General features: G+C 39.6%; 4 protein-coding genes, 1 long non-coding RNA gene and 1 pseudogene across 9 annotated transcripts in view; 3 read left to right on the plus strand and 3 right to left on the minus strand.

Annotated features, from left to right (window-relative positions):
- Nucleotides 1-5,289: 5,289 nt before the first annotated feature.
- On the plus strand, nucleotides 5,290-58,770 carry ALDH1L2 (aldehyde dehydrogenase 1 family member L2). Its single transcript, XM_019728462.3, has 23 exons — nucleotides 5,290-5,483; nucleotides 16,810-16,954; nucleotides 20,565-20,799; nucleotides 22,691-22,856; nucleotides 24,557-24,658; nucleotides 24,862-24,951; nucleotides 26,572-26,706; nucleotides 27,841-27,966; nucleotides 28,538-28,629; nucleotides 31,727-31,874; nucleotides 37,843-37,962; nucleotides 38,538-38,665; nucleotides 40,148-40,298; nucleotides 42,763-42,833; nucleotides 42,911-43,016; nucleotides 47,128-47,215; nucleotides 47,732-47,825; nucleotides 48,967-49,066; nucleotides 49,687-49,785; nucleotides 51,594-51,759; nucleotides 53,476-53,581; nucleotides 56,161-56,360; nucleotides 58,295-58,770. The coding sequence occupies exons 1-23, from the start codon at nucleotides 5,436-5,438 to the stop codon at nucleotides 58,348-58,350; spliced, it is 2,772 nt and encodes a 923-aa protein (XP_019584021.2). The 5' UTR covers nucleotides 5,290-5,435; the 3' UTR covers nucleotides 58,351-58,770.
- Nucleotides 58,771-64,754: 5,984 nt separating this feature from the next.
- On the minus strand, nucleotides 64,755-74,994 carry NOPCHAP1 (NOP protein chaperone 1). The gene is made up of 4 exons (XM_019728463.3): nucleotides 74,815-74,994; nucleotides 73,132-73,218; nucleotides 69,368-69,504; nucleotides 64,755-67,054 (listed from the first exon to the last, which is right to left on the minus strand). Exons 1-4 carry the CDS (start codon nucleotides 74,984-74,986, stop codon nucleotides 66,848-66,850), a joined length of 603 nt encoding a protein of 200 aa, XP_019584022.3. The 5' UTR covers nucleotides 74,987-74,994; the 3' UTR covers nucleotides 64,755-66,847.
- A 976-nt stretch (nucleotides 74,995-75,970) lies between these two features.
- LOC109445809 (SKA complex subunit 2 pseudogene) lies at nucleotides 75,971-78,391 on the plus strand (annotated as a pseudogene).
- Nucleotides 78,392-87,845: 9,454 nt separating this feature from the next.
- On the plus strand, nucleotides 87,846-194,228 carry SLC41A2 (solute carrier family 41 member 2). 4 transcript variants are annotated; one of them, XM_019728466.3, is made up of 11 exons: nucleotides 87,846-88,000; nucleotides 111,095-111,795; nucleotides 125,369-125,476; nucleotides 137,226-137,297; nucleotides 140,622-140,766; nucleotides 144,070-144,216; nucleotides 153,636-153,783; nucleotides 158,464-158,543; nucleotides 167,196-167,327; nucleotides 168,277-168,425; nucleotides 191,070-194,228. In XM_019728466.3, the coding sequence occupies exons 2-11, from the start codon at nucleotides 111,241-111,243 to the stop codon at nucleotides 191,253-191,255; spliced, it is 1,722 nt and encodes a 573-aa protein (XP_019584025.3). In that variant the 5' UTR covers nucleotides 87,846-88,000; nucleotides 111,095-111,240; the 3' UTR covers nucleotides 191,256-194,228. The 4 variants fall into 4 exon arrangements, with proteins under 4 accessions (XP_019584025.3, XP_074182347.2, XP_074182346.2 ...); XM_074326246.2 differs by lacking the exon at nucleotides 87,846-88,000 and adding an exon at nucleotides 88,023-88,158; XM_074326245.2 differs by lacking the exon at nucleotides 87,846-88,000 and adding an exon at nucleotides 98,873-99,077.
- LOC141570156 (uncharacterized) lies at nucleotides 90,764-105,628 on the minus strand. The gene is made up of 3 exons (XR_012494078.2): nucleotides 105,483-105,628; nucleotides 102,381-102,487; nucleotides 90,764-91,118 (listed from the first exon to the last, which is right to left on the minus strand). It is a non-coding gene; the product is annotated as an uncharacterized LOC141570156 (long non-coding RNA).
- Nucleotides 194,229-226,536: 32,308 nt separating the features above from the next.
- CHST11 (carbohydrate sulfotransferase 11) overlaps nucleotides 226,537-270,670 on the minus strand; it is a 255,201-nt gene continuing 211,067 nt past the window's right edge. For both annotated transcript variants that reach the window (XM_019728468.3, XM_019728467.3), the window contains exon 3: nucleotides 226,537-231,672. In XM_019728468.3, the coding sequence (XP_019584027.1) occupies nucleotides 230,818-231,672 (855 nt within the window). In that variant the 3' untranslated portion in view covers nucleotides 226,537-230,817. The remainder of the gene's footprint in view (nucleotides 231,673-270,670) is intronic.

A 270,670-nucleotide genomic window follows, 5' to 3' on the forward strand; every position in this document is an offset into this window, starting at 1 on the left:
GTTTCAGGCTCATCACCATACCAGATCTCGCATAAGAGAAAAAAGTAGCATGCTACTGATAGCTCAAACAGAAGTCCCAGAATTAAGTGGCTGGCCTTGATTAGCCTCATTACTAAGACATTGTGTGTACTGCTGAACCAATCATTGTAATTCAGGGGATGGGAGGGATGTACGGATTGGCTTAGTCTCGGTCATGTGCTCCACCACTGGATCCTGCAGGGAGGGGTTGAGGGAGAAATAACTTCATAGGAACCACATGGCCTAAGAGTGGGCAAGAAGCAGATCCTCAGAGGAAAACCAGGATACTGTTATCCCAAGTATTGGGCTGGTCTTACAGTAGTGCTCTACCTGTAGATCACATTCTCTCCTAGGATGATGTCTTCTGAGAGTATCAGTGGAGAGTCTGAGGTATTCACTGGACTCCCTTCTTCTTGGCAGGTGTTTCTTGATACTGTTCAGTTTCTTGATACTGAATACTGCTTTGCTTTTCAGCATTTTCGTCTTAGTTTTATAGCCTTAATTCCATATTCCTTAAGAATTAGCAAATAACTCAAACTGAAAACAGGTGTCATAAACTAGGTACATCTCCCTTATCTTTAAAATCTTGGCTCCTCAAGTCCTGGCCACTCAAAGTCCAATTGTTGTTCTTTCTATGCCCATGAGATGGCTGAAAAACTGCTGGTTTTTCTTTGTCTTTTGGCATCTATTCCCTATCTAGCTTTTCAGCTTCTTTCCCCAAACCAAGCATTGATAAATGCCAAGTTGAAGAGCAGAATGCAAAATGTTGGATTCAATTCAACATTTGAATTGTTGGATTCAATTCAAGTGAGCTTCTTTTCCTTCCAAGACCTTGATACATCAAGTCTTGACTGCTGCATAAGTCTTCTGATGCCTTCAGATATGTGTTAAAATTTTTTATCTAAATATACTAACTATTCTTGATGAGCGTTGTTCTGCTGAAAAGGATTATCATAACTTAAAAGGAAGTCTCATTTTGTGTTTTTAATGTCTGTATGATCTGGTCTAATGTTCACTTCTCTGTTCTTGATATTTATTATTTCTGCTTTCTCTATTTTTTCTTCATCAATCTCCTCAAAAGTTGATCCATTTTATTTTCAAAAAACCAACTTTTGGTGTTGTTGATCCTTTTTATTGTATGTATTTGGTCCTCAAAGAAGGAGATGCCAAGATGAGATTAGACATGGGAGGGATTTATTAGGGGAAACAGCTGTGAGAGGAAAGGGAGAGGGGAGCCAGGGAAGGCTAAGACATCCATTAGGCTGCAATTCAGGAGAGAAGGAGAGAAGGAAGGAAAGTAGGCTAGGGAAGAGTATTAAACTGCTATGAAATTCAAAGAAAATCTGGTAGGCCAATAGAGAGTCACCTCATGACCGTGATCTACATCTCCCAGGAATGACCTGCCTTAGTATACCTGGCCCTCTTGGTCATTGGCTGGGAGTAACCCATGGGAGGCATGGACTCAGTGTGAATGTGGAGATCAATTTTGGAGCACAACAAGTGAACCCATCGGTCAGTCATACTTCCTGCAGTTGAAGATCTGTCAGTCAGTGGATATTCTCAAGGTTGTCATCTGCTATAATTTTGGGTCACAGGAAAGCAGTTATACTAATGGAAACAAGATCCAAAAGGAATGGCTGCTCCAAAAGCTGGAAGGCTCTCTGCAAGTGAAAGATAAATAGGAAAAACTGAAAAAAGTTTATTTCAGGCCCCAAACTTTCATCTCAGATAAGGGTAACTTGCTTTCAACTTTGCTTCTTGCTTTCTCTAGACTAAGCACTTTTCTCTCATTTCCTTCATCTCAGCAAAAATGTCTTGGGAATGTCTATAGACACGGTACTCCCTCAAACACCAGACACTGGGAAAGGCAAATAACATACCATCTCTTCCAGCAACTTTCCCTATTGTTATTTAGAAGTGCATTTTATAATTTCCAAAGAAGTGGTGATGCCACCAATTATCTTTTTGTTGTTGATTTCTAGCTGAATTCCACTGTAGCCAGAGCCATACTCTATGATTTAAAGTGTTTAGAGGCTAGCATATGGTGAATTTTTGAAAATATCTTGTACGCATTTAAAAAGAATGTGTATTTGGTAGTTGTGTGCTTCTGTATTTGTTAATTAGGTCAAGTGCATTAATCATCTTATTTAAATGTTCTGTGTCATTGCTAGTATTTTGCCTGCTTCGATCAGTTATTAAGAAAAGTATGTTAAAATCTTCAAGTATACTTGCAGGTTTGTCTATTTTTCCTTGAAGTTCTGATCATTTTTGCTTTATAAAATTTGAGACTGTTATTAAGCATATACAAATTTAAAATTTTTATGTCTTCCTGTCAGATTAACATTTTCTTTTGGTTAGTGTTTGGGTGGTTTCTAAAAAAATCACTTTCTGAACTTTACATTTTATGAGTCTCCCTTGTAAGAGTTTTGTTTTTTAAGCAATCTGACAAGCTTTGCCTTTTAATTAAAGCAGTTAGAAATGGTTGAACTGGGTTTTCTTGTTTAGTTTAAATAAAGAAAATTAAAATATACACATTTTATAAAGGTTGATGATAATCCCCAGAGTTGCTAAGAAAAGGATCACTTTTTGTATCCCACCTTTTAGGTGTAATCTGGTGATATGCATTAGTGTTTAAACTGCTCCCTATGGTTCAGAAACCATACCTCATCCTAAAGACCTGACTGGATCCTTTTGTGAGGACGAAGACTGGTCATTTACTGAAGGTTGCTCAGGAAAGAGACTAGAAACAACCTAATGTCTGGCAGCAGGAATAGATTAAATAAATGACATATATGACTCTCCATGGAGTGTGGGGAGGTGCTAAGAATGAGTGTACAGAACTTCATATGCGAATTAAAAAAAATAAAGTATTTAGTCCATTTTCATTTACTGCAATTACTGGTATATTTAAGCTTAAATCTAACATGTTGCTTGTTTCTTACTATTTTTTCTGCCTATTCCATGTTCCTCATTCTTTTCTTTTGAATTGATTTTTTTATTGTTCTATTATCCGATAGTAGTTTTACATTCTACTAACTTGGTAGTTATACATTGTATTACTATTCTTTTAGTGATTATACTAGATTATAATATGCATCCTTAGCTTACTAAAGTATAACATAAATTAGTACTTTTATTATTTCTAAGGCAATGCAGTGGCCTTAGAACACTTTCACTCTACCTTCTCTCCCTAAAAATCGTATGCTATGCTCGTCATGTATTTTAATTGTATGTATTTAGGAGCTGCATAAAACATTACTATAATTATTTTAGACAATTCATATTAACTTAAATTTGCCCGCATATTTATCCTTTCCATTGTTCTTCATTCCTTCATTTCTGAACTTCCATCTGGGATTATTATCTTTCTGCCTAATGAACATTCCATTCTTCCAAGCCCTCCAAACATATCCAACAATTTTTATTGTTGTTCATATATTTTCATACATGTATATAGCGTGCATGCATCGCTATCCACACATATATATACATACATATATATATATATATATATATATATATATATATACATATATACACACACAAGACATTATTATTATTATTTCAATTCATACAGCCAATGTTCACTTACATTCACTCATCTATTTGCCTTTTTGCTTTTGGTCTTCATTCCTTCCTGCATTTCCAGGCTTTCATGTGGGTAATTTTCCTCCTACTTGAAAGATGCTCTGTAATAGTCCCTTTATTGTGTGTCTGCTGATGACAAATTCCTTCAAGTTTTTGTTTCTAAAAATAACTTTACTTTATCTCCATTTTTGCTGGGTATATAAATCTCGATTGGCAGAGCCTTTTTTGTCTGACTCTCTAATTGTATCTGGTCTAATATCCAATTCTCAAGAGGACTACACTTTTGGTTCTTACAGAAGAAAATCTCAGACACCGTGAATATTTCATTATATTTGGGTGAACATAAACTCATTTTATAATATTAGGAGTTAGACTATATAATTATGAAACCTCCACTAAGGAAAACCACACTCCTTGCCCACCCCTCCCAGTTTATACAAATGAGAACAAGTAAAATGAATTTCAATATTTGGAAGTTTAAAATAAGTCACAGAATGAAGACAGGGATATGGGTTGAATTGGCGAGGGGACAGTTCCCAAAGCAAAACCCTGGATGTTTGCTGCAATTCTCCAAGCTTTAAGGATAGTTCTTTTTCTCTCCCTCTTACCTTCTTAAACACATTCATTCATTCGCTCTTTCAACATGTACTTTTTAAAGCTCTGCTTTGTGATTGATACTGTAAATCCTAATAAATCAGACATATATTCAGCCTGCAAAGAGCTCCCATTAGAGAAGATGGCAGGTACATAAATACCAGTAACAGATTAAGACATCATAAGAGATGCATAGACAAAAAAAAAAAAAAAAAAAATCCTTCCAGTTCTGAGGAGTAAAAGATTACTTTGGGGGAATGAGGAAGTTAGGGAGGAAAGAATCAGGAAAAATGCCTCCAGGAGGCATCATTTGAGCCATACTTTTAAGAAGAGAAGGAATTTGGTCATGCTGAGATGGTGACAAATGACAGGTGACAAACTTTTCAGGGAAGCGTTGTCTAGGAAAGAATCTGCAATTACTAGTTAGGCTGAATTATATGTGCAAAAGAGCAGCAAGATATAAGAGTAATACCAAATTGAAGATGGCCTCAGGCTAAGGAGTTCTGTTGAGACAAGTGCTCAGCTAAAGCACGCTGGAGCGTTTTTTCTAGAGAGGTGAAGAAAAAGGAATCTATCTATCTATCATCTATCTAGGTATTATCTATCTATCTATCATTTGTTGGGGACCTACTCTGTGCCAGGCCCTTTGCCAAGTGCTTTATACACAGTGTCTCATGAAATCCTCTTATCAGCCTACCAGATAGGTATCAGGATCCTTACGTAGCGAAGGTGCCCCCACCCCTTAAATTTCGCAGCTCGATGCACACTTGCCTTCTCACGACGGTGTTAGGGACACGACTTGGAGTGTCCGATTGACTATTAAGGCAGACTGACTATTAAGTGCCTCAGAGTCTGAGTAACTGATAGAAGGTCCCACAGCCAGTAAATTCCTGAACCAGGACTGGAACCGAGACAGCCGCCCGGAGAGATCCTCCCCGCTGGGCATCAGCGCGGCAACTGGTCTGAGGCGCGCGGCTCCCGGCGGCGCGCGCACGCCCCGCCCAGTCGCACGGGATTGGCCGCGAGCCCTGCCAGCTGGAGGGGGCGGAGCCGTGCCTGCCTGAGGGGGCGGCGCCGTGCCAGCTGAGGGGACGAGGTAGTGGGCCTGGGCTTGTCTTATCGCACGGCCGCGAGCGCGGCCGCCCCGGGCTTCGAGATTGCAGGCCGCGCCCCGGCTGAGCTGCACGCTTACCTCCGGTGCTACCGCGCCGCCCGCGCCAGCGCTCCCATCCACGATGCTGCGGCGAGGCTGCCAGGCGCTCCGGCGCTTCTCCACCGGCCGGGTGAGTCCCGCAATGGCCAGCGTCCCGGCTCTCCCCCGGGGCTGGAGGGCAGGGCGGCGGGGCTGGGGATGGGCAGCGATGTTTATACAGCTAAAAGCCAAGACAACATTTTAAAAATTGGGAGACTGCCGAGAAGGGTCCGGGGAGGGTCCTGGATGGGGCTTGTTAAGAGAGCCATTGTCTTCTTCGGGGAAACGGGCCAAAGATGCGGCTTTTGAACATCTAAGGTCTGGCAGGGACTGACAGGGTGGGAACGGTCACTTGGCAAGGGGGACAGAAGTCGGCTTCCTTTCCTCTTTCGTTTCAATCGTGAGATCCCTGGGTGCCAGCCGGAGCCAAGGTACAGGACCAAGACCGTCTCCTGGAGGAGAGTAGCATCAAGTCAGTCGGGTCACCCTCAGCAGCCTGAGAGGTGTGAGCGCTTCCGACTGGCATGCAGGGCACATGAGTGGCACTCAGAGCTGGTGGCTGCAAACTCATTATTCCTGAACCGCAGGCGGCAAGATTTCTAGGATTTACCAGGCGCTGCAGAAGCAGCCACTCTGGAAGAATTTGGAAACTGTTGGGCAAGAATGAGTCTTGGCCCAGCCCTGTGCCTTGAAATTGCATCAGCTCATCCAGAAATGGAACGAGAGTGGACACGTTGCATGTGACGCTGCCTTCAGCACTTTAGGGGCCTCAGGAGGGTTGCCTCCCTGTATCTAAGCAGTTTAGGGAAGAAAAAAAACCCATCCCATGCACATTATTTCTTTCTAGGAAGTGCATGTTTGCTATGTTATAAAAGAATTTTCTTTTGATTCGTTTTCTCTGACAGAGCCATAAAGGCATGTGTAAAAAACTTGGAGGCAAGGAGATGTCTTGAGTAGCACCAAGAACTGGCCAAACTAACCTAAATAGAAAAACTTTTGTCCCCCCAGACAACCCCAAACAATGAGAATCCACTTTACTATGTGCAGTCAGTTCTGGTTATTTTGAGATTATTCGCCTTTTTAAAAATGAGGAAAAAGAGACCTGATCTAGAAAAAGCTTTTGCTTGCTCTCCTAAGCAGAGCAGTGGACTACGCCTCGGCTTTCTCCCACCACGTGGCACATGGGAATTTGGGTTGTATGGCACAGAGAGCAAGAGGCCTGTGCCGTCCTCGTTTATTGGCCTCTTCTGTCAACACCTGTCGTTGAATTGTCTTTTTTTGGAGAGCAGAGGAAGAGTCTTGAAGAATGAAAAGATTACAATAGTGGGGTTTACATAAGATTTCAATAGTAAAAGGTGGACATCCCAGGTGGCAAATGGCATAAACCAAAACTCCTATGTGGGGAGGCTTCAGGCATGGTGAGGGGTCAGGGGCCTGAGTCTGACTATACCCAGGAATGCATGTGGAAGAGCAATGATATGTGGCTGGGAAGAAGGCAGGTGAACTGCTGAGGACAGGGACCACGTCTTCTTTGTAACCTGAGTGTAGGGGTTCCAAAGAAAAATGCCTTAAAAAATGTCTTAAAAAGACTAAACAGGTAAAACAAATGGGGGGTTTGGGCTGGATTTGGAGTGAAAGACCATGTCCAGAGTAAAGGGGGCACCCACTGCTCAGCTCTAGCTGACTGTTGCTATATGGGAACGTGGACCAGGGTTGACAAACCTCCTGATTTTTAAAGAGTAGTAAGACATTCAGCCTGCTAATGTGAATCCTCCTAATTATTTTACAAATGCTCTGTGGGCCGAAAACAAACACAAAACAGAAAAGGACTTGCCTGATTTGCAAACTCTAATAATAAGCAAAACATGCTTGTTGAACAAATCTTGCACAGTGTCAGGTGTGGTTTGGGATCCCATGTGCTGAATGCTCCATTAAGTGTTAGGCATCTTGCTCTCCCAGAAAAAGTTACTTTGTTTTATTCTTTTGTAGAAAGATCCTTCATGTAAAACTGCTTACTTGCACACTTCCTCATGTGGATACCTGTGGCCTTATTTTACACCTTGCTCAACAGGTTCTATTAGGGGAGCATCTCCTTCACAAAAGGGCTTCAGATCAGGGCAGATTCTCAGCACGATGCCTTTAAGTTCTCTACAGATGAACCTCCCATGTAGTAACCATCAGTTTGTTCTCTGTATCTATGAGTCTGTTTCTGTTTTGTTTCTTCATTTTGTTCTTTTGATTCCACATATAAGTGACATCATATGGTATTTGTCTTATTTCTCTCAGTCTGACTTATTTCAATTAGCATAATACCCTGTAGGTCCATCTATGTTGTTGCAAATGGTAACATTTCTTTCTTTTTTATGGCAGACTAATATCCCATTGTATATATGTAGCACAATTTCTTTATTCATTCATCTATTGATGGGCACTGTGGTTGCTTCCATATCTTGGCTATTGTAAATAGCACTGTAGTGAACATACAGGTACATAACTCTTCTCGAATTAGTGTTTTGGATTTTGTTGGATAAATACCCAAGAGTGGAATTGCTAGGTCATAAGGTAGTTCTATTTTTAATTTTTTGAGGAAACTCCATAGTACTGTTTTCCATAGTGGCTGCACCAATTTACAATCCCACCAACAGCGCACAAGGGTTCCCTTTTCTCCACATCCTTGCCAACACTTGCTGTTTATTGATTTATTAATAATGGACATTCTGACAGATGTGAGGTGATATCTCAAAGTGGTTTTTATTTGCATTTCTTTGATGATTAGTGACATTGAGCATCTTTTCATATGTCTATTGGCCATCTGTATGTCCTCTTTGGAGAAATGTTTATTCTGGTTCTCAGCCCAACTGTTAATTGGGTTGTTTGGGTTTTTTTGGTGTTGAGGTATATGAGTTTTTAAAAATAAAGTTTGGATATTAATCCCTTATCAGATGTATCATTGACAAATATCTTCTCCCATTCAGTAGAATGTCTTTTCGTTTTGTTGATGGTCTCCTTTGCTGTGTAAAACCTTTTTAATTTGATATAGTCCCATCTGTGTGTGTTTTTCCTTTGTTTCCCTTACCCCAGGAGATATGTCAGTGAAAATATTACTAAGAATAATGTCTGAGAGTTTACTGCCTATGTTTTCTTCTATGGATTTTTATGGTTTTTCTAGGTTTTCTTCTAGGATTTTTATGGTTTCAGGTCTTACATTTAAGTCTTTAATCCATTTTGAGTTTATTTTTGTATATGGAGTAAGAAGGGGGTCCAGTTTCATTTTTTGCATGTATCTGTTTAGTTTCCCCAACACCATTTATTGAATAGACTGTCTTTACCCCAATGTATATTCTTGCTTCTTTTGTTATAGATTAAATGACCATATAGGCATGGACTCATTTCTGGGCTCTCTATTCTGTTCCATTGATCTGTTTTTATGCCAATACCATGCTGTTTTGATTACTATAGACTTGTATTGTTGTTTGATATCAGGTAGCATGGTATCTCCAGCTTTATTCTTCTTTCTCAAGATTGCTGTGGCTATTTGGGGCCTTTCATAGTTCCATATTGATTTTAGGATTATTTGGTCTAGTTCTGTGAAAAATGCCTTTGGTATTTTGATAGGGATTGCACTGAATCTATAGATTGCTTTGGGTAGTATGGACATTTTAACTATATTAGTTCTTCCTATCCATGAGCATGGTATATGCTTCCATTTATTTGTATCTTTTTTAATTCCTCTCTTCAATGCCTTGTAATTTTCTGAGTTCCTGTCTCTTACTTTCTTGGTTAAATATATTCCTAGGTGTTTTATTTTTTTAAATGCAATTGTTGATGGGATTGTTTTCTTAATTTCTCTTTCTGATCATTAGTTATCGGTGTATAAAAATACAACCAATTTCTGAATATTAATTTTGTAGCCTGCTACTTTACTAAATTCATTTATCAGTTCTAATCATTTTTTGGTGAAATCTTCAGGGTTCTCTCTATACAGCATCATGTCATCTGCAAATAATGACAGTTTTACTTCTTTCTTTCTAATTTAGATGCTTTTTATTTCTTTTTCTTGTCTGATTCCAGTGCTATGTTGAATAAAAGTGGTGAAATCGGGTATCCTTGTCTTGTTCCTGATCTTAAGGAGAATGTTTTTACCTTCTCCCCAATGAATATGATATTAGCTGTGGGTTTGTCATATATGGCCTTTATTATGTTAAGATATGTTACCTCTATTCCCACTTTGCTGAGCGTTTTTATCATAAATAGATGCTGAATTTTGTCAAACGCTCTTTCTGCATCTATTGATATGATCATATGATTTTTATTTTTCATTTTGTTTATGTGGTGTATCACATTATTTGATTTGTGGATGTTCAACCACACTGGCATACCAGGAATAAATCCCACTTGATCATGCTATAGCTTTTTAATGTATCGCTGAATTCAGTTTGCTAAAATTTTGTTGAGGATTTTTGCATCTGTGTTCATCAGGGATATTGGCCTGTAGTTTTCTTTTTTTTGTAATATTTTTGTCAGTTTTTGGAATTAGGATAATTGTGACCTTATAGAATGAGGTTGGGAGCCTCCCTTGCCCTTGAATTTTTTGGAATAGTTTGAGAAGAATAGGTGTTAATTCTTTTCTGAATGTTTGGTAAAATTCACCTGTAAAGCCATCTGGACCAGGATTTTTGTTTGTTAGAAGCTTATTGATTACTGATTTGATTTCATAAATAGTAACCAGTCAGTTGAGATTTTCTGTTTCTTCTTGATTCAGGCTTGGAAGATTGTATGCTTCTAGGAATTTATTCATTTCTTCCAGGTTATCCAATTTGTTGGCATATAATTGCATGTAGTTTCTTTTTTTTCTTTTTTTTTCTTTTTTGTATTTCTGTGGTGTCTGTTGTCACTTCTTCTCTTTCATTTCTGATTTTATTTATTTGGGTCCTCTCTCTTGAATCTGGTTAAAAGTTTATCAATTATGTTTATTATTTCAAAGAACCAGCTCTTGGTTTCATTAATCTTTTGCATATTTTTTAGTCTCTATTTTGTTTATTTCTACTCTGATCTTTATTATTTCCTTCCTTCTTTGGGCTTTGAGCTTTGTTTTCTGTTTTTCCCCCCCAGTTCCCTTAGGTATAAAGTTAGATCATTTGTTAGAGACTTTTTTGTTTCTTGAGGTAAGCCTGTATTGTTATGTGTTTCCATCTTAGGACTGCTTTCGCTGGGTCCCATAGATTTTGCGTCATTGTGTTTTTTGTGTTTTCATTTCCAGTTGTCCTTTGATTTCTTCCTTGATCTCATTATTAACCTATCCATTGTTTAGTAGCATGTTATTTAGCCTCCATGTGTTTTTTTCAGGGTTTTTTTTTTTTTTTTTTTTTTTTGGTCTAGTTTCATAGCACTGTGGTCAGAGAAGATGCTTGATATGATTTCAATCTTAAATTTGTTGAGACTTGTTTTGTGAGCTAACATGTGGTCTATCTTGGGAAATGTTCCATGTGCACTTGGAATGTATATGCTGCTGCTTTGGGGTGAAATGCTTTAAAAATATCAATTAAATTTATCTAGTCTAATGTGTCATTTAAGGCCATTATTTCCTTGTTGATTTTCTGTCTGGAAAATCTATCCATTGCTGTCAATAAGGTGTTAAAGTCTCCTACTATAACTGTATTACTGTTGCTCTCTCCCTTTATTTTGGTCAATATTTGTTTTATATATTTAGGTGTTCTTATGGTGGGTGCATAAATGTTTACAAGGCTTATATCCTCTCATTGGATTGATCTCTTTATCATTATGAAATGTCCTTCTTTACCTCTATTGTACCCTTTGTTTTAAAGTCTATTTTGTCTGATATACCTATTGCTACCCCAACTTTTCTTTTTGTTTCCATTTGAATGAAATAATTTTTTTCCACCCCTTTACTTTCAGTCCATGTGTGTCTTTAGATCTGAAGTGGTTCTCTTCTAGACAGCATATGTGTGGGTCTTGTTTTCTTATCCACTCAGTCTTTTGATTGGAACATTTGATCCATTTATATTTAAAGTGATCATTGATAGGTACATAGTTATTGCCATTTTATTTTTTTGTTATTGGTATTTTATTATTCATATTTATGTTCTTCCCCCCCTACCCCCTTCTTCTTAAAGAAGTCCCTTGAGCATTTCTTGTAATACTGGTTTGGTGGTGATGAACTCCTTTAGGCTTTTCATCACCATTGCCTGGGAAGCTCTTTATTCTTTATCTCTTCTTCGGTTCTAAATGATAGCCTTGCTGAGTAGAGCAGTCTTGGTTGTAGGTTCTTAACTTTTCATCACTTTGAATGTTTCATGCCAATCCCTTCGGGCCTGCAAAGTTTCTGTTGAGAAAATCAGCTGACAGTCTTATGAAAACTTCTTTGTAGGTAACTAGCATACCTGCCTTCTCTTGCTGCTTTTAAGATTGTCCCTTTGTCTTTAACCTTTGGCATTTTAATTATGATGTGTCTTGGTGTGGGCCTGTTTCAGTTCATCTTTTTTGGGACTCTGAACTTCCTAGACTTGTATGTCTGCTTTCTTTGCCAGGTTAAGGAAGTTTTCAGTCATTATTTCTTCAAATAGATTCTCAACCCCTTGCTCTCTTGTTTCTCTTTAGGGTACCCCTATTATGCAAATATTTACACTTGATGTTGTCCCAGAGGTCCCTTAAACTATCCTCATTTTTTTATTTTTTCTGTTCCAATCAGGTGTTTTCTGCTACCTTATCTTCCAATTGAGTGTTTTCTGCTACTCTGGTTCATCTAATCTGCTATTGATTCCTTCTAATGTAGTCTTCATTTCAGTTACTGTATTCTTCATTTCTGACTGGATCTTTTTATGGTTTCTATGTCTTTCTTTATGTTTACTATCTCTTTGTTGAAGTTCTCACTAAGTTCCTTGAGCATCCTTATAACCAGTGTTGTGAATTCTGTATCTGGTAGATTGCTTGCCTCCATTTTGTTTGGTTCTTTTTCTGGAGTTTTAGCTGGTTCTTTAATTGGGGCATATTTCTTTGTCTCTTCATTTTGGCTACCTCTCTGTGTTTGTTTTTATTAATATGTATTAAGCAGATCTGCTACGTCTCCCAGTCTTGGCAGGGTGGCCTTATGTAATAGGTGTCCTGTAGGGCCCAGTGGCACAGTCTCCCTGATCACCTGAGCTGGATGCTCCAAGAATGTCCCTTGTGTAGGTTGTGTGTTCCCTCCTGTTGTAGTTGAGCCTTGATTGCTGTTGGCATGTCAGTGGGTAGGATTGACCCTCAGGTTGACTGGCTGTGAGGATTGGCCGTGCCCACAATCTATTAGCTGCTATGTGGGGGCTGACCCTTCAGAGGGGGATTCGTCCCAGCAGGTTTTATGCTTGTTGAGATCACCCTTTGGGTATGCCACTTGTGGGGCTAATCGAGTAGTGCTTTGGTGTGGCCTGAGCCCAGCTTCTGGGTGTGTAGTTTCTGGTACCTCTTGGGAGGGGCTCCCATGCAGGCCAATTTCAGCTTTGCTATGACCAGCCTGGAGCTACCTGGTTGGAGCTACAAAGGTATATGCAGTTGCTTGCTGCCTGTGTTGGACCTGGAGGCATGTGGGGGTGGCCTTGTTGTGGATCAAAGCCAGCTGCCACCAGTATCAGGACTGGGGCAGTTTAGCAAAAGGCCCAGGACCCCCCAGACCTGTTGCAACCTGCCAGCTGCCCATAAGGCATGGCCACTAAAAGAATGTCCTTAGTTGTGCGGGCTGGGCTGGTTGACCCAGTTTTGACAGTGCCCCTGGTGATACTGCCCCATTTAGGTGGGGCAGGGGTCCCAGGGAGCCATTGGGTGTGGCTGGTGGTTTTCACAAAGTTAATGCAGTTTTAGTTCTTGCACCAGTGCTGAGCCTCTGACCTCTCCCTATAAAGCCTTGAGCACACCAGGGCCTGCCACCACTTGCCTCGGGCCTGCAGATCCCTGAGAGCCCCCAAGAAAAGCTGCAACATGAGCTGGGCTCACCACTCCCCACCAAAAGTTTCCCAGGCCATTGTGGGGCATTGCTGCTGTAGAAGCCTCCTGCAGCTTGCAGGCTGGGGCTGGCTGCCCAGGAGCTGAGAGTGCCCCTGGTGATGCCACAATAGCTTGGTAGAGTGGGGACCTAGGGCATCACCAAGGTGATGCATGCGTGTATTTTAACAGACAACTGAGGTCTCAAATTTGGCCCTTTGGGGGAAGGTTCAACGTAGAAAACGTGGCACCCTCCTGTAGGCTACACATGAGGTGGGCTCCACACAGGGATGATGGTGGGCCTGGCCCTCTAGCCCTAGTCTTGAAGTCACACAACTTAGTCTTTCCCTATATGTCTCTGAAGCCTCTGGAGTTGCAGGCCTTCCACCGCAGCTCAGGGTGAGTGCTTGCAAGCAAGTGGGTCTGTGCACAGGCCCTTTAAGAGAACATCTGGGTTTCCAGCCGCATTCTGCCTCATTGGAAGAGATGGATGGAATCCTCAGTGATTTTCACTATCAGATGTTATGGGGACTTCTCTTCCTGGCACAGGACCCTTGGGCTGGGAAGCCCCGTATAGGGCTGAAACCCTCACTCTTCAGGGGGGCCCTTCACCCCCGAGGTGTCCCTCCTGGTGCTCAGCCACTACCTGTGGGTTTGAGGGCAGCTCATTTTGCATCTCTATCCTTCCTATAAGTCTCAGTGTGGCCTCTCTTATCTCCTCTCTTATAGGGTTTCTGTTCAGCTAGTCTTCAGATGATTCTTGAGGTTGACTATTCCATAATTTAGTTGTAATTTTCATGTGATCCTGGGAGGCGGCAGACATAGCATTTACCTGTTCCACCATCTTGGACCTTCCTCAGGAATCCACATTTTGAACAACTGATTCTACCAACACAGGCAGTCAGTCCTCAGATTATACTTGGAGAAATAATGCTGATGTAAAATATCCACGTCCAGATTTTGGGAATTATGCTAACTCATTATAAACACACTTGAAATCATAAAATCTAAAAATTTCTCAGTGATAGAAACTCACCTTGGTAGCTTCAGCTTTAGCATGGAGCTTAGAAAGTATTTCAACGAATGTAGTATTTCCAAACATACTGACACAGTTTCGCTCTTCGGGAATTGTTGAATCTGGAATTGAACTCCCAATAACCAGATGGCAGCTGAGCAACACCTTGCATTTGAGTCAGTTCAGCCTCTTGGCCCTTGTGTGTTTTAAAAGTAGTACTTTAGATATCTTAAAATATATGGCATTGGTAATGGTATGAAGTAAAGCCAAATTGTGTAAGATAGCCAACAGGTCAGTTCTACTTCAAACGACAGCATTAATTATAGGTTTTGAAGATAGACTGTTTAAAGATCGTTTTGATTTTTTGATAAGAGGAAATGAAATAGTCATACGTTTGTACAGGCAAATTGTGCTGTTGTTACAGTTAATTTGCTTGCTTGCGAGTATCTGTTAGACGTTGAAGCTCTAGGCCCTTTTGGGATAGAAACTTCCGCTGTCCCTGGAAAAGGATTTTTAGAATAAATCTTAACTATTTAACTACGAGCTCAATTACAGGGAAGGTGTCAACCCATATGTTTTTAAGGTCATGCCTAAAAAGGGATGCCATCTATGTCCTTAATAAAGTGGGAGATAAGGGAAAATTAGGCTTCTTCATAATCAGATTTTCATAGTGAAGCTTTACTAACTTAGAATCCCATTTAGTTTGAGGGGGGAAGTTCTACATCAGAAGCCTGTGGAGCCATAGTCAAACATGGAGGAACGAAAGGTGGAAAGAGTTCTGAGGAAGCTGGTGGGGTTGGCCTGTTGCTAAAACAGGAAGTGCTTAGGAAGTTGTGACTCTCCATTACTGTCTCTGCACCCACAATCCTGCTTTTAGCCAGCTTCCCCTCATGCCTTTTCATCACGGCCTGAACAACCATCCTGTTATATTACCTTAAGCTCTGTAAAGAGGCTCCATTTGGAGAGTATTTGCAAAAGGCATAATTGCATAAAGACAAGTCCTTAAAAACTTGAACCCATTTAGTGCCACTCTTACTATACAGTGTTTATATTTCTTGATAATCACTGTATTTTTGTGTATGACTGTTAATCTTGTAAAAAGAAAATGAAAGAGGTGTGGTGGTGGCTCGTTTTAATTCTTTTATTCTTAAGTGCATATGTGGGCTTTGGAGTCAGACCTGGATTCAAATCTCAATTCTCCCCGTTTCTGCCAGTTTAACTTTGGGGATATACTTGACATTTCTAAGCCTTGGTTTCTTCATTCATAAAATGGTGCAAAATGGGGGATAACAGGATATTTGTGTCAATCAAATTAAGTGAAATGATGGGGAGGCCTCAATTCCTTATCTGAAATGTGTGAGACCAAATGTGTTTTGGGGTTCAGAATTATTCACACTTATAAAGTTAATATGGTACATAGATAGTTCATTACATACAATTCACAGTAGGGTCTGGGACAGTATCTATAACCAAACACATTGATTTTTCAGCAGCAAAACATATGAACATTCATATAGTCTTTATAAATATTATAGAAAGACTACAAATAGCATTATATCAGTTCAGGCCAGATTTAAAGCCAAATGAGTTTGTGCAAACTTATAAGAAACCTATAAGGACTATGAGGAAAATTCCATTAGGTCAATCCAGGTTTTGAGGCCAAATGACTTTGGGCCGCTTACCAAGGATTTTGGAATTTGGGGCTATATGAAAAAACATAGAACAGTGTCGAATATGCAGCAAAATCTTTAAAACATTATTAAAGTTTTTACTTAAGCAGTAAAAGCTTTGTACTTGGTGTCAGACACTGCACTAAGCCTATTGCATATTAAGTCATCTACTTCAATCAAAATTGTATGTTTGGTGACATTATTATACCCATTTTACAGATGAGAAAAAAGGCAAACAGAAGTTAGTTACTTGCTTAAGGCCACGCAACTAAGGGTCTGCTTTTGACCCCTATGTTATACTGGATGTTAGCTTTTAGCCTCTTTTGGAGGTAAGAGATGAGTCCAGTTCTTATTTCTATATTGCAGGGGCATAAAAGCATTGTTATATAAAAGTAGCTCTTGCTCAGAGTTAAACTGCCTTTAACTGTGAAACTTGCACTAATTGATTTGTTAACATCTGACCTCATTTCATCAAGGAGTTGAAATGGCTTATAAAAATATATGCAATCCCAATGATTATAACGAATAATCAAGGGAATTAGAGCAAAAGGAAAAGGAGGAATACCTAGGAGTGAAATCTTTTCACTACTATCTATATATAATATAGTGCGGTTTCAGTGTATCTCAATAAAAATTTTAGTTTTGAGTCTTTTGTAGTCCTCACATCATCTTGTATGATTGAAAACAAGAATGTTTATTGTCCATATGTCTTCTATCTATGCTAACATGACATCTGTCATCATTGAATTGCTTCACAGGTTTATTTCAAAAACAAGCTGAAGTTGGCCCTTATTGGTCAGAGCCTCTTTGGACAGGAAGTCTACAGCCACCTCTGCAAAGAGGGCCATCGAGTCGTGGGGGTGTTCACCGTTCCAGACAAGGATGGAAAAGCCGACCCACTGGGTGAGTGTATCTTGGAATGGCTGGGTCAGGGACTCTGCACTGGACTTTCAGCTATTCAGTCTCATGCCCAGCTCAGAACCCTCCTCCTTTATTAGCATTTCTGTACTTCCACTTCTTTGCCACAGGTCCTGAAGACCCAGACTGCATGCCTCCCCTCTGGGATCTGCCATGTTCACTCTACCTATCGAAAAACTTCGTAGACCAAGTCTATTTCCATGGTGGATAGACTAAACAATTCTCTCCTCTCTGAGGGCCCCAAAGCCAAAGGTGCGGGCCCCTGTTTTGTTAAGTGTTTTTCTACTTATTTCCATGTAATTACCAGAGGGATTTCCAGGAATGAGTTTTTCCTGAATTAAGCTTTTGATTTTCCAAAGGTGCTATGGGACATCCAAAATAATGTCTGATGCAGAGGTGCCAATAGGACTGGAGGGGAGACCACAGCCAATAATAGAAATGGATATGGGGTCATAAAGAACGCAATTGTCTCAGAACAAATTATAACTGTGACTGCTTGGCGATTAAGGCAGGTAAAGGAGATAGCCATCCTCTGAGCAAACCTGCAGTGTGATTCAGATTTGCACACGACAGTTACATCGAGAAAGGGTGCATGACACAGAGATAGAAACAGTTAGAAATAGTACAGGTCAGGAATAGAACTAGTGTCATTTGGCTTATAAGCTGGATCTTTATAAATCACTGGTACGATGTAGCACATTGGTTGGAAAACAATATAACAATAACCCTAAAATTTTACTTTTTTTCTTGGAAGAAGCAGCTCTGGGGTTTATCCTAATTCTTGCTAATGCTTTAAAAAATACGATGTTTTAATATTTTTCAAGAATCAAGCTAAAAAAAGTTGGGCCAAGAGCACATATGCACGTGAATGTAATGACTTGATTTAGAAATTATCTTTGTTTCAGAAAAAGGTTATCTCAACCTGGGGAATTCTGAGGGCATCTGCCTCAGGAGTTCTTATACCTGGCTCCAAAGGTGGAAGGGAATAGATTTCTGTTGCTAGGACTACCTGTCTCCTCATTATCTATTTCCACCAGGTTTGTGTGAACGGTGTTTTTTAAGACTTATATTTGGAATATCAGATTGGCTGTTTAACCAGGGGGACTTCAAATAATATTACCTTAAATTAAAATAGAAATCTGTTTCTCAAGTCTGGGTTGGCCACCAGAGCAGTTGTAGCAGTTATATGTTTATCACAGGGTAGGCTCTTTCTACTTGTTGTTTTATCATTATCAACACAGGGCTTCCATCTTGTGGTCCAAGGTGGCTTCTTCGTAATCCAGAAATTGCACATATTACAGCTACTTGTATAGCACTGGCTAGAATTTAGTTACAGGCCAAATCAATTTGTAGTAAAGGCTGAGAAATATAGATTTTATTCAGCATGGCTATATATTCAGCTAAATTAGAGGAATCCACTGATAAAGGATGAAGGCAGACCACTAGCAGTTTCTACCATGTATATGACCTTCAGAAGAATTGCAAGCATGTGACTCTTACACCTTCTTTCAGAGTCAGAACTCTGGGAAATGAACTTTTCCCTCATCCCTGGTCCCAGGGTCAGGACCCCTTTTCCATTGGTCATGGCTATTTGGGCTCCAGGTAGAATGTAGAAAAGAAAAAGTATCAACTTATAATGTAAACTGAGAGGCAGGACAGGGTATGGTAAACAGCATATATTCTGTAATCATGAAATTAATTCTGACTGCCGCTTACTAGCTGTATGACCTTGGGCAAGTTACCTAAACTCACTGCGTTTTCATGGTACCCATCGCACATGGGTTAAATGAGATACTATATGTTAAGTCCTCGGCGCTGTGCCTGGTCGTTAAAAAAAAAAGATCAATAATGACAATAACTAACTATTCTTGTCAGAATAGTCAACTAGAGCAGCCAAAAATAGCCCTAAGGTGGCCAAAAATCAATATGGGAGAACAACACTTGGATGCCTTAAGCCTGTATTGTGCGGGAGACCCTGCTTGCTGCGCCATTTGTCATGCGAGGTGACCTGCTGGGTCTCTGGTCCCGCTCCCCACACAAGAACACAGAACATGGTGAGGCCAAAAAGGAACACCTACGGAGCCATAGATAGGGGAGTCATACCACTATATTCTTGCTGGCGGCTGGATTCACACGACCTGCAACCTGCCGTCCACTTCTTTGCCTGCCAACCAACCTACCGGCCAACCAACCCAGCCACGACAGTTATATCAGTAGCTAATTGCCTGACTGGTTACAGCTGATGGTCAATTAGCCACAGCTGACGGCCATCTACTACCCGAGCCAGTACCTTTCCATGTGAGGCCGAGAGCCTGGAAACTGCTCTCTGGGACTCTGTCCCCACAGTCTGTTTCAGTGGAGTAGATTTTTTAAATGAAGCCTTCTAAGTCTCTTCCACCCCATTTTTCTTTCCCAGTCTAACTTTTCACAATTTTGTCCCATTTTCACCACTTTTTTTTTAAACACCATTTATTATCCATTTTCCTATCATCTGACATTTGAGTTGTTTACACTTTTTGGAATGTGTTATGAACAATTACATTCTGTGAACATTGTCATACGGGTCTCTCAAATTCTTCCAAATGGATTATCAAGGTGATTATCACCTTGATGACTGGAGTCCTTCAGGACTCATTAAGCTTCAGAATTTAGGCTTCGCAGTGGAGGCATCATCCCATCTGGAATCAATGAATGTTGATCAGGTGGGGAGAAAGGTTAAGAGAACAAAAAATTGCAGGTGAAAAGCTTTGGTTTAGGCTTCTGGGTGTTGCCTGAAATGTCCTTACTTTGTGTTGATGGAATAAATGATACTTTATTATGGAAAAAATAAAATCTGCACTTTGGAGGGCCATTCCATTTCACACAGAAGGAGGATGGAGTCATTCATTTGGGAAAGAACAGTTTCCTCAGCAAAGAGCCTCAGATCTGCTCCAGTATGGCAGAACTCTTATGGGGAGCATACATTCTCCATCACTGACCTCTCTCCTCCATGAACTTATCTAACTGGTGAATTTGGGAGAAGAAACTGGACAGGCCCAGATCAACTATTTTCTCCTTTTATCTTTTGGGATCTGCCTATTTGGTGGGGAGAATGTGTTCTGATTTATGGTTTTCCTTGTGATAAAAGGGACTTCCCCCCCAGGAAACAGGAGTGGGAAGGGACTCGAGGTTTTTCCATTTGTGCTAGAGGCTGAATATGTCTAATTTGGGTGGTGCTGTATTGGCACTTGCCTCCAAATCTAAAACGCAAACAAGCAAATGTTCTTTAAATGGCTGTATCAGTAATAAAAGTACAAATTTTGATATATAAAAGAAAAAGCTTCAGTTAAAATCTCAAAATGTTATCTAGCCACAAACTTTTGTGTTCAAATATATTATACCTTATATGCATAGATAAAAATCACATTAGCAAAATGAATGGGTTATGGTACAATTGTAACAGGACAAATCCTGGTCAGAATCTAAAGTGTTCTTCACCAGGTTTTATTTGGAAATGTTTTTTGAAGCTGTAAAACTACAATGTGTAAATCCATAGCAATATGAAATTATGGCTTACATTATTTTTGATGAAAATAATCTTCTCTTTCATGCTCAGCTTTGGCTGCAGAGAAAGATGGGACCCCTGTGTTCAAGTTCCCTAGATGGAGACTCAAGGGCAAGACCATAAAGGAGGTTGCAGAGGCCTACAGATCTGTGGGTGCCGAGCTAAATGTGCTGCCTTTCTGCACACAGTTCATCCCCATGGATGTAATTGACAGCCCAAAGCATGGTTCCATCATTTATCACCCATCCATCCTTCCCAGGCACAGAGGAGCCTCTGCTATCAACTGGTGAGACTTTTTTTTTTTTTTAAATAACAGAAAGGATAGGCCTATTTCTGTTGCCCGTAATCTTTCTGTTTTTTTACCTAGGTGATCGAGGAACTAGGTATTCTCGAATAATTGTGGGGTCCTGTGTGATTGCTACTATTGCGAAAACTCCCCTGAGAGCGAGAAATGCTGCATAAACCAGAGCAGCATTTTCCAAGCATAGTCTATGGAGTACTGGCTCTATTGGCTGCAACTAGGTATTGAGCAAACAAAGGTTCTATGGTCAGACAAGCTTGGATTATGCTGGATTTCTTTATCGCAGGACTTCTTAGAGTTTTTTTGTTTGTTTGTTTTTAATTGAGGAATGTTGGGGAACAGTGTGCTTTTCTAGGGCCTCTCAGCTCCAAGTCGTTGTTTTCAATCTAGTTGTGGAGGGCGCAGCTCACTGACCCATGTGGGAATCAAACTGGCAACCCTGTTGTTCAGAGCTCGTGCTCTAACCAACTGAGCCATCTGGCCGCCCCTTAGAGCTTTTAATACGTGCTTTAACATGAGGAGCATAACCTCCAAGACAGAGTTTGAGTACACAGTGTTCCCAAGCCTATTTCACATAGAACTTCTTTTGCATAGAACATCTCAAGTACATTTCAGGAAATGCTGAATTACCTGAAATTATGTTCTTCATTGTCTGTCTTCCTCCACTGAACTTTAAGGTTCTTGAGGGAACACAAGATGACTAAGGTCTAACAATTGCCTTGCTGTATTTCCCAGTATCAGAAAAATGCCTGGTATACTGTAGGTACCCAATTCCATAGGCACACGATGCTGTGGGTTGAGGTGGGCCTTTTTCACCTTCTCTCCTTTACCTGCACCTCTCCCAGATATCTCTCAGTGTCAAATTATTGAAGAGGTGGAATATCTACACTTAGTTTAAATGTGATGAAAAACTTTTCAGTGTAAAGTCTGATTATATAAATGATTTTTTTTTTGCTCTTTAAATAGTACTGTAGTTAATATCTTTGTTCTTGTATTTTTTCTCATTTCACATTGCTTCGACGTGCAAAATCGTTGGTTCAAAGTATATCAATATTTTCAAGGCTCTTGATAGCATAATGCCAATTAATTCCTCAATATTTCTGAAATGAGTGGTTGATTGATTGATTTTGGTATGACTTGATTAATTGCTCAGAGAAGTAAAAATGATTTAAATCATGAACATGGCTGATCTAGTACTTCATACCCTGTCTGTATTAGCCTGCTCTCTGATATGCTTTTATATGTATTAGTTCACATATCCAGCTTATTGTGTGTATTATAAACTCCTGTAGGGCTGGCATTTTCTCTTAGGCTAAGCTTTATAAGAGCACAAAATACAAATAGTTGCATTTCAACCGTCTTTTATACAATTTATGCAGACAATCTAGAGCTACTTCTAGCTCTAAGTGATGCTGATTCCTGAATTACACAACTTAAATTAATAATCAGTTCTCTTCACATTGCACTGAGTATCCTCTGTGTTATCTTCCATTGTCTTATTCTACCTAAGACAGGGTTAAGTATAATGTAAGAGTTGGACGCAAGTGGGCAAACTTACTTGATGCTGCAGTAGAAAGCTGACACTAAGGAGTCGGTGAGTGGTAGTAGTGATGGACTATGATGCCTTTTTGAGTAGACTGTAAGTCATGAGTATGTGTTAACAAGACTATAGATATAAGGATGCATAAAACAGCAATACCATTAAGTACTGTTTGTTATGAGTTCTGACATCTCCCGGCTCTACTGTTACTTTCTCACGGTAGCTTCATTTCACCATTTACTTTCCATTGTAACGACCTTGTACTTCAATATCTCTAATTCATCACTTTATGATATAGTTAACCAACATTTTAAGTTGAAATTCTTCTTTTCACAGGACTCTAATTATGGGAGATAAGAAAGCTGGGTTTTCTGTATTCTGGGCTGATGATGGGTTAGACACAGGACCCATCCTTCTTCAGAAGTCATGTGATGTTGAACCCAATGATACAGTGGATGCACTTTATAATCGATTTCTTTTTCCTGAAGGGATCAAGGCCATGGTCAGTATATTTATGCCATCCAGAAGAATTGAGTAAACCTTTAAAGTTCTGAATTTGCTTTTCTTTTATTGAAATTTTGCTCATATGAATTTTTACTGAAAATATAAATCTGAAAAACAAAATTAGATTTATGTTTACCAATAGGATGGTATATTTAGGATGGAAATCTGAACTTTAAAGTTTCTTAGTCTATGAAACTCTTGATCTTCTGAGAGCAGTGATCAAATGGATGAACTAGCAATCAAACTGCTTCAATTATTTTGCCAAATACTTGAATCCCCAACCCTGTTTATAATAACTAATTGTAAAGAAGTGTACAGAATCTTAAGAAATTTTGCTGTGTAATTTGGACTTCTTCCAAAAGTATTTGAACTCAGTCTATGTGAACAGGGTGAAATTTGGCATTGCTTTATTTATTCAGATGTGTTCTGGGTAAAAAGCTCAAAGCAGGTACAGCGCAAAGTAAAAATATATTAGCCTGTAAAAATATTGAAAGATAATTTCAGTGTTATTTAATGTTTTCCAGAGTCTGAGATGAGGAGTAGCAACACAGAGACTCACAGTTAGATGATATAAAGCAGCAGCCTTTGATTTAGGAGGGAGGAGAGTGGTGCTTTGTTTGTGTCATTTAATAATTTAATGACACCAAAGTTATCATTCTACCACTTACTTGTTGTATGACAATAGGCAAGTCACTTAGCGTCCTTGGTTCCCTTATCTGTAAAATGTGGATAATACTGCCTGACTTATAGAGTTGCTATGAAAATTAAATGGTATTTATGTGAGGTATCTGGCACACAGTAGGTGCTCAAAAATGATAATTATAATCAAAATAGTATTAGGTGTGTTCAGTGGCATTTGCTCAAACCCAGATCCTATACCTAAGTCCAGATGATATTATAGCTAGAAGTGGGAAGAATGAATGAGCTGTAAACTTGGCCTTGTTCCTAGTAGGTGGCTCCCTCCATGTGCTCTTGGGGAGGCTGGTCATCCGCTGTGAGTATTTAGAAATCTGAGAACTTGAACTCACATAGGCTTCTCAATGAGGGACAGAGCCTCTAAACTCAAGGCAAACTAAAATATGACACAGAAGAAAATGCAGGACGCATCCCAAAGGGAATCAAACTCATGGGCAGATGTTAACTTTTTAAAATTCCAGGTGCATTAAGCTAGAAAGCAAATTGAATTACTTAAATATAACAATGTATCCCTTTCCAGAATCATCATGATGAGCAGAAATAACCCATAATGACTTATTTTCCAATTATATTCCTGAATTTTTCATTGAATCACCAAGTGGAGGTTGAAATTTGTTTAAACAATGGAGTCGTTTGAAGAGTATAGGCTTGATAGTGGCAGTTAGATAGACTTGGAAGCAGATCTTGCTTCTGATACATACAAGCTCTCTCTGTGATCTTGAGCTAGCTGTTTAATTTTTCTAAGCCTTAGTTTCCTCCTCTGTGAGACACGAATAATAATATCCACTTTGCAGAACTGGTGTGATACATCAAGAGCTAGTTTACATAAAGTAGCTACCACACTGCCTGGCACATAGATGGATCTGAAGAAATGGTGGTTATGATCGTAGTCTGACTCTCTGGACAGATTTATATGTAGTAATTCTAAGTAGAAACATCAGTTAAGCAGACCTGCCGTTGTTGCTCATTGGGCTGTAACACAGGTAATGTTTCCGGCTTTAGGTGGAAGCTGTCCAACTCATAGCTGATGGAAAAGCGCCTCGGGTTCCCCAGACAGAAGAAGGGGTGACATATGAAGGGATCCAGAAAAAGGAAAATGCTAAGGTACTTATATCAAGTCAACAACTCATCTCAAAGTGGCTCTTTACCTTTCAGTAGTTCCCAATGTACCATTTCCTGGCCAAAATGTAGATCTGCAGGCCAGCAGGCTCCACCCCTCCTCACTGCTACTGATGGAGAGAAATATCTCTATGACCTTTGACACTGTCAACATTAGGAGCTTCAGCCTGTGCCTTGTGCTTTCCTAGATTTCTTGGGATCAGTCTGCTGAAGTTTTACATAACTGGATCCGAGGTCATGATAAAGTCCCTGGAGCTTGGACAGAGATAAATGGACAGGTATGTTCTAGAGACCAATTGTTTTTTTCTCATGCTACCTTTTAAGAGGTATTACACGTACTCATAAGTCTAGGCACTCTCCGTGCCTAGAAGGAGACTCTCTGTCTTCCTTTGGTCATGAGGAGGGTCTGTGATTCTAGGAATATGTGACCTACTAAAAGAAAGTACCCCCTCTTTACTAAGCATGTGTCGAGCCCTTGGTGTGAAGCAGGCACTCGGCACGGCTTCTGCTCTCCAGGAGCCTGCGGTTTTATGGGAAAAGCAGAGAAGTGAATAAACACTCAAAATGCAGCAAGAGAGCTATACAAACTTGAGGCCCAGACTTGGGTGTGTTAAGAACCGCCTCCTAGAAAAGCTGGCCTATTTGCTTGTACTTTTAGAAGAGGTCAACAGGTGGAGAATGAGAAAAAGAGGTGAAGACCCAGAGACAGAAAATGTATTACCCAGTCAAATACTCACAATGATGCCAGAGCCTCAGGTGTGGGGAATAGGTGTGTGGAAGTCACAGGAGAGCTGAGGCAGGGGTGGGGGAGCAGGGACAGGAGCCTTCTGATCCCTGGGGAACCTCAATTCAACTCAGGTTCTCAGGTTTCACCACTTCTGAGAGGTTTCCTCATCTCACAGGCCCAGCCTGGTGGGGTTGCATGTCTGTCCTCTCTGTTCCAACAATGCCCTGCCTACCCTCTGACATAGCATAGTATGTACTGTAAGTGTCTTTTTATCTATCCCTCTTCTCCCACTAGACTAGGAACCCCTTGATAATCTCAACATTTAAGCAGGTTCTCAGTGCATTTTAGGTTCCAATAAAAATAGGCAGGATCAATGAAGGACCGAGGGAGAAAGTTCAGTGCAGTGGTTAAGAGTGTGGAATGTGAAGCCAGAATGTTACAGTTAAAATTCTGGCTCTGCCATTATTTACTGTATAACCTTGGACAGTTTAACCATTGGGTGCCTTGGTCTCCTTATTGTAAAATGGGACTAATAATAGCATTTCCCTTATGTTATGTGTTATTGTGAAGATTAAATGAGTTAAATACATGTTAATTCGTGAAAGTACATACTTGGTCCCTGCCATAAAATAAGTATTCAGTAAATGTCAACTATTACAGTGCTCAATAAATTATAGCTGATAGTCATAGAGTTATAATAGATCAGTGTCAAGTTCTCTTGGTTACAGTCTAGATCCAGCCCTGTTTCCATGAACTGACCACAAAGCACCCTGTATTTCCCATCAATGATCCCACTGCATGGTTATGGTCTGCATCTATCCTCACTGACCCCCCACCAGCACCTCCACTCCCCTCAAAAACCCTACCTCAAGCTGCAAAGTCTGTGAGAGCTATTTATCTCCTTTGTATCAATGTGAACGAATGGTAAATGTATACTCATGTTGTCTGGATGTTGGGCAGTTTTGAAATTCTTCAGTCATACATTCACAGACTATTTCTTGCTTTGTGTCATTTCTACAGATGTTTGATACAGGCTCTCACATTGGCGTGTCCCCATTTTATCATAAATGACAGTTCCAGTTTTTTGCAGGGAGAGAGTACTGCTTGCATACAGCGCTGTCCATATGTGTAACTTCCTCATTTCACAATCTGGGTTTGATCTCTTTATTAGATGGTCACATTCTATGGTTCATCGTTGCTGAATAGCTCTGTGCCTCCTGGAGAACCACTGGAAATTAAAGGTGCCAAGAAGCCTGGTCTTGTTACCAAAAATGGACTTGTTCTTTTTGGTAACGATGGAAAAGCAGTGAGTGTTCAATCCAGTCACCTATAAAATAACTTTTTGGGTTTCCTTCTATAACCCAAACTATTAAGAGAATATCTTTCACACGGTAATCTGGCTTTGCGGTGGGATGCAGGAGGCTCGAGATACCCGCCCCATTTCGCTCTGGGGATGAGCTGGTTCTGTGTGTCTGGATGAAAACAAGGCTCCCCAGGGTCCCAAGAACCTGCACAGTCTGTTTCGTGATACACTGGAAAGAGCTTGGAATTTAGTCGGGAAACAGTATGTGAATCCCTGCTCTGCCACTTAACTGGTCTTGGGCAGGACGCTTCTCACCTCTGAGTCTGTTTCTCCATTAAAAACAGAATAATCCCATCTGTCTGCTTTCCCATTGCCAGAGTCTGGGAGGAACAAATGAGATGGACCTGGCCCCCTTCAGTTGTTTCTTGCCTTTGCCTCAGCAGGCAGGCGCCCATCCACACTGCCTGTGCTTGGGAGTGCGGGCTCTGGCCTCAGTGGGCTCTCGGGCAGCTTCCCCCAAATAAAGCAAAAGGGAATTTACTGCTTTCAGGTACTTTCTAGTAGTTTGCAGAGCAGATCAGTTATTAAGATTGTAGGCTTCAGGGTTCAGCTAGTTCTGGGTTGTAATGCCAGCTCTGTTACTTACCAGCTGTGTGGTGTTGGGCAAAACCTCGTTGAGCCTCCGTTTCCTCCTCAGTAAAATGGGGATAATAACGGCACCTGCCTCCCTCAGGATTTATGAGATTAAGTAAGATACTTCAGCACAGACTTAGCACAGTGCATGCTACAGAATAAGTGTTCAGATGATGGCGGTAATAGTGGTAGTCGTAGTAACTACAGTAGGTTTTAGTAGTCCAAACACCTACATCCAAATGTCAATTGTTTACTGGCTTATCCATTTTGAGAAGTACGAGTATCTCCCTCTAGACTTAACTTTCTCCTGCCTGCTGCCATTATTAAAATACCATTTCAGTCCTTTTACACCTAATGGTGAGTGCTCTAAATCCATATTTTTGTACTTTCCAAATAAGCTGGTCCTTAGACTCATGTCGCCTAGACGACTTCTTCTCCCAATAACCTCACTTTTGAATTGTCCAAATCCTCAAGTTTTCTGCTTGTTTTGTTGCTGTTTTGTAGCTGATGGTGAGAAATCTGCAGTTTGAAGATGGAAAAATGATTCCTGCCTCTCAGTACTTTTCAGCAGGCGAGACCTCAGTGTTAGAACTTACAGCCGAGGAGGTGAAGGTGGCGGAGACCATCAAGGTGAACTTGTCCTTTCCTTAATATTCCTCTTACATTGGGAAACTGAAGCATTTTTGTACCTGGTAACATCAGTCCTCGAAGTAGCAGGGACGGAATTTTATTTCCTCTTTTCTGCATTAGCTACAATAGGAAATCAGCCCCCAAATTTATATGCAAATTTCTTTTTCGTTCACATAAATAACCCAAAGCAGTTTTCGGTTGTCATGGGGATTAGCTGTGAAGCTGGAACAGAAGGATTAGGGGTGGAGTCACTTTTGGACTCAGGCTCTGCTATCTTCAAGGTCACCCTGGGGGTCATCTCCATTGCAGACAACCAAGAAGGGCAAAAGAGCACAGAGAATTGTGTGAGGGAGGTTTTTCATGGCCAGGACTTGGAGTGCCGGTCACTTCCCCTTATATCGTATTCATTGCCTAGAAGTCAGTCATATGGCTCATCTAACTTGAAGAGACGCTGAGAAATGTAGTCAAGCCATGTACCCAAGAGGAAGAAATAGGTTTGGTGAGGAGCTAGCCAGTCTCTGCCAGGGTTCTACAGGGCACTTCCCTCATAAAACTTACCCTTGTTGTGTAGGTCATCTGGGCTGGGATTTTAAGCAACGTCCCTGTTATTGAAGACTCAACAGACTTCTTTAAATCTGGAGCAAGCTCAATGGATGTTGTCAGGTAAAACTACCACCTTATTGAGTCACACCCCTCCACCAGGGATTCTGACTTTGACTTTGAAAATCAAATCTAAATCCTTTGCTCTGGACGTGTAATTACTCTAGCCTACCTGTCTACTATCTCTCTCTTTCCTTCATCCTTGTTAGTTTGTTTGTTCCCATGGTCGGAGACACGTATATTTGTTCCTTCTCTTTGTTGCTAACCAGGGCTTGTTTTCATATTTCCTATATACCTAGAAAACCAACCCTTCTAATTGCTTGTTTCTTTTAAAATTTTGTCTTCATATTTCTTACCTGATTTTCCTCCAATATGACATTGGAATTGGATGTTCTGGGTGAGAACGTTAAACAGGAATTTCCTATATAGTCTGATCCAGAAGGATACCTGACATTAATTACACTTCCCACCAAAATCTTCTTTTCCTGTTCTCCCAAACTATCCACTAAAATATATCGAGCATGACGACTATCAGGCAATTTGTAAGAGTAAGGATCATCACTGTATAGAAAGAATTTCTGGGAAAAAAAAGAAAAGAAAAAAAGAATTTCTCCACAGAGGTTTACAGCAACTTGAGTCCCAGAAAAGCCCCTCTCTATGGCACAAAGAGTATGCCAGGGTCCTAATAATGAAGAGTATTGCAGAGGTGTTTTTTGCTTTGAGGGCTACACTATGGCCACTCACTAATTAAACACGATAAAGAATGTTACTCCTCTTGGCCTAATACATCATTTTGACACAGTGAGCATTCTTGATGAATGTTCTGTTTATTCATTTATTCACTCATTTATATAACAAAATTTATTGAACACTGACTACATATCAGGAACAGATTTTTTTGCACTGGGTATACAGTCATGAACAAGACAAGGTCCCTTCATTCATGAAGCTTTTTTATTCTAGTGATCAAAAACAATCATCTCAAGAACAAGTATCATTATTAAAAGTTAAGAGTTTTGGTTCCTCAAATTACAGATTTCTCAACTATGATTCATGACTTACCAGAACTTCTAACTTGCTCAACTAAAGATTTCAATATTGTCCTTTTAGTACTTCTTATTGCTAGCAAGAGATTTCTGCAGGAATTACTCATTTCCTGTTTGAGTGTCTGACTTACCGTAATCATCTGATATTATTATTTTGAACTAGCAAGGTGCCTCATCTCTTTTAGAGAATAAATGACTGAATAACAACTGTGGCAGGCTTTCTATACTGTGTCTAATACACCATTTCTATTCAAGAAATGCCAAATAACAGCTGTCATTTGAAAAATTAACAATGAAAAATCGAAGGATTGGAAAATACTTCAGAAATCATATGACCTATGGTTCTAGTTAGTACCTATATTAACCATGTAATAAAAACAAATGTTTGTTTTTATTTTTATGCATAGTCTAGAGAAAATATTCTACAATATGACTTGTTTCTCATAATCTTTACAGTTAGGAAATTTCCTTTATTTTTTAATTCCTTGAGTACATTTGAAAGGAAAGGAACTGATTTTATGAGCCCCTTATTAGCTACCTTGCATTGTAAGTAATTAAAATATTTTTGCCTTTATTTCTTTTCTTCTTAGTCATGTATAATGTTAAAAACAAAAAAAAATTGCCACTGTCCTTCAAGACAGCTTTTTAAGTTTTCCTCCCAGTCTTATAAATTTCTCTGATTGTTAATAGAAGATCTTGTATGATATAAATCGGTATATGACATACGAGGTCTGGCAATTAAGTTCACGAACTTGCCACCGTGCACTTACATTGGCAGCACTGTACAAACAGCTGGGTAAGGTTTCATAACCTTGGTACATCAGTGTCTCATGGCTGTGTTCGTGTCAACATATGGTGGTGTCTTGCTGAGTGGCATTCGTTACTGTTATGTGTTGTTGTGTGCCGATGAGAATGTCTGAGCTTGGACAGCATTAAATTTCTTGTTAAACTTGGCAAGAGTGGAAGTGAAATCAGGGACATGTTAGTCCAAGTTTATGGGGATAATGCCATGAAGAAAGCAGCAGTGTACAAATGGATTAAATGTTTTTCTGAGGGGACAGAATGCATCACTGGTGAAGAGAGGTCAGGGCTGCCAATAATAAGGAGAACTGACGAAAACATTGCAAAAATTCATTGAATTGTGCGTCAAAATTGTCGGCTAACTGTGAGAAGCATAGCAGACCAAGTAAACATCGATAGAGAAACAGTTAAGAAAATCTTAACTGAAAATCTTGGCATGAGAAAGGTGTGTGCTCAAATGGTCCCAAAGGAGCTCACCGATGAACAAAAGCAAAGGAGAGTCGAAGTTTGCCAAGACCGTTTGGAGAGGCAAGACGATGTTTTCGGCAGTGTTATCACTGGTGGTGAAACATGGGTGTGCCAGTATGACCCTGAAACAAAGTGTCAAAGTGCACAATGGAAGTCAGCAAATTCTCCATAACCAAAAAATTCCGTCAGGCCAAATCAAGAGTCAAAACAATGTTGCTTTTTTTTTTTTTATATTAGAGGGATTATTCATTATGAATTTGTACCAACTGGACAAGCAGTTAACCAAGTTTACTATTTGGAAGTGCTGAAAAGGCTTCGTGAAAAAGTTAGATGAAAACAACTTGAACTTTTCCCCAACAATGCATGGCTCTTGCATCACAACAATGCACCAGCTCACATAGCACTGTCTGTGAGGGAGTTTTTAGCCAGTAAACAAATAACTGTATTGGAACACCCTCTCTACTCACCTGATCTGGCCCCCAGTGACTTCTTTATTTACCCAAAGATACAGGAAATATTGAAAGGAAGGCATTTTGATGACATTCAGGACATCAAGTGTAATACAATGACAACTCTAATGGCCATTCCAGAAAAAGAGTTCCAAAATTGCTTTAAAGAGTGGACTAGGCGCTGGCATTGGTGCATAGCTTCCAAAGAGGAGTACTTCAAAGGTATTGTAGTGATATTCGGCAATAAGGTCTGTAGTACTTTTTCTAGGATGAGTTCGTGAAGTTAATTGTCAGGCCTCATAAGTCTTACTTCAAAGCAACTTGACATATGTAATAATACAGTGTCCCTAAACCCTTTAAAAACATGTAAGTAACATGTGCTGGACTTACTTTAAGGCTGGTTGAAGAGATCAAACAGAAATGTGGTGGGCTTCAGTTACAAAATGAAGATGTCTATATGGCCACCAAGTTTGAAGACTTCATCCAAAAAGTCGTGAGGAAACTGAGAGGAGAAGATCAGGAAGTGGAACTAGTAGTAGATTATGTAAGTATTTCCATAGTGTTTAAAAATCTAAATCATTAAGATCCTTAAACTATAAAAGAATGCTTTGTCTTTTATTTATTTGTTTTTACCTTTATAACCTTTTAAAAATAACAATTTTTTGAGACATAATTCAGATACCATAAAATTTACCCTTTTAAAATGTAGAATTCAGTGGTTTTTAGTATATTCACAGAGTTGTGCAACCATTACCACTATTTGATTATGGAACACTTTTATCTCCCCAAAAAGAAACCCTGTATCCACTGGCAGTCATTCTTTGCTCTCCTCCCCCAGCCTCTGGCCCCTAGAAACCACTAATTTACTTTCTGTCTCTATGGATTTGCTTATTATGGACACTCCATATAAATGGAATTACATAATTTGTGGCCTTTTGCATCTGGCTTCTTTCACTTAGCATAATGTGGTGTTCACAGTTCATCCTTGTTCCTTTTGCTGTCCAAATAATATTTCATTGGGAGGATATACCACATTTTGTTTATCCATTCCTCAGGTGATGTACATTTAGGTTATTTCTACTTTCTCGCTATTGTAAACAATATTACTATGAAAATTCATCATGTTTTTGTATGAACGTATGTTCTCAGTTCTCTTGGGTATATATTTAGGAGGGGAATTGAGGAGTTATATGGTAACTCTGTGTTTAACTTTGAGGAACTACCACACCCTTTTCCAAAATGGTTACACCATTTTGCAATCCCACTAATAATCTCACTAACAATTCTCCATGTCCTCACCAGCATTTGCTGTTGTCTGTCTTTTCTGTTTTAGCTGTCCTTACAGGTGTGAAGTGATATCTCATTGTGGTTTTGATTTACATTTCCCTGATGACTAATGACAGACATCTTTTCATGTGCTTATTGGCCATTTGTGTATCTTCTTTGGAGAAATGTCTATTCAAGTCTTTTGCCCATTTTTAATAAGTATGTTTACCTTTTTAATTTTTGAGTTGTAAGGAGCCTTTGTACATTTTGAATACTAGACCCTAATCAGATCTATGATTTGTAAATATTTTCTTCCATTCTGTGGTCTTTCTTTTTACTTTTTTGTAGGGTCCTGTGACACACAAAAGTTTTAAAATTTGAGTAACTCTAATGTATCTATTTGTTCTTTTGCCACTTGTGCTTCTTGTTTTTTTTTTTTTTTTTTTTTTTTTTAAAGATTTTATTGGGGAAGGGGAACAGGACTTTATTGGGGAACAATGGTCAAATTGTTGTCCTTTCAATCTTAGTTGTGGAGGGTTCTGTTCAGCTTCAAGTTGTTGTTCTTTCAGTCTTAGTTGTGGAGGGCGCAGCTCAGCTCCAGGTCCAGTTGCCATTGCTAGTTGCAGGGGGCACAGCCCACCATCCCTTGCGGGAGTCGAACCGGCAACCTTGTGGTTGAGAGGACGCACTCCAACCAACTGAGCCAATCCGGGAGCTCAGCGGCAGCTCAGCTCAAGGTGCCGTGTTCAATTTTAGTTGCAGGGGGCAGAGCCCACCATCCCTTGCGGGACTCGAGGAATTGAACTGGCAACCTTGTGGTTGAGAGCCCATGCTCCAACCAACAACTGAGCCATCCGGGAGGCAGCTCAGCTCAAGGTGCCGTGTTCAATCTTAGTTGCAGGGGGCAGAGCCCACCATCCCTTGCGGGACTCGAGGAATTGAACTGGCAACCTTGTGGTTGAGAGCCCACTGGCCCATGTGGGAATCGAACCGGCAGCCTTCGGAGTTAGGAGCACGGAGCTCTAACCGCCTGAGCCACCGGGCCGGCCCCCGCCACTTGTGCTTCTATATGTCTTGTTTTATACCTTTTGTGCTGTTCTGTTCTGCTTTTACTGCTTTCTTTGGTATAAAATGGATATTGTCTACTATGCCAGTTTAATCCCTTGTTGTTTCTTACACTATATATTTTTTGTTGTTTTCTTAGTGTTTAGCTTGAGGATTACAATAGACATTTTTGCTTAAAATATTCTAGTTCAGTTAATACCAACTTAATACCAAGAGCATAGAAAAACTTTGCTGCAATGTAGCTCTGTTCCCTACCCCCTCATTTCTGCTATTGTCATACAAGTTGCATCTTTGTACGTCATAAGCTCACCAACATAGTTTTATAATTATTGTTTTATGCAGTTGTCTTTTAAATCAGATAGAAGAAAATAATTAAAAACAAAAAAATGCATCTATGCTGACTTTTATATTTACCTTTGTTAGTGTTTTTTATTTCTTCCTGTAGATTTAAGTTACTGTCCAGTGTCCTTACATTTCAGCCAGAAGGACACTATTTAGTACTTTTTAAAGGGCAATATGCTAGCAATGAATTCTCTCAGTTTTTGTATGTTTGGGAATGACTTAATTTCTCTTTTGTTCTTAGAGGATATTTTTGCTGTATATGGAATTTTTCATTGACAGTCTTTTTTTCCCCAGCATTTTGAATATGTCATCCTATTGCTTTTTTACCTCCACAGTTACTGAGGTTAAGTCATTTATTAATTTTATTTAGGATCCCTTTTATATGATGAGTTGCTTCTCTTTTGCTGCTTTCACGATTCCCTCTTTGTCGTGAGAAAGACAAATACCATATGATCTCACTTATATGTAGAATCTAAAGAACAGAATAAATGAACAAACAAAACAGAAATAGACTCAGAGATATAGGAAAAAAACAACAACTGCTAGTTGCTAGATGGGAAGGGGGTTGGGGATGGAGGAGCAGGTGAGGGGATTAGAAAGTACAAATTAGTAGTCATGCGGATTAGAAATACAGTATGGGGAATATAATCAACAATGTTGTAAAGATTATGTGGGGTGCCAGACGGACTTATCAGGGAGACCACTTCATGGACTGTGTAGATGCCTGACCACTGCACTATACACCTGAAGCTGAAGTTAAATAATATTGAATGTCAACTATAATTATATATACATATATAGTCACGGGGTGTGGAGTACAGTGTAGGGAATATAATCAATGGTCTAGTAACAGCTATATAAGATGATAGAGGGGTAGTGGATTTGGGGGGGTTATCGCTTTGTGAGGGATGTAAATGTCTAACTATTACAATGCTTTGTACACCTGAAACTAATTGGGGAAAAAAGATTCCCTCGTTGTCTTTGGATTTGACTATTTTATTATGATGTATCTGGGATGGACATTTTTGAGTTTATCCTACTTGGAGTTTATTGAGCTTCTTGGATGTGCAGATTAATAATGTTTTTCATCAGATTTGGGACATTGTAAGACATTATTTCTTCAAGTATTCTTTCTGCCCCTTTCCCTCCTGCCTCCTCTCCTTCTGGGACTTCCATTATGCGTGTGTCAGTATATTTGATGGTCTCCCATAGGTCTCTGAGGCCCTGTTCATTTTTCTTTATTCTTTTTCCTACCTGTTTCTCAGACTAGATAGCTCTGTTGAATTGTCTAGTTTTCTCATTCTTTCTTCTGCCTGCTTGAATCTACTATTGAGCCCCTCTAGTGCATTTTTAAATTTCAGTTACTGCAATTTTCAACTCCAGAATTTCTATTTGATTCTTTTTTAAAAATAATTCTTGGCTCTTGATTGATATTCTCTATTTGGTAAGACATTGTTCTCTTAATTTCTTTTAATTTTTTAAACATAATTTCCTTTAGTACTTTGAACATATTTATAAAAGCTTATTTAAAGTCTTTGTCTAGCAAATTTAATGTCTCATCTTCTTCAGGAATGGTTTCTATTGACTGCTTTTATTCCCTCCGTGTATGAGCATTTCTTTCCTGTGTCTTTGCACATCTTATAATCTTTAGTTGAAAACCAACCATTTTTAATAATAGATGTGGCAACTCTGGACATCAGACACCCCACCCACCTTCACAGGGATTGTTGTTGTTGCTGATTATTGTTGCTTCTTCCTTATTTAGTGAGTTTCTTGGACTAATTCTTTAAAGCCTGCATTCTTTGTTGTTTGCCACCATTGAAGTCTCTCCTCAGTTAACTTTGTGGTCAGCTAATGATTGGACATAGATTTCCTTAAATTTCTTTGAACCAATAAGTCTCCCAGCCCTTACTGAGGGACTCTGTGTGTGTTGTGGTATACCTTTGAAGCTCCACCAGGCGGTTTGCAACTCTGCCTTAGTCTTCACACACTTCCTACTTGCACAAAGCTTCCGGTCAGCCAGAGGTAAGAGATTAGGGCTTTCTCAGGTCTTTCCTGGGAAAGCTCTGTACATATGTTGGCCTTCTAGATTCCCAGGAATATCTCAGAGCTTCTTGAAGCTTCCTGTGGCTATCTCATGCCTGTTTTTATTTTAAGTTTTTTGGTCACCCATTTGTTAGCTCCAATTGGTATTACTGCCTTGGGCAGGTGGCATGTTAAACTATTGCCACTGACTATTTTGCATAAACAGGGATAAGGCTGTTTGTGTACAGCAAGCTCTGAGTTAAATACAGACAAGCCCTGAGGTTGGAGCTGTTCAGGGAGCTTCCAGGCCAAATAGTAATAACTCTCTAGGGATGAGGCTTTTGGAGAGCTCCAGTCTCATTTTTTCCCCCTCCAGTGGCTACTAGGCTGCTGGTTTTCACAGCTACCATACTTGCAAGGATATTGATTTTCAAGTTACTGTAGAGCTTTCAAGAGAGAGATGGGAATAGGGCAAATTAGTATGCCATAAACTCACTGTTCTTACAGAGATTCTGCTGTCTTTCTTGAATAGATTGATTCTTGTATGCCTTTGATTTAATTCTAGAATTCTGAGAAAAATGATTTGGACAGTGTTTTCTAGTGTTCTCATTGCTTTTATGAAGGAGTGGATTTTTGGAGGTCCTTAATCCACTATTCCAGAAGTGCTTCCCGTACATTTGTATTTAATAAGTTAGGTAAACTTAGAAAGCAGTTTAGTGCCATCTGGTTAAGAACGTTAATTTTGGAGTCAGACCAATCTAGGTTAAAATGTAAGTAACATTGATTACTAGTTATGTGACATTTGGCAAGTTACTTAGCTTCTCTAAGCCTCAGTGTCCTCATATGTTAAATGGGGCAACAACAATATCCACCTCATAGGATTGTTGAGAGAATCAAATTAGATAATATACGTAAGACACTTAGCATATTCCAGGAATGATGAGTTTAGAAAGCTGGACTATATACAGTGACTGAACACATCAATTCAGATGGAGCTTCCTTTATTATATCCTGCATAAACACATGGAAATATTTCATGGAACATGAGTACTTGGTTTGGAAAACGCAAGATACCCTATTGCTATTTTTTGTTTCTTTTTAAACATCATCAATTTCTCTATATGAAATGATTTTTTAAATCATTAATTTCCTTTTAAATACCTTGTATTGATATGGCAATTTATGCCAATAATGTTCTTTCACATGTGATATCTCAGTTATTCCTCATAATAGCTGTATGAAGCAGGCATTACTTTCCCATTTTATTGTTAAAAAAACCAAGGTTCATGGAGGTTAATAATGGACTAACCTCAATTCACTTACTAGCTGATAGTAGAGAGTACAATTTAGGCAACACATATGTAAGAGAGAGAATGTGAAAATGGGGAGGAGCATAAGGAAAGAAAACTTAAAATGGCACCAGAGTAAAAAGAAACCTACTGACAAAAGCAATTTCCGGACTTTAAATGAAAGCAATGGCTGCACTCTACAGATGTTGCCACTAGGTGGTGGTATTTCCATTATCTGTCTGTCTTTGGAGTTAATCTTTGATCTGTATAAGGAAGAAAGATCTTCATTAAGCCCAGCCTAGGGCTTTTTGGTCACCGCAGGTGCTAAAGCACCTGCCTTAGTGGCCAATCTGAGCATCACAAGTCCCAAATCTTACATACGCTTGTCTCTTCTGGACAGTAGGAACTAGACTCTCATTGACTTAACTTCTCCCTCAGCATTAGTAAGTGTCTTTGTTGCTATTTGATATCAAATATTTAAGCACAGGAATCCACTGAATCTATTAATATAATTCTCTCTCCTAGGTTTCAAAGGAGGTCAATGAAATGACAGTAAAAATGCCATATCAGTGTTTCATAAATGGACAGTTCACAGATGCTGACGATGGAAAGACTTACGACACTATCAACCCAACAGACGGCTCTGTGAGTAATTAGTTGGTGTGCATAGTGACCATTGGTCATGGACTTTTAGTTTATAGTACACAGTTGTAAAACAGACAGTCTTGAGAAGTTACTTTATTCTATCACTCTGCCTCCGAGCACTTAATATAAATGTACTTCATGCATTTCTTTCAACTATTCAATTCTGGTACTGGCTGCTGTTAACTATAGCAACCTATTTTATAGAATGAATATTTATGGTGAGTTTAGACAGATAGCTATACACATACATATCAGAGGCACACCTCTATATAAAGCTATATGTGGGAAAAAATTTCGTACTTTACAAGCTCATGGCAAGAAACTCAGCTTCCCTAAGGCACTAGAAGAAATAGTTATAGTTTCTCTAAATGTGTCTTTCCATAATGTAGTACCACATTTCAGGCTTACAATTTTCATGTTAAAATTGTTTCTTTTTCATTACTGTATTGTTGGATATATTGGTTATCCATCATAAAATTCTCTGGATTTTATAACACAATATTAATTCCAAGGAACATAGTTATGTACCTCTTTATATTAATAACCTATAACTATTTTTACTCATCTTGAAATAGACAATATGCAAAGTGTCCTATGCTTCTTTGGTGGATGTTGATAAAGCAGTAGCAGCAGCGAAAGATGCCTTTGAAAACGGTGAATGGGGAAGAATGAATGCAAGAGAGAGAGGAAGGTTGATGTACAGGTATGGTTTTTAACAATGAAAGTCTGCAAACTTTGATGTTGACTAACATTGCCGAGATTTAAAATAGTTCTTGAAACATTCTAGTATGCACCTGTTATATATCTTCTGTTTCTTACATCATATAAAATTTAATATATGTGAGTTCCTGATTTTTGTACTATTGCTTCTATTATTCAGGGTCCCAGCAGGAAAAAAAAAGTTTAATAAAGGACTATTTACAACGATATGGGCAAGGCCAAGGGATAATGAAATACCCAGGCAGGGGTGGCAACAAGGGATAGCTACCACCACTCTAAGGTCTGCAGGGACAGAGGAAGGTGCTGTGACTAGAATCTGACAAGATCTGAAGCTATAGGAGAAGACCACACTACAGTGGTTTGGGGTAGAGGAACACGGCAGCTGCTGAACCACAGCCCATCACTGAGGCAGCCAGGGCATTCGAAGCCCCGACGACTTTTACCTCCAGTTCACCAGTCTTCTAGAAGTATTGCCCATTGAACTCTCATTGGCCGAACCCAGTGAGAGAGCAAGAAGGCCAAGTGATATAAGCTATAAAAGTTTCCTCCCAGGTCACAGAGCAGGGAGAAGAATGAGTAATAGCAGCAAATGGAAAATATCCAGCACCCTGTTTCCAAAGACAGATTTTAAATCTACTTGGTGTGTAGGTAATAGGGGCAAGGAGCAAGACTACTGTGGGCTGGAAGGGTGTTGTAAGTTGATAGCTGAGTATGCCAAGAGCAATTCAGTTCAATCATAAATCCAGTTTTTTCTTTCCTGAAAGCCAAAAAACTGACCTTGGTCAAAAGATCTCTTAGAGCAAGATCTGGAAGAAACATTAGGGGGAGGAGGATCCAAAGGGAACATCTCAGAGAACCACTAAAGGAAGGAAGGAAAATAAATGGTGGACATGAGCATAAAAGATGAATTTTGACTACTTCATAGTCATTAGACAGTCCTAGGCTTATTTTCCAATGGAAACTAGACGCCAAATGGAAGGAAATCTGTTGTGGTGTCTGGAATTCATTCCATGTATTCCTATGTCATCCTCTTCAGTTAGAGTCAGAACTATTTCTGTGCCAACCAGAAATCCTCAAGGGTTCATGGATTCTCCAGGGGTGTGGGTTGCGCTCTAACATCTCCCTGTATAGTCATGAACTAAGTACATGCCCACTGTTGTCTATCATTGATTTTCTTACATTATCATGGATCCATCACTGTTCTACTTGTTATACAAGTACATTTATGAGGCAAACTGTATAGGCTTCCACACCCTCTGCTTCTCTTTTGTAACTCTTGAAACATATTATTTATGAAATTATTTGTTTAATGTCTGACTTTCCTACTGGACCATATTCTCCATGAGTACAGAGACCCGGTCCATTTGTGTTCACCTCTGAATTCTCAGCCCTTAAGACGGTGCCTTATAGGTAATAAGGGCTCAACCAATATTTGTTGGATGGATTTCTTTCACTGACCATACAGACTTGCAGACCTACTGGAAAAGAACCAAGAAGAGCTGGCAACCATTGAAGCTCTCGATTCAGGCGCTGTCTACACCTTGGCTCTGAAGACTCACATTGGAATGTCTGTGCAAACATTCAGATATTTTGCTGGCTGGTGTGACAAAATTCAGGTAAGCGCAAATGTTGTTTGAAAGGGATGAATATTTATTCGTTTGTAAAGACACTGTATCAGAGTCACTTCTTATGTGCGTTTTCTCATCTACTCCTTATAATAGTCATCTGAGGTCGGTGGGTAGCTCTTTTATCCCTTCCTATAGGATCGGAAACAGAGCCTTGAAAGGATGTAGATGACTTGCCTATGGTCACATAATTAGGAAGTAAACCCATAGAGCTAGGATTTTTCTAACATCTAACGATGTTCTTTGTAATTGACTATAATTTCCCCTGAGGGCGTCTAATCTTTTGGACATATAGGGAGAAGCCTGGTATCATGGGAGGATTGCAAACTCAGATGCCTACAGGGGCCAGAGAGCTACGATAGGTGGGCTATGCAGACTGGGTATAAGAAAAAGAATTAAGACATGGGTACAATAAATATTGCATTTTCCTTTTACTGTAAGAAAATAAATAGCACCTGTATGGTGACAAAAGGCAACTATACTTGGCCTTGGCATTGGGGCTACAAAAGGGAGATGTAGGGCTCATATCAAAGAGAATGCGTGACAGTCATGGAGTCACGATACCCACTACAGTACCGGCCAGCACAGCCACATTCCCAGCATCAAGAAAAAGGAAGTAAGGAAGAGGGGAAGGTAAAAGGACTTTAAAAAGCATCCCCCCACCCCATGCCTGTGCTTATATCTGCTATTGGCCATCTCTACCTGTGAAGGAGACTGGGAAACATAATGTTTTGTGTGGGCACGTAGCAGCCATATTAATATAAAGTCAGAGAGACTTGGGTCTAAGTCTCATTTTTACCACTTACCAGCCGATGCTGTTAAAGTTATTTTGCCTCTCGGATCCTGACTTTCCTCATCTGTAAAATGGTCACAATAATACACACCTCGCTAAAAGTTACATAATGAGGATTAGAAATAAGTGTTTATACACTATAGAATTAGAGAAGTCTGTAACATAGTGGGTCTTGCACATAGATGTAGTTTTTATTACTGTTCAGCCACAAAGTCATACATATATAAGTATTTAGTAATGGTGGTTCAAGTTCATTCTTTACCCACAATTATGAAATCCAAATTGCTCTGAAACATGAAAATTGATTTGTTTGGTTCAAACTCATTTGGTGCCAAAACCTGACCTGAACCAACATGAGTCTATAATCTTTATTTATATCACTTAGAGTGAATATTCATGTTTCACTGAATAAATATTAATGTATTTGATTATGGGAGGCTGCCCCAGACCGTACTGGAAATTACAGACAACATAACATAATATAAGGTATATGCATTATATTTTTTTTCTAATCCCAAACACACGTGGCCCTAAGGATTTCAGGTAATGGATTGTATGTATACTTAGTTGTGTTTGTAACAGCAATGTTTTATGTGGCAAAACAAATATATAGCTTCAGTTAAAGACTATGGTCATGAAGCAGTTGGCATTGAGTTTGGCTGTGTGTAATAGAAAACCAATAAAGAAGTTTGTTTTTTTCTCACGTTCAAGGAGTACAAAGGCTGACAGTCAGGTCTAGTATGTGAGATAAAGGTTCCTTCTCTCTACCAGGCCATCCTTAGTGCCACATATCTCCACTCTCGAGGCTGCCTCATGGTCTCATGATAATTTCTGCAGTGCCAGCCATTTCATCAACATTCTAAGCAGGAAGAAATGGGAGTTGGGGGATGGGTATAAGAACATTTGTCTGAGTTGAGTCAGCCTCCTTTAAAGAGCATTCCCCTCCTTTAAAGAGCATTCCCCTCCCATGCCTTGTGCTTACATCTTCCTTGACCATCCCTAGCTGCTGTGGCAACTGGAAAACACAGTATCCTATCTGGGCACATTACCACCCCATTATTAATATAAGGTTTCTGTTACTGAGTGCAGAGGGGAGAATGGCTATTGGGCAGGCAGTTAACATTCTCTGCCATGCCAAGAAATCGGAATGGAGCTGACTAAATGACAATTATGTTTATTCTCCTGTGTCTTGGTTCTTTCGAGAAAGAAATAGCAGTGCCTTTTTTGGTGTGGATACACAGAGGATGCCAAAAAAAGTGTACACATTTTAAGAAAGGAAAAAACTATATTAAAATTTTACTACTTAATATATACTGATAACAAAAGATGACTACAAGTCACGTTTGACTTCTGCAATTACAAGAGGTGCTCAAAGTGGTTGCCATCAGCGTAATTTTAATAGTTTTTCCTTTCTTAAAAATGTATATACATTTTTTTGGCACCCTCTGTATTTCTTAAAAATCAAACATTGCCTTTTCATATCAGCTTAGAAAATACAAGAGAGGCAGACAGCAAATAGATTCCTGGAGATTAGAGTCTTTGAAGTTAAAGAAAAAAAATTTTTACATTACCGATAATACTCCCAAATCTCTAACCTATTTTGAAACTGAGATTAACTTTACTCATTGGAGTAAAATAAGTATCACCTTTTTTGTGCTTTAGGGTTCTACAATTCCCATCAACCAGGCCCGTCCAAATCGCAATCTGACCTTCACCAAGAAGGAGCCACTTGGGTAAGACAAGGAGAGAGCCCCTGAGTGACTTGTGTTCGTTTGAGACAACTGAAGATGTCGTCTTTCTTCCTCTGCAGTGTCTGTGCCATCGTCATCCCCTGGAACTACCCGCTGATGATGCTGGCGTGGAAGAGCGCCGCCTGCCTGGCAGCAGGCAATACCTTAGTGCTGAAGCCAGCCCAGGTAATACGAGGGGCCAGGTGCAACGTCGCCTCCTCTCCTAATTACTTAGAATCAGAGACATACATTTACAGATATTATGTCTTTAAACAAAAATGGGGTCGCGTATTATGACATCACTTCATCTATCACGAGCATCATTTCACATTAGTAAACATTCCTTTTGGATAGCTCCCAATGCATTCTATGGAGAGTCCATAATTTAAAACTTCCATGACAATGGAAGCAAGCATAGTTTCCTTCAGTGAAACCCACTGAATTTCTACAAACCAATTCAATAATTGCAAAATGGCAAATGCTCAATAACTGTGGAAAATTAGGGACAGTGAAAGAAAAAGTATCATACAGGCATTCAAATTTTAATCATCAAAAATGTTGTAAAGCTATGGAAGATAAGGGAAAAGCATGTAAAAGAATATACATAATTGTGGCAACTGTGTGAAAATATGTTCATGTGAATAACAAGAAAATAGTAAAAAATAACTCAGATGATAGAGTTCTCAAAAATATCTTTTAATCTTATAACAGCTTTTCAAGAAAAACAATTTGGTAGCCAACTTAACGTAGCACCTGGCTGAGCATTTGGTATGTACACTGCACAGTAGTAGACATTCTGAGGTGCACAGGTCATAGAGAAAACACGGGCTCTGTTCTAGAAGAGTTCACAGTTTGTTCCCTATCAGCTCTCCTTTCTCATCTTCTTTTAGAACTTAAAAAAATACATGTCATTTGGCATACCTATATAGTCATGTGACCACAGCCATCTTGGTTTATTCATTAGGAACAATTTCATTTAAAAAAAAATGCCGTGTTTCCCTGAAAATTAGACCGGGGCTTATATTAATTTTTGCTCCAAAAGACGCACTAGGGCTTATGTTCAGGTGATGTCCTCCTGAAAAATCATGCTAGTACTTGTTTTCTGGTTAGGTCTTATTTTCGGGGAAACACGGTAGGTATACATTCAAAAATTTCAAAATTCAGAAGATACAAAGAAGTAGATAGTGAAAAGTCTCTCCCCTATCTTCATTCCCCCAGCCAACCAATTTACCTCCCCAGAGACAACCAATATTATTCATTGTTACTTATTAGTTTCTTAGGTATTTCAGAGATACTCTGCATATTACAAACATACATATATAATTAATTAAATAGATAGATAGTTAAAAAAATATCTATTAATCCATTGAAAAACACAAAGGGGGAAAAGGGGAAAGGAGAAAATGCTAATCAGCAGGCATAAAGTTTCAATTATGCAGGATGAATACTCGTAAGTTCTAGGTATCGGCGTTACACCATTTTGCCTATAGTATCTCACCAGAGAATATCTTCTTCCATTTGGTAGGTTATCATTTCATTTTGTTAATGGTTTGTTTCCTTTGCTGTGCAGAAACTTTTAGTGTAATGTAGCCCCATTTGTTTCCTTTGCCTGAAGAGATATATAAAAAAATATTATTAAGAGCAATGTCACAGAGTTTACTGGCTATGATTTCTTTTAGGAGTTTTATAGTTTCAGATCTTACATTTAAGTCTTTAATCCATTTTGAGTTTATTCTTGTATATGGTGCAAGAAAGTGGTCTAGTTACATGCATTTTTTGCATGTATCTGTTCAGTTTTCCCAACCCCATTTATTGAACAGAGTGTCTCTACCTCATTGTATATTCTTGCTTCCTTTGTCATAGATTAATTGACTATATAGGCATGGGTTTGTTTCCGAGCTCTCTATTCTGTTGCATTGATCTGTGTCCATTTTCATGCCAGTACCAATGTGTTTTCATTACAATAGCCTTGTAGTATAGTTTGATATCAGGTAACGTGATATCTCCAATTTTGTTTTTCTTTCTCAAGATTGCTTTGGCCATTTGGGGTCTTTAGTGGTGCTATATACATCTTAGGATTATTTGTTATAGTTCTGTAAAAAATGGCTTTGGTATTTTGATAGAGATTGTATTGAATCTGTAGATTGCTTTGGGCAGTATGGACATTTTAATGATACTAATTCTTCCTATTTATGAGCATAGTATAGCCTTCCATTTATTTGTATTTTCTTCAATTTCATTCTTCAGTGCCTCACTGTTTTCTGAGTAAAGGTCTTATGTCTCCTTGGTTAAACTTATTCCGAGGTATTGTATTGTTTTTGATGCAATTGTTGATGGGATTGTTTTCTTAATGTCTCTTTCTGCTAGTTCATTATTGATGTATTGAAATGCAATCGACTTCTGGATATTAATTTTGTATCCTATTACTTTACTGAATTTATATATTGGTTCTAATAGTTTTTTTGGTAGAATCTTTAGGCCTCTCTATATGTAGTCTCATATCTTCTGCTCAACTCTGTTCTGACGCTAACTACCTGGAGTTTTAGCGCTGACCCCAGGTGAAGGGCTCAGTCTCACAAGACTGCCCCCACTTCTGATGTCAATTGCAAACCCTGGATAGCCGGTACTTCTGAACAACAATTATAAATCAGAAGTTCCGATGACCCCCTTCTCAGGTGGGATAATTTACTAGAATGGCTCACGAACTCAGGAAATCACTTTACTTACTATGACTAGTTTATTATAAAGGATACCAATGAACAATCATTTTGAAGAGGTACATATGGCAAGGTTTGGAAGGGTCATGAGCACAGGGGACTTCTGTCCCCATGGAGTTCAGGTGAGCCATCTTACCATCACGTGGCTGTGTTCACCTACCCAGAAGCTCTCCAAACTCCATTGTTTAGGGAGTTTTATGGAAATTTCATTATGTAGGTTTGGTTGATTAAATCATTGGCTACTGGTGATTGAACTCCAGCCCCTCTTCCCTCCTCCAGGTTGGGCTGAAAGTTTCAACCCTCTATTCATGGCTTGATCTTTCTGGTGACCAGACCCCAGCCTGAAGCTACATGGGGGCTCCCAGCTCCCAGCCGTCAGTCATCTCATTCATATACAAAATACAGTTTTCACTTGAGATTCCAAGGGTTTTAGGAACTGTGTTCCAGGAACTGGAGAGAAAGACCAAATATATATTTCCCATTATATCTAAGTTTTTAAATACCATTCTTCACTAAAAGAAACCTAGGCTCCTTGAAGAAATGGCTGGAACAGGGAAAGTACAAGATGTGCCTGGAACATCTTGTTGGGTCAAAAAGCAAGGAAGTGCTCCAGGAATGATTGTGATATGTCAGAAAGACACAGGAGCCATACTAAAGGGGCGCCCATCAATCACATCTGGAGTAATTTGAACAACAAAAGAGATTACAATGGTAAAAGATTATAACCTGCTAAATAAAGTAAGACTCCATGTGTTCACACTGATATTAGCAAATTAAAGAGAAGGTAAAGCTCTTATAGTAGAAAGCCAACTAATACATGTAGAAGGAATGATGGAATTAGAAAATCACCATTTAGCAACCACCATACTAATAATTGATCAGGCAGGACTTATCAATGGGTGCTAAAACTAGTGGATGGAAGTTTAAGGATTAACTAGATATTTAAATAGTCTCAAAATATTTCCCTAAATATGTTTATTAATTACAAAATGTAAAACAGTAACTTACAGTGATGAAACCTGGCAGATCACCGTTACCAAATGATCAAAATTAACATTTCTAATATTGGGATTATTATTCCTCCTGATACGATGCATGAGGAGAACTCAGCATCACTCCTGTGGTGTTCTTGCCAAAAGTTCATAACCTGACTCTAATCATGGGGAAACAGCAGACAAATCCAGACAAAAGGACATTGTACAAAACAACTGGCCCATACTCATGTCAGTCATTTTGTCAGTGTCATGAAATATAAAAGGAAACTCAGAAACTTCCAGAGTAAAGGAGACTACAGACATGATAACTAAATACAATACACGGTCTTGGATTTCCTATTTCTATAAAGCACATTATCGGGACCCCTGGTGAAACTGAATAAAAGGTATAAATTAGGAATTCTCGGTTGTTCATTTCCTGATTTTGATCATTGTGCTGTGGTTATGTAAAAGAATCTTTTGTTTTTAAGCAATGCACGCAGAAGTATTTAGGGGTAAAAGGGTATGTCAGAGGAAAAGCTGAGTACTGATCTAAAGGATGAGTCAAGAGTCTGAAGGAGATAATTGCTGTCTGCTTCTGCTCAGGTCACGCCCTTGACTGCTTTGAAGTTTGCAGAGCTCTCTGTTGAAGCAGGCTTTCCAAAGGGGGTAATCAACATTATTCCAGGCTCAGGTAAGCCACCAAAGGACCCACTTCGCTATAATTAGTGAATGGTACAGGGGTAGCTGAGTGGCTGTTTTCCCACTGGAGTCTTGTCCTGAATTATAACTGTATTAAAACTAAGTACAGTTTACTAAACAGTTGAGGATAAATATACTCACCGTACCCTAAAATCTTTCTTTTTAATTAAAATGTATATACCCTGAAATCTTAAAGTGGAAATATAACAATGCGTGAGTCTGGTGCGAGCGGTCCACATTATAAAACTACCCTAAGGTGGTCCATTTCAATTTTTAAAAATTACTTTGGAAGACAAAAGCCAAGGCTTACCCATTTGGGGGTGGGGGGTGGGGGGTGGAGGCTGAAAATTGCGTGCAGGACATTATTTAGATTTTTGCAGTTTATAATTAATACAGAAAAAGTAAAACTGAGATTCAAGTAAGAGCTTAGAAATCTCCTCCCATGAATTCAAAGCCACCTTGACCATCAGAACTTGAGTAATTCGTGTTTGATTCCCCAATGCTACAGGGGGCGTAGCAGGACAACGGCTTTCGGAACATCCTGATATCCGCAAACTTGGTTTCACTGGTTCCACTCCTATTGGCAAACAGATCATGAAAAGGTATTGGTTTTAGTATGTCGACTTGCTGTTGCTCCTGTTAAACCCGGTCTTGGGTTTTGTTTTTGCTTTTTTAAGTAGGGTGCTTTGGAGGGGGTAAAAAACACGTCGGATTTAGAAGAGAAATCTACTTACCACTGTTGGGTATTGACATGTTTGAACAGAATAAAGTGCTTTCCAACATGGAAAGCCACAGTCAATAAAAATAGGCCCACGTTGAAATGCTATTCCCTACTGGTAGCTTTCATAATCCAGCACAAAATATTTTCTGCGCTTAAGCTGTAGCTCAAATTGTTTCTGAAACCAAAAAGACATATAAATGACAAATCTGGATTAGTAATAAAACAAGTTTCTAAAAAGAAGTAATGTTAGGTGTTTTTTTTTAATTGCAAATAGTCTAAATATCCAAAATAAGGCAGTGGTTAAAGTATGTCAACATAATAGAATGCTGTGCAGTTATGTCCATGGAGCATTTTTAATAACATTGAAAAGTGTTGTTAAATGGTAAATGGAAAGAAAAGTTAGGTATCAAATTTTATCTATTGGATGATCCTAACTGTGTTAAATAAGGCAAAGACTATCATTGGACCCAGACCAGAAATAAGCATTCCAAAATGGTGAAGACAATGGTCATTGAGCTATGGAACTGTGATTTTTTTCCTTTTTTGTGCATTTAAAAAAAATTTTTTTAAAGATGTTTTAAATAATACTTTTGTAAGAAGGGGTAAATAAACGATATACTTCTAAAAATCTTTATATTTTTTCCAATGCTCTAGTAATCTGGTTTGAAGCTAAATTCCTTGCAAAAGGAATTCCTTTACGTAACCAAAATTCTTGTTCCTAAAGAATCTGAATTTACCTATAAGAATCTCTGATCATTTATCACAGAATTTAAAACCAAACTTTTTGTTATGGAAAATTTCTAACACATACAAAGCACACAGAATAGCAGGTACTCCCATGTACTCACCACCCAGCTTCAACAATTATCACCATCCTACCATTCACGTTTCGTCTTTGCATAAGTTTCTTAATATTTCTGAGGCTCAATTACGTTTTCTGTGTCAAATTTTATGGTTAAGAGAGAGACAGACAGACAGAGAAACAGAAACTAAATGTTCATTTACCATTTATTTTTCTCTAGCTGTGCTGTGAGCAACTTGAAGAAAGTTTCCCTTGAACTTGGTGGCAAATCCCCCCTTATAATATTCAGTGACTGTGAACTTGACAAGGCTGTGAGAATGGTAAGAGTGAGTCAAATCTAACTAAATAGGTGCCTACTTGTAAAACACATTTCACCTCCTTGTTCATCAGAAATCTTAAAGTGAGATTTGGTTTCGTCCAGTCATAAATAGAAACTGTTCTCTTTATGGTTTAGATTTCGGAATTCTCAAAGCAGTTAACTTTTAAAATAATGTCTTTATAATTTATCTCATTAAGGTGTTTTTAAAACTTGAGGGGCAAGGGAATCTTTCTAAACATTCATGATTTATACAAACTAACGTAGAGATCTTAAAAACAAAATTTGATATACAAGTATTTCATTTAAATGTATAAAATAATCTACATTTTTTTTTTTTTTTGCAATTTGGCTTTAGTGGTATTTCCTTATTATTATACACATTTTTTTAAGTGCTCATGGATCAAAAGGGGGAAAGAAGAAACAAAATCCCTAAAAACATGCTAGATCAAAATAGAATATTTCCAAGCAGCTCTCATCACTAACTAGGCCAAGAAATTGTGCTTTTCTGTGATCCCTCTGTGTTATCTGCTGTCTTCCAATAACATCTAATTCTCATACAATTTTATGGCAATCTTGACTTCCCAAGTAATGTTAACAATCTTTTCTCCTCTGCTGCCGAAGGGCATGGGAGCAGTATTTTTCAACAAAGGAGAAAACTGTATTGCAGCTGGGCGATTGTTTGTGGAAGAATCCATCCACGATGAATTCGTGACAAGAGTGGTAAGTAAGGCACCTTCAAATTTGCTCCATGAGTTGAAGAGAAATTGCTTGCACTTGAAAAGTACTTCTGAGATTTAATGAATTTTTAAGTGTGATAATACTCCTGTGGTTATATTTTTATAAGAAAACAACACAGTCCTTATCTTTTAGAGCTACTTTCTGACATATTTACAGGTTCAATTATATGATGTTTAGATTTTGCTTCCCTCTTGCTCCCCAGGAGGGGAGGAAGTGAGTGGTGAAATAAACTGACCTTGAGTTTGTAATTGTTGAAGTTGGGTGATGGAGACATAGAGTTTTATTATATTGTCTACTTTTATGCGTGTTTATAGTTTTTCATAGTAAAAAGTTATAGGCCTACATAAAAAAACCTTAAGAGCTGTTGTTACCTATGTCTTGCACTGCATTTATAATTTATTAGATCTTTGACACTTTATGTCTTTATAAACCCCTAAATTGACTATGAGAGATACACTGCTAGAGCCTTACAAATCCTTAATTCACAGTTAATAGGACAGCATATCATTTCCTCCTTAAGATAGATGATAGATAGATAGATAGATAGATAGATAGATAGATAGATAGATAGATAGATAGACACCCACTGTAGATTAGTCATGATTCTATAAATATGGGACTAAAAACCATTTACAGAACTATTAAGATGAATTCTGTGACAAAAATAAACTCTAAGTTATGCTACATTATATTATTATGATGGTAATAGTAATCATAAATTTGTTTATATTTGAAAAACCAGCATCCAGCTTATTTTTTCAGAGCCAGTTCCCCCACCCCACCCCCAAGAAGCAAACATTCTTTCTTCATGAGAGTGGAAAACAAGGAAGTCATATGGAGAGGCAGATGGTGGGCAGTGGTTGCCTCCTAAATACACTGTAATTCAATTTTCTGCTTCAGTAAAATACAGCTGCATTACTACATGTCATGGGTTTTCACAACTATAACTTGTTGAAATTTCAAATCCTGAAACCGGAAATGTCAAGGATTTACTGTATCAGTCCATCAACAAACATTTTGTACACATGTAATTTATATTCATTCATTCATTCATTCATTCATTCATTCGACAGCTTTTTCTTGAGCACTTAACTGAGGGCTTATTGCCTAAATTAAAATCCATGGGTTTGCAGGGTCACGGTAACTCCCATTCTTTCTCCTTACTAGAATTGGACTTAATATTAGAAAATGCAGAAATACGTTAAGATAACTGAGGTGCATAAAAAGCTGTTAGAAAGACATGTCAGTGATGAACACTGTTCTGTCAAGACTGTTTTTCATCGGAACAGTTTAGCAATTCTTCTGGCATGGCCATACCATGAGAATTTCACAAGAGCAGTCTGCCACATTTGGGGAGAGAAAAAAAAGATAACAATGTGGCCATTTCGGAAGTTCTTTTGCCACGAAGAGTGTAAGTATGCTGCATTACCGAAAATTCCAGAACATCAGGTTTACTATTTTAATGGATTAACATTCAGGATAATTTTTAAATAGCTTATGTTCTGTTAGAACTCAGTGGTTAAAAGCTTAGGTTTTCAAGTCAAGAAAACTAAAGTATTTGGTGGCTATGTGTCCTTGGGCAAGTCACTTAACCTCTCCAAGTCTGTTTATTCATGTGTAAGATGGAAATAATAAATGCCCACCTCCAGTGCTGCTTTGAAGACTAACTGACAACATATATTTTAACAGCTGCGTGCAACACCCACCACCTGGTAGAAGCTCAGTCATGGGTACATTATTATTATTATTATTAACAGTCAATTATGTTTTGTGAACTGGGTGACATACAGGTGGAAGAAATTAAAAAGATGAAAATTGGTGATCCACTTGACAGAGCTACTGATCATGGGCCCCAAAATCATAAAGCCCATCTGGAAAAGCTTCTGCAATACTGTGAAGCTGGCGTAAAAGAGGGGGCCACGTTGGTATATGGCGGAAGACAAGTCCAAAGGCCAGGTAAGGTCGGCTTCGTAGGAGGTAGAAGGGGCGCCTGCTGCTAAGTTGGAATGGATGGTAACAGTTTTCATGGCAGTACCAGCTTGCTTCAAAAGTCAGAAGAATTAATTTCTAGATCCTACTTGGCCACTTATAAGCTGTGGCACCTTGGATAACACAGTTTTTCTGAACCTCCTTTATAAAATGGTTTGAAATGTGCATACCCTGCTTTACCAGGCTGTGAAAATCAAATAACAAAATAGAGATGACAGGCCCTTAGCTGTACAGTAAACACATGTAGTAGATAATTGTGTTAGCACTGGTGACCTTGATTCCTGGTACTGTGAGATTTAATCTTAGCCAGCATATCTGGGGAAGGATTCATTCCTCTTGTATATGAGTAAAGAAGTACCTGTTACTGAAATGTGTGAATGGCTCACTTTCATGATAACCAAAAGGAGAAACAGACAAACAACTGCAAAAACTCTTTTTTTGTTGTTGTTGTTACTGTTGGAGGTAGATTGTGCACCAACACCCTACTCTGAAAATTGGTAATTAGACGGAAAAAATTCAACCTTTATGCTGTGTTTCCTATGTGAATTGAATTTCTGGATAACTAAGTAGTTGATAAAGGAGACATTTTTTTGCAGCAGAATCTCTGCAAAATAATGTGGAAAAAAATGACAGAATAGAAAAATCGCCATTTTTCACTCTCCAACTCAATGAAATAATTGATTCAATCCATGAATCAAGGGAGGTTAAAGTTATTAGGTGAAAGGTTGATGGAAACCTGAGGATTTGTAAGATACCAAAGTGTCATCCCAAAGATTGCTTGCCAGTCATAAGGAAAAAAAGCACAATTTTATAATGGAGAGGTCAAATTGTTACTACTTGGAACCTCTGGTCAATCTTAGCATCAATGAAAGCAGAACTGGATAGGATGTGTCTCCTAAGGGATGTCATGTATACCACACAGCATCACCTATATGCTTGCCAAAAATGTGTAACATGCTATTTAGGTCAAATTTTCCATTAATAAGAAATATAGGGGATAGAAGAATAAATTTAAATATCATCCCAAGAAAGCAATGACAAATCTAAAATGCAAGATATTCTGCAGAATAACTGACGCAGTCTGTTTAATGTGTCAATGGCATGAAAAATAAGGGGCAGGGATAAGGGAGGAACACATTTAAAATATCTGACAACTAAATGCAATGTGTAGAACTTATTTGAATCCTGACAAACAGATCAACTGTAGACATTTTCTAGACAATCTAGACATTTTGTAGACAATCAGAAATTTAATACAAATTATGGATAAGGAATTAGCGTTAAATTTGTTAGGTATGATAATGTATTATGATATGTAAGAAAATGTCCTTGTTTTTTACAGATTTGTACTGAAATACTTGGAGGTCAAAGTTGTAATCTCTGGAATTTTCTTTAAAATATCTCAGCAAGGAAAAAATGAATCGAATATAGTAAAATATGAATAAATATTTATTTTACTACTTATAATACTATTTTCTCTACTTTTATATATGTTAGAAATTTTTGTAATAAAGACATTTAAAAAAATGAGAACCTAGGCATGCTAATGCCAAATAAGAAAATGAAAGTTTTTTTGGTTTTACTAACCCAGATGGAAGAAAAAAATTGTAATGTAATTAAATGAGAGAACTGTTAATTGAAAATTACCCTAGAATTTATGGTTTTCTTCTGTTTTTCAAATAGGCTTTTTCATGGAACCAACTGTCTTCACAGATGTGGAAGACCACATGTACCTTGCCAAAGAGGAATCCTTTGGGCCCATTATGGTCATTTCTAAATTCCAAAATGGGTATGTTCTTCAGGCACAATTTAATAAGTTTTGACTTCAGTTTTTTTCTTCTGACATTAACCAATACTTCTGATAACCAATGTAGATTGTAACATATTTTTGCTTCTTAGCTTAAATTAATGGCTAACATTATGGGATTTCAACTGACTGAATTTTAGTTTTTAGTACAGTTGACATTTGAAATGTCTCTGGAATAAGGTAAATAAATGAAAGTGACAGAACGAGGTTTTCACATTTACATGCCTAGGGAAGGCAGCATCTTAGAAATCTGATTTTCTGAAAGAAAGAGTGCTGCCTTCAAAAGCCTATTCAACTTTTTATAGAAATGTCTTCAATCACCATATAATCAACTGTAAATGATATACTGGTTTGCTATAGTACATGAAACTTTCCAAAGTATTTAGCATATCAAAGAAGGCCATATGGGAACTGAGCTCATATAAGAATATTTAATACAATAGACTCTCATGGTATAATACCAAGAATTCTTCTGAATTCTGGCTTTAGTTTTTCTTCAATCAATGGTAAGGTGCAAAAAAAACCAAAAACAAACAAACAAAAAAAACCCCAGAATACAGAGTTCAGAAGGACTTCTTGGCCCTTGATAGACTATTGTATGGGACTCTGGGGGACACTAAAGCTGTAACGAGTAACCTTTTGGCACACTGATTCAAGCAAGGATGCTGTTACCCCCATTTCCTCACTATAAATTTCCCTGTAGGATAGCATTTGTGTTAAACATGCAGGGATTAGAAGCCAGACTTGTGGGATATAAAGCTAGATAAGTCACAGTTCCTGTCCTCAAGGAGCTTGCCATCTACTGGTGGAGATAGCAAGGATATGGGCTACTAACCACAGAAGGCCAAAGGCAGGATGGAACAGTGGGTAGCATCTGCCCTCTGACCCCGCACCTGACTACCTCTGTGTGCTTGGGCCGTTCCTTAATCACTCTGTGCCTTGGTTTATTTGTAAAATTGGGTTATTAATAGTATCTACCTTTTTGGGTCATTCTCAGGATTAAGCAGCGCGTTTACGATTGGTGCTGCTCCTATCACTATGTCTGCTGTTATCCTAGAAGTGGTCAAAGTCTACTCTGATGCTTTGTCATCTCAGTGGTCCTCAACGAGCAGTGGCATAAAGCCATGTCTCTGCCTTAGTCCAGTCTATAAATATTTGAGTCCCTCCCATATGCAATGCCTCAAGAAGTGAGCAAGTTTAGCAGAGCCTCAGTTCACTCCAAGTTAGGTTCCAAGTGTCTCATGCGAGTTTAAAATTGTGGGTAGTCAAGATTATCTTTGAAAATGCCTCTGGAAGGCTCTACATTAAAGTGTGTACTGGAGGGAGGGGCGTTATCACTGTGAGGGATATAAATGATAAATGTTTAACTGTTACATTGTTTTGTTCACCTGAAACTAATTTTTTAAAATGTTAACAAACAAACAAACAAACGAAAAGCTTGTGCTGTTGCTGAAAAAATTCAGCACAACTGATTTTCCCTCTAGTTTTGGAATAGATGCTGTTTCTTTACCAGAGCACATGCTGAAATACTTGTATCTACTGGCCGTGTTGTACAAAATGTGGGCATTTCTAAACATTAGGATGACACTCATCAAGGTGAGATACTCACTCTCTGACAAGCTCATTGGAAGTGGACCCAGCTGAGAGGTGGGCAGGTTCCCATCTCCACTTACATGGCCGTGTACACATACTATGTCAAAAGGCAGGGAAATCACCAGACCGATTTAAGGGGATTATTTTACTTGCCTCGTATTGAATTAGCATGTTAATTGCATTCACTCTCGTGTGCTGATGCAACACCACTCTATAAAGAAGAATAAGATGTTATCTCTGTCCTCTGGGAGCTTCCGGTCTAGTTAGAAGGTGAACCCCAAGTACGTGAAGATTTAAACCAAAACACTGAGTTGGAGGAATTTGTGCTTCCTGATTATAGCTGACTTTTCTCGAGTATTTACTGTGTTCCAGACACTGCTAGCTCATTTAATCCTCACCAGCAATGAGACAGGTGCTATTATTATTATTTCCATTTTCACAAGACTAAATGAAAGCATGGGGAGATGAAGTCATTTGTCCAAGGTCACCAAGGCGGACTGGCTGCAGAGCCCTCTCACTGAGTCACCACCTTTGACCCGTCAACTGTGGCGCTGGTGGGAGCTGGGAAGGCTTCAGAGTGAGGCATCAAAAGAGCCTTGAAGTGTGTGTGTAAAATCTGAAGAGACAGACGGAAATAGGGGGCTGCTCTGAGAATACCTCTAGAAATGGGACTTGGGAGAAGAGGGGAAATGAGAAAGTCATGAAGAAGCTTGAAAAGATGACTTCAGATCAGATTTTAAAAGGTGTTGCATGATATATATGAGAAATATAATAGTAGAATTGTAATATTTCATCGGGAGTTTCTTGTGGTATAAGCCTGGACTATTTCATTTATAAAAAAATTTAAGGAGGTCGGCAGTAATGTTTTCCTGTTTCTAACACAGAGGGGGAAAATATTAGAACATAAAATGGGAGTGTTGTGCTTTACATTTAATGGAGTTTTATGTCTTCCTAAAAACATCTTGTAGGGACATCGATGGAGTGTTGCAGCGAGCCAATAACACAGAGTACGGTTTGGCCTCAGGGGTTTTTACAAGAGACATAAATAAAGCGATGTACGTGAGTGAAAAACTAGACGCGGGAACTGTTTTCATTAACACATACAACAAGACAGATGTGGCAGCCCCTTTTGGTGGAGTTAAACAATCTGGCTTTGGAAAAGATTTAGGTATGCTTTACTTTTCTACTGCATGTTCCCTTTGTTGCCACATCACAGAAACGTCTGCTCTGTGTTTTGTGCGACACTTGTGTACTGTTCTGAAGGGCATTTCCTACACGGCAGTTGGATCTGGATTTACAAGGGTAATACAATGTTTTTAAATGTTAAACATTTTTTTGAACATACACAAATTGTGTGGAAAAGGGTTTCTTTTTAAAAGAAGATTAATGTTGAAAGGAAAAAGAAACTCAGACAATACCTTTTAGCTAAAAGAGGTTTGGTTTTTTACGTGACATTCAGCATGAACTTGGTTTAGCATTCGTGGGACTAAATGGAACCAAGAAAAGAAAATGGGTACAGGGCCATAACCAGCTGCTCCAAGAATAAATCCTGTCTCTGAGCTGTTTGGCGATATTCCAGAGTCAATGCTGCAATTGGCAGGATTGTCTGGGAATCTGGGAACCCAGATTTCGAATTTGTAGAAAGCCCAAGATGTAATTCATCATGAGCAGTGAGTGACACTGTCACATTTCAAGTAGTAGTTTCCTCTGAACACTAAACCAGGCCCTATTCTAACCAATTTACCTGTATGAGCACAGGCAATCCTCACAATAGCTCTGGGAAAGAAGCACTATTTATTATCCATATTTTATAGATAGAGAAAATAGGTTCTCAGAGAGGTTGGGTAACTTGTTCAAAGTTCCACAGCCAGCCACTGGCAAAGAGAATTCAAAGCCAGGCAATTTGATTGTGAAGCCCGTGTTCTTACTCCCCAGTCAGGCTGGCATGTTGTTTCAAAAATGGAAATATTTGTGATTTACTGAATCTGTTAATATAAGTTTGGTTAATTTGGGGTATTTTTACATTGTCTCTTTCTTGATGACTTCTGGCAATGTATTTGCAGCAATAAAAGTAGCTCTCCTTTTGAATTCCATTGAGTTGAAGGTAAAGTCATTTTTTTTCCATGCCTCCATTCTGGCTTTCATCTCTGCATCCAAAATACAGTGGGAGAGATTTTCTTAGGGAAATTACTATTATAAAGCAAGGTAACCGTGTTCCACTCATCTTTTGATTGAGCGTAATTGACTAGCTTCAGGGGTCTGTTTCATTATAAAGCAGTAGTATTTGCCTAATAGTTTCTTCTTCTCCCAATTTTAAACTCTTCTTAGCCAAGTGGTTCCAAGATACACACTGGATTAGAATCACTTGGGAACTTTAAAAAAATGTAATACAAAGGTGCTGATTTAATTGGTCCGGGGTGTGATCTGGGATCAGGAATTTTAAAAAGCTCCCCGAAGTGACTGATTCTATTTTAAGTTTATAACCTCTGTGTTAGCTCAACTTCCACTAGCGTCATCTACTCGTTAGCGTCACTTGTGGCGTTCATGTCCTTCCACTGCTATGGAAATCGGTGATGATACTAACTCAAAATAGAAACAGAAAGCAGACCTATCTATTGTTCTGCCTGGATACACCCTTCTGTGTTTATAAGATACCATGTAAATCAGGGAACTGCATTTTCCTTATCTTCGAAATGTGATTAGTATTGAGTACCGTAGGCAATCGTATCACAGTGATAAGAATTTGTGTATCTAAACATAAAAATGTACAGTAAAAACACTGCATAAAAGATAAAAATGGTACCCCTGTATGGGGTGCTTCCTGTAAATGGTGCTTATAGGACTGGCCGTTGCTCCGGGTGAGTCAGTGAGTGAGTGAGTGTGAAGGCGAGGACGTAGTGTACACTGTAGGCTTTATAAACACTGTGCACTTAGGCTGCACGACATTTATGAAACATCATGAGATCAAATCAAGTACAAGGGAAAAGGATGTAGTCGAGACACGGTCAACACGAGATGCACAACCATGAGGCTTAGGCTGGACTTAATTGAATCACAACCTGCAGTTTCACGTGGTCCATCCCCTGCTTTTCTCTTCCTTAGGTGAGGAAGCGCTAAACGAATACCTCAAAACCAAGACGGTGACGCTGGAATATTAGAGCAATGCCATCATCAGGAAAGCCTTGGCAGGCAGCCCTACTCCTCGACTCCCGACACCCTGAAGAAGCCTGGGTGTGCAGGGAAGGAGGTATCAGCCCTGAGCCAAAAACACACGCATGGACCATGAAGACAGGCCACATGCCTAAGCATTTGCTTATGGCCTGAGCTGTACGCCTTTCATACCTTTCAATGACTTCCACGTGTGCGTTTTTGACTATGTTGTATCGTATCACACGTATTGCTAACCTGCCAGTGTGCTTGTCTCCCCGCCAAAGCGGCTCCAGTCCTGTCTGTTCATCTTGAAAACGTCAAAATCATGCAGTCATAATACACAAGGTGCATTTTTGGAAGCTTTGTATAACATGTACAGGTTTTAACCTCTGAATCACACATTTGGGTTATTAAAAAAAGATTTTCTATAATTTGTTCTCAAGAAACAGTATATCCTGTAAGGATTGTGAAAGGAGTTCCTTTTTTTCATATTTGGAAATAAGATACATCTTTGTGCCTTTGATGTTCTATTTTTCAGCCCACTGCGCTGGGTGAGCAACCTACAAACAGTTCTTGAGGACCTACCGTGTTTCCCTGAAAATAACACCGAGTCTTATATTAGTTTTTGCTCCAAAGACGCATTAGGGCGTCTTTTCAGGGGATGTCTTATTTTTTCATGTACAACAATCTACATTGATTCAAATACAGTCATGTCATCTTCTTCTGGAACATCGTCATAACGTACTAAATGCGTCCGTCTGGCTGACGATCTTAACTGGGGCTTATTTTCGGGGTAGGCCTTATTTTGGGGGAAACACAGTACTAGGTACAAGATACTGTATTCTGTCCTGAGGAGTACACAGAATTTAATGACATGATCTGATCTCTGGCCCCAAATCGTGTAAATTCTAGTCAATAGCTTTATAGTCAATTTTGTAGCACGATGTAGTATAAAGAGCTTTTGGAGACTGATCTTGATTCATTTGATACCATTTTACTTACTATCTATGTGACTTTGGGAAACTTATGCAAGTTCTCCAAGGCTCAGCTTCCTTATCTGTGAAATGGGGGCAGCAATGCCTCCCTCAGGAGCCCTGTGATGAGCATTCAATGCAATAATATAAGTAAAGCACCTCGCACTGTTTCATTCATGGTGACTATGCAACAAAAATTAACTCTGTTTTCCCATCACTATTTAAACAATATGTTGAGACATATTAAGTAGATGAGTTAATTCATTTCCCTGAGACCGTTTTCAGTAGTCGTTGGTTCCCAGACTCCTTGTCTCATCCATTGTCCTGACACAGTGCCCGATACAGCAACACTGGGAAATGCCGTGCAATGAAATGATGGCGGTGCAAGGAAAACGGTTGCTTTCCTTTCTGTGGCTCACTCATCCTTCCTAGGACATCTTATTTTCCATTTTCTACCTACTGGTTTTACTGTTCATTGGCTGTGTGATCTTGGACAAGTTAGTTACCTAATATTTCAGAGCCTAGCTTCGGAATCTATAAAATGGAGATACACTCCCTGTCTCATTAGGTGTTATAAAGATTCAGTGGGATAATACACATAGCATACTTAGCAACATGTTTGGACCATAGTCTGTGCTCAAGAAATGGGGATTATTACAACCCACACAGACTCACATAATGGCCCGTTGTCAGACAAAAATAACTAGGTGGGTAAATGATCACCATCCACATGTGACTAGAAGGTGAGTTCCTGGATCGCAGAAGATGCTCAGAGCAACGCACTTCTCTCATTCCTCCTTTTAAAGTAAAATTTCTGCAAACATTCCTACCTCATGGGTGTTGAGGGTGCCCTTAGGGTGTAGTTGTTACTTTGAAGACTCAGCAGCTTCACATCAAGAGAATGTAGGAGATCAGTAATCAATAATCAACAGCAACAAAAATCAGAGGCAGAAAACATTCAAAAGGAAGAGTACCAGGTGACCCTGCTGTGGTCAATAGGACAAATTTTACCTGTAGGCATGTTTTATTCTATTGTAGCTCACTTACCACCGAGCTTGGCACAGCTGGGGTTCTCAGTTGGAATGAATATTTTCTGGGTCCAAATTGACAGTTCATACTTGAACAAAATGACAAAAGCCTTATTATAAAGCAACCACTTTTAAATGCAACAGTTTAAGTGATTTCATGTGATTTAAAATATCACTTATCAACTATTTTAATGACAGATGAAATGGCAAAGAAAAACACACTTGTTCTGGACTGATTTTACCCTCTAATATTAATTTCAGGAGCGGTGTTTTTGATCTTCTTTGGGCCCTAAACCTCTTTTGAGAATCTGATAACAACCACAAAAAAGCTAGTGGAAACTCTCTGTCCCACCTCTACTCCCCAAACTCACTGCACACACATCATTCTGCAAATATCTTCACAGACTTCCTGAAGGCCATATTTGGGTCTCTGGTTAAAAACTCCCTTCTCCATATCGAGTTCTAAGGTCCTTACTTTACCGGCCTCAGTTGTTGTATCTGTTGATCAGAATCAAAGTCTCCACGGAATTCAATCTGAGTTGGAACATAATGATCCACAGCCTACTGGGTAATTTAATTAACACACAGTAATTAAATGTTCACTGTGCCTTCAGATCACTGATTATTTTGCTCCAGGATAAAGCTGTGGTCTACTTGTCACCAAATTGAGGAGGTGTAGACAGTTTATGCAGTCTGCATTCTGCTAATTCCTTTTCCCCGCCTTTGCTGGCACAGTCCCCTTTTGCTCAAACACCCTTCCTGCCCTTTCCCACCCCCAACTTGCTTCAAGTGTCTCTCCTCCAGGCTCCCACTTGTCTGAACATAGTACTTACCACTTGGTGCTGAAATTATTCGCCTTTTTAACTAGATAGGAGCACCCGTCCCCAACAGTAACAACAGCTATCATTTATTGATGGCCTCCTGTGTGCTAGGCATTATGCTAAGCTCTTTTTCAACGCTATCTTAGTTAATCTTCACAACCCCTGAAAAAAATGAATAAATCGAGGTGCTCTTCTTACTCCCTCCCCCCCACCAAGCCATCATCATCTCTTTATCTAGATAAGTTATTACTGAACGCTCCCATCAGTCTTCCTGATTCCTCTGTGTGGTTCTGTTCAAAGCTGAAGCCAGAGGGTGTCACTCTTCTACCCCAAAAACCTTCGAATGGCCCTCATTTTGTTTAAAGTCCAGTGTAGCACTTACCATGGCCTGCAAAGTCCCATTGGTCTTGCTCCTAGCCCCTCTGGCTGCCTTGATGTTCCTCAGACACACCAAGCATCCCTCAGGCCCTTTGCACTTGCTGTTCCCTCTTCCCGGTGGTGTGCTGGTAAGTATTTAACAAATGGCTCTGAGGGGGAAAATCCACAGTATTTGCTGATTTCAGTGTATAAATGCTCTCCTCAAGGCTGATTTCAACCTATCAATTTGACTTCCGTGAACACACAGTTGGGAAGAGATGTGCACAACTGGAAGAAGGACCAACATCACTGCCTTTTCCTGAAACTCCCACACACTACCTCCTGGCTGCCGGCCTCACTTTCTTCAGGTCTCTCCTCAGCTATCATCTTGGAAACATTCCCTGACTGCTCTTTCTAAAATAGCACACATCCCCACATTCGTACATCTGCCCTGTCATTCTTTACGTAGTCTTCTTGTCCTGCATTATTTTTATAGGACTTACCACAACCTGGCATATAGTTATTTAATCATCGATCTCTCCCTATTGGAATATAAGCTTCATGAACAGGTGCTTCTTTTGTTCAATGCTGTATCTCCAGTGCCTAGTACATAGGCGGTGCTCAATAAATATTTGCTTTCAAATGGAAGAGGTTAAGTAACCTGCCCAAATCACACAGCTACAAGGTGTGATCACAAAATATGGTGAATGTTTAAACAAACAAAATATTTATTACAGTCAAAGACACATTGCCATTAATCTGCCTCAAAATACTGCCCCTCACTTCGAACACACTTATCCCATCATTCTTGCCACTTTCTGAAGCAGTTCTGGAAGTCCTCTTTCATGAGTGCTGTCATGGCTGCCTCAATGTCCTGAATCGATTCAAAACATTTACCTTTCATGGTCATTTTGACTTTGGGGAAGAGCCAGAAGTCACACGGTGCCAGATCTGATGAAGAACGTGGATGAGGACACACCATAATGTTTCTGACAGAAATTGCTATACCAGAAGCGATGTGTGACACGGAGCATTGTCAATTGGAGAATGAAGAAAAGACACTCACGAAAGAGGACTTCCAGAACTGCTTCAGAAAGCGGCAAGAAGGATGGGATAAGTGTGTTCAAAGCGAGGGGGAGTATTTTGAGAGGGATTAATGGCAACGTGTCTTACTGTAATAAATTTAAATTCAAATATTCACCCTGTTTGTTTTTTATCATACCTTGTATTAAGTGGCAGAACAGGCCCTCAAGCAATGAACTGGAGGTCTTAACCAAACTGAGATAGCTTTTATTGCCAATGCCTAAATCAGGGCCTGGATGGTGAATAGTAGGCACACACCAAATATATGTCAAGCTGAAAAACTAAGCAGAATAGACATTATCTGCAAGAGCTTTTGTGGAAGTGGCTAGAGATAGGGTGAGGAACCAAATTTGGATCCCCCATAGCAGCCTTCCAAGAAAATCGCTGTTGAGGGGAACCTGGGCTAGGAGGAGATTATCAGATATGAGAAATGATGGATAGAGTGGATTATTTTTACTGCTTTGCAAGTAATACCCAAGTGGATTTTTAAATGATTAAATAATACTCAATTATGTAAAAATACATAAAATGAGAAGATTCAGCCATAAACTATCCACACAAAAATAACCAGATATTTGAGATTGTTCCAGACTTTTCTATGCATATATTTTTACAGGATTAATTTACTGTACCTGACTTTGTTACCTGCTTTTTTCAATTAACAATCTATAAGTGTCTTTCTATGTCAATAATCATACCTCTGCATATGTTCAGTGGCTTTAATTCTACTTGCTCTCTATTGTTGGACATTTAGATTTGTTTTTTGCTGTTTTAAATGTTGCAATAAATCTTATATAGAAATTTGTGAACGAAGCCATACTTATTTAATTGGATAAATTCCTAGAAGTACAGTATGAATCAAAGGATATAGTAATTTATCATCTAAATTTCCCTCAATTTTTGCAGCCACCATGTATTATTCTTATGCCATATACCTCATTATTTACTGAACACTGTTCTAAGCACGTGATGTGTATTAACTCATTAATTTCTTACCAAAACACCTTGAGGGAAATAGTTATGCCCATTTTAGAGATGGAGAAACTGAGATGAGTGGCTGGGCTGGGATCTGATCCAGTCAGCATCAGAGCCTGTGCTCACAGCACTGACGAGTAGGCCCACGATGATGAGGCGTGGCTGATGAACTTCACACTTGGCTCTACCACTTAGCTATTTTGAGGCCTTAGGAAATTGCTTAGTATCTCCATGCCACTTTCTCATCTGTGAAGTGGGTATAAGCAGCGTATCTCATAAGGTGGTGGTCTTTGTTAATAAGGAAATTTATCATGTCACAAAACAAGTTCAACAATAGTTCAGTCTACAGTGGTTTGATGCAGTGACTCAGCGATGTTCTTGCTTCTCTGCTGTCCTTGGAGTGCTGACTGCACCCTCAAGAGCTGGCTCTACTGATGGCCACTAGACAGGACTTCAGGAATCATATCCAGTCATAAGATGTCCTTTTGGAAGAAAGGACACATGTCTTCATGTGCCTCCTTTTTGGGAATAAGTCTTTCCCTTCCAAAAGTCTATTAATCAGACTTTGCTCAGTCCTCAGTGGGAAGGTTCGTGTCCCATGTGCCCATTTCCAAACCAATCATTGCCAAGGGTTTTCCATCAACAGATGGTGGGGAGTCAACCACAAAGATTCCAACAAGATGAATTACTTTACTGACATAAAGAAAGTAGTTTAATGAACATTTATTGTACATTCCAAGTGAAAGGCACTATACTAGGCACTGAGGGAAATACAAACGGAAGCAAGACACGATCATTTGTCTTGTCTTTCCTGCCATGGTCGTGGATACAGGCACAAGAATAGAAACTACTCTGCAAATCATTGTTGTTTTTTTGGATAAGTACCATACTTGCTGTATAATTAAAGTATTATGAGAACTGATGGCAGATTCATTCAGAATAAAATTTTTGCTTCGAAGACCGAAACACCTAATTTTCTGATTTATAACCGTCACAGTCATAGAAAATATAATACCCCCTAAGCTTGAAGAGAACATTTCATCAGCCTTAGAAATTAAACTATTGTCCAAATGGTGGCTATCGTCTCACACCTAAGCATCAAGCAGAGAAAGCACAGGGTCAGACCAACCGAAGCACAATAGTGATTTAGTTTCCAACAGACTGTAGAGCAAACTGCTTACAAAATGGCTTTTTAATTAAGGTATAACATACATACCAAGTGCACAAATATTAAATGTCACACACAGAAAGGGCTCGGTAAATACTAGCTATTGTCTCATCTCTCAATTTGATAGGTAAAAAATATAATCTTGGTTTCATTTGCAGTTCTTTGACAAATGGGGTTGAACCTTTTTTTTTCTGTTATTTGTTCACGTCCTATGGCCTTTTCACTACTGAGAGATTAGTTGTTTTTACCAATTTGTAAGAGCCCTTTTTATACTAATAGCACTCATTCTTTGTATTATATTGCAAATATTTTCTCCAGTTTGTCCCTTGCCCTTTAAATGTCTTTGCCACCCACTGGTTTCTAGTATTTATGTGGATGAATTTTCTGCTATTTCCTTTGATTTCAGGCTTTCATGTTCCACTTTTTAAAAAAGCTTTTGCCCAACTACATTATTAAATATTCACCATTTTAGTATGGAACTCATAACTTTTTTACATTTAAATCTTTAATCCACGTATAACTTATCATAGTACATGAGGCTAGAATCTAACCTTATTTAAAAATAGTTAGCCAGTCCTGACATTGTATGTTAAATAATTATTCCATTTTACACTTACTTCCCTCATCATTCAGTCTATTTCTACTTGGATCTGTATCTCCTATAAAGTGACACGTACCTATTCCCCTGCATGGAGCAGCCTACCAGGGCTTAAAATGTCCTGTACATCCTCATAACACCTGCTAATTCACTATTAACAGTGTTCAGTGCAGACTGTGTACCGTGTACCATGCTAAGTAGTGAACCAGACAAATGCGACTCTTCCCACAATGTAGCAGAATGAATTACCTGGTAGAAGACAATCTTTAAATATCTATAGCAATAATTTATCACAGTTGTGTTTGGTGCTATACAGTACAGCATTGATACACTTTCCAACTGAAAAGTCTTCTTTCCAGATCTGTTCATTTCTTCCTACACTTAGTGAGGAACAGCCTGGGAGATCTGGCTCCAATTTCCAACGGGAAATAACCAGAAAGAACCTTGAGAATTAGCTTTATTTATAAGATGTCTCAGGCTAATGTGAAGAGTAGGAAAAAATACTTCAGGGAGAGCCCTAAAACATTAGAGGACAAAATGTCATCAGCTCAACCCACTTGGAGACTGTCCTTTAAATGCTCAGGTCCACATCCTGAGCAAAGCCAGTCCCATGGCAGATGAGATCTGAAACAAGTTTAATAAGGTCAAGAATGAAACAGAAATTCAACTCCAGTGCAGGGCCATTTAGGTCTGAAAGGGAAAGTCAGCTGTTACCTTTTGTATTCTGTGCCCTATTTTCCCTGTGGTGTCCCTATTTTCTACATTTGATAGGTTTCAAACTGTGGGCAACTGTGTAGAATAGTTCTAATAGCTGCAAAAAAAAAAAAATTGCTTTATGAAAAGAAATACCATGATTTGTTTCCAACCAGTGAACTCTACATCCATTGAGTGGCTGCAGAGTTACCAACAACGATTAAACCCACAGAGCACCAGTTTTCCAGCTCAAACAGGAAAGGAGTTTTTTGTTCGTTTGTTTGTTTTTTAATGAAAGGAGATATACTTGAAGGCAGCTAAATCAAAGTAATTCTTTTTATTGTTAAAAAAATGTCTTAAGAACGTTTCTCCCTCATTAAACCCATTTTAATGCTAACAAATTTGATGTTGTAATAACTTAAAAAACAAAACACCTATGTTGTTTTATCCCAGAGAATAATTTAAAACAAAAACAAACTAGTGATTTGTATTTTTACTTTAAGTTTGATATGTCTGAAATCTACGCTGAAGAAGATGCCAACAAATTCACTCATCCTGTACATAAAGGTGAGCTTTCGAAGCTAAATCTCTTTAGCACGAGATCAAAGACAGCCTGCTCTTAGAAGCTCCCCAAATGCTACCTATGCCAACTCTTTAAAAGCCAGGTTCTGTTTCTCTGAGGAACAAAATACATCCAATATGACACAAAAACACCAAAGATATCCAAAATGCAAAATAACCAGTGAACGGCATTCTCTTCCACAGAATTAGTAGGCATATATCACTTGTTTCCTAGATGATTTATTTCCTATTTCTTTTTTTTACTGGCAGGACTGTCCAAAACTTCTATCTTGCCTTTTCGATCTTCTGAATGAGGAAGCTTAATGTTATCTATGGTGACTTCAGAAGAGGTGCTGTCATCTTCTTCCTCAGATTCTGAACTGTCCTCTGAATATTCTTCTGAACTGTCCTCTTCTTTTGAATCAGACTGATTCATCTCAAACAAGGCCACATCCTGCAAAATCACCACGTGGGAAATTTATTTCAAGGCAGCAGTTCCCTAAAAAGTTGTACTAAAACAACATTGGGAACAACCAACATATAGCACAATATTGAAGCACAAAGGACAAGTGATGTTTATAATACATATGACACTTTTATTCTTTCAGGTGCCAGAGTCCGCCAGAGGGATTTCCATTTAGTACAAGTCCCCCACAATCCAAGTCCATATATCCTGAACACACTCAACAACATTCATTCAACAAATATTAACAAATAAACGTTAACATGAGCCAGGTAACACAGTAGGTACTAGACAGTCAACAACAACAAAATCCTTGCCTTTTGTGGAACTTATGTTTTTGAGCAGGGGTGTGCAAATTACAGCCTGCAGGCCAAACTCAGCCTGCTGCTTGTTTTGCGTTAGCTCATGAGCTAAGCAGGGTTTTTATATTTTAAGTGGTAGGAAAAAATCAAAAGAAGAATGTTTCATCAGACATGAAAATTATACTAAATTCAAATTTCAGCGTCCACAAATAAGGGTTATAAAACTTGTCTGTTCATTCAGTATCGTCTACTGCTTCTTTCATGTGACAACGGCAGAAATGAGCGGTCATGACACAGTATGGTTCCCCAAAGCCTAAAGTATTCACTATCTGGCCCCTTACCAAAAATGTTTGCTGACCTCTGTTCAAGTTGGGAAAGGAAGACAATACGCAATTACCTATAAAGCATAGTATAGAGTAGTTAAAATAAAGAACTATAAAGGAGGATAAGATAATAAAAGGGCCACTGGGGAAGGCCATTTGATGAGGTGACAATTGATAAGAGATGGAGGGAGTCAATATGCAGAAATCTGGGGAAGAGTATCTTACAAAGAGGGAAGGGCCTGGAGTCAGGGGACTAAACTGGAATGCGGTCAGTGAGGGGACCGGGCAAAATGGGTCAGAGAGAAAGCTGGAGGCAGGATCACACAGGCCCTGGAAGGACTTTGAATTTATTAAAAATGTGATAAGAAGCCCCCGACTCCCAAACTGTGGGTAAAGAGTGAAGAACAGACGCAAGGGAAGAAAGGGTGGAAGCAGGGAGACCTGTTGGGACATTATTGTAACAGTCCAAAGGGGAGACCAGAATTACCTGGACCACAGGTAGCTGAGGTCATGCAAAGTGGTTGGATTGGGGATATGTTCTAGCGGTAGAGCTAAGCAGATTTGCTGATGAATTACATATTAGCAATGGTGTCAGCTCTATCCAGAAATAAAGGGAATTCCAGTGTAGAAATAAGATATGAGCCTAAATTGAGAGACAATTTTCCCATGTAGCTTATGTAAATCTGTTTTGTTAGATAATGTATTGTTAAACACGCCATTAATTTTTGCACTCTCAATGAATCAGACTGTGATTACCTCATTGGGTCTCGGATGGAGAAAAAAAATCCACTTAGAACATTTAGTAAATTAATGCCACAAGATAACAAATGTACATGCTAAGTGAAATAAGTCAGACTGAGAAAGACAAATACCATATGATCTCATTTACATGTGGAATCTAAAGAACAGAATAAACAAAGAAACAAAACAGAAACAGACTCATAGATACAGATGAACAAACTGATGGTTGCTAGATGGAAGGGGGGTTGGAGGATGAGCGAGAAAGTGAAGGGATTAAAAAGTACAAATTGGTAGTCACAAAATAGCCACAGGGATGTGAAATACAATATAGGGAATATAATCAATAATGTTGTAAAGGCTGTGTAGGGTATCAGATGGGTACTGGACTTACTGGAGGGATCACTTCATAGATTATATAAATGCCTAACCATTGCACTGTACACCTCAAACTAATATAAAATATTGAATGTCAAATATAATTAAAATATATGCATATATAGTCACAGGATGTAGAGTACAGCATAGGGAATATAGTCAATGGTAATATAATAGCTCTGTATGGTGTCAAGTGGTAGACTTGTTGGGGTTATCACTTGGTGGGTTGCGTAGATGTCTGATCATTGTGTTGTTTTGTACACCTGAAACTAATAAAACAATTTTTAAAAAAACCCAAAAATGATAACGAATGTAATATTTAATTTAAAAAAGCCCTCCTATGATTCTATATTACTAAATCCCTACATTTCACCCAGGAAAGCTTATCAATCCATAAGATCCTTAATCATACAACGACCGAAGTACCCATGCAGTACTGGAAACATGAGCTGACTTTCCAGGAAGGAAAATAACTGGAACTAAAATAGAAAAGTTCTCTCTTTTTTTAGGTGACAAGGCACACTGGTAATTTTACTTTATGAAATCAAAAAAAGCACAGTTACCATTTGTATAACTTTTCCAAGAGTTTCATCAATATTTTCAATATTGAAACGATCAGGTGGTGCAGCTGCCATTTCTTTTCTTAGCTTTTCATTTGCCTGAGCCATCTGTGGGAGAAAGGATTGTACTTGGTCCAACACTAAGGAGAGAAAACATAGTGTATCGATAGTTAGTATATGGCCAAACTTCAAATGTTTAAATCCAGAATTTCCTATAAAACACTTCTGAATTTAATAGTAATAATCACCATCATACTTAAAAAATCTTTCATATTCCTTCCATTTAAAAACCTCTACCCTCTTCTGAATTCTTAGAGCCATAGGGTCACACGATTCGGCAATTATTTCTCAATATTTTGTTTGTGTTTTTCATATATTCCCAGAACTGTAACCTCCTAGAAGGCTGGCATTCAACAAACAGCAACTTAATAAGGAGGCAGTGGGATTTTACAGTTAAGTGCAGCAGGCAGTGGGGCAGACTACAGGTTATTAATAGAATCCCAGTTCCACCTCTTACTATCTGAATTACCTTGAGCACGTGAATTAAGTAGTGGTTGTTTTTACCTGTCCAACATCTGTTCCCCTTTCTTCTGATAAAATGACCCTTTCTTTTAAGCTCTGTCACTCTGAGTCACTCCTGTCCCTCCCCCCAAGTATGTCTACATGTTCCACAACCTTGGCCACCGTGATTTGGTTCAGCTGACATATACAGTGACACTGTGATCTAGTCAGGCCAATATGAGATCAGCCTGGGACACAGTTTGCACAGTTTGAACTGTTGAGAAAGAACCTTCTCAGTGAGTGTGTGACTGAGTAAGCTGCTGTACGTAAGGCTGGAGCTTCTGAAAATCTGGCTAACTTGCCACATGTGGGGAAGGAGCCTGCTCTAGATTAAACCAACACCCAGGAAAGCAGAGCTAAGAGATGCAGAGCAGCAGACTCCTCGTGACACTGAGCACCTGGATGCAAATGTACCTGAAATCACCAGGGTTTTTTCCCCTAATAACATGACCCAATATAATTAATTAGTATTATTATTTTAACTAAGGCAAACTGAGCTTGAGTTCAGTCATTTACAACCACAGGAGTCCTAACTAAAACATTTCACTTGACCACTTGAAACCTCAGTTAACTCATCTGTGAAATGGGTGGTTAATTGCCAGGTACTGTGCTAACTGCGGGGGAGTCAACAAGCAAGGATAATTTTTTCTCTCCCAAAAGGCCTGGCATGTAACTAGCTCAAAACTGAAGTCATCGATAACAGCTAAACAGGTTAACTGAAATATCCAGAGTACGGAAGAAAAAAAGAAAATGGTGGTGAAGGTCAAGAAATGTCCTTTAATTGCAAAATAGGTCTGCTAGAAGGATTAAATGAGATTGCATACATTTAATTAAACATTAAAGCTCCACACGATGTCTGGCACAGACTAAATAGGGAATAAAGGTGAGCTATCATGCCCCTTCAGCTAGAGAGAGAAATCACTGATAACAGTAAATGCTGTGTCTGCAGATTTAAATCTATTACCTCAAACGGAGGATGAGGCCAGATTGTTGTTCTGCTTTGGTTTTTAACTAATGGATCATGTGGAGCAAAACAAGGACCTATATGTGTGGCATGAACCATGATTCTGAGAATCCAAGTATTTCTGTGGTACTCTGGAAAGAGTACATGCTAAACCCTTGAAGCTAGGCCAGCTCTAGTTCTTCTACACAGAATCAAACAAAATCTAGCATACAACAACATAAAATTCAAAATGCTCAGCATTCAATAACAATTACTAAGTATGCAAATAAGCAGGAAAATATAATACATACAAAGTAGGAAAAAAATCAATAAAAATAGATCCAGAAATGGCACAGATGATAGACTCAGCAATAAGAATGTTAAAACAACTATTATAAATATGCTCCACACATTCGAGAAAGCAGAGAAAGACACCATGAGAAAAGAAATGAAAGACATAAATAAAAGACTCAAGTTGAACTTCCAGAGACGGAAACTACAATATTGAACTTGAAAAATAAACTGGATGGGATTAAACAGTAGACTACATAATAAAGAAGAAAAGATTAATGAACTTGAGGATACAGCAAAAGAAACTATCCAAAATGAAACACATAAAAAATAAGACTGAAAAACAAAACAAAACCAAGTACCACAGTGCTGTGGGGCAATTTTAAGAAGCAAAATTATGTGTAATTGGAGTCCCTGCGGGAAATAAGAGAGCCAGGAGACAGAAAAAATATTTGAAGAAGAAAATAACCAAAAATTTCCCAAATTTGATGAAAACTATAAACCCACAGATCCAAGACACTCAACAAACCCCAAGCTCAAGAGTAACAAAGAAAACTGTAACAAGACACATCATCAACAAACTGGTAAAAACCAGTGGTAAAAAAATCTTAAAGACAGCCAGAGAAAACAGGAAATATTTCATATATGACAAAGATAAAAATGACAGCAGACTTCTCATCAGAAACAATATAAGTCAGAAGACAGCAGAGCAACATCTTTAAAGTACTGAAAGATTAAAAAATTTAAAAACCTGTCAACCTAGAATCCTATATGCATTGAAAACATCTTTTAAAACCAAAAACAAAATAAATACTTTCTCAGAAGTACAAAGGCTGGTGAATTCATTACGAGCAGGCCTGCACTGTAAGAAATGGTATTTACCAATAAGATAAACAACCTGATTGTTAAAATGAGCTAAAGATCTGAACAGACTGTTCACCAAACACATATAAATGGTTACTCAGCACAGGAAACGATGTTCAACATCACCAGTCATTAGGGAAAAACAAAGATCACGATGCGATACCCTACATACACATAAGAAGAGCTAAAAGAGACCACACCATGGTTACCGGAGGATGTGTAACAACTAAGGCAGTGAAACACTTGTACTGGGCTGGTGGGAATGCAAAATGGTATGGCCATTTCCTCTTTATAAAAACATACACTTTCCATATGACCTAACAATTCCACTTCAGCAATGCACCTGCCTGCCCCAAATGAAAAACTATGTCCACACAAAAGCTGGTATTCAATGGAGAGCCACCATGCAGTGATTTTAGCTGTAGTAGATTTAGTGCGTACTATGGTTAAGTTCCCCTCTCAGAAGACTCATGACATCTTGGTTTAGAAACATGATAACCTCATGCATCATTTACAGTGTTTTCACTGAATTTTTGTCTTTCTTCTTCTTTATTTTTTTTAACATTAAGTGTGAATTACGCAGATGTTAAGTATTACACGAACTGTGTATGAACAAAGTCTGAGTGGGGTACAGATTTATAAATGTGCAGTACAGCAATATTATGGAGCAATTAATGAACAGAACTGGCTCTGTCATGTCATGTTATGAGTAACATTTACCATTTAAATAATTGTGTCCACTTTAATCAGATGTGGTGATGTTTTCTCATACATGTGTATTAAATTTGGGCTCAGTAACCTTTAAAAAATTTTTCAGCGGAGATTAACAATAATTGTTTTCATTTTCCAAAAATTCACCCCACAGGGAGTTTTTCTGGGAAAAGTTACTGTCTTAAAGCAGGTGAATAACGTGGGAAATTCTACCCTTGTGCACAGGCTTCACAATGTAAATCCCAAGTAAGATTTGGCTCTGGGGTTTAATATCTGACCAAGGAGGCAGAGATTGTCACATCAAATAACTGCTTAATTGGGCAGAATTTAATGTCAGAAAGCGTTCTGGAGAGAGGAAGAGAGAGAGAAAAAGAGAGAGAGAGGGAAGAGTACTTACAGGGACTCCTCTCTATCCGAACTGTTTGAAGAGTGGAATTCTTTCTGGAATTAGGCTTGGAGTTGATGAGCAACCTGTCCCATATACCTGAAAACACACACACAGTTAAGTGACTACATTCCATGACCCTCCACATTGTCCAGGACGTTGTTTTTTTTTTACAAAAGAAGCACCCCAAGTTCCAGTACAACATTTTACTTCTGTATGCACATCTATCTCCCCTTTCTTAAGCCTGTCACATACATCTCTGTGTCATCAATACTGGATAAGTGCATACTAAACTGCACCCTTCTGGATCAGAAATCCATCAGTGACAAATGTGGGTCTGCAATGACAGAATGGAAGAGGCAGTACAGAATACAACAATGGCTAAGGGAAGCCAGAAATGGTTTCTAGCTGCACTATATTGGGCAAATTACCTAACCTCTTCAAGCATTAGTTTCTTCATTTGTAAAACGTGTCTGCCTGGTTAGTTCCCCTTTAGTAAAGATGACCAACCTAGACAAAACAGTCCTTTGGAGAAATTTTGTCCCCCCACTCCATCTATTCAGCCTCATCGTTCACTATTCCTCAAATCGACCCAACTCTCCAGCCCATCTGAGCTCGGAGAACAGTACTTGTCTTTCAAAACACAAGGCTTTGGACACCCTGTTTCCAACACCTGCAAAATCTCTCTCTGTAAAAAATCCTATTTACTCACAAAGCAGAGCTCAACAAACATTCGTTGCTTACTACTTCAGGCCTAGCAACTAGATTAGTGTAAAGATCTTGGACTCTGTGGAGTCAGACAGACTGGATTCAAATCCCAGTTTTGTTACTTTCCAGCCACATAATCTCTGGCGAGTTGCTTCTCTGTATGAGAACCCATGACTGCGTTTCCCCATCTAAAAAATGGAGATAACAGAACCTTCTTTCTGCACAGGGTTGTTGTGAGGATGTAGATTAGTTAATTCCTGGGGCATGGTAAGCACTACATATGCTTTGGCTATTACTACAACTCCTTTGGGTGCTCTGAGTTCTCACAGAACCATTTCTTCAAGCTAATATTTATTAAAAATATACGCAAGACCTTAAGCGCACTCTCCTCACAAAAATTTTATAGGTACTACCACCTCCATTTTCCAAAAGTCAAATCTGCAGCGTTGAGAAGGTAAATGAGTCCTAAAGTCAGCCACTGCTAATTACTTGGGAGCTGGGATTCGAACTCATGACTTTTAAATTCTCTACCATGGTGTGTGGTCTTGTGTGGATTCCCTGGACCCACGTCTCCCTCTACAAGAGCGGAACTAAGGGTTGGTAGTGTGAGCGTGGAGAGGCGGGGATGAGGGTAATCCATAACAGTTATCTGCTCCCCACCAGCCAACGGCTCGGACTGACAGCAGACGCCAAGGCCCTCCCCGCATGGGAGGTGTCTCGGGTGCTCCGCAGAGTGGGCGCTCAGTACTATGCGGAAGGTAAGAACCATCCCTGGCCCAGCAGCCCGACGCCCGCCCTCCACCCACTACCTCCCATCCCCCACCCCCACGGCAGCTGGCACGCCGGAGCCCTGCGGTCACCCCCCCGGGCTCCCCTGGGCGGTACGGGCCTAGGCAAGGAGCGGCCCCCCACCTCCTCCCCGGCCGCTCGGGCCGCGGGCGGCCCGCCGCACGTGCGCGCCCCACGCCGCCGCCACACTCCCGTCACCTCCGCGGCCGCCGATCCCCGCCGTCAGCAGCTCCTTGGACACTGAGACACCGGAGACATCCTGGGGGCACGAGGAAGAGCTCGGGCTGGACGGGGGTCCACCGGGGACCTCCATACCTCTCCAGGCTGCAGACCCAGCCCACCCAGGCCCGGATGCAGGAAAGAAGCTCATGCAGGGGTGGGACCAGGGCCACGATTGGAGGAAATGGTGGTGGGCAGGGCCAGGGGCGGGGCGAGGGCCGCCCGCCGCTTGGGGACACCTGGCGGAACCTTGACGTCATACCTAGTGCGGGAAAAGAAAGGTTGCGACTCTTAAGGCCCTGCCATTGGATGACAGATGGCAAGGCTCGGTTTTTATTTAGCTAAACAAATCAGGACGTTAAAAGCGCACCATGGGCTGCCCTCCTCTTCATTCTTTAAAAATATTTTTCAATTGTGGTAAAAAAAAACTAATTTTCCATCTTAATCATTTTTAAGTGTGCAGTTTAGAAGTGTCAGTTATAGTCAGTGTTATGTGACAGAATTTTTTCATTTTGCAAAACTGAAGCTTTATTGAGCAATGCCCTTGCCCTCGTCGCCCCCTGCCTCCAGCACTTCGTAACCACCATCAATTTCTTTCTGTTTCTACGTGTTTGTCTCCGATAGTTCATGTAAGTAGAATCATATAGTATTTCTCTTTTCATGACTGATGTATTTCACTTAGTATAATGCTGTCAAAATGTATCCCTATTGTAGCATATGATAGGATTCCCTTATTTTTTAAGACTAAATAATGTTCCATTCTATGCATATACCATATTTTCTTTATACATTCATCCGTGATGGATATTGGGTTGTTTTTACCTCTCTGCTATCGTGAATAATGCTGTAATAACATCGGTGTGCAAATATACCTTCAAGATCCTGCTTTCAGTTCTTTTTGATTTATACCCAGAAGTGTGATTACTGAATATATGGTAATTATTATTTCTGAAGAACCTCCATACTGGTTTCCTCAATGGCTGTACTATCTTATATGCCCACTAGCAGTGCATAAGTGTTCTAATTACTCCACATCTTCACCAACACTTAACTATTTTCTGGGTTTAAAAGCCATATATATATATATATATATATATATATATATATATATATATGCCATCCTAGTGGGTGTGAGATGATATTTGATAAGCTGGAATTGATGTTCTGGAAAGCTGACTCTGATCTGGATTACATTCAATACAGAGTGGAATATGAAATCAAGACTAATCATCCTGATTCTGCAGGCGAGAAAAATCCAGTTACACTCTTAAAGGAATTGCCAGCAATAAAGTCTCAATATCAAACTTTGCATGCGCGCTTTAAACCAATTGCTGTCAAGCAGAAAGACACTGAGAGCCTCATTTGTGCTACTTTGCTACTTTCAATAAGACTACGACCATGATACAAGAACTACAAAAGCAAACAGACCTGCAGCTGTCACCACTAACTAAAGAAGAGAAAACTGCCGCACAGCAATTAAAATCTCACATGTCAGACTTAAGAAGAAATGGATTTGCAAAAGGGAACTCTAATAGAGAAGAGATCAATTCTAGAGAGATTTAGGAAGATGTCTTGTTAGCACTTGATGATTAGAGGTGGAGCACGGTGAAGGTGGAGATTTGGCCTGGATGACTGGGTAGCAATGCCTTTCACAAGAGAGGGGAATAAAGAAACAGGTCAGATACATAAATAAATTTCAGTCAAAAGGATGGAATGGAAAAAAGGGATTTAAAATATATATGCACATACACTTAGTCTTGTAATTTTAGGCAAGGAAGTCTCTTAACACAATTTTGTATCTGTTTTTATATAATCGGGATAACATAGATGTCCTGTCCTACTGTTAAAAGAATGTTCACATACTATCAGTCAGTGAAATGTGAATGAGTATGCTTTGGAAATTAAAGGCTAGTAAAAACATTTGTATTATATTATACATTGTATACGTATAGAATTTTCTATTTTTGAACATTTTGATTGTAGATGTGGTCACATTATCAGTGAGATTGGATGTGACCTATAGTCTAACATAAAACCGAACCTTTGTAATAAAAAATAATAATAATCTGTAACCCCAAAAAGGCATATTTGAGGGTGGCAAACTCTGCTTCCCTTCAACACTCACAATTTTAGTAATCTTATCTAGTACCATCACTTTAAATATTATTTGCCTACTGATAGAAGGAAAGTTTTCTTTATAGCTTGGGAATGGGAAAAACTTTCTAAACTATAATTCAAAATCAAGAAGCAGTAAGGGAAAAGATTGGTGAATTTGATTACATAAAAATTCAAAAGCAACTTATACATAAGAAAAATCAATGTAAGAAATGTAAAAAGTTAATGGCAATCTTGAAAACAAGACGTTTGACTTATATTACTGAAAAGAGTTAATACCCATAACATAAAAAAGCTTCTAAAAACTGAGAAGAAATAGACCAGTAACTCCATGGAAAAATGGGCTAGAGAAATGCACAGACAATTCACAGAAATAGAAATACAAGAGATGCCTGAGCTCTCTTCTATTTAAAAAAATTGCAAAAGGAAATGACGCTGAGGAACCATTTGTCATCTATCAGATAGGCAATAATAAAAAATTACAAGATACCTACTGCCAACATACCTAGTTGCGGGGAACCAGGCACTGCCATACATTAAAATTGAGAATGCAAAATGGGAGAGTTGCTGTGGAAAGGATTCGGCATTATCTAGAAAAATTACATATGCATATACCTTTTTATCCAAAAATCCCTAACAGTGGTTTGGGAAAAAATACAAAATAACATATACACTGTGGGACTATTCCTAATAGTAAAAAACTGAAACAATCCAGATGTCCACCAGTAGGGATCTGGTTGATTAAACACACAATGGAGTACTATGCAATGTCAAAAGGAATGAGGAAAATCTCCATATCCTGCTTTGGAGTGAGCTTCTGGATACACTGATAAGTGAATAAGCAGATTGCAAAACAGTGTTTATAGTCTGCTGCCTTTTGTGTCATAAAGTGAGGAAAATACCTGTATGTTTGTGTATACATACTCGTCCATACACGAACATGTTTACATTTCAAAAGAAACAGTGGAGTATAAGCCAAAATGAATAAAAGAGCTACCTAGAAGGGAAAGGAAGGAACAGGGCAGGGAAGGATATTAGACTTCTCTGAATGTACTTTGTTTTATAGTTTGACTTTGGAGTCAGATAAATATTAGGTTGATACAAAAGTAATTGCGATTTTTGCAATTATTTTTAACCCTTTAAACTGCAATTACTTTTGTACCTACCTGATATCTTACATACTTAAAAACAAAAGGATAGAAAATTCTCCCAAAAAACTGAAAAGGGACTGAAATAAGTGAATTTAACTATACATCGAGTTTGTGGCATAACAACACAGAAAATAATTATTTTAGGTAACTTTAAAACACTATTTGGATGGCATATTCTTAGCAAGATGTATATCAAAGACAACGACATAATCACACAACCAAAGAAAAATCTTAAAGTGTATTTTCAATCATCTGAATTTTTAGTAGCACTATTGGTATGGTTATTTTGAAACTGCTGCATGAATATTATTGGATAAACATTATTAAATAAGTAATATGTTAATGTCATTTGCAGCTCAGATTTTTTTTAAGAGAAAAAATATACAAATAAAACCCTCCTGGAATCTTAAATTTGAATTGGTAGTATCTGTGTAAGTTCATGATTTCCTTTTCTGTTTGTGAAAAACTACTTAGTCCCTAGCTTGGTTCACTGGAAAGTCTAGAAGCGATAACAACTTATCATAACAAGCATCTAGATCATGCCTGCTAAATACCTTTCCTCAATAAACGGAATGGAGATTCTGATACAACAGGCTGATTTCAAGTCTGAGTCCGGAAATAAAACCGGGGACATCTGTGGTGCCAGACAGCAAGGGAGCCCTCAAAAACTATTGGGGTCATGTCAAAAGGAATCTGGAACTAACTCCAAGAGATTCCCACTAGTCAAAGCTGACAAAGCCTGGCTCTGCCAATCATCTGACATCACGAAAAGTGTGGCCAACCAGATTTTGTATTCCCAGTGCATTAAGGCACGCACAGCACCACTTAATATGTTTTCCTGTTTTAAAAAGAAAGAAAGGAAAACCTTTCCTACATCAAGCCCCTAGTTCTACCCTTTACAGGAAATATGAGGAAGAGAGTGATAAGTGAAACTATTCAAGGAAGCAATCTGCTAAATCTAGAATGTGGGAAATCCTACAGGATAAAATACCTATTTTGTTCAGCAGGAAAACGATATGAAAAGAAGACGAACAGTTTTAAATTTTAAGGTATTTAAAAGGCATGTAAATGAAAGAAACTTGTTGACTTGCATATATGTTATAGTTATGGTTACATAGTTATTATAATATATAGACACGCTCTAATCATGAGAGAACTGAAGTAGCACCTGATTGCCGATTCAGTGTGTTAAAAAGAAACAACAGATCCAAAATGGAGACGCTTTTCTTAAATTTTAAATGGCAATTTCTTTTTTTAATTTTATTGTGGAATATTGGGGGACAGTGTGTTTCTCCAGGGCCCATCATCCAAGTCGTTGTCCTTCAGTCTAGTTGTGGAGGGCACAGCTCAGCTCTAAGTCCAGTTGGTGTTTTCAATCTTTAGTTGCAGGGGGTGCATCCCACCATCCCATCCGGGAATTGAATCGGCAACCTTGTTGTTGAGAGCTCACTGCTCTAACCAATTGAGCCATCCAGCTGCCCTAAAATGGAGACATTTTTGCTAAGCCCCAGCAAGACTTAATACCTAACCTAACTGCAGTTTCAGCCTCTCCCAGGAGTGAAATTTTAAACCCATCAGTCTGGAATTTCCTGGTCAGCACTCTTAAGGTAATCTGCTGCTTAAGATCCTCTGCCTTCCCCTAAGGGAAAGTATCCTTGCCTGAAATAATCCTCTCTTTTAATTTCTTAGTCCCATTCTCTTTCTGCCTATGAAAACCTTCCATTTTGTATCACTCATCAGAGTGCCAGTTGCTAGATGGAATGCTGCCTGATTCATGAATCACCTAATAAAGCCAATTAGATCTTCAAATTTACTGGGTTGAATTTTGTTCTTTAACAGATATTACGATGAAACTTCCCTAAGAAATTGGAAACAAGATTGCCAACCAAAAAATGTTAAACTAACCAACATGGATCATGGGCCTACTTTTGGGCTAGCTGAGACAAGGAGAGTAAAATTATTCTGATTGGTTTAGACCAATCAGGGCCCACCCCTCTAGCTAGGGGTGGGTCAGTACCATCCAGAAAACAGAGGGGCAGTGGTTGGGGGAGGGTGTAAAGAAAATTAGGGAAGCATCCACAAAGTCTACCACAGTCAATAGTATTTGAGATTTATTATGTTGAGGTTTTCCTAAAAGGTAATTTTTATTCTTTCAGGCTCTTTTTTTTTTTTCAATCTTCAGCAGAGTAACCAAACTGATTATTTATGCTGGTAACTTTTCAAATTGCTATTACCTGGCTCCCAGGACCTTAGAAACAATTACCTATTACCTAATTTTGCAAATCAAAACTATGTTATCTCTAGAGATACGTATACATGTATACTTAATGCTGAAAATTATGGTGTAATTATATTGCAAATAACTTATTTTGGTTCACCTCTTAATCTATTTTAACCCTATGGATAAAGTCAAAAGTTTGTGTCAAAGAATTACTTTATTTTTCAGGTGATGTAAAATTTTCAGGGGTGTGAGAAGCAGATTCTATTTCTAGTAGACTAGTATTCTGAAGAGGAATATTAGTTCCAAGGTAACATTTTAAGGCTTAAACTGGAGTTACCTTGATCTCACTGCTTTATCTGCTGGAATGTGAAAAAAAAATTTTTTAAGGGTTGACTTTTCAGAGCATGCAAGGCAGCATTTCTTCCTCAAAGTTCCATCCTTAACATGGCACAAATAAGATCTGTGTTAAATTCTGCTAAATATCAATGAATCAGAAGAAACACCATCGTATTTCAATAAAGAGCGAAAATGTACATGGAGAGGGGGATGAGAGCCATTTTATTTCACATAATTCATTAGCTTTTAATAAACAGTATTCTTTTCATTTTTATTCAATTTTAGTGATTTTCACACCCTTTTAATTCATCACCTGGGTCATGTCTCCAGGATCTTGGAAACACAGGTCTTCTCACAAGAGCAGGATCTTGTTCTAATAAAACAGAACGTCTAGGATGAAGTTACCAGCATCTCCTCAAAAATATTTAGAATATTTATACATAATTAGGTCAATAACTAAGCATTCTAAGGATACTGTTTTATACAATGATAGGCATACAATCTGATAGAAACAATCAGAAGAGGGACTACATACAGGAGTTAAATCATGGAAGAAGACTGGAAGAAAACACTTTTTGCTTGTTTTATATTGGTAAACTGTGTACAGTTCGTACTGTTCCCTTTTTCTCATGCTACACGACCTCTTTTTTCTATATCATGTTAAGAACATTTTGCAAGTTTACACATTCTGATTACAAATCGTTACAGGGCTCCCAAATCGCTATCCAGGGCAGAGAGGTCTCTATTATTTCTAAATGAATGCTTTCATTTTCACAAAAGCTGTCTCCTTTGAAGCTGCCAAAACAAACCATCTATATACTGGCTTTAAGTTCCTGATTTATTCGGCCAAGAATCCAGAAAGGTATTAGAAAAAAAGAGGCCACACAGAACAAAAGCAGAACCAGCACATCTTTGTATGGCTTTTCCCTCTGCGCTGGTGGGCTGCTGCCAACGTAACTTTCCATGTCCCTGTTCCCCCAGCTCAACTTTTTTGTCACTCTTTATTTTGATATAATTTTGGACTTACAGACAAGTTGCAACAGTAGTATAATTCTTGTCTACCTTTTGCCCAGCTCCAAAAATGGATACATGTTGCTTTACCATCATTTTCTATCTCTCTGCCTGCACCACACACACACACACACACACACACACACAATCTTTTTTTTTTTTAATAATTCAAGAGTAAATTGTAGTCTTCACGTCTGTTTACCCTTAAGTACTATCAGTGTATAAATCCTAAGTACAAGGATATTTTCTTACATACAATGAGTACAATGAACAAAATCAGAAAATTTAACATGAATATAGTACCATTATGTAATCTACTGTTTGTATTCAAATTTTAATTGTCTCATTAATGTCCTTTATCACTTTTATGCTTTTCACCAGTCCAGGATTCAACACAAGATCATGAATTGCACTCAGTCTTCTCTAATCAGTTGGCAAATGCTACAAATCAAAGTGTTTTATTTCCTCCCCTCCCCAGAGAGTCAGTTTAGCAGCACACCACTGGAAATCTGATTTCCCTTATCCTCAATATATTTATTAAGAATACCTAGGTTACATGGCAAAAGAGAATTCAGGTTGTTAACCAGATGATTTTAAAGTACGGAGACAATGTATCATATGTGTGGGTCCAATGTACTCACAAGGGTTCTTAAAAGTGCAAGAGCAAGGTAAAAGAGTCAGAGAGGTGAGGATGGAAGTAGGGTCAGACACTGCGGTCTTTGAAGACAGTGGAAGGAGGCCACAAGCCAAAGAATGTGGTTGGCCTCTGGAATCTGGAAAAGGATTCTCCCTGAACGTCTTCAGAAGGAATTCAGCCCCGGTGACACCTTAATTTTAGTTCAGTGAGACTTACATTGGACTTCTACAGAACTGTAATATAACAAATATTTGTTCTAAGCCACTAAGTTTTTTTGCCACTAAGTGGTAATTTGTTAGAGCAGCAATGGAAAATGGACATACATAGTATGTATATTGTTTCTGTCAGGCCTCTCTCTCTCAGCATAACATTAGTGAGATTCCTCCATTTTGTTGAGTATATCCATAATTTGTTTCATTTTATTACAGAGTAGTATTCTATTGTATGAACATACCAAAATTAGCTTTTCCATTCTCCTATTGAACTTTTGATTATTTCCAGTTTTGGACTAGCATGGGAAAGCTGCTATGAACAGCTTCATACAGTCTTCTTCTTTTTTTTTTTTAATGTATATATATGAGCATCCATTGAAGAGAATAGTTACAGGTATTGGGCATGTCTGGTCCTTAGACCAAACAGCATCAGCAAGGCCACATCCTCAGCCCCAGACAAGTAGTCAATGCCCAGATGTCCCTGAAAAATATCTCAGCCGTCAACATGCCACTGCTGCAGAAAGCCTGTCTCCCAGCCCAAATCCAACAAAGTCAGTTCAAGAAGCCAGAACAATGCCATATACAATTAAATTCTAAAATAAATTAATGATTCTGCTGGGAGTGGAGCTGGAACAGAAAAATCAAAATGCTAGTAGCAGTACCACTAAAGGTAAAGGAAAGTCACTTAAAATGTGTCTATCCGTTTGTTCATTTCAGGGGAGAAAGTTATTGAGCATCCACTCAGGGCTAACAACATTCAGCTAGCTGAGTTGTGAAGACCCTTGCTGACAACCTGGTAGGTACATGGGCTGATAAGTAAACCTTTAGGATGTATATTTCAAAAAAAATATATATTTTTATTAAAGTACAGTTGGCATATATTATATTAGTTTCAGGTGCACAAACTAGTGACTCCATGGTTATAGACTTTACAATGTGATCTCCACGTTAAATCTAGTAACCATCTGTCACTGTGCAAAGTTACTACAATCTTATTGGCTATATTCCCTGAGCTGTACACTATAACTCCGTGGCTTACTTATTTTATAACTGGAAGCTTGTACCTCTTATTCCCCTTAATCTTTTTCACCCCTCACACCCCCCCTTATAGTCTTTTTAAAGTGCTGCGATCATGCCCTTCACTGGCTGTTGTAAAGACCCTTGAGTCCACCTGGTGGGTGCAGACCTGGGAAGGTTTATGGGAGAATGGAGTGTCCCCGTTAATGAGAACAGCAAGTCCGAAGTCCAGATGCAGGAACGCGTGGGCATGGTGGCGGAACGACAAAGACTTGGTGAGTATTCAAGGACAGCAGACCTCTGCTTTCTCAAAGATACAGTCTAAAGACACCAAGAATAGGGAACCCTTGAAACATTACCCTGTGTTTGTGGAAGAAAACTCTCAATAGGGACCAATCAACAGGTTCCCTAAAATAGATATAAACATACTGAAATTCTTTCAGTTCCTCAAAATCCCTCCTCTCTCTCTCTCTCTCTCTCTCTCTCTCTCTCTCTCTCTCTCTCTCTCTTTTGTACAAGCAGTTCCCTCACCTGGAATGTTCTTGCCTTCCTTTCCTACTCCTCCTCCTAAAATTTCTTTTAGGTTGGCTACTGATCCTTTATATTTCAGCCTAACCTCATTTCTTCTTAGAAGTCTTCCCTGACTCCTGCCCATCTTCCCTACCCCCAAACTTTGGGAGATGCTTCTGCTCAGACTTTCCCTGCCATAATTCTAGCTATTGCTATAATTGTTTATTTAGTTGTCTTTCTTCCCTGAAATAAACTCAGGAGGATTATTATCCCCAGATGACAGCTGTGGGGTTTGAGGTGCATTGTAGAGTAATGCCCCATTTCCTCATCTATCAAGGAGTAACGACAGTATTCATCTTAGAGAGTTGTTGTGAGGACCGAATGAGTGCATTCAGAGTAGAGTAGAGTAGAGGCGCTTAGAACAGTGAACCCTCAATAGGTGATCTCATACCTGTCTCCTGACTTTCTTTTCATAGTGTTTCCCATTTCAGCAAACGGTAATGTGCCATTCTTCTGATTACTTGAGCCAAAACTTTGGAGCTTTCCTTAACTCCTCTCTTTCTCTCACATCCCTCATTCAATCCATTAGCAAATCCTGCCTGTCAGCTCTACTCTCAAACAAAAATATTCAGAGTGCAGCCTCTTCTCACCACTTCCTCTGTGACCACCCTCCCTCTCACTGGGATCGTTGTGAAAGCCTCCACTGGCCTTCCTCCCCTCAGTCAGTTCTCCCCGGTGATCCCACTGAAACCTCAGCCAGCGCGGGCCATTCCTCTGCTCAGATCCTTTCAGTGGCTCCTGCCTCACTCAGAGTGAAAGCCAAAGCCCGAACAGTAGCCTACAAGCCTCATAACTTGCCTCTTCCTACTTCTCTGACTGTATCTGCTACCACTCTCTCCTGATCATTTCACTCTAGCCACACAGAACTTCTTGCTGTCTCTTGAACACAATATACACACGTCTGTCTCAGGAGCTTTGTGCTCGCTGTACTTCCCCAGATAACACAGCTGTTCCCTCGCTCCTTTCTGCTCAAACCAGCAAGACCTCCTGGATTATTCTATATAAAACAGTCTCCCCTCCTCTCTATACCACTCCCCTTCCCCAAACTTTCCAACTCCTTGTTTTCATAAGTAGCTATCACCATATGGTATTTACATCTATCTATATATTCATACTTAAAATAAAAAAACCAAAGTGAGAGGCAACAGCATTTATTTGAGATCCAGAAGTACCTATTCAGGCATAAACCCAAATAGTGCTCTGATTACGAAGTGATGGTAAGGGGTATTTATGCGAAAGGAAAGGGGAATAATTACCTGAACAGAAGGAAGGAATTTCTACAGGTGCAGATAAGCTAACATAGTGATGCGAATTCTATAGACCGTCTTTAATTTTCAGTCCTCGTCATGATACACGGCCATTTGGAGGACAACACTGCTTTAGGTCCAGTCCAAAGGTTAGTTGCCCAGCTTTAACATTCCAAAGGTTTGAGGAGGAAGACCTGCAATGCAGTTCCTCTGGTTATGGTAGCTCCGACTCCATTTTACGGTGACTCCGTTTACATTACTTTTACAAGCTCAAGCTAAAAACCTGGCATCCTTTTTTTTGTCACTTTTCTCTCCCTCACTTTCCACGTGTAGTCAAAGATCAAATTCTTACAGTTTTGCCCTGATCTGTTTCTATGAGCCACCATCTTCCCCTGATCTCCAGGGCCCCCAAACTGGTCTTCACACATCTTCTGTTGCTTCCTTCTTAGTCATTCTCCACACGGCAGCCAGAAATGTCTTTTACAAACACAAATCTGATCATGTCCAGATGGAGCCTCTCCAGCTCTTCAGTGGTTTCCTTTTGGCTTTAGGATTAAGTCCAAAATCCACAGCCCTCAAGGCTCCTCTTCACCTCGCCTGCAGGACTAGCCTTCTCACGTAGTCGCTCTCTCTCTTCCCAAGGTTTTAACGGGTGGAACCCCTTCCTAGCAAAGGGCCTTCAACCCTGCAGCTTCCACAGCTCCAAATGCACCCTCCCCACCCCCTTCCCTTTTCGACCTGGCCTACTCCTTTTTGTTTTTCAAGGCTCAGATTAAATGTCACTTCCTCAAAGAGATCTTTCTTACCGGGTAGAGCAGACAGGTCCCTAACTCCCAAGCTTTTTCTAGCACTCATCACAACAGTGACTAACTACATATCCTCAATTCTAAGCCACTTGCTTCACATGTTAAGTCGCCAGCAGTCAGGCAGATGATGTAGTAATGTGGTTGTCGCTTGCACACATTAGGACCTTATTTTTCAGGAGGGGGTATCTTTTCATCCACTGCCACCTTGAGCTATTTTCAGAGTTGAAATATAATTAAAATTTGGATTCTAACTTGAAGCTTATGCTATCTAAAAACTACACACTATGTTGTAGCATACAGAATGAAGAGCAACTTGCGTAAACAGAAGGTTGCCTGCCACAGGCTAACTAATGAAATTTAGGGCAGTTGAAACCATCAGTTCTCTCAGAGAGAACGGTGGTAGAATTTTCAAAACCCGGAGAGGGTGGCCTCTTCTATATAAGTTATGTGCAGAAATCCTGAAAGATTCCATGACACAGTGGAGGAATACTTATCTGGTTGGAACTTGACTGTGAGCGAACTTTCAAGAGCAGCTAATTATTTCTGAGTGATACGTAATTAAAAACAGTAAGAACAAAAACAACTGTAAATACAGTCAAAACACTCTTTCCATATTCCTTGCAATTATACTTTCATTCCTTATGGTGTGTAGGGGGTGAAGATCACCCCCCTGCATGGGCTATTGAAAAAGCAGGACTGCAGATGGTCATATCTGATACCATAGAGGCACCCTTCACCCTGAAGGTGAAGGTCAAAACTTAGTTTGATTGCAAAGCAAAATAAAAACATCTGGATACATGGACGCTCTGGTGTCCTTTAGCACTTGAAAAGCTCCTACTGAATCACTGGTGTGTACAGTCAGTGGAAGCTTTGATTTAAGGAAAAGAGTGTCACTAGCTGTGTAATCTTTAAAATTACTCTCCCTTAGAATAAATGCCTAAGGACTGACATCTTTGTTTTCTTTCACTGAAATAACGCCCAGGGCGTAGCCCGTTACCCAAATCATATACAAAAGGTGCTCAATAGATAGTTGTTAAATAAAACAAGTGAGTTCTTGGTTTTGCATTGCAAACTTCCACTCACTTTTACCGAAATTTAAAAACACGTGTGGGCAAACTTGAAAAATCTGGTATCCCACCCATTTCCATAGCGGCCACGCACTGTGCTTCTACGAAACTCTCTCCCACTGAGAAGGTGCTAAGGAGCTGCCCTAAATCTCATCCCCTTAGTGGTCCGTCCCCTCCTCTCCGACCTTGGCTGAAGCACGGCTCCTTCTGCGCTGCCCTGCGGGAAGGCACGCACGGAGTTCCAAGTGCCTTGGTTTTAATTCCAGGCTGCGAGAAGGAAAAAGGAACCCAGCTAACCCTTGGCCGTAGAACATAAATGATGAGTCATAGATTTGGGGGTTCGGACCGAGGAGTACTCGTGATGTGGCTGGACGTGGGTCAGTGGGGATGGAGTGGGTTCCCGAAAACAGGCCACACCCCTCTCTCCTGGAAAGCCCCCCGTCCTCTCCTCAGTGGGGTCCCCAGCCCGCGTCTTTCAGGGTGTGGCCGAGGGTCCGGGAGAGGGCGGCGCTCGCGCTCCAGGTCGCCGCCCCCGCGGCCACATCACCAGCCGCTGGCTCCCTCCCGGGCACCCCCGCCCCCCTCCTCCCCCGGCGGCGGCGCTGCGCCTGCGCTGGGTGTCCGCGCGAGGGCGGGGCGGGGAGACAGGAGGCAGCGGGCCGCGGGCGCCGGCTCCCCGGCTGTCAGCGCTGGGCTGCGAGGGCGCGAGGAGGCGCGCGGGCGGGAAGGACCCGCTGGCCTGGGGCAGCCGCCACCACCGCGGCGGTGGCACTAGGTGAATGCTCCATCCATCCCCCACCCCAGGTGTCTCTGTCGGGTCTAAGGAGGCGGGGTCCCCTCTCTACCCAGCCGCCGCCGCCGCTCTCCGAGGCAGGTGGTAATGGAGGGGAAGTCTCGGCTTTGGCCGCGGCCCCGGGTTCGGGCACATCCCAGGTACTGGAGGGAGGTGGGGCGGGCCCCGGATCGGGACCCTGTGGCCGGGACGCGGGGAGACCGGGGGAGCGGGCAGCGGCCGTGCGGCAGGGCCCACCCGAGCTGCCGTGCCCCGTCCTGGCCCGCGGGCGACGCGGGAGCCGGGCCTGCAGCGCCTGCCCCACCTCGGGCGGGAGGGCAGCTTGGCTCTGGGCGCCTGCAGAAGAGCCGGGCAATTGCTGTGGGCCCTGGACCCTGGGCCAGATAGCGGGTGGTGGCGGAGTGATGGGTGGAAGGTGAGCACGAAAGGAGAGGGATGCGAGCCAGGCTCGGGCACACCCCAAATCCACTGCTTCAGGGCTTGGCAGTCGCTCTGAGTCACCGTGCTCTTTCATTCTTTTCTTTACATATATGTGAAGTATATCTCAGTAAAAACCCCCACATGTTCATGAAAGAGATTACACATACATATGTATTAGATAGATTACATTTATGTGTATAGTGCATGTATATGTAATCTTTCTGTGATTGAACAACTGAAAATCGATATATTTTACATACTATAAAATTCTTCCTTTTAAAGTATGGCTTGTAGTATATTCACAAAGTTTTGCAATATCACCACTATGTAAAACATTTTCATCACCCCAAAATGAAATCCTGTTCCCCTTAGTAGTTACTCCTGTTTCCTCCTCCTTTGCCTGTCCCCTTGGCAACCACTAATTTACTTTCTGTCTGTGGATTTCCCAATTCTGGAAATTTCATAGAAATGAAATTGTACAATGTAGTTTTTTTGGGACTGGCTTCTTAAACATAGCATAATATTTTCAAGGTTTATCTGTGCTGTGTCATGTATCAGTACTTTGTTCTTTTTTATGGCTGGGTAGTATTCCGTTGTATTCGTGTACCATGGGCAGCACGCTTTGCTTATCCATTCACCAGTGGATGGATATTAAGGATGTTTCCATTTTTTTGGCCATTGTGAATAGTGCTACTATGAACATTTGTGTATGTTTTTATGTGGGCATATGCTTTCATTTCTCTTGGGTATGGACAAATATGTTTAACTTTTGAGGAGCTGCCAAACTTTTCCAAGGTAGCTGCACCATTTTACATTCTCACCAAACTGTGTGAGGGTTCCAGTTTCTCCACATCCTCAGCAACCCTTGTTATTTGTCTGTCGGCTAAGTTTTGTTATAGCCATCCTAGCAGGTCTGAGGTGGCATTGATGTGCGTTTCCCTGATGACTAACCACGTTGAGCACCTTTTTATGTGCTTATTGGCCACTCATATATCGTTTATGGAGCAATGTCTGTTCAGATCTTTTGCCCATATTTTAATTGGGTTATTTGTCTTTTTATTGTTGAATTACAATGTTCATGTAAAAAAAAAAAATCTAGGTTTGGGGGCGAGCATGGACTAAAAAAGACAATCAACCGGATATCAAGCCACGTAATGCTTCTACTGGAGAAAGTTAAGTAAGACCATTAAGTCTTTCAGAATACCCTGTCGATTCTTGAGCATCTTACTGCCCCTTTTCCTCTTCTGGTATTTTGAGAAAAGCCACAAAAGGTGTGTTGATGACTAGAGTCAAAAGAGACCACACACAGTTGGCATTTTTATATATTCTATACTTGGTTTGAAAAACGTCCCAGTTATCGTTTTAATTACAGGTCATTTGTTTTGGTGGCTAGCTAAACAAACTAATACAAATTAGCAAACAGCAATTAATTAATATTTCATATGCTTACTTCTTGGGCAAAGGGGAAGGTCTCATTTTCCTAAGTTGTGTAGTCGTTTTTACAATTGTATTTATATATGGGTGGCAAATACATATTTTTGATGGCGCTGAAGTGAAGAGCCACTTTCAGCTGAATGCTTCTTTGCTGCTTTTGTGGTTAATTTCTGAGCACACACAAATCCACCATTAGCTTCAGATGTTTCATAGCAAAAACTACTGAAAAAGACATGACACTTGCCTCCCAGGAATTCAAGTCCATTTTTTTATTACTCTAACATGACTGTTCAAAAGTACACTACCGGGTGGCTGGTTAGCTCAGTTGGTTAGAGCGTGGTGATAATAACACCAAGATGTCCAGGTTCAGTCCCCACATGGGCCACTGTGAGCTACGTCCTCCTTAAAAAAAAAAAAAAAAAAAAGTACACTACCAAATAACAGAAAATAAAATTTTCTGAGTTATAGAAAATAAAATTGAAGAGTTCCAAGTGGAAATAATGGACAAGTAACTCATTAAGAGTGTGTGAAGAGCAGTTCAATGCTGCTACCAAATTATAAGACACTGGAAATATTATTTTACCCTTTTATGTATCATTGACTTCATTAGTAGAAATGAGGCTAATCATTTCAAAATATAACCTGAGTATATGTTTTTGTTATAGCTAAGGGAATGATTATCAAACATACTGAAGATATAACCTATCTAACCTAATTCTGATTGCTACTGACTTACCCAATGGATGTATTAATATCTTGGTGCTACAAATGCTTTCACCAGTTGGCCTTCTCTGCCCCCTGGAGTTTTTAGTGTCACTTATTGAGAAGGACTGAAAGTTGATGGCAATGAAAAGTGCGAACACCTTTGGGGACATACTCTCTGGAATACTCTCTGGAACACGCTGGTCAGAATGGACCTGCCTCCTTTATGATGGACTTCTAGGCACGCCTCATCTTTTCTCTGAAGTTACTGTAGTTAGATTTCTATAGCTTTAAAAATAAATTTAAAAAAATAGCAGGGTTCAAAGGTTAGGGCTGTCAGTCAGATATTCTATCTTAATGTGAATGGACTTAATCAGATTGCATTCTCCCTAATCAGCTGCATTGAGGAAATGAGAGTTTTGACTAGAGGGGGGCTAGAAGAGGTAGCTATGGGATCGTGGAACATTTAGGAAGTTTGGGCAAAACTTGCTCTATTTCTAACAGTGGATGTTGAAAATGGAGATCTTTGGACAGCATCAGGGATCTGGAAGGTGAGAAAAGAAAAGCACGAATCAGAAACAATTTGAAAGGGAACGCTGTAGATTATGAAGACAGACTCAACATGTTTAGACATTTTTGCCCAAGAAAAATTCTACATAGAAAAAGTGGAAGAAACCTCCTTCATTTCATTTCTCTTCCCCTTGCCCCACCTTGCTCCGCCCTGCCCACTCTTCTCCTAAGACCCGGAATTAGACTGGAATTACTGTTCACGTTGAAGCTTTTCAGTGTGCAAATTTCACCCCTTCTCTCTCCAGATTCTGGTCAAATTGCGATCAGATTCAAGAAGCCAGCTGAGGGTTAAAATAGTTGTTATTTCTGATACAGCTGGTTTGGAGAATGTAGCACAGACCCGTGCTTACCCTATTCCTTCTTAATTCACCTGTCCAGACGAAACTTTTGCACCTGAAAAACTGCAGGTCTCTCTTCCTCTTGCAGGAAGGGGAAAGCCCTTCCTCAGGGAGTTATCTCACGTGAGTTGGAATAGAAAGGAAAACTTTCTCACCTTGAAGGCATGCAAATCCAAGAGAGCCAGTGAAAGCTCAGGGGTGGGGCTTATCTGGAATATGGACCTTTATCCCCATTTTAGCCACTTAGATAAGTCACTTTCCTGTAGGCGGAACCACTGATGGGATGGAGAGAAAGAAGTGTCCCTTCAGTCCTGAGTTCTGTTGTCATTGCAGAGCGGGAAATAAGCAGCCATCTTCTCAAAAGTTAAGCATATTGGTGGGTAATAAATAGTGCTTTATAAGTTAGTTTAGGAGCTTAATCACCTTTTATATAATTGGAACTGAGGACATGTTTTTCTTGGAAATTGCTAACAGTTTTTAAGTGGGTGATCATTGCATTATGTGGTTAAATATATAGGTTATTCAAGTCCATTTCCTTATTTTACTCCTGAAATCATTGTCGAGTGTCTAACATGTAATAGGGCACTAGGCTAGACCCTCGGAATTCATCAGTGAACAAGAATGGGTCCTTTCTCTTGTGGAGTTAATAGCCTAGAAAAATAACCCGTACAAGTACAATTACAATAAAGCATAGTAAATGTTAGAAAGCATGGAGTACTTTGGGACCACAGAGGAGGGGGAATAATCTAAGAGGGTCCGGGAAGTGATGTGTAAGAGTTAAGATCATAAGGTAGAATACAAAGTAGCCAGGTAAAAGGGAAGAGTGAGGATGAACCAGAATGTTTCCAGCAAAAGACACGTGGAAAAGCCAAAAAGTGTGCAAGTGTAGTATACTAAAGTAGTATTTGTCAAGCTGCAGCACCTAGGAATCTACCAGTAGATTGTAATATTAATTTAGTGGGTTGTGACTTCTATGTTTTAAAAAAGAAATAAAATAGAAAATAAGAGCGTGTCACACATAAATACTTAGAGTGTGATGTATAAAGTTAGAACATCCCTACATCAGAGGAAACCCGAGAAGTCCAGTATGAGAACAAATGTAGGTCTTGAGCAGGTGGGGAAGATTATGCAGGATTTTGTTAACCTTATTAAAGACTTTGGATTTATCTTAGAGATGAGAAGGCACTGGAAAGTTTTAATGGGTGCCCGATTAGATTTACGTTTTCTAAGATCCCTTGGAATGTCTCGTCTTTAGAATATAAACTTCAAATTCTTTGGTGCAGTATTACAAGTATTGCAAAATTGGTTCCAATCTCTTTTTCTAAAGAATCATTCCACTATTTTTGTACTGGACCCTTCCATTTCATAGAGGCCTTGTTTGCCTAAATGCCTTTGTACTAAGAAAGAAAGATCTGTAAGAGCAGACCTTGCCTCTTGCGTTGTTCATGTTGAATCGATGGCATTTAGCACAGTGCCTGGTACCCAGCAGGGACTAAGCAAATCTTTGCTGATGGAGTGTAAATACCCTTAATATGAGAACTCTTACATAGTAGTAGAAGTGATATTGATGTTTCTCTCTAGTAATACTTGCTTTTGGAAAAAGGAAAAGGTTTTTTTGTTTAGTTTTTTTTTTTCCAGAAAATTTTTTTTCCTAGATGATATTTTTTTCCTAGATGATATTTTTTTTCCTAGATGATATTTTTATTATGTGATAGAACCACATTCAATTGTTTAAAAGATAATTTAACAAATAGTACTCTTATGTTGTATTAAAATAGTAGTAGAGGTAAGAAAAAGAACATCAAACTTTCTGATTTCAGGGCTTCTCTTCCCAAGGAATGCAGAGCAATAACAAATTTGTCATAGGAGGAGACAATCCAGCAGTCATTTATATTTTGTTTGAACGGAGAAGCATTCCCTGACTGCTCATTAAAAGGTATTTTTATAAAGATGGCTGGGGACAAAGGAAATAAATTAAAATGTATCACTCATATGAGATTAATGGAGAGGCAACAGAAAATAGATTTTGATCTTACAAGAAGTAAAAATAGAACATCCGTAGACCCCAAGAACTTACAAATGAGAATTTAATGATGTCAGTTTGTTGCCAGAGAATGATTGTCCTGTCACAACACCGTGACTTCACAGAATTAGATTGTGAAACCCAACTGTGAAGGAAAAATTCTTTCAGGATATGGTTCTGATAAGTGGCAAGAAAAGTTATGAAAAATTCATGAAAGGTAGAGCGATTTCAAGTTCCGAATCAAATTTCTTTTTAATATACTTTTGAGATGTGGAAGCTTTGCTAATTAGTTTGTAAATTAGATTTTATGTATCTTAAACATGAATGCTAGAATCAAAATTTGCTAATGTAGGATGGCTTCTTAAAACTCATTGAATTTTATATTTTTATGTTCTTCAGAGCCCTATTTTAAGCCGTGCATCGCAGAACTTAAATGGAAACTAACTTGTATAAATTTATCCTAAGGAAATAATTCTAGATATGGGAAAGTATTATGCAAAAAGATGTTCATTTTCACTGCAATATAATTTAGTCAAGAAAATGCCCTGCTATAGGGAAATGATTCATTAAAATGTAGAAATCCACTTGAATAAATTTAACCATGAAAAATGCTTTTTTAGAGCAATGGTTTCTTATTTATTACTTTTTCAATTAAAAAGTAAAATTGCTCAATATAAACAAAAGTTCAAATAATAGAAAATATGCAGAGTTTAAAAAAGTGAAAATGGCATTTCACATTCCTTTTCACCCCACCAACCTAGGCCAACCCAGTTCTCTAGAGGTCAATGCTCTGAGCACTTACTTTGGTATCTGTCCTTCCAGACTTTTTTCTAACCCAGTGGTTTTTGTACTGCGCACTGAGGAGGGCTTTCAGAGTCTTCTCAAGAGGTATTGTGGGAACTGAGTGGGTGGGAACCTGCACCACTTTGCTTTTCCCTGCTTTATATGTTGGGATTTCACATAAGATTTAAACAAAGAATTCTTCTGCATTAAAGTTAAATGTTTAAAAACAATTGACTTGATTTAGAAAATGAAGTCCTAAGGCCCCTAGTCAGGAATTCCAGCTCTTCCCCAGTTTACCGTTTTGCTGGTTGGTCACGAGAACCTGCTCAGACCTGTCTCTTCATTTTTCCAGCAGTTTTTCTGCCTTGTCACCATACACCTTGTTAGAATACACATCCTTTTCTCCCCCGCCCCATCTCTCTAAATCTTACTTGCTCTTTAAAGTTCAGCCCATCATTGTGTTCATTCCTTCTTTTATCATGTGTTTAGTGAGCAGCTATACTTTGAATAATGTTAAGTGGGAACTATGCATAATTTTGTATCAAAGCTCATAGATTAGTGAAGGGTGACCATGTAAATAAGTGCAGCAATGTATTATAAAGTAAAAGCATTTGGGGTGTAGGTACCAACGACATAAATGGTCTCTTCCTTCTACACTATCTTATACAAAGAGCATTTTATAATATAGTTACATTTCTGGGTCTTTGGTAATTATTTGTTCATTTATTGATTGATTAATAGAAGATAATGCAGAAAGTTTACCTGTGAATCAGGGATGAGACCGGGAAGGAGTTGTTTTCACTCTTGGGCAATCAACTGTGTTAAAAAATAACTTGAGTGCAGTTTACTGGGGCATGAGCAGAGTTGGGAGGAAGCACAGGAAGGACCTGGGTTCTGTCATCTTTGTCCCGCATGGGCACTTATACTGATGTACAGGGATCACAACACAAGAGAATGCCTATAATGTCTTCCTTTTCATTTTCTGGTTAGTCAGAAAGTCGTGAATTCAAGTCCTGTGTCTATCTCACTAACTTTATAACTTGGGCATATTACTTCTATGAGACTCAAGTTTTCTAAACTGTAATGTATGAACACGTCTAGCTCCAAGGGTTTTTAAAAAGATTATATGAGATAAGTACATATAAATGAAGCCTATTCTTTTTCCTTTAAGTGGGATTGATGTTCTTTAAAATGGGTGATTGTTCTCCTTTGGGTTTAAGTTTTTTATATATTTTAGAGAATTTGTGGATTTGGAGGATTTATGGAGTCTTCTAGTTCGTTGAAGAAGTGTGTTTTTTGTGTGTGTTTTTAGTCTGAGAGTGGTGTTTTGATAAGCTATTTCTATTTCTGGTAGGGTAAGTATAAACAATGTAGGAAAGTCATAGAGCCAAAGGAACATATAGTGGGGAAATAAATCTTTTTCGTCACTATCCAGTATATTCTCCTGGGACTTAAAGCAGACTGTTATATCTACGTATGTTCAAAAAAGCAAAATTAGTAGGTAGCCCCAGAGTTTAGAGCCTGGCCTGCTATTTTTTTTTTCCATTACATCTGCCACTCCTCTATCTTTTAGATAACAAACAATTAATAAAGAATTTTTACAGTAGCATTCTCATTCTCTTTAAGAAGAAACTAGAAAATTCTTGTACTCTAGTATTTCTAAATTGTAAGGTTTCAAAATAACTCCAGGAAAACTCGTGATGGATTCTGCCTTTCTAATGCTTCATGTTCTGGTGGGGCAGACTTAGTTCTCTAATCCAGAATAAATCTTACAGTATGGATTAAGGTAGTCTGTTTTATTTGCTGATTGTAAAAAATGCTATTTAGGTATCTTGCTTAAATTAAAAGATACGGCAGATACGTTATTTAAATTTAACAACAGTATCAGAGCTACTTCCTATGCCAGCTTTCCTTTCTTTTAAAAACATTGTGGTTTCCTGAAGACTTGTATTGTTCAGTATATATAGCTACTATTTAGTGTGTATATATACTGATCAGTGTGTGTGTGTGTAAAATATTTTATAAATAGGATGGCTAAATTGTATAAAATGTAAATATTAAACTTCAGTTGATTTTTTTAGAGATTAAAGCAAAATAGTTTATCTGAAAATACGAACAGCAATGTATAACAGGTTTGTGATTCTTTGGTATAGTCTGTTCCTTAGTAAGGGGAGGACGAGGTGGTGGAAAGTTAGGTTTTGAACCATTTATAAAAATGTGTAATGATGATGGTGAATAATGATAATAATTAGCTAACATTTATTGAAGGCTCAATACACTGTTCTGAGCACCTGACACGTATTAAGTCACTTAATCCTCACAAGGGCCCAATGAAGGAGATATTTTCTTCATGAGGAAACTGAGGTACAGAGGCATCGGTCCCACCACTAGTAAAAGTCAGAATATAAGCCACAGAAGTTTGACTTGATGCCCAAGCTCTTAACTATTCTCAGTATCATTAGTGTGTTGACATTTCTTGACATTTAATTTTTTGGAAGAAAATCACCTCTCTTAATTGAAGTGTGAAGATTTGCTGAGTCAGTCACCTAAAATTCCCTCATAAAATCACTCAATGCAAGTCACGTTATTGATTTATTAATTTAACGCAAGCATAACAGATAGCTCAGTAAGCTTTGTACAGTTTCAAACATAGCATAAAGCATTTGCCAGTGATTCCACATGAGGAAAGCAACTTTGAACAGGCAGTTAATAGTCTCCTTTCAAAATATATTTCACTGAAATCTGTCTACTCACTCAGGTAAGGGATTTTGACTGTGCATAGAGTTGGTAATCTAAACTTAGCCTCAGATTACTCCTTAGAACAAAATCTATTCCTTTCTCGATCCCTGGCGGCAGTGGTTAATAGGCAATATAAGTATGTGTTTGAGCATTCGCAAGGGAGAAAAAAAATTTAATCATTTAATGTTTTGTAATTTTTAAAGAAACAATGAGGTTATCTTTCTGGGAAACACCTTCCGGGACTCTTTGTTTGTTTGGAGGTACTATTGTTTGGATTATGTTGTAGATTATGGGGGCGCACCATAGAGGAGATGGTTATCACGCCCTGCTGATGAGTTTGGTGGGGCAGAGGTAGTTATTGATTCACCATCATCTAACAAATCCATATGATATAAATGAAGTCACGGCTACAGAAAAAGAATACAGCAGCGTGGTGGTTGTCTGAAAATGTTTACGATGTACTGACTGAATGAAAGCCGTTGCCTTTTAATTGTTTTGTTCTGACTGGGGAATGTGTGGAGAGGGAGAAGTCGGAAAGAAAGAAGAAATTTTAGAGCTCCTGGGAGTTTTAGAGAGAGGAAACTGGAAGTAGCCGTTAAAAAATAACTTCGTAAGATAATATTGATAAGGAAATTTTTTTGATATTTTATGAAATGCAAAAAGCAGGATGCAAAACAATATGTACAATATGAGCCTATTCTTATTTTAAACATATAGAGTGTATATGTTTAAAACAAGAATATAATATATAGAAAAAAATACGAGGTGTGATCAAAAGATAGGGTGAATGTTTAAATTAAAAAAAATTTATTGCAGTAAAAGATACATTGCCATTAATCCCCATCAACATACTCCCCCTCGCTTTGAACACACTTATCCCATCATTCTTGCCATTTTCTGAAGCAGTTCTGGAAGTCCTCTTTCGTGAGTGTCTTTACTTCATCCTCCATCATTACAACGCTCCGTGTCATACATGGCTTCTGGCACCGCAGTCTCTGTCAAATAAAAGCATTACGGTGTGTCCTCATCCACCTTATTCACTGGATCTGGCGCTGTGCAACTTCTGGCTCTTCCCCAAAGTCAAAATGACCAGGAAAGTAAACATTTTGAAGTGATTCAGGACACTGAGGCAGCCACAACAGTGCAACTAAAGACATTGAAGACGGCTTCCAGAACTGCTTCAGAAAGTGGCAAGAATGATGGGATAAGTGTATTTGAAGTGAAGGGGAGTATTTGAGGGGGGTTAATGGCAATGTGTCTTTTACTGTAATACGTTTTTTAAAACTTAAACATTCACTGTATTTTTTTTTATCACATCTTGTATAGTAATGTCATCACATATACCAACATGTGATCAATGATTACCTCTGGATGATGGCTTTCCAGAATAAACGATTTTTGTTTATCCTTGGCTTTTTTTCTCTCTCTCTCTCTCTCTTTTTTTTTTTTTTTTTTTTGCATTGAGCACATACTGTGAAAAAAAATAACAAAAGAGAACTCTATGGCAGTGGACATTAGAAGCACTGTGTTTCAAATGAGGTGGGAAACAAGGGTAGTCAGGATATTTTTATGAGCAAAGACCAACTAAGTTGGTTTGGGAGTGGCTATGGAAGTAGTTTTAGTTTAAACTTCACGTTGGATTTAGAGCCTTTCAGAAAATGGTTTCTTTTTTTTTTTTTTTTTTAAACTGGCATTTGAATAAAAGAGTGCACAGCCCTGACCAAAGGGTAGAGGAGACTTGATTGCAGGGAGTAAATATAGTGAGTTAGGTCATTGTTTCAGTTTGATGCCAAGATAATTCAGTAACAACACTGTGTACCTGTGGTTTATCTAATCTGCATATAGTCTCCTGGAGTGAGTTTGTGCCGTGGAACAGACTTCGCAGTCCTGTGTACCAGGGAGCACTCTTGAGGGAGAGTACAGTTTGGGGAAGGGAGATCTGGCTTCATCTCCCTGGGTGAAGATGTCCCAGCGAGGGAAGGTGTTAGGCCACCGCCTGAGGAAGACCTCAGAGTAGGAGCTGTCCCATTTCATCACCCAATGGAAGAAGGTAATGTAATTTAGTGCGACCTGCTCATCCGGGTAGCTTGCTGCTTCCCCTCCAGGATAGGGGAAAGAGAAGGGCTCTGGATGAATAGACGTGCCCTGAGTAAATATTTGAAGTGGGATAGCTGAAAATTATGAGACACTCTTAGTCTTAAAATGTAGAAGAAAAGTGATAAGCTTCCATGTGGCAAATCATTTTTTTTCTCTCACTTTTCTTCAAAAGAAAGTTTTGTTTTTCTTTTAAATTTTGGCATGTTAGCTTCCTTTCTTCCTTTCCCTTTTCTTCTTTTTTTTCTTTCTTTCTTTTTTTTTATTCCTTTCCTTTTCTTAAAAAGGTGATTACTTTTTTCTTTTAAACTTTGACACATTAGCATTCTTTCTGAACCTTAAAATTCTGGAAGCTTTTATTTTCAATTTTCAGTTTAATTATACAAAGAGTCATGTGTATATTATAATAGGTCCCAGAAGTGGGTTTGTATTTTAAAAACTTAATTCTTTCTAAGAGTATAAAGGATGTGATAAGGGTAAAAGTATACTTTTGTATAAGTTCTGAATAATAATTTCTACTCATTTGAAATGCTGATGAACTCTACTTACCTAGTTTCTAAATTTAGGTATTTTTGATTTATAAGTGCCAAAGAAAACCACCAGTATGGAAATATTTGTTTTATTATGTACACTATCTTTTACACAAAAATGTTGAGTCAGTTTATAAAAGCAACATCTAAAAGAAATATTGGTTAAAAAAAAAAGAATTCCAAAACCAGTACCAAAGAAAATAAAACTAAGAGTATCATGTTAAGATGAATAAATTGAGCATAGATTTGAGATGCAGATATAGCTGTAAATTTCCTTGCTGCTAAAGTTTAAAAAAGGTGGCTCAGTCTTTATTAAAGAAAAAGAAAAATACCAGTTTTCTGTAGCAAGCCTTTCAGTAGCTATAATTTCTAAATAAAAATAAAAATACCAGTTTTCTGTAGCAAGCCTTTCAGTAGCTATAATTTTAAAATAAAATTTCATGTGTCTCGATACAGGCCAAGATAATTGAGTAACAACACTGTGTACCTGTGGTCTATCTAATCTGCATATAGTCTCTTATAGCGAGTTTGTGCGGTGATTCATGAGGAAGTGATGTGTTTTCAACAGTAGTTTGCAGGAAATTAATATCAAATGCATATCAATTACAGAAGACAGTTATTGTTTGATAGTTATTTTGGAATAAAATACATGTAAGCAATGTTTAAGATAGAGTAGGGGAAATATACATTGTTTTGTTACTGTTTAAAAGTAGTTTCTCAACTTTTAACAGATTTCTCTGATTCAGCTCATTTGCTATCCAGCCATTCATCGAATTGTTTCAAACAGTAGCACTAACTGGTATTTCTGGTAATTGTTTGTTTCCTGTATTATAAAAATTATTTATGTATTACTATCAATTTAATCTGAATACCTAGTTAAATGATTGATTTTTTTTTCTGCACACTTTTCAGTTGATTGGTTTGATAGGGGCTAGATATAATCTAATTAATGGCACTTGGTAGAATGAATTCTACTTTGTTTATGTAATACACTTATGTAGTTCTTGGACACACACCATATTTATTCTGTCAACATTCTCTCAATAAGTAGAATTGGCTTAACTGTGGATTGTGTTTTAGTTGATTCATTGGCTTGTTTTTGTTGTAGCTTTCTTCCAAATAAAGCATTCTTTAAACAAATTCTTTTAATTTTTTTTTTTTTTTTTTTTTTAGTGGAGTTGGGGGTTGTGATTCTGAAAACAATCAGTTGCTCTGGGTCTGGTTTCCTTTGAAAAATTATTTGAGAGGTATTGAGGATTTATTATACAGAGGTTTATTATACCCACTGATTATTTCTCTGAGTTTAAACAAATTCTTTACAAATGTTTGGTTGTCTTTTAGGCATATAGAAACTTTAGGATTGCTAAATTTCATGACATTAGTCTTTTCTGTCAGTGGGCAATCTTAGAAATGAGTGATTGTTTTATGGAATCAGCTAGCTTTTGGATATGAGTAGCTGAATCATGTCCATGACTTCTCAAGCTTTTGTGTTTGTTAGAGAATATCATGAATACCAAATTTTATAGCAATCCAGTGGGACTGAAATGGCAGTTAATTGCCTTTAATTTTTCTCCCACTTGTCAAGAATGTTTGAAATCACTACCTATTACCTAAATGAAACCTATGTGAGTGCTTGAATTCAGTTTAAGAACACAGTTTCCAGTTTAAGCCAAAGAAGCGAAGATTTTAAAAAGAAGGTATGTATTTCAGCCAAAAAAAAAAAAGAGGAAGAGAGATACTTTCATTTCATTCCACTTTAGAGGTGGCAAGCCTTTTAATCAGGGAGGACAGTTATTTGTGAAGTAGCATTTCTTATATTTCAGTTTCCAAGTACTTTTAAATGAGCTGAACAATGATAAAAATTACAGGACAAGGTATGCACATTACTACAACTCAGCTGTTCCAATTTGAGACTTACACCTTGTAATGTACGTGGGACAGTTATTGACTGGTCTTACCTTCATTCTTTAGAATTGTCACCATGGGATACATAGTTCCTTTTTCTTGGTTAACTACAGGAAGTGAGCAGAAGAGATCCATATACTTTTTTTCTAGTCATACATTCTTAACTGGATACCGTGAATTATACTTCTGCCCAGCAGCAATAGTACATTTCAAATTTAAGAGATTTCTTTTACATCACTATACTGATTTTTAACATTTGAGTGGGTCAAATAATATGTTAAATATCACAGGAAACACATGATGTCAATTCTGTCATGTGGAAATTGGCAGTGGAAAACCAAGTGGATACTTTCCACTTTTAAAAAAAATTATTTTCATATATATGTATATCTATATCAATTATAATTGACATTCAGTATTATATTAGTTTCAGGTGTAAAAAATTCTTTTTTTAAACTGATAGCAAATTTGCTGTGTTTCAGGCATTTCATTTTGACTGTTCTTTCCTCTCTGTTCCCTTACATTAATTTGGGTAGATTCCTTTGAGGTGGTGTACACAGTTCTTGGGTGTTAGGAACAATTTGGTACAAGGTGTAGAAGTAGGGAAGCTGAATAAAGTAAATTTGGTTGAATAAAGGAGGTTTAGAGAAGAATAAGAGAGAATAATTGATCTGGTTTAGGTAATCTAGCAGAAGGCATTGAGTCAGTGTGAAACAGTTGTTAACCAAAAATAAGCAATGTCGGGAGCTCAGTGGATGAGAATAATGAAATCAAAGGGCTAAAAATGAGCAGCAGTTTTAGTAATAGCTGTAGAGCTAGCTCACCTGGAGAAGAGAGTTCTTTAATCCAGTGGTCGAGGATGACTTCTCAAGAGTGAAGGGCTTGACAATGAGGTCATGGCTGGACAGGAGGAAGTGACGTCAGAGTGAACCTGAGAAAAGCAAAGGATGATTATTTATAAGCTGTTTGGTGTATGTGCTGAGAGATTATTTGATGGTAACTTCTTTAGGAAAAGGGAATTTAGGATAAGAAATGGAGAAGCTGGGGAGTTCAGATGATGAAATTGATGTCTAAAACGCTTTTACAAGTAGTTTTTGCTTGAATGGAAGGAGTTAATCCCTGAGAGATTGGTGAGGATTTAAGTTTACATAGGTTTGGATCTTTAAATGGAAATCGTTGAAGAAAACTGAGTAACCAAAAGTATGCAATATAGGGAGCTATAAAGTCACCCTGATGTTTTGGTGCTGCAAAAAGCAAACAGTAGACATGATCCTTCTTTACAATTAAATAATTAGTTGTACTTACTGGGTATTATTCAAAAGAATGTACCAATTTTTTTATAAAACAAGGAAATAATTTGTACAAAATCAGCTAATGTTTAGTTTTGTTTGGCATGATCTTACTAGAAAGCTAATTTAATTGACCACATAATACATCCTGTTTTTGTAACTGTCTACATTTTAGTAGCAAACACAAACAAAGAAGACAAATATTCAAAGAGAAAGTGAGAGGAGCAGAATGCACACTTGCAGAGTGGGAAAAATAAAAATATGTACGTAATAACCACAATACGACATGACTTCTAGGTTTTGTATGTGATAGTACCCATGCTTTTATGTTTATTTATTCAAATGTAACGTACCCACTTCATCAACAACTGTTGAGATTGTTTTTACTAAATGTGGTAGTTAACTGGTAATAGATTACACCAACACCTTTTTAGTGTTATGGGAAAACAACAAAGTGTTAAACTCCCATATAGTGCCTTTCTTAGTAATCCCACATGATTTAGGCCTGCTAACTCACAGCTCTGCTGGGTTTTTCAAGTGTTATTATTTAACCTCTGCAGTGGAACAGATTGCCTACTCCAGCACACTGGACAGATTTTCTCTGAGATAACTGGTTTAGTGAATCAATACATGTACCACACACTTCTTTTTCTTAACTTGTAAACATAAGGAATTTCAGCAGTAATGTTTTTCGTTTTGGTAACTAAATTGAGTGTATAAACAGTGTAGTATTAATTTATTTTCCTTTAAGTCAGTTGTTCCCTGACAACTCTGTAGACCAGTGCTAGCCCATGGAAAAGCTTTCATAAGGAACATGGAGTGAGTTTTCCATAAATCTAAATACGTTCAATGGAAACGTGGTCTTTTAGTCTGAGAGTTTTGTCCTTTCTACATTTTTGTGTTAAAATGTAAACTTAATTTTTAGAGAAAGACTTAAAAAAATTTTAAATTATATGCATATACTTTTAATTTTTTTCTTGTTTTATTGGGATATAATTGACATACATCATTGTATGAGTTTCAGGTATACAGCATAAAGGTTTGACTTACATATATTGTGAAATGATTACCACAATAAATTTAGTTAACATCCATCATTGCCTATAGATACAATAAAAAGGTACAGAAAAAAGACAAGAATGTTTTCTTTGTATGAGAACTCTTAGGATTTACTCTCTTAACAACTTTCATATTTTCTCATACAGTGGTAGTAACTAATTCACCACGCTGTACATTACATCCCTGGTACTTATCTATCTTATAAATGGAAGTTTGTATCTTTTTACCACCTTCTTCCAATTTCCCCTTTTGCCCCCCACCTCTGGTAACCACAAATCTAATCTCTTTTTCTATGAATTTTTTTTTAATTCCACATATAAATGAGGTCATACAGTATTTATCTGTCTGTCTGACATTTCATCTAGCATAATGTCCTTAACATTATATTAGACATTTCATCTAGCATAATGTCCTCAAAGTCCATCCATGTTGTTGCAAATGGCAAGATTTCCTCATTTTTTTATGGATGAATTATATCTATCTATCTATCTCGTAACTTCTTTACCCATTAATCATTGATGGACACTTAGGTTGTTTCCATGTCCTGGCTATTGTAAATAATGCTGCTATGAACATGGGGAGTGCACATATCTTGATGAGTTAGTGTTTTTGTTTCCTTTGGATACATACCCAGAAGTGGGATTGCTGGATCATAAGGTAGTTCTATTTTTGATTTTTTGAGGATCCTCTATATTGTTTTCCATAATGGCTGCACAATCCCACCAACAAAGCATTAGGGCATCTTTTTCTCTACGTCCTCACCAGCATTTGTAATCTCCTTTTGAAAATGGCCATTCTAACAGGCACAAGGTGGGAAACATTGTTTTTAACTTGGTAATATTTGGGGTAAATTTGACTGATTAATGAGATCTAAATGTTTGGCAGCCACTGTTTTAAAACTCTTTAACCATCGACGGACCCTTAAGTGCTCAGTATATCAGAGACACTCCCCTAAACTAAAATAGATAGGACTCTGTGGGTTAGATTCCTTTTTTTTTTTTTTTAATTAAATTTATTGAGGTGACAATTGAGATTCCTTTTTAAAATACATACTTTTTTGCTTAGCTTTCCTTAGGTCATGCTGCAGTGAACAGTTCAATGAACAATTCCAAACTCTCAGTGGCTTTCAGCAACAGCTTTATTTCTCTCTCATGGTGCGTGTTGCCCATGTGTTGCTGAGAAATGGCTCTGCATGTATCTTTGTTCAGGGACACAGTCTAACGGAGCAGCACCTACCTAGGACATGCCGTTCTCATGACAGAAGGAAAAGGGGAAATAGCTGAACTGTTTTTGCCTGTAGGTGCCATTGCTGCTCTCCATCTATTGGCCAAACCTGATGTCAGTGGAGATGAGGAAGTAGAATCCTCCTGTGATAACATGGCAACAAGTAGCGGTAAACCTCTTATAGGAGGGGAGCAATAACGAAATCTGTCACAATATCACTCATACTAAGCACTCATGCGATGGATATGAATAGTTTCAAGAACAAGAATAAACACTTAGGTATCCACTACCCAGCTGAAAAAATAAATATAACCAGTACCTTTGAAGCCCCCTGTGTGCTTTTATACGACTTACCCAAATGTAACCATTCTCTTGGATTTTGTCTATCATACCCTTCTTCATATATTCCGTTGTATGAATGTCTCATAGTTTCTTTTCTTTTGAGTGAATCCAGCTTTTTGCTAGTATGAAAATGTTGCTTAGGACATTCTTTTATGTCTTCTGATATACAGTACAAGAGTCTCTCCAGGCTCTATACTTAGGGGTGGACTTTTGGAATGCGGGGCATAAGTCTCTTCGATTTTAGTAGATAACACCAAATTGTTTTCCAAAAAGTGCACAGCCCTGACCAAAGGGTAGAGGAGACTTGATTGCAGGGAGTAAATATAGTGAGTTAGGTCATTGTTTCAGTTTGATGCCAAGATAATTCAGCAACAACACTGTGTACCTGTGGTTTATCTAATCTGCATATAGTCTCCTGGAGTGAGTTTGTGCGGTGGGACAGACTTCGCAGTCCTGTGTACCAGGGGGCACTCTTGAGGGAGAGTACAGTTTGGGGAAGGGAGATCTGGCTTCATCTCCCTGGGTGAAGATGTCCCAGCGAGGGAAGGTGTTAGGCCACCGCCTGAGGAAGACCTCAGAGTAGGAGCTGTCCCGTTTCATCACCCAATGGAAGAAGGTAATGTAATTTAGTGCGACCTGCTCATCCGGGTATCTTGCGGCTTCCCCTCCAGGATAGGGGAAAGAGAAGGGCTCTGGATGAACAGACGTGCCCTGAGTAAATATTTGAAGTGGGATAGCTGAAAATTATGAGACACTCTTAGTCTTAAAATGTAGAAGAAAAGTGATAAGCTTCAGCTTCCACGTGGCAAATCATTTTTTTTCTCTCACTTTTCTTCAAAAGAAAGTTTTGTTTTTCTTTTAAATTTTGGCATGTTAGCTTCCTTTCTTTCCCTTTCCTTAAAAAGGTGATTGTTTTTTTTCTTTTAAATTTTAACACATTAGCATCCTTTCTGTTCCCTAAAATTCTGGAAGCGTTATTTAATATATCTAATTTCAGTCTGATGGGTGTAAATCAGATTCCATTTTGCATGTACAGGGAGGTGCGTCTCAAACGTTCATGTGTAAGTTTCACACACCACTTGGGGATGCTATTAAAAGTGCAGGGTTTGAGTCAGTAAGTTGGGGGAGGGGTGGGAGCTGAGAGCTTGCATCTCTTAACAAATTCGCAGGTGATGGACCACAGACCATACTTTGAGTAGCAAGTGTCTCTAAGGCACTAAAAATAGAGTTCCCCTGTGTTGGCTGCACATAGCGCCTAAGGAGTCTTTGGAGCAAAACTGCACAACATTTGATACAGCCAATTCAATCTAAGGTTTTTGAATCATGCCTGATATTTTTATTGACATTGCATGAGCATACAAAGAATTTTTTTTAATGTAGCAGTTTGAGGGAAAAAAGCACCAAGCCACAACTTTAACCACTCTGCTTGTCATACATACTACAGATGGTGTTTTTTTTTAAAAAAACTTCCTGTCTTGTGCAAATATTGACCATTAGTGAATAAAGCCATTAGAAAAATAAAGAATTATTTTTTTCTTCCTAAGGATTTATTACTTTATAACTTACAAAGAGAATTCAGAATTTAAAGCTGAGCCACTAAAGTTTTAAAGACACTCTCTGTTTTGGCTATGTTGGTTCTGGATTAATCTAACCTAGTAAGTAGCTAAAGAGTGACCTATAAATATCTCCACTAACATTTTTTATCTTAAGCATCACTAAGCTAGGGTAATCTTTGACCAATTCTATTATTTTTTAAAATTTCACTTGTTTCTACTCCTATTCATGGATGAATAACAATACAGAATAACTGATATTTAGTATAATATATAATATAAATTTTAATTTATTTTTATATATGTGTACATTATCCATTTTAAATCAACCACAAAATATTTTGATTGTAACCCATTATGCGACAAGAAGAGTTTCTAAGTGATTTCTTGAAAGGAGGGAAGTTTAAGGGATTTTTAAGGCCACTAATAGACCTCATCAATAAGCAAGTATTAGAATAACTGATGATCACTCAGGAACTGTATGAAATGAAGCATAAAATAAAAATAAGCACATTTTCCTCAGTGCACTATGGTGACTTGTGGTCCATGCCATGCGCTTATAGAAAGATAATTTCTACCACCAAATTGCATTATTGAAAAAATAGCTGTTAAAACAGAAACACCACTCAGACTAGCTTCAGCAATGACGGGGTTTTCTTGACCCATATAACTGGAAAGAACAAGGGCGGAAGGGGCTTTAAATAAATGAAATAGAGGTTTTAATTATGCTGCCAGGACCCTTTCATCGTGGCTTAGCTTTGGTTCTGTCTTTCTATGGATCTTCTCATGTAGATGGGCTTTCCTCTAAGTGGTAGTGATGGTGATGGCGGTAGAGGGAACCTTTTGAGGAGGAAGATACAGTGATGGCTTCAGAAATACGTTATTCCAAAGGGAAGTGAGAAAACGATCCCAGAGGGCTTCCACTCTAAAGTAGCCCTGTAAATCATTCATTTTCCTGTATAGCCTTTGTCACAAATGATCTCATTTGTTTTTTTTTGCTTACCTGATTGTTTTTCCTCCCCATCAGAAGCAGGAATGGTACCTATTTTATTAATCGTGTAATCTAGCAGGCAGTCAGGAAATAGTAAGCCAAAAAATATATGAAATGTCAGGGAAAGACTCAGCTCCTGCTTGAGCCACCTGTCGGTAAGTGGTCTGGAACTATAATTGATAGACCTACCAGAACCTGATGGAATAAGGGAAGGGCAATTTCACACAGGAAATGGAAATACCATTAGTTAAAAAAATTGGGGAAAGATGCCAAGCAAACAATAAGAATACATGTCCACCATTTGTGTTTTATGTTCTTTAAGCATGGTTTAATATTTCACCCAACTGCCCAGTCTGTGTGTAAGATTCTGCAGTACTTTGAGGGTGCTTTGAAGGTGCTTGGATGGAGTGGAGCTGAAATCCAGCTCAAAGCTCCATTCCCAGGGCTTCCTTTTTAAAAATCTACACAAAGGCTCTGTATGGTCTCTGTGCACAGTGGCCCTGGTTGAGTATCTGTATCTCCATGTAACCTTCTGAGTAGCTTATGTTGAAGCAAGAATACTAGGAGCTGGACTTGCTGCGTGTGCTTCCCAGTGGCCAGCTCACTTCGTGCTTAGCCACGTCCTGCACATATCCTGAGAGCGATGACTGGGGAAAATCCTCTTTTTTTCCCCTCCCCTCCCATTTTTCTACTTAGTGTTAGTTGGTCAAGTGTTCTGAGGACTTACTTTGAGCTTTCTGAGCTTGAGAGTGACTGGATGGTGGTACAGATGTCATCCTTCCTTCTGGTTTATCAGCATTTCCATTTTGGTCAACCTGATAATTCTTCTTCAAGAGGTAGATGAAACTGCCTGTATTCGTCCCTGGAGGTTCAGTGGAGTAGATTTCTCTGAAAGCTCAATCCCTTTGAGGTTTGTTTTGTATTTTGTTTGATTAAAGACCTCTTGGAGGCAGTGATAAGCTCGCTAGTTACATAGAGGTGAGTGGATTGAAGGAAGTGAAACTCAGTCTGACTCATTTCAGGCTGCTGGGATATACAGCTGAGCCTCTCATTACATGGAATGTTCTCAGGCAGTTTTTCTACCCTTCTCTCTCTTTCGGGGGCTTGGTTCCTTCTCTGCTTCATTTTGGACATTGGTTCCTTTCATCAGATTTTCTTTGAACACTGACTTTCTCTGTATACCGACCAATCTGCAGTGGCAAAAAATGGCAATTAGTATGAAATCTACTCATTGGATTCTCAGTGCAAGTCCAAAGGAAGTCTGCACTATAATCACTTGGGGAGCTTTAAAAAAGATTTATAGGCCTCAGAGATAGATATTCTGAGTCAGTAGGTCTGGGGTCCTAGAATCTATATTTTAAGAATGTTCCCCAGTAGGAATTCCCAGACCCCTCCGTAATCACAGGAGGGAAAGAAGGAAGGTGAGTGAATGATGCCGTAGATGAGTCACGCCCTGCCACCCACTTGTCCCCTTCTCTTTTTCTCTTTGACACTCCTTGGTATTGGTCTTCCTATCCAAGGAGAAGAGTCTTTGCAAAACAAATGATGAAGAATGTAATAATTTTCATTAAAAGCGGCAGCACTGGCATCAACAATTCTTAGTCTAGTTTGGTGGGTGGGCAGTCCATTTAGGCAGTGGGGCCATCTATCCCTTATCAAATCAGTGCCAATTTCTTGATCTTGGGTGTTCTTGGAAGTATAAGATCAGCCTGAGTGTTTCTGAGAAACACCTGAGCCTTTGGATCCATTGTGATAGGTGGCTTTGAAAGCATCAGCAGCTGTGGCAACAGTTGTCCAAATAGGCTCTCTACCTGGGCAGGTGGTGGTCTGACCTTGCTGCATCAGTGCCCATCACTCCCAAACTAGCTATAGTATGTATGTGTCTGTGTCTCAGAGTTCTAAGTTGGCCAGCCAATCGGGCTTACTCTGGAATTGTGGGTCGCAGCAGACTTTGCGAAGGGTGTTAAGTGGTAAGTGCATTACAAGCTTTCTTTTGGTTGGCTTGCAAAGCAGAGGATTAAGTGAATATTTGTAATCCCTTTTCATTTTGGTTATTTCCTAGATAATGGAAGGATTATATTCCTAAATCAATTATAATGATTTTTTTATGTCAGGCTATAAATATGACTCCAACCTAATTGTATATGTGAAATAAATGTGCTGTACAATATTCAGAATATTTACCAAGTGTTTTTAATGGCAAACATTGTCATTGTCTCTTCATAATTTAATAACAACATGTATGTTAAGATGTAAATAAAATAACATGGTTTATTATTTAATATGCTTAAAATATAATGTCATATACCTTTTTATTGTGTGCTGACGTATGTAAAGGGTTGTAGCAATTTGATTTCGAGACCTCTCTATAGCAATAGAAGCCATTGCTTTAATTAACAAATTTGTCCACTGTAAAGTTAACTTCAGGGACAGTTGAAGACTTTACAAACCGTGTTACCCCGAAAATAAGACCTAGCTGGACCATCAGCTCTAATGCGTCTTTTGGAGCAAAAATTAACATAAGACCCAGTATTATATTATATTATACCTAGTATTATATTATATTATATTATATTATAATTTTAATATAAGACCCAGTATTGTATTATATTATATTATACCTAGTATTATATTATATTATATTATATTATAATTTTAATATAAGACCCAGTATTGTATTATATTATATTATACCTAGTATTATATTATATTATATTATAATTTTAATATAAGACTAGGTCTTATATTAATTTTTGCTCCAAAAGATGCACTAGAGCTAATGGTCCAGCTAGGTCATATTTTTGGGGAAACATGGTCGGTATTAATTACATAAAGTATGCAAAGATAAGAAAAACTTTTAACCAAGATTGAGCACAAAAAATAGCTCTGTATTATATTTCTGTGAACAAAGCAGTTGTATGGCACAAAGAAGTTACGTGTTAAGCCCGTGAAGTATAGTGTTGGGACCTTAGGATTGGTTTAAGAACATACGTGTTTTATACCTTTAATTATGAAAATCTTAAGTATCAAGATAATTAATCTGATTTTTTTTAAAACTTATTTTATTTTTTGTTTTCCAGTTCCAAGTCCTGTGTGGAACTTCTAAACATCTTTTCCTACAAAATGAAGTCAACCTCTTTAAACCAGCGTTTGTGTGGTTCTGTTCATCTGCTACGGTTCATGAAGCTTGAGATCTAAGGAGTACAGGGTCTTTTGCGATGACAATATGACTAATAATAGTAAAGGAAGATCTGTTAATAAAACAAGTGAGGGTCCAAGTAGCGGAGGAGGTTTTGTAGACTGGACATTACGCTTACATACAGTTCAATCTGATAAGTTTCTAAACTTATTGTTGAGTATGGTTCCAGTAATTTACCAGAAAAACCAGGAAGACAGGCACAAAAAGACTAATGGCATTTGGCAAGATGGATTATCAACTGCGGCACAGACTTTTAGCACTAGACCTGAGCAGCACATGGAGTACCACAGTTTCTCAGAGCAGTCTTTCCATGGCAACAATGGGCACACACCATCAGGCTGTAGCCCAGTGTATGACGACTATGCCAACTATAATTACTGTGATGAAAGGGAGACGTCAGAAACTACTGCCATGTTGCAGGATGAAGACACAGCGAGTGACGGTGATGAAGATGCCGTTGTCGAAGCAAACCAAAAATTACCAAAGGAATCCAGTGGGGTCATGGCACTGCAAATACTGGTGCCATTTTTGCTCGCTGGTTTTGGAACAGTTTCCGCTGGCATGGTTTTGGATGTAGTCCAGGTAGGTTTTCATCTTTAACTACATTGCCATTGTTGTTTCAAGTGCTTTATGTAGGTTAGTAATCTTGTTTATTTTAGATTTTATTTATCCCTCAGTAAAAGGAACTGATAATGACTCTGGTAGAGAATTTGCTGTTTCTAGGTGTTTTTTGTTTGTTTTCCTTTAGAGGTTCTAAGAAAATAATCTCATTCTGACCATAAAGTAACTCTTCATAAAGTATTACAATAGTAAAGTAATCCCAAAAGGGGTAAATCAGTTAAATGAAAAACTTAATAAATGTATAATCTAAATACTTCTTTATTTTTAAAATAAAAATTAATATATACTTGTTAAAATAAATTTAAACAATACAAGAGTATTAAATAAAAGCTAAAAAGTCTTTCTTATTCCTCATCTCCAAACCAAAACTCTCTTCCCCTCCAGAATTTACCATTGTTACCATTTGTTGTGTATACTCACAGACTTTTTTCATATATATATATATATATATATATATATATATATATATATACACACACATATGTGTACTTTTATTTTCAAAATTTAAAATGAATCCTTTATATATTTTTATGCAACTTTTTTCATTGCTTAGTAATACATCTGGACAGTTTTCCAAATTAGTAACAAAGATATTTGCATTTTAAAATGAATGTTTGATATTCCATTGTATGTATATACCAAAATTTACTTATTCCGCCATGCTAATACTATAAATATTTTTATAAATATGTTTTTATATATTTATACTATTATTTTCATAGGATAAATTTAAAAAATGGGATTGCTGAGTACTAGGGTAGGTATATGTGTTTAAAATTTTATAGATAACTGTCAAGTTGCCTTTCAAAAAGTTTGTACTAATTTATATTTCTACTATTAATATATAAATAAGTACTTTTATTTTTCCATGCCCTATCAACATTGGATAGTCTTGATCTTTTTCATTTTTGGCAATTAACAGGAAAATCTTTTATCTTTATTAACATTCCTTATTGTTTAGCATATTTTCATGTTTATTGACCATTCTCATTTTTTCTATGAATATTTCTTATATGAATTATTACTTTTGCATGTCTTTTATCTGTTTTAAGGTGTGTGCTACTTATTGATTTGTAGTTCTTAATGTAGTATCATTACAAATTACCTAGTATATATACTTATCTTTCTAAAGTAGTAAATTGTTAAAAGGTGGCATTCTGTTACTATCAGTTTTTATTTATCAATCAGAGAAAAATTGGTTCTGGGAAAGTGCTAGATAGGTTATCTTGTAATGTATTCTTATCTTTCATTGTTTGCACCCTAAAAGAAATCTCAAGTCAGTTGTGATTCTAAGATACTTTTCAACAGAAAACATTTTTATTTAAATAGAAAACGCACAAAAATAGAAACTCAATTTTTCCACCATCAGATGGAGAAAAGATATGAAAAGAACTGTGTTAAGAACTTTATTGAATTTTTGTGTAGACTATAATACTAACTGGTAACCAAACCTGTTTGTTCACCTGAAATATAATTTTTCAAGTTATTACAGTGACATCACAGTTGCTAAATTAATAAGTGGCTTTGGTTGACTTTTTTGTGATACACCAATTATTCTGAAACAATATTCAATATTTAGCTATAAAAATGATAACATCTCTAGGAATAATCTGTTAGCTTATAGCTTGTTGGAATATTTGCATAGTTCGTTATGTACATTCCTCTGATGTAATGTTCACTTATTTCTTGATACTATTTGAAAGAACAGCACATGTATAATTGGAAAAGGTTCCTTTTATGATTTTATGAAGTTTAATACCTCTAGCATTAAAGACTATAATATTAAACTTTTAGTGTCAAAAATCATAAAAACAATTGTTTTGAAAGGTTTAATTTGAATGTGCTTTTAAATTTTTTTAAACTGTGAAATTTAACACATACAGAGCATAAAAAACAAAAAAGTACAGCTCAGTGAGTTTTCGTGACACAAACGACCATATAATTATCGACCAGGTCAAGAAATAGAATCTTACGAGCACTTTGTTAGTCTTCCCGGGGCTCCCTTCCAATCGCTACTCTTTTTACCCATCACTGAAGGTAATCGATAATCTGAATCTATGATGTGTTTGTCTTTATAAGTGTGTGTCATTAAACACCATCATATGGTTTTGTTTAATACTTTTCAAACTTTATACAAGGGAAGTATAGAGTGTGTGTTCCTTTGTGTCTGGCTTTTTTTGCTCAACTTTATGTAAGTTTTATGAAACTAGTTCATTTATTTTTATTGCAGTATTATAATCTAATGTATGAATATATGCAATTTATCTATTCTGTTGATGGACGTTGGGATGAATGGTGTTTCCAGACTCCTTGTGCACATGTACATGCATTTCTGTTCAGTATATATGTAGAAATGGAATTTCTGGGTATGAGGATATACAAATATTCAAATTTAGTACATGTCAAATGGTTTTCCCAAGTGGTTGTACCAAATTATAGACTAATTAACAGTGTATGAGAGGTCCCATTTTTCTATATTCTTATTTATACAAGGTATCAGCAGTCTTTTTAATTTTATAAATTCTGGCATATGTGGGGTGTTACCTCATTATATTTTTAATGGGGATTTCCCTGATAAGTAATGATGCTGACTGGCCATTTGGACATTACTGGTAGAGTTTCTTTGCCCATTTTGCTATTTTATTGTCTTTTTCTTATTGATTTGTAGGAGTTACTTGTATATTCTGGATATAAGCCCTTTAGTTTTATATGTTACAAATATCTTTCACTGCCTCTGGCTTGTCTTTTCACTGTTTCAATGGTGTTTTGATGAACAGAAGTTCTTAATTTTGATATAGTTCCCCCCTTTCCTACTTTCGCATGACTTGTGCTTTTTGTCTCCTTTTAAGAAATCTTTCCACATGGTAATTACAATTTTTTAAATATATATATTACCTTCTTGAGCTTTGTTTTTTTTTTTTCCTTTTACATTTAGATTATTCCCTCCCTGAAGTTAATTTTTGTGTAGAGTGTGAGGTAGGGGGTATGTTGTTCTCTTTTATGTGGATGCCCAATTTCATCTGCACTATTACATAACCAAAATCTTTGTTTACAAAAGTGCTCATTTATGTGGAGGTCTGTTTCTGGGCTTTCTGTTCTGTTTCTTTGGGTATTTATGAATCTTGGTGCGAATGCCACACTATCTTAATTACCCTAGTTTATAGGTCTTGATATCTAGTAGAAAATGTTCTCTCCTTGTTCTTCTTCCTCAAAAATGCTTGGGTTATTCTTTTTCCTTTGCATTTCCATGTATAAAAGCTTGTCAGTTTTCACACACAAAAAAGTTGTCGCAATTTTGATTCATATTGCATTGAATCCAGAGATAACTAGGGGGAGAATTAACTCTTTCCAACGTGGAGTCTTCCAATACGCATACATGGAATAGCCCTCCATTTATTTAGGTCATCTTTAATTCCTCTCACTGATGTTTTATAGTTTCTGACCACAGGTCTTTTATGTTTTTTGTTAGATTCATTTCTAGTTTTTTGATACTGTTTGTATTATTGTAAGTGATACAGTTCTTTAAAAAATTCATTTCCTGTTTGTTGCAGGTATATATATTAGCTGGTAGATACAAGCTCAATACACACCTTGTGTATTGTGTGTGTGTGTGTGTGTGTGTGTGTGTGTGTATGTGTATTGACTTTGTATCTACCAGCGAATAAAATCACTTATTAATGTTGATAATTTATCTGTAAATTCTTTTGGAATTTCTTCATTATAACCATTTTTTTAATTAAAGTTTATTGGGGCAACAATAGTTAGTAAAGTTACATAGATTTCAGGTGTACAATTCTGTATTACATCATCTATGTATCCCATTGTGTGTTCACCACCCAGAGTCAGTTCTCCTTCCATCACCATATATTTGATCCCCCTTTACCCTCGTCTACCACCCTCCTCCCCCCTTACACTCTGGTAACCACTAAACTATATGTCTATGTCTAGTTTTTGTTTCTTTGTTTGTTTTGTTCTATGTAGGATATAAAACTAAAAGCAACAAAGGAACATTATAACCATATTATGTATGAATAATAACAGTTTTATTTCTTTCTAAACCTTACGTATTTTAATTCTTTTTCTTGCCATTCTGTACTGGCTAGGGCTTCCAAAGCATTATAAAACAGAAGTGGGGCAAACAAGCAACCTTGTCTTGTTCCACATCTCAAAGAGCACGCTTTCAACAGGTCATCATGAAGCATGGGGTTTGCTGTTGATTTTTGTAATATTCTTTATCAGATTAAGGAAGTTTTGTGTTTTAGTATGCTAAGGTTTTTTTGTTGTTTTTTTTTAAAAATTACTGGATGTTGAATTATCAAGTGCCTTTTCTGTTTCTATCAATAAGATTATGATTTTTATCCTTTATTTGTTGCTGTGTTGAATCATATTGATTAAACCAACCTTGTATCTCTGGGATAAATATAACCCGGTCATGATTTATTGTTCATTTTATAAAATTCTGATTGCTTGTTAATATTGTTTAGAATTTTTGTATTTGTATTCATATATAAGATCAGCATATAGTTGGCCTGCTACAGTCGTTATAGGTTTCATATTAGGGCAGTGCTAGTCTCATAAATGAATTTTAAAATGTTCTCTTTTTTCCTCCTATTCTTTGTTAAGTTTTATGTCAGTCTGTCATTATCTCTTCCTTAAGTATTTGGTATATAATTCCTTGATGAAGGAATCTGGGCCTACAGTTTTCTTTGTGGGAATGTTTTTAATTACAGCTTGAGTTTCTTTAAACGTCACAGGGCTAATCACATTTTCTATTTCTTTTTGTATTGCTTTTGTTCTTTTATTTTTAACCATTACATTCCTAGATGTGTATCTAGCAGTGTATTGAGTTAGGTGCTCAATGAATATTTGTAGAATAAATGTCGAACAATTGTCATTGATTAAAGGTTTGCTGTAGTCCAAGCTCTTTACGTACATCATCTTATTTTAATCCTTAGGAGAAAACTGTGGAGGAGGAGTTATTATCTTTGTTTGATCAGATAGAAAATTTCATGTTATTAAGGGATAGAGCTGGGGCTTGGATCCTGGTCTAACTTCAATGTCTGTCTTTTTCACCACTATACACGCTATAACTGTAATGCATGTGAAAGCATTTGTAATCCTTTAAGAGCTACTTACTTCTAAAATGATAAGATTTCAAGGCCAGTTTTAAAACTCAAAGAGATAAAGTTTGTCTATGGTGTTGTCTTAGTCTGCTTGGACTGGTATAGCCAAAGATCCTAGACTGGGTGGTTTAAACAACAGACATTTACTTTCACAGTTCTGGAGGTTGGGAAGTCCCAGATCAAGGTGCCAGCCTTTTCAGTTCCTGGTGAGAGCTCTCTTTCTGGCTTGCAGATGGCTGCCTTCTCCCTATGTCCACACATGGTAGAGAGAAAGCGCTCTGGTGCCTTTTACTCTTGTAAGGGCACTGGCCTATTGGATTATGGCCCCAACCTTATGACCCCAATTAACTTTTATCACCTCCTCACGAGCCTTATCTTCAAATACAGTCACACTGAAGGTTAGGGCTTCAGCATATGAATCATGGAGGACACAGTTCAGTCCGTAGCAGGTGCTATTCCACGTGCTGCCTCAGCTGGATCATCAAATTCAGGATAAGGATTTAAACGGTCATTAGTGTCTCCAGGTAGTGTTCTAATACGTGACAGATGGCAGATTAGGATCGCTTGCTTGGTCATTATCCTCCTTCCATTTAATGGGACATCTACTTCCTGTTTTATACGACAGCTACTCCAGCCCTGCCTCTGTGCTTTCTACTTGTCTTCTTTAATTTTCAATCAGTTTGCAGATGTCAGTTGATGTTTGCCAAGAAAATTTGCCAAGATCACCTGTTTTGAGTTGAAGTAAAGATTGAGTTTTATAAATATTTCCTCCTTTACAAACGAGGAAATTGATTGAGGCTCAGAGAGCTCACCCAGCTGGCAAATACAAGGTGGGAATTCAAATTTAGAAGTTTTACCCCCAAATCGATGCCTTTTTGTAGTGGTGGGGAAAAACAAATATGTAGCTATAACTACAGTGTATGACTGAACATTTAAGTACCTTTCGAAGTAAAAACTGAGTGTTATCACAACTCTGCCGTGGCACCAAAAACACCTCTAGGGACACAGAATTCCTGTTTTTACATATTCAAGCTTCTACAAAAGAGTAAGTTTTTGTCCCACCGAACCCTGTGTGCTTGTGCCTTATAACATCCCCAAATTAAAGAACTTAGTAAAAAGAACATGTAAAGCACTAATGACAGTACCTGGGAGATAAACGTTCAATAAATGGTGTCATGTTAACAAGTGTCATGCATTGAATGTTCTTTGTCAGTAAGTTGCCTGAGTTACTTCAGTCGATGCTTATGAGGCTCTGAGGTGGGTGATGCTATTTCCGTTAGATGTGTGAGGCTTAGAGATCAAATGATTTGCTTAAGATCACACGCCTGCTAAGTGGCTGAATTCAACTCAAGTTTGCTGACTCTAAAACTCATGCTTTTAACTAATGTACTATCTCCTTGTTTACAGGGAACGTATCTTTGGATCACCTTCCACTAGTCAGAACTCTTCTGTTGTAAGAAATTGAAACGCAACTAACCAGTTCATTTAAGCAATAAAAAAAGTAATGCATTGTCTTTTGTAACTGGGAAGAACAGGGGTACAGCCTGCCTCAAATATAACGAGATCAGGGACTTAACTTTATGACCACTTTCTCTCTGTCGATTCTCACTGCAACTTCCATTTTGTTTGTTGCCTTCATTCTCTCTGATCACAGGTAGCTGCTGACAGTTGTAGGGCCATATCCTTATAGTTTGTTTTACAAAGGGAAAGAATGAGCTCTCCTCTGTCTTCAGTTTGGAAAATTCTAGGACAGACCTCTGCAGTTGGCTTGTGTTTGGTCACATGCTTACCCCGAGGACCAGTCAGTGTGACTAGGGAGATAACAGTAATGTGACAGGCCCAGTCGGAGTTACATTTCTGCCCCTGGGGGAGATGGGCACTCAGACCAGCAATTTCACCAGAACCACAAAGAATAGGAATTTAACTTCTTCTCAAAGGAGAAGGAGTGGATATTGTCATAGCGGACATGGCGAAGTGTGCCCAAGAGGCACGAACAACCCTTTTAGAGGAGTAACTCCTCTCATGTAGGACTTGGCTCCCCCCATGGTCTTTCTGTTGATCTGAATCAGTGGTTCTCAAAGTGTGTTCCCTGAACCAACAGTGGTAGCATCATCCGGGAACTTATTAGATACACAGATTCTCAGGCTCCATTCCAGCTCTACTGAATCAAAAACCCTTGTGGGGGGCGGGCAGTAGTCTGTTCTTACAAGCATTCCTGGTGATTTTGATGTGGGCTACAGTTTGAGAACTACTGATCTAAACGAATCCAAGTTCGGTTCTTACTGGAAAGTGGGGTTGGGTGGGGTAGGCAGACCACACAATCTTTGGTCCCACTTAAGTAGGGCCCAGTCCAAAACACCAGCCAAATGCCTCACACAGAGCAAACATTCAATAATGCCTTGTTAAATGAAAGAATGCAATATAATAAACTCTACTTCTGTGATGCAGATTCCTGAATTTCGATGATCAAACTTACTTTTAAGTCATAGACTGTCATAATTGGAAATATCTTTAGAAATCATCTAGCATCACCTAGTCCAAGCTCTGTGTTTTTTTCTTACCTCACTGAAAATGAGCCATTTTAAATGATTCACTCAAGAGTATGCAGCTAGTAAATGGTAGAGCCCTGTCTCGTGGATAAGTCCTGTTCTCTGTAAGACATGCTCTAGGTGTTATCTCAGATTGTCTATAGATTAAATCTGTTGTAAGGTTTTATAAAATGACGTTAGTGTTAGCCACCCATCCATCTAAAAGAAATACAAGTAAACTGAGCTAATATCTTTGGAACTTCCAGTAATTCTTAAGCAAATTTATACTTACCATTAGAATATTATTGAAAGCTGATGTCTATAAACCCCTTGAAGACTGTACAGTTAATGCAGAGTGTGTGCGTGTTTCAAAATTCAGATGGACTGATGCTATACCTGAGTTATATTTCTAACCCTGGAACTCTAAGTAGGGCTGTTTTTCTGATATGGAGAGTAGAGAGATCAGAGAGGAAAGGGATGCTTTGTGGAAGTTTTGTGAACAATATACTGGTATTTTAAAAGTGCAAAGAGAAGGTAAGAGGGCGGTATCAACGTTACACTAATTTTTATCACCAGTTTCTCAATTCACAAAGCTAGGAAGGCATCACCATGTTTTTCGCTTCATATAAAGTATAGGTATAGTTTTAGAGTTTGTATTAAAGATAAAATATCTCCTTCAACATAGTTGTAACCCCAGGAAGGCACTAGCACTCCCTCTGATGTAATGGTTCTGGTTTTTACGTAATAAACATTATAAGGACTTCTATTTCCAGTATGTACTTTTACCTATCCCTCCCATTAAGTATTAAAAAAACCCCTTTATATAAAATAAACTTTATATAAAATAAACATAAGAAGACTGAAAGGTGGAATGAAGAAAGCAGGATGGCTAGGCCTCTTGGGGGCCTAAGGAACAAAACAGTGGTGAGTTTTCTGGGTTTTCTGTTGCTTCATATATCCCACGTGTGGAGCTAAAGAAGCCAGTGACCTGGAAATATTAATAGGTGCAGACAAAACAAACCAACAAAATCTAAAGGAAAAAAGCAACAATAATAACAACAACAACAAAAGCCTGTGCTCTGTAGCTAAAGGACTAAGAAAGGAGCAACAGAGCAAGACAGAAAACTTTGAGACAATAATTATTCTACCTCAGGAGGCTGGAATAAACAACATGGTTGAAACTGGAGGGCATTTTGCTCAGTGAAATATGCCAGATAGGGAAAAACAAATATTGCACGCTGCCACTTATAGGTGGAATCTTAAAAAAAAAAAAAAAAAGTCAAACTCATAGAAACAGAGTAGAATAGTAGTTGCTAGGGTCTAGGTGGTGAGGGAAATGGGGAGAGGTTGGTAACAGGGTACAGACCTTCAGTTACAAGATCAGTGACTTCTGAGGCTCTAATGTATAGCTTGGAGACTATAGTTGTTAATACAGTATTGTATACTTGATGTCTGATATTTGTTGAGAGTCGATCTTAAGCCTTCTCATACACAACATGGTAACTGTGTGAGGTGATGGGACATGTTAATTAATTTGATGGTGGGAATCCTTTTTTAAATGTGTATTATATCAAGTCATGTTTTACACTTTAAATATATTACAATTTGATTTGTCAATTATACCTCAGTAAAGCTGGGGGTGGGGAGGGGCTATAACGAGGTGCCACAGCACTTCATCCGGGATGGTATCAGAGAAGGGCAGGTAGAGTGCTGGCATTTTTCATCCTGTTAGCTGATAGTGAGAGCCCCCAGGAGAACTGAAAGGAGAAATCGAAAAATCCACAATTATAGTTGGATAATATAATTCTTCTCTTAAATAATTGATAGAACAACTAGATAGAAAATCAGCAAGGATATAGAAAAAGTAAGGCCATTAACTGAAGATCTAACTGACATTTATAGACCACTCCCAAAACAGCAAAATACAAGTTAGGTTTATCTCAGGGATACAAGTCTGGTTCATAATTGAAAATCAGTGTTATTCCCCATATTAACAGGCTAAAGGAGAAAAATCACACAATCATAGCAACTGAAACAGAAATAGCATTTGTCAAGCTATTATTGATCTTATACCAAGAGAGACCACATCCTGGCCCATCAAATAAACCTCAGTGAATCAAAAGTACTGAAATCATTCAAATTATGTTCTACAACAACAATGGAACTAACCAGAAATCGATAACAGGCAGATAACAGGAAAGTTTCCAAACATTTGGAAACTAAACATACCTTTGATAATCTGTGGTTGAAAGAGGAAGTCTCCAGAAGAATAAAAAACAACACTGAACTGAATGAAAATGAAAGTATAACATCAAAATTTGTGCGTCACAGGTAAAGCAGTGCAGATAAGGAAATTTATAGAACTAAATGCATATATTAGAATGAGGAGAAATCTCAAATCAGTTATCTAAGCTCCCATCTTAAACTTAGAAAAATTTGAGCAAAATAAACCCAAAGCAAGTGGTAGAAAGGAAATAATAACGATAAAAGCAAAAAAAAAAAAAAAAAAAAAGTCAATAAAATTGAAAGCAGGAAAACAATAGGAAAAAAGTCAATGAACCAAATAACTGGTTCTTTGAAAAGATCAATAAAATTGAAAATTTATAGTAAACTGACCATGAAGAAAAAAAGAGAGAAAACGTAAATGACCAATACCAGAAAGGAGCAGGGATATCACTACAGAAACTGTAGACAATAAAAGAATAATAAAGGAGTACTATAAAAACTCTACACACATAAATTTTACAATTTAATTTTAAGCTAGTATTACTGAGATACCACAACCAAAGACAATGCAATTAAAAAAAAAAAGCTACAGACCAATATCTCTCCTGAATATAGGCAGAAAAATCCTTAATGAAGTTTTGGCAAATAGAATTCAGCAATATATAAAATGAATTATACACCATGAATAATTAAAGTTTATTCTAGGGATGAAGTCAAATTCAATATTTGAAAATCAGTGTAATTTACTGGGGTGATATTGGTTAAATTATATAGGTTTCAAGTGTACAATTCTATAATGTTAGGTTGGTGCAAAAGTAATTGCAGTTTTTGCAATTATTTTTAACCTTTTAAACCACAATTACGTGTGTGTGTTTTTAATTTTTATTGGGGAATATTGGGGAACAGTGTGTTTTTCCAGGATCTATCAGCTCCAAGTCAAGTCGTTTTCAATCTAGTTGTGGAGGGCGCAGCGCACTGGCCCATGTGGGAATCAAACTGGCGACCTTGATGTTATGAGCATTGCGTTCTAACCAACTGAGCCAAGGGACTGCCCCTAAACCGCAGTTACTTTTGCACCAACCTAATACATCTTCTATATATTACATTGTGTGTTCACCAGAGTCAGTTTTCCTTCTGTCTGAGGGGATCCATATATTTGACCCCCTTCACCCTCTTCTTGCCACCACCACCGTTACCCTCTGGTAACCACTAAACTGTTGTCTTTATCTGTGAGTTTTTGTTTGTTTTGTTCGTTTGTTACTTTTTTTTTAACGAATAATGTAGATTATTTAATGACATTTAAGAAAACACATGCTTCTGTGGCGAGCACTACTTTTAACCTCAGAACAAGCTTTGAAAGATTATCCAACATTTACATATGAAGAGGTTTGAAACAGAATTTAACAAAGGTCACACAAGAAATGAAGCCAGGATTCGAAAGGCCAACTGAATCTTGAGCCCACGAGCCTTTCCATGCCCACAATGCCTTCTAGCTTTTGTGCAGAACTGGGATAGATCTACCTCCTCAAGTTACTGTGAGAATTAAGTGAAGTAATAAACAGAAAGCTTCTGGAATACAGTGGACAGTCAATACTCGGAAGCTACTAAATAACTCTCTCAAGGTCACACAATCCGTGGTGAGACCAGGATTTAAACCGAGATTGGAACCTTGTATTCCCGGGAGAGTGAAGGAGTCCAACAAGGTTTTCTAGGCTTCAACTCCTAACGCAGTCAGTATGGCCTTTCATTACTTTCAATTTTATATCTCACATATGAGTGAAGTCATCTGGTTCTTGACTTTTTCTGTCTGATTTATTTCGCTTAGCATAATAATCTCAAGATCCATCCATGTTGTTGCAAATGGCAGTATTTCATCTTTTCTTATATATCCCATTGTATATCTATATATCTATATCTATATCTATATCTATATCTATATACCTTCTTTATCCAGTTGTCTATCCAAGGACCTTTGGTTGTTTCCATGTCTTGGCCACCGTGAATAATACGGCAGTGAACATGGGGATACATATACTTTATAGATAAATGTTTTCAGATTTTTTGGGGGTAGATATCCAGAAGAGGAATTGCTGGGCCATGTGGTAATTCTATTCTTAATTTTTTGAGGAACCTCCACACTGCCTTCCATAGCGGCTGCACCAATCTGCATTCCCACCAACAGTGTATGAGGGTTCCTTTTTCTCCACAACCTCTCCAACACCTGTTATTACTTGTCTTGTTAATAATAGCTATTCTAGCAGGTGTGAGGTGGTAGCTCATTGTGGCTTTGATTTGCATTTCCCTAACAGCTAGTGAAGTTAAGTGTTTTTTATGTATCTGTTGGCCCTTTGTATGTCTTTTTGGGACAAGTGTCTGTTCAGGTCTTCTGCCCAGTTTTTAATTGGATTTTTTGTTGTTGTTGAGTTGTATGAGTTCCTTATAATATATTTTGGATATTAGCCTCTTATTGGAGGTATTGTTTGCAAATATCTTCTGTTTGTATGGTTGCCTTTTTGTTAAAGAAGAAACTGCTAGGCCCATTTTTAATTGGTTTGACTCTAGAGGGGTTCCCTTGCGAGTCCTTTGAGCCAAGGTTTTACCAAACACTGATCTGATAAACATTTCCTAACTTCTCTTTAGGCCCTACTCTGTACCTGTTTGGAACAACCTCTAGGGAAATTTTGGGGACAAATTTAATTTTTCTTTCATTTATCAGATGGAGTTAAAGTGTGCTTTTCTCACCTGTTTTGGTATTAATGGTGACTATGTTTTTTATTATTTTTTGACATAAATTAATATGATTAGGCCATAAAGTCTCGTACTGGGAACTTTGTCTCTTAATAACAGCACTTTGTGATACTAAGTCATTTCTATGGTCTTTTCAGTTCATAAAGTACTTTAATATTTGTTATTTTCGTTATGGTATTTCCCCAAGGGCTAGACAGGGCAGATAATATCTTCATTTCATGGCTGACGAAATTGAGATCAGAAAGATATGTAACTCATCCAAGATTACACAGCCAACTTATGGAAGATCCATGCCTAGAATTGCAAATTTTCTAATTTCCAATTTAGTGTTCGTTTTATGATCCTGTGCTCTGCAACCTGTTGCCTCATGCCCTGAAAATGGGACCAGAACATGGATGACTTAGAACTCCTGAGGTCAATTCTAGGTCCCATATTTTGACCTTGGGAAAATCATTTAACTTCTCTGAATCTTTATTTCTTCATTAGTGAAATGAGATAATATTACTGTAATATTCCTGTGTGGTTGTTGTAATTAATGTTGGAACCAAAATTCAAACCCATGTTATCTGATTGATTAGTTTACGCTCTTAACCGCTAGTTACACTGACTTTTGGCATCATAAGGGATAAAGTAAAATTTAAGTGTCTCAGAGATGTGTATCAAGTTAGATATATTTTGGGATATAGTGACTATCACTCCTAACCCTAACTAGATCTTCTAAAGTAACTCAAGGCTTCAGAGCTCTGGAGAATGAGGGTAAGCTAAATGTTCATTGATTAAATGACTTGTGTTATTATTCAAAATGCAAATGCAACATTGGAAAAAAGGCTGAGATTTTTTAGAAACATCTTTTTCTGAAATGCTTTTTAAAGAGGGTCAGAAAATCCTTTTTCTTTTTTTTTCTTGCAGCACTGGGAGGTGTTCAAAAAAGTAACAGAAGTTTTCATTTTAGTTCCTGCACTGCTTGGTCTCAAAGGGAACTTGGAAATGACATTGGCATCTAGATTATCGACCGCAGTAAGTTTTTTTCCTCCTTCAAAGTATGTATGTTACCAATGCTGTTTCCCTCTATTATGGAGAATTTGTATCAGGAAAAACTTTTTTCCTCTATCTGATAAATTTCTGGACCTCAGGGCTATGCTAAGTAGTTATGCCTGATGTGATACCCCGTGAGTTCTCTGGGTTGTCTAATCAGAGAATTAATTACAGGACCTCCTTTATCCTGAGAAGTAGTAGGATATTTCCCTCCTTTAATTCCAGGGCATTCTGGCAGTTGTTATTGATATATTTTAAGTATTATAATTTTAATAAAGTTTTCCTTTCTTAAAATGTGCATACATCAGTTATCATCAGTGCTTAACACATGGGACAACTCAGATATTGAGATTCTTTATGATTCAATGGTTGGTTGATTGGCATTTAAACTTTTTGTCATTATAAAAGTCATACATGCTTATTGTAAAACTGAAGAAGAGGGAGCAAAGTATAAAGAAGAGAATTTAAAACTATCCCAAATTCTTCACCTACACATAATCACTATTAATATTTTGGTATAGATCCTTCTATACGTGGATGGATAACTATACATAGTTAGGTATGTCATAATTTATCTACATACTGTATATTCTGAAAAAGAACTGGAATCATATCTATTCTTTTTTATAATCCAGGCTATCCATCTGAATATAGACATACCATGTTTATCTTTCCATATCAGTAAATGTAGACCTATACTATTATTTTACTGGCTATGTACTTTTCTGGTATATACAGAGGACGCGAAAAAATGTATGCACATTTTAAGAAAGGAAAACTGTATTAAAATTGTAATACTCAATATATACCAATAACAAAAGATGAATACAAGTCACATGTGACTTCTGCAATTACAAGAGGTGCTCAAAGTGGTTCCCATCAGTGTCTATACACTTTCAATTAAGGCGAACTACTGCTTGAGCAACGTTGACCAAAATGTCCACTTGTATACATTTTTTTGGCACCCCCGGTAGTTCTACCACAGTTTAATCCATCATCCATTATTGGATATAGGCTCTGTCTAATGTTTTTCTATTATAAACAATGTTGTAATGAATATTATTATACATACAGTTTCGCATTCTTATTTCGTTCAGCAAATTCTAGGATTGTGACTACCATTCAGAAAATAACGCACATTTTTGAGGCTTTAGTTACATATTGCTTAATAGTCATCCAGAAAGGATAAACATTTTTGAAAATACTACCACTAGTAGCATTCTGAGTTATTTTTAGAAGCCACAGAGGACACTGTTTTTTTTTCACTATAACATTCTTTGTGTGTTCCTCATTGTGGGACCACGTTATGGTTAAAACCATGTGGCTTGTCAGGTTCACTTGGATGAGCCATCGGCCCATTGAGGGTTAGCGAAAACTTAACGAAGCCATCAGAGTGCATTACTGACTGCAGTGCCTTTCGTGTAAGAGGTATTTTTTTTTCCTTTAAAGAAGCTACAGCAAATGAATTCATCTATGAACTAGGGGAAAAGATTGTGTATCTAAAGATAACCAAGATGTGGAAGCTGAACAACTGTGTTGTTGATGAGAGCACTCTCTCCTCCTGCCCTCTCCCCCCGCCCCCAGGCAACTGTGAGTGCCCTAAGGTTTCTTGAGGAAAGCAGATACTTGGAAAGGAAGAGCATTAAATAATGTTTATTAACATTATTGGCTTGCTCAATTGAGAGGAAATGCTGCATGTGCCCTATGGAAGTTGCTGAGTCCCTTTCTTATATATGAAAGGTCAGATAGCCATACCCTGCCCAGGACAATGATGGCATACTGGGTATTAGTGAGCTCTCATAGTGTGTCAGGACTAACTGCTTTACGGGGATATCTTATAACAACCCTGCGAAATAAGACCTATTACTCCTATTTTACAGAGAAGGAACTAAGGCTTAGAACATTGAGTAACTTTCCTGAGGAAGCAGAGCCAGTGCATAATGGAATAAGCCACATTCCAGAACATTCTGTTTACCCTGCACAGGATAGTATGTCATAGTTTATAAAACGAGTCACTAACAGCAGTGACAAAAACCTAATAGTCTCCTCTACATTGTAATGGACTCTCCTAGGGTCTCGGTCTGAGCACCAATACACAATATTTTTGGTACTTGATAAAACTTTGATAGTTATTATTTTTAAAAGTTACTATTTATGTATATAACCCCATTGCTTATCTCTGTAGTTTGTTAGTGAGCTGGAGATCATGTCTGAGGATATCAACTAGTCATTAAGGTGAAACCAAACCTCACTGAGTGGAATTACTTGGCTAAATTCACTTTAGTCTAGTCTATAATTTTGCATGTAATCATTGTAATTATTGAATATTAAAGGGAGTGGAGAACAATAGAAACTAAGCTCCTTGGGCTGGAGCATAAAAGTATAAGATGACCCTGGAATATCTTGTGGTGCCAAAAAGTAAAGAAATGCTTAAAAAACAAAACAAAAAGATGGGACATAACAAAAGGATACAGGGTAACATACTAGATGCTAGCCAGATCGGGGATGATTTGAGCCACAAAATAAATGATAGTTACAGATTATAACATGTGGCATAAAGTAAGAATCCATTAGTCTGTAAAGGAATAACAAGGCATGCGAGGTTTCTACTGTCATGGAATTTATGTAAATGCTTTCAGATATTAGTAAGGGCAGTAAAGAAAACAAAACAGGGTAATGTGATGAAGCGTGGTTATTCATGCGGGCTATTTTATACTCAGTAGTTTGGGAAGCCTTCTCTGAGAGGTGATGTGTAAGTTGGAACCCGAATAATAAAGTGAGTCAGCCTTATCAAAATCTGGGAAGACCATTCCAGGTTACTGTTGTATCTCATCAATGTTATCATGTCAGTGTAATAGAGTCGAATACTTGTAAGCCTTCCACACAGATTCACTTTGACAGGTGGGCCTGGGGCAGGAATACAAACGGAGGCCCCAAACCGGAGGCCAATATAACACGTCTATGTAGTTTCAAATGATACAATCTTACAGACTAAGAGAAATATATCTGTCTTTCTACTTTGGCAAATATATCATTTTGGAGATCTGGAAGTCCAATGAATTCTTGGATTTCTTGGGTTTGATTTTGGAACATGGTGTTGTAGAGAGAGCCAACCCCTGCTCTGAGGCCTGTCCCCCTTCCTCCCCACCCTTGTTCCTATGTCCTGCCCTTGGAAAGACCTCACACGTACTTCAGGCTCCATGTCCAAGCTCCTTCTATAGCCCCAGTGAACGGCCACCCTTGAGTACTCCTTGGGTTGGCCATGCACCCAGTGGTGGCGTGGTCTACCTTCGGGAGGCCTGACTTCAGGAAAAATCCAAACACTGGGCTCCAGGCCATTTGGTCAGGGAAGTTTATGGTCCCAGGTACCTGGAACACAGCCTAGGAGAGGAGAAGGCACAGGCTTTGAGTGGACACACACCTTGGGCCCTATGTACTCCTCACCCTGTGAGTGGGGCATAGCTAAAGGGGGGCCAAAGGAGGGCCCTCTAAGCCATGGATCACGGAGCTGGGACCCCTCTCACCAGATTTAGAGTACTACTGATTCTAGATTTGAGGAGTGAAAACTTCTTTTGGCCTAAGAAAAATTGCATGACATGGAAGAGATTTTGAAGCTGCCTTGTGATGTATTTCTGCAGTATATTAAAACAAGATGGAAAAGAAGTCATATATTAAAAAGGATCACTTCCACAAAATGGCCTTAATATTGTACTCTGAAGGTACCAATAATAGGATTTACTAATAGCTAGTGGTTCCTTACTGAAAAAGTGTTTTTTCCTTGGAACCTTTTTAAGTAACTAGATAGATGTACCTTGAGGTGTAAACATAACTCTTACGTGATATCTGCTATAAAAGCCCTGTCATTCTACTGTGCAGAAGATACTGAAATTAGCATGGATGCAATAAAAGCTGAGATAGCGATGGAAATTCCGGTGGGTTTTTGTTTCTGTTGTTGTTGTTGCTGTTGTTGTTGTTGCTGCTGTCGTCGTCGTCTTGGAAGCAAGTTACATCTCTCCATTGTTAGACTTTCAGATCCAAGGTTTAACGACAATTTTTCTCAATTGATCATGTGAAGCAGTAAGTATGTGTAAAATATTAAAATAAAAATTATATGTTAGGGCAACCATCTTGGACTCATTTGAAAATATTTAGAAAGCATCATCATCAAGCAGTGTACAAAGCTTTAGTTTATGAAATTTTTCAGTGAAATTGCATCATCATTATCAACTAAATCTTCACACCTAGGAATTAAAGAGGAAGCAACGCCTTTTATCTTAACAAATCTTATATGAGAGGAAAGAAAGCCTAATAGTTTGGTAACCCCATCATTCTCAGTAGTATCGAGACTGGCAAAACTGTGAAAAACAATCTTGATTCTCTAATGACGTTTCTTGAAAATGAGCATCTATGTAGTATTACAGGTAATAAAGTATAGTGATCACAGGATCAATCTAGAAGCTTTGAAAGTTAAGAAATTATTTCTAAAAAGTTAAATAACAAAATCGTAATGGAATTTTAAAAAATTGATTGAATTTCACATTTATTCTAGTATCCCAGAAGTTCGTTGTATAATGGTGACATTTAGTGTCATTAAATATTGATTTGAACACTTGGCCATTTGGCATTCAGGGGGAACGTGTGCCTAGTATACCTTTAGCTTTTGTCTTAAAAAACAAAACAGAAACTGTTATGTAGTTTTACTAAGGTTTTCAGAGTTAGTGAAATTATATACATGTGTTCCATCTGCCATCTTTTCCCAGGATCTACACTTGCATTATGTTTTAAGAATTGATGGATCACTTAGGTTTGAAGTCAATCCAAGAGGTTTTTTTGGAAGGAGACGAGAATAAAGAAGAGGTCTTGAGAAGTAAAAGGGGCAACATTTAAGAGAGAAGGTTATTAGAATGAGATTTAAAAGGTAGCTTTAGTTTCATTTTGTTGGAAAATGAACTTTGTTCTGATAAATATAGTTAAGCACACAAGCATTTAAACAACTCGATAACTTTGCCAGGAAAACTGAAATTTTGGCTAGCCTACCTCAAAGAAATAGGGTGGTGCAAAAGTAATTGCAGTTTAAAAGAAAAATTGCAAAAACCGCAGTTACTTTTGCACCAACCTAATATTTCTACAAGCAGCATTCTTGAGCATTGTCTAGCAGTTGTCTAGATTCAAATAATAGATTAAACAAACCAATTCATTTAAAAATATGCCAGGATGTTGGGAATCTGATTAAAAAAATAATATTAAATTAAATTCTGTTTAGTTTGATTACCCATTACCATTAAAACTGAAAAAAGGTGAATTTAATCTTAATCTTTTTACTTGAACTTTAGTTTATTTTTTGTGGCGTCTACATTTTATATTAAACATTTTCACCAAACATCTGGTTATGTTTAGTTGTCTGTTCATATTTAAGAGAGGGAAATGCCAAAGCTGATTAAAAGCTCAGCACATGGGAGGAGCTTATCAATCGTGGTCTTCACTGCAAGGTGATCTAGCTGGGCCTTTCTCTGGGAAGGTTGAGGTGGAGTTGTGTCTTCCATAGGTCAAGAATTGTGTCACTGATTGTAAGATATTTGAGCCATAAACTGAAGGAATTATCTAGTTCTCTACGCAATTAAGACTTCATGAATTAGATGACTATACCATGTTATCATAGCTTGTTGCCATGAGTTACTACGTTTCCACATACTAATTTGTTTACTGCTATTTTTTGATGCTATTTGACATAGGGATGTCTCAGGCAGTGCCAAGGGCCAGAGACAGACTGTTGTTGATACGTTAGATCAATGGTTCTCAACTGTGGTGTGCTGATCAGCTGAGTCAGCAACTTGTTAGAAATGCAAATTATCGGTCCCACTGCAAAGCTACCGAATCAGAAACTCTGGGGGTGTGGTTCAGCAATCTGTATCTTAACAAGCTCTCCAGACCATTCTGATACACATCAAAATTTGAGACCCACTGTGCTAGATGAACAGCATGGAGGCCAATAGGGCTGGAACCAAGTGAGAGAGGAAGTAGATCACAAGGGATGAGATTACCTTGTGGGCCATTGCAAGGCCTTTGGCTCTTGTGTGAAATGGGAAGCCACTGGAAGCTTATGAACGAAGGAAGGATGTGATCTGATAGATAATTTTAACAGATTATTTGGACTGTTGTATTGAGACAAGGCTACAGGGGTCAAGGACTGAAGCAGGGAGACAAGCTGAGAGTCTGTTGCAGTGATACAGCCTAGAGAAGATTTGGGCTTGGATCAGGGTGATAGCAGGGGATGCAGTGAGACATAGCTGGAGTCCAGAATTCATTTTCAGAGAGAGATGACAGAACTGACTGATGGATTCGCTAAAATTAAAGACTGGGAGTAGCCACTTGAAATTTTCTCTGGATTTTAGACGAGTAAAAGTGAACATATTAGTAGCTGGAAAGTAGTCAGTTGTGGCATCAAGCTTTGGTAATGTGGTACATTTATCTAGTGTATGGTGTTAATTGTTTTGAGAATTTGAGCTCAAGTTTGCTAGGCAGAGTACTGCTATTCTTATAGAATGCTAGAGTCATTGTCAGCTGTATTCCAGTTTTGATACTCTGTCCCCTGTTAAAGCAACGCTGTGCTAATGACTTCTTAATAGCAAAATCCCCAAAGTCTCACCTTCTATAGATTTTTCACTGATGATTCACTACTTGAAATTTTTATTACCCTCAACTTTGAGACCCCACACTCTCCTCATTTTCCCACCTCTTTCATTGCTGCTTCTTAGTCTATTTTTTTGTTTTTGTTTTTGCTCATCTTCTTGATTTGAGTCTTTCTTAACCTTTTCACTGTGTTAATTGATCACAAGTTTGTTCTCCAAAATGTGTCAAAAATCCACAGAAAATAATTACAGTATTTATATTTTTGAGTATATACAGTTAAGATGCTACATTTTATTAGAATAAATGATTACTTTAAAGTATAAACATTTCCTATTGTTAGTCATTCTTGAAAAACACAAAAATAGAGAAAAATGCACATCTGCTTTCCTGAACTTCCTTTCTGGGACACTGAGCTCGTGGGGTAACGTCAAACGCCGCAGTAAACGGCATGGAACTATCATTCAACTATAGATGAACGTCACAGTGAAATGTTCAAGTTTTAGTACCTTGTTCTACATGTTCTCGTCAGCTATTTTATGTAATCCACCACTTCACATGGCTGATTCCCAGTTTCCAGTCTCTTTTCTGACTTCCAGAGTTGAATTTTCAGTTGTCTGCACCACTCACTACATTCAAAACTAAGCTCATTATTTTCTCTTCCTCCAACCATACTTTTTTATCTATATTTCTTATCAGTTTATTAAAATTGCCAATCACCTCATGCCACCTCTCTATCCAGTTACTGTCTAGACTATCTGTTTTACCAGTGAAAGCCTTCCTTTCTCTTTGCCCCACCTGCCACCATCTTAATGTAGTTGCCTGTTGTCTCTAATTGGGACTGCTGTATTTGATTCCTAACTGTACTCTCTGGTTCCAGGGAGAGGGGTGAATGAGTGTAAGTTTTTCTTTTTTAACTTAAAACAAGCATTATTTGAAGGTCAGATTTTTCATCTATGTGCAAAAAGTAATTCTTTTTAAAATTTTACAATTTTCCTATGCAGTATTAATTTTCACTTTAAAAGTAGGACTAGAAATCAGTGTAGCCAGAGAAGGCCAGCCTATGATCACTTTCATCTTTTTGCTCCATCAAAGGGGCTTTTCTCATTTTTATGATTATCTACAGGAGAAGCAGGATAAATGAGCTTATAGGATTATAAGGAAGGCCCTGGGAAGTTATAATGATAGAGGACTTAAAACACAAGGTATCAAATATAGCCTACTCACTCAATTTGTTGAAGGCCAATTGTCTTTAAAACTTGTTACTCTATAAAGTTAAAGATTAAATTTCACAGATAAAATGTCAATAAGAAACGTTTCCTATTTTAACAAGGGAAATTTAATAATGATGAATCCACATCAACTTTATCTTGCCCTCTTGAGTCAAAATATATTTCTAAAGCTATGATGATTAACTTGAATAATTTCTTCCTGGATTTTATGTTTACAACAAGAGATATATATTATAGTAGATATTGTTAGAGATGCATAACAGTAGTATATAATTGGAAAATAAGCCAAGTACAGTGGTTCTACAAATCGTTGGCTTTAAGTTCTGTTACCTGAGGTCTAAAATTTTCTGCCTCTGACTACTAGATGTAAAAGAGTCAAAATGGTATCCATTATCCTAAAGACAGTATTTCTTTTAAAAAAAAAAAAGTTTATAAAACTTTTTCTCAGAAGCCAATGGCTTAGCACAATTTGATGAACACTTTTCCATCGAGGCAAAACTGATCTTTGTTGCCTCAAACCTCTTCTCAGAGAAGTCTTGATTCTCTGAAATTATTTTGTAACATTCTACCTTTTTTAATTCATTAATTTAAAAAAATATATTTTTGAGCCTTTACTAAATGCCAAACACCACAGTCAAGGTTATGAGCATATGCATCACCCCTGTACATCCAGGAAGATTTAGAGGGTGTGAGTGTGTTATTTTAGTATGCTATGCTTTATTATAAAATATTTCAAGCATATAAAAAAATATACATATTAGGGTTCCCTGTTCTAGTTAATGACAGAATGAAGTAGTTGAGTGAACCTTCCCAGAAAAGAAAAATTACGAAATCTAGAAATACTATTTGAAGGCCATGGAAAGTGATCAAATGCAAGTAGAAACTAGAATTTACCCTTGAAGACCATAACTACAATGGGTAAGAATTGCAACTTCTATGGCATTTTTGCGTGAAGGAGTTCCCCAATCTCTGAATCTCATGTGGCAGAAAACCTGTAGTCTTACCAGCTTGAAATGGCAGAAGTCAGGGAGTCTGGCAAAAAAAAAAAAAAAAAAAAAAAAAGCAGATTTGTGAGAGGGGCTTATACTTTAAACACAAAACACCAGCTAAAATCTGTGAGTTTCTGCCTTTTTGACTAAGTACGTTGTGTTGTGTGCATAGCTATAGTGACAGAAAGTTTAGTTTTACTGGTTTGAGTTATCAGGTAAACAGAGTTTGGACCTGACAGAGCAGGTGGAAATTTATGGGGACATCACAGATGTAAGAGCACTGCAGAGATGATGAGCCCCAGAATCTGAGTATTAATTCTGCCCAAATCTTTGGCTGTCCATTAAACTACACAGGTACAAAAGAGATCCCCCCAGGCCGGCCCGGTGGCTCAGGTGGTTGGAGCTCCGTGCTCCCCATAATGCCGAGGTGGCGGGTTGGATTCCCACGTGGGCCAGTGAGCTGCGCCCTCTACAGCTAAGATTGTGCACAACAGCTCTCCCTGGATCTGGGCTGCTGGGAGCTGCTGGAGGTTGGCGTGAACTACCATGAGATGCTGTGAGCGGCCCACCGTCGACTGGTGACCGACTGCCTCAGCCGAGGGGAGCGCAAGGCTCATAATACCAGCCAGGGAGCTGTGTCCTACACAACTAGACTGAGAAGCAACAGCTTGAACGGGGCATAGGGGTGGGGGAAGAGGGGAAAAAAAGAGATATCTCCAAAGGGCTAGGGTAAAAAGCAATATTTGGTAGCTGAGAACCAAGCAGAGATATTGGCTGTTGAACACTGTGGAAGAGAAAAGAGACTATAATTTGAGTCTATGCAAATTAATTGCTTATTACAAAGGAAACCCAATAATCCTCAGACGAGCACAACATTATACACATTATTATACTGTCTAGTTTTCAACCAAAAATCACTGTGGAAAGAAACACAAAAGTGTGGTTTATATTCAGGAAAAGTGTGATTCATATATAGCCATTGGAAAGTGACTCACAATGGGCCCAGATTTGGATTTAAGAAAATCTTTCAAAGCAACTAATATAAATATGTTCAGAGAACTAACGGAAAAAATGTTCAAAGAATTAAACAAACATGTCTTGATGCGTGAACAGATGGGGAATCTTAAAAGAGTAATAGAAACTGTAAAAAAAGAATCAAATGTACCACATTGGTGACAGCAGAAGAAAGAATTTGTGAACTTGAATATAGATCGATAGAAATTATCCAGCATGAAGAACCCAGTGGAAAAAAAATTACAGAAATATAAATAGAGCCTCAGATACCATGGGCCAATATAATAATGTAAAACATATATATGATATATTGATATACTAAATATGGTAAAATTTTAATATTTGACAAAGCCAGGTGGTGGGAATACAAAACATTTATTATTGTTTTTAAAGTAGTTACTGCTGTATGAAATTATCTTACTTTTTAAAAACTAACTTTGTTGAAGTATTTTGATAGTGTCTGCATTGAATCTGTAGATTGCTTTAGGTAATAGGACATTTTAACAATGTTAATTCTTCCAGTCCATGAACACACAGTATCTTTCCATTTCTTTGTGTCTTTAAGTTCTTTAACAATGTCTTGTAGTTTCCAGTGTCTCATGCCTATTTCTTGGACACTAAGCCTGAGACAGTTTCACTCCAAACATTGCTTGTAACTTATTACTCATTTGAGCAAAGACACAAGTTACTAGAGGTACGAACACAAATTTCATCAATAATTTAGATTTCTAGGCTTCGGACAGAAGTATTCAAATAAAGACAGCATGAATAATTATCCAAAACACTGAGAAATCTTAATATTTGCATTTGCTGGATACTTTGAGACTACAATTAAGAGTGAGGCTAGAGAATAGAATCTGTTTTCTAGACTGATACTGGAAGTGTTGATGTAGTACTTAACCTAGTGGTCTGAAGCCAACGAGCTAAACTCTAGCTTGTCCATGGTTAAAAATACCCATAAATAATAACTCATATATTTCCCCCTTTACCCATTCATCTATTTTCCATGACCAAGCAGATGATGAATAATAGAAACCTGGCTCAATATAGTATATATTTTAAATAATGATTGCTCATTGTTTTCCAAAATACTGCATTAGAAAAACTTTCCAGATTTGGATATACGTTTTTTGAATCCTAAGTGGTTGAGAAGTATGATTTAGCGTATACCACAATTGAATATATGAATAATAGTAGTATTTTTTGGAGAGTATTCTTCCATTTTATAGAAAGATGGATACCGTGTTTCCCCGAAAATAAAACGTAACCGAAAAATAAGCCCTAGCACGATTTTTCAGGATGACATCCCCTGAACATAAGCCCTACTGCGTCTTTTGGAGCAAAAATTAATATAAGACCCGGTCTTATTTCCGGGGAAACACGGTAACTTTAATAGTGAGATACATGATCAAACTTCATATGTGAACTGAATGAATTTTTTATTGCTAACAGTTTTAGTCACGAGTCAAATACAAATTATGTACATATGAATGATTTGTTTATATCTGGGTTTTTTAGTCAATAATTCTTCAAATGACATTAGTTACATGATGTAGAACTAATGCTAGCAGCTCAAAATTATATATTTATATTGGGCCTCAATACACAAAATTTGGCATGTTAGAATGACACCAACATGTACAGTGCTAACTAGCCCACTAGTTCTTGTAACTTAGTAATTAAGCAAAAACAATTTCTTAAACATCTCAGGCAAGCTCACTGTGAGATACAGACTGGTAGTGAATTCAGAATTATATTTAAAGTGCAATGTGAGCTCATCGCATTTACTAAAGAATTATCTTTGCGGTTAAGATACAATAGAGAGCTTATAGATTATTCAGTGATACATGAAAATATCCACCTTAACAGGTAAATATTGGGAAGATGGATTCACCCATTGAAAAGTGGAACCTAATAATTGGCAACTTGGCTTTAAAACAGGTAAGTGATACACATATATATTTACAGATCTTGGATGTTACCTGTAAGAATGAAATAAATTTTAGTGTTATTAAGTCTACCATTTAATTGTTTCAGGGGACCCAAAACAATTTAGTACTGTGACAAAGTGATAAAATAAACAGATACCCCTGTTTTTTGAAAGTTTTCTTTGTCTAGAAACTGATCATAATCTTCTAAACATGAAAAGTATATAATATACAAAATATTTTCTATTATAAGTGTGTAATAGAGCCAGAATTTGAGTTATATCTGTATAAATAAATATTTAGCATTTCATTGCTTAGGTGCTATTTTTCTACTTTGATTTTTAATGTAAATCCTCTATTTAATTAAACTTAGCTCTTTTTATATGTTATGGTCAGATGTTTATTTAAGCTAAGTTTTCCTTAATTTGTCAGTGTTGCTGGTGTTAGTATAAATAAACACATTAAATTGTCAGTTGCATATACATGAAACCATGGATTATATTGATTATCTGCAGTTCTTTCTGGTCTCATGTGAATATCTCTGCCTCTCCCACCACCTTCTTGTATCTATCCCCAAGACAAGACTGCAGCCCCCTAGTAACTAGCAAATATGAGCTTAGGAAATGCGCACTTATTTTCATGAGAAGATGGTTGCAGAAAAGTAATTTCATAGATTGAATTTCAAAGGAAAAGAAATAAGGGAATTTTTGGAAAAAATATCTGTACAACTACTTCTAGAATCACAGGGTTAGAAATAAGAAAATCTGGTATCTAGTGTTAGCGCTGACATGAACCAGCTGTGTAACCTTTGTTAACTTGACCTTTCTGGCTTCATTTTTCTCTTCTAAGTCACAGTATTGCATTAGAGATATCTATGATCCTTTTCAGCTTGAAACTGTGCGAATCTTAGCAGGGGTAATAATCAAAATATATAGCAACCAGTAGACTACTATAAATTAATCTATAAATACAAATTTAAAAATATATTATTCTATTTTATTTTTTAAATATCCTAAACTCTTACCAAGTAAATAGTTGTAGTATAATTTATTCATCAAATCATTCTAATAATTTCCTTCTCAGCTTTTAATTTTTCCTTCCACTCTTAGTCTCAGCCCTTCCTTTGTCATCCTCTCTCCCTGCAACTGTTGGTGAGTTTGGGAGCCAGAGATCGCTGGGGGCTCACTGATCCTGGTTGCTGTGGCCCAAAGTCTGTGTCTGTCTTACGCCACCAAGGAAGCCTGAGAAACAGGGCACTCCACACAGGCCCATCAGGACACAGGCGGTTCCAGCCAGTGAGACAGCAACTGGTTGGAGCTCAGTTACCCGTGGACTAAAGCAGAGGGAGAAGGAAAGGTGGGGGGGAGGGGTACTCTGAGGCTTTATCTGCTAAACCTTGTGAAGAAGGGATGCGCATAGGGCTAGCAAAAGCTCTTCTGACTGTAGACGGCTATGAGGGTGGGAAGGACATGTTCTCACTAGCTGGGGTGGGTGCTTTCCTGACTATGAAATGAGATGCAAAGAAGATTACCTGCTACGGATTTCTTCACAATTGTGCAGGGTGGCCGCCTTGTCCAGTGTGCAAATTGTCAGATAAAGCCAAGTTTCTGATCCCATTGAAGAACCATTACCTCACCAGGAGGGATATGCCCTGCACTCACATCTAGTTAGGGCTATGGCCCCCACTTCTCCTTGCCCCACCCCCCTTCCTCTTGATCCAGACTTTGCTCTTTTTTGAATACAATTAGGCGTTTCTTTTGCAGATTTACAGAACAGGCCTTCCTCATCTCAGCTGTGTGCTTCCATTTCTCTCTCTCTCTCTCTCTCTCTCTCTCTCTCTCTCTCTCTCTCTCTCCCTCTACATATATATATATATATATATATATATATATATATATATATATATTTATTTATTTATATGCCTGCCATAGGCTCCCTAGCTCTGTATTATATTTCCAAGAGATAAAAGCTGTGTAAAATCCAGGGCTCCCTAGTTCTGTGTTTTATTTTCAAGAATAACCTCGGAATCACAGTGCTAGAATTTACATTATTAATTAATTGTACTGCTTTTACATATTCATATTATTTACTAACCAGTGTGACAATGCTGACATATTTTAACAACTGGTACAGCCATAGTGCTGCTGACAGCTTGCAGCTCAGCTCTGAACCCGTGGGCGACGTCAACAGGAGCTGTAATGAAAGATAATGGGGCAGAATCTAAGCAATGTGGACTCGCTAGCCCTGGCTCTTCCATTAAGTTACTACGTGATAGGATTAGACTATTTGGAGTTATTTATCCAGAACCCTGGATTCCAGTACATGGATCAACTTCAAAGAGTCTGTGACACCCAGAAATACTACCAAAAATACTGAATGTGTCTGTAGAGAAAAGAATCTGTCTAAAATTTTCTCCAGATCATCAAAGGAGTCCATGACACAAACACAATTAAGAATTGGTGAAGTAGATTTTTCCTTTAGGGTTTTCTTTCTTTTCTTTCAGTTTTGACATCTACTAAAATGATTCTAAGAATTCACAGTCAGTGTTTATTTTTTAGTTGCTGGGTTTTTTTGTTTATTTGTTTTTTTCTTGAGTGTTGCTTTGTGTCACCACTGTGGGAAGCACTTTATATATTTATGTTAGTTCATTTCAATCTCAAAATAATCCTTTCAAGTTCAATATTATCGTTGTCATTTTTCAGATTAGGAGCTAAAGTTTTTATAGCATTAATCATAATTGTGATTCTATGTGAGGTTGTTGTTTAATGTCTATCTCTCCGACCAATCAGGAGCTCTCTCAGAGCAGGGAATAAATCGCTTCTGACCACATTATAGCCCAATAGCATAGTGCCTGGTACATAATGGATTCTAAATTAATACATGTTGAATGAAAGAATTTAAATAATTTGCCACAAGATTAAGTGGTATAGCCAAGGGTCAAACTCTTATTATTGGATTATAAAATCCAGTCTCTTGCCAACACTACTCTAGCATCAGACTTCAGTGTTGTGGGTTGGGTACTTTTCAGTCTTAAGGTTGGTAGTTTCTTAGATGATTTGTGGATTATACCATCAAAGTCACTTGAGGTGCTTGTTAAAAACAGATTCCTGGTGGACCCTATTCTGTACCTGTTGCCACCAAGTAAGGGCAGTTTGAGAACCCACCACCTTATAGAATATTAAAACGAAAATATGGTTGCTTCTTTAAAAGGTAAGGCAGCTCAGTTACCATATATAATACTTCCTTCTGACTTCGTGTATGCATATTTACATAATCAGATTTAAAAATGTGTTTTCAAAATGAATCATTCCATTGGATTTTATTTAAAATTTTTTAGGTTCAAGCAACAGTAGTTGGTTTTCTAGCAGCTGTGGCAGCTGTTATACTGGGCTGGATTCCGGAGGGAAAATACTACCTTGATCATTCCATACTTTTGTGCTCTAGCAGTGTAGCAACTGCCTTCATTGCGTCTCTTCTGCAGGGTAAGTACATTTACAAATGTCTACTCTACAATTACTTTTGTGTTTTTTTACTTTCAAATGGTTTCTTTCCCAAAATGATGCCTATTTTTATTTAAATGGTCCTTGTTCATTAAAAAAAAAAAAAAAAAGAAACGGAAATGTTATGTAGAAACCTTTAAAATATCTTATTTCAGATATACTTATTATATGTGAACTTTAGTGTAGAACAGACTTTCTGAGTTGACTCCTGGCCTTAGGTACACTGGTACAGTTCCCAAACAAGATCAGGAAGATAGCCTAAATATTCATTTGTTTCTGTTAAGTTAGTTGAGAGAAACTCCTTTCCGGAAATCATCCAGAGGAGTTACTGGCTTGTCAGTTGAGTAACACGGTTTCCAGGAATTCTGAGTTCCAAAAGCAGTCTCTCTGTTAAAATTTTATCAAGTTTCAGATTTCAAAAGAAATTCTTCACTATCTCTGTGGCAATACAAATATAACCAGATGCTTAACACAGCAGATTGTTGGCTATAGAATTTGAAAGAACCAGACGTTTTCAAACATTAACTACATTAGAAATTTTCAGATGGGATATCATGTTTTATATTTATTAATAGCAACTTTACACTAAAGAACTTGATTATTGTGGAATCATAAAGACTTGGTTCTTTTTATTTTGCAGTTGCTATCTTCTAACCCTTACATCACCAGTAAAGATAAAAATAGAAGATTCTTATGTCAGATGATCCTATAATAAAGCTAACTTTTTGGCTGCGTTCTTTCCCAGAATTTAGAGAATTTAATTATCATTAAGACTTGATTTTTAAATATCTTCAAGCATTTTGTTTTAGTTCTTACATTATATTCTGGGTAGTTCCTTGTCTATACAGTCATGTGCTGTATAATGACATTTTGGTCAACGCTGGACCACACACATGATGGTGGTCCCATAAGATCATGGGGATGAAAATTCCTATTGCTTAGTGACGTCACAGGCATTGTAATGTCTTAGCACATGTCTGTGGTGATGCTGGCGAAAACAAACTTACTGCTCTGCCAGTCATAGAAAAGCATAGCACATACAGTGATGTATATAGTACATAATATTCGAAAATAAACAACTACGTTACTGGTTTATGTATTTACTATACCATTTATCATTATTTTGGAGTGTATTCTACTTATTAAAAAAATTGCTGTAAAATAGTATGATGTGTTACGTGGGCAGCAGCCTTATACATCTCATGTTTACTTACTGTGACTCAACTGAATCATTTTGTCTTGTGATGGATTGAAGCTCATGTTGTGTTGCATGGTAACATGATGTACAGGCTTGCGGCCTAGGACCAACAGGCTATGTGATTGGGCCTCAGTGTGGATTAGGCAATGTGAGCTGGTTTGTGTGAGTGCCCTCTGTGATGTTCGCACAATGACGAAATTGCCATGCATTTCTCAGATTGTATCTCTGTTGTTAAGCAGCATATGACTGTATGTAAAGTTACTAGAATTGAATGGAGTCAACACTAGCCAAAACAGTGACGTGAAGCTATTAGAAAATAAATTTCTGGTAAAAAAAAAAAAATGTTAAAGCATTAGCACTCTAGTTAGGTGCATTTGCTTTGGCTTTCTTTCTAATTTTGTTTCACTTAAGAACTGTTTTAAACAATTCAGTCTAGCAGGTATTTAAATTGCCTAGAATTTTGAAACCATAAAATTTCATATTTTTAAAATATATTTGTTTGATACTTCTTACTTTGAAAAATGTGTGTTCTAATTTTATGATAACTTGACCTTTAACATATTTAGAGCAGATACTATTAACCACCTTTTGTAGGTGACAAAACTGACTCAGGTAAGGCGACTTGTCCAATTTCATCAGCTTGTTCATAGAAAAATCATAATTAAAACCTGTTTCCTGACTCCCAGCTCTTTCCATTGGTCTATGATGGCAAAATATTTTTTTTTTTCAGCTAAAATGATGTAGATGGCATTCTGTCATAGAACTTTCCATATCAATCTGCAAACATTCTGATTTTGAAAAATGAATTCTCTATGATCATATCTTGATTGATTATTACATAATACATTTAAAAAACTTTTCTCCCATTGCTTTTTTTTTTGTTCCTCAATGATATTATGGGAAAGGTAAGTCCATAGATTGAAAAAGCCTCCAGAATGTAAGATGCGAGACATTGTTTGAAGCAAGACAAAAATTTTACTTTTAGTAATTTTGTCTTTAATGAGGTAGTAGAAAAAAACACTGGACTAGAGTTACTTACAATCTATGTGACCTCAGGCAGGAATTTAAACCCCTCTCAGGACCTCAATTTTATTATCTATAAAATGAGTTTGCTAGAATAAAATCATCGGAGTCATTTTCTGACTAAAAATGCTGTGAGATCGTGTTTCTTTAATAGTCGTATTTAGGCTTCCGTCTGATTTTGATTAGCACATCAGTAAACTTATCTTACATTGTCTGTCTACTGCATCCTCTTAATGAGTATGTTGGCGTGAGAGAGAAACTATACAATTAGATATGGATATAAGTATTCTTTTTCTCCCATTTCTATGATTCAGGAAAATAAGGATTTAAAAGTATAAGTACATGGCCACATTTTCCCCTTTTATTCTTCAGTTGTAGGTTCCTAGACAGAAACTTTGGGTTTAGGAAACATTTGAAATCTTGTTCCCACCATATTGCATTAGTTTGGCTCAAATAAATTATTATAAAGGGTAAAAAACAAAAAAGCTTTGAGTTTAAAGAATATCCTTTACAAAGACAGCTTCTTGTGTTCTGGCCTGGTGTTCAAAATTTAATTACTTCTCTCCTCTTACCATTTCAACATTCTTAAACAATAAAATGAAGCAAGCAGTTCTGGCTACCACTATGTAAACAAATCTGTTTTTATTGGTTTTCTTCCCAATTGCTATGCATATAAATATGACTTACCTTTCTTTGACATTTTCATTGTTTATTTGAGGGTTAAAATAAAATCTTTGAGTTTGATAACACACAGATGTTACTAAATGGCACACATATTACCAAATTTGAACCTTTAGCTTTAGTGTTATTTTACAGTAAGTTTTTGGATCTCTAAATGCAATATTGAACTTCTCAAATCTTCTATGACTCCTTGAATTTTCAATTTGTTGAAAGGTGTTTTGCCAAAGCATTAACATAAAATGTTTTGTTTGCTTTAGTCAGCTTGTCTAAGCAGTCTCACTGGAACTGATACGCTGTTTGTTTAGCCTATATATTTCAGTACTTAGGGGGATTGATAGTCTTTAAAATCATGCCATCAAAGTAATGAGGTTTCTTTCTTCTAGGAATAATAATGGTTGGGGTTATCGTTGGTTCAAAGAAGACTGGTATAAACCCTGATAATGTTGCTACACCCATCGCTGCTAGTTTTGGTGACCTTATAACTCTTGCCATATTAGCTTGGATAAGTCAGGGTTTATACTCCTGTCTTGGTAAGTTGACTTGAAACTAAACATAATGTGTTATTCAGAGTCTCTTTAAATAAATATTGTAACAGCAATGCTGTGAATCTGTGGTGGCCTTCCTCCTTATTAGAACTGTGGTTGAGAATTGATTAGAGCAATAACTGCCATTTGTTGTACACCTACTATGCATTCTGGTTCTCATATATTTTTTTCCTCACATATTTTTTTCTCTTCTTAATAGAGTTTTAAACTCTATAAGATAAGGCTTATCATCTCTAATTTCAGATAAGAAAACTGAGGATCTCACAGATTATGTTTGTTACCCACTGCTGGTAAGAAGTTGAACACGGGTCTGTCATATTCTGTGACTTCTGCCCTTTCCTCTAAATGTGTAGCCAGTGAGGGGTCAGCCTAGGGTGTTCTGATACGTGCATTATACTCCTATCCCAGAACACAAGGTTATGATAGTGCTTGAAACTGAGTGATTTCCCTCCCATCAGAAACCAACATGGCAATTAACAAAAAGAAAAAAAAGAAGTCACCATGAAAATAAACCTGAATGCTGCGTGATATTGCAGTCATTTTATATATGTGATTCCTGATAACAGTGACAGAGTACTTATATGAATTGTTTCTAAACAATTCTAATGAATTGTTTCAATGCATATTTATACTCTGGGACTACTGTCAGTGTAAGTGAATATGATTTGTGAGAATTGGTTTAGTGTTAAAAGTTGGGTGTGGTTCATTTTTTTAAGATGCCAAATTTAAAAAAAAATTAAAACAAACTAGAAACCCACATTAATAAAAAAAAAAAAAAAAAGAAGAAGAAGAAGATAGTTGATAAGCCAAGCCAGAAGAATTTATTCACATATCCTCACATATTTTCATGGATTCTAGGCAGATTTATGGTATACTTTAGACTGAATCTAAAGTACATTTGGTTTGAAGAACAGTCTTAGATATGTGTTTTTGAACTAGAGAAAGGGCTTTAACCTAACAAAGGCAGGAATTTTCTACTTTTGGAGGTAGCAAGGGAGGCTTTATTTAGTATATAAAATTACCTTATTTATTGAGTAGCATAAAAACAATATTCAGTAAGACTCAATGTATATGTTCAAGGAATATTCTCATTTAGAAGATAAGATGTTTCCACTTGAAGTAAAGTAAAAAATAATAATCAGTGGCCTAAATGTAAGATGTTATTCCTGTAGATCTTGAGTTGTTGTTGTTGTGAAATGTACGAGGAATGATATAAATTCAAGTATATTCGGCGTAATCCTCAATTTCTCTCTCAATCAAAGGAAAAGCACAGAAAATTAGAGTTATGTTAGTAAAGGGATAATCTGCTCTAATGTATATTCATAGGGTGATAATTGGTCATCCTTTTTTCTTCTGAATTACTATACAATTTAGAAATTGATGCTGAAGTCCGGGATTGAAATATTAGTTTGTGGCTAGCAGTAGTAGGGAATGTGACTTAATCTTGTTCTCCTGCTCTGTTAAACTTATTCACCCACACACAGGCAGACAGCTGGACAATTTGTAGGCCTTACCCCCACAGCTGCAGGCTGCTAACTATTGGGGAAGGGAGACTGTCATCAGTAGTCTGGATCCCAAAAGAAAAAGGGCTGAGTTAGACATAGTCTAGTCTTACCAATTAGATAAGTCCCTTCCACTTTGAGGAGGAGGTAAGGGAGAAGAAGGAAGGACCAGAACAGGGTGAAGGGTTTCTTCCTAATATTATTAAGAGGACAGAAATTCTGTGGGTTTGGCCAGGAACATTGAGGGTGCAGGTGGGGATGGGGATGAAGGGATGGTGGTGGTTCCGAGATGGGTTCCTTTACATACATTTAAAAAAAAAAAAAAAAAGGTATATTATTTGCAGACTTGAGTACTTAAATTACCATGCAGTCATTGGTAACATATTTCTTAGCTGCTTGCTAAATACCAGTGTCTCCTCTGTTAAAGCTATATTGGTAAGAAAGTAACAAAGAGAATACCATTGAACAATGTTATCATAATAAATATGACAATGTTATAATGTTACAGACCTAAGTATTATAGATTCCTGAAGATAAATCACTTTTGAGGAAAATAATGTGTGCTGACTTTTCAAATTTTATTTTTAAAAATTATACAAGTGACAAATGTTCCTTATAAAAGACTTAATCACAATGTGTTACCATCTAAAGCTTTCCATTTTTGAGTGTTGTATATGATATATTAGTAGCTTAACTGGATCAAGAAATAAAGTGTAATGGAACGATACCATCAGAGCATAATTTTGAAAAATAATTTTATTATTAAATATTGCTTAGGCTTTTCTGCACCTTATCTTCTGAAAGTTGGCTCAAAATAATTCAAGATGAATTAATTAAAATAGGATTTTATACATTTCATCTGTATCATTTATCTTCCTAAAAAGATGTTATTTTTAATGGGCTACTGTGATACTGTGATTTATAAGAAATATATATTTGGTCATTCAGGTCAGAATATATTTTTCATATGTATTTGGTCTTCATCCAAGTTTCCTGGCTGACAGCTCCCAAAACCCTTGGAATTTTCTGAGCAGTAAGAGCAATGGGAGCATCTTCCGTCATAGTATTTTGCCATAGTATCTTGTCCTCAGTTTCTGAAATTGCTTTAGAGCCATAAAGGTGAAACAGGGTATCTTGTTATTCATAACAGGCCCCTTCTCACCACAACTGGATTTACATTAATGAGGTGACTTTTGGAAAACACCTTAGGGTGGGGGCTGGTTGCCAGGAGAACCAACCAAGAATAGAAGGTTAGATCTTTCAGTGCCACCTGTGATGTCTGGGGAGGGGAGAAGGGCTGGAGGTTGAATCAATCACTAGTGGCCAGTGACTTAATCAATCATGCCTATATAATGAAGCCTCCAAAAAACCCCAAAAGGATGGGGTTGGGAGAGCTTAGGGGTTGGTAAACACATAGAGACTTGGGAAGAGTTTTGTACTCTACTCGGAGAGGGCGTAGAAGCCCTGCACCTTTTCCCTATCTCCTGCCCTGTGCATTGCTTCCATCTGGCTGTTCCTGTTATATATTCTTTTTTATAATAAACTGTTAATCTAGTAACATGTTTCTCTGTGTTTTGTGAGCCACTCTAGCAAATTAAACCCACAGAGGCGTTTGTGGGAACCTCTGATTTGTAGCCATTCGACCAGAAGCCCAAGTGACAACCCGAAATTGTTATTGGTATCCCAGTGGCGGGGGAACAGGCTTGCAAGACTGAGCCTTTAACCTGTGGAATCCGGTGCTATCTCACGTATATAGTAGCAGAATTGAGTTAAATTGTAGGACACCCAGCTAGTGTTAAAGAATTGCTTGTGGTGTGGGAACCCACAGCCCTTCCAACCCCACACTAGAATTGGTACTAGAATCCTAGCTACTGATTGATTCCATAGCTGATTTAATAAAGGTTTTTCTGAAGTGTCAGTGTTCGGATTTCTAGTGTCTGCATTATGACCACTAGGGGGCCTCATAAAATCAGCAGTTGTAAACCTAGTGTTCAGTGGTATTCTGAATACAAAGATTAGGAACCTGCACATTTAAATCCCAAGACCGCATTCATCCTGCTGAGATGCCTATCCTGAACTCTATAAGAAACACTTAGCAGTCTTCAGAGATAAAAAGAGAATTTCATGGCAGCTATAGGCTTTGGTTATAGAGCCCACGTATTATTATATGGCTCTCAAAGAACTGGACATAGAGGAAAGTCTCCCCTAACTCCTCACTTCGGATTTTGGATATTCAAAAATGACTTTGAACAGCTCCCCTGACGTCCTGTCACCTTTGGGACATGTACTGAGACTCAGCATTCATTCAGTGTGCTCCTCGTACATTTCTTTTAGTTCTGATAAAATTTGCAGATTTCTGATACCTGACGTAAATATGGATTTTCCCTTCTCACCTCTCCAGCCCTCAAAAAAAAAAAAAAAAAAAAAAAAAGACAAAGTAAACAAGCCCAGAGCTTTCTTTCCTCCTAATTGATTTTATTTTTTGGAGTCACCCTGAGTAAGTCTATTACTTAATGAACTCAAAGTTTTAGCCTGGTGCTTAGGTCTCCTGCAGTCACCAGAAACTTACCTTGTCACGGTCCGCCTGCTCCCCACTTTCTGTACCTTATGCTCCATCCACACTCAGCCATTTACTGATTCTTAGACAAGCTTGTGATTTTTCTCGTTTCTTCCTTACGGCATTCCCCTCCCCTCCTTGAAGTCTACCCAGCATCCTTTTTTCAATGCAAAATTTGTAGATTTCCCCAATCTGAGGTGATCCTTTTCTCCTCTGAATTCCTGTAACACTTCATTGATACTTATTCTTTACATCTGGGCAGTCATGATAGCTTTTTGCATAAATGTAGCACATTTCTTTAAGAGGATATAAACTTCTTGAGGACAAAGTTGTGTTTTCATTCTATTTATTTATCTTTGTAGCACGCCATACTGGATGCTAAGTAAATAGCGCTTCACCAAGTGCTTTATTGCTTTTGAAAGCTATTTAATTAAAGTGAGTAGAAGTTATAGAGGAAATAGTATATGCATGGAAAATAGAAGAAAATAGTATATGCATGGAAAATAGAAGATATATATCCCCATGATTTTTGCCATAGTGTCTGTCCAATACCATAATAAATTATAACGAAACATGATCCTTTCAATGAGGACTTAGTATTTCGGAAATATTGGAAAGGTATCTTGCCTTAGCAGAAAGTATCTAGAGATTAGTATCATTATAGAAAAATTAAAATGGCTACATATGGCTAGAAAAGATGTATTTTGAATGGAAATAGAAGAGGGAATAGAAAGTTTAGAGAGTAATCTAAGCTCTGGGTTATGACATGCTTTGGTATGACTTGCAGAGAAAATATAAAGGCATTTATTCATTCATACAGTAATCTTTAAACCTGTAGTAACCTTTAAAAGCTAATAAAAAGGATACAAAGTTGGGCCAGTAACTGAAATACCTGTACACAACGATTGTTGCCCTCTCTTTCTTCTTGCATAATTGTGAGAGGATTGTAAAACCTCTTTTTCAATTATTTTTAACTGCATGGCTATGTAATCCTTGTACGTGATCTTCATTGATTTGAAAATTATCAGCTTTTCTCTTTCTAGCTAAGCTCCTAGAAGCAAAATGTTGATTGATTTCTCATTCTTCATGGTTAACTTTAAAAAGGTGGTTTAGTTGAAGCTGTAAGAGCAGTAGCAATCAGCCTCAGGTTGTCACTTCAGTTCTGTGGACACTAGCAGAGATGCCACCTGGTTATTTACAGGACATTTCTGGCATGTCACTGCCTGGATGTGCCGAAGTGAGCAGAAACTACATTTCTTGTGCATGTCACTCTTCTTCAGAGTTCTTCAGCACTGTACCATCTTAGTTGAGAGCGATCCTAGGTCAATTTAGTGACAAAATTCTGATGGTAATTATAAAGGGCATTTTAAAAGTTGTTTATAACAATTTACCATGCCCATTGCTTTGTTGTTTACACACAAACAGCTAACATACAAAGACATCACTCATAGCAGCTACATATTTGAGAAGAATTCAGGGTGGGAATAATGAATGCTGTTAATGATACTGTATAACAGTAGTTGCAAAATGCCACCAGCAATCTAATAAAAGGTGAAAGCTGTGAATGAAAAAGATGGCAGCTATGTTTGGCAGTTAAATGGAAACATAGCAATTTGAACTTCTTTAGCTGTGTTAATCCTTACTTCTCTGTAGTTTACCTATATCATAGAATCAATACCAATATACACAGGTATTAATTAGGCTTAAAATGCCACAAAGTTTTACTTATTCTCCTGTATTCATTTCTAATTGCTGCAGTAACAAATTATCACAAATCTTGTGGCTATGCTACCTTTTATATCTGGCTTCTTTCAATTAGTATGTTTCTAAGGTGCATCTGTGTTGTAACAAGAATCAGTACTGAATAACATTCCGTTGTGTAGATTAATAATATGGCTGAATACGAATATGGATATACCACATTTTGTTTATTATTCACCATTTAATGGACATTTGGATTTCTTCCACTTTTTGGCTATTATCAATAATGCTGCTATGAACATTTCTGTACAAGTTTTTGCATGAACATATGTTTTTGGTTCTCTTGGTATATACCTGGAAGTGCAATTACTGAGTCATATGATAATTCTGTTTAAGTTTTGAGGAACTGCACACTTATTATTTTCAGTTTTTTTCCTGAGAAAGTTTTCCTTCTCTTTGAAAATCCAGGATAATAATTCTGGGGTTGGGATGGTGGGTTGTTTTTCAACTTTAGATGACCTTCCAGAGATTTAATGTTGAGAATAGCTTAAAACCTGCAATGGTGCTCCCCTCTTGACCTGAAAATAAAACAAAATGGTCTAACCTAGCAGAATATCCTTTTCACTTGTGTTTAATGGATTTTAATGCTTTTAGTTTTCTATTTAATCCTATAAAGAGATTGTTGGCAACTTCAGTTGTTTTTGGAGGTAAGAATGCTTCCTAATTAAGATGTTATCTATCCTTATCTATGGTTTAAAAAGGAGAACTAGGAACCCATTCAATAAATGTTTTTTTATTTTTAAAAAATCATGGAGAAAATGACACTTATTTGTAGCATTAGTCATATCCCTTTGAATGGAAGAAAATATTTAAATGAATTTTGTTAGTATAATTATTTTGAAGATGTGATGGCAAATCTAGATAAAGCCATGAGAATAAAGTTTGGATATTATTTTAATTAGTATACATATACTGATTGTTCCTACCTGATAGGAAAAAAATTGAGTTTCTAGCTAGTTCAAATATCTTTAGTCATAGGTGAGAAGATCTTTAAATATCTTAAGAAGATGAAGAAATATAAAGTTCAATGAAAGGGAAGAGTATGAATAGCGTTGAAGAATTTTGTGAGATGTCAGAAAAATTTAGTAACATTTAACTTAAATCTAAGACTGTAGACTATAAGGTCCATAAGATCAACTCTGTCTTTAAGTTATGAAGTCTCTACTATGCAAAATAAGTATTAGAGTCATTGAGAAGAATTCAGAATGTTGGCTGAAATCTCTGATAATAAAAAAACCTTGATCAGCTAAAAGGATATTACCAAAAATATACTGGAATGATGTAATTGTTTCAAGAAGGAATAGGCAACTTTTAACCATAGGGAGATTTAGGACTAAGTATAAAAATATTTGAGAATTCAACTCATGATATTGATGGTTTAATGCTAATGAGGCAGTACATGTTGTTTATATACTTGTTAGCCCATTAGAGTAACATGTCCATCTTCTAATTCCATTTTTAAATTTATGATTAAGCAATTGACTTATTCTTGTGGTTGTTAAACAGAAATCTTGCCAAATTTGTATACATTATATGAATATTTATGAAAACTTAAGACCCTCCATATTTACACGTTTCATTTATTAGATTTATAAAGATTATTTCAAGTACTTGGATACTTTTGTGAGACAAGTGAAATGTCTAACATAAGCAGAATGTCTCAGGATATTTAACTAAATTTGTAAATGCCAAATATTAAAAATAATTTCTGGTTGAATGTTTGACACTGTGAATGTGATGTTGTCATATGCTAAATTGTTTTATTTTTCTTTAGAAAGTATTGGACTTTGTTCTTGTAGGTGGTTATCTGTGGATTAGTTTGAGCCTTACAAGGCTTGGCTTTATGCTTTCTGAGCAGACCTTATACTAGGGCTAGCTTTACTACTAAGATGTGACCCTTCTGGGGTCTACTGAATGTTCTCAGTGTTCAAAGAGACCTCTCCTCTCTAGCGGGTTCCATCTTGAATGACTTCCATCCCTTTGTAAACTCTGAGAATTTTTCAGCTTAAAATTCCCAATTATTCTTGTCCTAGCCATGTAGAGTTTACCCTATGGCTTGATATTCAGTTCTCAAACTCTTTCTCTGATAGCTTCCTCTTTTCCAGTATTTTATCCTACAAATTCTTGCTGCCCTACACTCACTCTGCTGGAGTTCTCCCTTCCTGAACTGTGGTCTGGAATGTACCTTTAGTCAGAAAGCTGAGACTATTGTAGGGCTTATCTCATTTCTTTCCCTCCTCTCTGGGAATACTATCTTGCAAAGCCTGCTGTCCAGTGTCTGAAAACAGTTGATATCTATCTATCTATCTATCTATCTATCTATCTATCTATCTATCTATCTATCTGTCAATCATCTATCCATCTATCCATCCATATATGAAAAATCTTCTAGTCTTTCTGAAAGCACTTAAAACTTTGTTCAGAGGAGACATACACCATGTCTACAAAGCAAGACAAATAGCCAAGCCCAAAGTGAATGAGGCAGAGAAGTACACCTTCTCTATAGGACAGAATAACAAGGACGGGGAGAGAATGAATAACTGATCAAGACAGTCTACCACAGAGAGTTATAACAAAGTCCTGGCACTCTGTTACCTCAGTGTGTCCCAAATAGCAAGGTGTTAATAGTGACGCCAATGGCTATGATGATAGTAAGTGTTCAATAAATGTTAGCTATGTGCCTGGGCGCTATTCTAGTTAACATGTATTAATTCTCTTAAGACTCGCAATAACCCCATTTATTATTGTTACCATTTTATAGACAAGGAAATTGAAGTTCATGGAAATTAAATTTCTTGTCCAAAGTAAGTTGTAACACTGTGATGTGAAACTAGGTAGTCTGACCAAACTGTGATTAATACAGTGTACTGTGTTCTCTCTTAGCATAGTAAAGGTTCTGAGTAGTTCTGCAGTGAAGAAATCTGTTTAACTTTATTAAACCTAGTTTTACAATTTTTTTTGGAACTTGGAACACTACATCGCATTGGGGGGATAGCTATTCTTAAAAGGTTGTACTCCACGGAATACTTGTACTATAAGATCCTTGTGGATAAAAACAATATCTTGTTTGACTTTAGAGTTTAGAGTTAAGTGCACTAAATTCAGATAGATGTCATTTTCTCCCAACTCTTGCTATATCTTAGCTGTGACTAACTTAATCTCCTAAGCCTCAGTTTCTTCATAATATAGAAATGACAGTATCTACCTCATACTTGTGAGATGATGAATAGAAAGCATTTAACACAGTACTTGGTAAATAGTAGGAGCCAAATAAATATTCGCTTTTTTGTTGTTGTTGTTGTTGTTGTTGTTGTTGTTACTACTATTGTTGCTATTCCTATCTAGGTCACATAGCTATTTCAATAAATGTTTGTTGAATTAATGTATTAGTTTTCAGTTACATTGCTTAATATTTTTACCTTGTCTATAGTTTTAACTTTGAAATTTTTAGAAAATATGTAACATGTGAATATGTTTGATAACTTCATGTCTTCTGGCAAGCTTTTACTTTTAATATTTACATTTGTTACATGATTAGAAGAGAAGTTGACATGTTGTCTTTTCTTTTTTTTTTTTAATTTTAGAGACGTATTACTACATTTCTCCATTAGTTGGTGTCTTTTTCTTGGCTCTAACTCCTATCTGGATTATAATAGCGGCCAAACATCCAGCCACGAGGACAGTTCTCCACTCAGGCTGGGAGCCTGTCATCACAGCTATGGTTATAAGTAGGTTAGTATTAAAGTGTGTGTGTGTGTGTGTGTGTGTGTGTGTGTGTGTGTTCCATATGCATGATCTATGTGTATATTAAAACAAATCAATTGCCTGTTTTTATTTCTTGGATCTGTTATTTCATATCCAATTCTATATTATCCCAGGTAATAAGGGATATAAGTGACAGGAATGATACAAGGGCCAGGAATCATTTGGCTTCCAGTTTCAGACATTTCTCCAAACAAATCCTCATGAGATTCCAGATTAAAATCTAGTGGTGTTTGTATGTATGTGTGTTTTAAACTGACAAGGACGTTGCTTATTTTTAATGGTAAATTGCTCAGATGGGTATCCAGAAGCCTTAGAAATGTATATACCATTTGACTACTTCCACTTCTGGGACTCTCTCAGGACTTAAGGACATAGTTAAGGATATTTGCAGAAGATTTAGTTGCCAGGATCCTCATCGCAGTGGAATTTTTAATGAATGAAAAAGAGAGAGAACACCTTAGAGGCCTAGCAGGTAGGTATTGATCGAGTAAAGTGTGGCATAGTCAAAAAACGGAGTATCAGTCAGGTGCTAAAAATTACATTGTAACATTTCGATTGACATGGAAAGGTGTTCATTATACATTTAGTGAAAAGAGTAAGTGAGAAATGAGTATAAATTTCCTGTTAAACATGGTAGATTGACACAAGTTTATATTCCTTCCTGAAACAACTAAAATGACAGTAAGATAATAAAAAGTGATTGATAAAACCACAAAGACAGAAGGAGAGCAGAGGGGACAGTAGGTGTGAGAGTCAACAAAATTAGTGAGATAGGAATCTGACGGATGGTTGTTAACTGAACAATCAGAATATAAATAGCTAAAATGTAAGCACTTGCAGAGGGAGGGGGCACCCATGAGAAGCAAGCTGCTCTGAGCCTCAGAAACTAAGAAAGGTGGAGGAATTAGCAGCCCTGAGTACTTCTGAAAGCTGACATGAAGAAGATTGGTTGAAAGTTTATGTAAGAAGCAATTAGATCCTCAAAGCCTTTCTCCAGCTTGCCCACCCAGGTGACTGTCTCCTTCCACCTTAGCAGAAGACGAGAATTAGTATAACTCTGGAGAGGCTAAATCAGAGAGGCTCTGTATGGATTCAGAACCCCCTGCACAAGTGAGGCTATGGACTAAGTACTGTATGAAAAATAGGAGGATTAGGTGAAAGTCGCCATGGTGAACCGTGAAAACCCTATCCCCCTTCCTTTTCTTTGCTTGTAGACTGCTGGATAAAGTCTTTCTGAGGAAAGTCATCAGCACAACATTAAAATCTGCAGACACTGTCCCCAGTGGGTCTTTTAGTGAAAGAGCTGCATGCCCACCTGACCATTGTTCAGTGAGGCTCACCTTCTGACAAGCTCTGCCCAGGTACACGAAGAGCTACGAGTGTGCTTTGCAGTTCCCATTAAGGAGGAACAGACTGTACCGGATTGCCAGCCATTTGATGAAGGCTTCTAACATGAAAGACAGACAAAAAAAATATTAAAAAAAAATACTTAAAACAAGTCCAGGGATAGTTGAAAACCATCAAAAAAATTATCACCGTGTCCTCAGAGAAATAAGAGAAACTGTGGCATCTACAATGTACGATCAGAATGTTTTACTATGGAGGATTTGAAAAACAGGAAACACTCTTGGGCATGTAAAAATATATAAATAGAAGAAACAAAAAAATTCGTAGTAAAGTTAGAAGATAGGGTTGAGGAACTATTTTGGAAAGTAGAACAGAGAGCAAAGAGGTGGGCAACTGGAGGCAAACAATAAGGAGAGGAGATTATCAAAGAAATAATACAAGAAAATTCCCCAGAACATGGGCTTCCGATTGAAATGGCCCACTGAGGACCCAGCACAATGAATTAGAATAGGAGAGACCCAAATCAAAGCACATTATCATAAATCCCAGCATCCTCCAGAGAGAACAAAACAAGTAACATATAAAAGACTGAGAATCAGAATGATGTCAAATAGCAACACGAGAAGTGATTCTTTCAAAATTCCGAGGCAAAATTATTTTGAACATAAAATATGGTTTTATTATCAACCAAGTGTAAGGATAGATTCAAGAAGTTTTCAGACATGTGAGATCTCCGAAAATGTACTTCCCATATACCCTTTCATGTGAAAGATGATAGATACAGGAATGAGGAAATCCATTTCATGACAGCATATGGTTCATTTTTCTGGAATGTAGATTGCTCTTTCCTGGAAGATTCAGGCAACCGGATCCTCTGAAATTTTGGGACTTGGTCATATCCGTAGGCCAAAACCCAGCATGGGAAGACTACAGATGGCAGCTGTGCACCAGGCCTAGAGAGAAACTGTCCAGGTTGGCAGGAGGACACTGGGCTTAGGGAGGAATGTCTCTAAGAGAAACAAGAGTGGAATTGATCAGTCACCTGAAATGTCTTCAGAGGCATTTCATTATACTTGGTTACAAATTTGAGGCTGAATTAGTAATAAGTAGCTAAAACAATGAAGAAAAACATGAGACAAAGCCAAAAGTACAAGTGAAGAAATCTAGTAACATACTTTGTGGCTCAGTTGTGAATAATGATTCCATTGTTATAATACAATAACCCTAAATATTTCACCAAAAAGTACAACCAGATTGACAGAATGTGATGGCGGGAGGAAAGGAGTTCTGAAGGGACTAAAGTGGGGAGGGAAGGGTAAGCAAGACTAAATCCTCCATCTGCCATCGTGGAAGTCATTAGGTAAAAATTAAAAATCAAGAAATAGTAGTAAAAACATGTTGTTTAGAAATACAGAATTAAGTGCCAGAAGAAACAGACTAAAGAAGTTGAAAAGAATTGCTAGTGGAAAGCAGACTCTGGGGTGGGACTAGGGACTACGAGTATTTTATAAGCTTTGTGGTACTTTTATTTTTTAAATAATGCACATGTTTGTTTGATAAAATTTAATTTGTTTTTAATTTTAAAAATATACATGTTTAAAAATGTTTAGGAAGCTATATACCAACATGCTAACAGTATAACTCTGAGTGATGTAACTATGGTTGATTTTTACTTTCTCCTTTTTATTTTTATTCTCTGAATTTTCTATAGTAAGTTTTATTACCTGGGTAACAAAAATATTTTAAAATGTGTCATATCAAGTATTCATGTTATATCACAGCATGATCTTTGTATTTTGACAGAGAGTTTTATTTAGTCTTTGACATATAACTAGTTTGTTCTATGCAACATCAGTTTTTAAAATTAGGCTTAAAATATTAAAGTATTTCTAAGGATGACTATTTTTGGATTTTATAGTATACCATTTAATGGGAACTCCTAGAAGTTCAGATATATTGCTTTTATTTTGCTAAAGAATTGAAGTCATCAAGATTTAATAATTTTCTAATGTTAACTATCAGGTAGTGGTAAGAACACTTAATATGATATTTTGACCATAAATTCCATTCTGTGATAACATATAATTCATTTTTCTGTAATGTGGATTGCATTTTCCTGGAAGATTCAGGCAATGGGATCCCATGGAATATAGAGACTGGCAATGTTTTATAATATGTGGATCAAGAGATTGAGGTTAACCAATTGGTAATGGTCTTGGAAACTAAAAAAAAAAAAAAAAATCTCCAACCTCCACTGAGACATGGAGAGTGTATATGGCTGGCCACTATATAACTATGTTATTTTCCCATTCCTCTATTCTCAAGACCAGCTCTTTCTATGGCTACTACTCATTTTTATTTACTGGTGATAAGACACACCCTAATTATATCTAGTTTTAATACAATAAAAAAAATCTTTTAAATACCTTGTTTACTTCAAATATGAAAAAATGCTCTTTTAAAAATTATAAGTTATAAGAGCAATAAATGCAATGGTTTTAAAAAATTAAGTACAGAAGGATATAAAATGACCATTATTCTCCTGCCACTTTCTCCCCCTAGAGGTAGATATTGTTAACAATTTCTTATATGTCCTTCCAGACATTTTAATGTACTTAAAGTATATGCTTTTCCTTTTTACAAGTAACATATCTTGGAGATGAGAAACAGCGCCCTGAAATGTGGGGCTACAGCTTATGCAGTATTTTATTTTCAACATTTTGCTGTTGACAATGATTTTTACTTTGAATATTTTTTATATTAATGTCTAAATAATGTTTTCACTTTTTTAAAATTAAATTTATTGGGGTGACATTGGTTAGTAAAATTATATAGATTTCAAGTGTACATTTCTATAATACATCATCTATATATTACATTGTGTATTAACCACCCAGCACCAGTTTTCATCATATATTTGATCCCCTTTTCTCTCTCCTCCCACTCTCCCTGCCTTCTTACCCTCTGGTAACCACTAAACTGTTCCTTGTGTCTATGAGTTTTTGTTTCTTTGTTGCTTTCAGTTTTATATCCCACATATGAGTGAAGTCAGATCATTCTTGACATTTTTCTGCCTGACTTATTTTGCTTAGCATAATAGTATCAAGATCCATTCATGTTGTCGCAAATGGCAGTATTTCATCTTTTCTTATGGATAAGTAGTATTCCATTGTGCATATGTACCACGTATTCTTTATCCAATCATCTATCAAAAAGTAGTGTGTTTGTATGTAAAGAACAGCTTTAAATTAGTACATTTATTTTCTCTTTCCTAAGTTATGTGATTTTTATATGTTTCAGTATTGGAGGCCTTATTCTGGACACAACTGTATCAGATCCAAATTTGGTTGGAATTGTTGTTTACACACCAGTTATTAATGGTAAGAATTAAATATACTATTTCATAATGATACCATATCTTATATACTATTAGGAGCTAATAGGCATTGTAGGGTTCAGATTTTAAGAGGTCTATATTCCTATCCCATCCATTCTCTCTCCAACCTCAGGTTACTGTTCACAGTGGAAATGACATTCCTTGTTCTCAGTATGCAGAACACATCTTAGAAAAGAACTAATTCTTAATGTTATTACTAGATATTAGTTTGAGAGTTAGGCATACCTGATTTTTAAGGTTAGTGTGGCAAAGTAAGATATTTCAGTTTTGGATACTTTGGGTTTATCTGCTATCTTATGATATTTTGGTCCTGCTCCTGTCAATTTTCATGGATAATTAGATTTAATGTTTAAGTATGCTTGCGTCAATTCAGTCTATTAAAATCTTTCACTCCTCTCCTGATTCCTTTAAAATCTGCCTTATATTTTTGTTTAGCTATAAAGTGGGAATTATAATACTTAAGTTCACTGGGAGTTTTGTATGAATTCTGTTTAATAAGATAATTTTAATCCAGTCCTACTGGCTTTGGGGCGGGCTGTCATTAAATTGGATTTTAGTATAGCCTAAGCCAATATAATTTAAAAAGTAATTCTACCTGGGGAAAAACGTGTCACAGGATATACTGAATATAAATTACTTTTGTATAGTTATGTGTAAGAAAATCTGTTATATAAAGGCACGTTCTCCAAAATCTAATTTTATATCTAAAATTTCTACTGAACATTAAAATTTTTTTTGTACCTTTAGAATGTCCATGCACAAATTTTTCCTATAGACCCCCCCCCCCAATCTTCCCGGTGCTCCCATTCTCCCCATCACCCACTCTTAAAATCATGGAATCATCTGATTCAACTTGGTCCTTTATCCTCTTTGAATAGACAATGACCAGACCTTGTCTATTTGTCCTTTAACATAATTCACTTGTTCATTTATTTATATAACCAGCATGTCTCACCATTGTAGTCTGCTAATGTCTCATTTAGCCATCATTCAAATAATAAAGTAGCTTTCCTGACTTAGTCCCTATTCAATGCAAATTAAGTATCACTAACAGATTGGTCGTCCTTCAACTTTGTTTTTATTGCTTCAGTCTGAAGATGATGAGCTTAACAGTGGCTGTCTCCTCCTTGTCGAATCAAGTTTGAATTCTTCAGCCTAGTTTTCAAGGCTCTCTATACACTGTTGGATGTGTGCAACTTTTTCCTTTATCATTCTAACCAGATTCTTATATTGTGGTTCTACAAAGTTCTAATTTTCACAGCCTGGACAGATTACTGCTTTTCTTCCACCTGTTCAGGTCCTCTTCAGTGAATATTAGTTGATGAATTCACTAGGATAAATGTTGTCCAATAATGCCTGTTAGAGCTAGCTGTATTGTCCAACATTTCAGTGAGAAATTTAAGTTACAACAATTCTAAGGAAGGTTTTAATGAGTTCCTACACTAATTATGTTGTTTACGTTAAAATTTTATTCATCTTATCTGGAAAAATTACCAATCTCTCTCTAAAGTCTCAATTCATTTTATGTTTAGTTTGGTGTGTTTTTAGTTTGGTGCATTTTTAGTTTGGTGCAGTTTTAACACCAGTTGTGTGTGTGTTTCCTGGACTGCAGAGTGAGGCAAGTCAGGAAATGCAAGGAAGAGGAAAGTGTTGATTATTTATAAGGGTTTATTTGTATTGATAATCACATGTGCCAGCCTGGACATGGTAACAAAGAAATGATAAAAGTAGTTCTATAAAGTTCTACCATTGTGGTTATTTAGAAGAGAGCTGCAACTAACTATTAATAGTCTTTTGTTTCAAATTCAATCCAAGGGAAGTTACAGATAGAGTAGATATTGTCGGGTTTAATAGCTCATGCTTTCTGAATTTGCATTGAAGCATTCTATATCTAATAAAATACCAAATAGAACATTACCCCCAAGAGAATCCCTGGGATAAGTGAACATGAAAAGGAAACTACCATTTATGCTTGGCTATGGCAAATACCTGGCATTGAAAAATGTATCTGAATGCCATCTTTTGCTTTGCATTAAGTAGTATAATTCTTAACATTCGATTCTTCTCCTTTTGGGGGGTTATGAAGAGAAATCCATGGATGATTATAAGCTGTTCTTACTGGTTTAATCAGTAACTCTTTGTGAAAGTGCCTGTATAGTATAAAGACTCTAGACCTCTTTCAGTTTCTAGGATATGTTAATTTACTTTCAGTGGGAGGTATGGTACTGGCCTTGTTTATGTTTTATTATCAGATGATAATTTATTACCAATACATGCCAGTTATTCAGTGTTCTCTTTCAGTTGTTTACTTCAGAAAGTGAGCTCAGATTTAGAAAATCCAGACTTTTAAAAATCGGCATCACTAACCTACTGGAAAATCCATTGAGTAAACAGAAGGCAGATTAAATGATTATTTAAACTATGGACACCAAGTGGTTTATTCTTTCTTACTGTTTTTTTTTTTTTTTAAAAACAAAATATGTGAATTGAAAAGCAACACAGTTCCTGCACATTCCCTGACTAACGAATTCTCCAGCAAGTTGTGTCAGGGCTTAAAATTAAGAAATACCAAGTCAGAATCACGTTACTTGTACAAATTGTATCATCATCATCATTGTCACATATTTGCTGAGCTTTTACCAGGTCCAAAAACTGTGAAGTGTCTTTCATGTATGCCTTATTTTATTTAATTCTACTTCTTGTGAGTTGGATATAAATTATCCTCATTTTTCAAATTGGAAAACTAAGCTTCAAGAGGTTAAACATCACTGAAGTCACATAAGTGGCAGAGGCCGTTTTCAAACCCGTGCGGGCTGCGCCAGAGTCAACTCTGCAGAGAACAGAGCTCAGCATTTATGTGCCTTAATTATGCACCCTAGTCAATGTGACTTTGTTTCCCTTTCAAACACATTTTTAAAGAAATTTATTTTCCTTTAGAAAAATTTTCACAACTCCCTGAAATGGATTTTTAAAACACTTTTATGATAAATTGCATTTTAAGTTATCTTCAGCATTTGCTTTGCATGAATTTTTTTATTTACTAAATGAGACGTGAGGAAATCACAAAGCTACATTTAGTTTAAGGTCAAGTCCTTATAATCTGTTTTAAAAATATAAAGTTTTACAATATATACAAATATCAAATCATTACATTATACATCTGAAACTAATAGAATGTATGTCAATTATAGCTCAATTAAAAAAATAATGTTTAAATTGTTTTATTTTTGGTGCGTTGGCTTAAGAAATCAATCTCTCAGCTTAAAAAAGGCAGGTGAGATTTATGCTTTTCCTGTTTCTCAATTTAATTTTTTTCTGTGATTACAAAAATGTTAAATTCTTATTTCCACAATAACAAATTATTCGCATGCAGTGAATGCCAGAACTTCACTAGCTATCAGGCAATATATTTATAGGTCATATAGCCTGACTTTGAAGAAAATCATTCAACCTGTATTTCTGAGTCTAATACTTATGAAGACCCCGGTTAAACGCTTAGATGTGAAGCCTTGCTAGGGCTGGGTTTCTCCATAGTAAATTACCTATTGCTGGGTCCTAAAAACCACAACCCAAATTATCAAGCAAAGAACTCATCTAGCAACAACCGGATAATTCTATTATCAAGTAGTCTCACCTCCGTTGCTTTGGGGGCTGGGGGCTAAGCAACTTGGATCAACAGTGGATAATAGTCCTGGCCACAGGATTGCTAGGTTCTGATTCTCTCTGACATAATCCAAGAGTTTGACTCTTATCACCTGGTTGAGACATCCTAGAATTGTGTAACTCTTCTTGCTTAAAAATCTCCCTCTCCAGTATGTAAAGTATGATTCAAATGAAGTCCAACATGGACTTAGAAAATTTCCAGTTCTTCCGACCTCATACTTCTTTCAGAGCTCATTCTTTGAAATTTTAAAACATAGAGCTAAGTCTAGGGAATTGGTCTGTTTTGAAAATGTTGTTATTCTCCAGTGTGCTTTTTTCCTAAGTTAAGTTTATCAAATGTATTCATTGCACAATAGCTATTATGTGCAGGCACTATTTGAGGCTCTGGGGAGATAGTGGACAAATTAGACAAAAACTTCTGCTCTCGCGAAGTTTATATTCTAGTTGGGAAGGAACAGACAACAAATCATGAGCATAATACATATGTAAAAAATAGGGTATATTAGAAGATCGTAAATGCTATGAAAAAGATGGGCAGAGTTAAGAGAATTGGGAATATTAGGGTAAGGGCTATAATTTTAAATGGGGCAAATTAGGTAAGCTCATTGAATCAGCAAATTTACCCATAATTTGGGTTGTGTTTGTTTCTATAGCATTTTAAGGATTATAAAACAATATTTAGAGCAGATATTTTTAATTGCTATTTTGCAGATTAAGTAACAAAGGCTTAAGGAGATTAAACTCACATGACCAGGGTAACAGAGCTAGAAAGCAGAGCTGAGGCTCAAATTAGATTTTCTGACTGTAAAACCAGTGATCTTTCCACTCCAGTTTACTGTCATTCACTCATATGAAAGATAATGTGGTAACTGCCTCGTAAGTGAGCAGTGTGCACTAACTCAGCTTGAGGCATGATCTGTATAAAAGGGATTTTAAGTGCCTTGTCTACTTCAATGTGGCATTTAGCTGTTTGTTTTGATTTTTAGAGATTTTCTTTAGATGCTATTCCTTGCTGACTATTTTTCAGATTACATTTTATTTTGTTTATTGTTGTTGCTGTTCATGTTAGAAGATATAAAAAAAGATTTAAAATGTGTTTCTATATAGGGGTATGGAGAGGCTTAGAAACGCATTGAAAATATTCTTGTCTGTTAGGTATGAATTTTGGTAACCTGATTCGTAAGTAAATAGTGGGTATTATTTCAAATAGTTTATTTATATAGTTTTCTAGGTTTTGCTATTTTCCCAGTTTTTAATGATGTGGAATAAATACAAGATGCAAATGTATGTAGTTTAAAAGAATATTTATAAGGCAAACTACTGAGTAGCCGGCATTTATTAAATAGCACGCTGGAAGTCCTCTCTACCCTCCCCAACCAAAACTTTTTGCTTCCCTCCCAAAGTTAACCACTATCTTGACTTTAGAGATAATTCTTTTGGCTTTTTTTTTTTCAGTTTTATTATCCATATGGGCAAATGCATTCCTAAAACTGTTTTGTTTTGCCAGTTTTTGAACTTTACATGAATGAAAGTATGTTGTACGTATTCTTATGTGACATCTTTCTTTTGCTCAAGATTATGTAAGTGCATCAGCTATGTTGTTATATTTAACTGTTGTTATTCATTTTCATTGTGGTGCAATATTCCACTGGATTACTTTACCATGATTTATTTATCAATTCTACTGTTGGTAATGATTTGGAATATTTGCACTTTTCTCTTGTTGGGCTATTATGGACAATGTTGCTATGTGTTTCAGTATTTATCCAGGAATAAAATTGCTGGATTATAGGGTATGTATATCAATGCCAAGGGGTTTTCACAAGGGAATGTAACCATTTACACTCTAATTAGCTCTGTGTAAGATTTCTTGTTGCTCCACATCATTACCTGCAGTTGAGGCTAAAGTATTTGTCAATCAGGTGGGTGTGTAATGATATTTATTGTGCTTTTATTTGCATTTCCCTGACTACCAATGAGGTTAAGCAACTTTTCATAAAGTTTACTAGCAATTTGGATTAGCCTCTTTTGTGAACTATCTATTTTGTCCTCTTTTTCTGTTGATTTGTAGGAGTTCTTCATGTATTCTGTAAAGTGGTCCTTTGTATTATGAAGATCTTTTTCTACTCTATTGCTTGTCTTTTCACTCTCTCTATAGTGTAGGTTGATGAACAGGAGTTTTAAATTTTACTATAGACAAATTTATCAACTTTTCCTTTATGGTTTGCTGTTTTTCTATTATATTTTTAAAAATCAATCCTTCCCATCCATCCATTCTATATTGTCTTCTAAAGTTTAATAATTTTGCCTTTCACAAAATGTCTTTAATCCACCTGGAATTTATTTGTATCTATAGTATGAGAGAAGGGTCCAATTTCATGGGGCTTTTTTGGGGCATATTAATAACCAATTATCATGACATTATTAATTGAAAAGTCTATAGTACTCTTAATTGATCTGTAGTACCTCCTTTGTCATATCTCAGGTTTGGTTGTGATGTATTGTACATTTGATATTTTGCTGGATTTGGTTTGCTAATAATTTGTTTAGTATTTTTTTACCTTTATTTTTATTCATAAGATGGGCCTATAATTTTTTTTCATGTTTTCATTTTTGGATTTTGAGCCCAGACTTATTCTAGCCTCTCATTATATGAGTCAGATATACTTACTCTTATTTTATACTGTCATATGTGTAAGATTATAATTATTTGTTGCTGAAATATTTGGTAGAACTCACTTAAAAGAAACAAAATAAAGTAAACAACATATTGGGCCTGGTGATTTGGGGGGAAAGATTTTAAATTTTGGTATCATTATACAATGATTTAGAGTTTCTATTTCTTCTTGAGTAAATTTTACTATATATTTTTAGGATATTTTTATATTTATTTTAATTTTTAAGTTTGTTGGCAATAAATTGATCATAATTCTTATTTTTTTTTGATGTCAGCAGTAGTTAGAATTATGACTCTCTTTTTTTGTTCCTGATGTTTGTGCTACTCTTTTTTTCTTTTCAAATAACCAATGTTTAGCTCTTATTGATCTGTTTAATTTCTTCTGTTTTCATTATTTTCCTCCTGTTACTTTGTCTTTATTTTTCTGTCTTTTCCAACTTCTTTAGATGGATGCTTAGCTGAATAAGCCTTTCTTCTTTTCTAATAGATGCATTTAAGACTATAAGTGTGCCTCTTAGTGCTGTGTTAGCTGCATCCCACCTGCTTTTGTATATAACATTTAATTTCCATTCAGTTACAAATATTTGCTTTCTATTATGCTTTTTTTTTTTTTTTTTTTTTTTTTTTTTTAAAGGAGGGCACAGCTCACAGTGGCCCATGTGGGAATTGAACTGGTAGCCTTGGTGCTACCAGCACCATGCTCTAACCAACTGAGCTAACCGCCCACCCCTATGCTTTCTTCTTTAATTCACAGGTTATTTAGAGGCATGTTCTCCCCATTTTCAGGTAGTGGAGGCAAACATCAATTTCTCTAATACAGGGTTTCTCAATCTTGACACTACTGACGTTTGGGGTCAGATAATTCCTTATTGTTGTGGGTTTCCTGTACACTGTAGGATATTTGGCAACACTTGATGCTTAGAAATAAGCAGATTTTTTCTTCTGTTAGGTCATTAATGTGAAAGATTGAGTAAATCTAGTCTGTAGTTGAGCTGGGTTTGTTTTCTGTGATTATTATAGTTACCCTCCATGCACCACTGACTTCAAATTTCTTTATCAGTGAACTCCTGCTCCCTTATGCTTAGTGTGAAGTCTGGAGTGCTATAAGCCTGCATCACGAAAGGCTTAAATATCTGTGCTCTTGTTCCTCTTCTCATAGTAGGCTGCTGATGTTTGTTACTTGATGTGAGGCATGGGATGACGTTTGGGATTCTTGTGCACTATTTTCCATCTTAGGCAGTTCCTATGCACTTGGTCCTCAGAGGTGATGCTTTCTCAATGTTTCTTCCCCTGCTGGTATTGGAAGTTAAACTGCCAGACCAGGCTTGAGCAGGAAGATTTTCTTCCACTCCTCCAGCAGCAGAGAGCGTTTGCTTCTACATTTCCTGAAGTAGCAACTGATCTCTCTCTGGTATCAGGTAGCGAGTGTTTCCTGCCACACCCCAAGCAGTTTTTGCTTCATATGGGAGAGGGATTCAGAAATAAATGTGACTTCTTGCCTGTGTGCCACCAAGGTTGGCTATCTCAAGTCTTTTGCCCTACCTCAGTCTGTCTCATAAGCACCTGGGGGAGGCTTACTGAAATAGCAGGCAAGTGAATATGGGTTCCTCTTGTGTCTAAGACTCCCAGGTATAATTCTAAATGGCTATGCTAGCCCATACTCAGCATTTAAGAATTTAAAAAATTTCAGTGGTTTTTTTCCTACTTGCTTTTTTCCCTACCGCCTCTTCCTCCCATACTCTCTCAAAGGAGAAAGAGTTTGGGTGTCCTGTTTCACTTTGGGAGTGCTTACTGCCCTTTGGACTTAATTTCTCCTCTTAGCATCAACTCCTCTTCCTCAGTGTATATGAGAGAATAATCGAAGTTAAAAGGTGACTTTCTTGAGTGTTTTTTTAGTGCCAGATACCAATTTCTTTAGTAAACTAGAAGAAAAGTATCAAGCCTTGTCTGTTTGAATAATTCTAGCCTATTTTCCCTCTCTTTAAGATAATAAACACGACACATCTTGTTACCTAGTTTTGTATCTTGGTTGTGGTAGTAATTTTGAAAAATTACTTACTTTGGTCTGTTTTCAGACCAGACAGTGAGCCAGATTTGGAAAAATAACGAATAAGTCTTTTGTAACAATGATTTTATGCCTTTTGAAGATCTACCTCTACATTAAATAAATCAGAATTTCAGAAGAATTCTATTTTGTTTGATTGACCCAGGATGTGACATAGAGAGGCTTGTATTTGGTTGAATTTATAGAAGTTGTTTAAAATATGAGGACTCCTTTGTTTTTCCTATTTTCAGGTATTGGTGGTAATTTGGTGGCCATCCAGGCTAGCAGGATTTCTACATACCTCCACTTACATAGCATTCCAGGAGAATTGCCTGATGAACCCAAAGGTTGTTACTACCCATGTAGAACATTTTTTGGTCCAGGTATGTGCTTGTGGATTTTTGCATATTTTATTTCAGGAACCATTACTCTCTGTGAATATAGGCAGGCAACATTTGTTGAATCCATAGTAGTTTGTGGGTGTTGCACAATTTTTCTATTTCTGAGCACTAAATAGCTTTTAAATAGAATAGATTTTGCTCATTAAATCTCGGTGAGCTAAACATCATTTGTATCAGTTCTGCAGTTGCTGAGGAACTTTGTGTATTTTTCTCTTTTGTCCCTTTCTCTAGGATGTCTTGTTTACAAGTCAAGAAAGAGGAACCTCTTTCCTGACACAAAAACATTGCTAGGTGATTTAGGAAGACAGAAACACTGTTTTTCCTATATTAATCTTTTGTCCTTTCTAAATGTAGGCATTGAATCCCAAACAAACAGGATGAGAACCTTAAAAATTCAGTTACAAAGAACAGTGCATTGTTTAGGTCAACCAGGCATGTGATGACCAAAAAACTAAAACAACAATTTTAAACTTCCCAATTCTTGTCATTTTTTTCTCTGATGAAACTGAATGTAATTTTTGACTTTTGAATGAGGATCAGAAATGCCCAACCATCTCATATCAGTGAAAGAACTCTAAAGGAAAAGTAAAAATAAAACATTTCAGTACTTTAAGAACTATATATTTTTTCTTTTGTCTTCTTCTGCTTTTATGATAGATATTAAAGTCTGACCAATGTTCTTCATAGTAAATTTTTATCAACCGCCTTTTATTTAATTGACATAGTGAGAATTTCAAAGAATTAAGTGAATTGTAAATAGTTGAGATTTAACTATGGTAATTGTAAATTGTTGAAATTTATTAGCAATGGAATTTTATGTGATGCTATGCAGTATGGTAACTAAAAAGTAATCCTCAAATTTTAGTAACTGTGACTTATTATTAAAGAAAGTATGATTTTATTTTAACAACTTTTACATTCTGTATTACAGGAGTAAATAATAGGTCTGCTCAAGTTCTACTGCTTTTAGTGATTCCTGGACATTTAATTTTCCTCTACACTATTCATTTGATGAAAAGTGGCCACACTTCTCTAACTGTAATCTTCATAGTAGTATACTTATTTGCTGCTGTGTTACAGGTAAGAGTTACAACCTTTTGCAATCTCTTTTATGGTCAGATTGATGTAAAAGTGTAACTGTGTAAATCTAAAGGCACATGAAATATTTTAACATTTGAAAAATCAACTGAATGGCTTTGTATTGATTTGACTTCTTAAAGCCAGTAACTCAGGACCAGTTTTAATATGTTCCAATCAATAGAACCTTTGGATTTCCTGTTTCCTGGATTCCATGTCTTCCTGTTTTTCATTCTCATGTTTTGTGAGAATGCATCTTCTGATGGATCCCTGAGAAAGAGCACATAGAAGTAAATATTTTGAGCCTTTGCATGTTGTAAAATGCAAAGTCCTTTTTTAAAAAAAAAATCATGGATACATCGACTAAATATAGAAATCTGTTTCTTTTAGAATTTTTAAGGCATTGCTTCCTTGCCTTTTAACTTCTATTACCACTGAGAAGAACAGCAGATGCCATTCTCACTGCCATTTCATTGTACAAAACTACTTTTAACTCCCTGGAAGCTTGCAAGATGTCTTTTCCTCTATTGTTCTTAAATTTCACGTTGATGTGCCCTGATTTGGGTATTTTGTCTGTTTTGTTGGACATTATTTGACCCTTTCTATTTTGAAATTCATGTTCTTCAGTTCTAGGAAAATTTTTTTGAATTATTTCTTCAGTGATTGTTTCTCTTCTTTCTTTTTGTAATCTTACTATTTGGTTCCTGGAACTCTTGCATTAAACTTCTTCTCTTTCTATTCTCTATTTCTTTATGGGAGATTTCTGTGCCTTTTAAATCTTTTCTCTGCTGTGTTAGTGAGTTTTTTGGAGAGTAGAGTTGAATGCATATGCTCAACTCGCCATCTTTATGTGGAAGGCTATTAATTTTGAAATTTAAGACAATTGCCTTTATTTTTAAAATGTATGATTGATATAATACATGTACAAAATTTTTAAGTTAAGTAGTACTAAAGGGTTCTACCTTTCAAACATTTCTCAGACAATTACTTTGAAATATTTAAGTTGTTTCTTCTGAGGTTTTTATCTATAAGATTTAAAGTAATATGCCTAAATTTCTAGTTTATAATTACTATCCTTCATTTAAATTTTTGCAAATAAAAGTTGAGGATTTTGAGGCTGTTCTAATGCCCCATCTTTCCCATATATTATAAGTTTTTATTAAATTAATATTCAGTGTTTCTATTATTAGGCCTATCTAAACATTGTTTACTATATAGCCAGATAATGTATTATGATTGTATTTCCTTTTTGTGTATTTTTATTTTTCTTGGGATTAATAATCACGTTTTTTTCATTTGCATCATTTTTCATAAACCCATCTTTAAATTTTCTCTTTCAAGCTTTATTTTGGCTTCTTAGGCATGACTTCCTGCTAAGCTCTGTAGGATTTGGTACCTCCTACACTGAGAAATCCTAACTCTTTAAGAGATGCATTCAAACAATTCTTTGAATAGATAACATTTGAATTTGGCCTTCAAGGGGTTTGACATATAGGAGTGAGGCTAGAGGATAGGTATCAGAATATTATTCCTGTGGAAAGAAACTGCATTCATGAAAGAAATTGCATTGATGATAATGTTAATGAAATTAACTGACATTTACAGTGTTTCCTGCATGACCAGTGCTGTTAAGTGCTTTACATGTTTTGATTTAATTAATTTTCACACTCTATGAGATTTGTTCTTTTGATGTAAATCAGTAATTCTCAAAGTGAAGTACATGCAAAAAAATGCATTGTGTATAGAAAGAAAAGATTAAAACTTCTATTTATGTATTTTAACTCATTTGTTTAAAATGTCTGTTTTCTTCTATTTTTAGGATTGCTTTATGAAAAACAGTATGTTAGCACAGTGTTAAGTATGCGCAAATATTTTATACTGAAAGGGCTACATAATCTAAAACTTTGGAGATTACTGAATAAAAGCACAGAGCAGAGAAAGCACAGACCTTATGAGAAAGATAAAGTAATTCATATACAAGATCCAAGGGAAGGGAGTCTGTGAGATAAGGTTAAAAAGGTAGATTAGGGATGATGTAGAAAGGTTTTAAATGCTAGGCAAGGAAATTAAAACCTCTTCTTAAAAATAACTAAAACCCTTATGACTTAATTAATATTTTAACTTTTCTATAGTGTTTTATAGTGGCTGAGATTTTATTGAAAATCACCTATAAATCATTTATTCATTCAATAAGCCTTCATTCTAGTAGATGCAGGTATGGGTTTTAAATCCCAGGATTAATAAATTCAGATCCTATACTTAAGGACTCAATCTTGAGGGAAGCCTATACTACATAAACAAATTAATATAATTATAACATAATATAAGGTAATGTAATATAATATAATATCGCTGGGAATAGCTACATGTAGTTTGCTGTCAGAGCTTGGAAGAAAAAACAACTAACTCTACCCGGGGGGTAATATTTTTTTACTGTTCAACAGGGACAAAAGTTATTTCACATGCTTTTTTACTACTGACTCCCTTTATTGCTGTACATGATTTGGTCATTCATTATCATTTATGTTGTTGGCATGTGTAAGTATTATGAAAAAGATGCATTCCTCAATCCCATGGGAAATATTCAGAGACTGTTCTTTAGTCTGTTGATAAACATGCCATTTTTGAACATGTTCCTATTTGCAACTCGACTTCTTTGCCTCATGGATGGATTTGACATTTATGTTTATGGTTCTGTGCCAATCTGCTATCATGCCTCATTTCACTTAAGTCAATGAAGGACATAAATAATTTTTCGGAATTCGTAAAAATATCGGATTTCAACCTGTACTCACAGTATGCCTGTATGTCTTTTTTTAACCTCTGACCTAAATTCTGACCAGTGAAGGTTGAAAACTGGAAACTCTGTATTTTGACTATCATATAGTAAGCTTTTCTAATGCATATTTAATTTCTGTCCATCTAGATTCCTTCCTCCTTGAGGGTAAAGACCAAGCCTTTTTCCCTGTGGTATTCCCCACAAGCCATGATATGGTGGTGGTTTTTTGAATTATTGGTATTTCATTCTCTTCCCAGACTAACATTCTTTGAAGAATCTTCCCCTCTACCCCCTAGTTTATCAGCCAATTAAATGAAGGAAATCTGTTTGAAGGAAACGTGACACTGGATTTGTTATAATGACATAGTAATGATCCTTTGCAGTACTTTCATATTTACTCAGAGGTCACCTCTTCCTGGAAGCTGCTCTTGAATACCTAATTAGGTCTGAGTGCCCCTATCCTCTGTTCCCGTAGTACCCTGTGAATACCACTGTCCTAGCTTTTCCATGTTATATTGACATTATCTGTTTACGTGTCTGTCCCACTCTCCTAGAGAAAGGGTCTCTTTTACTCAGTTTTGTATCTCTAACACCTCCCTAGCCCCATCCCTAGTGCTCAGCTGATGTTTGTTAAAGTGAATGACGATATCCGCCCAGCTCTGCCTCCTCCTTCAGTGGAAGGAGGAGAAAAGTTTACAACTATATTCAGGTCCCATAAAACCAGGAAAATTTAAATTACCTTCTCCTGGCTTTTAGTAAACACCAATTTCCTCTCTGTCGCTGACATAGGTATTTAAAATTAAAGGCAGTGATAAAACACAAAACCTCACAAATTCTATTAATGTGTAGTCAAAACCATAAGGATTTACTGAACTGTTTAGAGATGAAATGATATCTCGGGAAAGCACAAGGTAGGGGTATAGATAAAGAAAAACTGGCCATGATTTGATAATTGATAAAGCTGAGTGATGCTACATGAGAGTGGTTGAATTTTTCTATAAAAGGAGCTTTTAAAAATTAAGGTTTTAGTTCAGCTAATAATATAGGAGTTTTTCAGAGCATATGAGCTTTCTAATTTTTGTCCTATAGCTGACTATTTCTTACATCAAGTGAAAAGTACAGGGTCAACTTGAGTTTGAAGTTGTTTGGGACTTGGAATGGTCAAGTTCGTGTCTTATTTGCACAGTTTTTGAAACTTTTTTAAATTTAAAAATCTACACACATGTTGCAAATTACGTTGTTGAGGTATTTATTATGTGTCTTGCAATTAGAAGGAACCTAACAAATGTGCTTTTGTTACGTGATGTTAAGGCTTCTGAACCACAGGCAGCAGAAGATGGACTGTACTCTTACTCATGTTCTTGCTGGGGGTCCAAGGGCAGTCACAGTAGTTGGACTATGTCAAGGCCAGAGTAATGTGCGAAAGGCGTTCATATTTGGTACCTGATCGGTCTCATTATATTTTGAGTTTTTGTTTCTTTTTCAATAGTAAGGATGGTTTGGCACCAAGCTAACCATCCTATATTACCCATTATACCTGTTGTGCCATCAGTCAGCATTTATGAGGCTGCTACCTGTGGGTAAAGGTACAATTGTTGGTCTTAGAACATAAGATTTCATTGATATCAAATTAGCCTACTGAACCCACAACTTTGGTTTGCTAGAACCAGAGTGTACTTTCGTCTGCAAACTTAGAGACAACTGGGTTCTTTCTCTCTAAGCAGCATTTCCTCTGCCTACACATCTTACTAATTCAGATGCGCCTTTGACTGGTTAAAGCCTGCTAATTTGTGAAATCAAAAGTACAATATGGAATTCCAGTTTGTGATGGACCTTGTTGGGTTTCCTTCTAAGATGTGCAGAAGGGAATATCTTCTTCATGGTTCTCCGTCTCTAATTCACGTTTGCCTTATTCCCTAGTGTCTTTTTCAAGGACGTAGTACCTTGACAGCATAATAAAACGGAGAAGGTACAAAGGTAGCTATCAGTCAGATACACAGACTGGCAATCTCATGAGCAAAGAAGGAATGGCAGTACGTTGTGGTTCATTTCTTTATTTAAAGGCTGTACTAGTTCTGCTTTGGGTTAGAAATCCTTCCTTCGGGGTGGCTGGTTAGCTGGGTTGGTTAGAGCATGGTGCTAATAACACCAAGGTTGCCGGTTCAATTCCTGCATGAGCCAAAATCCTTCCTTCATGTGTGAAAAGACAAAAGCATAAAAAGTTTGGATGACATACCCTCCAAGAGGCAAAAAGATAGGTACATATGGAGTATATTTGCATTTTTTCTGCTATAAAATGTCTAAATGAGAAAAGAAAAATGAGACTTTTTTAGCCCTAGATGCCTGTTGAATTCCAATAAAGTGTTTAATGTAATTGGTAAACAATGCAAACCATTTCAATATGAAATTTTTAGTTCCCTATTTTAGGTACTGATTGTTTTCTATAGAAAATTAGATTATGAAGAACTCTACAAAATTCTACAGCACCGAATTATGCAAGAAACTCAAGGTGACAGTTTGGTTGTAGAAAACCTTTTCTCCTGGCTATATCTCTTTTTTCATGTGGGAGAGTTTCCTTTAAGTGGTGGAATGACAACAAATTCTCAATATGTAAAGTTGAGAATTGTAAGTATTAGGATTTTATGAAATACATAGTATGTACAATTTTCCAAGTACTGTGCTAGTCACTGTACAAAAGAAATAGGAGACGTTGTCCCTGCCCTTTAGGATCTTCTCTTAATTGTGGGAGAAGATTAATGCATGAAACAGCTAGAGAGGAACCGAAGACTTACCTCCTTGTGACAACTGTCTTCTTCTTCTGTAACTTCAGAATCAAACTTGGTTCCTGTGACTGGCTTTCTGTTTTTTTGTTTTATCAGATTTACTGGAGTGACATTGGTTAATAAAATGATATAGGTTTCAATATATCATGTATATATTGCATTGTGTATTCACCACCCAAAGTCAGTTCTCCTGCCATCACTATATATTTGGCCTCCTTTACCCTCTTCTGCCACCCCCTTGCTCCCCCGTTACCCTCTGGTAACCATTAAACTATTGTCTGTGTCTATGAGTTTTTGTTTGTTTGTTTTGTTTGTTTGTTGCTTTCAGTTTTATATCCTGAATATGGATGAAGTAATATGGTTCTTGACTCTTTCTGTCTGACTTATTTCACTTAGGATCGTTCTTTAAAAGTACTTTAATAGATTTTGTTTTTTGGAGGAGAGGATCAAAGTATACTCATATATTATAGCTGATGATAAACTTAAGTTAATATCAATAAATATGAAACTACTCTTAACAAATTTGTAATACTTCTTATTAACATAATTTTAAAAATGAAAACCTCCTTAGTTTTTATTACTAGACAATATTTGTTGTTGATTTTATACTTACGTGGAAATTGCACCATTTATATTTCCCAACAGGTTTGTATTCACAAGAAAAATTGTTCTCAGCCAATCCCCAGCCCACTTTAAACGAGCAAATGAATTCCCTGCGTAATAAAATGGGGAATTGGCTAATGTTGATTAATGAATTTCCTAAGAAGTTTTTGTTTTACAAATAACAATTCGTGGTTGTTTGAAACATATGGTTTATAATATGAACATGGTCACAACACAAATGGTGCAATTTCAGAGCGAACATCCTCCATTGCTCATCTAGGAGACCATGCCTGGGACAGTAATATGTTCTACCTACTTACTGAAAGAAGCATCTACAAAACTGTAATTGGAAAATTAAAAACAAAAAGCATTGACAACGTCTTAGTTCTGAAGTCACATTCACATGATTCAGTGTAATTATTTTAACCATAGAAGCAAAAAAGTCAGTGTTTCCACAGAAGAAAAATAGAAGCCAGACTAGCACTCAGCACATACAAAGGATAAAGAACAAAGAGGGAAAAATAAGATCCCAATATGCAGAGCATTGTAGAAAGACCAGAGCTTTTCAGAGTGAGACCTGAGTCTGTATTTCTGTTCTGCTACTTATTTTGTGTCCTTAAAGTTTCGTAACCTCTCTGGCTTTACTCTCTTCCCTACCTCAAAGGACTAAGCTAATGAATATAAAGTACTTGGTAGAGTTCCTGCAACATAATTAAGTTTCCCATAATGGCAGTAGCTGCAGTTTAACATCATAATTGTCGTCAGCATTGTGTTTTTTCCTTCCTCTCATTATTAGAGCAGGTTATTCAATGCCCTGAGGCCTTTTTCATCTCCTCATCACTCACTTTCCTTTTGGCCCCTGTTCTTTACTGCAGAACTCTTTTCTTGCTCTTCTTGATAAGTGATACCACCCTTTCGTTGCTTACTCCCAAATCGATATCTCCAGTTACATGTTGAAAAGACATCTCAAACTTAACATTGTCCCAAACTAAATTCCGTATTGCCCCCCAAATCTGTCCCATATCAGTAGGGACGGTGGACAAGAAGCCACAGTGGGTACAGTGAAAATGGAAATAGGCCAGGCTTAAGGTACCCAAGCCAAGGATCCCCTAAACCTCTCAGCGGCCACCCTCCCTCTGGGAGGAGGCGAGCCTTACTGCCATGGACTGTATTTCATGTACCGCTTGCTGGTAGCCCAGGGCAAGCGTCACCATTGTCTTGCTCCTGCTGAGTCCATGCATTATAATAGGAAGACTCCTGGACTAGGAACAAGTATTTCTGGGTGCTAATTCTGCTCAATTCCTAACTCTGTGACTTTGGCTACGTCACAGCGCTGCTCTGTGGCTTAGTTTCCTCACTTACAACATAAGGATGACGGTACTATCACTAAGGTAACTGTATTATTTTCATCCAAACCAGGACACTTTTGAGAGTGAAAGGAAGCTGTTAATAATTAGAGTGCCAAGGATAAGCCATGACTATCCTGGACAAACCAGGAAGTATATGACCCCAGCTATCATGCAAATCCCCTCCTGCATTCATGATGTATGATTTTGTGAATTCCCACTCGTACAATAAATACGATTTGTTACAAAGCATTGTTGTACATAATTAGCAACATATAAGTATTAAAGTAATCTGGTAATTAAAAAAGTACATTAATATTAAAATCTATAATTACTACTCAAGTAATATTAAGTTAAATTGGTTTTTATGGTTAGCCAGAGAACCCAGACAATGCATAAAACATTGTTTTCCTGAAAAACTGTATTCCAAGTCTAAATAGCTAATTTTGAATCAGTCTGTTTTTAAGTGTATACACTACCTATTTTTAAATTTGTTGGGCCTAAAACAAACTCCTTTAGGTTCCCAGGTATATTCTGTGGTTCTAATATCTCTGTATTTTACCTGAAAGTCTGTAATCGCTTCGTTTGCCATGATTTGACTTGTTATTTTAGAGTGTTCAGTTATATCTCCTCTTGATCTGTGACTTTTGAGAGGAAAAGAATACTGGTTCTCTTATATATAATCTAGTTCATCTCCTTATCACCTACCTTGTTCCTTCTGAAAGTTTTTCATTTCTGACTGTTCCTTTCTTGAGGTTTGGTGGTCTGAGCCACTTTCCATATATGTATAGATAGGTATATAGATATAGATATAGATATAGATATAGATATAGATATAGATATAGATATAGATATAGATATAGATAGATAGATAGATAATAGCAAATATACAGCATTTATTATGAACCATGCACTGTTCTAGGCTCTTCACATACATGAACTAACTCACTGAGTACTCACAACAACCCAGGGGGGTAAGTTATACTCTTAGTTCCCCCTACAGATGAGGCAATTGTTGTGGAAAGAAGTTAAGTGACGTATCCAAATCCACAAAGCAAGATGGAGTCTGGCTCCAGTCTACAGGCCTATGTTTTACAAGAAGAAGTTTGACACTTTGTTTTGCCCTGAGTGAGGGTCACAGTTTTTAGGATGGCAACTTCTGTAGGCTTAAAGCTGTCTCTTCTCACTGGTGTCATTAGATCTTCACATTTCTTCCAGCCAAGCATTTTGCCTCAGAAAGGCCTTCATTCCGCAGACTTGACACAGAAGCGGTGCCTACTGATGTCAAGTCAAAATCCAGTCAAGGATGTAAATATGTCCTGAGCGTCCTGAGAGGAGGATGAAGTGCTATGGAAGTTCAATAGCGGGAGAGTTTTCTTCTGTGTGGGAAGGGAAGTTGTAGAGTGTAAACATTATGTGTTGTGGAATCCATAGAAAATGCCATTTAAGCAGAAGGGGGTAAATAAGATTCTGTATATACTCAGGGTATACACAGAAAATATTAAGACTCTTTGGAGCATAGGGCTGATGAAAGGAAGTGATGGAAAACAAGATTGAAAATTGCAGGTTGTAGCAAGATCCTGAAGGATCCTGAAGACCAGAATAAAAGTTTAGTTTATTCTGTAATGGTGATGATTTCGACATTTTCCCCACTCCCAACAAACTTGAGAGATCAATGCTTTCTTCTGGTACAGTGTGGGATGGTATGTAAGGGTTCAGCTCTGATTTCCACCACTCATTGCCTGGGTTGGCTTAGGCAAGATAACCTCTCATCGGTAAAAAAAGAGGCTAAGAATAGACCGACTTTGTGGGTTGTTACAAGGATGAAATGAGATAAGGCATGTGAAGTGTAATTATTGTCCTATTATTTTGATAGCAGCGTCTTCAGTAGCTGTGGATTACTCGGGCAATGAGTCTCCTCGGGTATCAGTGAGGGGATCATTACCTATGACCCAGCATTAAGAATCCCTCCATGATTCTGATACCCACTCAATTCCTTGGAGTCGTTCTTCTGAAAAAGGGAGAATGTAGCCATGTGGTGGTAACATGGTCATAAGTGGAACCTCAGGATAACAACCCAATAACTAAGCAAGTTAATTGGCTTAGCCTTGGGCAAGTTACTTGGGGTCTTCTTGCTCTTGCCTATAAAACGAGAATAATGTTTCCTCTTTGCACAGCAGCTGTAATGTTTAAATACTCGGCCCATAGTAGGCCCTTATTAAATGGCGTGGTTACGTCTTTTTTGTTTTGATACTTACTCAAATCCTGCTCCCAGATGGCATCTCAAGGAAAGAACTAAGCAACTAGGGGATTTCAACAGGTTGCCTGACCTCACTCACATTCTTTTCTTGTTCCCCAGGATTTAAATCCACTCATTCCATTGGGAAAGTAAGGAGCTCTTCATTCTGCCTCTGTCTCTTAATTGGTATCTGTCTCTTAGTTTGGGTTGAGAGAAAAGTGTGAAGAGAATGATAAAGGAAAAGTAAGGGGAAGATCTACATTCTAATATTTTTTTTCTAGTTGTAAAAATATCAACTTTAACTTTGGGAATAGATTAATATGGTTACCTTAAGGTAGGAAGTCAAAACAGCTGAATTTTTGAGCTTCTTTTTTAGCTTTGTGGTTGCATTTTTGTGATACAATAGTGTGATTATTCTATTATAGCTTAGGTTGTAGGGTCTTCGAATCGAGACACTTTCCTAAATCCATATTTATGATTAAGTCTCAAGATAGGTATGCTCGGGCTCCAGACCAGTAATGTGCAGAAGATGAAATGACTGCCTGCGTCATTATAGGCGTAGCATTCTGGATCCCTGTGTCACGAGGCATCGAGCAATTGAGCTCTTTTCAGCCTTGTCAAGCCTGATAAAGATGAAGATAAGACCAGATAAGCTGAGCCATCTTTTTCTAGTGTTCTGGGTAGGACGTTACTGCCTGTGCTCTGAACCCTGCTGAGATTGCAGCTATGCCGTAAGAGGAATTTTCACATCTACAAAACAACAACAACAAAAAACAAAACCTTATACCATCGCTAAGTGAAAGCACTAATTGAAAAGCATAAAAACCATTACTCAAGAAATTCACCAGGATAAAATCTTGGTTGATTATGACCCCAGCATATTCACCCCCAAAATAACTGACCTGAATGATTCTAATTTAAAATTTTTAGTTATTTTTTAAAATAAATATTGGGTGCCATACCACTTTATTTTAAAGCTAAATATCCATGTTAGTTCTGTGTAACAAAGCTAATCTAAATTATTGTTTTTGTGCCATCTAGGGAAATGAACTGAAGTAACAAAATCCCTAAAGATTTTTGCATTTATTTAAAAAGTCATTTAAAGGATGTCAAAGAATGATGAGACCGTCATTCAGTATCAGAAATAAAAAGGCAACGTTGAATTTGTTGCTATTATAAGGGAGCTGTGCTGGGATCAGGCAAAATCTCTCTAAGCAGAGCGAACTACTGATCTTACATTGAGTTTTAGAGAAGTGTGGAGGTCAGGGATTGGCAGATGTTCAGAAGCTTGAGTCGGTTGATGTCATCTGTGGAAGTGTGATTACTTGGATGTGACTACTGTTGTTTGGTTGGAGGAGTATTAATTGGACTGAATTTGATCCTACCTGGTACTTCAGGAGCAAGGACTGTCATTGATTGGCCAGCGTCTACAACATGTTCCATAAAACAAGTTGTTTACTGATTGAATGAATTTAAAACCAGTTCTGGTGGCTTCTTGTAACCATGGCTAAAGAACAGTCTTTTCTTAAGAGTGTGAGAACTTTCTACATTCTCAATCCTCACTTGTGTTCTTCGTGCATGCAAAGCTGTAGGATGTCAGTAAGTATTGTCCAGACCTTCACCTCTTGTTGATTCTTCTTGAAAAGGGGCTTCATCTGTGAAGATCTGATTTTCAGTTTGAGTCAATCAGCATAATTTCATATTTTTTTGTCTTTGAATCATTTACTGAAGCATTTGCTGGGACAGTGGCTGTGTCGAAGCATTTGAGACACTGGACAATAAACATTATATGATGTGAAACAAGAGTACTTAGAAGTATTATAAGCAGGGATTAGAATATACCTCACTACCATAACCTAAGATTTTTCAGGCCCGACCAAGAAAATAAGTCCCAGTGATTCCCTAGGTAGTCATGCTGCCTTTTTTTTTTTTTTTTTTTTTTTAGCTTAGATATAGATTGTTTTATTTCACCTGTAATGTTAATTCAGTGATACCATGAAATGTTAGCAGTGGTTTGGGTTAGCCAAAAGAAAGTCCAAAACTATTCCATTATCTATAACTATTATTTTGATCGTCTTGGGTGAAAGCGGTCTGCTTTGTGTGTCATCTCTTTAGTCCGAGAATCTTGGGTTAATAGTCAACTTCCATGAATCATCTGAGATGCTCTAGAGAACCTCAGTTTAGGTTCTCGAATGGTGTTCCTTTCCAGCTCTGCGAAGGTTCCTTCCATTTTTCCCCCCAGAAGATAGCAGGGGATGTTGCTAGTAAGCTCATCCAGGGGTTATGAGGTCTTTGTTGTTGTTGTTGAATAATGTTCCTTTCAGACAGGGTCATGCAAGTACTTAGCAAAAGGATCAGGGACTATGTATTCGTTGTCATAGACTCAGCATCAGCCTGATACAGTAAATATTTATAAAATACATAGTCAGCTTTATAGTATTCTTGGATTATTTTAGGCATTTTTGTTATATTTCTTCATTTAGATTCTGATTTCATTGAAAGCAGTCTTATTCTTCTCTGAATGTTCCAGAAAGCTTGTCACAGTGTTTTCTATGTTAGGTCTAAATAAATAACTTGTTAAATTGGATTCAAGATATATTGAGTGTACTTTCTATGGGAAATAGGGCAAATACTTCACAAAGTTTCACATCTAAAGAGATAACAGATCTATTGGAGAGGTGAAACATATACATAAAACAATTTGAAGGTGATGCTTTTGTAAAAAAGTATTATATGCTTAGCAAGTACAAATAAAGTATTCTATAAATGACTATTTGTTATAACAGTGTAGATATTTTAACATCTTTGCCACTTAAAACAAAATGCTAAACTTGTTTTTGAAAGTAGTTTCACAATGAAATACTATATGAGTACAGCAAGGATAGTGAATGATCTACAACTTTATACAACAATATATTCACAATATTGTGAATCTCACAAGCATAAGGTTGAGCAAAAAGAAGCCAGACACAAAAAGAGCCCATAATATATGCTTACATTTATAATAAGTATAGAAATAGGCATTAACAGCTAAAGAAAAAAAAGTAAATGAAGTTTGATAACTGACTTATGCCAGAATAGAACTGAGGCGAAGTAGGGAACAATAGCTTGTGCCTTTTAATTCAAAAACTGATGGGTGACCAGGCTCATTCTTGCCTCCCCCACCCCCTTTGACAAGCTACTATTTTTGAATTCCTCATGTAGAAGGAGAATATGAACTAATATGTATTATGTCTGTTAACTGCCAGTCTATGTATATTTTACTTACATTATTTTATCTAATCCTTTTAACAGTCCTCTGAAGTATGTGTAGTCTTCCCTACTTTCCAAGTGACAAAGGGGGGAAACTGAAATCTTGAAAAATTTGCCCAAGGTAATAGTCGTTAAGTGGTAGGTAAAATTTGAACATAGATTTTCATTATTCCAAAGCCTCTGTTCTGTCTCTTCCATCACAGGACAAGTGATGGAACTTCACCTGGTAATTTCATTATTTGTTAGTGGAGGCTGCCAGGAAGAGGCCCTGTCCTCTAGGGCAGGGATCAGCACATGTTTTCTGGAAAGGGCCAGTCAACCTTTTAGGCTTTGCAGGCCTTCTGTGACTCTGTCACAAGCATTCAATTCTGCCGTGACAGTACAAAAGCAGCCATCCACAATATATAAATAAATGAGCATGGCTGTGTCCCTACAAAACTTTACTTATAGGCATGGAAAATTGAATTTCATATAATGTTCATGTGTCCCAAAATGCTATTCTTCCTTTGACTTTTTTCCAACCATTTGAAAATGTAAAAGCCATTCTTAGCATATGCGCCATACAGGTGGTAGGCCAGATGTGGCCTGCAGGCTGTCATTGGTTGACTCCTGCTGTAGGGTGTTGCTGGGAAGAAAACCCTACCATTATATATATATTAGGAGTCATTATATATAGAGTAGGAGTCATTATATATAGAGTAGGAGTTTCCTTTCTAGAAAGGGAATGCAAATGTAAATTTACATCTAGAAATGTAAAGCGTAGAGTTTGATGAATTTTGACACATGTGTACACCCATATAACAACCACCACAATCAACATATAAAGCGTTACCTTTATCCCCCCAAAATTCCCGTATGTCCCTCAGTAGTCAGTTCCCTTTCACTATAAATTTTGTTTCCTTTTTCTAGAATGTCATATAAATGAATCTAAATATATGCTCTTTGTTGTCTCCTTCTTTTACTTGGCATGTTTGTCAAAGTTATCCATATTGTTACATATATTAGTGATTCGTTCCATTTTTTGCTGCTTAGTACTCTGCTGTATGCCTATGCTGCAGTTGGTTTATCCATTCACCTGTTAATGAAAATTGGGTTTGAAAATGTGGTGTTCAGTCTGGGGCTATTAAGCGTGAAGCTGCTGTGAACACATGCAAGTCGTTGTGTAGACATGTTTTCATTTCTCTTGGGTAAATAACCAGGAGTAGAACTGCTGGATCTTATGAAAAATGAAGGTTTAAATTTATAAGAAGCTGCCAGGTTGTTTTTCAAAGTGATTGTATCGTTCTGCGTTTCCATGAGTATGAGCGTTCCAGTTGCTCTACAGCCTCACCGTCACTTAGTGTTGTCAGTCCTTTTACTGTTAGCTATTCCAGTGGGTTTAAAGGTGATCGTAACTTACATTTACCTCATGACAAATGGTATTGAGTATCTTTTCATGGGTTTATTGGCCATTCGTGTTTTCTTTTGAGGAGTCCAAATTTTATGTCCATTTTTAAAAAATTCAGTTGACTTACGGAGTTGTAAAATTTCTTTGTATATTCTGGATACAAGTCCTTTGTCAGATTTATGTAATGGAAATATTTTCTTCCAGTCTGTTCATTGCCCTTTTATTTTCTTAACCATATATTTTAAGAGCAGAAGTTTCAATTTTAATGAAGATCAGTTTATCAGTGTTTTTCATTATGGTTAGTGCTTTTTGTCCTAAGAAACCTTTGCCTATCTCTAGGTTGTAAAGGGTGTTTTTCCTCTATTTTCTTTTAACATTTGTCTTGTTTTAGCTTTTATTTGGATCCCTGATTCAGTTGTTAATTTTTATATATGGCATGAGATATGGATATTTTTCCATATGACTACCCAGTTGTTCCAGTACCATTTATTGGGAAAACTATCCTTTCCCCTATTGAATGATCTTAGTTTTTTTGTGTGTGTTTTTTTTTTTGCCAAAAACCAATTTGCTGTATATATGTGGGTCTATTTCTACATTTTCTGTTTCATTTGAGCCTTAACATGTTTCTCTTTTAATTTTAGTCTCAAAAAGAAATCATTTACCATGCTTTTTAATTGCAAACTCTCTTCTTTATGTAGGTCTGAGTTCACTTATGTGAGTATTTATATTTTTACAGGTATAGATAAGCCAAATAACCAAATCTAATATAGATGTGTTTCTGTGTTCCTGCCAAATCAACACCCTTTTATTCTCTAGTCCTAACAGTCTTAGTGTACTAGCATTTCAACAGCATCAGTAATTATATTTATGAATGCTTATGTGATGCTGTGTCTCAAACCTTATGGAAGTCCAAGTTCATTATGTTTGGGCTTTCACACTTGTCACTTCTCGTAACTGTTTTGTTCCTAAGATGTTAATTAGGTTAACTAACCATGTTCCTTTAGTACATGCAGCTCTGTTCTCTGCTTTTTTCCATATTCTGTCTCTAACCAATGAAATTAGACCCTTCCATATCAAAAAAAAGATCTATTTTCTCAGTTTCAAATCTCAGCTCTTTCTTTGCCCTATTCCTTTTGTCCTCTCCCATAAAATGAGTTGTCTTCTTTTCAGGCGGTTTATGTTTCTTATGTCGAGAAAGTTCAGAGCTATACTTCTGACTTTTCGTTTTATAAATAATTAAAATGTTTTTCAGGTAGTTCCATTTTCTAGCAGTATCCATTACTCAATTTCTATAGATTTCAAAGTTATCCTTTAAAAACTGTTTTTTGAGACCACATATCACCTAGTGAAATGAAGAAACAGATCTTTATATACTACTAAGCTTAGGTAAGGAAGGGGTTTTTGGTCATTGTTTAATGGGAATTTTCTTTATTGAGTTTTGTTTCTTATGAAGCAACATATATTCATCTTTGTAAAATTACCCATCATCCCCAACTCAAAGACGACCACCTCAAATATTTTGGTGTGCTATTAAAAGAAAGATTTTTTAAAAATATTCCTGGAATTTTAATCGTATATTAAATATTGAATAGATGAACAACAATGACATGCACAAGGTATAAAGAATAATACAACGAACACCAGTACGCTCACCAGTCAGCTTAAGCAATATAATACATGCTACCAGTACGTATACCTTTTAAAGCCACCTATGTGCTTTCTCCTCCCAGAGCACAGGAAGGGGCACGTAAGTGGCATTTTTATTGTTTCTGAATCGTATGGCTAACAACTCTTTGCTTTTCCTTATGATTTTACTGCATATATTTGGATACCCAAATTATATGTTTTTTTCATTTTGCATAGTTTTGAAATTTATAAAAGTGGAATCATAGCGCATATGTGTTTAAGTGACTTTCTTCTTCTGCTCAGTATTGTATTTGGGATTCGTTCATGTGTGTGACTGTTCATCTGTGTTACTAAAGTATAGGATTCGATTGTACAAATATTTTGTAATTTATTCATCCGTTCTTTTAATGGACTTTTAGATTGTTTGTAGTATTTTGCTATTAAAAACCAAGGCTATGAATATTATATATGTCTCCTGGAACACCTTTTAAGAGTTTCTTTTGGACAGAAGGTCTTAACCTTTTTTTGTGCCATGGACTCCTTGGGAATTTTGGTGAATATTATGGGCTCCTCCTAAGAGTAAGTTTCATTCATGTCCCACCTTCCCCCACCTGCCACCTCGCAAAAATAGTTCAGACCAAACTGAAGATGCTTTTGTCTGAACATCAGGAGTAGATTTAATTCTTGTTGACTGATAATTCTAAATTCTTCTTAACAGACATTTAAATACTAGATTTTAATGAGTAATGTTTCCAGTCTGGAAACTGGATTAGGGAAGCATATTTTTATAGGGGAAATGAATTCAGTCTTTGTAGGTTAGGGGTTAGGAAGAACTGGACTAATTTGCTTTTCCTGGTGTTTATTTGCATCGTATTTCCAAGCATTTCTCTCTCAAAGAAGTCAGCTTTCTTCATGTGATACACTAAGCCCTTACTGGTAATTGGAGCAGTGCAGGGAGGCAAGCCCTTGGGAATGTGGATTCTAGCTCAGAGAAGGAGCTGGCCGAGAGAATCACTATCGTTCACAGCAAATATATATTTTTGTACTTTATATGCCTATTCAAATTCCAAGTAATACATCTTGAACATGCATAATTAGCTGAGGCTACACAACCGCCTTTTCAGAAGGAATATTTACCTAAAAACGTTATGCATATTTCATAAAGAACAAACAGATGATGTAAAAACACAGTTTACCCTTGATTTGATTTTTGATTTGTTTCCCTGGTGAAAAGCATGCATTGCTTAAATAATCATTTAGTTTTGAAATAGAAAGTTTGCATTCAGAAGTATCTTATACTTATTGCGATGTTTAATACTTCATTATAACAGTGCCCAAGGAAACACTGATATTCTTTGTTACTGTGCAACAAAATGAATAAATTTAAACGTGCTTGAACTTTAAGTCACCACAATACCTTTAAAAAGAGATTGCATGGAAGGGAACTTAAACAATCCCATTGCTGGATACAAATGTAGGATGGGTGGGCAAAGAAATGCAAAGGTGAGGAGAACAACCATGACACAATTTGTGACAACAAATTTCTTGTATGTTAGAGCTAGAACAGACTGTGAAGACATAAATTCATCCATTTGAAAGAAGCCTCCCTGAGCCAAACCGAGGCTCAGAATGGTGAAAAGTCATTATTCCAATAAACTTTTAAGTAAAGGTATTAAATTTTTAGCATAATAATCAACAAACAATGATGTTGGCACTAATTTACTGCGTCCTTCTCTATAGCAGACATTTGCTTATTCCTCTACATATATTATTTAATTTCTGCGACCAGTCCATGAGGTAGGTTTTGGTAATCACATTTTAAAGATGAGGAAACTAAGACTTAGACGTTTTTTTCACTTGTTGACAGTAACACAGTTATTTAGGGGTAGGGCCCCTTCAACAATGACAAATGTTTGTTTCAAGCTTATCATATGTAAGTGTTTTGTTAGAAACCAAGGAATCAAATAGAAAGAAGACATGATTTTCTCCTCCCCTTGATTTACATGTTAGATTCCCTAGAAGCTAACATGTAAGAACATGTTAGATCAGTAGCTTTCAGTGGTTTTGACCACAACCCTCAGTAAGACATATGTTTATATTGAAACTAAAGCACACATATTTATATATTTTATTTATAGCTAAATATATGTCATTTCATAGCCAAACCATTTTATGAAATATGCCTACTGTGGGCTGTATGTTCTACACTTTCTGTTCTCTTCCATTCTATTCTGTTTTATTCTATTGCATTTTTTTAAAAGACCAGTCACATTAAATAACTTCATAACCCATTCATGGATCATATATTGAAAAAGTATATCTATATATGGAGAGAAGAGAGAGAGATTTTATGTACGTGTGTGTGTGTGTGTGTGTGTGTGTGTGTAAAACACTAGATACTAATAGTCTTCCTGAGCTCCTTTCGTTTTTTCTGTTTTTTATCTCCATATTGACTTGGTTTGCTAATTTTGCTTTCTCAATTCAAGAAGTTGCCTACAAACTTGGAGTTATGGTAGATGAGGATTTACCTATCGTACCCCATGCCTTATTTCCCCAACTTACATCTTCCTGATATTATAATGCCTAATTTTTATTTAATAAATAAGTAGTGTTTATATTCTGTGACTATAAATATCATTTATCACATAGCCAAGTAGTATATATTTCCTTTTTTGAAGTCTGTTTTTAATTTTTTTGGAGATAATTGCCCATTCTTTTTTTCACTTGCATAATTCTCTACGTACCTATGCTTATTTTTTTTCCAAGTATTCCATCGTAACTATCACAGAGCTATAATTAGTTTTTGTCCCCATACTATTACATCCGATAATTTGCCATTTTGCCTTTATCCTGGAGTCCTCGTTTCCAAAGTGCTTCATCCTCCTGCTCTGTCTGACTCTGGCTCCCAGCTCACTGCAAGCTCTCTTCCTGGATCCTTCCTTCACTGCTGTCTCAGGTTGGCTCTTCTATCTCCTGGATCCCAGTATTTTCTCTTTCTTGGTTCTCTCCCTCGCTTTGCATGAATACATTTCAAGAAAGTTCCAAAGGAAGAGAACGTGGAGAAAACTTTCCAAGTGCATGCGTGTCTTAAAGTGCTGTTAGTTTACCTTCAACACTTGGTAGGTAAATTGGGCACAGAATTATAGACTGGAAATAGTTTCTCTCGGGATTTTGAGGGCGTTGCTCCCTTGTCTCCCAGTGTTGCTGTGGGAAAAGTCAGATTCTTGTTTCTTCGTGTATGACCTGTTTGGTTTTTAATTATAGCAAATACTTATTATGTTCTAATTATTCTGCACTATTTAATCCTCACATCATCATCTCTATGAGATAGAGATTATTTTCACTTTTATAGGGAGGAGACTGAAGCAGGGAGAGGTTAAGTAGCTTGGAAGCAGGAGAAGGCTGTTGGCGGGGCACGTCACTGCTGGAGAATGGGGGGTGGCCTCCAAATGTGAATGTTTAATCTCTTTTCCTGGGGGGTTCTACTCCTCCCTGCCACTGGCCTTGGGACAACATAAGGGTCTAAAGGAATCCCATTAACTCTGCAGACTTTCAATTCATCCTCCTTCTCAGCCAATGCCTCATAGTTCCTAATATCCTTGAGTCCTGAATCTTTCCCATTCGGTTTCTCCAGAAAACACCCCTTACTTTTCCTACCTGGGGAAGAGAGTTGCAAGAATGATGAGAGAATACAGACGTTTGCTCCATCTATACACAGACATTGAAATAATTCTTAAATAAGCCTCAGTACCCCTTGGTACTTACAAGTCCGAACCTTTCATGAAGTCTACAGGGCCTCCTTCCTGACTTCCGTTCTCAGGTTCCCCTCTGTGTAGGTATTCTAAGTTGTAGCTCGGGCCGCCCTGGTCAGTGAGTTACCACTGCCCCAGCTGCTTACATTTTTTTATTATGAAATACAAATGTACAGGAAGTTATAGGAAGTAATATAGCCACATGTTTAGCACTCAGCTTTATCAACCCTTAACAAATTATTTAAGCAACTATTTCAAAATGATCAATAAAAATACATCGTATATATGGTTGGTGGCTCTTGTGTGTCCCTTCCTGGTCTCATTTAATTCCCTCTATCAGTTATCAGCATTCTGAATTGGTATGTACCATTGCCACACTATACTATAGTTACAGATGTGTATCTATAAACAATGCATGGTCTTTCATATTTATAAAACGTATTAGAATCGTATACTTCACATAGTCTTCTACTGCTTTTCTTCATTCAACCTTATGCTTTTGAGACATATTCATGTCGATTCATGTAGCTCTTTTTCATTCATTTTTAGCTTCTATGTAGTGTTCATTTGTATGACTAAGAGTTGAGTTAGCCCTTCTTCTGTCAGCAGACATTTCAGGTTATTTCCTTTTACAGGTTTTTGACTTTTACAGCAATGATGGAACACATATTCTTGCACATTTCTCCTCGTGTGCATGTATGCAGAGCTTCCACAAGCACCCCAAGCTATTGGTCCTCTCAGTCCTTGGGCAGCCCCAAGGCTCAGTACAACCTCCAGGCCAGTCTCCTTTAGCCATGAACAGTTTTGTCCTTTCACCCATGTTGCAGAAGGAAAAAATATTGGGTTTTTATGTGGAATTGATGAATTAAGGAGACGCACATTTTCAAATTTAATAAATAGTGTCAAATAGTGCTCCAAAGTAGTTGTGCCAGTTCACACTCTTGTTCCCCACGTAGAGCTTTTATTTACCAGAACAACGCACTGAGCTGATGGATGGAAACTTGGGCTTTGGTGTTAGACTGTGTGAGTTCGAGCCTGACTCCACCTACGAGCTGTGTGGTCTTGGGCAGGTTTCTTATACTCTGCATGCGCCTTAGTGCCCTCATATGTCCCAAAGGGGTAGTAATAATCCACAGCATATTCTATAATAGATATGTTTGAAGAATTCACTCACTTCATACATGTGAACCGCTTTGAACACTGCACGGCCCCATAGCAGACCGTTTCAAAAACAGTGTTTGTTATTATTATTGTTTAAAAGTTGATTTTTGCCAGTCAGATGGGTATGAAATGGAATTTAACGTGGTTGTAATCGGCATTCCTGTGTTACTAGTGAGGTTGAGCATCTTTTCATGTTTATTGGAGCTTTAGATTCCTTTTCTAGTCTACTGGATTATTTCTTTTTCTCATGAACTGTAGGAGTTCTCTGTATATTCTTTCTAAATATTCTGAATACTGATTTTTTGTCAGTTATATGCAATGTAGTTTTTTTCCCCAAGCCTGTTGTATGATTTTTAACTTAATTTATGGTATTTTTGAACCACAGAAATCTTTAATGTAGTTTATAAACTGTTCCTTTAATTGTGCCTTTTAGTTATGAAATCATTCCCTATATCAAGGTCATAAAGACATTCTCTTATAAAACGTTTTAAGTATTTATTTTTGTACTTGAGTCTTTACCTAGAATTGATATGGGGTATGAGGTAAGGATGCCATATTATTTCTTTGTATATGAGTCAGCATTTTCTCCTGAGTTAGGGGTCAGCACATATTTTCTGTAAAAGTCCAGAGAGCAAATATCTCAGGTTTTGTGGACCATGTGGTCTCTGTCACAACTACATACCGTGTTTCCCTGAAAATAAGACCTAGCCGGACCATCAGCTCTAATGCGTCTTTTGGAGCAAAAATTAATATAAGACCCAGTCTTTTTTTACTATAATATCAGACCAGGTATAGTATAGTATAGTATAGTATAGTATAGTATAGTATAATATAATATAATATAATATAATATAATATAATATAATATAATATAATATAATATAATATAATATAATATATAATAATGTAATACCTGGACTTATATTAATTTTTGCTCCAAAAGACGCATTAGAGATGATTGTCCAGCTAGGTCTTATTTTCGGGGAAACATGATAGTTATATCATTGTAACACCAAAGCAGGTTACTTAACCTCTCTGACTGAATTTCTCCAAATGGACATGAGTGATAGTAATAGCACCTATTTCATGAGAATGTTCTGAGGATTAAATAGTAGACTAAATAGACAATAAGTAAACAAATTATAGTATTGTGGTCCAATAAAGTTTTATTTATAAAAACAGGCAGCAGATGATGTAATACAGAATTGTACACCTGAAATCTATGTAATTTTTCTAACAATTGTCACCCCAATAAATTTAAAAAATAAATTAAAAAAAAACAAAAAAAACAGGTAGCCAGTTGAATTTGACCCACAGGCTCTAGTTTGCCAACTCCTGCTCTAGACGATTCTCCCATTCAATGCAGATGTTATACAAGGAATTAGTAAACTATGTGTATCAGGTGTATGCCATATATTATATACATTTATTTATACAAATATGTGATATTATAATACATACATAATATTCATTTGTGTATCTTTTTTGGCAGTCTTAAAGCCTCATTCTCTTTGGAACTGTTGTTTCGTCCTGCACACATGACTCACTCAATCAGCCAATGTCTTTGTTGAATCTCTACTTACTCCAGTAACAGAGACTGGACTGAGATGCCTGCTGTTCACTTTCAGCAAGCAGTGGTTTAAGCTTCTGGCGCTGTTTACGAGGCCGGGAACGTCCACTGTCCCGGTGACAGGAGTAATCTCTGGTGTTCTCTTCTAGGTATTTACCTTACTGTGGATCGCCGACTGGATGGTCCATCACTTCTGGAGGAAAGGAAAGGACCCGGATAGTTTCTCCATCCCCTACCTGACGGCTTTGGGTGATCTGCTCGGGACAGCATTGTTAGCCTTAAGTTTTCATTTTCTTTGGCTCATTGGAGATCGAGATGGAGATGTTGGAGACTAATTAATCCTACAAACTACTCTCAAGTTACCAAGGAGGAAAACATGAGACAGCCACTTGTGGCTCTTTTCCAGAAATCTTAAATCAGTAGTTTGACTTCTGCCAGGGTAATCTTCAGTTGGCCCTGATTCAATTAAATGGCCTTAACATTTTTTAAAGGACTTGGTGTTGAAACCAGAGTGAACAGTGTTTGTGCTGCTGTTCATAGAATAAATGATAATTTGGCATAGACCTAGATACCAGCTCAAGCTCTGAAATAAATAGGAAAGGATATAGGATGTTTACAATGAATAATTTTAAAACCACAGACATTGCAGAAATGTACTTTATTATTGTTTGACTTATAATGTCAGTTTAGAGGAAACAATTCTAGTTTAGCCTTTCTTGTCTCACAAATGTGTTGTACCGCAAAGCATACTAGAAAATGAAAGGGGCCCAACAAAACTTTTAATAGTTTTAATTATACCTACCTCTCTGCTAGCTGAGGGTAAATTTGCCCATTACTTGCTCCTAACCTGACCTAAATATATTTTGCTGAGCCTAAGATAAATTCACTTTTACCTGCTTCTGTGAATTTCCCTGTGCCAATGCTCATTTAATTTCAACTCTGCAGAATGACCTTGAGAGATCTTTAATGAAAGCAATGGGTCATTTTTTATCTTTGATTTGTTGAAAGAATGTTGATCTTTTTAAAAGACTTGATAGTCAAAAACAGAAGATGCATTTATAGAGACAATATGGTATGAGATAGTATGTGTTTGTGTGTGTGTGCGTGCGAGAGAGAGAGAAGCTTTTGATGGAGAACTGATAGTAAAAATAACAGTGCTATTAGAATATTAATATTATATAGTTATTCTTAAACACATTTTATTGAAAGGCTTTGGTCATTTGGTCCAAAAATTTTGCTACTACCCAGAATTTAGTATTTCTTACCTACATTATAATTAATAATTTCTTATTTAAAAAACTGTACCATTTAGTATAACCAGATATTATAAGATTTAGAATGAGCGATTCGTTTGCTCTTCTGAAGAACAAACAAATTAAGTTTACCATTTTAAAAGAGAAAATGGTGGGTTACTTCAATGATTGTTCATGCCTGTACATAAGCACTTGTTTGCATAGGCTTATTTCTACATGAGACTCTTATCATATACACTGCTGTGTCTCTCAAATATTTTTCTAAAACGCCGATCAATATTCCAGACACTTGACCACACCTTAGTTATTCAATAGGTAAGCGTTTTTATATTACACATAGTCCATTTTTTAAAATGCAATGAAGTCTCTTAAGACCAGATATTTAATAATTTAACTGATAGGAAAAGAAAAATGCTTATTAACTTGGATCATCATGGGTTAAGTTGTGAGTTAGTGTTAACATTATATAAATAGTAGGTTGTTTATAAATATATTAGGGGAAGTGTTCCTATTAATGTCTTTAAAATAAGGGGACTGTGGTTTAAAGTTATATATATTTTTGCTTATTTTAAAACTTTAATTATCTCATTCTTCTGCCTTTTAATGAAGCTTCTAAGGCAGAGAGCTGAACTAATTATAGAATTTCTCCTTTGGAGAGTTATAATGTCACATAGTGAACATTCTTATAAAAGAAAGAATGATTAAGTTAAGTTGATGAATATTTATCTGCAAAGATATTTTATTTAAAAAATCCATAAATAATTTATTTGATTTTATTGTAAACATAAAATAGTTTTTTTGATTTTTTATTTTGATTTTTTTTAACATAAAATAGTGAACAGCAAACCACATTTTAAAAGCATTTATCAATAACTTTATTCTAGTGCATTAGATAATCTAATGCATATTCAAATACACTATTATTTAGTTCCTACAACAGTACCTGTGAAATAGGTCAGGTAGATATTGCTATCTCTATTTAACAACAGTAGAAACTGAAACTAGAAAAGTTACATTTTTAAGGTTGCACAGCTGCAAAGTGACCAAATTGTGACTAAATTCCAGGTTTCCACTCACCTAAGCCAGCACTCTTTCTGTGACCCGCCAAATGTACCAGGAGCACTGACCTAATTATCTGAGAGGAAATCAACTTGAGAAACAGGATTTTCTAAAATCGAACAGAGTAGTGCTATGTCCTTTAGATTTCAGACAAGGAAACGTCCGTTTAATGTATCTTAATGGTTAGTATAACCAACTCTAAATTATTCATGTTCCTAAGACCAAGGAAAACACAGATAAATGAAAATGTTAGAATAAAGAACAATGCCTTATTTCATAGAATGTTTAATTGCTACCACCCTTCCCAGAACTAGTCATTTTCCATAGATGCTGATAAATAACTAGGATAACTGATGGGAGTTGTCTCTCCTTTGCTACCTAATCTTGGTTACAGCAACAAAATGTCTAAAAGGCATGTAATAGAAATAAAAAAAAAAATAGACATGGAAAAATCAGTCACTGGTTAGCTGAATTGACTTATAAAACGGATATAGATTCCTTTAAAATTTTTTACTGGTTCTTTTGCAAACCTTTACATAAGTATGCAACGGATAAGATAACTTCTTTTATTTACCCACAAAACCCGTTTATTATGTCTTACAGAATGTGAATTCACAGTATTTTTATACAGTCTAGAAATTGCTGCTTTCCAAACTTCTTCCTTTCACTAATCTATTAGACACTTTATTTATACACAGATAATTTTTTAAAACATATTTTTCATTCTTGTCCACCAACCATTTTTTCCTTTAAAAAATAAAGTTTTTTAGAACACGATAAAATGGAAACTTAGGGTAATGCATCTTCTGGAAAACACCAAAAATTCCACATCATAGTCTATCAGTGATGTAGCCAAATGAAGTACATTTTTAAGTCTTTCAGTAATTGGGCTTCCTTGCCTTATAATAAACAGTATAGTGTACCCGTTTATAATGGGCGTCTTCCATCTTTGAATTGTTGTAAACTCAAATAAGAATAAAATTTAACAAATATTTACCCAGCCTTATTGTACTTACTTCTTGATAAACTAGATATACATTGAGCCTGTGTGGAATTCACCTAGAAGAGACTAGGGTGATCTATGTATGCACATTGTATTTATGAGTATAATAAATTGGGCTTTGGCCATGCCTAGACCTCCAATCCATTGCTTTATCATTTTTTCACTGTTGAGTACTCTCCTCATTTTTCAGCTTAGATTCCTGGGTCCATCAATCCATACACCCTGAACTGCCACCTATTTCATACTTCCTGGACAGCTCTGGTTAAACACAGCTCTCTGCCTGTGCTATGACTGCTCGGACAGATCTTTAAATTTATAACCTCAGACATCAAGTTACCCTTTCACCGTCCAGCAGCCGACTGTGTTTCTCTAGTCACTTCTCTCTGGGAGGATCAGGCTTTTGTCCCCGCCACTCAACTAAAAGAATTTCAATATCACCAACAGTCTCCTTGTCACCAAATCCAGTGACTAATTCTCAATATGAATTCTCGTCTTACTCAGTCTCTAAAAATATTTGAGAGTCTCCTTCCTCCTTAAAATTCTTTCTTCACTTGGCCAAAATCTGCCTTTTGCTTTCTTTTCTACACCCCTGGAAGCCCCTTCTCTGTCTTCCTGATTGTTCCTCCTCAAGCTCTAAATTTTGAGATGCCCTACAGCTCAGTTTTTACCATCTCTTCTCTATCTACTTTTTCTCCCTAGGTGACCTCCCCTGTCTCATTGTTTTCAAGGCCATTTATACCGATTCTTTCCAAATTCATTTCTCCAGTCCAGGCCTCTCACCTGAGTTACAAATGCCCGCTGGACAACTCCACTCCAATGACTGCTAGGTATCTCAAATATCTGAATAACACTATTAACCGCTGTTAACCTAATTAACACGTATGGACCACTATATCCAGCAATGGCAGAGTACATTAAGGGCTGATCTTAATATGTAAAGAACTTCTATAAATCAGGGGGAAAAAAGACCAACAACAAAGTAGTAAAATAGCCAAAGACAGATGGTTCATAAAAAAAATTTTTTTAAAAAAGCTTGGTTTCACACAAATTGAAAGAAATGCTAATTAAAATCACACTGAGATACCGTTTCTCACCTATCAAACTGGCAAAAATTCAAAATCGGATACAACATTTTTTTGGCAAGGCTGTAAGGAAACAGAAAAAATTGCTGGTGGCAAATGTTAAATTTACCATGATAGAGCTCTGTAAAGGGGAACCAGGCCATGTCGACCAAAATTACAGAGGCACTTGTCATTCGATCCTGTAGTCCCACTATTACCACCATTAGACCCAGGCAAGTGAGGCTTCTGCCCTGGGGCCCTCTGTCACATGCAGTGGTTGGGAAACTATGGTCAGTGGGCTAATACCAGTTCACTGCCTGTCTTTGTAAATAAAGTTTTATTAGAAATACATCTATGTCCATTTGTTTACATACTGTCTTTGGCTGCTTTCCCTCTACAAGAGCAGAATTGAGTAGCTGTGAAAGAGACCATATAGCCTACAAAGCCTAAAGTATTTACTACCTGGCCTACTTATACCCATAAAAGTTCACCCACCCCTGTTTTAGAGTGAATTACTCACATTTTATTTCTAAGTCTCCCTGAGGTACCTGGGACTAACCAAGATCAGCAGTGCCATCCAGGCAGGGTGTCCCAACCTGAAACTGGTCCTGTATGGGTCCCATTTGCATGAAGCAACTACCTCACAGTTCTTGTAAGTCACTGTCCAATGCCTGGGACCAGCCAAGCTGGCGACCCCAGTTCCTGTTTGTCCCCTTCAGGGAGAGCTCCTTGTGTGGGGTCAACCAGATGCCCCTAGGAAGTCAGACTCCTGCCTATGGGGTAGTCCCAGGACTCTCTGACGGGCCCCAGTTCCAGGAAGACAAATGGTGAGCTGATCATTCTCACTTTCCAGAAAGATAATGGGCTGCCAGGATGGTAGTGACGTGGATTTGGGGTGATTCTCACGTCAGTTCAGAGCTCTCGTCCACTGACAGTGCACAGTTGACCCTTGGACTCGAGTCACAGATCTCTTTTGTCAGCATTCTGAGGGTGGCACTGGCTGTGGGCTAGAGCATCCAAGTGTGGCACGATGGTGGCAGGGACCATGTGCCCTGTGTGCCCCTTACCACAAGAGCCCTCTGGGGGTGGCCACTTCTTTCACCTCTTCTTTCCACTGCTCTCCTACTGGTTGATGTCCTCTCCTGGCGCCAGTTGATGTGGTGATCCTGTGGCCTTTCAGGTCAGTCTTAAATTACACTGGACAAGGAACAGCCATTCATTGTGAGGACGGAACCATTCTCACTCTGCTCCTGGGCCCTCGCCTAGCCTCCCCACGGGGACAGCGGGCGGTAGGCAGCGGCTGGTTGTTAAAAACATTCAGGGGCCGGCCCAGTGGCTCAGGTGATTAGAGCTCCATGCTTCTAACTCTGACGGCTGCCGGTTCGATTCCCACATGGGCCAGTGGGCTCTCAACCACAAGGTTGCCGGTTCAACTCCCGCAAGGGATGGTGGGCCTGCAACTAGCAACGGCAACTGGACCTGGAGCTGAGCTGTGCCCTCCACAACTAAGACTGAAAGACAACAACTTGACTTGGAAAAAACAAAATAAAAACATTCAACGATCCCTGTTAAAGATGGTAAGGTGGACTTTATTTGGGACCATCACGCTAGGTATAGGGACCACTGCAGTAGAATTTTGCAGCAGGGGAGAGACATGGGGCTCAACTCTGAACATAGCATGGGCCAGTGGGGATGACAGCCAAGTATCAGGGTGGAGGTGAGTGGATGGGAAATTACTATGAGGAAAGATGAGGGGTAAGGATGATTCTGGCTAAACTGACCTAACAGGATTCTTTACTAAAGACAGGCCAGGGTGATCGGACATCGCTGGGGGGTGGCAGACGAAGGGTGAGGAAGATGATCAGATATTGAGGGTGATCAGGTTCAAGGGTGGAAGGTTCTGGTTAAAGTGACTTTGCAGGGTTCTTGCTAAAAGTGGGTTTTACAAGGAAGTGCACAGATGGACCTAGAAGTTTCCGGAGCCTGGTTAACATTTGAATCTTTGTCCGGGTTCAATCAACACTAAAAGAAGTCATATCGAGAAATGCAGTAACCACAGCCTTAAAGTTCAACAGAAGACGTTGTTGGAGGGTGTGTTGTTCTACACTTAAACCATAAAATTCCAAATGGTAAAGTTAACATGATCAGAAAACCAATTATCCTCACATTTTCCTACATATGTCGAGTAAGACTAGCATTTGTGGCTCCCATGACAAGCAGAGTGACAACCTTTGAGAAAGTCACCGAAAACCAGTATTCACTGGGGGCAAGATGGACGATGTAACATGGAGAAGGATAGAAGCAGCGTTAACTAAACGTTACTAGGGAAAGGCAGAAAATCTATGCTGTTTCATACAAATAGGTTCTGAAGAGACAGTGTTGCGACAGTTTTGCTACCTTTATCCTAACAGTGGGAGAAATTAGCCAGGCACATTTGACAGTAAAGAACACAAAAAGATGATGCCTGGACACTATATAGAATCTTTGTTTGCATTCATTGGACAATCAACAAATGCATAAGTACCTCTTTCCTACTCGTTTTACTATATTTTCACTGATAAATCCCTATAACTCACGTGGGCCCAAGGTTTTTTGTAAAACATTTTAAAATCAAGTTGCTTATGAGGACACAGGCCCTGCAAGAAATATTTGCCTGGAGCCCGCCCACCCTAGGGGGCACCCTATGTCCAACGTTTTGGAATCTATCCCAACATGATGTAATGACGTACTTCAAGGTTATTTATTGCAGCTTCATTTGTAATAGCAGAAGATAAGAAAACAACTCTGGAGGCCTCGTGGAATAAACTGTGGTTCATCCACCCCAAGGAACATAATTGGGAGAGAAAAGGAACAAGAAATATTTCTACACAGTGATATGGGGAGATCTCCAGGGTATATAATGAGGTGAAAAGAACAAGGCATGGAACTGTGTGTAAAAATATCCTCCCTTTTTGCAAGAATGAAGGAATTTGTGAAAGAAACACTGGAAGGAAAAACAAGAAACTTAAAACAAAAAAAATGTTACCTAGAGAGGACAAAGAGCAGTAAGATCCCGGGAGGCAGGGAGGAGACCAAGATGTGTCCGTGTGGGCTTTTGGGGTCATTCTAGTTTTTGAACCATGTACGTGTATTACTTGTTCAAAAAATAATTTAAAAATTTTACTTGAAAAATATATTCTTTGACCTGATCCCACTTCTAGAAATCTGTTCTAACGTAACAATCAGAATATACATTGTAGCAATTTCAAGCTTGAAAATTTTCATTAAAAAATACTAAATATGGTATATATGCAATATTACATTACACAGTGAATTTATAGTTTAAAATTTTTTGGATGAGTTAGAACAATATTCATGACAGTGTGTGAAAAGCACCATGTACAAAACGATATGCAAAATGATTCCAGTTTTAAAAATCATCAAATATTTTAAATGGTTTTTTTCCACTCTGGATAATGTGATCATAGATATTTTTTCTTTTTGAAACTATCCTGTATTGTCCAAATTTTCAACAATGAACATGTTACTTTTATATTTATTTTTAAAGACTTTATAATTGTTACTTTTCTAGACAATAGAGTCCCCATCTCTAATTAGCATTTAATCATCATTCAGACTCGTAAACAAATGACTTTGTTCTGTTTAGTAATGATCACTTAATATTTCTTTAAAATGTGACTCTGCCTTTTATTCTTGCAGGTGAGGAAAATATGCTGTGCTTAAGGGACAAGATATGTACATTTTAAGAGCTAATGAATAGTAATTATTATTAGAACATGTCTTACACAATATTTTCAGTGAAATGTATCCACTTCTCAATGGAGTGATTCTAACGACATGGATGTTGCCCTTGGGTTTGAATCCTTATTGAGACACCCAGCTTTGGGCAGGTCATTTCACCTCCAAGATTCAGATTTCCCACTTATAAGATGGGGGGTAGTAATTCCGACCTCACGAGGTGGTTGGGAAAACTAAATGAGATAAAGTACATGGAACAGGCAGGTGGGATGTATTTGACAAATATTAGCTTTTTTGTCTTGCCCCAAAACTATTTCTACGAGATGAAAATGGCACGTGTAGAAGCAAGGATTACAGAGTGTGAAATATCTGTGAGAAAAGCAATCAGAAAAGCAAAGCAGTTTTTTCCTGTAGGGCTCGGGCAATCAGTAGGGCAACCAGAAATGCCCACTCCAACACAGAGAACTCCTCTTCAAGGGTGTAAGCATCAGCTCCAAGGGTTATGCACACACTCTCCATTCTTCTGAACTCAGGTATTCATGATCGATAGGAATATGTGATTGGTATTATGTAGACTTACCATTGAGACAAGAGGTATGGTCTTCAGTGGAGACATTTGGTAGATTTTTTTTAAATTTTTATTGTAATGTCAAAGAATTTTTGAGAAACCAAAGGCAGAAAAAAATTATTTTTATATTTGGATAACCTTCATGGATACAACTGAGATGTGGGAAACTAAATTGCCAGTCCATACGTACTGTTCTTGCAAGGGGCATTGGGCTGGTTATAGGAAGGAAAAATTACTATTAAGGAGAAAAGAAAATAAAGAAATGTCTCATTTCCACATTTTAGAGGGTATACCAGTTTCAAGGTGGCAGAATGGCAAACACTGAACTCTCACCCCCTCTCACCAAGTCCAGAGAAATGATAAATAAAAATAGAAACGTCTTGTTTTAAAGCCCCCACCAAGAGCAGACAAGAGTGGATGCTCGAGTTCTTTATATAAAATGGTGTAGAACAATGCATAGAGTTGGCCCTCTGCATTTGTGTATCTCCTCCATCTTATTGCTACATCGTCTTGAACACGTGGCCTCTACTATCTCTGCAGAAGAGAAAGAGAAGACTGTGGAATTGCGCGTTTTTAAGGACCTGGGGTGGAAGTGGCTTACATCACTTCGACCTATGGCCCCACCTTCACTGCAAGGCAGGCTGGGAAATGTGGTCTTTCTGTGTGCCCAAGAAGAAGAAAAGGAAATGCAATTTGGTTGAACACATGGCATTTGTCTCCATGACAGCATTCACAACATTTTATTTGTATATTAGAGGAAGGCACGACCCAGAAGGCTGATGTGCTGAAGCAATTAGGGAAACACAAGAAAGAGACAGCCATACAGCTAGCCAATTCTGTCACATAGTTACCAATTCCAACTCCTCCAGGCAGAAAATCTAATTGACTCATCTCCGGTCTGACATTCAATCAGCGGAGGCCAAGTCAGGGCAGGGATCACATGGTAATTGGATGGCCTCTTCCTCCAACAAAGGGAAGTAGGCAGAGGGGATGATTGTCATCTCTGGGGCACACACCAAGCCAGTCTGCACATCAGAGGGAAGGTGACCTGAAAGGTTTTTTATCAACTGCTAAGAATAGGCCAGGAAACAACCTTTGCCTTATATTTTATGCAGTACTGTAACCAGACACTTTTGGGTGAGGTGAAAGTTCCAAACTTATACAAGATAAAGAGAATAAGAGTCTGAAAGTAGCCTGCACATACACACACACACACACACACACACAGAATATGCACAGAAAACACTACAATAATGTTATAAATGGTAACTCTCTGACGCCTCTAGATTGTTTAGGAAGCAGGATATCTTTAGACTGAATTTAGCCAAATCTCTTTTCCCCTCATATCAAAAAGAGAGTTTTTATTGGCTAAAACCACAGAGACCAGAAACAGCTCCAGAAAGCCCCATGGAAATGAAAAGTACATAGATTCAATCTAAATCTTGGTTAACGTGTGTTCCATGAGCAACTCTGGGCCCACAGTTGGGCAAATAGTAACATCCCATGTGGGTTGAGCCTGCTTCACTTGCAATAGTAAAACTAAAGTCTTTAAAGGTGATTTCCAGGAGATCCCTCACTTCACCCCCAAAAGCAGTAGTCAGGTAGCTTTGGGATGTAGGTCTCCTCTCTCGGTGGTCTACTTGTCGTGGTGAATCAATAGCTGATTCTCATGTTGGGGTGTGACCATCATACATGTAGTGTGAGTGTGTGGGTACACACGTTGGTGTGTGTGTGTGCCTGTGTGCTGTTTGTACCTGACTGTCAAATCTGGACTTGAAATTATGGTTTGCATCCGACGGGGTACATCAGCACCGGGAAGGTAGTTTAAACTTGGCACTGCCTAAGATTTGTTAAATAGTTCCTCTTGAAAGGACATCATTTGAATAGGGGACTTTGTTGCCTTAGCTATAAATAAATATGTGTGATAGATTCATTGCAAAGTGTTTTTGAAAAAATTATTACTTGTGTTTTGATTCGCTAGGGCCTTAATGGTTTCTGCTAATAGCATGTCAGGAGTTGAGTATAACAAAAGATGAGATGCCTGTTTATAGAGTGGATAGCTCATGACAGATGCTAATTGGACTTGGCATGATCTGGTGATTTCATATAGCTGAATAGTAAGAGACAGGTTTTGTAGGCCCCAGTGAAAGCTGATCTAGACCATGAATGAAGTTCACGAGTTTATATTACGTGCCATATGTGAAACCACTTCTGCTCTTAGCACTGAGGAGAATTCAAAGGATGAAACAAGGGACTTGCAGTTCATAGTAAATAATCAGTGAGAGGGTGAAAGGTTTACATGTGAGAAAGTTCATAGCAATTATTGATAAGAGTAAAAACTGTGAAGCAACTAAATTTCCAACAACAGAGGAATGGTTTAAACATTATGGCAATAATTTGCAAAATATATGTAAAATGCCTATCATATGCTATCATATTTTCCAAAAACATTTAATGACGGGGGAATTTGTCACAATATAAGTGAAAAAAATCAGGATATATGCAGTTTGATCTTACTGTGGATTGCCTGAAACAAAGAAGCTACTGGCGTTTATCAATATTCCTAGTAAGTTAATGCAAGGAAACTAATACAACGCAGGTAAGGAGGAGTAAATACCTTTGGAAGGAAATTAATCTCCGCTAAGGTCAGGTCTATAATTTCAGATCTTATTTTAGGAAAACAGCATCAGAACTCAACTGCATTCATACCCTCAGGGGTCTTCTCAGCCTCCACAAACTTGAGTCAGCCGTCACTGAGACCCGTGCTCACTGCTGCCCCTGATGGAGTCAACAGGAACTGCAGCTCAACTGAAAGAGTCCACAGGCTGTGAAATTTGCAAGACAGGAGCAGGACTTGGAGAGCCTGTTATTTCTACCAGGATGTGTGGCAGTTTGCTCAAGGGAAAAGCAGCAGGTTGGGCAGACCAAGGGGAAAAGGGAAACATGGGAAGAATTCAGGTATAAGTGAGGTCCACGTGGCACAGCCCTGAAGGCCTAGCCAGCATTTATCACTACCTCACATTAGAGTCACCTGAGTGCCTAAAAAAAAACCCTGACCCCGCGACTCTCCTGAATCAGCTGTGGGGCCTGGGCACCTCATGACCCTAGTACAGAAGGCGAGAGCGGTACAATGTGAGTACAGTAGGCCAAGGATGCAGCTAATCAGCTCCTGTCCCCTCTCCAGTTCAGTATGACTTTGTAACAACTTTTTTTTAATTTTGTATTTAGGTGTACAAAACAACGCACTAGGTAGACCTTTCACCCCTCACAAAGTGATAACCCCCTCCCCCAATCTATTGCCCCTCTGACATCGTATACAGCTGTTACTATTCCATTGATCTATTAACAACATTTGAATCATTCACTAAAAGACTTCCAGTCTCCTTTGGTTCAGGGAAAGGGTCATTGGAGAGGCTAGCGTCCTCTCCTACCTTGTGTGAATCACGGCAGCCCCTCATTGTGGACCACCGAACACTGGGGGACGTCGAGTGAAGGCCCCAACTTGCCCCTTCCCGAAGGCTAGCTGGGACGTGCTCTGGGGACAGGAATGAGAAGGCGCCTACCACAGCGCTACCACAGTGACTTTGAGCTGAACGACTAGGGGGAAGGCGTGGGAGGAAAGGTAAGAAATACGTGTGTGATGTGTAACTGCATTTTTAACAGATCGGAAGGAAAAACACCCAAATAATAACACTGGTTATCTAACGGTGAGATTTTAGATGATTTCCTTTTCTCTTCATGTCATACTTCTCTATATTTCTAAACTGTTCTGCTGTAAACATGTATTATTATTGTGTTAATTTTGTAAAAGCTGTACGTCCTACATAAAAAGCAATCCTGGCCTTCCAAAAGTATGTGTGCCAAAGGGGGTTTTCAATGAAATTTGCGATTGGAGTCTTCACTTGGCTCTAGCGGTATGACAGAGGGTATCTTACATGTAGTGTACTCGTCGCGCAGGCTACTGTCTGTCACTGTCATTACTGCTAACATTAAATTGATTGGCATTGTCACAGGATAGCGATTTAAGGATTTCCTGCATCCTTTTAAGATGAGCACGTGATACCTTCTGTATGAAATGGCCAGGAGCATATGGGACAAGAGCACCTCATTATATGTCTTAGGCTTCCAGACCTCTATCAGACATATATATGGGGTGAAGTATATTCTGACTTGTTCTCTTGAGTATTACACAGCCACCTGTAGGTAGCCCACAGGTTGTGAAATTTGCAAGACGGGAGGAGGACGGACTTAGCAGCTTAGTGGTATCTCCTTAAGCCCTGGTGTGCAAAAAACATATTAAACACAACTTCAGTTGTGAGGTTATGTCCTACTCCCGATCAGATTATTGGAGTATGCCACTGTGGGGACAGAGGCAGGAGTGCAGTTTCCAGGCTCTCGGCCTCACGTGGAAAGGTGCTGACTCAGGTAGTAAATGACCATCAACTGTGATTGGAGGGCCATCAGCTGTGGCTAGTTGGCCATCAGCTGTAACTAGTGTCGTGCGGGAGACCCTGCTCGCTGCGCCATTTGTCGTGTGCAGAGGCCTTCTCGCCGCGCCATCTTTCAGGCGGGGCGGCCTGCAGAGCCATAGGGAGGGGAGCCATACCACCACGGTCTCACTGGAGGCTGGGCCCACCGGACGCCGACCTGCCGTCCGCCTTTCCACCGACCGACCGACGACTCTCCTCCACTCTCTTGACCCTGTTCCTCTCTCTCGGCTCTCCTCTTCCGCTCTCCTCGGCTCTGCTCGGCTCCTCGGCAATCCTTCGTAGCCGCAGCAGTTATACCAGTGGCCAATCGGCTAACCAGCCACAGCCGACGGCCAATCAGCCACAGCCGACGGCCATTCACCACCGGAGCCAGCACCCTTCCACATGAGGCCGAGAGCCTGTAAACTACTTTCTGGGGCTCTGTCCCCACACTAGTGAGCCATTGGTCACTAATATAACTGCTGTGGCTACGCTAGCAGAAAATGGGGGCTAGCAAGAAGATGTTGGCTGAGCTAGCAAGAGCGGAGTGCAGTCAGCATGGTGGATTGCAGCTAGGAAGTCGGTCGGTTGGCAGAAAAGTGGACAGCAGGTTGCGGACAGTGTGGTTCCTGCTTCCTGTGTCTCCAACCCAGCCTCTGGCGAGACCATAGTGGTATGACTCCCCTACCTATGGCTCCGTGGGTGTTCCTTTTTGGCTTAGCCACATGCTGCGTTCTTATGTGGGGAGCGGGAGCTGAGACCCCGCAGGCCGCCCCGCACGACAGCCATCCTTTTGACCCAACGATATCAACCATATCCATTGAAATGTCACTTGAAACCGATATGATTTTATTAACCAATGTCACCCCAATAAACTTAATAAAAATTAATTTAAAAAATAAAAGCAATAATGTGACACTTAGAAAATAAAAAAATTTTAAAAGAGAGAAATTGGAAGAGGGTGTCCTCAAGTCTATTAACAATAGATGCCCACGAAAGTAACGAGTTAAGTATAGGAACGTAAGTGTAGTAAGTGGAGATGACTTGCTTAGTGGGAGGAGCTCTTGGCTCCTGAAACAATCAGCTCAAATGACAAATGTCCTTCTTCAATGGGACCTGGACGATGGGAGCCTATTCAGTTTTCCTGAGTGTATCTTCCAGTCACCCTTGTGATGGGGAAACACCAGTAGGGTTGATTTTCGAATTTTAATTCCAAGATATTATGAAGCATTTCACATGCGGAAGAAATTTCGGCTTCTTTGTTATTTATCCAGAAGGCTGAATAATTTCAGGGCAGAGGCAAATGTGGTTAACGGCCTCAGAGGAATCAGCACATTAACCATCCTGCAGGAATTTAAAACTATTCTGTGTGGGTTAATGGATACAATTAGCACCAAAATTAGACACCATGTGTAAGTAATTGAGGCTGTTTAACACAGTTATTGACTATACAAATCTCTGGACTGAGGATTAGGCGGTCTCACAATTCATTAGAGAAAGTAATTAGCAAGACTCTATTGGATTTCATTATTGGCTCCCGAGCAGATTTGTATGGAAAACACCTTGGTAAGTAGTTTTCTGAGAAGAATGCCCTAAGTGTCATCATTTCAATGTTTGGTTTTAAGCGGGTAAATATGTATTGTCAGATAGATTCGGTTTACCAAGCTTGACTGTCGTCATATCCCTCTCCACTTCTCTCCAAACTTCCACGGCTTCCTTTTCCCCCATTAAATGGGCTTTTCTGCCCAACCACCAAGGTCATTCATAATTCTCCCTATCACTTATTTCACTTGGACGAGGTTTTGCTGGTGTCAGGGCTGGCCTCCTCATTCTCCATGTTATCACCTGAGCTCACTTCTCCTTATCTACCTCCGTGATTGACTCCTGTCAATCACTGGACAGAAAAATCACTTACTGAGAAAACGGGAGCCAGAAGTAAGCCCATGGTAGAGAGAAGAAGGGATGAGTATTTGAATCTGTAAAGAAGACAGTCATGACAAAAGCTTTCCTGGAATCTAATCAGACTGACCCTTTGAGCAAAGGTTTCCAACGCTAGCTGACCATAGAGTCAATCACCTGGAAGCTTTTAAAATAGGCTCTACACCCAGGGATTCTGGGATAATTGCCTTGAGGTGGGGTCCACATAGCCAAATGTTTTCACAGCTGTCCAGGTGACTCTAAAGTGCAGCCAGGTTAAGAACTACTCCTTAAAAGCAGGGCCTCGCAAACATGGATGTGCATGCAATTCATAGGGGTGGGGGTGGGGTGGTACAATGTAGGTTATGGTTCAGTAGGCTGGGGCGAGGCCTGACGTTTCGCATTCCTAACACGTTCCCAGGTGCTGCTGTTGCTGCTGGTTTGTGCACTGCACTGTGGATAGCAAGGCCCGAATCGTGAAGTTGGAATAAGACACACACCAAAAACATTTTGCTTTCAAAATGAAGCTGAGATAAAGCAGAAAGGCTATTATACAGAGACTTTGCAGAATAAGATGATAATGACGATGATAATTCAAAAGCTGGGTGAACACAGTTGAAGTTTCCCCAGACCTCAGCAACCTGTGAATATAAACAGTGTTTACCGTACTTGTATGGCTCCTGATCTACCTGATTTGCATCTCACAGAACCTCCAGCTCCCTCTTTTTAAGTCTCACTCAATTATTTTTAGGGGTCTCTGGGGGTCTCGCACTTCAACAACAGTGCTCTCAGGCTCCTTACTTAGCTCAGGAGTTTCTTGTTCACACTCAAACTCAAGACACCACTTGGGGAATGGAGTGAGGGATGCTAACTGCTGTTAGTGCCAGCACCTGCCCTGCCAGCCCTGAGGTCCACGCAAAAGGCACTGACTCGCAAGGATCCGAAAGCTGCAGAAGCTTGAGAGGCCACGGCAGGGCTCCGTCCCTGAGCCTGTGCCATGATGTGTCCCACACAGCAGTGGGAGAGCACCTCTCAGATGCACTGGGGACTGACACAGCCCCGCTGGCTTCCTGCTGTGCCAGTTGGAGTCTCTTTGGAAATGGCCTCAACATCTATGTGCAGTCTCTCTCCAGACCTAATTCACAGGCTGGCAAAGACAGACATCTTACCTGTCTTGGTACAAGAGGAAGAATGCAAATTGGCTCCACACTGAAAAATATACCTTCTCGACTTGAGTGTCTTACTCAAAGCAGCATTGAAGTGGGAGCAAGATGGCCAGTGCTTCTGGATGTTGTGGGCAGTGTTTCCAAATTTCCCCAGTTTTTTGAGTGGGACCATCACCCTTTCTGGATTCTTTCGAGATGCATCTGGACATTAACATTCAAACACTACGGAGATAAAGTCTTGTTCCCCATTCCTCGCCCGACTGCTCACAGGTAAGCCCTTTTGACTAATTTAAGTCTCTAAGTCCTTTCACGGTTACCTCCATAGCTGTAAACTCCAGGCACACCTCAGAGATACTGCGGGGTCGGTTCCAGACCACCGCAAGAAAGCAAGTAGCACCCTAAAGTGAACCATAATCTCTTTGCTGGTGGAGGGTCTTGCCTTCAATTTGTAAAAAGAACGCAACATCTTGTGAAGCACAATAAACTGAGCGCAATAAAACGAGATGTGCCTGTACATGCTTACCCTCTACTTCATGGTTTCTTGGTTTTAAGCCAGATCTACTAATAACCAATGTGAAAAATGCAAAATTTAATTATTTTACACGATCTCCTTTTGTGACACCCTCCTCCTCATTTTGTGGGTTTTACTTTTTTCATGACTGGCGCTCACTTTGGATGCTTTTAAAACTTTAAGGAGTATGTTTAAACTTCTATTTCTCCATCCATAATCTTCAGATGTTTTTTCTTTATTTACCCATAGGTAAGATAAGGAAATTTGCACCCCTTCGTATTTTTCCACTTCTCCCTCCCTCTTTCCCAAGTCTTGCTCACTGTGTTGTTATTTTGTCAAGTTTCTGTAAGTGGAAAACAAGAGTTTAGAAAGTTCTGCTTAGATAAACATTGAAGAACCAGGGCAGGATGACTGGACACACAGAATGGGAAATCTAATCCTTCAACCTCATGCCATCAAAGGGGATAATTCCAAGTCAAAATCAAATCGATTCTCCTCCCTTAAACTCCATCAAATACTCTAAATCGTGCTATGGTTAGTTTGTTTTGCTTTTGGAATTAATATTCTTGTACAGTTTTATTCCCCACCCCCTTGTGTTTTAAAACTATTTTCTTTCTTTCTTGTTAATGGGGGAAAAATTTTACACTCTCACTAATATCTTCCAGCTGTTTTATAGTATAGTTTGAGCACACGAACATACACTGGCTTTCTAGGCTCATTTACATAGATGTTATCCTGGGATTACTTTTTGTTATATTCTTTAGTTAGTGTCACTGGTTTTGGAGATTGTCATTGTCTTTCTTGGGTTTATTTTTCCTTTTGCCACAGTATGTCCTTAAATTATGTTTTCAGAAAAAAGTATATACATGTTTGCATGTCTGAATATGGGTTTTTGCATATATAAGTTTTTGCATGTCTGAAAATGTATTATTATACTCCCCTAATACTTGATTAATATATTTTGGGTAATTCTACACTCAAAATCATTTTTCTTCAAGAACTTTGCAGGTATTTCTCTACTGCCTTCTAGAATTTAGTGTCCCTAAAAATGAAGTACTGGTTAAGAGTACTAAGTCAGACTGCTGGTTTGAATCCCAATTCTGCCACCCGCTAGCTGTGGGTCCATGAGTACATTTCTTGGTATTTTCATCTGGAAAATGGTAGTAATAATAATAATAACTAACTCATAGGAGTATTGCAAAGATTAAATTTTCTATATATGTGAAGTGATTAAAATAGTTGCTTATACATAGTAAGCACTATGAGAGTATTAGCCCTTATTAAAATATCAATTTCATCATCATTATCATCTTTATATTTATCCTGGGTGTTCTGAGGATTAAAAACTTTAAAAAAATAATTTCGGGGCCAGCCCAGTGGCTCAGGCGGTTGGAGCTCGGTGCTCCTAATGCCGAAGGCTGCCGGTTCAATTCTCACATGGGCTACTAGGCTCTCAACCACTTCCTTGACTCCCGCAAGGGATGGTGGGCTGCGCCCCTGCAACTAAGGTTGAACACGGCACCTTGACTGAGCTGCCACTGAGCTCCCAGATGGCTCAGTTGGTTAGAGCGCGTCCTCTCAATCAAAAGGTTTTCAGTTCGACTCCCACCAAGGGATGGTGGGCTGCGCCCCCTGCAACTAACAACAGCAACTGGACCTGGAGCTGAGCTGCACCCTCCACAACTAAGATTGAAAGGACAACAACTTGACTTGGAAAACGACCTGGAAGTACACACTGTTCCCCAAGAAAGTCCTGTTCCCCTTCCCCAATAATAAAATCTTTAAAAAAAATAGTAAGAAGAAATCAGTGAGATTACTTTAAAAATAATAACAATAATAATAATAATAATTTCATGCCTTCCATTTTCTCTTTTTAGGATGTCTTACTTAAATATGGACTCTTTTAGTTTGAGATTGTGTATTATCTTTTTTTTTTCTCAGATTTTTCATTTCTTTGTCTTTTTGTTCTATGCCCTGGGAAATTTTTCTCAGCTATCTATTTGTTCCACCTAATTTATTACATTCAAATTTCTGCATTCATATCTTTATCACAGACTGTTTCTAGTTCTTTTGGTTAAGAGCTTGGAGTTTTTAATGGATATACTATATTTCCATAGCTCTTCGATTTGTTTTATGATCTTCAATTTCTGCTAAATTATCTTGGTTCCTTCCAGAACATGATGAACAATAGTCCTTTATAGATACCTCACATTTTTCAAACACTCTCTACATTTTGATACTTTTCCATGATATTAATTCCATCCTCCCATAAGAGACATTTTAAAATTCATATTTCCCATTCTATGTAACTAGGACACAGACAGAATATGCTCCTTTGAGAATTCTTGACAGCAAAGCTAGTTCCTAGAGGAAACTGCTAGGACACCTGGCATGTACTTTGCACTCGCTGAGGCAGAGGCAAAATTTCCCTGGAATCCGCAGCAGCAGGGGCCCCAGCAGATCCCTTACGAGACTAGTGGTGCAGCATGGTTCTGGGAGGTATTCCCGGAGACTCAGCCCAGAGTTGCTTCCTCTAGTCCTTCCAAAGATCGTCTAAGATGCCTCACATCCAGTAATAAGTACTTTCCCGATGATGACTTCCTAGCTGGCTTTAGCCCTCAAATTTCAGGTTTTGTTCCAACTGCCCACATGACCTTGCCATCCGAACAGCCAGTAAACCCCACCCCCTGGTATTTATCTCTTTGTGTAATCCTCCTTGCTTGAATGCAGGTAGGCTGGGCATGTTGACTCATTTATAATGAATAGAGTATGGCAGACATGATGGGATATCACTTCTGAGGTTACGTAAATAAAAGACTGTGGCTCGCCTGTTGGTGCTCACTCTCTATAGCTCTCTCTTGGGTCATTCACCTGGGCAAAGCCAACTGCCATGATGTCATAAGGCAGCCCTGTGGAGAGGGCCGAGGACAGCCAAAAACCATGGATGTGAGTTGGGAAGCAGATCGCCTCAATCTCAGTTGAGCTTTCATATGAGACCACAGCCCCAGCCAACAGCTTGACTACAACCTCACGGGAGTCCTTGAGCCAGAGGCACCCAGCTAAACTCCAGTTCCTGATTCGCAGAAACTGTGAGATAATTAATGTTTGGTGTCATTCAGCCGCTAAGTTTTGGGATAGTTTATTATGGAGCAATACCCAATTAATACAGGTGTCACAAATTTCACTTGTCTAAATCCAAACTCCTGATCTTCAACCCTGCCTCCAACATGCTCCTCTCATTGTCTTCCTCATCTCAACATCCCTCTCCTTCCACGTGTGGCCCCAAACTTGGAGCTCTCCTTGGTCTCTCTTCCTCTCCTGCAACAGGAACAAGAGGTGGTAAATTCAATTGCTCAGTATGTCAGCTTCAACCAAAACACACCCCATTTCACTGTAATTTTCTTTTCTTGCCATCCCCATTCCATGGTAGTTTTATTTTTCTACCTGCCTTTATTTTCTTTTACTAGAAGCTTTTGGTTTTGGTGCTATGAAATTTTATAATGGTATGTCTCTTGGTGTGGCGGGTTTTTTCGTTTGTTTGTTTATTTGTTTTTGTTATTCATTATGCTCAATACGTAGAGTCAGTCCCTCCTTTACTTCTGGGAAAATTTCCACTATTATTTGATAATTTCCTAGTCACTGCTTTATCTTCCTGGAATTCCGGTTAGTTGGAAATTGTACCTCCTGGGTAGATTAGCCACCTCTCTCATCTTTCTTGTTGTCTATCTTTGTGGGTTTTTTTTAATCTTCTTTCTGTGAGGTTTCTTCATCTCCCTGTCTTTCGGTTGAATTTCTTTTGGCTATCCTGTTTTTAATTTCTAAGCGCTCTTTTTATTCACTATTTGTCCCTTGTTCTTGGCACATCTTGTCTTATGAATACAATATCCTCTCTAACCACTTAGAAGATACCAGCTGTACTTGGTATTTTTGTTTATTTGTTTTAATCTTCTCTATTTCCTCTGGATTTATTTTTTTTCTCTTTGCTTTGTGTGCTTTCTTTTGCTTTGGATGGATTTCCCGAATATTTAGAGATTCCTGGCTGTATGCTTTGTTAAAAGACAAACTGAGGCATATTACAATTTTTAAGAGTTTATTTGAACAAAAATCGATGTGAGTTGGGCAGTGTCAAACCAGAAGTGGTTAGGGGAGCTCGGCCCACAGGAGTCAGGGGAAAGACTTATATAGAGAAGGTGCAGAAGCAAAGTAAGGAAATTATTTGATTAGCTATAGCTTAGAGCCTAGTTGGCTGTTTGTGATTGGTTGTCCTTGGCTTTTAGATTTCATAATCTTGAGGCATTTACAGGCTTACATTTGGGTTTGCTTATGTAGGCTGCCAAGGTATTAGAGCTACTTCAGTTTAATGGCTTTCTTGTTTAATTAATTTAACAGCTGATATTCAAGAGTAAGACCATGGGTTTCCTTTGTTAACTAATGGATTTCACTTTAGAATAATTAGGGCAATTGGGCTTTTCGATGGAGGTCATTTCTCTGGAATCTTAAGTGATATGTATATTGTAAGAGGCTTATTTCCACAGTGGGCAGCAAAGAATAATAGTCAGTCATAGAATGACAATGTGAGCAATAACATATCATTGTGTAAACATGATTTCCACCCAAGATACTGACTGAGCTCTGTCCTAACCATATTTTCCTATTATCCTATAATCTGTGACTAACTTGAATACTATTGTTATGTACCCGCCTTGATATTCCTCAATGTTTCAATAAATGCATGTGGAATGAATGCATGGATAAGATAAGCCTGGTGGGGGTTTACTTAGAGCCTTGGTCCAGCATCCCAAATAACACCCACATAATCCTGTTGGCCAACTAACTGCTGACTGTGTCAGAGCTCCCTGCCCAGCCCTTGAGTGACCCATTCCAGGTGAGCCGCTCAGACCTAACGTGACCAAGACAAGGGGATGCATGAGCCCAGGGCCCAGCAGGAGGAGAACCATCTCTGTTGTGCTGGGTTGCTGCTCATTCTTACCCAATGAGGTTAAGTTCATTGTTGGATCTTTTTTGTCAAAACTAAACATGGAGAAAAATGGCTTCCAACTCTATAGAGATCCCAGGCCTCCCTGGTACCTATTTGGTTTGGATGCTTTTCCCTTTTGTATTTTCCATATCAAAGTTCTATCAGTGTGTGTCAGCCTTGTTATTTTGCCATTTCACTAACCAGATGAGCCACTTGGCATCTGAAAATGTGCCCTCCTTGAGACCAGTGCCAAATATACACTTTTCCATCCAGGAAAAGGAATATCATCCCTACTTGCTTTTCCCTCTTTAAGTCAGTTTGTGTCATATGTTCCCCAACACCAGATAATTAATATTTTTATAGACTTTCTTAAAACTTGTTGAAAGTATAAATTGATTATACCAGTCAAGCCCGTGTTATTGATTTGTATCATACTAAGTAAAATAATGGATAGAGAAAAATGTCCCCTTCAGGGTTGTACAATCTAGTGGAGGAAGAATCTATAAACATAACTAATACAAGTTTGGCAAGTATTATATTAGTTCTGACACCTCAGAAACAGTATTTAGGGGGTGCAGAATAAACCAGTGGTCTTTCTGTGACCCTAGCGGGGTAGACCCAGAACTTCTGAATGCCTCTCAGATATGTGAGTAGAATTTAAAATCAGTAAAATTACCTTGTGCTTTGCTTTTAGAACTCCCAATTCAGATTTGTAAATTAACAAATGGAAATCTCAAGTGACAGGTGTGAAAGACAGCCCAAAGAAACAGCTGCTTTAAGGAATAATATTGAAAATGTATAAAAGCTGTTAATAAATAAAAAGAAGCCCATATGTTTGGGTTTTAAAAACCCAAACACTTTTTGCCTGGCTTCTTCACAATCCCTAAGTGTAAATAGGTTTAAAAAAAATTTTTTTTAACCAAATCTGCCCAGATTTTCAAAGACCCTCAAGGAAGCGTAAAGGATAAGATACAAGTTAATGTAAAAGATTAAATAAGAAATGATGGTTGTTAGAAAGAAAAGTGGAGCACGCATGGAGGCTCCTAAGTGTGGCTGGGGAGTGACGCTGAGGAGGGGAGGTGGGTTTGACACACGAGAGCAGCTTGAATAAAACTCCCTGGTGAAGCTTTGGGTTTTGAGGTGTCTTGGAGGATGAAGTAATGGAGAAGGCCTCCTCCATCCCTTTCCACCGCCACCACCCAAGAGCGAAGCAACTCTGGGTGTGTCTCTTTTTCAAACTGGATGTCTGCACAGGATTGCATTTGAACCCAGCGTTTGGCAGTTCATGCAAAGTATAAATGAAGGTGATTGCATCGGCATGGAGAGCCCCTCGAGGGTGAAAGGTGCCCCTGGATGGCGACATAAATCAAAAGCCAACCACAAAAGCAGGCAGTATAATGCAAGCCAAACAGACAGGCCTCAAAAGTCCTGGCAGATACTCCATAAAGTAGAATAAGCAGATCCCACAGTGTCTATGGTTCCAGAGTGAAGGCCAGGGTGAACAGAAATCATTAAAGATCAATATTCTAACCTGAATGGCAATCTCAATACAGTCATCAGGAGGGGACGACATAGAAATCCCTATAGGAACAGTGCTCAGAGAGAGACAGCTGCTGGCCAAGGTTTCAAACATGAGAATTAACAACATGCTCTTGGGGCAGCCGGATGGCTCAGTTGGTTAGAGCGTGAGCTCTCAACAACAAGGTTGCCGGTTCAATTCCCACATGGGATGGTGGGCTGCTCCCCCTACAACTAAAGATTGAAAACGGCGACTGGACTTGGAGCTGAGCTGCGCCCTCCACAATTAGATTGAAGGACAACAACTTGGAGCTGATGGGCCCTGGAGAAACACACTGTTCGCCAACATTCCCCAATTTAAAAAAAAAAATCCTTAAGAAAAAAAATGCTCTTTTAAGGATTTAAGAAGAAAGGAAACATGGAGAGATTACAAAACAAATTTGAAATTTACCCCTTAAACTATAGAGGGGGAAAACTGGCACAAAGCTAACAGAAATGGGGTCGTTAGTATTCATGTAGGGTTGCCAGGTTGATCTTTAACCTGACCTTTAACGTAGACTAGGTTGACCTTTCTTCTAGAAGCCAAAAGGAGGTTTGTAAGACTTGTAAGAATTACATTGAAATAATTTGTCAATCCCCAGTCCCATAGCTGCAAGAACTTTCATGAGGGGCATTGCAGGTTTAAATCGGATGAAGGCCCTTTCGAAAGACAAGTTGCCTAGTGCATTCCCAGACGGCATGGTTAATGAAGGAACATGAATAGCTATACATCAGACCACAAAAATATGAGAAGCACAAGATCCAAACTTGGCTCTTAAAAAGATTTCAGATTACGGGGTTAAAGCCCTCACCGGGTCTCAATAGCTTTCATAGTGGGATCCCAATCATTATTTTTTTTAGTGAGTCACTCAGTATGCCAGGTGCAGTGGTAGACATTAGGAATATGGTGGCAACAACACAGACATGGCTGTGGAAATTAAAGTCCAGTAGACTGAATGCAGAGTGAAGAAAAATCAAGACATTACAAGGTACTGCAGCAGCTATGCAAATAAAAAGAGAAAGCAAGCAACGGTAACAATTAAACATGTACTTAGGAAGTGGTAAAAAATATAAATGCATCACTTGTACTTATGTTAAAAAGATGACATCTTCTGGGTAAAAAGGAGCCACCGACAGAATTAAGAATAAAATCTATCTGTTACTTAAAGAGACACACTTAAAAATGAAAGTCATCTGTAAACTGAAAAAGGGTGGTTAAGCTATGTGAAAAGCACAACAGATAATAGCTTACTATTCTATAAAATATAATGAGGTCCTACAATATAAATATCATAATGCCTCTTGCTACACCGTCAAGGTTGATGAACAGATAGTTTATACACTAGAACATTCAGACATTTAATTAACTGATGGGAAAAATGTACAATTTTCCTATCCATACAAGAAAAAAATAATAAATTGAGCTATCTTCTTGGCACCATTACTCATGGCTTCAACTAATGAAAGTAAATTAAGAAAAAGTCCACTGCTGGCAATTAGGAGAAATACGTATTCATATTACAGTGCCTAGTGATTCTGTAAATGGGTTTTATATTTCTAGGGACAATAAGAAAAGATTGCAACAAGAGCTATAAAATTATTTATGTCCTTTGTTCTGATCTCAAGAAAATATCCTCTAAAGGAAATAAAGGTTTTTTTACAACAGTGTTTATATTGGCACTATTTATAATCTTTTAAAAACTAGAGTTCTTAGAGTTAAGGGATTACCTAAATTTTCACTGTTAAGGGATTAACTAAATAAGCCATGTAATGTTGACTTAGCTATAGCTATTGAAACAAGAAGCAGATTTCTGCATAGGACCATGAGGATAAACACTGTCCTGAATTACCTTTCCATGAAAATGGACAAATGAGAGGAAACAACTGTTTTCAGACATTGGACAAAAGGCAGAAACAGACTGTGAGCCCTGAGAACAGGGAACAATTGAGGTGCAGTCCACCATTGCCCAGGCTTTCTGTCTGGAGGTCATTCTCAGTCCACTATTCTTTCTGAGTTGAGGAGGTAGACTGAAGTTCTGAGAGGCCAAAGTGGCTAGAACTGGCAGAGTAGGGTACCCGAGTGAAGAAAGCTACACTAAGAAAGCACTTCAGAAATTTAGATAGAGGTACTCTCGAGTTTTTGACTGAACACAAATGAGTGCATTTACAGAGAGAGTAAAATCCCATAAGGCGGGACAAGAACAATTTCCTGGGGAGCTCTATGAAAAATAATTCCAGGGGATGATTTGAGTTGCCTCTAGACAAAGTGAAAGATCTCACTGAATATTCGGGGCTCTAAGAAAGGCCACACATTGCACACGGAGCTTAATTAGCTATAGAATAAAGTCTACTCTAACCCACCCTAAATGAGTTTATAAGCAAACTGCAGAAGGATTAATCTAATCCACAAGTAATGTAACTGCCAGCCAGAAAATGTCCAACATCCCTTAAAGGAATACAAGAAACACCTGCACTCGACAATGTAAAATTAAAAATGCCAGCATAAAAATAAACGTTGATAGACATACAAAAAGGCAAGAAAATGTGAAAAATCAGTTAATAGAAGCAGACCCCAAAATGACATATTAGCAGATAACATTAAAAAAGTTATATATGTATATGTGTGTGTATATGTCTATATATGTGTGTGTGTGTGTATATATATATATATATATATATATATATATATATATATATACACCCACTCACAGGATATAAAGAAAAATAAGGAAAGAAGAAATGAAAGATTTTAAAAAGACCCAAATGGACCTTGTAAGTATGAAAAATACTGTCTAAAATTAAAATTACACTGGGATTAACAGCCGAAAAGACATTGCAGAATTAAGAATCAGTGAACTTGAAGACATAGCAATAAAACTATTCAAAACTAAAAAAAAAAAAATGAACAAAAGTATAAGTGATGAATGGAACATCAACTGGCCTAATATACTAGTGGAGTCCTAGAAAGGGTGGAGGCAGAAAAGAATATTTAAAAAATAATGGCCTCATGTATTCAAATTTGATCAAGAGTTTTTAGAGAAACAAAAGATGAGAGAATTTATTGCCAGCAGGCCCACCGTGCAAGAAATGTTATGGAAGTTTTTCAGGTTCAAAGAAAATGAGACCAGATATTTGGAATTATGCAAAGGAACAATGAGTGTCAGAAATGTGTGAATATGAGGTCTGACAATTAAGTTCATGAGCTCATCCTAGAAAAAGTGCTACACACCTCATTGCTGAATATCACTATGGTCACCTTCGAAGTACTCCCCTTGGGAAGCTATGCACTGATGCCAGTGCCTAGTCCACCCTTCAAAGCAATTTTGGACCTCTTTCTGGAATGGCCATCAGAGCTGTCGTCGTATTACCCTTAATGTCCTGAATGTCATCAAAATGTCTTCCTTTCAATATTTCCTTTATCTTTGGGTAAAGAAAGAAGTCATAGGGGGCCAGATCATGTGAGTAGGGAGGCTGTTCCAATATAGTTATTTGTTTACCGGCTAAAAACTCCCTCACAGACAGTGCCCTGTGAGCTGGTGTATTGTCGTGATGCAAGAGCCATGAATTGTTGGCGAAAAGTTCAAGTCATCTAACTTTTTCATGCGGTCTTTTCAGCACTTCCAAATAGTAAACTTGGTTAACTGTTTGTCCAGTTGGTACAAATTTTTAATGAATAATCCCTCTGATATCAAGAAAGGTCAGCAACATTGGTGCAACAAGTTCACAAACTTAATTGTCAGACCTCGTATTAAATTTTTTTCTCACTTTTTGTTTCTTTAAAGGATAATTGACTGATACAGCAAAAATAATAATAATACATTGCATAGTTTATAGCAGGCAGGACAAAGTATATGACAATAGCAAAAAGTAAAGAAAGTAATCTGTTAGGAGGTTCTTATATTACATGTGCATATAGTATAGTATTTTTTGAAGTAGACGATAAGATTAAAGATGCATATTATAAATCCTAAGGCAATCACTACAAATGAACCAGCAAAGGAATAGCTAATAAGCCACGGGGGGAAATAACCAGAATCATTTAAAAAAATTAAATACAAGAAAAGGAAGGGAAAGAGAAGAAAAAGAAAGACATGACAATAGAAAACAAATGATAAGAGCATAGATTCTTCCAGAAAATAGAAGGAATGCTTCCTAAGTCGTGTTATGAGGTCAGCATTAATTACCTGACACCAGATGGAGATATTACAAGAAAAGAAAACTATAGGACAATATTTCCCATGAACATAGATGCAAGATCCATAATAAAATAGCAAACTGGCCACTTCAACTTGCGGATAAAGGGTCTCTGCAAAAGACCTACAGCTGCATTCGTGCTTTATATTGAAAAACTGAATGCTTTCTTCCTAACCACTTCTATTAAACTTTTTATTGGAGGTCATAGGAAGTGCAATGTAGAAAGTAAATAAATACATGAATAAATAAATAAATAAATGTATAAATGTATATTGGAGGTAGTCACACTACATGATCTCAAGGCTTACTGTGAAACTACAGTAATTAAGTGGATGTGATATCAGCTTGAGGATAGACATATAGATCAACAGAACAGAATAGAGAGTCCAGAAATATACCCACACATGATGTGGTCACTTGATTTTTGACGAGGGCACCAACGTGAGAAAAATACAGTTCTTTCAACACAATGGCACTCAAAAAATGGGGTATCTATGTGGTCTTAACTATGGCCGTTCATACCATATACAAACGAATTCTACATGGATATAGACTTAAATATGAGAACTGAAACTATAACACCCCTATGAGAAAACGTGGGAGAAAATCTTGGAGACTTCAGGTTGGGGGAGGATTTCTTAAATGGGACACAACCAAATAAAAATTAATAGTTGGACTTCATCAAAAATAAAAATGTCTGCTGTTTGAAAGGGACTGTTAAGAAAATGAAAAGGCCTGGGACAGACTGGGAGGAAATATTTGCCAAACATTTCTGATAAAGGACTTTTACTGCAAAATTTATAAAGAATTCTTACAACTCGATAAGACAAGCAAACCAATTTTTTTAACTGGGCAAAATAGTTCAATAAACACTTCTCCAGAGAAGATATGTAAATGTGTATATAAAATAATATAAAGTGATAAATAAACATAAATGTGTCATTCACATACACAATGGAAAGAGAAGACGACTTGGAGTTCATCATTCACAGATGTATTTTGAAAGGTTTTTGAAATAACACACTTTTTCAATAAAAGCTTAAATGAATTTAAATAGACAATGGAAAATCATTAATTTTGGAGACAAGACACCATATTTCCAACATTCACGTCCTGGCAGCACCACAACGTGTAAACTCGAAAGTGAAGAATAACAGACGTGAGTATATCACATGGATTTAATTTTAGAGTTTGCAAAATTTCAGAGACGATAGCACCCTGACTCTGATCTGGCCGATAATTTATAGCTCCAGGTTTATTTCTGTTATCGGAGAATAAAATACATTCTTTGTTGAAGTGGCAGAGGAATCAGAAGCAACCTTTGGTTCTGAAGAGATGACGGGCTCTGTGTGTTCTCCAAAGCACACAAATGTCTTTTCAAGAAGGAGTTGGCACTGGCTCCCACTGCGGCCACTGCACACCTCCGCCTGTGGAATGAGGACAGCACAACAGAAGACCCTCCCTGCTGTTTTGCTCTCATTTTGTATCGTCTCAATCACAAACCCAACAAGAATTCGTGGCTTTCATTCTTGTGCAATATTGCTGGGATCCTATGTCTGCCAAGGAGGCTGAAGTTGATGGATGCTTCCATCACAGGGTGCCTGGCTTTGGGCTAAGTGCTGCCAGAACACCCAGAGGCTTGTTTGGAAATGTGCAGCTTAAGCGAAGGGACTGGCAAAATATTACGGGAGGTCCACACAAAAGGCAGATCCTTGTGCTTCTGACCCAGGTTTCTGTCTGAAAAGACACATTGTCTGTGAGGGAAGGGGCTGGGCTACGGACCCATCAGTGGCTTACTCAATAAGCGTTTTAATAGGATACAGAAAGAGTGCAGGGTTTGAACCTTGGCTCTTTGAACTTAACCTCTCTGAGCCTCAGTTTCTCCATCTCTAAAACTGGGGTAGTACAAGTTTACAGTTCTTATCTGAAAGCCTCGGATCAGATGTGTTTTAGAATTCAGAACTTTTCAAATTTTAGAAAAATAATGCTGTGCAAATAGTCTGTGTTACCTAATACTCCAGCAGGGGGAGGGGCTGTACCCCGTAAGAAAACATATTAGTATTTTCTGCAGGAAAAATGTATGAATTTTCACAGTAAGTAGGATAAGTAAAGATTATAATTAGTCTCATGTTAGTGCAGGTCAGGTTTTGCTGCCAAGTGAGCTGGCTGCAAATCTATGAAAAAGCTTTTGGTTATCAGGGTTTTATAGATTTCCAAATTGCAGATAAGGGGATATGGAACTGTACTGTATCCGAGGCCACTGGCTAGGCCACATGGCTTTTGTACAAATTAGAACAATACATCTTCTGGGTGGTCATAGCCCCTGTGTCCACAACCTGGCAAGTAGGTTTTGAAAAATGCACCCCTTCTTTCAGGGTAGATGTCGAATGTCAGCCCCATCCTCACCCAGCCACCTTTGTGCAGTGCACAACATGTACAACCAGACAGTGGCTCTGATCATACTCACATCTCAGGGGTGATGGAAGAATAAGCAATAATGTAAAACGATCTACCGCCTTTACACTGTCTCTTGTGCATTACAGCAATGCTTCTCAAATGTAAATGTGCATGTGAATCACCAGCTTCTTAAAATATAGGAGAGCTGGGGTAGGGCCTGAAACACTGCATAGCTAGCAAACTTCCAAGTAATAGCCGTGCTTCTAGCCATGTGGTCCATGAACCACACTTGGAGTAGTGAGGTCCTAGAATCACTTATCCGTGTTTCTCTGGATGTCCGACATGAACTTCACTCAGCACTTCCCCTACCGAAGTCATGGCCTTCCCAGGAACCTCCGGATTACCTGACCTCCATCAATGGCCCCAATCTCCAGCTACTGTTTCCCAGGCTGGGAACGTGCCAATCCGCCTCACCTCCTCGTTTTCCCTTTCGTCGCCCACATATCCATTCGGTTATGAAACGCTGCAGATTTTACCCTTGTACGATTTCTCCCATTTAGGGTTTCCCAGCCTCAGCGTTTTTGAGCCAGACAATTCTTTGTTGTAGAGGTCTGTCCACTAGGGGGCAAAATCACCCCCGCTTGAGAACCACTGCTCCAACCCCTCACCTTCTGTTTCTCCTGCTACTGACTTGGATCACTTCTTTCCCAGGGATAGTCTGATGTTTCATTTTCATGTGTATTTTGACTATCCTGTAACTTATCCGCTAACATTTCTGTGTTCCCCACTTGATTACGAGTCCTAAGAATCCTCATATTCTTGTCATCCTGCATAAGGATTGAAATAGGCAGATGCTTAACACATGTTTGAATGAGTAACTGTGTCCTGTGACAGCTGAGGGTTCCTAGATGGGGCGGGGGAAGCTCAGGACTCAGCTCCAAGGAGGTCTGCCCCAGGGCGAGGGTAACACCTGGGCAGGTCTGCAGGGAGCCTGACCATGCAGAGGGAGCTGTGAAGACCCCAGGCCTGATGGACTGTTTCTGCCCCAGGTACTCTCACCTGCCCTCCAGCCTTTCTCGCTTAACCTGGTCTTGTCTGGCCTCTCTACACTGCCTGGAAAGGCCATTCATCCCCCTGCGGCTCACCCCCGGGGCCACCCTGCAGAGTAGCGTCTTCACCCTTTGAACAGCTGCCTTTGAAACTTGATTTGGGGCTTCTGTGTGAAACCCAGGCTGGCTTGTTCTGTCCAGACCATCAGAATACTTATGGCTTATGTGTTCCATTCGGTAGGCTTGCAGCCTTCTCTGAGACCCCTAATTTGAAGGTCTCTTCTGCTTTCTGGCTTTTATTTGAAGTTCAACCTTTCTGAACAGTTTGTCAGTCCATCTGTTTTGGCAAGATATTGTAATAGAAAACTGTGAAACAATAGAATGAATACAAACACATGCGTGCGCACACACACACACACACACACACACACACACACGTCGCTGCCCCGTTCCTGGCACAGAGCTCCCAAAACCCTTGTAATTTCCTTGGAGCATCTGTTATTCTAATATTTGGTCTTTGACCAGTTCCTGACACAGAGCTCCTAAAACCTTTGGAATTTCCTGGGTGATAGCTGTGTCTTTTGTTCTAATGAGGTGACTCTTGGTGGGCTGCTGGATGGCGGCTGGTCACCAGAAAGACCAAGCCATGATTAGAAGCTTGGAATTTTCAGCCCCACCTCTCTCCTCCACAGAGGGAAGAGGAGCCAGAAATGGAGTTAAGGAGCGATCATGCCTAAGTGGTGAAACCCCCATAACAATCCCAGGAGTCTGGGGTTCAGAGAGCTTCCGGGTTAGTGAACATGTGGAGGTGAGGGGAGAGCGGTGCCCCCAGAGAGGGCACGGAAGCTCCGCCCCTTTCCACATACCTTGCCCTTCGCATCTCTTCTACCTGGATGTTCATCTATATCCTTTATCATATCCTTTTATGATAAAGTGGTAAACAGTAAGGAAGCTCTCTTCCTGAGCTCTGTGAGCTGCTCTAGCAAGTTAATTGAACCCAAAGAGGGGGTAATGGGAATCTCTGATTTACAGCTGATTGGTCAGAAGCATAGGTGACAAGCTGGATTTGCAATTGGCATCTGAAATGGGGAGAAGGGGCCGTCTCATAGGACTGAGCCTTAACCTGTGGGATCTGATGCTTTCTTCAGGTCAATAGTGTCAGAATTGAGTTAAATTGAAGGACACCTAACTGGATGCAGAAAATTTGTTGTGGGGACCCGCCCCACCCCCGACCCCCCAATATCTGGTGTCAGAAGTGTTGAATGTGATAGTGGAGTGAGAGTAAAGGAGACATGTAGGAGAGGAACTGAGTTTTTCCTGTCTCAACAGCATAGGCAGAAAATGTATTTGGACAGATCATCTAGTTTTCTGTGATTATTTTAGTCTGAACTTGACTCTTTTGGTCTTACAGCTTTTTTGTTTTGTCCTTAGTATCTTTCAGTTGTATTTCATTCATTTTGGCCCCTTTGGCTAAAGTGTTAATCTCTCTCCATGTCTGTCTGTAGCACCACCATCCCCAGATTTAGACTTTTGGCCTCCGGTCTTGGCCCACCAGTAATGCTGGTTCCAGCGGGCTCAGGAGTCCACCAGACCTGGTTGGAATCCTGGCTCTGCTGCTTATTCGCTGAGAAATACGGGACAAGTTATTTAACTATTTGAATCTTCTGCTTCCCTTTATCTGTGAAAAGGTGTAGAAGTATCTACCTCTGTTCTTGTAAGGATTAAACGGAAAGCATTTAACGCATTACAAGGCATATAATAAACTATATGAGTTAATAAAAGTTAGCCACTTCTATGGTCAACTTTCTTTATGGAACAATATATTTTTGGAAAAGACATTAAAAGCAAACGTCTCCAAGCCACCTACAGTTGAGTTTGTACTCATTGTGTGAAGAGGCACAGTGTACAGGTACCAGTTCTATTAGTCAGAGGTCGTTCTTTCATGTCTTCTTGAGGCATTTTTTTCTTCATCCTGTTGCCAGTTTGGTTCCAGGCATGAAGTTATTTCTGGCTTCATCTGTCAAGTAAAGGTCCAAGGCTAGACGCAGCCACAAAAACATCTCCTCTAGCTGCTGGCTTGTCCAAACCAACGTGAAATCCAAGGCCCTTGCTATTCTCTCATAACAAGACACTGTATTATTTTTAAAAACAAACATTGAAAAATAAAAAGCAGATGAATACAGAGACTGTTTTTGAGTTCAGTTTCTTGTGTTTCAAATTAATGGGGTTTTGTAGGAATTTGGAGCTTGTGTTTCCCTGGTAGACCATTTGGAAAGAGGAGCGTGATTTTTGAGTCCGATCTTGAAACTGGGTGTGAGCTATTTCTTTCCTGCATCTGCTTCTAACTTCTCATTTTTCTTTGTCCTCATTTCTTTTCTTCCATCTTAATCCCTTCCTGAAGCAGTTTTTACCTCTAGAGTACCATCTAATTGTTCATCGACCTCTTGGGAGTAAAGCCACAGAGGAGGATTTGGGTAGATCATTAGAGAACGTCAAAGTTGGAAGGGCTCACAGGTCATCTAACTTAGAGGTTCTCAAACTGTGGTCCTTAGAATGCTTGGGGTCCTGGGAGGTCTACAGGAGCTTTACAGGGAAACGTCTCAGCTGGACCTCAAACTATTCAATCCCACCATCTCTGCTTCATCTATTTTACATGAGTATTCAGCACACAAGAAAAATTTAAGGGACTCACTTAAAAAGAAAAAAATTGTAAGCCACAGCTATAGCTCATTTTCCCCCCATCTTGCAGATGGGAACACTGAGGCCAAAACAGGAAGAGATTACCTGGACATTACACACAACTCCTTGGTGGATGAACTGGGACTCATGACCTCAGGGGTTCTTGTTTATCTCAACTTTGGCACAATGTAGATGTTACTGTTTTCCCTGTTTCAGAGGAGATGGAGGCAGTATGTCTGTTAATAGTTCTCAGCAGATACGTGTTTGTAGTCAGCAAGCTGCTCCATTCTGACTGTTCTATCTACAGCTTGTTATGATGTGGGGACGAGACTGACGCTAGGAGAGGATTGTGCAGTGGAGAGACGGTTGACTATTTTTTTTCTCATGCTAGTTTTGTTAGAATGTCCCTTTTTTGTTTTATACTGGAAATGTCCATCACCCGAGACCCAAGATGTCTGATAAACTCTGTACAGTGAATATGGACAGACCAGTCTTCAGCTTCTTGTAAGTTATCCCAGGACCTGAGGGATACAAATGTGCTGGCAGGAATGTGGGTTCCAGCTGTGCAAAGCTCAGAATTGCACTCCAGGATGGATTTCCCCAGAGTACTGTTCTCCACCAAGCCCTCGAGTTTCTTCCCCTCACTTCATGTCTCAAGCGCATTCTTGGCTAATGATTCCTGGTCTTTATGGATATCATGACTTTTTTTTTGAGAAAATGTTTGAAATCACTCTAGGGGCTAATGTGAAATTGCCCATATTTTATTTTCTAGTATCTATTAACATCTACCATTATAAAAAATTATTTGAGTACCAAAAATAGAGGAAAGACATATCTTAAGAAAGGAAAGCTCTTCCCAAGAAAGGACAGTTTGGCATTGTATGCTAATGATTCAGCCTGGTGCTATTTTTGTTTGCTTGGTGGAGGATCAATGACCTCACCCTGGCCTGGCCCTGGCAATACTCTAGGCTATAGGCTTCTGCAGTGTCAGGCAGAGGGTACCTGTGGTGCCATCAGAAATACCGACTGATTAGCTGGCCACCAAGAGGGCATTTGTCTTACTCCAAGGGGAATAAACTAAGACTCCTTGTCCAGACTTGCTTCTCACTGACAATTACAGGGACAGTCCATGACAAAGTTATATTGCCTCACTGCATTAAAAAGGAAGTGCATTTTCCCACTAAAGACAGCTAAGTGCCATGGTCTGGACATCCCAACCCTATGGGACTAGAGCGAGGACAGAGAGGACACCGGGAATGGGTGGGAGCCAGGCCACCGGTGATGAGAACTCGTTGGTGAGTGGACATTGTAAACCATACCCGGTATCGTTGAAATGTGGAATATTCTAATCCAATATTCTCATGTTTAAATGTTTGGGTAATATATTTAAAGAACTTAAAATACAATAAAATAGGGAAATAACTTGGAGTGAGATTTCTTCTTCAGTAAAATATAAACCATTTTTATTAGTAGAGCTAAACAATGTCCCCTTATGGAACTGAAAGAAGCTATATGGGGCATCAGAAAGGAATGGATTTAGAATTGGGGAGTTGGGATGTGAAGGACAGGTCTGCAACGTCCGGACTGTGGACAGTCATTTTGGAGAGGTGTGTCATTTAGTGCCCAAAGCATGGGATTCGGGAGGCAATCAACCCAGGTTTGAATACCGGTTCTGTCACCAAAGCCATTTAACCGTTTGGGGCCTCCGTTTCCTTATTTTTCACTTGGGGGGGGGGGATAGGGCTACATGATCGTGGTGAGTCTTCTTTCACATCTAAGAGTTTATAGACAAAATGGAATGAAGAAAGCTTTCATTCATCCCCAAAACAGAAAGGGTTTGGATCTATGGTGGTCTTTACCATGGCCAAGACTGCCAACAAACAGGGTCTGCCTCCCCATCTTTCTCCATTCTTTGATGCTCACGAGCAGGAACCCCCACATGCTAAGGAACGCACCCCACCCCACCCTTACAGTCTTTTGTCAGTGAGCCATGAACAAACCATACACACAGAGACGCTTCTTTTTCTCTTCAATTTAATTGAAGTTACTTAGAAAAATAATCAGGCTTGAATGGCTTTTCCTGGAGGAAGGTTCATGAACATTTCACGCTTTTGTTGGCAATGTGGAATTCAGCTTTCTTGAACAGTACAGTAAGATACAGAGACTTTTCTACAACAAGCCCTCTACTGCATACAAACATGTAAAAAAAGAAATCACATTCCACAAAGATGTTAAATTATATGTCCATATGCCATACTGAGCATGCTCGTAAGAAAAGAGTACGGGCAGACAGACCCTTGTGTGCCTGACAAAGCGTAGCAGGCTGAAATTTGCCTGCTAATGGCCAACAGTCAAGCTGGTTGTAGTTCATGTTGCCTGTTCAGAGGGTCCAGCTGGTTGTGATGGGAAGAGGCTGGAGGAAATGCTGGCTGTGGGAACTTGGGGGAACGATGAGGTCAGTCCTGCTGACATAAGGGTGGGCAAGGAAGGGATTTTTGCAGCTTTGATTGTGTGTGTGGAGGGGACGAGCAGCCTGAGAGAGAGGTGCTCTGAGCACCACCCACCAAGGACAAGTCGCTTGGCTCCCTGCCAGGTTAGAACAGGGACCTGTGCTCAGTCACTGCCCCAGCACTGGCCCAGACCCCACAGCTAAGTGTGCTAGGGATTTGCTTTTGTTCTGGGAATTTTCTGCTAGCAGGATTTAGACCCTTGTGCCTCCATGCCTTTGCCTCCAGGAGGACTGATCCAGCTGAAGTTGGCGCCACCCACTGCTCTCCTGTGGCATCCAGATCTTGGACAAGCAGGAAGGTGAAGCTCACCTGGTGGACAGGTAGAAAGCAAGGTCCCCTCTGAGACACCACAGGTCAGCAGACTGCCCTTCTTCCCAGATCCGCTGGGAGGCAGAGACGGGGGCTCCAGAGAAGCTGCAGGAATTCAAACCCTGTGCCTAATGTTCTACAGCGTTCCAACCAAAGGGATAAGGTGAGAAGGAGTGTCCTTGTAAATAGTACCCTGACTACCTGGTTTTGAAAACACAGCAGCACCTTTGAAAAGTGGCTCGGAGATGGGATACCTGCCTATACTTTTCTCCAGCTAAGCATGCGATAGAAAACGTTTTCCAAGTATTCTTTAAAAAAATGCAAACTTTCGTTTCCCAGGCACATTTTCACCCATGGATTCTTTTTAACCAAGGACACAGAATACTTTATACATTCTGCAAAACACTTGAATCTTAATTAAAAATTTTTTATACCATTAGAAAATAAGATATGAATACAAAACAAAACATGAGGAGAAAGGGTCCCTTATTGCAGAACCATCCTGATGAAGCATCCCCCCAGGGACAATCTTTCTCTCTTGAGAGAGAGAAAACCATGAAAGGAGACCATCGGCACACAGCACTGAGCTGGCTCGCATAGCTGATCAAGATGGATACGGAAATGCAAAACTCAGGAAATCGACATCAATTTCCATTTTGAAACCAAAAAGCACACAGTGAGCAATTCCAAACTGTGGAATCGAAGAAGCACTTGTCAAGGGTTGAGCTCACTTTGCTTGCATTGAGCAACCTAAGGCTTGAGCAGTCGGGGGACCACTGTGGCCTTTTGCCCCACCCCCAACCCCCTTCCTTCTAGCCACACCACCCAAGACTTTCCTCCACTCCGCTGGGGAGGGATGGAATCATTGCCTGTGTACAAATCGTTGTTTGTATCCAGGATTAGAACCATTGCACGTAAGGAAAAGTTGAAGTCCTTTGATAAAGTACCTCTGTGGGCTACAAACCAGACGGAACGATGGTGCTGTTTTATTTTTATTTTTGTCTTTTGGAGTGGGGTTAGAGAGGCAGTTTTCATCCTTGAAGACCTCAGATGCGCTAAATCAACCTAACCAAAGCATACTCTGTGGAACAGTAGCTCTGTGACATGATCTGCAAAATAGGGTATCCTGGTCATGTAAGTTCGGGAAATGCTGCTGACTCACTGATGCTCTTGGAATTCACAACACACAGTGCACATTCAAGGCTCTGAAAAGTCCTGAAGAAAGGAAACTGACTTAACTTGGTTTGCCAAGGATACATGACCACAAAACTCTTATTGGGTGTCGCATGGACTTGACATCCCCTAGAACCTGTGCTCTGTAGAGCGTATGTTAAAAAAAATGCTGGACAGTCTGTTTCATTAGCAGAATCTCTTATTTCTGAGAACAGTGTTCCCTGTCTGGAACTAGGACCCAGACTCCCAATTCCAGGGACAGCTGAAGACTGACACTCTACTTGGTAAGACATGTTGCATAAATCTCTATTCATCAAGGGTAGAGCCACTGTGCCCTTCACAAGGGGAGAGAGCTTGGAAGAAGGTACACAACATTTATAAATAGCTTCGGCCACCTTCTCCAGTGCACACCTCACTCACATTCAATAAAATAATTTTCTCGGTGAGATGTGGCAGCTGCTGCTCACTGAGCTGTCTCTGAGCTTTACTATACAATTTTAATAGTTTCTGTGAATAAATTATTCATTTTTTGTTTGTTTTAGAATATTCTTCTCACCCCGTGGCTATATACTGCATCAATAAAAAAACAAAAAGCAAAATTTACCCACACCCCATCCCACCCCACCCCCTATTATTAGAACTATTATTATTATTATTAATTATATACAGTATCTGCTACCAACTCATTCACTAGCTGTAAGAGGGATGTGGCTCAAACTTCAACCGAGGCATTGGAAATGGTTGGAAATGAGAAGCGTTTGCAAGTAGTAGAACAGGAAGTGAATGTTGTCAGCCTTCCAGAGGGAAGGGAATGAGGGGCTGATGGTCACAGAAGGCTGTCCTCGCTGCTCATGCGCGGCGGTCACAAAGCTGCTGATGCTCTTAGCCTTGGGAGGACTTGGGAGGGGGTACGCATGTGCACGTGTGCACCAATACTCCACCTCTGACCTTCACAAGGGGTAAACACCAGTCCATTGTAAATCTCCAAGTGTAGAAACCCTGCCACAGCATTTCACTCTTCCACGTGGCAAGAGTAGAAAATAATGCTTCTACATGGAGACGTGACTGCCGGGCTAGAGATGACAGGAGGTGGCCCTGGACTCAGCTAAAAGTTCCCCTTCCCTCACCCAAAGCAGACATTACTAATCACTCACAGCACGGTTCTATGCTGTGGCTGGTAAATCTGTTCTGGGGCTTAAACGCAGACACTACCAATAAGTTGGAGCGGGCACAGGATAGCAAACATTTTTCTCGTCTCCTGTGCTGAGCACTGAGCTTGGATTACTCACCAAGTTAAGTGGCATGCTCCAAGCAGGTGATTTGCAAATTTGGGCCATAGAAAAATCCAAATTTGTAGGGGTCATGGACCTCCTGCTTATAAACATTCCAAACCTCATGGTACATCCAAAATGTTGGGGGTTTGCTAATTGTCAAGCTGGATACTCTGTGTCCATGTAAAGCTTCCTGAGGGCTGAGACTATTGGTTTTGTTCAATGCTCTATCTGCAGGGCCTAAAATGAGGCCTAGCATGTAGTAGTTGCTCAATAAATATTTGTTGATATAAAGCAACAGCCACTTCACCTTCATTACAACTGGCACTGCCAGTTAAAAATTTCTTTAGAAAAGCCTATTCTATCAGACTACTAATTCTGGTGGGGGAAAAAAAAAGCTACAATCAGCTCTCTCCTTGGGTTAAAAAAAAAAAAAAATCACATTTCTTTAGTGCAAGGGACTTTTGGGTCGTTTGAAAATCGGTTTGGAATTAAGTCCCTTGCAAAGGTGCCTCTTTCTATTTATTTCTAGCAGAATTTCAAGAATGGTGGCATCAATACACATCACAATGGTTGTTATCACACAGTGGCTCTGTGAGCGGTGAGTGAGAACGGTCACACCCCCAAATGAGCTATAGCAAGCAAGCATAGAAGGAAACATAGATTTCTTCTGCAAAGACATTTGAGTCTTGTTGCCACACAAAGAAATCTATACGGAGACCATGTTTAAATAACTATAAATAATATTAATTAGAATTTATGGAATGCACAATTCATGGAATTCACCAGAACACAAGGAAACCTTTGAGACAGTGTTGCAGTATTCATGTCTAAACACAAGGACACCCACTCTATTCCCCTGCAAAGACAGCTGTCCTTCCGTACTAAGGATTTTAAATAATTCTCACTATGCTGCTCGCAGCATCATCCCCAAAGAAATATTAATTTACAAAATAACCCAATATCCATATAATTCTTTTGACAAATAAAAATCTTAAATTAAAAAGCATGATTCTCTCCCTCTCCCCACCCCCTCTATTCCAATTTCAGGTAGCTTGGCACTGAGTAATTGAACATTAAAAAATCGAGTTTGTAGACTTCGTACAGCTGCGTTTGGTGCTCTGAGCTGATGTTCTGGAAGAATTCCGTGGTCATTTCATCAGTAGTTCTTGTGGATTTGGCATAGGTGGGGAACTTCAGGTAGCTGCCCACGCCTGCCAGCTGCAGCACGTAATTAGAATCCTCCTCCAGCGTCTCGTACTTGCCCACGAGGTCGTAGTGGATGTGGCACGGGTGGCAGAGCGAGTAGACGGTCTGCCAGTGTTCGTTGAAGGGCTCCTCGCGCTGGGTGTGCGGGTCGATGAGATAGGCCACGAACTCCTCGAACTTGACGTCGTCGCCTTTGCGCAGCGCCTCCTGCGTGGCGTTCTTCCGCTGGCGCTTGATGATCTTGGTGCCGTAGCGCTTGTGGAAGGAGGTGTTGTACTTCTGGGTGAACTTGTTGCGGTAGGCCGACACCAGCCTTTCGAAGGGCTCGCGCACGAACAGGAACTTCATGTAGCTTTTCAAGCGGTGGTTGATCTCGGGGATACTGTACTGGTTCAGCGTCTTCAGGTTGGCGGAGACGTGCGCCTCGTTGGCCGGGATCTCCATGGGGTCGCTGTACTTGCCCCGCCCCGTCAGGACCATCATGAGCCGCTTCCAGTTGGTGCAGGCCACCTTGGGCACGTAGCAGTAGATGAGCTCGTGGTCCTCGTCCACGACCAGATGCTTCAGGTCGTTGGGGGTCAGCACCCGCCGCTTGCGGCTCATGGCGCTGCTGGCCCGGCACGTGTCCGTGACCTGGTCCCGCCTCATCTGGTGCAGGACCGCGGTGTTGGAGAGCTCCAGCTGCAGAGGGGACACAAGAGGAACAGGAAGTCAGTACTCGTGTGGCAGATGGCCACTTGGCCACGTCCATAACCATGATGGCCAACGCAGGCCAGCCACCAAGGCAGCCCACTGACAGCTAAATAGCCTCAGTCTCCATTTCTAATTCGCCATCAGTTGTCTCAACTATTTTTGTTCTTTGTTCCACCCCACTTCCTTTGCAGAGTAATATAATGATCAACTCTATAACTTATTCATCGCCCTCTACGTGTCTGGCATTTTACTGGTTTTATATACATATATATAAACACACACACACACACACACACACACACAGAGGGTGCCAAAAAAATGTATACACATGTTAAGAAAGGAAGAAACTATTGAAGTTGTAATACTCAATATATACCGATAACGAAAGATGAATACAAGTCACGGTTCAGTTTTGCAAAGTGGTTACCATCAGCATGATTTTAATACAGTTTTTTTCCTTTCTTAAAATGTGTATACATTTTATTTTTTAATTGGGTAATATCGGAGAACAGTGTGTTTCTCCAGGGCCCATCAGCTCCATCTCCAGTTGCTGTTTTCAATCTTAGCTGCAGGGGGCGCGGCTCACCATTCCATGGTGGGAATTGAACCGGCAACCTTGTTGTTGAGAGCTGAGCACCAACCATCTCAGCCATCTGGCCACCCCTCTGGAGCAGCTCCTTGCCTTCAATCTAGTTGTGGAGGGCGCAACTCACTGGCCCACGTGGGAATTGAACCAGGCAACCCTGTTGTTCAGAGCTCACACTCTGAGCCATGTGGCTGCCCCAAAATGTGTATACATTTTTCTGGCACCGTGTGTGTGTGTGTGTGTGTGTGTGTGTGTGTGTGTGTGTGTGTTTGTAGTTTTTCTCTGTACAACAAACTTGAACTGATGTTGATTTATTTAATAATATCAAGCACCTGCCATTGTGCCAGGCAACATGCTGCCAGCCACTGGGGATGAGGTAAAAAAACATATATATATACAATGAAGTAATTGTCCTTACGGAGCTTCCAGTCTAGCTGGGAAGACAGAGGGAAGTGAGGCTCAGAGAGGTTAAGTTACTAGCTTAAGATCACACAGTGAGAAAGAGCCAGAGCCAGTAGTAAAGCTCAGGTCTCCTGGCAACCAAAGCGGCCCACTTTCCACTCTCTGATGTCCAGTACCACTATCTTCTAGAATGAAGTAGGAAGAAAGCATGGAGATCTGGCATTTGATTTATTTATTTAAAGCAAGGGGAGCCCATTTTTCTACAAGCCGATCATTGTGGATATCTGTTGCTTTTGCTTCTGGTATTAGTGCCTCGAAGCAGTGCCTCTGGGAACCCATTCTCCATTCTTAGTTCCCTTTCCTCTCAAACTGCTGAGCTGTGAGAATGGCAGCCTGGAGCTTGGTGACAGGGAGGAGGGCCACCATGAAGGGAGAGGAAGACTGCAAATGAAGGGTACAGAGGAAAGATGAGCAGAAAGACAGAGGGTCGTATTCCTAGTGACATCATCTGAATACCTAGGTCTATACATTGTTGAAACCAGATCCCCAACTCCTAGGCTTCTGTGACGTTAGTTGATATATTTGCTTTGGTGGGTAAGGCAGTTTGAGTCTGGATTATATCATTTGCAATCAAAATATTTGGGTAGTTGCATGTATTACCCTTTGAGCTTTTCCTCTCTGCCACATTCATTCACTGATCCATCTATTCAAACATGCACAGACGTCACAATCTACAGGGAACTCTGCTCAACACCACCTTTTTTCCTAAAGGGCTCACAGTCTAGGAGGTACCAGGCCAGAAAGACGGCAGCCTCCACAAGGGCTAAAGGGAAGTTGTGTGTGCTTCTCTAAATTCCAGGAGCAAAGTTTTTCCCCAAAGGCAGTCCTCACAGCCCACGTAGAATAGGAAACATAAGACCACACTGCCCTGGTGTGCTGCCATCTTGGTGTCCACACCCAGAGATTCAGAGACTTTTATGCAGTGGTGACACCCTATTAGTTTTGGCTTAATGCCATGCCTCCATCTACCCTCCTGGATGTGCAATGTGGCTCTTCTTTTAAATATAGAAGAAATTAATAGTAATTATGGTTCAAGTTATAGAGAAACTGGGGCACCAGAGTTCTAGAATAGCCACTCTGGGACTGCAGATGGCGTGGTGTCCTGGTGGCCTCCCTGCTCTGTGAGTGGAGACCCCATCCATTCAGTCGTTGTTTGAGGTCATCCACGGCCCAGCACCAACCCACTTTTCTAGCCTCATTCCCACTCAGAACTGAAGGGAGCTCCAGAGAAACCAGTGAATCACTCTTTTCCCTTTGGGCTCAAGCACCCCCATTTGGGATTCTCCCCTGTCCATCTTCGCTGGTATAACCCAATAAGCCTTCAAGGGCCAACACACTCCCCTGCCACACAAGTGGAAGAATCGTTCCCGGCTCTGAACATGCACCGCACTGGGCGTCCTTTCTAGCGCAACTCGCCAGCCTACTTCATGCTTGGTTTTCTAACGTCCAGCAGCCACTTGTTTCACAGGGACTTGGAGCCCCAGAGTCACTGCGCCCTCCAGGCCAGACTGTGGGTGGCCTTGAGTCCTGAGAGTGGAAAGGATCAGTGACCACCCTCCTCCCCCCAACTACCTTCCCGCCCCAACCACCTGGATAGAGCCAAGGGCCCAAGATGCAAGAAGCTGGCCCTGTGTTTCCAACTCTGAACCACAATCTGTAGAATTCAGCCTAAAATGAGCACAGGGTAACTGGGATGGGCCTAAATGAGGAACACAGATGGCTTTCCTGGGGACCTGAGGGCTATCCTGTTGGCCACTGGAGAGAAGTCATTACACCCTGCATTAGAGCTCTGTGTCTGTGTCCTCCCACGGTCCCCACGATGACAGTGATGGCAGTGATGGTGATGAGACAACAGCACACAGTAGGAGCCACTCTGTGTGATGCACCTTCATAGGTTATTTGAATACATTCTCTCTAATCTTCCCAGCAATTCTCCACACTAGATGCTATCCCCACTGGAAGTTTCCACACTCAAGGGAAGGAAGCGAACCAGGATAGAGTGCTTAACGCTTTGAAAAGTTCCACGTGGGAGCAGTAAGGAGAGTCTCCTGCTACTTCAGCCTCGCGGGGAATCTCGAAGGAGTGTTCAGTGTTCCCCCTCCCCCACCATGGCCACTCCCCTTTGTAGTCCTAACTGTTACTCTTCCCATCAAGAAGTAGAGTTTCTTTTTCTAGCCTCCTGACTCCAGCAGGCTGGGACTTGCTCAGACTAGTAGAACGTGTGCTCGGCGACAATAAGCAAGTTCTGGAGTCTTTGATGAAGGCTGGCAGGTCCCCCCCCCTTTGCTCTCTTGGAATGCTTGCCGTACATTCATACCGTGTTTCCCCAAAAATAAGACCTAGCTGGACAATCAGGTCTAATGCGTCTTTTGTAGAAAAAATTAATATAAGACCCGGTATTATATATTATATTATATTATTATATTATGTTATGTTATATTATATTTATTATATAGATCCGGTCTTATAGTAAAATAAGACCGGGTCTTATATTAATTTTTGCTCCAAAAGACGCATTAGAGCAGATTGTCTGGCTAGGTCTTATTTTCAGGGAAACACGGTACCACATTCGCTTCATGTTCTCCCCGTCGAATATAAGTACCACGAAGGGAGGGCTTTGTCTTTCTCTGGCTGTATCTCCAGTGCTTACACAAGTGCCAGTCACATAGCAGACACTCAATATACATTTGTCGAGGGAATGAACGACGTAAAGGTAGGAAGGCCCCTCTGTAGCTAATGAAACGTCCCAATTGCTCATAGACGGAGAGTGTTCTTTCATAGGGACTGTACCAGGATGACTAGTGTTCCCCCCAAACTCATGTCCACCTGGAATCTCAGAATCTGACCTTATTTGGAAATAGGTTTTTTGCAGCTGCAATTAGTTAAGATGAGGTCATACTGGAGTAGACTGGGCCCTAATCCAGTGACTGGTGTCTTCGTAAGGAGAGAAAACAGAGACTCAGAGACACACAGAGAGAAGCCCACGTGACAACAGAGGCAGAGGTTGGTGTGATGCATCTACAAGCTAAGAAATGCCAAGGATTGCTGGGAACCACCAAAAGCTGGGAAGAGGCAAGGAGGGCTCGACCCCTACAGGCTTCTGAGGATGCCCTGCTGACTGACACCTTGATTTTGGACTTCCAGCCTCCGAAGCTGTGAGACAGTACATTTCTGTTGTTTTCAGTCACCAAGTTCACGGTAATTTGTTACGGCAGCCCGGGGAAACGAATCCGGGAGCCACGCCTCCAGTCAATCACTGAGCAAAGTGACGTAAGGTTTAAATGTGTAAGGGAAGATGACATTATTATGTGAAAGAATACAGTCCTCTTACATAGAAGAACAAGGAAAGGGCATGAGGGCACTGGTAAGTAGGAAGACGGTGCAATGTGAAGTCGGAAGACCGAGGCTCGAACTTGGGCAAGACCCTTACCTTTCTTTTCAAGACCCTCCGTTCTCTTATTGCAAAATAGGGATATTGAGTAAATCATATAAGGTATGGTGCAGCATTTAGAAAACAAGACCAAGTCTAGTTCAGAATTTGGACAAGTTACGCTACACAGTGGGCAGTTAACATGTACGTATTTTTCTATGAAAAAAGAAAAAAATCCAAAAAAGAAGGGCAGGAATCTCAAAGACAAATTTCACCAGCTCTGTAATTTTTTTGCAGGCCAGCCCTAGGTCATGGAATTCAATCACTGTTTATTTTGAACAGAAAAACTGACTTTTCCATTTCCTGACCTCTTAGCAGATGTCTTTATCATCTTAAGAGGAGCATTCATTCCATTCAAAACAACACAACAAACTGTCCTAAAGGAAATACAAGGACCAGGAAGGAAAAAGGGCCCATCAATTTTGCCCATTCGAATTGCTACGGGCAGGTTTGAAGGCCATCTATTACTAAATGAGCAGAAAAACAACGGGATTTCTTTCCCCGCCTTGTTTTCCAGCTCTTTTCAGTTGGAGACAATTTTCCTACCATCTGAATCCCCAGGGAGGTAGCGTGTCAGTTAATACTGCATTCAGGACCACAAAGCCATGAAAAGTGGAACTGATATCACTGTATCAGCTTACGTCCAATTGCAGAGACAGAAAATAACTCAGTGGGGCTCTGAAATGTGGTACTTGAGGTTTCTTTCTCTTCCATTTCCTTCTTCTCCATGGCAGTTGAGGTGGCAGAGGGTGTACCTGCAGCAACGGGGTACACACAGTTTCCTTCAGGAAGGCTCTGGGGTACAGGTCAAGAGAATAAGCATAGTCTTGAATATGAGACGTCTCCAGGCCGCTTCTCAGAGGCGCTTCTCAGAGGCAGACGTCCACTTGGGCCTCTGGTGTTGAATTTTTTAACAAACTATTTCAATGTGTTTCCTTTTCACTGTTAACTTTTTATTTTAAAATAATTGCAGACTAGTGTTGATTTAATTGATTAAAAATACAATGTTACTGAAATATGCACCAAAATAAAACTAGGTATACAGGACCATGTGACCCAAACAAATGTAAACATTGAAATGAACACTATTAAGCTGACAGATGACGTTGTTTTACTGCCACTGAAGCCGAGCTTGAAATGTGTGGGGTGCTTGCTCTGTGCTCTGGGCAGGCCCTTTGCGGTACAGCATGCCTCCTCTCTGTGCTGCATGGGGACTCAGTTTTCCCACCACGTTCTCACTTCCAGTTACTGTAAACCCAGTATCCTGTAACATCATTTGACCTTTACGCGATACAAACGCATCATTCATCTATTTTCTGTCTCTGCCCGTTTCTAATTAAGACAATAAAAATGGACCTACATTCATCTGAAACTAATACACACAAAAAAAAAATTTGAAAAAAAAAAAAAAAAAAGACAGGCAAATATGGCGAAATGTTCAGATTTGACAAAGCTTGTGTAAAAACAGGAAATGGACTGACCTGGTGCCACCAAGACCATCAATGAACACACACACACACACACACCATGATTTCACATGGTGGCCCTAGGGTATCAGGGGTGGCCCTGATAACCCAGCTATGCTTTAACTTTTTCAAAAGCTTATCACCAAAATAAAAATACAAAATTTCTACAATTCTCATACAGAACTCCAGACCCCTGGGACTTAGATCTGTGGACCCCTGAGCCTTGATTTAAGAAACTCACATTAAGGGGGCCCCTGGACAGATCAGAGGCAAGAGAGGAATTCTTCACTATCTTACGAAGATGGGGCAGGAGAGATTCCTGATGGCAGTCCAGGCTGTTCCAGAAATCTCCGTGTTTGTTATTAGGACCAACAGCATGTTAGAAATTGCAGATAAGTACCAATTTCTAACTTAAAAAAACAAAACAAAACTGGCCATGTCCTTTCCACACTAGACCCCAAGCAGGGCTCACAGGAGCTTCTGTAACAGTAATAACTTCAGCAGCTCACAGGTTCCCTGAGTATCAGTTTGGGAACCGTCCAAGGGACCAACAACAGAAAGACAAGAGTGTGAAGAGGACTCGTGGAAGAAGCACAGTTTACTCCCTTCTCACTGAAAGAGAACACCTGTCTTTTCCAGCCACGTTTTGTCAATTTTACAAAGCAGAGGTTTGTTGATCTGATAATTATCTGAGCTGTGAGATCAATCTCTTTCCTCTTTCACTCCCTTTCTCTCCCCCTTCTTTTTTTTTCTCTTTCGCAAAGATATGTGAAGAGACCATTACAAAGGATATATGTGCAGTATACAATTGAAATAGGAAAAATCAAATATACCACAAGGAGCATGATTAAGGATCTCACTTGGTTGTGGGCTTCCTAGTAGCAGGGGAAATGTGATTAAATCTTGTTTTTGTTCTCAGAAAGGGGAAGCATGGCAATTGTTTGGGGAAGAAAATGTCCAAGATTTTAAGGGACTCAGAAATTTCTGTCAGGGAGGGAGATTCTTGGATTCAGTTTGTTCATGTTTGAGTATTCAGAGGGTTGCTTTCCTCAGCTGACCGAATACCTGTGTCACGTTTCATTACCACCTTTAGGTCCACAGAACGTTCTAGCACAGGACACTTTCACATACACCATCTCATTAAAGAACCCCCTGGAACTTCTCCTGAGCCTCCTAAAAGAAGGTTTATATTTAACAGACTAGCCTGTACTTCCAACCACATGTCATTTGGGTGGAGGGTGAGGGGCTGGCTACTGCCAGGTGTCAATACTTCACGTTGGTGATTCTCAACCATCAGCACACATGGAAACCACATGGAGGGCTGGTGAAGACAGTTTGCTGGGCCCCACCCTGAGTTTCTGATTTGGTAGGTCAGGGAGAGGGCCTGAGAATGTGCATTTCTAGCAAGTTCCCAGATGTGTTCGTTTGCTCAGGCTGCCATAACAATATACCACACACTGGGTGCTTTCAACAGCAGAAATGTGTTTTCTCGCAGTTCTGGAGGTGCGGGCAGGGTGGGTTTCCCTGAGGCCTCTCTCCTTGGCCTGCACATATATATAGATGTATATATATGTATATATATATGTCTGCCTTCCTGCTGCAGACCCTCTGCGCACATTGGCGCCTGGGGTCTTTTCCTCTTCTCATCAGGACACCAGTCCTACTGGATTAGGGCCCCACCCTAACAAACTTGATTTAATTTAGTCACGTCTCTAAAGGCCCTGTCTCCAAATACGGTGACAGGTTAAGATACCGGGGGATAGACTTCAACACGAATCCAGGACAGGGGGACACAATCCAGCCCATCACACCAGGTGACACTCTGCTGCTGGTCCGGGGACCACACTTTGAGAAGCACAGCATCACGCGACGAGCAAATGACTGTAATCGAACATCTTTCACCCCCTCGCCGCTCTTCTTAATTATAGAACACAGAACCCAGGTTCATCATCTGCTGCCAGGAGACTCCGAGAGCTGCCTCCAGTTTCAGCCTCGACTCCCTTCATCTCTGCCTTTCATCTCCCAAAAGTATAAATTAGGTCAGAGGAAGGCTGATTCTAGGAAACCGTGAACATGGCTACAGGCTCTGGGCTGTGTCCTGCATTCTCGTTTAGATGTCTATTTTTAATTTGGACATTTTTAAAAAGGCAACTATAATTAGTTTAAGTACCAAATTTCGGGACTGTTTGAAAAAGTCTTTAAACCTCTACTGTGTTTCATCTTAAAAGGAAGAAAAGCTGGTTTCCCTTAAATTAAAACATCTTCCGTGGGGTGTACAATTTCTCTGAGACACAAGAACCCAAACGGAAGGAGGAGCAGCCTCCTGAAGAAAAATGGAAACCCAGAGAAAAAGGTAAATTTGGAGGCATCAAGTAAGAGGGGCTTGGTGAAATCTGCCATCAATGACTATTGGCTTGGGCCCAGCCTCAGTTTCTCCACTTGAAAATCCGAATACAAAACCCCTTTCATTATCTCAGTTGCCCTGCCATCATCCTATCGATTTTAAAATGGGGGGAGGAGAGGAGAGCCTGAGGCTCCAACTTGTTGGGATTATATTACCTTTCTTTCTGGTACAGAAATTCCTAAACTTTCACGAGAAGGGCTAGTCGTGAGGGATCCCTGAAGAAAGCTCATCCACAGCAAAAAAGAGGCACACATTTATGCCAGCTAACATTCCGTGGGCACTTTATATGTCCTAGCTACTGTTCATCCTTACACTCCAGGAGACCGGTATCATTGGTATTCCCAATTTATGGATGCGAAAACTGAGGGTCAGGAAGACTAAGTAATTTGCTCAAGATCAGGGGATAGAAACTGGGGCTCGGGTTTGAATCCAGGCAGCCTGCGCTCTGAGACCCTGCACGATGCAGCCTCCCAAGGTCTATAGGCGGACCTGGGAGTCACCAGCTCCAGGGCAGCCCCCGGACTCATGGGTTCCAACACTGGATGCTCATTGGGGTCACAGGGGAGCTTTACACACTACTGAGGCCTGGGGCCCACCTCTGAAGTCTGATGTGCTTGCTGTGGGTGTGGTCAGCTCCCTGAGGCGTCTAAAGCTGCAGGTGGGGACCACTGCCGTAGAAGCTCCAATGCCAGCAGCTGTAAACTAAAGCACAGACTGGACTCGAGCAGTGCCCTTTGTGTGATCTTAGGCAAGTTTCATCCTCCTGGTCCTCAGATTTAAGAGAAGGGGCTTTCCATTCAGTAGGGCCAGAGGTCAAAGCTCTATAGGGCCACAGTTCTCAGACGTCTTTGGGTGGGTCTATGGGGAACCACTGGGAATTAAATGAAACTTTGATGTTTAGGAAAGGAGAAACATATTGGGCCTGTAAAGAAATAATCTGGTCTGGACCTGTTGCAAAACTTGAAAGGGTTTAGGAAAGAAGTGATTCCATGTTAACGGACATGAACATTGCTGGGGACATTGGTTTTTCAGGATTTGAACTTGACACTGGGGAAACACCTGTTTGACTGCAAAAGACTGAATCTCTGCAGGAGCGTGTCCTATCTTTCCAAAGCAAAAGCAAGGAAAAGGAGCAATGGCTGGGAAGCATTTTGAGCCCTGGAAGGTGCAGCGGGGGTGCAGGGGATGCTGGGTGACCGAGAACCAGCACCAACCAGGCTCAACTGACAAGGCCAGGGGTGAGCTAAGGCTCTGTGCTGCATTTTAACCTTGGGAGCTACATGGGCAGAAACAGGTGAGTAGAGGGGTATTTCAGGCTTGCGGCTAAGGTACTTCTTTTCTACGCAGGGTTTACATTTCATGACTTGGGTTATGGTCTCAAACTTAAATGCCCTTCTGAGGCAGCAGGGAGTCCCGGGGCCACCTGAAGGTGGGAGATGCCACTTAAATCTCACCCGTGTCGTCACGAGGAAATGGGGACCTGGTCTTTCAAGATGTTTCAATTCCTCAAGAGAAGCCAGAAGACTAGATTTTGTACGTAATCTCTGCATTTTTAAATGTTAGCTATAATTTTAAAACACTTTGTTTTTAAATGGTGTGGGCCAAAGCATACTTGTTTGGGCCGGGTTTGCCTGTGGGCCACCAGTTGGCGCCCTCATCAAGGTATCTGAGGATGGGAAGGCCAGGAAGGAGGTGCCCTCTTGGAGCTGGCTGTTCTGAGGGCCCGTTGCCTCTGGTTCAGCTGCCCTGCTCAGTTAACGGAACCTTTCGGCAATTGCAGAGAGGGGAACCGGGTGGAAAGTGCTAGGCTGCAGGAGTTTCGGAACGCAATCACGAAAAGCTCTCAGTCCGCGGTAGTTAAGAGAAACCACTGGAACCTCCATCCTCTCCATCCCCTTACCCTCCTTCACGTTTCTTTGAATACTCCTAACACATCACAATTTACGTATTCTTCTGTCTGTCTCTCCCTTCTGGAATGTAAACTCTGAGAGGGCAGGTCGTTTTCCCTTTTCCGTTCACTCTTGTACACCCAGCGCCAGGCACATACAGACATGCAAAGCTTTGTTGAATGAGTGAATGAAGGCAGGAACAAGTGAATGCATGCATGAATGAATGGCTTGGGGGGATGGCAGGGATTTTAAAGGCCACAAAATGGCCTATGAGGCTACGTGAGCTCCCTGATGCCTACACCTGCAGCCTCTCCTCATCTTCCCACGGAAGGTTTCAGGCACAGAGCCTGCAGCTGCAACGAGAGAGCTTAGCATCAGCTTAGAGGCCGGAGGCCAAGAGAGAGGCAGCTGGGCTCTCGATGTCGGGTGGAAATGGGCTCCGGGTGGTTGCAACAGCCTTTGATGAAGGGGGAAACTGGTACTTTCCTCCCATCTGGAGAGGCCAGGAAACAGGAGGAGGGGAATTGTGAGAGAGGGTGCTGGCGCCAAGGGCTGTCCGGGGAGGGCTTGGTGTGGGGGGGTGTGCTGCCAGGGCTCCCTTTCAGCCCGGCCAGGTGCTGCTGGAAGGCCTCATTTCCATCTCAGATCAGCTCTTTTGGCTTCCGGAGGCCTGGGCAGGGTGTGGGAGGGGCACAGGAATAGAGATGGGGCGGCTGCCAAGCTGGACTGGCTTCTAATGAATGGTGGCCTGGAACAGGGACAATGGTGGGGAAGGGACACAGCTCCCACACTGCTCGGGAGGCTGGGTTTCCTGGGAAATCAGAAGTCAGAGGGCAGGCAGAATGTGCACTGATGACTGGTGCTGATGGTTGGGCGTTGGGGGAGGCGTGAGTGTTCCACTGCACGGCCTCAAACGGTTCCCCCTTCTCCCAGCCAAGGTCACGGACAGTGCCCCACTCAGATGGGCCTCCCAAAAGGCAATGCTCTTCAAAGCCAGCGCCTTATGACCCCCCCAGCTTCTGCTCTCTCCCTCTCCTTGGACCAACTCGCTCGGTTGGCTCTCTTCCTGATTCTCTTCCTAGACTCATCAGAATGTTCTACTACTCACATTTTGCCCAAATTCCTTGACATCTTATCTTAGTTTTCCCATCTGGGGACAATAATAGTGTCTACATCTCTGGGTCGTTTTGAGGATTCAATGAGAGCCCACAAGGAAAGCACTAGCATGGTGTCTGGCACATAGTAAGCACTCAGAAAAACAGTAATTTTCCTTCATTCTAAATGTTAGGGGGTTGCTTCATAAGTGGCCAACAGTCTAGCAACTGTATTGCTCTGCCTTCCTCTGCCTAATCTGTAGTGTATGTAAGAATCACAACGAGTATTTGGTAAAATGTGGATTCCTAGCTATGTGGATGCCTGAGAAATTTGACTCAGCAGGACTGGTTGTCCTGGCTACACCTGCTCTCGACTGCTGCGCCAGAGTGATTCTCCCGGGCCACTTCCAAGGCTGGTGGTCCTGCATCCCATTCTGAGAACAGCTGATGGAGCACTGCTTTGACACAAGTGGATCCTGCAGTTAACGTCAAACACATCTGTCATCTGTGCAAAACGCCTGGCTCGTGGCGATTCAGTATCTTGCTGACACAGGAGACCGAGAGAAGCAATTGGAGGCGACCTGGATTGGCAGCTGTTAAGCAAATTGGAGGTCTAAAGGGCAATTTTCTATATATGTAGAGATTAGCTATTAATATGTATTAGCAGGCTATATAGTACGCATGGAATTCAGAGTAAGTGAACTAGGGCTTGACAGATACCCGAAAAGGTCGATTTATTTCTTAATCACGTAGCATGTTTCAACAATATCCCATTTCCCTATTGTTCACGAAGTACACGTGAGCCATTGTCTCGGGATTTCACTCTGTATGTTGTGTGTTTCCTTCTTTCACAAAGAGAGGCTGAGCCAGCTCTGCAGATGGGGCCCCAAACCCTTGTCCCACCCCTGCTCTGGAGGCACCCCTCTCCTCCTCCATCACAATCACCAACAAACCTGGGGCCCAAAGCGGCCATTTCCACCACCCTCACCCAGGCCCCTTTGTCTCAGGCTGCTCCATCGTGATCATGGTTATATCATCATGAACGATGTGAGTTCAATTTATTCCCCTCCTGTAGGGCTGCGAGGGCAGGCCCTGGGTCTCTCTGTAGCAGGTACTCAGTGTTCTATACTTGAAGGACTTAGAAAAGGGTGATTAGCTTTGTGCCAACAGTGCTAAGATTTAATGCCTTCCCAGCACTAAGATTTTTTTTGTCTGTCTCAGTCACTTTACTGCCTTTTCCCTCTTCCAAAGGATGTCCATTTGGGAGCATAATGAAAGTCCATCCTTGAATGCTACAGGCACAAGCACCCCTAAACTCACCAGTTATTTACTGGGAAACAGAAGAACCTGGGCTGCTTCTCAGGTCACATCTGGGGACATACAGATACACATAAAAGACCATACATGACGTCATGGAGTTTGTCTTGGGGCCCAGAAATGAGTAAGACACTGTTAAGTTAATGTGTTCAAAGGTGCGAATACCCTCCGTTTGTAGAGGTTTTGAGAGATTTTATACCCCTGTACGTGGAGCTTCGGAGTGGAAAATACCTTTGTGATCACCTGATACCACATTCTGATTTTCAGATGGCAAAGCTGAGTCCGAGGAGGGGGCAGAACTAGGAAAGAGACCCAAGTCTTTGCTTTCTGTTGGTGCTGTGGCACTGTATCATGAAAAGAGGAATTTTCTCATTCCATCTGCCCAGCAGCCCTTGTCGATCGCATAGATAGAGATGGATTCAGGGACAGAGTGAGGCGTGGGCCAGCCCCAGTGCCATCTGTGTGGTGCTAAACCATCTCTGTGAGATGTAGAAAACACCCTTGCTACCCTCTGCCAACCTAAGAGGAGTATTTTGGTAACACCCATGGAGTAATGGTCAGTGGAATTCTGAAACCAAACAGGAGCCAGTGACCTCTTTTATTATCCAAAATAGGGACCGTGGCGTAGGCCCTCTGGGCTGGCTTGATTGGGGAACTCATTAAAAGTGAAGCAAGAACTGGGAAAAGTCTTTACAATTTTTTTCAAAGAACAGTATGGGCCAGTGGAAGAACATTAATGAAACAATTTCAGGATAGAATTTTTATCGAAAATCAGTGTCTCCTGATCCCGTTAGATAAATACTGAACAAATATTGAGAGCATCTGGTGTTTTACCTTGCCTAGGAAGTCTGGGATTCTGCTGCGTCAACCTGACACAGGGGTCGGAGGTCAGACGCTGGAGTCAGACACATCTGGACATGAATCCTGGCAATGCCCCTGACTAGCCACATGACCTCGAGGCAGTCACTTCCACCCTCCCAGCCTCAGTTTCCTGATCTGTAAAGTGAGGGTTGATAATAGTACATACCTTACAGGCTGTCCTGAGGTTTAAAGAGAGAATGTCTGCAAAGAACTAAGCACATCACCTGTCCTGCTGCTGCTCTTCATGCACAGGGAATTAAAATGTCAAAGTTCAAGGTTCTTTCCCATGTAAGAAAAAAAAAGTAGGGATTGCTGGGTCATATGGTAATTCTAGTCTTAATTTTTTGAGGATGGATCTTGAGATTATTATACTCAGTGAAATAAGTCAGACAGAAAAAGTAGAGAACCACATGACTTCACTGATATGTGGTATATAAAACTGAAAACAACAAAGGAACAAGACAAACAAATAAAGAAACAAAAACTCATAGACACAGACAACAGTTTAGTGGTTACCAGAGGATAAGGGGTGGTAGATCAGGGTAAAAGGGGATCAAATATATAGTGATGGAAGGAGAACTCACTCTGGGTGAACACACAACATGATATATAGATGATGTATTATAGAACTGTACACTTGAAACATATGTAACTTTACTAACAATTGTCACCCCAATAAACTTTAATTAAAAAAAAAAAGTAGAGGTCTTCTTTACTTTGTAGCTGTTCCCATAAAGGGGCAGAATGACTCAGAACACACACTCTGCAGCCAGGCAGCCTGGAGTTCAAGTCTAGCTCTACCACTACCTGCTGTGGACCTTGGGCAAGTTACTTAGAATACAAGTTACCTCAGTATTCTCATCTGTAAAACGGGGCTTATGACAACACTGACCTCCTAAAGTTCTATGTGATCGTGAAAATAGCTTCTTGTATGTTTAACACACTGGGGGTGTGCAGGTGACAGCTCCAAAGGAACCACTCATCTTCTTTCAGGCCAGTGTGGTAATGACATGATGAGGAAACCCCCTGCATTCACCTTCCTTAACTCGACCTCTGGCCTAAGATGCTGACAAGCAGGGAGAGTGGCTGATGTCACTTGTCCTTTCATTTCCCCTGCCTGCCCTGGGTGGAGGCCTGACAGTGGTGAGTTCAGGGCAGAGCAGGAGACAAAGGTTAGGCCTGCACGAACCCACACGCCCAGGGTCCTAAGCGGTGTAGAAGGGCTCTGCCGCCTGGCCCCTGGCAGGCAGACACACGGGTGCTTCCCTAGCCTCCAGCTAACCCTGCCTGCAACGTGCAGGTCCCACTTGGCCCCTCAGTGGGATTTCGATTAGTCGGCTTGCTCCTTTCCCACTGACCTCCTGGCCCTATTCTCCATCCCTAGGAGGGACACCTCAACCTGCCAACAGCCCTATTATTTTGCCTTGATCAGCAACAGGTGCTGGGGAGGGGCGGGCCGGGGAGACCAGTGGTAAGTAAGACAATGTTTGTCTTCAAGGAGCAATCTCACATTCTAACCAGGGTCACAATGAGGAAAAGAAAACATCACAATGCAGTCAGTGTGGCAGTTGACAAGTACTAACTCGGGGATTGGGAGAACGTGGCTGTCAGACTTCCAGATCTAGTCCGTTAGCCTAGACACCATAAGCCTCCATTTCCCCATCTCTAAAATGGGCAAAACAAGAGACCCTGCCGCAAAGGTGGTGGAAAAGATCAGATGAGATGAGTTATTCTCATGTTAGTGGGAGCTCATTATGTCACCAGGTGGATGTGACGATGGAGTAAGATAAGAGCACAGGTAACATCTTTCCTTGTTGGGGAATTATTTCCCCAAGAAAAGCAGTTTCCTGTGAGGTTGGAGAGATAAGACATTGTGAGCTGGGCAAAAAGAAGGCATGTGAGCAGGAGGTCAGATGGGGGGGATAGGAAGTGCAAAGACACAGTGGCAAGGGAGAGTAGGGTACCTCTGCACAGGCTGTGTGCCCAGAGTGACAGGGACAGGCTGACCTGCTAACACTGGAGGCACTACGGGGCCACGGGAGGCTGTAGCACACCCCCACGCCAGGCTTCCCGAAAGGAAGCCTCACAGACATAATTACACTGCTGGGAATCTGTTTTCGTACGCTAAGTGGCATTCTCTGAGCCAAAGCAATGGACAGAGAGCTTCAGAAAAGCAAGTGGGGTCAGGGTCTGGGGGTGTGGAGAAGCTGATTTTTATGAATGAATCGATTTCCTGTGGTGACTGAAGCCTCCAGTGAAGGCCCTTCAGCTCCAGGGAACAGTGGCACCTGGTGACAGCTGGGGACAGGCCACTACAACCTTTGTTCCCAGGTCAGTGTGAGGCCCGGAGTGAAACAGAATGGTCTAGAAGAGTCCGGACCATCTGGCCATTTGTTAACAAGCCTATGACCCCAAGATGGCCTGCCAACAGAAAACTACACGTCACCTGCAGGCTCAGGTGGAAGAAGAAAGGAAACCAGGGGCTGCATTCACTGACGTCAGTATTTAGTGAGTACGTGTCATGTCGCAGGTGAGTCCAGTGGGGGATGATAAATGGCAGTGGGACAGGGATGGACCACGAAGACTCTGGGCTGGGAGAGGGAGGCTCCACATGGCGACGGACGAAGAGGACTGAGAAATAAACTTGGGGACACCTGCTCTTTATTCCCATGAGGACCTCTCCATCCTTTATTGAAGTCGCGGCTAATCAGAACCAGAGTGACAGCCAGAGGGCCGCCTGTCCAATATGGAGTCCTACTGATGAACACAGCCACTCCTAGCAGCGCCAGCCCTACTGTGCTGAGGCTTTACCTGCATGTCTCTGATTCTAAACTCTGTGAGGTATATACTGACATCTCCACTTTACAGGTAAGAAAACTGAGGCCCAGAAAGTTAAACACCTTTCCAAGGTCGTCGGCCTCTCTTTGCTCTTTGACCAGCATGGCTGTCATACCATTCACTTTGTCGGGAGCCAAAGTGGAAACCCAGCTTTACGGTCTGAGAATTCTACACACTTTGAGAATTCAAAGTATATCCCATATGAGCTTCCTCAAAGCGCTCGTCAATGTGACCTGGATGTGCTGTGCCTGGAGCGCAGCCCACTCGCTGTCACCGGGGACGTGCTGGCAGCGCCTGTCCAGTAACAGGAGGGGAGGACACGGGGCACTGCCAAGGGCCAGTCATCCCGCTCAGCACTGGACAGCTGCCGTCTCCGTTAATCCTCACAATAACCTGAGAAGTGTTATCTCCACTTCACAGATGAGTAAACTGAGGCTTGGAGAGCTTAAACACAAATCTCAAGGCCCACACCTTGTAAGTGGTAGGGTCCACATTTGACCTTGGTGGTCCAGTTCTGGAGCATGGCCCCTCAGCCGCCAGCCAGTGACCCCCAGGTTAACCTTCCACTACTCCGCCTTTGTGACCTCAGTCATTTCTAATGGGAATAGCCTGGGCCACACTAGCTGACCCACAGCCCAGCTCTACCTCTGAGGGACAGGCATGGATTCTGGGTAAAAGGAAGACAGTTGGCCATGATTATTGAGCTAAACTCAGGTAGGAAACTCTGATTAAATTCCCTTCCTGAAGTTGTTAGGGAGTTAAAAAAAAATTCCCATCACTAACTGCTCAGGTAGCACGTCTCATCATCTGTAAACGGTGTTAAAGGGAAACGAAATTTTCTTCTCCAAGATAGGACTGGTTTCGATCGTATAAGCCACAGGGCATGGTTTTTGCCTTCTTGTCCCCTGAAGCCGTATTCTGTTTCTATCAAGACCCGCAACGAGGACACTTCACACGGTGGAGGGATGCCTTTCTCCTTGGCTTTCATAAGTCAGATTTTCAGGGTGCTTTACACAGACTTCTAGCACATCTGCAGCTTTGTTTAGGGAACTTAAGGGGCCCGAGGGACCCCTGCCTTCCATGGGCACCTGGGTAGAGTTCAGAACTGAACTGGCCTCTGTGAAGCTCCCGCCTGGCCGGCTCAGGGCAGAGGGAAGCATTCACTGCGCTAATGCCTCATGTAGGCAGACAGCTGTCCACGTGGGCTTCCAGAGAAACCCTTGATGTGGGGCCCAGCCGGCTTCCCACCTGCTTCTCTGGGCTCTGCCACAGCTCAGCCAGCCTGGGTGCTGGTCAAACAGGGCAGCATCCAGAAGGGTGGGGCATCTTCTCTGAGTTTTATAAAAGCTTCTAACCACAAACATCTGGAAATACATGGGACTAAGTTGGTTGGATGTCTCGGGGTGAAGCTCCAGCTCAGCTGGGCCAGGCATTCACTGAACGAGCTTGTGCGTCACTGGCCTCTTCCCAGCATCCTCCTCTGCAAAACGGTCCCCCTCCCTCCTTCTGCTCCCCTCCCTCCCTCCTTCCCTTCCAGTGAACACAACACACTCACTTCATCTGAGTGGTTGAACTTCCTGCTCTTTCCCCAGGCCTTTCAGACACAAGGACGACCGTTTTGTACGGAGGACTTTGGGGAAGGCGGGAATCGTGGGGGAGGGAGGAAGCATGGGTTTCACCTTCCCATCGGTCATCACCCTGTCATGTTCCATAGGAACCTCAAACTCCAAATATCTGAAAGTGAGTTGTCACCCAATTCTTTCCATGTGCTCATCTCTGGGGATGGCACTGCTGTCTGCCTAGGTGCCCTGTCAACCCCTGGACACCTGCTCCCCACAGGCTGGCCTCTGCTCCCCATCCTGGCAACCTCAGCACAAAGCACATCACCTCTCGCCTGCTCGCTGCTGGGGGCTCCAAGCCTAGAACACCCCCAGACCAGGATGGTCCCTCTAAACACAGCTTCGACTCCATTGTGCCTGTGTTTTAAGCCCTGCAACGAGTCTCTACTGCCTGCCATGGGGAGTTCAGACTCCTGAGCTTGGAACATGGGCCCTGTGTGCCCCCGCCCGGTCTCTCAGCAATTCCGTGCAGGGCTGCCTGGCGGGCGTGCTGGACCACTGGGGTTTCTCCACAAGTGCCATGTTTTCTTGCACCGAAGGAGCCTGTGCAGGCCTGAGTCTTCTGTCCCAGAGGCTGACGCCTCACATCTCCCTCCATTTGCCGCTCTCTTCCTGCCGACTCCCTGGGCCTTCCGACCTCCCCTCACACCTCACCTCCTCCAAAACGATGACTGCTCCCCCAGTGAGATTAGTCAGATGCCGCCTTCCCTGGTGCTCCCCCAGGGACCTGGGCTTACTACTCCCATAGCACATGGCTCTACTGCTTGCTATTACAGTGGAGCCTTTGATCAACATGAGTTCAAACTGTGCGGGTCCACTTATATGCGGATTTCCTTCAACACATCATGTAAGTGTATTTCCCCTTCTTTATAATTTTCTTAATAATACCGTGTTTCCCCGAAAATAAGACCAGGTCTTATATTAATTTTTGCTCCAAAAGACACATTAGGGTTTATGTTCAGGGGATGTCATCCTGAAAAATCATGCTAGGGCTTATTTTCCGATTAGGTCTTATTTTGGGGGGAAATGTGGTATTTTGTTTACTCTAGCTTACTTTATTGTAAGAATACAGTATATAATACGTGTAACATACAAAATATGTGTCAATCGACTGTTTGTGTTATTGGTAAGGCTTCTGGTCAACAGTGGGCTATTAGTAGTTAAGTTTTAAGAGTCAAAAGTTATACATGGATTTTCCCCTGTGTGGGGGTTCAGGGCCCCTAGCCCCCATGTTATTCAAGGATCGACTGTATTGTTAACAGCACAGCCACCAGCACCACCAACAGACCTAATACTTTTGAGCACGATGTGCCAAGCATTATTCTAAGTTCCTGTTGTATAATACACATTCAATCCCGTGGGGTGAAGGGTGGAATGAACTGAGGCCCTCACCCCTGCCCCTGGCAGAGTAAGAAATATGGGACCAAAGTACTGCAATCCATCCTATTTCCAACTACATCGGTCCTCAGGACCAGCGTAGGGAGGAACAGGCAAGTGCTTGGCTTCAAATCCTGCTCCTTGTTTGCTGCATGCCCTTGGACAAGTCAATCTCCCTGAGCCTCAGTTTCTATATCTGTAAAATGGGCCCAGGGTGACAGGGACATGACCGCCATCCATCCATCACGTGCCTACACAGAGCCTGTAATTGCTGGCCCTACAGGAGGGACTCTTGGTCAGAGCAGAACCAGCTCAGATCCTGAGACTAACCATCCCCTTTCTTTTGGATTTTGGGGCTGAACATTCCTCAAGCAGTTATGTATCTCCAGCTGTCTTGAAATACAAATGTAAAAATAATAAAAATAACAAAAAGGCATGTCCAGTTCTGTAGAGAAGTGTGAAGTCATCTAGGCTTCCACCTCAATAACCACACCCTGGTGCCTTTCTGCAAACAGCTCTGCCGGCTGCAGCGGTTCCTCCCTGCCCTCCCCGCTGTTTGTCTCCAGAGCTGCTGGCACAGAGAGAGCCCCACTGCACTCTTCAGAGGGGCTGGGTACCGCCAAAGGCTGCAGAGAGAGCTGGTGGGGCAGGGAGGGTCACGGCCCCCATTCCCCCACGGAAGCTTGCTCACCTTCACGGGGGTGGGCTACCACAGCAGTCACCAGGCGTCCCATCAGAAAGCTCAGAGCACCCCTGCTGGCTTTTGAAAGAAACCCCTTCCCCATTCCGCCCCAAACCCACCTCCTCCTAACTTCAAGTCTCAAATGCAGAATTCTCCTCTTCAGAGCCAGTGCAGATAAGGACCCGTCTTCCTGGGTTTAAATCCCGGCTCTCCCCCTTAGTTAGCTGTGTGACCTTGGGCAAGTTACTTTACCCCTCTGTGCCTCAATTTCCTCATTTGTAAGAGGGGAATAGTGGTACTACGGACCTCGCAGAATATGGAAAGCACTTAGAAGAACACCTGAAACACAGCATGTGCTAAAGCGTCACTACCACCAAGGGACCCTGGCTCAGGGGTTCAGTCCTGCTTGGTGGGCAGGCTCGGGTGCAGGATGGGGCACTGAGGAACTTGCTGGGTTTGAAGGTGCCACCAGAATCAGGCAAGGCTCTGTCTTGACTTCCACAGCCCTCCCGCCACGGCCTTAGAAACTTCCCCTTTCCTCTTTCTTCTACTCCACTGGTGAATCTTGGATCTACTTGGGGATCGTCCCCGTGGCATCAGGACATCCTACATCTAGCAAAAATCCAAGTGTGGCCTCATGCCCTCTACACCTACGTGCAGGGCTCACACCAGTTTGCTTGCTCTTCTGTTATAAACTGTGGCCTCAGAGCCACAGCTTGAAAGCCCATTTACAGGTTGGGAGGTACCAGATTCTCTCCGCTACTCCCCATCTCCCCAAGATAAAATGAAGAGAAACCTCCTTTCCGGTGTTTTCTTTATACCTCCAACCCAAGCAGGACTTAAGTCTCCATAATCTCCATGTAGTACAGAGCCACCCACCTGCCCACGCCGGAGGATAATTCTCGTTGGCGCACTCATTTGAGCTTCGGTTTGCTTATGGATTGGACTTCCTGTTTGTTTGCTGGCGACAGAGTAACTGTTTGGGCTGCACTTGTGTTCAGGACAGGGGTCAGCGTGACGGATATGCTTACCCTTCATTCCTGCAAAGCCCTTGTGTGCAGCGAAGTAGCCCTCCAAGGAAGGTTCCGGTCAGTCTGTGTGTTTGGATTGGAATATGGAGGAGACAGCCAATGTCAAAGCACACGTATAAACAGGATGAAAGGGGGCAGGCAGGAAAGACGGGCCTCAGGAAGACAGCTTGTAAGTTCAGAGCAGAGGGCCACGTTCAGAAGGACGTACAACAGCTGCTGCAGTTCAGGGGAGATGCTCGACCTTGCGCTGTCACGGACATTGGGGCGCTGCATGCACAGGTGCTTCCAAGAGGCTAACTACTCCATGTGTGGCTGGGACCCTTCCAGGCAGCTGCAGGCAGGAGTCAGCAGAGCCCTTCTGGGGAGCCGTTGCACCTTGCACCTTCAGTCTGCTCCAAGGTGGCTCTCGATTCAGCCGTCAGCCTCCCTCCGACAGAGACAGAGGGTAAGGGATGCAGAGGCCTCTCTCTCATCCCCATTTTTTTTTTACAGGACTTTATTGGGGAACAGTGTGTACTTCCAGGACTTTTTTTTTTCCAAGTCAAGTTGTCCTTTCAATCTTAGTTCAGCTTCAAGTTGTTGTCCTTTCAGTCTTAGTTGTGGAGGGCACAGCTCAGCTCCAGGTCCAGTTGCCGTTGCTAGTTGCAGGGGGCACAGCCCACCATCCCTTGCAGGAGTCAAACCGGCAACCTTGTGGTTTGAAAGGACGTGCTCCAACCAACTGAGCCATCTGGGAGCTCAGTGGCAGCTCAGCTCAAGGTGCCATGTTCAATCTTTAGTTGCAGGGGGCGCTGCCCACCATCCCTTGCGGGATTTGAGGAATCAAACCGGCAACCTTGTGGTTGAGAGCACACGCTCCAACCAACTGAGCCATCCGGGAGGCAGCTCAGGTCAAGGTGCCGTGTTCAATCTTAGTTGCAGGGGGCGGAGCCCACCATCCCTTGAAGGACTCGAGGAATTGAACTGGCAACCTTGTGGTTGAGAGCCCACTGGCCCATGTGGGAATTGAACCGGCAGCCTTCGGACTTAGGAGCACAGAGCTCCAACTGCCTGAGCCACCGGGACGGCCCATCGTCCCCATTTTTTTTTTTTTGCAAAGCAGAGCACACAGTGAATGAGGATGTCACACTCTGGACTAAATGATTCACAGCTCTTCCCTCTACCTGGACTGTGCACCCCCCAACACCTATACTGTCCCCTCTTGTTTCAAGGCCCATTTCATGGTCTCCTCCTCTAGGCCAATCAATGAGGCAGCCACTCTGCACTTTGTGCCATCTGTGTCCTGGACACACCGCTACTGCCACACTGTCACAGGAACCTGTTCCACACCCAGACCACGAGCTCCTTGTGCTTCCTGCACCTGCTCCATACCTAGCATGGTCGGTGTTCAATAAATGATTGTTTGTGAACAGCTGACCATTTTTATCAGTAGCTAACAATTACTGAGCCCTTGCTATGTGCCAAGCCCTGCAACAACTCTTGTATGGATTATCTCAGTGAAAATTCTTATGATAACCCTCTGTGGCAGGAACCATTTTTCCCATTTGATGCAAGAGGCCACGCAGACAGAGAGGTTAAGTAACTTAGTCTCAGGTCACACAGCAAGATAGTGGCAGAGACAGGATTCCAACCCAGGCAGGTGCTTCCCAAGTGCACTGGCCATTGTACCATGCTGCCTCGCAAATGAATTAGTGAAGGAACTTCAGGGGAAACAGAGGTACTCTGAGTCTAGAGGAAGCAAGGCCCAAGAGGTAGGCCCTGGTGCTACTTTTGTTTTCCAAGTGGCTCTGCCGTCATCTGACACCAGCCAGCCCAGCAGGTTAAGAGACCAGGGCGCCAGTTACCACAACCAGTCTAGTGCCACTTAAGAGTCCCCATCATGGGGGCAGGTGGAGATCAGGGAGCAGAGTGCAAAATCACCCTGACCATAACCCAGCAGCCTGACACACACAGCCAGGGAGGGAGGCCAGGAGAGGGGTGGGCTTTCCCTCCAGCCTCTGTGTCCCTGCTCGTCAGGCGCTCCCCAGCCAAATGCCCCCCCTCCTCTTAGTCTTTCTAAATCCAGCCTGCCCTTCATAGCTGCTCCTCTCCCCCCCGCTCCATGGAGCTCCCTCTGAGCTCACAAGCACACGTTATTTGATCGTTTAATCATGCACATTGTATGGTTCTGCGTGTCCCTTTCTCATGTTTCTGCCACGATGCCATTTGCTTTACATGCCTGGACCTCAAACTTTAATGAACACAGGAACCCACCGGGCAGGTGAAGGGCTATGCAAGCTCTTGTTAAAATGCAGATTCCTGGGCCCCATTCCTGGAGATACAACCTGTGCCGCAGACCCAGGAATCTGCATTCGTAACCAATCATTCAGGTGACTCACCTGCGAAGAAACACTGTTTAAAACCCCAGTAACCAATTACTGGATGACAACAACCTTCTGCGTGTACACAATCTCTTATAATTTGCCCAGTCCTCCTACATCTTCTCACTTGAGCATCATAACAACTGATAAAATGGTCTGGAGGCACAGCACGATTTCACAGATGAGTAGGGAACCGAGCAAGTCGGACAGGAGGCAAGTTTAGACTGCCCTGGTCTATTACAGGTCATTCCAACCGTGTGTTTCTCTGCCAGCTTATCTTTGTCTGTTCCTGTCTTTTTTCTTTCTTGCTATAATTTTTAAAAACAATTCTAGAAACGAAAGGTAATAATTAGAGGTAAACAATAAAAGGAAAATAAAAATCCCCCAAACTCCCATTAAACAGAGATAATTATCATTAATGTTTTGGTGTATTTTCCCAGCTTTGTTCTTACGTTTTAATTGCTGTTACACTGTTGTGTAAGGCACGTTGTCCCTCTCACCAATTAACCAGGAACAAAGAAGGTATTGCTTTAACTGGCCCTTCAAGGAGTAGGAAGACACTGGCTATCTACCTGGTCCCTTTCTGTCCACTGCCTTCCTCAGTGGCCACTGCCCCTTCATCCTCTCCCCCACCCCCTCTAACAATTGTAAGAGTAGGTGGCACCTGGGAGGGCGGGGCGGGGAGCAAGCCTTCCTGGGCAGGGCTGGGGCCTCTGGATGTTGACACTGAGGACAAGACTTCAAGGGTCCCCACTGTTCTCTTGAATTGAAACAGGGGAACCATCACACCCTGTAGCCAGCACATTCCATTAGGGATATTGCAAAATGCAAAGCACTATTGAAGAATTAGTTTTAGAACAGAGGTCTGGGGACTCTGAAATCCATCACAACCTCGGATGGATTGGGTGGCTTGTGTCTGAAATCTCTACTCCAACTCTTTGCTTCTGAACGAGAACAAACACAGCTGATGCAAATTGACTTCGGTACTCGTTTTCTTCTATTTATTTATTTTTTAAATAAAGAGGAGTTTGGAGTTGAAGACGGTTTGATTGTTCCAGAAGCTTCTGAATTGAGAACAAGAAACTGTGTGTGCTGGTGTGTGTGTTGACTGTAGGCATGTGTGACTTCCTCTTTTCTTTTCTTCTGAAATCTAGCAGGTTCCTTGGGCTTTCATTTACTTTCATTTATCCCCAGTCACAGCTTTGGGGAAGTTTTAAGGCCAAGCCTGAAGAGACTTGCAAATTAGTTCCTTGGAAGACTTCTGAATAGCGAGTGATTGCAATCTCTAATTATTTCTAAAGGAACCACTTACCCAATTAGAGCCACAGCCCATGAAAAGAAAGTAAAAACTCGTAATGGCGAGCAGAGAGCAATTGCAGCTATTATTATTATTTTTATTATTATTATTATTGTTTTCTAAAATCATGCTATGTCTAGAGACCATCAACTCTTTCAATACTGGATTTTAACCCCAACACATTCCAGAAGGTACAGCTGTCTGCCTGGATCTGCTTCCCCTTCCCCTTTGTATGCTGACTCCTAACTCACCTGTCAGGCAGAGGCTAAAATGTCGCTTCCTGGGGGGACTTTCCTGAACAGGGTAGGGGCCCTGCATTCCTTTTTCACAGCCCTTCTCAGGATGCTGTGACCATCTGCCTGTCCTCTCGCCAGTGCATACACTCTATGCAGCCAAGGGGCTTGTTTGTCATGTTCAGTGCTGTGTCCCCAGCACCTACAAGATCGCCTGGCACATAGTAGGTGCTCAATAGGTATCTATTGAGTGAGGCTGAACAAAAGAGACTGGGGAATGAAATAGTTCCTCATTGGCTTCTGAGTGTAGATTTCTGTTCGAACTCAATTATAAAAGTTCATTCATTCATTCAACAGTTAGAAACATCTGCAGTGTGTAGGATGGTGGACTGGTTGGTCCAATCACACTCAAGACACCACTCCAGGTGTGGTAAACCTGCTTCCCTAGAGCCCTGCACATCTGGGGTCACCCACTCCCATCGGCTCCTTTGTTGGCTCCATAGCCCTGCAATATTGGGTCTCCAGGAGTGCATTTCTATTTGGATTGGCGCAACTTCAGTCACCTGGGCAGAGGCACCATTTCCCGGCCTTGTTATCAGCTCTTGGCTAGGTTAACAACCCTGATGGGTACACACAAAGTCTGACCAATCGAGATCTTAGAAACCCCTAATGATTGGCAGGGGTTAGGCACCATTCCTTTTAGAAGGTTCTAATAATGTAATTTGTCATTGCCATTACTACATTATCACTTGGGGTGTGAGGCCCAATAAATGCCTGTTTCCTTCTAGATCCCTAGTGACCTACCTGTTCACGGTTACACTAGGGACCTAAGGCAGCTTGTTGGACCAGACAAAATTGCCAAGTGGGCAAAATTGTCCTTGCTAATTATAGTAACCATTTGACATGTCCTAGGCTTGTCCCTAATATCTTCCCTAGTCTATCCATCAAAAGTTATCTGCCCCACATTCTATCTTTCAGCCTTGAGTTCTGCTGGACAGATAATGAGATTGTTCAGATATAGTAAATATTGCGAATGGGTTCATTAGGCAGTAGATCCTAATGACCCACAGCTAAGCCCAATTAAAACACATGTGTCTAGAAAAATTTTTCAGCGATTATACGCACCTCTACAGCAGCCTTTGGTGGCCCTCAAATCCTAGCACACCCCAGCCTAGCCCATTACAGCAAAATACCAGTATTGCACCTTTCTAGAAAATTCCATTCTGGAGCAGGGTTACTGAGCTCCTTTGTCTGGGGGGTAGGGAGGGGCATGTGGAGATGGGAAGACAGATGCCTGCTGCCTCTCTTGTCCTCTAACTCCCGGTGGCCCACCATCACTGGAATTCTCCTATTTGCTTTGTGGAATGTGTCCATTTTTAGTTTGCCATAGCAGGTATCAATCCCAGGCCTCTGGTTTCTACCACAGCTTTTTAATTACAAGCCCCTTAGGTTTCTATTGGAATCCAGCTGCCTTGGTTTTTTCTTAGATCACACTGAGGGGGCAGGTCCAGTATCTACTTCAAGCTTCGACTCTGCACCCGGGGGACGTACAATATGGTGTTCACTGGTCAACAGAGACCACCCAAAACTTAACTTCTAAATGGTCTGTCAGATAATGAAAAGGACAAAAACTCGTTTGAACTTGGAAACTGGACCAAAAGCAAAAGATTAAACAGTCTCTGGTTACATATTTTCCTAAGGTTTTTGGATGAGACACTCCAAGCCTCTTATGAAATACGCAATTATTCCTCTCTGCTATGGGGCAGGGGGCATATTTGTTTTCTGCGCTATCCTCTGGTTGACAGACACCCAGCTGAAAATGCCTTTATCACAGCACCGTTCTTGTCAATCCTACTTCACTGGCTTAAGAAAAGGACAAAAAGGGAACTGACGACTCAAAGACTGAAGAGATCTCCCTTGTCCTGCTACGTCTTGATTATTCAAGATGGCGGCAGCAAAGCAGTAGGCAGGATAGTAATCCATACACCGTTTCTACTGGCCTTTGGGAAACACACAGACTAGATTTGTGTGAGTCTGGTGAGGGGTATACCTGTCAGGGAAGACTTGACCTGGGTAGGAAGCCATGCTCTGCCACGTAATCGCTGTGTGACTCTGAGCAAGTTACTTGGCTTTTCTGAGTCCTGAGCTAAGTGGGAAAACGAACACTTACTTCACAGTGCTGAGCATTAGGTGAGAAAACCTGCATGGGTGCCTTGTACAGAGCTGGAAGACACAGGGAAGGCGTCCTTTGGAATTTAAAATGATGTATTATTCATAGTTTTATTGAAGTGTAAGTTAGCTTTTGAATTTGAAAGCCACCTGAGAACTGTCTAATCCAAGGTAGAGATGAGGACACTGAGACTCAGAGAGGTGCACTGATTTACCCAAGGTCACACAGCGCATTATTGCAAAGCTGGGACCAGATTGCCCAGGTCTTCACATTGTTGTTTTCCTGGTTTGGCACCACAGCCTCATGCTCATCAAGTAAATGTTATCTTTAATTCATAAAGGAAATAGCAAGAATAACTGAAGAACGATCCCTAACTGAACCCTGACTGTGCTAAGTGAGGGCTTCACAGGTACTATCATTTAATCCTTTACCATTTCATGAGATGGTACTATTATCACTCACATTTTAAGATACAGAACTGAGGCTCAGAGAGCTGAGTAACTTGCCCAAGGTCACACAGGCACCGGATGAGTCTCACAGTGTGCTCCCAATGCAGACACTCTACCACCAGCCTCTAGTTCTGAAGCGCTAAGATACTGGGGGAAATGAGACCCTGGGTTGCCTCTAACATAGGCTTGCCAGATTTAGCGAAGAATATACAAAATGCTAGTGACACCGGAATTTCAGATTACTTTAGTTTAACTACGTCCCAAAGAGTGCAGGGGACATACTGACACTAAAACATCGTTTCTCTGAAATTCAACATTCACTGGGAGTCCTGCACTTTACGCCAGTCCTGCTCTAACTTGTTGAGTTGCTCTAGGCAATCTGCGTTGCCTCTTTGAGTCTCCATTTCTCTCCTGTAAAATGACAGCTGATCTCAAAGGCTCTGTAAGTCAACTCCACGGGAGGAGGGATGGACAGAGTGAGTTCTCTGGCGCCTGTTCTGCGCAAAGCCCAGCCCAGGAAACCTATACCGAACGTGTAGGAGGGAGGCCTGAGATCAGGTCCTTCTGCTCCTAAAACCCTGACACCTGTCCCCAACCCTGTAGAACAAGTGCCTCCAAGTGGCACGAGGCTCCATGGGCAGTGCTGTGGGCAGAAAACCACCCAGGTTTTTTTAAATTGTGGTACAACCAACACAATACAAAATTGACCATTTTAAGCATTTCTAAGTGTACAGTTCAGTGTCATTTTAAGAGCGTTCACACTGTTGTGCAACCATCACCACCATCCATCCACAGAAGTTTTTCATCACCCCAAACTGAAACTCTGTACCCACTGAACAATAACTTCCCTCTGCCCCTCTCCCCAGACCCTGGTAACCACTATTCTACTCTTCGTCTCTATGAATTCGACTATTCCAAGTACTTCCCATGATTGAATTATATATTTGTCCATTTGTGTTTGATCTATTGCACTTAGCATAATGTCTTCAAGGTTCATCCATGTTGTAGCGTGTGTCAAAATTGCCTCCTTTCTGAAGGCTGAACAGAGTCCATTTTATATAACTTTTCTCTCGGAGTAAACACCCCAGGAAGCTTACTCAGTCTTCTAGGTTCTCAGGGGACAGGACAGAGCCCCTTTCAAGGGAAGGCTGCCCAAGGCCACAGCCATCATAGGCCCTGGGGGCGGGGCCAGCAAGACAGCCCCCTCCACAGAGGCTAATTGGGATTCCCAATGAGATTTCAGGACCCCCTACCTCCTGGGGGCACTTCTTTCCATGCCGAAAGCTGAGCAGTAAGTCAGAGGCAGATATATGGGGCACTCCACAGAGGTTTTACTTTTGCTCTAACAATATAACTAAAACACGGAGTGATTTATTGAGGTTGAGCGACGGGGGAGGGAGGAGAGTAAATTCACACTTGGCCACAGGCCACAGACTAAGCGAGTGGGGTGTCCCCATCCCTCTCAGGGGGCCTTGGGGCCCTGGAAACATGCAAATGCTCTAAGGAGGAAACGGCACCCCCTCCAGATTCAAAGGGTCTGAACCCCACAATGTTGGCTGGAGACGAGCATTTCATTCACCATCAACTTTGGGTTTTTAAACAAAGCTCATATGTCTCACACAACTATAAACTGGGTCCCTCAGAGAGAAAAGACCCCAGTGTACAGTGTGAGTGGAGGTCACCAGTCGCCTCCAGTCTCAAAACCAGTCAGTCCCTCACGCGGGCTGTGATGTTCTAAGTCTGGGTTTTTACAGAAGGGAAAAATGAGGGGCAGAGGATGGAAGAGGGTCACGGAAGCACTGACCGCCTGCTGTGAGTGTTACCCCACAGGAAGGACAGATGCTGACCTCACCGTCCCTGGGGAAAGGACGGGAAACGACGCTGCCTGAGCACCCACAGCACACTGTGGTCTGAGCCAGTGCCTTCCATTCCACCTTGGGTCCTGTCTCTGCCGAGTACGTGCTGTGTGATTCTGGGCAAATTGTCCACCTTTCTGTTTTCTCACTAGCTACTGTGAGACATTAATGAGATAAAACAAAGTGCTTATCACAAGCAGTCAGTAAGCATTAGCGCTTATTATCACACCATAAAGTCCTCAATGTGTGTCAACTACTCTTGTTACCACTGCTAGTAACACTGCTGGCTGCTGCCGCTGCTACCACAGCTCCTGCGGGAGGTGCGCCGACCCTCACATTACACAGGTAAGGAAACTGAGGCTCAGGGAGGTTGCACAGGGTGAGTCGGGACTCAGGCTAGGTGTGTCTGGCTCCTATCTGGGGAAGGGGAGCTCTGGAAGGAATTGGAAACTTGTGGTGAGAGCTCTGCCCCCACAAGAGTCTGCCTGGGCACCCCAGCGTCATTCCCCTGAGAACTGAGGGACAAAGACCAAGAGTCATTAGTCTCTGCCCAGACATACATCAACCCTTCTGTAATACACCTGGGTTTGTCAGTGGCGAGTTGAAAACCCTTAGGGGGCTGACATTGATTAGCATTCTGAGAAGATGCTATCCCCATCTCAGCCTCAGAAAGGTCTTGGCTAACTTCTGACACTGTTTCACTGCCCTTGAGAAAAAGCCCCCTAGATATCAGAGAGAAGCAGCGAGATGGTCTGTGGAGGAGGGAGGGACCCTCTTTCTTTGGAAAGAGATCAGCAAAGTCTCCTAACACTGAAGCTGGAAAAGAGATCCAGATTGCAGGAAGGCAGGGGTTCCAGGCTGCGTCTTCGAGAGCCTGTCCTTTTCCACAAAGAGAAACCATGGCGTTTTAGAATTAAAAGTCCTCCTCACCACTTTTGAATGTATTGGGAAGGCATGCAGTTGATTACAGAATAAGAAATATACTGTAATATGAGTTTGGGCATCATACTTAGCTTGAGCTTCCCAGCAGCCAATGTATAAAGGGAAATATGATGGGTTATGAATCCTTACACCTCTGATGAAGTTGAAAACACACAGGATGTGGAGACTAGGATGTGAGTTTAAGCTCTGTCACTTGCAGACCGTGTGACCTCAGGCAATACTTTAACCACTCAATTCCTCAGTTATTAAACAGTCTTTTTAATACCTCAGAATATTAGGAGAATCAAATGAGATGTATATGTGTCAGTGCTTTGAAAATTATGAAATATCTTACAAAGAGCTTGCTTATTATGAAGTAGTTATATTAGTTCTTCAGGAGAAACAAACTTTTTTTCTGTGCTGGTTGTTTTCTCTTTGAGGTAGATTTGAAAACATTTGATCCCATGACTCTTTAATCTAAGGATCATTGAGTAACAGAAAAGACAGCAGTAATAACCATCACTTTAAGCACTAATCATGTAAAAGGCCCAGAGTTACACTCGTTTGAGTTGAAATGAATTAAGCAATGCTAACTCGTTTCACCTTCACAGAAATTCTAGATATGGGCATTATTCATATTCCTATTTTTACGGGAACTGAGGCACAGAGAGAGGGACCGATCATAGTCTCTTTCCCGTGAACATGGCCCTGAAGATCAAAGGAACAGGGTGAGCCACGGGTGGGCACGCGACCCACATGGAAATGAGGGCTCTAGGCTGAAGGCACCATTGAGGTGTCTACATACGTATGTGCGCACGTGTACGTGTATGTGTATGTGTGTGAAACAGAGAGAGAGATGCAGACAGGAATAAGTAGTGGCGACTCGAGGGCTGGAGAGAGCGCTGGATAGTCACACTCATCTTTGATTCCTTGAGGCTCCACGGGTGGGGGTGGGGGTGGGGGCCAGGCATAAACCCAAATGCCCTTTCCTGCCCTAGGGCTTGCCTTTCCAATAAATTCCCCTTCTGTTTTAGCCGGACAAGCAAACATTTTTGCAAGCAAACATTTCCCAAGAAAAACATGAATAGACCAAGGAACCAAGGGTGGTTGAGGACCCCCGAGGTGCATTAACACGTCCAGCCCTGCTCCCCTGACCCCCCAGAAGGCTAAGCCCAAGAACCTAGGCTCGTGAAGGCAGGCAGAGGAGATGCACACTGGTCTAGAATACTCTAGAATACATGCTGTCATTTGAAAAAGCCCCAGAACAGCATCTGACCAGCTAACAGCACCCCACACTTCCTGTTTGTGTGACTTGTTCTGTTTTTCCAAATTAGATTTCTACTCACTGATCCTCTCCAATTTTCTTTTTTCTTTTTTAAATGAAGAGCAAATGAAAAGGGAAGTGGAGAAAAGCCTGCAGTGTTCTCCTCCGTCAAAGGCCAAGCATTTGTCAGCTTCGCTCAGCCTTGGCTGAGACCCCAGTATTTCATACTATTTGAGATTAGTAGCTGTGACAGTTCATCTTCAGGGGGAATAGTAGTAGATGGCTGTGGCCCTAGGGAGACCCTGGGGGGACTTGCCCTGTCTATGGGGTGAATGTGGCTGCAGCCCAGACCCTGCCTGGTGTCCTGCCTGGTGAGGGGCCTGTAGGACAAAGGTCTGCACGGGAAGGCTGAATGGCAGCCCTCAGGAGGCAAGTGGGGCACTGAACCAAAGGCAACATACATCCCCCAAACAAGGCAATGACAACTGCCCAAGACCCCAGAAACTTGGGTCAAGCGTTTGTCCTAGTTTGACATTGTGAATCTGGGCTCTGCCCTTAGTACTGTGAGGCATGGACAAGCTTATGCAACGTTCCTTGGTTCTGTCTTCCTTATCTGTGAAAAGGGGAAAGTCATGGTCCCCACCACCTGGGATTGCTGGGAGGATAAAATCAGATGGTTTGGGTACAATGCTTGGCACACAGAGAAATGGGGGCCACCATGTTGTGATGCCATCCTACCTGCTCGGCGGGCGTGCTTCAAGAGGAAGCGTGTGTCCTGGACCCTGGGTGCCTCCAGCAACGTTCATGGGACCTGAGAAGTCCATTCACTCAGTTTACAAAAAGCAACATGTTTGCAAGACCACAGCCTCAGGCCCAGAAGTGTGGAAGAGCCTAGAAGGTCTGGAGAGAGGGCTGGATTCCCAGAGGCTCTGGAGCAGGGACCAATTCCTAAACCATTTTCACTTTTACTTCAGGAAATGGGTGCAAGGTAAAGGAATCTGTGACCACGACCGCTTGGGAGGAGGTGGCCTGGGCCCTGTGATTCATGACGTTTCTGGAGGAGTTGGACCTCAGGCCCGGCCATCCCGTCCCTGAGCACCTCCTTGGGCCTGCCATTTCTTCAGCCAGCTCATGCTCTGTGTCACACATCTGGGTCTGCTGGCCACTCGGTAACTCTTCATTGTTAAGGATACTTAAAATAAAGGAGGAGCCAAAGCGCAGTTCTGCCAGTGATGGGCTGTGTGGCCTTGGGCAAGTCACTAAACCTCTCTGTGCCAAGATTTCCTCATCAGTCAAATGGGGGTGACAACTGATCCTACTTCAAAGGGCTGTCAGGAGACTTCAATGAGGGGATGGCAGCCGGTGCCTGGGAAAGTGCCTATCACATAGCAACGCTCACTTAGGACTGTCCCTGACTAGTAGGAATACTGCTTGAATGCAGCTAATCCTGGCACGTGGGAGGGACTCCATGGACGTTTCCTGATTCTGCTTCTGACTATTATATTTTATGAAGGCTGGTTTCACTGCTGCCTTTTACTGGCTCCAGAGATTTGCCACAGCATTGGGGCCGTGCATTTCAGGAAGCGCGACCATGAAACAGGTACTGGTTCTAAGACCTTCACCCTCTGGTTTGGGGCAGTTAAATATTGAGTTTCTGCGTTAGCTTTCCCACCTGCCTGAACAACTGAAAGTCCCTATGGGAGGCAGAATGATGGGCCCCAAAGATATCAGCGTCCTAATCCCCAGAACCTGTGAATATGTTTTGTAACTTGGCAAAGGGGGAAGGAATTAAGGTAACAGATGGAATTAAAATTGTTAATCATCTGACTGTGAGATAAACAGATTGGCCTGGATAATGACAAGGGTCCTTTAAATGAGGGAAGGGGTAAGAGTCAATATCAGAGTCAATACTGGGGTGATATATGTGAAAAAGGCATGACTGGGCCATTGTGGCTCTGAAGATGGCAGGGGGTCACGAGCCAAGGAATTCCGTGGCCCCTAGAAGCTAAAATCCCCTTGACTTGAGCCAAGTGAGACCCACGTCAGACTTCTGCTCTCCAGGATTGTAAGATATAAATTTGTGTTGTTTTAAGCCACTACATTTGTAGTAATTTGTTACAGCAGCAACAGGAAACTAATGGTGTCCCAGATGTTTCCTTCTAAGATAACTTCTGGACCCTATGAACCCCTAAAGGGCTCAGTGGCACAGAGAGACACCCCCCCCCACCCCCCATCATGTTTGGAGCAGTGGTGTTTCCATTTATTCACTCACCCTTTCAGCAAATATTTTCTGAGAACTTGTCATGTGTCAGATGCAGCACTAGGTACTGGGGACATAGCAGTGAACGGGACAGAAAGACCCCTGCCCTCATGGCGCTCAGAGACGAGCGTAGACGCTGCTGTCCAACAGGTATGTAGGGAGCATGATAAGAGAAACATTTTAACTTACTGTGCTTATGGTGCTTACGACGGGCATGGCGTTGGGCCGGCCCTTTACACGCTAACTCACTTCGTCCTCACAAGCACTCTTGAGGGAGGTACTGGGGCACCGGTGATCGTTCCCATTTTACAGATGAGGGCATTGAAGCACAGAGTGTTTGGGTGACACGGCCAAGGTCACAGAGCTGGCTGGAGGTGGATCAGATTTGGGGCCCAGGCAGTCCTTTAGGTACTTTTCTAGGCTGCACCAAAATGACAGGGAAGGGGGACAACCCCAGAGAAGATGTAGGTGTGACTGTGGCCCCCAAGATATCCCTCTGGCCTAGAGGATGGCAAGTCCCCGTTTAAAGTAAATGTCAGTGATGAGGCTCTGGGGACTGATTTTGAGAGGGTGTATGTGAAAGTAAATGCTAAATAGGGTCACGGAGCCCTTGGCACCCACAGTGCACAACAAGCACCACCAGACCCGTCGGAGCCCAGGGCTGGGGCTGCACTTCTCTTGGGCTTGGCAGGGACCCCATGCCTAGACCCAGGCAGGGCCGAGCCTGCCCACGGTCAACAGGTCTTTCTTGACTGTTCATTCTCAGTGTGCACAAGGCTGTCTTTTGACACGCTGGTCCAACATTGCTATACGTTGGGTAAGTTCATCGAGACTCATAGGGGGATGCCCATTCGACGAGAGCCGGGCACAGCACACATGAGCTCATTATTCCAGCAGCATCTACAATCCCAGACCCGCTCACCCCTGAGAGGAGGGGGCAGTGAGATGGCAAGGCTTCCTGTTGGGGGGAGGGGCGATGAGCCACAGGAGCCTAGGTGAGAGCGGGGAGGCGGTGAGTACATGGAGGCCTCTGGGGGAGCCGGAGGGGACGGCAGCATCCCTCGCCTGGATTCCTTCCTTCCATCGGCACCTTTCGCACGCTCCTCAACCTCTCGGGGCCTGTGTGTCCACATCTATAAAGCACGGAACAGTAATAGTCCCTGCGCGATGGTGTCAGGGAGAGCTATGAAGTGTTTTGTTTGGCGGCTGGTACCTAATGACCATGGTCTCAGTGTGAGCTGTGACTATGTCACACCGTCTTATTGAACCCATCACAATGGCTCAGAGGAGTGGCTGTTACAGTCTCTATTTCACAGATGAGGATCTAAGACTCCCAGAGGGACCGGACTTGCCCACAAACTCCTGGCAAGTCAAGGGCCTGGACAAGATTTGGACCCAGGACTCAGGATGGTGCTCTTTCCACAGCATTGCTTCTAGGCCAGGATTTGAACATTAAGCCTCGAATTCCAGCCCACGGTCTTTGAAACTGAGGATTCCATGAGAAAGGTACTGCTATCACCCCCATTTCACAGATGAGGAAACTGAGGCACAGAGAGTTTTAGTACCCAAGGTTACAGAACTGGGTACTAGTGGACCCAGACTTGGAACTCAGGCAGTCTTTTAATCACCACACGACGCTGTATCTGATGTGTACGCTATAATACATACTATATATACACCGTGTAGGGCTCCCCACCACCACAAAGCTCATTTAGAAGAGGAGCCTTAGGCGGCTGTGGCGGGATCAAATGTGACAGAGGTCGGGTCTGGCAGAGCTCATCGTCATCGTCACCACCATCAGCATTATCACCATCACCATCAAAGCAAACCCGATTCCTGACGTTCATCAGGCACCTTATAGAGTCTAAAGCCCATTACCATCCATCAGTCCCTCTGACCTCAGCGCAGTCTGGACAGAGAGCAAAGGGAGGGGAATGGTCCCAGCGTGCACTGGGTGAAACTACCCAAGGCCCCAGGGTTACCTGGGAGCAGGTGAGGCTTTGCACTTGGCTATGCAACCTCCCATGCTGGGGCCTTTTCCCTCAGTGCCTCAGCCTACTCACCCTCTGGCATCTACAGAGGAAGCAGGAAGTCCCCCAAAAGGGTGAGTGCCTCAGCGATGGGGACTTGGGTTGCTCCCCTCCCTGGGCCTCTCCCTGTGCTCCTTCACGCGCCTTGACCTTTCATCTAAACATCCACGTGTGTGCACAACCCCACGGTAATGAACTTGAGATGATCCAATCACAAAGCTCCAAGCCGTGTGCTTGGGGAAAAGCAGGACGTCATGATGGTGCCCGCCAAGCACCGTGATGGCACGTGACAGATGGGGGAGACTTGGAAACAGCCCCGTGTCTCCAAACAGCATGGCGTCCTGACCCCAAAGAGAACCCACTGTCAGAAGGAACACACAGGGCGAGCGGGAACACAAAGGTCTCCATGCCCGAGCCTTGCCTGCGGCTCCAGATGGTTTCTCTGGGCAGCCTCTGCTCAGGCACAGGCACGGCACGGCACGGCAGCAGGAGGAAACCTGTTAGCAGCTGCTGCAGTGAGAAAGCCCGGCTTCAGCCGCAAAGGGTGGGGAGGACCCAAGGCCTAGAATCTGGAAACAAACCCCAGTGCGAGTGGTCCTCAGGGAATCGGCCTCATGGCACAAACAGAGGCCTGGTCCAGAGCAGCGTCTTTGCCTGCGGGGCTCCCCGGGGAGAAGGGCACAGAGCCAGGCGTCAGCACCTGTCACATGCCCTTTACTTGCCATTAAAAACCCTTGTAGAATAAACCGTACAGAGTGTGGATGCTACATACACCTGGAACAGATGGCTCCCGCCGGGGTGTGCCAGGTGTACTTGCAGTGCTCAGAGTGGGCAAAGCCAGGTAAACGGCCCCACTCACAGCATGCTGTCTTGACTCCGCCAACTTCCCTCTGGGAGGGCTCCATCTCACAGACATGCATGCACCCACTGTCTCGTCTTGGGTAAAGAGTGTTACAGAAAGTCAGGCCATGTCGAATCCACAAGCAGAATAAAGGCCGCTTAGCCATGTCCTGGAATACCTCTGGCATTCTGGGGAGGACCTGGGTGGAACTAACCACAGCCTGGCCTGTGTTTGAAGAGGCTGAGCTCCCAGGCTGGTTGACAAGGCATGATTTGTCCTCCGCAGCTACCAAGAGAACCTCAGGAGCCGGGTGTCCTCACAGACCCGCCACCGGAATGAAGAGCTGGAGTCCTTTACTGAGTGCGTTTTCTTATTTATCTTGGGGTCCTACAGGGGGAGGTAGGAAGGGGGTCGTGGCAAGCTTGCACGGAACAATAGAAGACTGTCCCCTGAAATAACAATCCCCCTGCTCCCTGCCTTATAAGGGAAGGCGTTAAGAGGCGTGGGTCAGGGCCAATGAGAAGTATGGAGCCACGCTGCTCAGAGCTCAGCTTGGCATCACCACATACATTGGAAGAAATGGCCTCCATCCATTCAGCCCAGGAGACACACACACATTCACACTGGTGAGGAGAAGGGGGGAGGTTCAAAGAGTGATGACGTCTGCTGTAAGAATTTACATGCAGTGTCAGAAGGACAGTGCAGGGAGAGAGGCTGGCCGGGATCCCTCTTGGCTGGTAGTTCTGAGGGGTAAGAGCTGATGAGTGTCGCCTTGCCCAGCTGCCTTCTCACCAAATGCTTTCCTCAGGCTCCGGCAGAAAGCTGCTGAATTTTCATCCCGGCTCCACTACCTTCCAGTTGTGTGACTTTGGACATGTTACCCAACCTCTCTGGTCCTAATTTCCTTATCGGCAAAGCAAGAGTGGGGTGAAGAGGTGAGGTCGCTGTGAGGAGCTTATGTCAGGCACACAATAAATGTACAATCACAGGAATCATCTGTCCCTTTTGCTTCTCACCTCACCAGGGAAGATGGGGAGTGAAAGAGGCATTCTGAATTCCGAATCCTGGTTTTACCTGCAGCTGGTCGTGGACCTGGCGGGGGCGGGGGGGGGGGGGATTGTACTTCTCTGTGCCTCAGTTTCCTCAGGGGTAAAATGAGAGTAATACTAATAGTATCCACCTCATAAGAAACCAAATGACACAATTTACAAAATGCCCACACAGTGTCTTTATACATAGTGAGTGCTTGGGAAATGGTGGCTGTGTGTGACTTTTCCATCCGAACAACTCATTTCTGACCCTACCCAGCCCAACCTTACTTTGCTCTTGCCCAGTCAACACATTTCCAAGGAGACTCAGCTTTTCCTGAGACTATTCCTTTCTTACCTATGCTGGTGCCCACCACCCTGCCCCTCCCATAAAGATAATTTTGGGGAGTCAGAGAAAGCACGTGGTGGACCACGCTGAAGCCTCAAGGAAGATTTTTCTGTCTATGGTGGCATCTCATTTTTCCTTGTTGGAGTGAGACAGGGCAAACTTGTAAGAAGATACTGAGCTTAACATGAATGAGGAAGCAAGATTCGTCAAGGTCCGGTTTCAGTTATGTCCTTTCAAAGTTGTTTCATTTTTTTAAAAGTTTCCAAAACCATCCATCCCTCATCTTCAAAGAGTCTGGCTGCCAACTTGACTTTGTCCTCTGACGTCCCATTTAATTCACCCCGGAGGCACTGCTTAAAAATGACACTGCACATGGCTGAGCAGAGAATTAACCTCTCGTTCCCCAACCGCCACCCCCCAAATTTGGATTCCATTAGAAATTGGCTGACGTTGTCCTTGGGTCCTTCCCAAGATTAATGGAAAATCAACACGAAGAGCATTTTTTTTTTAAAATGAGCCTGGCTTTTTATTCACAGAGGAAGAAAAGGGAGGATGATTTCTAAATGTTCCTTTCTACCACTTTCTTGTGACATCCCCGCCAGAGGCTTCAGGATAAATGTGTCAGCAAACAGATTAAAACCCCAGGGGAACTCTGCAACGTCAACTTTCTTTACTATTTTTTTTTTTAAACACTTGTTATTTATTTGGATAGATGATCTATTCAATTGGTGTCTGGGGTGGGTCAAGAAAATACCAGGACCTCCTACAAAAGGAAGCTCATCTGTAAGCTAGTGGAAAACAAATCAAACCCATCTGGACACTTCCGGCACCATTTTGAAAGGGTTATCTTTGAAAAACCTTAACGGGGCATC

This window comes from Rhinolophus sinicus, chromosome 1, assembly GCF_057876585.1.
Source record: "Rhinolophus sinicus isolate RSI-liver-muscle chromosome 1, RSI-T2T, whole genome shotgun sequence".
Classification (NCBI taxonomy): domain Eukaryota; kingdom Metazoa; phylum Chordata; class Mammalia; order Chiroptera; family Rhinolophidae; genus Rhinolophus; species Rhinolophus sinicus.

Bases quoted from the DNA above. Each gene is read 5' to 3' on its own strand.
- ALDH1L2 (XM_019728462.3), top strand. From the start codon at position 5,436: ATGCTGCGGCGAGGCTGCCAGGCGCTCCGGCGCTTCTCCACCGGCCGG. The intron at 26,707-27,840 runs GTGAGTGTTCAA...GCTGTTTTGTAG, and splicing joins TTGGTAACGATGGAAAAGCA to CTGATGGTGAGAAATCTGCA. The intron at 47,826-48,966 runs GTATTGGTTTTA...ATTTTTCTCTAG, and splicing joins GGCAAACAGATCATGAAAAG to CTGTGCTGTGAGCAACTTGA.
- NOPCHAP1 (XM_019728463.3), bottom strand. From the start codon at position 74,986: ATGAGCTTCTTTCCTGCATCCGGGCCTGGGTGGGCTGGGTCTGCAGCC. The intron at 69,505-73,131 runs GTAAGTACTCTT...TTCTCTCCTTAG, and splicing joins TCGGATAGAGAGGAGTCCCT to TGTTGGACCAAGTACAATCC. The intron at 67,055-69,367 runs GTAACTGTGCTT...GTGATTTTGCAG, and splicing joins TTGGAAAAGTTATACAAATG to GATGTGGCCTTGTTTGAGAT.
- SLC41A2 (XM_019728466.3), top strand. From the start codon at position 111,241: ATGACTAATAATAGTAAAGGAAGATCTGTTAATAAAACAAGTGAGGGT. The intron at 125,477-137,225 runs GTAAGTTTTTTT...CCACCTTAACAG, and splicing joins CATCTAGATTATCGACCGCA to GTAAATATTGGGAAGATGGA. The intron at 153,784-158,463 runs GTTAGTATTAAA...TATATGTTTCAG, and splicing joins ACAGCTATGGTTATAAGTAG to TATTGGAGGCCTTATTCTGG.